Source organism: Phyllostomus discolor, chromosome 1 (genome assembly GCF_004126475.2).
Source record: "Phyllostomus discolor isolate MPI-MPIP mPhyDis1 chromosome 1, mPhyDis1.pri.v3, whole genome shotgun sequence".
NCBI classification, from domain to species: Eukaryota; Metazoa; Chordata; class Mammalia; order Chiroptera; family Phyllostomidae; genus Phyllostomus; species Phyllostomus discolor.
This window is the reverse complement of record NC_040903.2, coordinates 4,149,045-4,435,663: the sequence shown is the minus strand read 5'-3', so window position 1 is coordinate 4,435,663 and position 286,619 is coordinate 4,149,045. Positions and strand designations below refer to the sequence as shown.

At 51.6% G+C, this 286,619-nt stretch overlaps 2 protein-coding genes across 5 annotated transcripts; both read left to right on the top strand.

The window, feature by feature from the left end:
* Nucleotides 1-74,348: 74,348 nt before the first annotated feature.
* CLNK (cytokine dependent hematopoietic cell linker) lies at nt 74,349-221,438 on the top strand. Its single transcript, XM_036018786.1, has 19 exons — nt 74,349-74,548; nt 100,037-100,089; nt 146,076-146,147; nt 153,399-153,427; nt 162,921-162,958; nt 166,707-166,848; nt 168,055-168,146; nt 170,684-170,729; nt 182,656-182,681; nt 182,900-182,919; nt 183,987-184,100; nt 191,266-191,293; nt 195,116-195,134; nt 196,890-196,971; nt 200,500-200,540; nt 206,705-206,838; nt 208,480-208,557; nt 212,026-212,181; nt 219,507-221,438. The coding sequence occupies exons 1-19, from the start codon at nt 74,486-74,488 to the stop codon at nt 219,648-219,650; spliced, it is 1,377 nt and encodes a 458-aa protein (XP_035874679.1). The 5' UTR covers nt 74,349-74,485; the 3' UTR covers nt 219,651-221,438.
* Nucleotides 221,439-238,888: 17,450 nt separating this feature from the next.
* ZNF518B (zinc finger protein 518B) lies at nt 238,889-256,018 on the top strand. Of its 4 annotated transcripts, none has more exons than XM_036018773.1 (4): nt 238,897-238,981; nt 239,405-239,575; nt 241,398-241,747; nt 249,377-256,018. In XM_036018773.1, the coding sequence occupies exon 4, from the start codon at nt 249,572-249,574 to the stop codon at nt 252,791-252,793; it is 3,222 nt and encodes a 1,073-aa protein (XP_035874666.1). In that variant the 5' UTR covers nt 238,897-238,981; nt 239,405-239,575; nt 241,398-241,747; nt 249,377-249,571; the 3' UTR covers nt 252,794-256,018. The 4 variants fall into 4 exon arrangements, with proteins under 4 accessions (XP_028363202.1, XP_035874666.1, XP_035874663.1 ...); XM_036018770.1 differs by having other exon boundaries at nt 238,907-238,981; nt 239,385-239,575; XM_028507401.2 differs by lacking the exon at nt 239,405-239,575 and having other exon boundaries at nt 238,889-238,981.
* The last annotated feature ends 30,601 nt before the right edge of the window (nt 256,019-286,619 follow it).

Genomic DNA, 286,619 nt, shown 5'->3' with positions numbered 1-286,619 from the left:
GAGCTGAATAAGCAGCATTGTTCCCTCTCAGACCCCTCCCCCACAGACAGTGACACAAAGCAGTGATATGGGTTGTCCCACCCTGGCAAATGTCTAAGGCTCTGCCCCTAACTGCATAACAGGTGCTCTAAGACAAAAAAAAAATGACCCAAATGAAAGAAAAGATGAAAATCCAGAAAAAATACAACTAAGTGATGAAGAGATAGACAACCTGTCAGATACACAGTTCAAAACATTGGTAATCAGGATGCTCACAGAATTGGTTGAGTATGGTTGCAGAATAGAGGAAAAAGTGAAGGCTATGAAAAGTGAATTAAAGGAAAATGCATAGGGAACCAACAGTGACGGGAAGGGAACCGGGACTCAAATCAACTGTTTGGACCAGAAGGAAGAAATAAACATTCAACCAGAACAGAATGAAGAAACAAGGATTCAAAAATAGGAGGAGAGGCTTAGGAACCTCCAGGACAACTTAAAACGTTCCAACATCCGAATCATAAAAGCGCCAGAAGGAGAAGAGGAAGAGCAAGAAATTGAAAACTTATTTGAACAAATAATAAAGGAGAATTGCCCTAATCTGGCAAAAGAAATAGACTTCCAGGAAGTCCAGGAAACTCAGAGAGTCCCAAAGAAGTTGGACCCAAGGAAGCACACACCAAGGCATATCATAATTAGATTACCCAAGATTAAAAAGAAGGAGAGAATCTTAAAAGCAGCAAGAGGAAAGGAGACAGTTACCTACAAAGGAGTTCCCATAAGACTATCAGCTGATTTCTCAAAAGAACTCTTGCAGGCAAGAAGGGGCTGGAAAGAAGTATTCCAAGCCATGAAAGGCTAGGACCTACATCCAAGATTACTCTATCCAGCAAAGCTATCATTTAGAATGGAAGGGCAGATAAAGTGCTTCTCAGATAAGGTCTAGTTAAAGGAGTTCATCATCACCAAGCCCTTATTATATGAAATGTTAAAGGCACTTATGTAAGAAGAAGAAGATCAAAACTATGAACAGTAAAATGACAACAAACTCACAACTATCAACAATCAAACCTAAAAAAAAAAAAAAAAACAAGAACAAAAACAAAAATGAACTAAGCAAACAACAAGAACAGGAACAGAATCACATAAATGGAGATCATGTGGAGAGTTATCAGTGGAGAAGAGGAGTGGGGTAATGGGGGAAAAGGTACAGGGAATAAGTAGCATAAGTTATAAGTAAAAAATAGACAGGAGGAGGTAAAGAATAGTATGGGAAATGTAGAAGCCAAAAAAAACTTACGTATGTGACCCATGGACATGAACTAAGGGGGGGAATGATGGTGGGAGGGGGTGGGAGAGTGAAGGGGAATAAAGAGGGGAAAACGGGACAACTGTAAAGCATATTCAATAAAATATATTTAAAATGTTTTTAATAAAAAATTTAAAAACAAAAGAAAGAATGATTAATAATAAAGATACATGATATATTATACAAATTATATACATGTAACTGCAAGTAAAGATATATCATATAATAATACACAACTTTTCAGCCCACAGAACAGGGTTTTTTATAGTATTTCAGCTCTGTTCCCAGGGGTTACTTCCCAGGAGAAAGGATTCCATGAGACCCAAGTGAAAGCTGCAAGGCTTCTTACAGCCTAGACTTGGGAAGTTCCCAAAGGTCACTTGTATTACATTCTTTTGCTCAAGGCTGCGCGGCCCAGCTTCAAGGGAAGGAGACGTAGGCTCCACCTGCAGACACGAGAGCAGCAGGTGAGTGCGGGCAGGGACGAAGATGGTGGTGGCCACCTTGGACTGCTACCCCACACAACTTTTTTCTCATTATTCAGTCAGGTCAGAATCCAGATTGGGGAGCAGAATAGCTTTTTATTGGGCTTCCACAAACCTGCAAAAAAGTTATTGGTGGGAACCTAAATGCTCCTATGAAGGGCCATTAGATGATTCAACCCCAAAAAGAAGCAGCACGGATGCCAATCTAAACTGCAGGATCTGAAACGATTGTTCGTGAACATACCCACGGAGCTTTGTACAAAAACGTCTGTGTCCGCCCCATTCTGTGTGAGCAAGCCACAGGAATGGTGGGCGGGATCGCTGCTGAGGTGGTCACTAAGAGCAATAGTGTACCATACAATGAAATACCGTACGGAAGTTCCAAAGAGTCAAGTAGAGGTATATGCAAATGACACAGAAACCTTTCCAAGACTTAACCCGTGACTTGCCTGTTACACGTAATAATGGTCTTAGTAATAATGCAAAGATGTCACTAAGTTATATATACATGTGATCTGTAAGACTGACTATATAATTTCAACAATGTTCTTTTTCTTGGGAGAGGAATGGGATGTCAAGGAAGACTTTAGCTTCATCTCTGCTCAATGTTTCATAATAAGAACATATTCATGTGTTACTTGTGTAATTAAATAAATTTTAAAATATTTAATGAACTAGAGTCAGAGATTTGAAGCAAGACGCTGGTTTGCTGTGGTGGGGCTGGCTTGATGGAGAAGCAGAGGGTCCCTGTGGCAAGAGCTGAGGCTGCCCCCTGGTGGTCACCCGGTAAGGAAATGGGAAACCTCAGTCCTAGAGTCACAAGGACTTGAATTCTGCCAACCACAGCTGGAAACGGTGAGCTTGGAAGCAGGTACTTCCACCAGACTGTCCAGGTGAGACAGCCTGGTCAACACCTTGATTTCAGTCTGCGATACTGAGCCAAGGCCAACACCAGACTGACCTCTGACCTACAGAACCATGATCTAATACGTGGGTGTTACCGGCCCTTCTGCTCATGGTAATTCGTTACACAGCAGTAGAAAAAGAATGCACAGAGTAAGACAGAAAATGCATCATTCTTTGAGGTACCAAATGCATCACACAGAAAAGCAGAGGGGAGACCGAGGGAGGGGAGAGAGACCCCAACGTTACTGCTTCGGAAGCTCTGCCGCGCAGAAACGTGGGAGGGGAAGTACCTTTCTCCCACCAACCTGGAGGTGGAGACGTCAGCCATCAGCTCCCGACGGGAGCTCCCTGGCGGCTTAGCCCAGTGTTCCCAACAGAGGCTCCATGGGTCCATGCAGCAGGACAAGCCGCAACGCTGAGCTCCCTTGCACGTTACAACAGATTCACTTTCCCCGGACCTCAGCCACTGGCTGCCCCATGTGTCCCCGCATCAGTGTGACAACCAGGGACTCGCTCCAACACGTCCGTAGATGCCCAGTGCGGGGTGAGAGCACGGTTGGTTGGGAACCAGTGAAGCTCCGCCCATTCTATTGCAGGTGCTGGGAGTGAACACGTGAGAAAGGCTCTGAGAGCGTCCTTCAGCCCCTCGCAGCCAGCGTGGGGTTCCGAGTGCCCTGTCGGGCGCACACAGGTTGCGAAGGGTAGTTTCTGAGTAAGTCACTCCGCCGCAGCGAGTCAGTATAAAAGGATCTGAGCTCCCATGCCTCCCCGCCACTTCCACTGAGTGTTGCAATGTCACCTTCTCAGAAGACTCTTGGTGACCCTCCTGTTTTAAACTGCAAACACCCATTGCCGACACTCAGGACTCCTCTTCTCCTGGTTTTGTTGCTGTTTTTTGTTATAATTTGCATACCACCTAATGCCTTTTAACAGACTGCGTGATAGACTGACTGTGGTAACTTGCCCGTGGAACTCCTTGGGGTGGGGGTAGGGGTCATCTAACGCATACTGGACAGTAAACTCGAAAATGAAGGGTTTTAATATTTCATTCACTGGTGTGTTCTGTTCTGGCATTGGCGCTTGGCACCGACGTCTGGTAGGCACTCAGTGTTTGTTGAATAAATAAATGAATAAAGCTATTATTCTAAGTATTTCACCTGAGCATTTATTTTCTCTCCTGTTTGGGGGTGGGGATAAAAAAAATGTTAGAATATCATTAAGTCACATTGTGTTTGCCAATAAATACTTCAGCAGAATGACCACAAAAAATATGGTGAAGCAATTTATGGAAACAAAATGTATCCAGTAAGAAATTTTTGTGTAACGTTTTATGAAATTAAAGTATGTTGTGGAGTTTGTTTTATTTTTATTCACCAGAAATATTTACTTTCATGTAAAATTGAGTCATGAATTATGTGCTCATTTTACACAAATTAAGTATTGATAAGCTCAGCAAGTAATAATATGTACTCTGATTCTTTTTAATTTTGCGGTGCATTATTAGTCTACATGTTTTTCTCCTTCCTGCCCCCTCTATAGACTAACAAAGTCAACAGCTGTGTTTTTTTTCTTAAAAAGCAAAGCTGAATTTCAAATAACCAGTGGTCTCATCAAATTAACCTATTTTTTAAAACAATAAGTACGTAAGACATGTCAGTATAGTTTTGGAGGGGGGGAGGAGATTATAAAGATAAATTTGACTTGGTACTTGGCCTTGAACAGGTTCCTTCTTGTTGGCGGTGGGAAGACATGTGCATAGGAAATCTTGTTAACAATTGAGAGTGTACATGATCTGCCCCACCAATAGGCTGGGCATGTACTTTGAAATCCCAATTGTAAGCATTTGAGAAGTGTTATATGTTCTTTAAGTTGATTTTATTATTTGAATCTTTAACTAGATTCCTTTTTTTCCATAATAAACATTCTTACTTAAAAATAGAATATAAAGTTTTTGCAACATATTTTCTCTTCACTGGATTTCAAGATTGTTTTGAATAATAAATCTGATTTTGGTAACTTGCCATGTAATTCATTGGCATTAATGTTATGTTCATATCTATCTTTTTTCTTATAAATGCAATTTTTCCTGAAAAAACAAAAAGAATGCCAAGACATAAGTTTGCTGCCCTCCCGAATATTTTAATCTGAGAGTTCAGGGTTAAATTGAATGAAATTGCACTAAAATGTCCTTCATAATTTATAAAAAGTAATTTGAACATACCAGGAACATTTTGTTCTAATATAAAGTCTGCTTTTTTTATACATTAAATCGATTTCCTATTACATAGGCTGGCTGGCAACTAACCAGTTATTTGAATTGTTATAATGACATTTTAATACAAAAGATCACGTTGTAATCAACCCCAGGAGCACTCGCTGTGTTTACCTGAAAGAAAGATGATTTTTTCCACGTAATTGAACTCAAAAACCTGGCGGTTGGTGTTCACAGGGGGGAAGGGGCTTGGGTTTCACACACTGACGCCGTCTCGCCGTGGAGAGCAGAACGTGCGTGTGAATCCTTTTCCTTTGGCTAGGAATCACCTGGTGTGTTTTCAGGTCCCGGTTCTTGAAGTGGGCAAGGGGGTATTCTTGGCGCCTGAGGGAATGTAGTTGATGAATTTGTGGAATCAGGGGGATCCTGGTGGGCCCAGCCGATGCGAGACACCTTCAAAGGGAGCCAGTCAGGAAAACAACAGAGCAAGACCAGGTCTGGGTCAGCTGTGGCCGCCGGGGTTGAGCAGTTCCCGCACCGGATGGGTCCAGCCTGGGACGGCTGCCTTTCATGGGCCCAGGACCCCCTGGTTTTATGCCCCACGTGGTGGGGACCTCGAGAGAGGTTGCGCAGAGGGGACCTTTAGTGAAGTGAGTATCTGGGCCAGAAAGCAGTGGGAAAGTAAAAGGGCAGCAGGCATGCAGGCCCCAAACACAGGGCTGGGGAAGCGACCCAGCCCGCTAGCACAGTGAGATAAAAGGTTAGGGAACCCAGTGGAGCCCTCCTGAAGGGATGTAGGACCAGAAAAGGGAAATGGAGAAAATAGAAATGCTATTTTCGGCACTGGCATATTTAGAAGCGAGGGAGAGGCTGTGTCTTGGGGAGCATGGGGCAGAGGTGGGGGAGCCCCGGGGGGGCCCCCCCGAGGAGCAGGGAAACATCACTAGTTTCCAGCCAGCAATCTGCGGAGGGTGTTTGAGTCCCAGCCGAAAGGAAAGGAACGTGGGTCGAAGCAAGACCTTTCCCGGGAAGCACATTTCACAGCCCGAGGAGAAAAGGTGGCCGACTCGCGGCCACAGACTTCTCATCGGCCGAGGGATGCTCGCTTCAGGGAGCACAGCGACCGTGCCATTTGAGAAGTTCAAACTCAGCACAGCGGCTCTGGGCTTTCGGAGTAAAACAGAAGCTCAAAGGGGAAATGGAACGTGAGAAGCCTTGGATGCGTCGGAAGGAAGCGAAAGGCGTCTCAATCAAACCCGGTGATCGGGGCTGACGCCACGTGGAATTCTACGCTTTGAGGAATAACTGCTAGCATTTATCGCGTGGCGCCGTGGGCTGCGCGCTGTTCCGTTTCACACGGAGTAGCCTGTTTACTTCCCACAACAGTCTGAGAAGGTGAGAACCGCTTTCACCCCTTGTTTTATAGGTGGTAAAAGTGGTAAAGAAACTCAGACGCTGAGCGCAGGTAACTTGTCCGAAGTCGCGCAGCTGATAAGGGGAGGAGCCTAGACCCAAGCCTGGGCTCCTGGGTACAAAGTCTGGCTCCAAAGGCCGCACTCTGGAGCACCACACCTTAAAGCAATCAAGAGACGAGCCCAGGCCAGAGCAAGTAGTTTCTCTGCCCTGCGTTGGGACAGGCGTGGTGCCACATGAAGCTCTGTCAAGAGAAACCTTCCCCTGAGATAAGTTACATGTTCCAGAACACACGTAGGCTGAGATCTTGGAAAACTGAAAATGAGGATGGTCTCTTCTTGCTCTGGCAGATGCCATGGCTGACCAAGCCTAGATCCAGTTCGATCATCTCCCTACTCTCCTCCCTGCTTGAGTGGCATCATTCCAGCCAATGAGATTCCGGCAGGAAAACTCTGGTTACACCTGAGGGGAGGAAACTTTCACTCGAGTAGCAGACAGGGAAATGCAGCTGGTGTGGTCTTTCATGCATTGCTCTGTTTTCTTCTTCCATCCTGGAATACAAGTGCAATGTCTGGAGGAGCGGCAGCTCTCTGGGGGCCAGGAGGGAGCCACAGCCTGAGACGGCACCACAAAAGTAGGTGACCCAGTGCCCTTCACAGCATCATCCAACATCTTCCCCAGCCCTGCACTGCCTGCCTCCACACCTTTACTTTGGGGGACCAATGAACTGCAATTGTTCAAGAAAAGAACAAACAGAATGTTTAAAATGATTTAGAAGTCCCTATGCCTCATGCTCTCTGCCTGCCCCACTGAGATAATCACTACACAAAATGTTGTGATGACTATTCCCTTCTTTAGCATTTCCCATCCAAGCGTGGGTGCCTCCACAAAGGTCGTTTCACTGAGCCTGCCTTTGAACGACAGCGAACGGGTCCTTTGGAAGTTGGCTCTTCTTCCGCATCCGACAACCATTCACACTGATGCATGCAACTGTAGCTCGTGTCCACTGCGGGACAGTTCCAGGGTGTGAATGTGCCCTGTTGGGGGGAGGGGGTGATCCATCCCGCTATCCGTTGCTATTTGAGTCATCTCCAGTTTCATAGCTACAGTTTTACTTGCCCGGCTACAGCAACCCTTATATGAGTAAGGGCCAAACTGAGCCGTCCATACCTGCTCCACCCTTCCCGCCACACACGATGATTTTGGAGCAACTCAAAGGTTGATGCAGTTTCATCTGTAACCTGTAAAGATCCTCTGGAAGAACAGAAATTCTCAAATTCAATGTGGCCACATTAGTCAAACCTATTTGGGGCTGGGGTTTCCTTTAGACTAAGTTTTAAAGGAAAAAAATATGCCCTACTTCAAGTGTATGAAGGAAGTTTTCTCTGGTTTTTACAACCATCTGTAGTTGGTTTCCGTGTGGAGAGATTTCATTTCCTTCCTTGTTCAACGTGGTTATCAAGTTGTCGCTAAGACATTCGGTGAAGACTTCATCAGCTCGCCACTGGTCTAGGCTACAACCTCTCCCTGCCTAAAGCTTCCGTTGCTATGTGGGGTTGGTGTATGAGCTTTCGGCTGTATCTGCTCGCTCACATGTCAGCCCTTGCACCAATAACCCGTTGCCATATGCTTTAGCTTTATAATCTGGTAGAACAAGTACTCAGCTTCTGTTTTTCCTGGGGGCGATGGCTGTTCTTCGGCTTCACAGTTCCCATCTAAGCTCTAGAATCAGTGCCTCACCTCACACAGTGATTGTGACATTTTCTATGATTGCCACGCATGGTAAATCAGTTTTGAGAGACTCGGTCTCTGCATGATATTGACTCTGTGAATCCATGAACATAACGTGTAGGAGACCGTTCTGCGTGGCGTGGGCCCAGCTCCCACTCGGAGATGCACAGGACCCACGCCCACAGATAGGTTCTCCCGTGGGGGATCAGGCCTGCAATGTGCCTAGGCCGCTTTGAGTCTTGTTCTTGATAAAACTCCCTCGCCCTGAATTGAGGACTTTTACTGCAAAGTAACTTCCTAAAATCCATGCTACACCTTCCAAGGATGAGTGTAACCGGTTCAACCACTTTTGCCTTTTCATTTGCAAATATCTCTCTTCTGTGATGTGATTAGCAGCATTGGCTCCTTTGTTTTCTGCAAAAGGTAACCCCCTAAGGCCAACCTGTGCATAATAATTGAGGACCATCATGTAATGTGCTGAGAAACCCAATAAAGTCCAGTCACAGGAAGGGCCAAGGCTTCTGCTCCCCTTGAGAGAAAAGCCATGCTGTCCCTTTTCCTCCACTGGACTCAGTAGTCCGTGTGAATGTCTCGTTTCATCCATAATGACATGGGCACTGTAGGCCAGTGTCTGCATCAATAATGTATATCTTCATGTTTCAGTTCTTCTTTAGTATATTTGAATAGAATTTTGTGATTGTCTCTTTAAAGAACTTACATGGCTTTTGTTGTATTTATTCTTAGGCAATTACATTTGTATGCTATTGTAAACTTTTAAAGTTGGCTTGTGTTTGTTATTAGTATTTAGAAGTAGAATTGATTTGTATATTGATTTTGTATCCAGCAGTCATGCTAAATTCTTATTAATTCTAATATTGAATCTATAGTCTCTTTTAATATTGGTAGTATCTATTGGTGCGTAATAAATTATCTCAAAATTGAGTGGCTGAAAGCAATAATAACCATTCATCATTGCTCATGCTTTCTGTGGGTCAGGAGCCCAGACAGGGTACAGAGGGGATGGGGGTCTCTGCTTTGTAACGTCTGAGCTGGACAGCTGGGGGCTGAAAGCACCTGATGTCTTGTTCGCTTTCTAGCCGTCGGTGCTATTAGCTGAGACCCTCGCTGAGGCTGTTGGCTGGAACACCCCCAGGTGTCCTCGCCACGTGTCACGGGCTTGCTCCCAGCATGGTGGCTCTGTTCCAACAGCGGGCATCCTGCGAGAGAGGCGTGGCCTTTCTTCTGCTGGACTCCATGGGTGTGGGAGCCCACAAATGCCCCTCGGATTCAAGGAGAAGGAACACAGACACTGCCGCTCCCTGGACAGGTGCCGATCACAACCTAGGCCGTACGTATCACCTGAGATGGCATCGCTAGGGCCGTACTGGAACATACAACTTGCCGCAACATTGTTTATGCAGATACATCATCTGTAAATAGGGACAGTTTTGTTTCTCCTTCCACAATCTATTTTTTTTCTTTCTTTCTCTCTCTCTCACCACATTAGACACTACACTAGCAGGAACCACTAACGCCTCGCAGAATGGAAGGGCTAGGAGGGAGATCCCCATGTTTTCTTCTCCTCGTCGCAGAAGGAATGCTTTCAGACATCCCACCGTCAAGAAGGGTCCCTGCTGTAGGTTTTCATTTTGGTGCACTTGGCGATGTGAACCCGTGTCCCCCAGCCGGGAAGCATCTGCCTCCCACCTGCAGGAGTGAGGTCAGCAGGCAGTCTCCAGCTGTCGGCCCTCAGGGGGCTGAGCAACATGGGGGCTGAAAGCCGGATGAACGGCACCAAGTCCAGGGCTCGCCGCTGTGTTTTTAGGAATGTTTCGGGCCAATGCAGTTTGAGGAAACCTGAACATGACCTCTGGCTGCCACACCAATGAGACAGGGGCCCCGGAGGAGGCTGACCTTCCCTATGAGGACTGGGAGGGACTCGGCCACATCATATGACTTCCAAGCAGAAGCCATCGATAAAGCTGGTGTTTAACGCTCTCTTTGATGCCTCCCAACTGGTCTGTTTCCTGCTTCCCAGGTCCTTGGAGAAGTTGCAGCTGTGCAAGAATTTCATCACTGAAGTGACGGCCAAGGACAATGTCGGGGTTGTCGCTTGGATAAGAAACATTCACACAGGCCGGCTCTCTGTGCTAAGGGAACAGGGGAGCTTTTGGAACAGGCGATGGGTGCCCGGTCCCACACAGAGCCGACCATTATTTTCCTCAGACTACCCTGGACATTCACATACTGAATCAGAAAACACCAGCGCTCGTGGGGACTTTGGTACCAGTCACTTCTCCCATGATTAGCAGTCTCACGGATCAATACAGCTGGACACCAGTTAAAGTGACAAGGACAGATTTCACTAGCAGCACCCTCGTGTGGTAGGGAAACGAGTCCAGTGTGGTCCGAGCTCCACTTGGATTTGGACAGAAGGGACTAGGTTTTCACGGGAGAATGAGGGAGTATGGAGGCCGGTGAGAGTCAGAGAAGCAGAAAATGACACAAAGTGGGAAGGGGGACTGGTCTAAATGAAATCCACCTGGGTTTGCTCTGCCCCTCCCCCAGAGGCCAGGAGACAGGACCCCATCCTCGGGTGCTGGGTGGAATAGTCAGATCTCCCGGCAGCCTTGCGTTTGCTCAGGCAGACACTCCCTGAGGGTGGGGTGGCATCCTCCTAGGGGTGTGGTGTAGAGCCCTTAGAAACACGTGCGTCTCTGTTCCAGTCCTTACAGACCAGGGCGGATGCATCATCGGGAACAGGGATGAGAGGGTCCTGGCTGGTGTCTTTCAAGAGAGAGTCGTGGTCACCTCTCAAGGTCTAACACCTGGTCCAAGGTCACCCCAAAAATACAAGGAAAGAGACTAGACCGGAACCCTCATTTCCCTACTGCCACTGGCTGGTAACATTTTATTGGCAGGAAGTGTCCGCTTGCAAAGACAAGAGCCCCAGAATATAGAAAGCTCAAATAAAATAATAATATGAATCTTCCGCTCCCTCTGAAGAAAGTGACATATGGGGCGGCCTCCTTCTCAGCGCACAATCCATAATTCAAACAGAAGTGCCGCCTGCCTCCTCATTAGCCGAATCATATTCATCGCGGAAAGCAGGCTTTGGTGGCTACATCGATCCACAGGAAGGAAGCTGGGAAGATCAACACGACTTGAAATCTCCAGTCCCTGGGGCGTGACTCTCCGTCTGGGAAGGGCTTACTGGGAAAGGCAGGAGGTAGCCCTGCCCCTGTGGGACTTCCCATCTTACAGACGCAGTCCGTCCCCGGCAGTCCGAGCCCACCGCCACGGAGTGTGCCACGGTTCAGAGGTGACACGGGCAATCGGAACGTTCTGTGCAAGACGTTGAACTTGGGATGTTGCATTCTAAGGCCAGTCAGGTGTGTTCCCTGCACTTCTTCCATTGTTTTTACTTGTGATCAGGTCTATAATATGCACAATGCATACACCGGGCAAAATAAATATATTAAATTGCTTTTTTTTAATTTCTGCCATTTCATCATTTTATGCCCATTTCCTGTTTTTAAATTAATTCCACTTTATATGATAAGAATAATTCCCTCTCTACTGTGTGCTATTTTATCTCAAAAACTTCTTGCACCTAATAACAGCGAGGTATCTTTAAATAAATGGTCAAAGTAAAAATGCAATAAAATAAACATCTTAGTCACGGTACCCTCCTCTGACAAATTCACAGGAAAATACTACATAAAGCATTAATTATGGAAGAGCCACACTGTCTTTCCTTTTGCGAGTTCTAATAACCGAACAATTAGCACTCTGAAAGTAAATTTTAAAAATGACACTCTCCTCAATCCATTATCCAAGCTATTTTTAGCTATTTCCTGTTTACTGGCACTTCCAAACTGTTTGGCTTTCACCTTGTTTCTTTAAATCTGTTCACTCCTCCAGACGAAGCTCAAACAGGTTGACTAAAGACGCCACTGTTTCTAAAGAACATGAATTGACCCACATAATTGAGCAGGAACTTGAAGCTAATGGAAGAGAGGATCTATCATGAGGCTGGAACAACAGAGGGAGGTAAATGGCATATAATTGTTCATTTCTCCCATTCACACTTCTTCTGGGTTTGCTATGAATTTCCAGTTTCTTGTGAAGTGATTTCAAATGGAAGCTAATGACCAACAAATAGATCAGGGCTTTTATTGCAGCAAACGTAAAACAAAAATAAATGTCTGCACGTCAGAAAACTATGTTGAGGGAAATCCAAAGAGAAACCGAAGAGGAATCCTGGCATCTGAAGGATTTGTGCTCCAGTCAGGGGGGAAACGGATGCAGAAATAATAGATGACAGTGTATCGGTTTCCTGTGGCTGCTATGACAGATGGCCGCAAAGAGGGAGGCTCACCACCACAGAAACTTACTGTCTCATGGTTCTGAAGGGCAGGGCTCCAAATCAAGCTGCCAGCAGGGCAGCAGCACCTCCAGAGACACTAGGGGAGGACCCTTCCCGCCTCTTCCAGCGTCCGCTGGCTCCTGGCCACCTCTGGGATCATTGGTTTGTGGCCGAGTGTCTCCAACCCCCGCCTCCATCCATCCGCACACGGTACTCTTCTCTGTGTCTCAGCACGTCCTACCCTCTTCTCATAAGGACACCAAGTCAGTAAATCTAGGGCCCCCCCTCATCTAGCATGAACTCAGCCTCATTTGATGACATTTGCAAAGACCCGATTTCTCAATAAGGTCACGTTCTGAGGTTCTGTGGGAGCATGAATGTTAGTGGGACGCTAATCAACGTACTGCCAGTGGTCAAAACGGTGTCAGGGAAAGAGACGTAGAGTCTGAGTTGGACCAAGAAACCCCATGAGCTCAGAGCAAGGTGGAACAGAAGACATCATGCTAGGCATCGTGGGAAACAGGACTGGTGGGCTTTGGTCGCCGGGGCCCAGCCCGCTGGCCCAGCCCCAGGCCTTGTCCCTTTTGTAGCCAAAAGATGTTTACTCTGGCCACATAGGACTTCTCACTTTTCCTGGGACACGTAGTCTCTTTCAAGCCTCTGCAAAATGATGCAAGTGCATGTTTCTTTATCTCTGTAATGTCTGTCAAGATCCCAAAGCTCAGACACTAGAGGTCAACTGCCCATGCGTTCTGTGGGAAGAGTTAAGGCCACCTAAGCTGGACCTGCCCAGAGCTGGACGAAACACGCCCTGAGACCTGTAGCTCGAACCTCAGCATCCACCTGTCTATGAGGGAAGTCCAGAGACTCACTAAGTAGGTTGACTGGAGAGCTGCTTTCAAGAAAGTCGCCATTCTGGAAGGATGGTAGAGGCCTGTCGGTCCTCCTCTCCGTGGGGAGGTGAGAACAGGTGCGTGAGGGAGCCCTGAGACCCGCCCTGACCTTGGCTCCGTGGATGGCAGTGAGACAGCATCCTCACAAGTTCACGTGTGCCTTGACAAGCGGAAGGGTGCGGGATGCTGTGGGACACTCACCTGCCGGCAAGGGGCTGCCTGGGGCTGCCCCAGCAGCAGACAGAGGGAAGAAAGCTGAGGTGGGGACAGCGCTTCGCCCACGAGGCATCAGGGCGCCCTTCCTGAGTGTCCGGAGAACTGCGGGGCAGCGGGACCGGGGCTGCCTCCAAGGGCTCGCCCCGGGAGGCCTGCCTGCCAGGGAAGCAGACGCCAGCAGGCATCCCAGCAGAAGCGGGAATGGAGGTGGAGTCAGAAATTCTCATTGCCCCTTGCATAAAGACGGCAGAGCAGGGACCCCGGCCATGCTGCTATGAGGGAATCCTGGAACACCCAGTGAGGGAGCATTCACTCTGTCAGAGAGCCTCTAACCGTGACGGGGGACTACAAGTCACCATCTGCCTGAAACTACCATTTTCCCCCCATTCACCCTCATGTGAAGGGAAGCGGTCGGAAACAGCGATTCTAAAAGGGACAGGCACAGAGAATTATCAGTGAGGCTGAGCCAGGAGGTACACAGGAGACAGGAAGAAAGAGGGAATGGGGGAGAAAGGAAGGCAGGAAAGACAGGAGGAGAAGGAAGGGGGAGAGAGAGAGGAAAGTGGCTGACCCCCTTGCCCTAGAACTCTGTCATGGACACCCACATACACCAGTAATGATGTGCACTTATTGTAATGGAGATTTTGACTGTGTGATTTCTAACAGTAGAAAGTAGCAGAAAGCAGTATTGTTCAAACGCGCATTCCAAACGACTCGGGCTGGGAAGCCAGAGGAGGAAGCCCAGACCACCGCCCTGTTCTCCTGAGGACTGCCCCCCCCCACTCCAGGGGCAGCATTGGTGCCCGAGGCCCCTTGAGCAGGAGGCGTCTCAGGTGCATGGGGTGCAAGGTAGGGGCTCGCCCTTCCCAAATGCAGGGAGGTAAAAATGAGGTAGCCGGGACCCTGGAGTAAAACGAAATGGAACAAAGCGGAAGTACACATGCCAACGCCTGACTTCCCGGCTGTGCAGAACAGACCCCTTCACCCTCCCCAAATGTGCACGCTCCCCTCTGCTCCATGGGGACAGGGCCACGCTCCCCAGAGGACTGTGGGGGGCACTGCCCATCGAGTACCAGCCACCCAAGCCGGCCCTCGGTGTGCGGCCGTCAGGGCCGGAGACGGTGCAGCAAAGGCACCTGCAGCGGAGGCGTTTGTCACATGGACACAGTCGCGGGACCTGACAATGACAACATCCATGTTATAATTCGAACTGTGTCCCCCCAAAATGCACTGAAGCCCTAACCCCTGGCTCCTGTGAGTGTGACCGTGTGTGGAAGTAGGGTCCTCACAGATGTGCTCAAGTTAAGATGACCTCCTCAGGACACAACCTGACCCAGTGTGCCTGGTGTCACAGGGAGAAGGAGTGAAGGCAGGAGGGACTGATACGGCCACAAGCCAAGGAACGCCGAGGAACACTGCTGGCAGCCCAAGAAGCTAAGAGACAGGTGGGCAGCCCGCTGTCCCCAGAGCAGCGCTGACAACCTGACCCCAGACTGCAGCCTCCAGAACTGAGAGGGGACAAATGTCTGTCGTTTGCAGCCCCCGTGGTTCGTGTCATTTTGACTCAAGACCCTCACAAGTACACGCAGGGTGCAAAGCATTTACCATGGTGGACGTCCGGAGAGCCCCCCTGCTTCCCCGACATCCCACCTACAGCACTGCCCATGGTCAGGGGCCGGCTCCTTCTGTGGGTCCTGTGTCCCTGTCCCGCAGTGTCATTCCCTGAAGGTGTGGCCAGGACACAATGACAGGGCCACACCATGGCTCACCAACGGGTGTTCCCAGGACTTCTCTCCCCGACACAGTCTCTAGGAAGTCTGGGTCACAGTTTCAAAACGTAAACAACGATCCATTCTCCTTCCATCAGACCTTCCCAGGCTTCTCCGTGTTCGTAGGATAAAGACAAAAAGCTCCTCCCGGTCTGTGAGGGAGGCCCTGCCCACCTGCCCCAGCTGGCTTCCTGCCCCTCTGCTGCTGGGCTGTGGTCCTGCAGCCGCAAGGAGGGAACGCGGTGCAAGCAAGGAAGGGAAAAGCCGGGTTCAGGCCCCTCCCCCGTGAGGACCTGCTGTCCGAGATGGTCGTCACATCCCCCTTCTCCCAGGTTAGGGCCCGACACCCTCAGACCAAACACCGCCACCCCTTGGGAGGCCAGCTCAGACCCTCACTCATGGGTTATTATTGGTGCAGTTACTTTTTCTTCATAGCGCTTATCACAATGCATGCATATTACACATATGTATATATTACCATATATGACTATTCTATTAATGATTTTTGAGATCCTGGTAGATTGTAAACTGCAAGAAGACAGGAACTGCATCCGTGTGCTCAGAACTGTATCCCAGCACTTAGCGTGGCAGCTGCCCTGTGAAAAGAGCTTCACGTTGAAAGGGTGGGTGGATGTCTTAACCAAAAGCAGAGCGTGAGTTCTTGGCCCAGGCGGCGGGGCCCCTCATTCCTGAGGATGGGCGGGTACCGAGTGGCCTGCACCAGGTCTGACACCGGCCGTGCCTTGCCTGCCCACGTTCCCAGGCAGAGTGGCCTGGGGCTCTGCACCACCCACCGGCACCTCTGTCCTCATGTCCATCCCCTTGCCTGGCTGAAGAGCCCTCTGCTCACCAACAATCTCCCTCACCCTCCTTCTGGGGGACAAAGATAGATTTGACGCTGGATCTGTCTGGGTCTGACACCCAGCTCTCCCAAATAGTGGCCGTGTGGCTTGGGTTGAGTTGTTCGCACACCTTCAATCCTCATACTAACTGTGAAATCATATACTGTGATCCTCTTTTTGCAGACTCTGAAAGATCACCTGTGTGAAAAAGGAAGGAAACTGTGTTTCGGAGAACTTCAATGACTTTCTCAAGGTTAAAAAGGAATGAAGTTGAAAAGAACATTGGAATGTCTGACGAACTCCAGGGATTTTTCTCCTTCTTAATCATAGTTCCTGTGCTTTCTAAACTCCACGGTATCTCCCATTGTTCTCCGAGGATTATGGGGCCCGCTCAGGCACGTACACAGCTGTTCCCAGCCTGAATTTAAGCTTTTCTTCCCTTCTGATGTTCCATTTAAATCCTCTGCTTTCACCTACTTAAAGAAAAAAAAAGGGTAAAATAATGAGGAGACGTGGAACAAATGAAAAGAGACGTCATATCACAAGAAATCTTGATTACTTTACTTTAAACGCTGCGTTCCCGCAGAATGGGCATGGCAAGCTTGAGAGCGAAGTCTTCGAAAAATTAGCCAAGGTTAGATAATGAGCAGAGGCGTGCTGAGCTCCAGAGAGCGTCATGTTCGAAGAGAAATTTTACACAGGACGGAGAAAAATGCTATAAAACTAAGAGTAAAATAGATAAGTTTGGCATTCCTGCGTTACCTGGGACCCCCTTGGGTTTGGAGACAACGGCGCGTCCTGCCGGGGAAAGGGAGGTGGGAGCACCTGAGACGCGTCCGGCGTCAGCGCCGACCCTGCACGCACACACTCACACCGTCTTGGTCAAGGCCAGGTTGCTCACACCCCCTGAGCCAGGTCCATGTCTACTTCCCCTGTGCAGGCTTTCTGCTCTGCACTCAGGACGAGCCTGGAGTGATGACGTAAGACGCTTGGCCGGGAGAGTGCGTGTGAAAGGCAGAGGCTGAGAGCCGCGTGGACTTGCACTTGTATTCCCGCGTGGTCTGGCCGGGAGACGCCGTGTGCCCCAGTCTCAGGCTCCTTGCTTCTGTCGTGGCGATAAGAAGCCTCTACTGCAGACTTCTGGGGAAGATTCACTGCCATTTACTGCACTGGAACAACACTTCACGCATAGTCCGCCCCTTAATTGGGGGTTTTGGTTGCAAGCAACGGGGAGGGCTCTGGACTCTGACACAGAGAAAAGGGGTTTTTGTAAAAATCTGGGGGCAGCTCCTTCATGTGTGGGAGGAGGGAGTTAGAGTCATGATAGATTTCCCACCATGCCCTAAACAAAGCCTGATGAGAAGCCGTCGCTGCCCGCAAAGAATGAGAGCCGACTTCCCCTGCTGCCTCCAGCCCGGCGACCTCTGCCCCCGACACCCCCACCCCGGCCACCTCCAGTGTGAGACGCAGTGCAGCCCCTGCCACTGAACGCCTGTGTGGCCTGGGCCACCCCACGGGCCCCGTCCGCTCAGAGCTTCCGTGTTCCCCCCCATAAATAAACACAGCAGCTGAGACCCCCTGCAGCTGGGGGCTGAGGACGCAAACCAGTGAGCGGGAGCCGCACACACCAGCCAGACCTCAGACCTCATCTGTGGTTTGCTTCCTCGTCCGCCACAGGCTGAGCCGGGAGGAGTGGCAGCGCCTCCCCCGGAGAGTCCTGACGGGTCCTTTCTCTGCCCAGGAACGCTATAGTACATTCCCCCCTTTTCTTTTCTTTCTTTTCTTTTCTTTCTTCCTTCCTTCCTTCCTTCCTTCCTTCCTTCCTTCCTTCCTTCCTTCCTTCCTTTCTTTCTTTCTTTCTTTCTTTCCTCCTCCTCCTCCTCCTTCTCCTCCTCCTCCTCCTCCTTCTCCTCCTCCTCCTCCTCCTCCTTCTTCTTCTTTTGCTTGATTTCTCTTAAAATCTTCTCTCTATTGTATTCATCTTCTGCCTATTTGCAAGGAGCTCCTCCAGCCCCCTCTGTCCTGGGTTGAATGGTCCTCTGCATCTGGGGAAGCCGAGCCTTCAGACAGGCTGGGTTTTCTTCACACGTTGGTGTGATGAAGAGGAAGAGGCCTCCAAGCCCAAGCGAGGGCACTGATGGCATAAATGGGACCCCTTTAGCCCACCCCACCTTCGGCTTCCTTTTTTGCATAGTCCCAAGTCCTTGTAATAAACACGCTTTGCTTTTAAACAAAGAAGGAAGGAGCATGCGCACACAACACTTGCCCTCCAGTTCTCTTCTCTGGGATCTTTAAACTTGACTGAGGAAAGGCCAGGCCTGAGCGGTCCTTGTGAGTAAAAGACTCCCTTGTGAGCGGCAGCCCGGGGCTCGGCCGGAAGCCCCCCCGGGCGCCCAGGTCTCACAGCGCAGCCACACAGAGTGACCCCGGCTGATGGAAAGGGGGTAAGGACTCGTGTCGAACACTGAGATGGGATCTCCCCTTTGGCCAAACCCCGGCCGGGTCCCGAACTTCACTCTGATCTCGCTTCACAAGCAAATCGCTCCAGAGTGGCCTCTGAGCTGGTGCTAGTCCCCTGGGGCCAGGGGGGCAAAGCGCCACAAACTGGGTGGTGGAACCAACCGAAATGCACTCCCTGAGCTCTGGCGGCAAGACGTCTTCTGAAGTCCAGGTGTGAGGAACGCTGTTTCCTTCTCCCCGAGCTCCCGGTGGCTGCCGGCAATCCTCGGAGACCCCTCACGCCAGACTTTGTCTCTGGCTTCCCACGGCGCTCTCCCTGTGTCTCTGTGTCCAAAGTTCCCTCTTGGGTAAGGACACCAGCCACTGGATTATGGCCCATCCTCCCTCAGCATAACTTCACTTTCACGTGCTTACATCTGCAGGACACCCTGTTTTCAAATAAAGTCACATGCCCAGGTACCCAGGGGTTAAGACTTCAGTGTAACTTCTGGGAGAACTCTGTCGCGTTCAAGTCCCCTCTCCTAGTTCCCCTCACCGTGTTTGCCGTGAGGGTGGACGACAGGAAACCGTGGCTGTATAAGCTGTGCAATGTGGGTATCTATATACCCAAATAATAATTTTTGTAGCACTCAGATTCCCAATTCATGTGATGGAAATGTGCAGGTCCATTTATCACACACGGATGTTTCAAGCTCCTGCAGCGTGGGAGGCACAGCGCCTGAGGCCAGGGGTCATGCAGACCAGGAGCCCCTGGCGCTTGGCTGCTGGGGAGAACCCAGAGTCCTCCCTGTCCTGGCCCAGATGAGGGGTTCTCTCGGAGGTCAGCATGGGCCAACACAGCCCTACCGTCTGGCTGGAATCAGGAGTCCCAGGCTTGTCAGCGCTTGTGTTCCAAGAATGCAAGCTAGGGCTGCCCCCTTCCCTTTCCAATTGAAAGATGGCTGTGGCCGAGGTTCAGAGAAGAGTGCAGAGGGTGTGGTTTTGGATGGAAGGCTGAGGAAACTGAGCACCGTCCCCCTCAGAGCCCCCTCCCCCGCCCTCCTCTGCTTTCCCCATTGCTCCTCCCTCAGCCTCGGTCCATCTCCATGCACTGGGCCTGGAGAGCTTCCTCCGCCTGAGGGTGCTTTAGTTTTCACCTCCTTCTGCCCGGCTCTGCTGTCCAGACTGCTCCCCTTCCCTCCTCCCCGGGGACCACCAGGAGCCAGGCAACCCCTCCCCCACCAGCAGTCAGCCCTCCCGACAGGCCCGACCTGGACTTGGTGAAGCTGTCCTTGGCTGGGGGAACTTCTCCCCCCTCCTTTCCCCTCCAATTTTGAGGTTGATTGGAAGAGTCGCCAACTAAACAAGACACTGGACTAAAATTCCATGAGCTTTTTCTAAGTGCCCAGCATTTTGCAACTTCCTGTAATAAAAAAAATCTAAGGAACTTATTCAAAGTCAGGCACAAGTAGGCAGGGGGTCCAGGCTCAGCCTCTCACACGCATCGTATGGTAGATCCCAGCTCGATGCCCAGCTGGTGCCCAACACGCGAGCTCTGAATAAACACACGCCACTCTCACGCTGTCTGACCCTAGTCCAAGGGGACCCCTTCCCGTGGCAGCCAGACACCCGAACCCTCCCGCATTGTACTCAGCTGCAAGAAAAACGTGGAAGGAATCCATTCCCACAGTTCGCACAAAGTGTGTGGAGTCTCGCCAACACCTGCACTTAAGCGGGGGAGCTTCTGAAGCTCTCTTGTTTTTGTTCAACTGCAGTGGTAAGAGGTGCATTCAGCACCTGTGAGATTCCCCTGGAGGAGGTGGGAGCTGACCTCTTCGAGGTCCCTCTGTCTCAGAGCAGGGTGCCCCTCTAGGATACTGCCAAAGATCCCCTCAACTTAAGATGAGTTTGCTATTTCATTCTTTTATTGTGTTTTATTGATGATGCAATTACAGTTGTCCTGATTTTTCCCACTTTGCCTCCCTCCACCCAGTGTCCCCCATGCCCTCACAGGCCATCCCCCCGCCATTGTGCATGGCCTTGGGTCCTGAATGTAAGTTCACTGGCTACTCTATTTCCTGTGCTGGACTTTACATCCTGTAGCCACAACATAGAAATCTTTCTGCTGGGTTCCAAGCCCGGGGTGATGCCTGGTTTATATCTGTATCCATAGCACCCTTTCTCGCCACATCCAGACCACGCCCACCCCCAGAACCATGGGATCCCTGATCGTGTGTGAGCAGGGACTCCCTTCCTGCACTGCTCCTGTTACCCTGGACCTCAGACAATTCCCGCCAACCCCCGGCTCAAGGCCGCTACCCCAGCCCAGCCCCACGCCCTTGAAATCCTTGTAAGGACATGGCACCGTCATTAATGCTAATAAAGCCCAGCTCCAAGGCCCAGGACAGAGAGTGCATCGCTGAGGCATCAGAGTGCCCTTCCTCCAGCCGAGGGCGGGGTACGCTGGGGTCAGTGCCGTTGCAGTGATGTCTGTGGCAGTGAGGGAACGGCTGGGTTTCACATGTGTAGGCAGCAAAGGTGAGGAGCCCAGATTGCCCAGGAGTCCAGGAGAGGCAGCCCTTTGGAGCCTGGAGTGACCTTGAGCTGCAGCCACCTGTCCCCCTAACCCCCGGGGCCCAAGCCCATCCAGCCCTCTCTGGACCTCACAGGTCAGAAGGCGACTGACCCCAGGTGACATGCCTGGAGTCTAGGAGGGGCACAGTCGGGGACACATGCCTCTTTGCTGACAGAGAAACTGCCTTCTGTCAAAGCGTGCTCCTCGGGAGAGACGTGCACACCCACCTGCCAGGTGTCTCTAAACAAGGCTGCTTAGAATGCAATTTCCTGCCCCACCCCCATCCTCACTTGCATAAGCAAATCCTCCCTCGGGTCTCCCACCATAGGGGACACTGCCACCCCAGTCTCCGTCCAGGCCACCAGGGGCTCTAAACACAGAAGCACATGCAGAAGGCAACCACTTGGAGCACAAGCAGTCAGCGGGAGCAGGAGAGCCGAGCAGGGAGCCGGCGGAGCGCTCCATCTAACCGACGGCTGCGCGCATCTGCACGCTCCCTGCTGGAGACCTCGCCCCGCCCGCAGGGCTCCGAGATGCGCAGACGCCAAAATGCCAAGTATGAAAATACGAGAGAAAGAGAGGGGAAGAGTAAAGGGAACAGCCCAGGATTGTAATTTCACAGAGCAGCCCCCAACCCGGCCCTACAAGGGGACTGGGAGAGAAGCACGTGCTGGATGCCACTTTTTTTTTCTTTTCTAGTGAGGACACTATCACAGGTGTTTCCTGCTGCCCCCTCCCCTTTTCCTTAACACGGAAGACGAAGCCAAGAGAGGGATGACTCAATGCAGAGGACCCACGGCCGGTCACAGCAGCAGCCCCTGTTCCAAGGTAAGCTATGAGTGTGCAGGAAAGTATAAGTAGCCCTGGCTGGCGTAGCTCAGTGGATTGAGCGCGGGCTGCAAACCAAAGTGTCGCAGGTTCGATTCCCAGTCAGGGCACATGCCTGGGTTGCAGGCCACAGCCCCCAGCAACCGCACATTGATGTCTCTCTCTCTTCCTCCCTCCCTTCCCTCTCTAAAAATAAATAAATAAAATATTTTAAAAAGGTATGAGTAAGCATCCACATGCTTATACATAAGTAAACATCGACATGCCTATAGCTTATAAACAAAAACAAAAAAAGTGATAATAAAACCCCTCAGCTTTGGAGACAGAAGAAAAAAGCCATCCACTTAGTCTAGTCTTTGCCACTTCCTGGGTCCGAGACTTTGGTGGAGCCTTCTCCCCCCGGCTGCACCCCACACTCTCCTACTGAAAACGAGACTGGCAGAGCAGCCCCCAGACTCAGGCGGTCACTGCTTGAGATGTTCAGGTGGAGTCTCGGGAGCGTGCCAGCCAATAACAAATAGAACAGCAGCAAACGCACACATAGAAGCCATAAAGCTTTGTCATTCGGCCAGCCACTCATCGCTCAAGGCCTACCCATGTATAGAAGAGTTTGCTTCACCTCAAAATGTCAGACGACCTTTGCCCAAACCCAGCTAAGCTTCGACCCTTAAAAAGGTCAGCCTGGAGCTGAGCACAATTTTAAATATTTAGAGTTGGTGGGTTTTTTAGAATTTTTTTTAATTTATTTATTTTTAGAGAGGGAAGGGAGGGAGAAAGAGAGAGAGAGAGAAACATCCATGTGCGGTTGCTGGGGGTCACGGCCTGCAACCCAGGCACGTGCCCTGACTGGGAATCGAACCTGCGACACATTGGTTCGCAGCCCGAACTCAATCCACTGAGCTACTACGTAAAGTTGTTTTTTAAAAAGCGAGTTCCAGTTCAGGATCCCATGTCTCCTTTTTTAAGAGATTTTGATAAGTCCGCCAAGTGCCTGCGTCCCCTTGCTGGTGTTAAGAGGTGACTCACACCTCATCTTATTCCCCATCATGTGGCAACGTCTGTGGACACCCCCGCCACCCCTACGCTGTGTACGGAACTTACAGACGAAACCCTGACTGCTCCCCGGCACACTTCTGGGACCACACCGCACACAGAGATGCCTGGTGTTAGGATGAAATAGTGCACGTTCACCAACCTACCGGGAAAATAAGTGGAATTATTTTAAGAGGCTGTAACACTGCTCAACTAAATTTGATTCATGGAAAGTTTTAAGGTTCCTTTTGAGAATGTTTTTCTGAGCTTTTTTTTTAGAGTATTTTTTAAATGCCTCACATTCACGGGAGGCTGACTGGTGTGTTTGCCATGCAAGACAGAAGCAAAGGAGGGCGTGGAGTCTTAGAACTGAGTTTAAATCCCAGCCTTTTCATTTGCCCAAATCACAGATGTCAGAGAGGACATTACCTTCTCCAAGTGGTTCAGAGGTCAGCCTCCGGTCCGAGCCGACGTGGCAGGCAGCGCTGGGGTGGGACAACCTGGCTGGGCACCCTGACCGCATGCGTCCTTCTCTGTCCAGTGCCTTGGACAAGTCACCTGACCCCTCTGAGTTACTCATTTCCTGCATTTCTGAACCAAACAAAATATAATATCTACTGTGAGCATAAAGTGGCCCTTGAAATGTCAGCTCCATCCTCCCCACAACAGAACAAATCCAAATAAAACAAACACGCACGGAGAAAAGCCCTCTCTGCTCTGCACCTGGCACTCGGGCTGGAAACAATGACTCCCCAGCCCGGCCCCTCGCCGGCTGGCGCGGGCGAGCACGCCACACAGCCGCGTGTGTTCTCAGCTGAAACGGGGCCGCTTCCATCAGCCGCGCAGTTTGCTGAGAAGATTCATTCAAAACACTGGAGAGCAAACATTGGCAGAACGGGAAGTTATTTCCTAGCTGCTTCTGGAGATATTTTGAACACTGAAGCTCAACAGAAAAAAAGAGAGAGAGCTATAAGGCAGCTTCTTGGTCCAACCAAAGCAGAAATAGCCGCAGACCCAACAAATTCATGGAGAAATGAGAGTTTGGGCTCGGGGTGCATGGTGCATGCTTCTGTTCCCCAAGGTGCGGGGTTCCCAATGAGACTGCATGGAGCTCCGACACCATCTACCAACGCCCTTACCACGTCTTTCTACATCCCATAAAGGTATATTAATTGTATCGTTTTGTTTAAGTTCCCAGCTTGCCGAGATGTTATTAGCATATTAAAATTAACTGTGCACACCCTCATCATTTCACCTTCTGAGCCAGCTTCCCAGGACAAATTTGGTAAAATTATAGTACCCCCTTGTGGCATTACCTTCATCCCCTACTAGGATGGTTTGCAATATTATATTTTCTGAAATCTTCTTCCACTAAGATCAGTGGCTATCTAATTAACCTTGTCTAAATTATCATGAAGTCATGAGAAAAAATTTTCACAAGATGCAGGGTTTCAGGGCCTGGCATTCCCTCACGTTTGCTCTTTTTCTACGTACCAGGCATCTTCTTCTTCCTTCCTTTATACTCAATGGTCTAGCCTCGCGAGCCCCCCTCTACCAGACAAGAGCCACGGAGCACAGAACACCTCACTTCGAATGCAAAGTGTGCAGAGCGCATGAGCAGCGGGGAGAACAAAGCAGGAACTCAAGGCTCGTGGGTGAGCCGAGACTGCTAACACGTTCATTGGAGAGTGTGTCCGGGCTGCAGTCGCTGACATCCGGGTTTCTGTTTCGGCTCCAAACCGTGGAAAAGCCACCAGCTCCCCCGAGCTTCCACCATCCACCCCTGGAATGACAATTCCATCTCCCCACCAGGAAGCTCTTTGCAGACCTGAGGGGAGGTGCGACCAGAAGTCATTCAACCAGAACAAAAGTTGACGACTTCTGGTCTTCCTTCCTCTCCAAGAAGCAGACGAAAGACGAAGAAATGGAAGGGAGTCAGTGATAGAAAGATCAGATCTCTTGGGGGACACCTGCTGGCCACCTACTGTGTGCAGGGCTATTCATGCGTTGGGTCAGCCTAGGGCTCACTCTTGGGCCCCTGCAGTGGCCGGCCTTGTGGCTGTAAGACCCCGAGTGCATGTGGCTCCTTACCTGTTGGTGCCGCCCGCCTGTCGCTTTGACCTTAGTGCCTGCCCCGCCGGCAGTCTCCTGGCTCTTGCCCTTGTTTCCTCGGGCCGCCATAATAAATGCCACAGACGGGGTGGCTTACAACTCAGCTCTGTTCTCTCACAGATCTGGAAGCTGAAGTTCAAAATCAAGGTGTTAAAGGGCTTCAGTCCCTCCAAAGGCTCGAGGGGAGAATCCGCCCCTTGCTTCTAGCGGCGCTGGGTGCTCATCGACTGTGGCTGCCTTCCTCCGGTCTCTGCCTCTGTCTTCGCACGGCCTTCCCCCCCCTCTCTCTCTCTGTGCATCTCTCTCCTTCTGTCCCTTGGGAGGGCATGTGTCATTAGATTTAGGGGTCCCCAGAAAAATCCAGGTTGATCTTAGCTCAAGATTCTTACTTACAACGTCAAAGACCCCTTTTCCAGTCACGGTTTCTGGGGACTAGTACATACCCATACATTTTCAGAGGCTGCCGTTTAACTCACCGTGGTTCTCTTCTTCCCCTCTAACCTGCTTCTCACGCTGCTTTTCTGAATCCTTTTTTCTGAAATAACAAAAAAAAGTCTCACCATCACCCATGTTTGTTAAGAGCTGACACAGGGAGTCCAGCTGAGATGGGGAACATTTATTTTGACAGGTGAGAATATTCACAGCACATTATAACTCATTTGCAATTACAGCACCCATCAAGAGTGTAATTAATTTTAGATTGAAAACTCAGTGAGCATGGGAACCGGGGCCTCCTCCAAGCACTAGATGTGGCGCCGTGGCTGAGGGAATGCCTCTCACACCCACAGGTGGAGGAGGGCCGGGAAGGTCCTACAGCTTCCGAGGGCGCAGCCGGGGATCCACACTCCCCCGCCCGGCTTAGGCAGACAGGAGCATTCTGGAACGAGTATGGGACTGGGACGCAGAAGAGTCCCAGTTTGATGCTGTTTCCATGTCCCAGGCTTTCATCTGTAAATTGGGAACTAGTTCCTGTCCTACTATTCCCAAAGTTTTTATTATTATTATTACTATTAATATTATTATTACTGTTATTATTGTTGTTGTTGTTGTTATTATTATTATTATTGAATGCATCTGAAGTCATTAGTTCTGGCCAGAAATACACCGAGAGCAAAAGGAAGACCTTACACCTGTTTGGTGGACCTGAGCCAAATTACTGTGTGCAACATCCAGACAGCTGACTCCTCCCCCCTGAGACTGTCCACGGGGAAGGCTACCAGCAGGCTGCGGATGACAGGAGGTGGGGAGCCAGGGCCACCGTGCCCAGGAACCAGGCTGGGCGCCAAAGCTGCGTTTTTCTCTGCATCCAGCTTCCTTGCTCCGCCTTGTTTCCCAATGGCGTGTGCAACAGCAAGCATGTGGTGAGAGGTGGTTATAGTGCATGTCGTGGAGCGCGAGTATCTTTACATTCTAACTACAGGTCAGTGGGATGGACCGCAGAGATCACCTAGTTAATCGTGGGGGGAGACGCATATGTGTGATGATCCTTCCATAAAGGATCTACGTCCTTCCACGAGGATTGTGTGGAAAAGAGGTTAAATAATGTTCATTTATTTCTTTTTTTAAAAAGATTTCTTTATTTATTTTTAGAGAGGGAAGGGAGAGAGAGAGAGAGAGGGAGAGAGAAACATCAATGTGTGTTTGCTGGGGGCCATGGCCTGCAACCCAGGTATGTGCCCTGGCTGGGAATCGAACCTGCGACACTTTGGTTCGCAGCCATGTTCATTTATTTCATTTCTGAATGCATGGGTACCACCCACACAAAGCTCACCAAGAACTAGGGGCCACCAAGTGTCCGTCCATCCCAGTGCATGAGTGCCGGTATTGGGACAGTCCGCATCTCCCCCACCCCACATACACCCATTCCACATTTGCTTGTTGTAAAATTTTTATTATGTTAATCCCTCTGCCACTTTCACCTCACAGTAATTAGGGACATCATTACAGAGTACGTTCTGCTTACAACTACGGCCAGGAATGAATTGTTGGCATGTCAGGTCCCCTGAATCTCTGTGACTCCTCTGATCTCTTACATCACGTCCTAAACACGTGCCTCTTGCTCAAGTCTCTCCCAGTTTTAGTCCAAACACAACACGAGGACCATGAGCCTGTCAGTGTGAGGAGGCCATTTCCCCGATGGAACAGCACCGGGGGTCCTCAGGGCCCACCTCGCAGCTCACAAACCCTCAAACCAGCCTTCCAGAACCATTGAAAGGTCTTGAAATGCACCTTGAAAGGATCTTCTTAGAAGTCCCTTAACCTGATCCCCAGTGGCTTGCCCACAGCACCTCCCGTCTTCGGTCTCCTGCTTCCCCCCACAGAGAGTGTCTCGGGCCGGGGGTGGCTGTGCGCACCTGCGTCAGAATCTCTGAGCTGCTGGATTGATTAAGAGGCAGATCCTGGCCTCTCGGCCAGACAGGCGGACTCCGAACCACCACCGCTGGGCCTGTGAAGATGCCTTTTGGTGAAGAGTTCCAGGTCATTCTGATGCCACTAGGTTCTGGGAGTCGGTGCTGAAGGAACGAACACTGAGTATTCATCCAGGTTCTGCAAGCCCCATTCATTCCACTCCTCCCCTCTACAAACCCACGCGTCCCAATTCCTCTGCTGGGACCCTGCAGCCATGCTCCTGAGTGAACTCCTCTCATCTTCCCAGGCCTCAGACAGCAACGGGGTGGGGGGAACTTCCTGCTCCCTCCCACCTGGAGCTCACCTGAGTCTCTCCGTCCTTTGGGGCCCCTTACCCCTTGCTCTCCACCTCCATCTGTAGCACCCAGAGTGTTTTACTGAGGGGATTCATGTGCTTCACCATCTCTCCAATTTCTTGCAGAGAAAAAAAGATTTATCTGCCAGCATTTTCAGCTTGGAGTGCAGAGCTTATATTCTTGACCTACTAAGTACCAATGATCTTTAAAGTGAAGATGTCGGTAAAATAAACGTGCCGTGGATCTAGAGAGAGCTAGGTTCGAGACTCCACTCTACCACCATTCGGAGGGGAGGGTATATAAGCCTCGGTTTCTTCATAAAAACTAGATTGGCTTTACCTGCTTGTGGTAGACTTATTTCACCAGTGGCCATAATTCTTTATCGTCCATGTATCCATACCCTTCCCTGTGTGACTGTAAGGCTTCTCACCGTAGATGTAGAATTGGTTCCTCCACTCTGTGAATCTGGACCAGCCCCGTGATAGGCTCTGACCAATGAGACGGGAAAACGTGAAATGCAAACAGGGGCTTGAAGAGATACCTGCACGGGTGAGGTGCTGCTCTGGCCCTTCTGCACCCTTCCCGAGAGCATGCCCCAGCTAGCCTGCTGGGGGACTCCGGGTCTGGGGGCAGACTCCCTCTTGCCAAAGCCTGCAAGATCAGCCAATAGCCAGCTGACCCCCGACATGAGCGAGCTGGCAGAGCTCAGCAGAACTCACCCTCTCTCTCTCTCCCCTGACCCTAGAGGTGCGAGCAATGACTAGCTCTCATTGAGGGTTTTGTAGCTTTTTGTCGTGTGGCCGTCTTGCTGCCGTGGATAACAGAAATGTAGAACCTCTGGGTTGTTGTGAAGGTTAAACGGGCTGGATGTGAGTGTGTTTAGCTCAGCAGCTGGTGTCTGCAGAGCACTCAGCACACGGTAGTTATTGTTGCGGCTGTCCACACGGCCCCGGGTGGTTTTCCAGGAAGGCCTCTTCGGGAGTTTGGCTCGCGGTCAATGCCCCTTTCTCCTTGGTTCTGCTCCTGCCTCGCAGCCCATGACGCAAAATAGACCCTCAGCTTCCAGTAATTTATGGTCACAAAAGCAGGAGGCCACATTTACACTTCTCACTTGGAACACTAGGAAGCCCTCTGTGCTGAAAGGACTCATCACTAACTCCACAAACTCTGGTTGAGCCGGCGTGATGTTCTACCACCCTGTGGGGGTAGAGGCAAACAGGACAGAGCCCCGCCCTCCCAGAGCACGGAGAGGCTGACACACTGGCGACTCCACTCAGTAATTCATTCATTTACTTCTCAGTTTACTCCTCCACTCAGTAAACACGGGGAAGCAGCACTTGGCCCTGGGGCTGCAGTAGGTACCCTTATCGTATTTCAGCAAAACCTTACAGATAGCCTCATTTTAATTTAAAACTTCCAGAGTTGGCAATGTGGGCACCAAACTGAAAAAAAATATTAAAGCTTTGTGTGAGTCAAGAAAAAAAAAAAACCTCAAGGACTACGGTTTGAGACGCTGCCCCGCAGGTCTTGTCGCTCTGCTGGACACTGCCTGTGTGCGTCTCCTCTCCCCTTTTAGGGTGCGAATTCATCGGAGGGGTGAGACCAGTGGGTTCCCCTCGGCGCCTCTCCGGCGTTCTGCTCTGTGACATCAGGCAGCACGTGTCCGTGACTCTGTGAAGCGAGTGGAGAGACACTGTCTCTGTATTCGAGGAGTCACACAGTGATCTCGGAGGGGAGACACACAAGCAGTGCTCACACACGATGATGACACGTTCACAGCCACACTACGAGGAAGGCAGCAACAACAACAACCGCCACGCACCCAACGCCTACGAGGCATTCCGTGTCGTGCTGGGTCTGGAAATGGGCTCTCCCGTGTGCCCGCCCCAGCCATCCTGCAAAAGGCTGTAACCCAGATGCCACTTGTCTGATAATCCTCCCATGCCCTTGTCTTCTGAGATCACCTGTCCTGAAATGTTAAATTTAAAATGGCACCTGCCTCCTTCTTCAGAAAGCACGGGCCCCACCCGCCACCCACCGCCAGAGATCGTGAGGACGTCACTTGGGAACCGACGCTGGCTGCCGTGTTCTCTCTCCGGGGACTCGGGCTCTCGCTGGCCCCGTCTCCCACAGTTCATTCATTCCCACACGGCTCCCACGTCCACACAGCCCCTCCTCCTCTGTTTCTCCAAAGCGACCACAAAACAATTACTTTTCAGAGTTTACTGGAGATTTAAGATTATCAGGTAAGGGTTTTATGAAACACACTCTGCAATGTGGTTCCTAAAATAATATTTTGACGTGCTTTTCCTAAAGTCTCTTTGCCTTTCATAATATTGGGGAAATCATACTGGCTTCTTCTTCTTCTCATTCCTGATGACTTTCCACCTGGGTGCACAGGGCCCCCCTCTCTCAGGACCGTCTCAAATATACATACCCCCTCTTTTTCACTGCTACTCCCAGCCTCTCACACTGCCCCCAGGGACTCCCACGTCCTATTAAATTCTCAGCAGCACAAACCACTTCTTCAGGCCGTGGTTGATTTTAGGTGTCAGCTTGTCCCGACTATGGTGCCTGATTCTTTGGTCAAGCTCAGTCTAAATGTTGTTGTGAAGGCGCTTTTTATTTTACTTTTTTTCTCTCTCTCTCTCTTTTTTTGATTGTTTTCAAGTACAATTGTCTCCATTCCCCCCCACACTCCCACCCACCCCACCCCACTCCACTCTTGATCCTACCCCACCCCCGCCGCTGACTTTGTCCGTGGGTCCTTTACACGTGTTCCTTGATGACCCTTCCCCTTTGCCCCCATTATCCCTCCCACCTCCCCTCTGGTTATTGTCAGTTTGTTCTTAATATCAATGTCTCTGGTTATATTTTGCTTGCTGATTTGTTTTGTTGATTAGGTTCCACTTATAGGTGAGATCATATGGTGTTTGTCTTTCACCACAAGGCTTATTTCACTTAGCATAATGCTTTCTAGGTCTATCCATGCTGTCCCAAAGGGTAGGAGCTCAGAAGACATTTTTAGATGTGATTAACATTTAATTTAGTAGATTTTGTGTAAAGCAAATGACCATCCATAATGTGGATGGGTCATACCCAATCCGTTGAAGACACTAAGAGGAAAGACTGACGTCCCCACAACAAGGAGGGAATTTTGCCCCCACACTGCCTTTGGAATCCAGGCTGCAACATCAACTCCTATTAGAGTGTTCAGGCTGCCTTCCTGGAGATCTCAGACTTGCCAAACCCAACAATCACATTTGCCAATTTTTTAAAAGGTTTTATTTATTTATTTTTAGAGAGGGAAGGGAGGGAAAAGAGAGAGAGAGAGAAACGTCAATGTGCAGTTGCTGGGGGCCGTGGCCTGCAACCCAGGCATGTGCCCTGACTGGGAATCGAACCTGCGACACTTTGGTTCGCAGCCCGCGCTCAATCCACTGAGCTATGCCAGCCAGGGCTGGCAGTCTCTTAAAAGCAATCTCTTTATATATATATTGTGCATGTGCATTTGTGTGTGTGTCCTATTATTTCTGGAGAACCTTGACTAATACACCTCGTTGACCTTGCTCTCCTCTCTCAGGTCTGCCTGGGGCAGAGAAGGCCATTATCATTCATACACAATTGGTCCAATCAAGGCATCCTGGCAAACAGAGCCAGCTAACCCTAAAGATATTTTTCTAATCCCTAAGAAAGCAGACAAACCAGAGGCAGAGGGTTGTTGAAGAGCATTTTCCCTCTTGAAGAAAGTTTAGTTTTGCTTTTGTTTGTTCATCTGTGAAAAGTAGAAGATGAAAATCAGAGCGGTTAGCCTATTTCCCCCAAGCTGTTCAAAGGCGACCCTGAGTTCATGAACTTCACAGTTCTTGTCCCTCCACCACACAGCACTGTCTCGATAGTGTCAAAAGAACTAGGAGAGAAACAGGGTACGCATCTTCGTCCGGTCAGGGGACACTTCACTGAGAGATGCGGCTGCTGGGACCACGGAGGCTGAGTTGTCATTTCTAGGGATGGTGGGTGGGACAGTGGCAGGAGAAAAGGCAGAAGATTCATATGTGGAACTAGAGAATACAGAAATCTGGCTAAAATACAGCATTCACTCTGCACCCGCTGCCTCCTGTCCTCACCCACACCCCGCACTGACCACTTCTCATCTGGTCCCCTTACTCTGAGCCCCTGGTATGATACACACTGTGAGAACAGTCTGGACAGCTAGCATGACCACGGCGATGAACATCAATGTCTGGACAATGACCTGAGGGGCACACTAACATGGGTAGCCACCGTAGTCAAATCTTAAGTGCCCTGTGCCTACTGTCCCCCCGCCCCCTAACTCTGGCACCACTTAGAAGAAATAGAACGAAGAGCCTTAATTGCATACAAATCAAGACAATGACAAAGACATAATTCATAATTTGCAGCCCCTCTCACATATTAAGTAACCTGCAAAGCATATCGGCTTTGAAGGTCATTGGTAGAATGTGAAAGACACTGAGCGAAGTTAAATCATTTTTCTCCCAAGGTTCCAAAACAGTCCAGTGCAGACGCGCTACGGTCCATCATCCTGGGGATGTCACTGATGAAGAGCGGTGCAGAAGTAGGTGAGATTTCAGCGGGCTGTTGGCCTCAGATTGCTCCCCCCTGCAGTATGCCCCCTGAAACCCCACAGCTGCAGTGGCTTCTTTCACTTGAGGCTTTGATCCCTGAGGATGCCCTCTTCTGCTTGGAGTCCTTTGTGGCTCCCCATGTCTCTTAGAATATGAGACCAACGAAGCAGACAGGGTCTCGTGGGCCATGACAAAGCCATTGTTGGTCTTCACCCTGACAGTTTCCCCTGAACTCCCTCTGCCCGAGCCCGACCGCCATGGTGCCCCTCAGTTTCCATAGGAACGGTGCGCCCCCCCACACCCCGCCCCCGCCCCCACCGAATGTGGTGCAGTCTTAGTCCTCTGCCCAAAATGCCCATCCCCCACTCTCTGTCCCATTCATTTCCTCCTCATCAGTGAGATTCGGTTAGAAGGCTGCTTCCTTGTAACATCAAGGCGATAACTTTCACTCGCACCGCTGATAAGACACACACGCAGACACAGCCTTGCTTCGAGGTAACGTGACTCCCTCCCCATCACGAGGCTAGGTCTTCCCAAGGAGAGGGAGCTCACCTTGGTCGCTTCCGTCTCCTCAGTGTTCATCGCAAGGTGGACACATTTGGGGGGCGTTTGAAAATAACTGCATAAATGAGCGAATTCCTGAGCCTACTACATGTATTCTTATAGGCTTTTTCTTGCTTGTTTAACTTTTTCAACAAGCTGAATGTTTTGTTACGTGTAGGTAACATGCGTAGGGAGAAGTGCACATATCATCAGCGGAAGGCTTGATGAATTTTCCGAGAATGGACGCCCCTGGCTGACAACCCCCAGCTGCAGAGACAGAGCATTAACGGTGCCTCCAGGTCTCCTCTCACCCCCTTCAGCTCCCTGTCCACGCCCCAGGGGTTACCACTCCAGCAATTTCCACCACAGTGTGCCTCTTTTTCAAATAATGCATTCATACAGGGAAGAATTCAAATGTTCAAAAATACATGCAGTAAAAATTAAATGATTTCGACCTTGTTCTGTGCTGATCTTCCCCAGAGGCAACTGTTGTTAACAATTCATTGTGAGTCCTTGCTGAAACTTCCTTTGTGCATGTCGGTATATACCCACTCGCTTTTGAACCGCTTGCTGCAGAAGGGCTGTCTTTGGGTTAACTGTTACCTTTAATCCTGGCTCTAAGCAGGCAAGCTAAAGTTCAGCGTTTTGCATGCTCGCGAGGGCAGCGTGCGCCTCAAGAAAAATGAGCTCACCCTCGCACCTGGGCTGCCACATTGCTCCTGCTCACTGGCCTAATGTCCATCTCCGGTCCATCCTTCCTGCCTGGAGCGCCTGCTGAAGGGCGGGATGTGAGCATGGCTGGAAAGAAAGCAGCTCTTGAAAGTACATGAATAACCGCTCCTTGGAGGTGGAGTTGGCACCCAGCTGCAAAAATCTGCCTTCTGTTCTAAGCCAAGATGACACAGGTGAAGGATTCGCTGGCCGTGTAAGCGTATGTGTCGGGTATTGGATTCCAGCTGCGTGTCCGAGGTCTCCGATCCCTGGGAAAAGCCAAGTGTTAAGTGCGCACCTCTTTGGAACTGCAGCCACTCAAACGCCGAGGCACCGTGTCAGCTGACTGTCAATAAACCCAAGGCGCTGCCACGCTGTTGTCATCACCGCCCGGGAGAACAGCCAGCCTCCCTCATCCTGTATGCTGATATGGTCCCTTCCCAATCACCTGACCGCAGAATGCACTCTGAACCCACCAGGCAACCAAGGGTGACAGACAAAGCATGCTTTTGGGGGTTAGGGAATGTGGGTCCAAATTATGCCCCACGATTTATAAGCCCTGTGACCTTGAAGAGGTCACTTAGTCTCAGAATCTCAAAATGCGTACAGAGAAAAGGAAAGGATGACTTACTTTGTCAAGGTAATTCAATGAGATAATGTGTGCAAAACCACCCAGCACAGAAGGAAAATGGGACTTCTACAAGCTTTATATATATATATATATATATATATATATATATATATATATATATATATATATAACTTTACTCATTTTACCTTCCAAACCGGGCTATTGGAATTAAATCCAGGTGTTTGTGAGCTCAGGGATCAGGAGATGTTTTCCTTTAACTGAGCTTGGGGCACAGCGGGCACTCAGTGAGGACTTGTAGAGCAACTACAGCTCCCCTCTAAACAACCTGCTACCCTGGCTGGTGTGGCTCAGGACATTGAGTGCCGGCCTGCAAACTAAAGAGTGGCCAGTTCGATTCCCAGTCAAGGCACATGCCTGGGTTGCAGGCCAGGTCCCCAGTAGGGGGCATGCAAGAGGCAACCACACATTAATGTTTGTCTCCCTCCTGCCCCCTCTTTCTAAAAATAAATAAAATATTTTTTAAAAAACCTTTTTAAAAAAGGGACCCACTAATATTTGTTGGTGTTACATAACACATACTGCTAAGCATCTCACCTGTGATCATTCATTTTATCATCACAAATAAACAGATGTCCTGTGATAGATTAGAAAATGCAAGTGTTCATCCAGCCTGGTCAGGGTTGGTCAGGGTCTCCTGCCGCTTAAGGACCGTGGGGAGACAGACACGAAAACAAAACAAGGCCTTTTTTTTTCTCTACTATGGGAGCGTGTCTGTGGGGCTGAGAGCTCTAGACCTCAATGTGTGTCCCAGCTTTTCTTTCCCTCCAGCTGGACTGAAGGAATATCTGCCTGCTGCCCACTGGAACACACACGGGGTCCGGCACAAATAACGCCCCCTTTTTTATTACAAAATCATAAGCATGTAATTCTGTAACACAGCAATATCACACTCAAGCACACCCTATGACATTATAGGTGAAGTGGTCAACTTAAAACTATAAGTTTCTACACCTACAGTACTACCCTACCAGCCACCCTCAAGCAGGCCCGACCCTGTGTGTCTTATCAAGGTTTCCAAGGCTCTAACCACGTCTCGCTCCTTTGGTCTGATTAGGATGACACCATCAGCATTGTGGCCTGGTGTCATGTTCTGCAGAATGTCCAGCTGGCCACGGGCTCTTCATACTAAGACAAGATATCACAACACAGGGCGGGAGGGCTTGCGCAGGCCTGGGGCAAGATAGCAGATACACACTGCTGTCCAGTCCTGCTGAATATATCTCCTCCTGGAAGGAATAAGACCGGACTTGCCAAACTGATGGTTACAGACCGCGTTCCTGGAGACATACTGACCCGCTGTCACAAAGCTCCCACATCCGGCCCAACAGCTGTAATTGGAGTTACTATTTAGATGAGTTAGCAGAAGTCTACTGTCACCTTGCAAAACCTTTCTGGGTTTTACAGGAGCCAGTTTGGGCAATTAAACTGTGAAAGTCTGGGAACCACCAGCCCTGCATCTTTTACCTATTTAAAGGTTATGTTAATTTCTGCCATTCCCTCCGTGTGTGAATGGTTCTGTGTGGATGGTTTCAGCTGCGGAGCAGGTAACCTCAGAGCCTTCTACTTGGCATTCCCTGCTACAACAGCTCTTCTCTCACAAGCCCAGGGGTCAACGTGCAAGTTGTGGCAACTCCCTGTGCTGCGTTAACAAAGTACCACGTGCTCAAGAGGGAAATTTGTTTCCTCACAGTTCTGGAGGCTGGAAGTTAAGGATCCAGATGGACATGGCTATTTCTTCTGAGGCTTCTCTCTCCTTGGCTTGTACATGACCGTCTCCTCCTTGTATCTCCCCTCTGTGTGTGTCTGTGTGTTTACCTCCTGTCCTTACAAGGACGCTAGTCGCATTGGAGTAGGATCCACGCTGACGACCTCGTTTTACCTTAATTACTTCATTAGAGGAACTATTTCCATGTACCGTTACCTCTGAGGTCCTGGGCATTAGGACTCCAACACATACATTTGGAGAGGATATATCCAACTCATAGTAGAGGATATATCCAATGTTATCATTGGGGACCAGAAAAAATGACCACCTGGTGTGTCCATGGATCAGTCATTGGATGCAGAGCCACCTGAGAAAGAAGAGCGACCTCAGCTAACAGGACTTTCTTCAGCTGAAGCCGCTTGTATAGGGGATTCAAAGCTGAGGGCAGCCTGTTGGCAGCACTTCTGTGACTGCAGGATTTCATTCTTTCTAAAGTGGCCCTCTATGTGGCACATCATAGCGTCCACCACACAATGCTTGGGCACTTGAATGGCATTCACATTGACTAGCCAATCTATTTGTTGACCATTTTCTTGAACATTATACAAATTCAGACTCTGGTTAACGAAAAAGCCTACCACTCCTCCCAATGGACTATCATCACTCTAAGCTTGTGTGGTTTTCAGCAACAAGCAACAATCCAGATGGTAAAATAAAACAACAAATACAGGATCAAAAACTCCTGACTTCTTATGCACCTCGTAGAATATCCTTGCCGCTCCTGGAGTGGGCCACAGACCAGCAGCAGCTGCACCCCCGGAAGCCTGTAGACATGAAGAATCTCAAGTCCCACCTTGGACCTGCTGAATCAGAATCTGCATTCAAACAAGGTCTCCTCTGGTTGATTCTCATTCTCATACAGTTTGAGCAGCTCTGCTATAGATGACCTTGGGCAATTAATTAACCTCTCTGAGTCCGATGTTCGTCTGTAAAAGAAGGCAATTATAGCTAGGAGACCCTGAGATTCCCTTCAAGCACTCAAATGCCAACAAATCCAAGCAGAGTTTGATCTTTAAAAGTAACACTCTCATAGAAAATGCATTGAACTTTTAGCCCTCCTTATGCATGAACATTCTGCCTCCTGCAAACTTGACTTCCACCCGTAACTGGCCATTAAAGTTATGGTTGAAGGGAGACATCTGATAGCCTCAGTGTAAAAGGCATTCTTGTTAATATGTCAGCTCTGCACCTTAAGGCTAAAGCAATTTGGAGGTGCCTCAGGGTGATGTGTAAATGTGCTAGACTGGTGAGGCTGGGGAAGTGATGTGGGTGAGACCTGCAGGGACTATTACCGGTTTTACCATTTAGAGAATTTCCCCTCAACGGAGGACGAAAGACTCCAGGTTTGCTGGTATCATTTATGGCAATACTTCATTTAGATCCAGCCGTCAGCAAGATAGGGAGTGTTGCGGGTAGGGGGAAGACCTGGGATTAATGGAAGGTGGAAGTTTTAAGGTTGAACACCAAATTCTCATCCATCGTCTCTATAAGAACACCTGACGCCCCGGGCCCCCTTCTAAACTGAAATTTCCCAAATGATTGCAAACTCCAAAGGCCTCAAGTGGTGATGGGCACATAGAGTTTGGTATCAAAAACTGCAAGTCTAAGTTCACCATCAAACGATGCGCCTGTTGTTACCCCCTCAGGGTTGGTTGCCATCCACCAGCACAGCCTCACTTCCACTGCCAGCCCCCGGACTCTCTCCCTGAAGGCTTGGTTGTTTTTGTCCATTTTTGTTTTGTTTCATTTGGACACACAATGTCTCCCTACCTGCAGACCAGACACGTCAGCAACATGGGGATGTAGGCAGGGGCCAGAGCTGGGCAAGACTTTTAGTTACAGCAAGGATTTGGGACTTTATCCTCAGGGCAATGGTGATCTGTCAAAGGACTTGAAACAAGGCAGGGCAAAAGAACACTCTGGCTAAGATACGGAGGCTTGATGAAGAAAAAGTCGGCTGGAAGACCAGTTAACAGATCTCCAGCTTCGAGTCCAGGGCTTTTATAATACAGTTTGCTTTCTTTTGATGGCTGCACCCCCTAGGGGGTGAGTTCAGCGTCACAGGACAGAAAATCCATATAATGGTGGCTTACACAAGTTTTTTTTTCTTTTTCTTTTTTCCTAATTTTATTCTAATAATTGTTCAAGTACAGTTTTCTGTCCTTTATTCCCATTCCAGCCCACCCACCCATCCCTCCCCACCTCCCTCCCCTTTCCACCCCCGCCCCTAGTTTTTGTCCATGTGTCCTTTATATTTGTTCCTGTAAACCCTTCCCATTCTCCCCTGAAATTCCCTCTGCTCTCCCCTCTGGTCACTGCCACTCTGTCCTCTATTTGATTGTCTTTGACTATATTTTGCTTGTTTCTTTGTCTTGTTGTTTAGGTTCGTGTTAAAGGTGAGGTCAGATGGTATTTGTCTTTCACTGCCTGGCTTGTTTCACTCAGCATAATGCTTTCCTGGTGGGACTGCAGACTGGTACAACCACTATGAAAAACAGTATGGAATTTTCTCAGAAAACTAAAAATGGATCTGCCTTTTGACCCAGCAATTCCACTGCTGGGGTTATACCCTAACAACCCTGAAACACCAATCCAAAAGAACCTTTGCACCCCAATGTTCATAGCAGCACAATTTACAATAGCTAGGTGCTGGAAGCAACCCAGGTGCCCATCAGTAAATGAATGGATCAAAAAACTATGGTACATTTACACAATGGAGTTCTATGCAGCAGAGAGAAAGAAGGAGCTCTTACCCTTTGCAACGAGTTTTTTTTTTTTTCATGCACAACTAGAAATGCAAGAGCAAATGTTTGGGGGTTTGGTTTATTGGCTTGAAGATGTCAGGATGAAGTCACAGTGGGTACCTTGTTATTGTCCTCGTGGCCACAAGGTATTCCAAACCGCAGCATCCTGCCCACCTGCCAGATCAGCAAATAAGTAAAGGAAACTGAAAAAAACTGATACTGGGCAGCCACGGCCACTTTTAAAGGGTCCTTCATAAGAGTCCAGCCAACAATTTCTGCTTGTATTAAAGTTGTCCCAAATCGTGTCACAGGGCCATTCCCAGCCACTGGGGAACATGGGGGATGCAGCTAATATTTGGAGCAAACCCCCGAAGTTCCATTAATAAGTAAGGAAGGGAAAATAGAAGTTGGGGAGGCAATTAGCAGGCTCCACCAAACCGATGTCTGTGATAAAATGGTCAGATTAGACGGAGCAGCAAACCCACTAATTATAGTAGGAGAAAAACTCATAACAGTGATAATAATTCTAATACTGCCTCTGTTTGCAGAGTGTTTGTACTTTTCAAAATACATTTTGTGAATTCAATTCCCCTGTTTAATATACTTAATAAAAGAATGGAGCATAAAGATATTGATGTTTCACTAAGCAGAAATAAGCCAAGAAGAGCTGAAAACATGATAAATTGGGATGGCAGGGAAGACAACTCATCACGGAGACTTAAACTGCTTCCTGGCCACAAATCCTCTTTCTCTGGGCTTTGACTTACATTTGCAGTTGGTCATGTCTTCCCGAAGCGGAGGTACTTGGGGGCATTTAAAGAAATAACCGAAGAGGTAATAAAGGGTAAAGGGGGTCAAATATATGGTAACACAAGATGATTTGACTCTGGGTGGTGGGCACGCAAGGCGCTATTCAGATCATGTACTGTAGAAATGTACACTTGAGTCCTGGCTCATGGGGCTAGATTGGAGCGTCATCCCATACACCCAAAGGTTGTGCGTTCAATAACTATACTCCACACAGCACAGAGGGAGTGGAGCACAGCGGGGGCTACAAAGAGAAGTGTCCTGACCCCGGCAGCCTCCTGGGGCAGACAGGCACCAACTGAGTGCAGGGAGAGAGAGAAGGATGGGAGAAAAGCCTCCGAAGAGAAGGCCTCTGGTTTTTATTTTCCCACGGAATGGCATGTTTGAAGCGCGACCAAAGTCTACATTCACTAAAATAGTCTCTTTCCCCAGAAAGGGCCTTTGGGACCTGCAGTTGCTGCAGCGGCTCGAGGTTCCTGAGGAGAGAGTCCCCAGGGCCTGAGGGATTGGCCGGCAGGGCAGCCCCTCTGTGCGTCTTCACGCTCTGGGTCCAAGGCACTTTCTCTGAACCACTGGGGCCTTGCTGCCCCATCACATGCCTGCAGATCTTGAAGGAGAATTAACTGGTCCTGACCCCTACTGAACTCAGTGGAGCTGCTCAGAGTTGCCGGGAGAAGACAGGGGAGGCCCCGGGCATGTCTCCGGTGGTTGGCATCGGGCCGGGCCAGGGGGGCCAGGGAATGGACCAGTCTTTTACCAAACTTCTACCAGCCTTTACCAAGCTTGTACCAGGTTCTGAAGATGAAAAACAGCAGAACCTGGGTCCTTTTTCAAGGGGCCCACAGTCAAACCCAGGGCGGGGGTGCCAGGGGTCCCTTAGACAGGTGGAAAGAGGAGGTGGGGTGTGTAGCAAGAAATGCCAGCCTGAAGTATCAGGCTGGTGATACTGCCCAAAAGCATAGAGGAGGGGCAGGGCTCGGCATGGTGGCTGGAACAGTGTGACTAGAAGCCCATTTTTGGAGAGGTCTGCAGGGAGTCGATGGCACATTTTGACCAGGGATCGTGTAGGTAAAGACATTTCTTCACATTTGGGAGAGCAGAGCCACCTGGAGTGAGGAGGAGGGTCTAGGGAGTAGGGTCAGAGTCCCAGGGGATCGGGACGGACTGTGCGGACCCTCTGCCGGCCAGCACGGCAGGCATCAGACGGGAGCCCAAGCCGCTTTGACAAAGTGCTGCCTCGAGTGATGTCCACGACAAACCTGTTCCCATTGCACAGACGGCAAGACGGAGGCACCGGCTGCCCCTGGAGGCAGACTCAGGACTCCTCGCACGCAGTTCCCGTCTGCCGGCCCGGGGCAGTGGGGTCTCGAAGTCTGCAAGTGAGGCAGAACTTAAGGGCAGGAGTCACAAGTTGTCCCTGGAATTCCTGCCAGGTTGGTGAATATCTTGAGTGCTTTTTGAAAGGTTGTATATACCTGGGGCCATGCATTTTACTCTGTCTTAATTCTGGGGGCCCTGGAAGAGAGATTTTTTTTTAAAAATAAAGTCCCCAGAATGTAAGAATCTTTACTTAGTCCCCTTCCTAAGCCACCTCTTGCTTCGCCAACTCTAGTCCGAAGCACATGTGTTTAGAAAGTATCAGTGATATTTGCTGGAAAGCCTAATCACTTCCTAACATTTGTATTCATTTCTTTGAGCTGTTGGCTTATTTCTGGATATTAATTTTAATCTGCTCCTAATTTTAATTAGAGGTAGGATTTAATAGTGTTGCGTTTTTCTACTTCTTCTTCTCCTCCAAGGAAAGAGTGTTAACTTCAGCAATCTAGGATTTAAAGTATCTGTATTTACTCCGGGACGTAACACTAATAAGTGGGGATTAATATTTGGATAGGGAATCTGGGAGTGCATTCACTGTGCCTTTTGAAATTAATTAAAAATGTTGTAAGATTTTCTAGTAGGTTATTTAGTTCGATGACTCTGAAGTAATGATGTAGTGTAAGCGAAGCTTGGATATAAGTCTCAGGCATTTCAGAGCCTTTTAGGGTCTGGTTCTGTCCTGCCTTAACGGTCACTAAGCCATTTCTCCCCATTGCATCTCTCTTGTGGCCGCCCACCACCCAATGCACCTGGAACAGTGCTTCTCCCCACTCACACCCCCCTTACCCGCCCGCACCTCCGTCCCTCCGCTTGAAGCCCTCCTCCTGCCCTTACACAACTGAAAAGTCCCTACACATTGCTCAACACATCCTCTTATTAGCAACACCTTCAGCGAACCTCCCAGACAGAACTTATAACCCCCTTTTATCGTTTCTACCCTTCCAACAATATTTACAGTAAAGCCTTGCATTTGGGTATACATGTCTGTCTCCTTTTCCAAACTATAAGCTTTCCAAGGTATTACTTGCTTCTGTATCCATCCCCAGCCTTAGCACAGTGTTCAAACATGGTGCTGACTCAAACACCTGAACTCAGCTCCCCGTTCTAGACCATGAAAGCTGACTCTTCTTAACTTGCCAAGTAGATTAGACTTTCCATTTGTCAACAGTATGGGCTGAATTCCGTCTCATGCTGGGGATTGATTTAGTGCAGTTATTAAAGGCCCACAGAAAGAAAGGGCAGAAAACTCTATTGATTTATAGCTTGGAATGTACAATTTTCTGTTTTGAGGCACAGCATGGATACCAAGAAGTGAAATGAAGTCACAATGAAATGGTCTAATTAAACGGTGAGCGATATTGCAGAATATTCCCTGCACTGGGCGCTTTCCCACTTTTTGCTGGGAGGGATCAAAAGGGAGAACGGGGATGAGGGAAAGCCCCGCTGTTTGCTTGTGTCTTCGGCTTCCGGCTGCACCTGGAGACCAGCCTGTCGTACACAGCAAGGACAAAGGGTATTTGAGACATGTGATGACAACTAGGTTTCATCATAGGCTGAGAGGGCTTTTTCAAGCTCAGAAATATAACAAACATAGCTAAAGTTTACTCCAACAGCAAAATTCCAGCAAGGACCCTCATCAGCATTTTTTTTTGGAAACCTAGGATTTTACAAGACTTACTGTCAAAATTCTTCTCTAGACTCATTCTCCATGGTGGTGTTCGTTACAGCATCCCGAGTCACGCACACCCATACACTCACGAGTCAAGGCTCACGCCCCAGGTCTGTCACATGACATGAGCTGGGTGAGGGCTGGCCGGCAGCTCACTTCTCCCAGACGAGATTCTCATCATGCTATAGCCCACAGCAAGCACCTTGTGCAGCACCTGCCAGGTAGAGTGTGGTACCTGCCAGGTAGAGTGTGGTACCTGCCAGGTTGAGTGTGGTTAAGAGAGGCGAGGTCCATTCTCCTTCCGGCCTTCCCCACCCCCCCTCCCTCCCTCGAAAGGGAATCAAAGTAAACTTTCCTGCTGAAGCCATATTCTGGTTGATCTTTTCCTCCCCTGTGAATTGAGAAACCAGGTAACCAAATTTAAACTATATAGGAGAAAAGGAAAAATAAAGTTAATGAAAACAGCGGAAGAAAATTACCAGAAACTTAAAGTTGTCTACCCAGAATAAGGCCGGGAGTCAGTAGCGAAGAGATGAGGCCACATTTAGTGGCTATCATCTTATATAAATCAAACATGCATTCAACAAACTTTATTGCTTAGCCTCCCGAGCCCTGGCTAATATCCTGGGCTCTGTGGATTCAAAGATGAATAAAGCGAGAGGCACCCTCTCTGCAGTTCGAGAACTAACTGACACCCTTGTGTGGGGGCAGGGCCGCCAAGTTCAGGAACCCTGTGCCTTCCCACCGCTACAGTGAAGCAGCCCCCCAGGCGGGGCAGGAAGACGGAGGAGCATCTGAGGTCCTGCGAGTCTCAGCTGTGCTAAGGAAAAGCGGACGAGTGTAATCAGAGAACACTTTGCTGAGAAGCAAGTGGGGACGGGCCTTGGGGACAGCCCGGGCCAGGGCCTGAAGGGAGAGGCCATTACAGGGAGTAATCCTCGGGGTCCAGGCTGGGGCAGGACCTCAGAGCAAGACCCAGTCTGAGCTTCAGAAATGGGGTCTGCAGACTGCTGACCCTTGTGTTTTCACGGAATCTTTGTAAAATCTCTATGGATCGCTGCATTGCCACTTTCCAAACTTTAGTACATGGTGTGTTCTCATCACCTAAAAACAACATGGGTGTAGTGAAAGATGCCATTCCTCAAAGTGGCGGCCGCCTAGCGCCCGGGAGCAAGACTCTCGGGGAAGGAGATGCATCCTGGACATGAGGGCAGAGGGCGGCAGGGGCGGCAGGGGGTGGCAGCAGACGATGGTCTGTGGGTGGCTGAAATAAATACGAACACCCTGCTGTTTCCAGCTTTGCAGGGGAAGAGATCTCAAACCTGTTTTTCCTCAGTGTTTTGTCGTTTAAATAACATTTTCTGGAAATCATGTCTGCTATGATTTCTTGCTTGGCATGCCCTCATGTGTCTGTTCATTCATCTACTGGAAAGAAGGCGGCATTGACTAAGTGCCTACTAAGTACCAGGCGCAGTGGGAAGACATTTTGACTTGGTTCATTGTATTTAGTTTTCCCCAAAGCCTTTTGAGGTAAGCGTTGCCTTCTCGATGTTACAGATAATGAGGCTGTGACTCGGAGTTCATGTTCTCTGTCAAAGTCACAGGACAGGTCAGTCTTGGTTTTTCAATGACCATTCCTTCCTAGGCTGCCATGTTTGTTGAGATGGGCTATGAGTGGCACCCAGCAGGGCTGGGCAGTGTGACAGCCCAGTGGCACCCCTGTGTGACAGCCAAAGGCCGGCAAGAAGTGCCACGCAGGATCCTTTTACACCAGTGGTCTTCTTCACAACAGTCGCAGTTGTATTCATTTACGGCACGAAAGTGTTGGCGAAGGAACTCCATATACTAAAGAGCCCACAGATCCACGGTAGTCATTCATTTGTTGCGAATATTTTGTCTTGTTCTCATAAAAAAACCCATCTGTGTGCAACAGCAAAGCATAATAGCTATTTCAAGGCTTTCGTTAACAGAATCCAGTCATTTGGGGTTTCGTTCTATAGTTCCATCTCAGTTACCTTACCCAGAACAGCTGAAAACTGCAAGTACACCCCCAAAGCCTCCAGAATACCCCTCTGGAAGCTCGCGCTCTGAAGCAGATCGCCTGTCGGGCTGGCGTCCGTCTCCCCTTGGCCCCTGTACTCGTTTCCCACGGACGCTGGACTTAGGAAGGTCCCAGCATGCTGGGCTATGGGCTGAGCAGCCCACGGCACAGGTCGGGTGTCAGGTGAAGGGGTCTCGGGGGTGCTGAAGCAGGAAGTGACAGTGGAAGCAAGAGTGATGAGGGGGCGGACAGACAAGACGCCAGGAAGCCTGGCAGCTGGCTGGCTTTCTCCTGAGGGCGACATCTGCCCAGACAATGGGCCCCGAGGGGTTCACTGCAGAGGAGCTGTTGACCAACTGCAGCCCGAGTCTGTTTGTGTAGATAAATCTACATATTGGGTCACGAACGAGCCCCCTAATCACTGCTTTCATGCTGCGCGCAGTGGGAAGGCTGAGTAGTCGTGAAAGAGACCCGGTGGCCTGGAGAGCCTCAACCATTGACTCTGTGGCTCCCGCCTGAAACTCAGGCCCACTCCGGAATCGTCAGTGTCGCAGGGGTCCCCCAGCACCAGGTGGAGCTCAGTTCTGTGACCCCCCCGCGGCCGTCCCTGGGGCAGCAGCGGGGTCATCTCACAACCACGGTACTCGGAGCTCCATTCACTGAGCGGTGATTCCCCCAACACAGTTAAGTCCTTACAAACACACGGATGCTCCAAGCAGTCATCTTCCCTTGCAGGGAGACTGCCGTGAGCAAGGCCGATGCGCCTCTCCGCCTGCCTGGCAGGTCCTCTCGGGGGCCTGCGTGGCGCACGCCTGCGTGGCCTCTGGGGCTCTGCACAGGTGCCACTGCCTCCAGGGGCCCTGCCCTGCCCCTCACCGAAGTGGCCACACCGTGTCCCTATCCCCTCGCTCTGCTTTATTTTCCTTCAAAGAACCAAATGCCGATGCCCCCTGTGTTATGGAAGCCTTCGTGTACTACCAGCTCCCTCTCCCCAGAATCCAGGATCCCCGGGGCAGGGTCTTGGCTCACCCTCACTACTGCACCCCAGACCCCAGGGAATTATCCACGCATGCTCGGGAAATACGGTTGATTGAGGGGGTCGATGAATGGAGTCAGACAATGACACCAAGTGGATGAGATGTCACCTTCTTCTCACTAAGTCAGGAGGTTTGGAAAGAAAACAAAGCCCCAAATTAAAACATAAACCATATGTTGAATTCTGTGATTATGCTAAGAAGTCTAATGAGACCGCAGGGAAAAAAGATTTCTTCTATTCTACGGTGAGACCATGAGACAGAGTGGCAAGTACATGGCGTGCCGGAGGTCTGCCTTCAGATACCAGGTCTGCTCCTAAATATGTGGCCGTTTCTGTATAAAATATTTTAATGCATGTACATGTATATATACATACTTTATATAAACTTATTAGTACATATATTTATGTAATTATATACATATATGTCTACTATATATACACACAGATAGATATGCTCAAATATTTTATATATAAATATACACATGTGAAAATATACTTACATATATAATGTGATTACATTTACTTAGCACAAGGGTTAGTATGAAGGAAGAGGATTTGACATTCCTATACATAAAATGCTTGTCTAGCCCTGGCTGGCGTAGCTCAGTGGATGGAGCACGGGCTGCGAACCAAAGCATCGCAGGTTCGATTCCCAGTCAGGGCACATGCCTGGGTTGCAGGCCAGGTCCCCAGTGGGGGCCATGTGAGAGGCAACCACACATTGATTCTCTCTCTCTCTTTCTCCTTCCCTTCCCCTCTCTAAAAATAAATTTAAAATCTTTTAAAAAATACTTGTCTGCATGCAAATATTTTATATGTAAAATGTCCAAATATATATGTGTATATGTGTACAAAGCATGGTTGCGATCAGTTACCACGGGTGACCGCAGTCAGAGATAACGAGTGGGAAGCTGCACATGAGAGCTGGCCCCCCCGAGCGCCTGGTGCCGGGTTTGCTTCGGTGGCCTCGGGGGAGGGGGCAGGGCGGGGGGTGGGGGGCTGCCTGTGGCAGGAGGGAGACGCTGCCGCTCAGGCCTGCCTCTGCAGCCCTTCCTGAGTCCTCAGTTCCTCCCTGTTCATCTTGAAAGTAAAAATGAGAACCGAACGTGACCTCCCTGGCTAGCCCTGCTTGGGTCACTGTGTCCGGCGTCGGGTCGGGCAGGCCACTCCCGTCAGAGGGAACTCCAGGGCGCCTCTGGACGAGGGCTGCAGTCTGGTCACTGTTCTCCTGGGTCCCACCGGTCGCCAGAGCCGGCCTGGAGGCCGCCCGGTGCCAGCTGCCCCGTTCAATAAAGCCGGCTCTCTGCCTTCGGTGGCCAGCAGCCCGGTGTCTAAAAGGGGCTGGTCACCCCGAGCCTGGGACCGTGGCTGCAGTCAGAGGGCACCGGCCTTCACCTCGAGGATGGGTATTTGTGTCCCATGCTCCACCCTCTGCCCAAACAGGATGGCCAGTCTCAAAGGTTTTAGAAAAAAAAATATCTTTCAGCATAAAAGGCAAATCTTATGCTCTAATCAAGATGACTGCCAAGTCTTTCCTTTTTTTTGAAAGTCACCGTTAAAAGGCGTTCTGTGAAAACGGCGCTCCGGGAGAAGGAACGAGAAGGGAAGGAATGTTCTCGCCCAGACACTACCTCACTGTGGGAGGAAAAACAGAGTCAGAGCAAACCAAATGAAAGGCCGGCCCCTCGCTGCCCAGAAAGGGGAGCCAGCTCCGTGGACAAAGAGCCCTTCTGAAGTCTGAAGGGCTTCTAATTACGACAAATAAGTGTGGCCTCGGACAACTGTCCATCCCTAAGATTTACAGCCTCCAGCTGTTTGGAGAATTTTAGTCCTTCAGTGGGATCCTTCCAGCTGATCTAGTCACTTCTTGTTTGTCCTCCAGGTGGAGAAAATGGGGAGTTTCTAGTCTATTCATTAATTCAGGTCAGTGAGGATGACTAAAACTGGACGTGGCTTCAAATCCTGGGTCTGCCACGTCACCGCTGTGTGACCTTGGACAAGGTCTTAACCTCTCTAAGCTCGAATTCACCATTTGTAAAATGTGCAAGATGCTGCCTACATGGAAGGCTGGCAGGGAATGGTAAGTCAGAACCTATTTTCAAGGTGCCTAGGACAGCATGTCTTGGAGTAATTCCATTATATTCCATGGCCTCCACACATCGTACCTAAAGACACACGTAGGGAAATGGGTCAGGACCGTAGCTTGAGAACCTGAGACAAATGTGATGTAAATTGAGATGCTTGATTCACATGAGGAAGAGAAGACGTAAAAGACACATGAAAACCATTTTCAAGTAAGGGCTGTTAGGTGGGAGAAGGATTGGACTGGTGTGAGTAGCATGAAGGAGAAGAAAAGAGTATCAATTATAGGAGACGTGCTTTAATTCATAACTGGGCTCATGGAATATTAATGGCAAGGACCCAGTGCAGTCAGCTTTACAGTTGCCGCTGTTCCGTGTGAGTCCAGTCCGTTCTCAGCCGAAGTCCACGTGTGGGGTGAGGCAGGGACCCCAGCTCCAGTCTCCTGCATGTAGGTGTTCCCGTGTCCCGGAACATTTATTGGGAAGATTTATTCCTTACTCACTGAACGGTCTTGTCAAAATCAGCTGGTAATAAATGCCAGGGTTTATTTTTGTATTCTTGATTCTTTTTCATTGTTCTATACGTCTTTTCTTAGACCAGTGCCTTGCCGTCTTGATTATTGTAGATTGGTAGGAAGTTTTAAAATCAAAACATGTGGGTTCCTCAATTTTATTGTTCTTTTGCAGGGTTGCTTTGGCTAACCTGGTTTTGTTGCATTTCCATGTAGAGTTCATTATCAGTTCATCGATTTCTTTAAAGAAAGCTCTGGCCCTGGCTAGCATAGCTCAGTGGATTGAGCTCAGGCTGCGAATCAAAGCATCGCAGGTTCGATTCCCAGTCAGGGCACATGCCTGAGTTGCAGGCCATGGCCCCCAGCAACCACACATTGATGTTTCTCTCTCTCTCTCTCTTTCTCCCTCCCTTCCCTCTCTGAAAATAAATAAATAAAATCTTTAAAAAAAAAAAAAGAAAGCCTCTGGGGGTTTGACATGGATTATTATTGAATCCATAAATTAATTTTGGAAGTATTGTCACCCTAACAGAATTATCTTCTGATACATGCCCACAGACTTTTTACCCATTTATTTAGATCCTTCCTTTTTAAAATATTATTCTATAGTTTTACAAGTCTTTTATTAAATTGATTCCTAATTATTTTGATTTTTTGATGCTACTATAATTGTTCGGTTTCTTAATTTAATTAAAATTTTCTTAAATATAATGGCAATTGTTTCCTTCATTTCATTTTCACATTGTTCCTTACTAGTGTATAGACATGCAATTTCTAGCTTTGTATCTTTTGTACCTTGGAAAGACACTGCCAGAGGAAACAGAAGTCTCAGTGATGGGTCCAAGGAGACAGGTGAGAGTAACACCATGCCCAAGAGCTCCGAGGCAAAGGCGAGTTTTGCTCTGCCTTCCCTACGGTGTTGTGCCGTCTTCACGGTTTTACAGTGGAAGACCATTGGGCATAGAAGCAAATTACTCCCTTAACAACGGGCTGGAACAGTAAGGGAGAGATCCTGTGGTCTCCGTCGATGTATTGTCCTCAGGACAATGCCTTTGGATTCTAGTAAAAACTAAAGAAATCAATGATTTTTTGGTTCAATCTGTGCTTCTCGTTTCACCCAGTTTCAGTATTATCCTCCCCAAGCCACTTCTGCAGTTGTTCCCCAAGGATCTCATTCCATTTTCAATTTTAACACCACTCTCGTTTTCAAAATCAGTCATGCAGCACGCAGAAAGAGAAATGCAGGCTGCCTGAGTCAGCCTGAAAACGTAATTACCCAGCGCAACCCCACCTGTAAGTGACCCTGTGACACTCCGACACTCTGCACACCCCTCCCGTGCAGCCCTTTGCACACGTGTCACAGCTATCAGTGTACACGTGGCACAGCTATCGGTCCACACATCCGTCCCCAAAAAGCTCTGTGGCAAAAGGAGCTTGCCTTTCACATCGCTGTGTCCCTCCAGCATCCAGCACAATGCCCGGCCCATTGTTAATGCTCATCGTTAATGCTCAGAAGATGTTTTCCAAGTTTGTGTGGAAGGGAAGTTCCTTTTGAGAATCTCCTTTATCCTTCCTGAGTCTCCAAATGGCCTTACAAATAGAGCTGCTGGGGTATAAATGTTCTAGGCAGCTCTTCTGGCATTTCTTTGGGGAAATAATTTGGCCAAAAGTCAACGGAGTTATTGAGCACCTGCTGTGTGGAAGACTGCCGTATGCTATGGGGCACCCAGAGAACAGAGCTTTCTGATCTCGCCGGGGGCATGATTTACTTAGGTGACAGAAATAAGTGTAAACGTTGACCAAGTACTTACTATGTGCCAGGCACGGTGCTTTGATGAATGTAACTCATTCAATCCTTGCAACAAACTCCTGAGGAAGACTCAGGCATTGTCCTCTTCGGACAGGTCAGGGGATGACACACAGGTGAGCTAAGTAGCTTGCACAAGGTCTCCCAACTCATCAGTGGCCCAGATGAGGTCCCAGGCAATCTGACTCCAGAACACACTCACTTAAAACCCAGTGCAATGCTCGCCTCTGCACACACAAGGCCGCCAGTCTCCACCGACAGGTGACATTTCATTTCTCCAGTGATTTAGGGGAGCAGGTGACCACCATAGGCTGATGTATTCATTGCAAGACTCAAAGAGATGGCAGGTTTGAATCGGCTGCAGAAATGTGAGCCAAAACTAAAGGCGAAGGCAGGGAGCTCTAGGCGAGAGGGAAGTATGAGTAACACCACCGAGGCAGGTGAGGGCTGCAGCCGTCCTGAATAGTAATGCTTCACAGTGACCAGTGCGCTCTCTGGGCAACAAAGACCAAATAAGTCAAACTCCATGCTCTCATAGGCCTTATAGAGTAAACGAATTCAAAAATAAATAAAGGCTTTATATGGGCTATAAAAAATAGGAAAGGGGACCAAAAAAGACAAAGAAGATGTCACTGTTTCATATAAGGCATGAAAGAAAAAACCTCTCTGGGAAGGCGACATTTGACCAGACGCCCAAAGGAAAAAGAAGGAGGAACATGTGGAAACCTAGGGGCGAGCTACTTACAGGAAAAGGGCAGAGAAAATCCAGAGGTCTGGAGACAGGATGTTCTCACTGAGTCTGAGGAAAGCAAGGAGGCCCGTCTGGCTGGAGTGGGACGAGTGAAGAGGAAAGAGGTGGGAAGTACGCCCCGACGGATGGCCAGGGCCAGCCAGACCAACACAAAGCCTTGGCGTTTTCTTCTGCTCCAGACTTCCCAACAGCTTTCTGTCTCACTCATGAGGGCCACAGGGAAGGCCTTCCATCTTATAGAAGTCCCTCTGGCTCAAGTCTCCTTGCAGCAAGGAGTAAACGAGCAGGTAACAAGGAACAGTGCGGGAGCAATCACCTTAACGTAAATGTTTGTGTACAGAAGCAGTGAGACTTGAAGGGGGAGAATGTAGGTGGGGGCTGGTCTTGGTTGCTACCCTGGCCAGTTTTGGCCTTGACCTTACAGCCATCAGACAGCGTACCAAATACAGATTCACTGCTTGCACTTCCTGTCTCCAGTGTCTTCCTGTTCTATGAGTACCTTGAGCACTGGTGATATCCAGAATACTTTTTGAAAGTATATGCAACCAGATGATGAGTCACAGGAAACCAGAGAAACTCGGAACTAGCAAGGATATAGCCGTCACCGATCCTGGAGCAGGTAAGATGCATTCCAGACAATTTTAGTGTGATGATACCAGACACCTCCCAAGTGTTTTCCATAGGCGAGGCACACTGAAGGTTGCTGGTGGTGTATCATCTCACTGAATCTGCACAAGCCCCCGGACAACCTTGATCTCACAGATGTGGGAGCTGAGACGGGGAGGGGCAGACAACACAGCCAAGGCCAAGGTGCAGCTGAGAAGGGGGACACCTGGAAATGTTTTCACTGATATTTTACAGTCTTTTTAAATCTCTCCATACACCAGTATAAATACTTACTCAAGTTACTCAACCCAAGGGTTTTGAACAATTCCTGGCAATTCCTAAGAAATTGTGTGTAATGGACAAACTAATGATTTCCCTGTAACGTGTAAACTGAAACCCTGTGTTAGGGTTGTGGAGAGAAAGTGCGGGGAGAAGGTGGGTTTACCGGGACACAGAGGAGACCTGAAAGAGTGTAAGTAAGACCTGCATCCCTCAGTCCGGTCTTAGTGACAGTGAGCCAAAGTCATCATAATAAAAATTGGTCATAAAGTCAAATGTAGAGTTTTTTAAGATAAGACAAAAAATTTAAATGCACAATTTCCTTAAATTCAACAACAACAACAAAAAATGCACAGTTTACAGGAGCTTTATAAACATCCAAACAATTACTCAGAAGGAAATTCGGTGCGGGCTGAGCCTTCCTTCCTCACTGTCCAGACAGGGACTAGGAGTGACTTGCCCAAGGCCCCACACCCGGTGAGTCTTAGCCTGTGTGAACCTCAGGTGCTCTTCCAGTGTCCTGGGATTTATTGTATCGCCCCACTCTGAATTCCATGTCTGATTACCGGCATAGCCACAGGGAGAGGAAGAGCCCGACTCCCCATGGTAGCTTTCCTTCAAAAACCCACATTTCGATAAAGGAAACAGGATTCCTTCTGGGGGTTGTGTTTAGCTTTGGGGGCTGGAGATTTTTCCTATCATATGTGGCTACGTCAGACTTCTCCATAGATACCAGACATGAGAGAAATGCATCCTTCACACTAATTACACAGTAGACAGGCCAGGAGGAAGGTGTCCACAGACTTTCTCTTGGTAACAGATTTTATCCATCGGTTTGCCATCATTTAGCAGACGAGACATCAAGGCGAAGGGCCAGCCTCCCCTTCCATCCCTCCTGTGACCAAAATGATTCCCGCTGATGAAGCTCACCTTAAGCGGATAGTGATGAATTCCGACCACCTGAACGTTTAGCATGTATCCTATCAGGTATACTGGCAAAAGCACTTTGTTTTCTAAACTAGTTCAAAGTGGGGAGGGAGGGAATTAGCCATAGATGACTTTGCAAAACTGAGTGCAGTTTAAATTCAACAATAACAAAGATAGTTCTACCTTGTACCTTTTCAGGCAGGGAGTAGAGAAGGAAACCAACTAATTCAATAAAAATAAGATGGAAGATTCTTAGAGCTTTCCTTCAGATTGAAGGGAAAGGTCATGAAGAATGAAACTGATGAGATGAGGGAGCAACGCTGGGCTTGCACCCTTGAATCACACCTCCTCCAGCTCCCTCGTTACCATCCCCTACATATGCATCTGCCTGTCTACCCTCTGTCCATTGACCCGGCCATACCCACCCATCACCTACCATCATTATCTATCTATAAACTGTGTTGCAGTATCTACCCATCTATCTCTCCCTTCCTATTTTTAATTTGTCTTTATTTTACCCTGGGCACGATAGCATCTGTCAGTCCCTCCATTAGAAGGGATATCACAGTCAATGAAATAAAGACTTCAGTGAAGCCCTCAGTGAGTTTACAGTTTAGATGAGGAGAGTCTGAAAAGTGACTACAATGACAATTCAGTGGGATGCATGCCCCAAAGGAGGTTAGCACATGTTCTCCGGGGACTTAGAGGGGTGGAGCCTGAACGAGCTCAGTGGGCGGATGGGAATTAAACCACTGAGCGAGGAGGAAGAGAAGGCCCTGAGATGTGCAGATATGCCCAGAAGTCAGACTCGGGTCAGTCTGGGAAGGGGCGTGGAGGACCAGCCTGTGTTTGGTTCCACCTTGAAGTTGTCCTTCAGCACGGTCCACCAATGTAGCTGGACTCTGCCCAGAGCACCTGCTATCAGACATGAATGCTGCAGTGTGGGTGCATTCGTGTTCCCGGAAATCGGTGCATGCTGATGTCAGGTAAAACACTGTCCGTTTACATTATAAACACCTGTGCTGGGGTGCCCTTTGACACTATCTGGAAAACGAGTGCCTCTTAAGAGAGGAACCGGTGGGGGAAAGAAGGAGAGATAAGAGGGAACAGAGGAAGCGCGCCCCCACTCCCCGCTGCGGACATGCATATTCCTCATTGCCGCTTGGAGAGCTTGCTTTTCCACGCACCCTGCTGGTATCCCAGGTGCAAACAGCTGAGCATCTCCGTTGTGATCCGAGTGGGATTGAGAATCCGGTTTCCACACCAACGTGTCAGCATCACACGCTTTTCTCTTTGGATTCAGCCTTTTAAACACAGCTTATTAAAAGTTGCTTTAATTGGCCTTGTGTTAGAAAGCTAACGTAAACTTACCAACAAGAGCTAGTGAGAGAAGCAGATAAGAACCAGGGAAAAAAAGTGTTCTAACTGCACAATTTTTTCTTTCAGCCAAGCTTCTTTGCAAAGGCAGTCTTACAAATCGGGGCTCCCTGACTAGTCTTGGGGGGTCTTGTCTCTCCGGCCGTATCCATTATTCCTTTTTTTTTAAAGTTGCCATTGTCCAGTCTTCCCAACTTTTTTTAAGATTTTATTTATTTATTTTTAGAGAGGGAAGGGAGGGAGATAGAGAGAGAGAGAAACATCAATGTGTGGTTGCTGGGGGTCATGGCCTGCAACCCAGGCATGTACCCTGACTGGGAATCGAACCTGCGACACTTTGGTTTGCAGTCTGCGCTCAATCTACTGAGCTACACCAGCCAGGGCTCTATTATTCCTTGAGGGAATCTCTTTCGCTCCTGGGCTAGTCTTTTGTTCATGGACTGTTGGCGAGAACGCTTTCTTAGTCACCCACCCAGTTCTACTTACAATGCACTGTGTAATTCTCCTCGCCACACACAGCCTCAGTTGGTTTGGCTCTTTTCTGTTCAGCCCTTTGCCAAGAAGCTACGTTTTCCTGCGTGTCCTTTGAGAAGTGCTCGTACATCCTGCATTGGAGAGGTTTCACTACAGTAGGCTTACCCTCTTCTCACAGCCCAAAGATTCACGTGGCCTATCTTATGCCAGCTATCAAAGGTAAACTGTACACAGAGTTCTCACCACCAAGACGTTCATTGTCCAGTGGGCAAGATAGACAAAAGGAAACCGAAATAAAATTCAGTATATGAAATGTTCTGTGGAGACAAAGAGAAAGTGATAGAGCCCAGAGAAGAACCAAAGGAAACTTTCAGTTCCCCCTATCCAAAACATGGAAACTGCATATGTCACGAAATGATGGTCATCTTGTGTGTTACTGGACTTGTCCAAGGTCTCTCTAATATTTCTTTTATTTGCATTCTCTTCATTTGCATGCTATCTTTGCATACTATGCATGTGATTACCTTTCTCCTGAAGCCACCAAGAAGTCGTTGACTATTTAGATTAAAATCTGCTTAGTTTGGCTTTTTCTCTTGGGAGAGCTAGATTTCTCTTCCAGTTCTGCCAGTCACTGTCACCGACCTGTATCTTGCTCCGTCACAAACCTACACACCAGCGGGTCTCTCTCCAGGGGGAGTGGGCCAGTGAGGCCACCGGTGCGTGACTCACAGACAGCAGGAGGCCCTCAAGCAGCATGGCTCGCAGCAGCCACCATGTGGGGGCCACTTGGCAACAACTAATGCTCTTAAGAAAGCCTCGTATCAACTCCACAAAGTTGGGATTCTCCGCTTTGTTTTGCAGTTGAGAAGTAGATGCTCAGAGAGTCCCCAGACCTTCATCAGGGTCACTCCGCTGTTAAGAGCTGAGGCCCAGGCTGGTTCCCCGTAACCAGAGCACAGAGTCCAGCTCACAAGATGGGCATGTCCAGGAAGGGCCCTGAAACTGCTTCCACCCTTCCTTCCCGGTTCAACTGTGAGCATCCCGGCTGTGGCGAGGAGGGAGAGGCAGAGGGCAGGTGGCGGGTACAAGCAACAGGACAACCCTGAGCTCCCGCCCTGCAGCCAGAAGGGCTGGCCCATCGTCTTTGCTCCCCAGGCTCTGCACTAGCCTTTCTGACACCTCAGGGCTGCTCAGCCTCGCAGGCAGTGGCCAGCTCTGCTCCACATCTCAGAGACCCAACGTGCCCCTGAAGCACTTTGCCCCTGCCTGTGCCCCTTCGCTCTGCAAGGCCGCAGGCAACACACTAGCTGAAAGCGCCAAGGTGAGGTGGGTCAGGTCGGCTTGTTCGGTTGCATAGGAATGCGTTTGGGAAACAGAGTTTTCCTGTCATCCCCAAGGCCAGCTGCCCACGTGGCGGTCCAGCACTGGGGCCAGCTGCGGCCTCTTTCTCGTCCCCTTTTCACCAGGACTGAGAACTAAACTATTCTCCCCACCCCCGGGCCCAAGGCCCTATGAGTCACCTTTTACTCTCATTATCCCAGTCTTTTTCCACAACTATGTCCCAAACTCTCCCTTCCACGTTTCCTTCCTGTCCTCGGACAGAAGCTTCCGCTAAAGGCAGGCGTGCAGCTTGGGCCCAGCTCCCTGGCGTGTGACCCAGTTTACGCCACTTTCTTACCACCTCTCATTGCTCAGCGTTTCTCAGCCTCAGGTTCCTGCCGCTCTGTCTTTCTCTCAGGGTGCTTTAGTGTCTTGCCCATGTTGATCCTGATGCTGACGAAAGACGGAAGCAGGACCCGACACCCCACAGCCTGTGAGTCAAGTCTCAACTTAACACAGCGGGTGTCCACGGTGACCTGGACCCCAGCAACCTGTCCAGTCTCCACTCTTACCATCGCCCACCACACCTGTGATGAGCTGAGACCACCACACTGCTGGGCCTGCCCTGAGCAGGCCATTCTGTCCATCCCGCTCTCTAAGGACACTTCTTGAAGTGGTCTGTGTTCTGCTCCATAAACTCCTGTTCATCCGTCAAATCCAGAGCTGACAAGACCTCCCCGAATAATGTGAAATCTGCCTGCCTGCCTGCCTGCCTGGGAGCAAGAGGATGCATGCCCTCCTTTGTCCACACGGAGTCTATCCCGTCCGGAGTCTATCCCGTCCCTGCTCTTTTCCAGAACTGCTGCCATTCCACTCACCTGTCCCCAGAGTACCACCCCATGCCGCTTGCTCATTCCGGGACTGTGAAATGACAGCCCCGGGGGCCCTCCTGGTCGTCAGGCGTCCTTTATGTGTCACGGCAGTTTTCCTGCCGAGCTTGACCAGGTCTCAGGGCCCTTTGTAAAGTGGCCCTGCAGGCAACCCCCGTTAATCAATATGAAATGGAAGATGGACCTCTGATCATCAAAAGGTTCCAGGAGAACAGGAGAAGGCATTGGCAATGTACATAACGAAAGCTCAGCATCCAGATCTTAGAATGCTGGGAAAGGGAAGGGGAGAGGAGGGAAGAAGAGGGGAGGGGAGGGGAAGAGAGGGCAGGTGAGGAGAGAAGAGAGAGAGAGGGAGAGAGAGAGAGAGAGAGAGAGAGAGAGAGAGAGAGAGGAGAGAGAGAGAGAGAGAGAGAAGAGAAGAAGAGAGAGAAGAGGAGAGAGAGAGATACGAGAGAGAAAGAAGAAAGAAAGAAAGAAAGAAAGAAAGAAAGAGAAAAAAGAAAGAAGAACGAAAGAAAAAAGAAAAAGAAAAAAAGAACGAAAAGAACAGAAAACGCACAGCGAAGTAGAGAACTGGGGCAACCTCGTGGGGTGGATGTCGATGGGGAAATTGCTCCCAGCAGTACGTTCCTTCCTGGGTCGGGTGTATTCCCCTTGACTCCCTTACTCCGTCTTTAAACGAACATTACCAAGGAGCCCAAGTGGACACGGCACTTTATTTGGTGTCAACAGCAGGTGTGAGTCCGGCTGTGGCCCCTCCCGGGCGCTGCTCACCTGCTTGGCACTGCACCAGGGAATCCAGCCCCCTGCTAGCCACTTCGCATGCCTGCGAGGAGCCAGCAAGCACGTCAGCCCAATTCGGCTCTCCTGGACCACCGTACCCACGTATGGACAGGCCAAGATGCTGGCAGGGAAGCCAGAAAGGGAGGAGCTGTCTGAACAATCGCTCACACAAAACACCTTGACAGTGAAGGCAATCTGATGGGTGCCTTTGTCACGGCCGCTGGAACTCGGCCATCATCTGGAAGACGTGTGGTGACCTCCCCGTACCAGCCCTTCAGCCGTATCTCCTGCTGAACTGCGGTGTTTTCAATGGTGAGTCCATCAGAGTTTCCTTTTGTTAAGCGTGCCTCAGCTATGAGAAGGACAAACTTGTCAATGGGAGGGCCCCCGTATGAGGGCACCTGAACAGAGCGGAGGGAAAGAGCGGGCCCCGTGATATCAGGATTCCCGCTCCTGAGGGCTCAACGCTGTTGCTTTGCTACGAGGTCCTGAGAGGCGACACTTGGGAGCAAACCCAGACGGTGGGGGCCGAGGGGCTGCTGGTAGACTGACCGACAGCATCGATGCAGAAAGACGGCCAGGCCTCGGTGTCCGAGCACGTCCTGGGCTTGGGGACCAGTTCCTTAGCTTCTCTGGCCTCTAGCTAGGCCAGTTCCAAACCCCGGGGGAGGCGGTCTCTTCCCGGGCTGGTGTGGGGCAGAAGCCACTCAGGGCCTCTAAACCCCCGCAGGGCGGCCCCGGGGTAGATGCCTACGATGTAGCAGTCCGTCTCCTTCCCTCCTCGGCCCTCCGAAGAGAAAAAGGAAAAGGGTCTGTTTGTATAGTGGGCTGGTCGTAAGAGCCGCGGACTGACTTTGGATGCATCCAAGGATGCACTTGGAGGAAGCAAGCGTGGCCGAGGCGTGTCCAGGCGGACTGCTTAGGAGCACGGCACCCACGTACGGTAGACATGCGGAATGTCCTCTCCCTGGGGCCCGGGACACGACAGTTACTCTCTGTATGTGTCTCGCCCTGAGCTTCTCAACAACACAAAGCTAATTTGTCCTGAAAAGTGAGGAAAGCATCTCTGAACAAATGTAGCAGACACCGGCAAAGAGCCCCGGAGAATTCCAGACCCCGCAAGAGGGCATAGGGGTCAGGGTGCCTAGCATGTGGCGGGCACTTGGAATAAAGGGGGGAGTTAACGGCTCTTTCAAAAACACAGGGATGCAGATGAGGAAAATAATCACAGATGGTGAGATGTCATCATTAATCGATTGTTCTGGGAACTTGGATACACTCACTTCTTCCACATCCAACCTGGACAAAACGGGGCGTGTTCAACTCCCCATTTCGCAGATAAGAAGACTGAGGCCCAGAGAGGTTCCCTAGGTTACGCAGTGTCACATAAGGAAGCAAGAACTTGATGTCTCCAAAGCCACTTTTCTTAACCCAGACGGATGGGGACGTCCTCAGAATGACAGGGAAGGGGACAGGCTGAGCTGCTGTCAGCGGTGTCCGGGGTGGAGGGGGCCTGAAGGATATAATGCTGGGGGTGGTGGGCTGCGGCACAGGGTCCTCGGGCAGACACGGGGCTCCTGCCGTGGGGGAGGGTCGAGCACCCCAAGACAGGCGGCTGTGGAGCCAGGCAGCGGCGGCAGCCACCTGGAGGGCAGGGGGAGTCCCCGAGACAAGGCCAGGGCCACAGCCACATGGAAAAAGGAGCCTCCAGCAGATCATTGTCCCCTCTCCGTGGGGCCTTCACGGGGTTTCTGAGCCTTGGCCCGTGCCCTCGGAAACCCCCCCGCACAAGGAATGTCGTACAGCGAAGTGTGGCAGCATCTACTGCCTTAGTCACTCCCGCTGAGAGGGAGTGGCAGAGATGATTCACATTATCCTCTTTAGGGTCCTGCCGGCGAAAATATATCAGCAGATATAATTGTCTGACACTTCGAGGAAGTGATGTTTCAGAAATAGAAGCCCATGAGGAGGGAGGGAGGGAGGAACACCTGACGTGCCTCGCTTCCTGTGGCCACTTACTTTAAAGATAAGCCTGATTTTTTTTTTTTTGGCCTCAGGTTGCCGGTATGTTTATGTATCTATTTCTAATGTGCAAGACACCCCCTCCGGGCTCGCAAAGCATCGGCTCTCACCTCTCCCATCTGCCCTCAGACACTTCCCTCTTTCTTTGACTGCCATGGAATGTCAGAGGCAAGGGGGCTTTCAAGGGCGCGTAGTCCCCATTCAGAGCTCGGACCCTTTCCTTGCATTTTACCCACATTCGACCACAACCACTCGGTGACCATGGGAAACCCCACCGGCTCTCCCCCCCTCCCCCGCCGCAGGCCTGTGCTAGGTCCGGCCTGAGCACTTCCCCCCTGCTTAGAAGCCTGCAGGGAGTCCACTTGTTGTTAGAAGCCTCCGGGTCCTGGCCAGGCCCCCTCCCGCCACAGGGCCTTTGCACACGCTGCCGCCTCTCTCTACGCCCCTTGCCCGGTTAAATCCACCCGGCCTTCGTGCTGTGTTCATTGGGAGAAGCCTGTTTGGGTCCACAGGGGCTGACTTAAACACTCAGGACTGTTGTTATAAAAAAGCGAAATTACGTATACTCCTGAGGACATTCTATTGAAATGAAGGCAACGAATTCTCAAAATTCGTCACTTCCTGCTATTTGGCTATACTGTCCTACTTGCTGTGCTCTTTTTCTCAGGCTTACTGAGATGTACCTGCCATATAGCACGGTGTAAACTGGATGCGTTCAGCGTGGTGATTGGATGCACTTCCATATGGTGAAATCATAGCCACCATAGTGTGCATTAATGTCTCCACCCGCCACGGGGTAACTGTTTCTTTTTTGTCCTGAGAACATGCAGTAAGATCTAGTCCCTTAGCAACTTTCAAGTGTGTAATGCAGTCTTTTTTTAAAAGATTTTATTTATTTATTTCTAGAGAGGGAAGGCAGGGAGAAAGAGAGAGAGAGAGAAATATCAATGTGCGATTGCTGGGGGTCATGGCCTGCAACCCAGGTATGTACCCTGACTAGGAATCGAACCTGCAACACTTTGGTTCGCAGTCCGAGCTCAATCCACTGAGCTACGCCAGCCAGGGCTGTAATGCAGTCTCGTTAACTATAATCACTAGGCTGTACTTTAGATCCCCAAACGCATTCATCTCATAACTGCAAGTGTGCACCGTCTGACTGGTATCTCCCCGTTTCCTTCATCCCCCCGCCCCTGGTATCCCCCATCAACTCTCCATTTCTCTGAGCTCGGCTTTCGTAGGCTCCACGTGTGAGTGAAGTCCCTGGAATCTATGCGCATAACAGCATGTCCTTGTGGCAGAAATGCTATATAGCGGCCGTCACTGCTCTTGTCTTTCCAACTCCACGTTCAGACGCGCCGCACTGATGAGACCCTGGAATCAGACGCAGGGGGAACATTCACACACTGGGGCTTGTCCCCTCCTGACCCCTCCTGCCAGACAGCCGGTGGTTAAACCTCAGCAGCACACCATGGCTTCAAAATGACCCCCATCCTCACTTCCCAGGGACGCCTTTCCTGGGCCCCCGTCTAGGCCAGACGCTCAGGGGTCGGGGTTTCACAGCATCACTGAATTCCTTTCCCGGAAAATCTTCTTTCACCATTAACTGCACGCCAACGGGGAGCGGCACTCCGAACTCCACGGGACCCACCCTCGATGAGACCCGGGTTCTCGCCGGGCTGTGCACCCGGCAGTGACCTCCTCGCTACGAAACGGTGCCAAGCGCTGAAGACGTTCTCCACAGGTAACTGCAGGACGAACCTCAGACCCAAATGACTAGAAATGCTCAACCTCCGTTGACATCCTCAGCCCCCTGGAAGGGACGATAGTAATGCATGACCTTAACACATGAAGGAGAGTTCCTCTTGGGAAGAAATGACGTCTTGTCCAAGTAACACCGATAAACGTGTCGAGGTGAAGAGCAATGCCTGCGGACGGGGCGTGGGCAGGGAACAAGGCAGCACACAGGATGTGGCTCAGCCGCTGCGGGACCGGAGAGGACTGGATGGCCCCGGGCAGGAGGCCGGAGGGCTAGGAGCTGAGAAGTCCCCGGTAGTTGGTGGCCGGAGAATATTGAAGAGAAGAGACGTCCTGTATTTCATTTGGAGCTTCTGTAAACGTGAGGTGAATGGTTCTTGACCCTGGTCTCCCTCCCTAGCCAACCCTCAGGGAAATCCCTGCCCACAGGTGCCGTGAGTGTCTGATGAGTGGGAAGGGAGGGCTGCATGGCGTGTCTGAATCGGCGCCACAGTGTGTGGCAGACTGTAAGAGAATTCACAAACCGACGTGACAGAACATGTGCAGGAGATGGAAACGAAAGGCGACCATAAACCCAGGAAAGGGGGATCTAGGGAGATCTTGCTGATTCTAGACTCCCAGGTCATCAGGGTTATGAGACTTTGGGTTGTTTTGTTATCATTGCTCTTCCTCCGATCCTAAGGGGCTGGAAGACTGGGAACTATTTAGTTCAGAAGTGCTCCTATTTCTAAACCTAGAGACCAGAATCTCCTTCCTGGGCGGCTGAACGTTCCCTTGAGCAAGAGGGAAGGAATGGGTTGGAACCACACAAACCTGTATTCAAATACAAGGTTACAAAGGCATGACCCCAGTTCAAGGCCATCACACCCCTCCAGCAAGAGCCGATGAAGGCTAAATTTAATGAAGGAGGTAGGAGCAGATTTTAGATGTATTCTGAAAACCGTAACACTGGTAGGACTTGCTGATGGAGTATGAGGAGAACAGAGGAACCATAAAGTGGTCCTCAGACTTCTGGGAAGAGTGCCCAAGAGGACAGTAGCCTCAGTTAGTGAAACACGGGGAAACTGCAGGCGCACCCTGGGGTGGCAGAAATCAGACCTGGGTGATGCACCTACGGACTGACGTGCATGGCAAAAAGCATGACTCCGCAGAATGACTCATTGCTCTATGAAGAGCTCAAACTCGGGTGTGTTCAGTGCACAATCAGTAGAGAATAATGCCCTGTGTACAGGTGGAAAGCATGAGAAAGGGTACCAGGGGCTGCGGGTGAAAATCTGTATCCAATCAGTTGGAAGCAAGTGCCTGCCCACCAAGGTGGATCCTGGCCGTCTTGCTTTTGGCCATAGATAGGGTCAAAATATTTCTCAGCACTAAGGTCCACTGTGCAGTGCATTTATATATTATAGTAAAAGACACACACACACCAGGATACGATTGTTTCGCTGATGTTGCTTCTCCCCACCGAATGCCCGGTTTGAAGCTAGTGGCATGCTCATATTCTCTCGCACACAGTTTGGCAAACACTGGTTTGCAGGAGACCAGGTGGGTTTCGTGTGGGAGACGCATCCGGGCATCTAACATCCTCGCTCCTGACGTTTGGAGCTGAGCAACTCTTTGCCGTGCAAAGCCGTCCTGTGTGTGGCGGGATGTTTAAGGGCACCCCGGTCCCTACGCACACGATGCCGGAGCCCTACAATGCCGGAGCCCTACAATGCCGGAGCCCTGCCCAGCAGTGACAACCCGACACATCCCTGGACGTTGCCAGTGTCCCGTGGGAGGCGAGCTCTGTTGACAGCCACTGAGCTAAACCCACGCGACGAGAAGGACTTGAGAGGTATCACCACGAGTTTCTAGCCCTGGGACCTGGGGCAGGGGTCCCGAGCTTTCTTGCCTCGGTTTCCCCGTTGCTGAGGCAGGAATGACCTTACTGGGTGTGCCATGGGGCTACGGGGAGGACCCAGGGGAGCGGTCCACGTGAAAGGCTGAGAACCACACCTCACACAGGGTAAGACTTTGATCAGTGCTGGGCCTCTTGTCAGGTGTCTGTCCCGTGGTGTCTGTCTGTCTGTGTGTATAGAGTCCTGGGTGCAGAACGCTGAGTGAAGCCTACTCCCTAGACCTTGGTCCAATGTCAGCATGGGTTTGGATGCGGCCAAAGCTCCCTTCCTTCCTCGTATCCCTCATTCCTCCCCAGCCCTCCCTTCTCTCACAGAAGGACGGCGGTCTCTGCCATTAAGTATTTCTGCACACGTGCATGCTTTTCAGTCAAATACATTCCACTGAACCATCAGCCTCATTTTCTCCTATTTTTGAACCCAAGACAATGTTTTGAGGCCTCTCCGTGTGTAGCTCCACGTCAGGGGTCCTCAGCCTTGAGCAAACGTCAGAATCTCAAGGTGGGCGTGTTAGAAAGGTTGCCGGGCCCCTCCCCCAGGTTTCCTGGCTCCTCGGGACTGGGGTGGGGCCTGGGGCTTTTCATGTTCTGCAAGTTCACAAGTGGTGTTCAGCTTCTGGCCCTGTCACCACAGTCTGAGAACCGCGGCAGCCGCCCTTCCTGCCAGCTGCTTCCTAACCAACCGGCCGCTGTTCGCACCTTGGGTGATCGGCTCCCTCGTCCTCCTAACAGTGGATGGCCCGGTGTCCTCCACGCCTCTGACCCCACCAACGACGCGGCAGCGTGGACAGACCTGGGGAGCATTATGCTAGGTGAAATAAGCCGGCCGGTGAAAGGCAAATACCGTATGATCGCACTTATAAGTGGAACCTAATCAACAAAACAAGCAAGCAAAATGTAACCAGAGACAGTGAAATTAAGAACAAACTGATAGTGACCAGAGGGAAGGTGGGAGGGGATAATGGGGGGGAAGGGTGTTCAGGAACATGTGAAGGACACATGGACAAAACCAAAGGGGGTAGGGTCCAGGGTGGGGGGTGTGGATGGCTGGAGTTGTTGGGAGGGGCGGGGGGAATGGAGACAACTGTACTTGAACAACAGTAAAAATTATAAATATAAGTAAATAAAGGAAGCAATGCCGCAGTCAGCATCCTCCCGCACCTGTCCCCGCACCCACGGGCTGTGACTGTCCCTAGGTCTAGGGAAAGGGCATTGCCAGTGCATGGAGAGCACGGTGCTTTGTCACCCTGGGTCCTGCCGGATCACACCATGAAGTGGCTGAGCCTGGCCGCGCCGCCTCCACCACCCGGGCACGAAGAGCTTTATCCCCATTTAACAGAGGAGGAGCCGCGAGACAGGAGCCGTGCGGGCTCTCCCCGCCCCCACCATTACACAGCGCGGGAGGGAGGCCTCTGTGCAAAGCCTGGCCTGGCTGCACCCCGCTGCCTGCTCAGCCGGCAGGCCAGCAGCAGCTCTGGGCTGCACCACAGGATGTTCCGCGACTCGCAGCCTGACCTTCGGTCTTCGGCTCGCCCGTGAGGTGTGCCTTCTTGCCCTCCCTAGACCTGCCTGTCTGCAGCAGGCAAAAAAAAAAAAAAAAGCAATCATTTTATTGAGAATTTTGCCAGTCCGAGGGTGAAGGGCCCTGGCCTTTATGAGCTCCCCACGGGGTTAGGTTGGATCCCTGGGCCTGGTCAAATGCCATCTTTTCATGGCACGAAGGTCAGTAGCTGTGACGTATGCCCCGCCCCTGCTCAGGAGAGCCTCAGGCTTCGGCCTTGACCTCCACAGACAGGGGGCTGGGACAGGGCTGTGTCTGAGGACAGAGCTCCAGCCCCGACGTGGTGCTCCGTGGTGGACACCTGCCGCAGGCTGGCCGGTCACTCGCACAGCAGCTTACGGAAGTCACTCTTTACTCTCGTGCGGCTCTCAGAGCCGGGGAAGCATCCTCACGTAAGTGGGCCATTTGGTCTTTGTCCCCTGCCCCTGCTAGGCAATGCCACATAATGTCACTTCCGAGTGGAAAACAGAGCTTCCTGTGGGTGATTTGAGGTCATGTGGCTTGGAAGGGATGGAACAAAAACTCTGAGGTGGGCGAGTCCCTCCCCCTTCCTTCCTCTGCAACATCTCTGGGCTCCAGCGTCCTCCTGCACAAGGTGAGACGGTTGAAGAACTTGTTGGCTTTTCACCTTGAATGATTTACAGTTGAAATCTTGGTTACACCATGTATAAATGGAGTTGTTTCTCCCAAAACCTACACATCGAAGTTCCTCAGACTGCGACCTTTCTTGGAGATAAGATTTTTGCCGATGCAGCTAGTTAGGATGAGGTCACACTGGAACAGGTGTCCTTCTAAACAGAGGAAGTTGGAACACAGACACACACACACACACGGCACACGGCATAACACGGCAGAAGGCACAGGTGCCCGCGGGTGCCAGCAAGCCACCAGGAGCTCGGGAGAGGCCTCCAAGCCACCAGCACTGCCCACAGCCTGAGGCCAGACCTCTGGTCTCCAGAACCATGAGAGAATAGAATACACCGCTGTTGCCTTAAGTCCCCAGTGCGTGCTGCCTTGTCACGGCAGCCCCAGGAAAGTAACACGTGCCCTAGGATATATGCACAGCACCCAGCTGGTAGGCCCCCTCATTTTAATTCTAGTTCCTACGTGTTTCAGCGTCTCTTTAGCTCGCAGTGGGGGTGGGGGCCGTGGGGGAAGTGAGGGTAGCGCTTTCTCGTCCTACAGCTGCAGACTAAGCAAGAGAGAGACATCTCTATGACCTCCATGAGAGATGCATGTATATAACATATCAACCTTTATACAGTTTCCTTCCTAATCATGCTGCAAGCAGCCCCCAGCCCCTTGAGCTGCTGTTCTGAAATAACGCGCAGTGTCCTGCACTATAATCCCAGGGTAAACGCATATACCCTGTCCACGCACAAAAATGACCACAGCCATGGCACCTCCCTCCTCCGCCGCTCCCTCCCTGGTCCCCCAGGGCTTTCTCAGACCCCCCCGCAAGCACTAGAATTTCAGGGGGCATAAATTAATGCGGTGTAACTGGAAGAAACACTTAAGAAGCCCAGGAATTCCGTGACTTCCAAACAAGCTGTTCCGACAAACATTCATTGTGTGCTGTGTACCGGTAAGTAATATATCGGTGACAGGCACGGTTTACTCTTAGCAGCATTATTACTGTACGAGAGTCCAAAAGCTGGGAATACAAAGATGAACCAGAAACAGACCCTGCCTTGACAAGGAAAGGAAGTGAACAGAGATGCAGCGAAGATTTCTCATCACACAAAGGGAGCCAGCAGTCCTCGGCGCCACCAGGTCCCAGGTCGTTTTCTGGACACTTTCCATGTGCAGTCTCTCCGAACCCCCATCTCGGTTCTGAGACGGGGTCCTAGTTGCGTCTATGACATCGCAGGAGAAAGAGATTCTGGGAGGTTAACGAGCTTCCCTGAGTGAAGACCACCAGTAAGTGGGGAAGGTGGGATGCCGTCTGTCTGTCTGAGCCCTCAGCCTCCTGACACCCACTCCCCGCAGACGACCGGAGCCAGGAGCGACCCACAGAACTAAGTGCCAGGGGAACAGAGAGGGGCAGCCAGCTGCTCACTCCCCCTCCCGTGGACTAGCGGGGAGACGCCAAAGCCACAGGAGAGTGGGGCTTTGGGTTTACGAGTGGGGGAAGGACAGTCCCGCTCAGGAGACACGTGCGGAGGAAATGGAAACACAAGGAGCCTCGCCAGACCAGCAGGGGGCCGGTGGGGAAGGAGGAGGGGCCACGTTGTGAGAGCCTAGTGGTCCCTGGTGGGGCCTCGTCCTGGGGCGCACTGAAATCCGTCCCTGCTGAGTGTGCGACCTTACTCACCCTCTACTCAGAATTGGTGAATTACTCCCCCTTCCTGTTCTGTATCTCCCTTATTCCCTGGGCGGTCAGAAGGCTCATAATTTGGCACCCAGCTCTTTAAAAAGGCTTTCTTCATGTAGTTAATGAACAGGTATAAAATTAATGGCACACATATTCATATGTTTATGCCAAGCAACATGGCAGGCCTTGGGGGTAGAATAGGCCCTTATCAATACTGGATGGCTGGTTGGTTGGGATGGCTGGTTGGTTGTTTGGCTGGTTGTTTGGTTGGGATAGCTGGTTGGGTTGGTTGGGCTGGTAGTGTCTTTGCTTGATGAAATGTATAGTGAACTACCACAAGCTCCCTAAATTCAGGGGCCATTTCACGGTCACTCTTCCACTCCCCCAGGGCTTAGGACCACACCTCATACACAACAGTGACAACGGGTCTCAGTAATTCCTGTTTGAATGCAAGATAAGATGGACAAGTGGATGAAATGCTTATAAATGAATGAATGCATGAGAACATAAATGAGTGGGTGGGTTGAGTGCACGCACAACTGAATGAAGGAACAAATGTCCATCCCATCCTTGACTTCCCTTCAGGGTGTGGAGATTTTTACTGTACCAACCACATTCTCTTTACCCTTCTCTCACCCTCTTTCCCCTGAAACCCGGTCCGGAAGGAGCCCGTAATTCCAGAGAGAGGAATGTGTCCGTGGGTTCCTTTCATTTTTTCATTGAACTTTATAAATTTGATATTATTGATATTTTGATAGAATTACATGCAGCTCTAAAAAAACAAAGAACTGTCATCTACACAGTTCCTGCCAGTGGCCATGTCTTCTAAACCTGTAGTAAATCATCACAGTCAGGATGTGGGCACTGACGGAGCCCAGACACAGGACACTGTCATCGCTGCTGGGGTCCCTCCTGTGACCCTTTTACAGAGACTCCCCCTCCCTCCTGCCCTCACCCTCCTAACCCCTGGTAGCCACTTACAGGTTCTCCACTTTTATGACTTGCTCATTTCAGGAATGGTAAATAAATGGAATCATACAATAAGTAAGCTTTTGGAATTTTCTTTTTTTACTTAACATTATTCTCTGGCGGCTCATCCAAGTTGTTGTGCATATCGATAATTGGTTCCTTTGTGTTGCTGAGTAGCATTTGATCATATGGATGCACCACAGGTGGTTTAATCGGTCACCCACTGAAGGGCATTTGGGTTGTTTCCAGTTGTTTTGGGGGGTTTTTTGACTATTACATATAATAGCCTGTATTTGTATACATGTTTATATATAAACCTAAGTTTTTATTTCCCTGGGATAAATGCACAGGAGTGCAATTGTTAGATGTTAGTGTTTTAGGAAACTGAAGAACTGTTTTCACAACACGCGCACCGTTTATGTTTTCATGCGTGTGTGAGCCGGCAAGGGAGTGGAGAAACGGGATCACTCGCACAGGGCTGGCGGGATGTGACGTCTCACAGGGACGGTATACGGTCGCCGTGCTGGACGGTACCCCTTTGCAGTAGGCACGTAGTGATGCCTTCCTGAGGCTCTGATGTGCATTTTTCCACCAGCTAATGATGGGCACACCGACCTTTTCACACGCTCATCTGCCATCTGTGGATCCTCACCTGTGAAATGCCTGTATGTGTTGCTGGCCCGCTTTCTAATTGAGCTTTTTTCCGATTGAGCCCTGGTGTTCTGTAAACTGTCTAAACGGTACGTCTTTGTCAGACGTGTGGTTTGCAAATGTTTCCTCTGGCCTGCAGTCTGTCTTCCGTCTTCTTCAGAGTCTGTCACGGAGCAAAAGCTTTCCATTTTGATGATGTGCAATTCACCAGTTTTTCTTCTTATTAATTATGCTGTGGGACTTTTTTCAATATTTTTAATTTTCACTTTTTTCAATTATAATTTGCATTTAATATCAATTTGTATCGGTATTGGTTTGTATTGGTATTGGTATTGGTATTGGTTTCAGATGTACAGCATAGTGGTTAGATAATCCTATACTTTATGAATTGTTCCCCCTGATACTTCCAGTACCCACCTGGCACCATACATGGTTATTACAACATTATTGACAATAATGTCACAGCAGCATTTCTTATGTTGTACTTTATATCCCTGTGACTGTTTTATAACTACCAGCTTGTGCTTCTTAGTCCCTAACCTTCTTCACGCAGCCCCCTAGCGCCCCACCTTCTGGCAACTCTATGTTCTCCACGTCCATGAGTCCGTCTCTGTTTCGTCTGTTCATTCATCTCGTTCTTTCGGTTCCACATATCAGTGAGATCACATGGTGTTTGTCTTTCTCTGACTGTCTCATTTCACTCAGCACAGTACCCTCTCGGCCTATCCGTGCTGTCACAAAAGGTAAGATTTCCTTCTTTTTTATGGTCGAGTAGCATTCCACTGTGGACACGTACCACAGCTTTTTTATCCACTCATGTGTTGATGGGCACTTGGGTTGCTTCCATGGCTTGGCTAGTATAAATGAATCCTTAGGCGTAAATCTAAGAAAACATGTACAGAATTTGTATGCCAAGAGCCACAAAGTGCTGATGAAAAAATCAAAAACTATCAAAATAAATGTAGAGACATACTTTGTTCATGGATTAGAAGACACAATATAGTGAAGCTATCAGTTCTCTTCAGTTTCATTAATTCTTAACAGGGCATTTCAAATGATCTGTCGTACCTTGAGTGAGTGGTGGTACTTTGTATTTTTTGAGAAATTGTTCCATTTTATCTAGGTTGTCAGATCTATGTGTATGCAGTTGTACTTATTATTTCCTTATTATCCCTTGAAGGTCTTCAGGGTCCATAGTGATATTCCTTCTCTCCTTCTGATAGTGGTAACTTATGTAGTCTCTCTTTTTTCTTGGTCAGCGTTTCCAGAGGTTTGTAAACTTTATTGATCTCCTAAAAGAAACAGTTCTTTATTTCATTGATTTTTCTCTAATAAGTCTGTTTTTTATTTCATTGATTTCTGTTTCTCTGTATTATTTCCTTCCTACTGCTTCCATTGGGCTTATTCTGTTTTTTGTTTTTGTTTGTTTGTTTGTTTGTTTAGGTTCTTAGGGTTGGAGCTCAGGTTAGTGATTTGGGATGCACCTTTCTCACACCTGCAGGTACTGCTGGCAGTTTCCCACCGGCATTGTCTCAGCCACGCCCCACAAAGTCTGACCACCACACTGCCGTTTTCATTCACTTCAGTGTCTTTCTTTTGTCTCCCTTCCCTTGAGACATTTTCTTTGGTGCATGCATTATTTAGAAGTATGTTGTTGAATCTGCAAGAGTTTGGAGATATTCCTGTTATCTTGGTTAATAATTTCCAGTTAAATTCACATTGATCAGGAAACATACATGATTTCAACTCTTAATTTATTGAGGCTTGTTTTAAGGCCCAAGAAGCGGGCCGTCTTCATATGTGTTTCATGCGCACTCGACAAGAATGTGTACTCTGCTACTTCTGGGTGGAGCGTTTTATAAATGCTGATCCAATCCTTTTCATTGATAGTGTTGTCAGGGTCTTCTATATCCTTGATGATTTTCTATGTGGTTGTTCTTTTGGTTGTCAAAGAAGATGTTGAAGTTTGCAGCTGTAAGTATTGATTTTCCCGTTTTCCCCTTCAGCTCTATCAGTTTGGGCCCGCACATGTTGCAGCTCTGTTTTCGGTGCATATACATTTAGGGTTACTGTCCTCGTGGTGGGCTGGCCCTTTTATCTATGTCCCTTTATGTCTGGTAACTTTATCAGATATTAATATCGTCCCCCCTGCTTGTCTTTGATCAATAGTTGTGAATCAATTAAATTTAAAAATGTACTTTTTCATCATATCGTGGTATGTGAAGCTTTCTGTGGACAGGGAATATTTGAGCCACGCTCATGAAATGAGCTTTTTCGTCTTCTCTGCTCATGTCTGTCTAGATTAAATGTAAATTTGAGCATCTACACAATGCAATTATTCATGTTTGGGCTTATAAGTGCCATTTTATTTTTTATTTGTTGCTTTCCGTTCTCATTGCATTTCTGTCTTCTTCTTCCTACCTTCTCAAAAGTTATTAGAACATTTTTTAGAATTACATTTTGATTTAGCCACGAAATATTTGAGTGTATCCTCCCGAGTAGCCTTTTCGGCGGTTGCCCTGGTATTAACGTTCCGTACACAAAACTTTCCACCGTCTGCTGGTGCTGTCGTTCGACCCGTGAAGGAACGGGAGAGACCTTCCTCCTTTTACATTCCTCGGCCCGACCTCGTTTGTAGCTGTTTTAAATATTTCCTCCGCACCTGTTTAGAGCAGAGTTACCCTTTTTGCTTCAACCATCAAACATAATTTAGAAAACATAAGAAAAAAAGGAAAGTCAGTTCTGTTTGTGTGCATTTTAGCTGATTGTGTTCTTTTGTCCTTCGTGGCGTTCCAAGGTTACTTGGATTCACATCTCCTTTCTGGTAAGAAACTGCTTCAGCCATTTGTTATGGCAGGAATGCTAGGGGAAAACTCTGTTTTTCTTCACCTAAGTGTGTCTTGACTTCCCCTGCATTCCTAAAGGATAGTTTCACTATGTATGGTATTTTGGTGTTACAGTTCTTTTAAATTTTTTTCAGCAGTTGGAAAATGTGCCCATGTCTTCAGGGTCACTGTGGTTTCTGATGGGTGATCCACTACCATTCAAATTGCCTTTCCCCTGGGAGTAACTAATAGGTCGTTTCTTTCTTGCTGTTTTTGATATATTTTCTTTCTTTTCAGTTTTCTGAAGTTTGAATATGTTGTGTCTTGGTGTGTCTTTCTTTGGGTTTATTCTGTTTAGATTCACTCAGCTTCTTGAGTAGGTAGGTTTATGTCGTTTACAATATTTGGGAAGTTGTCAATAATTATTTCTTTGACTATTTTTTCAACCCTTCCCTCTTCCTCTTCTTTTTCTGGGAGCTCTCGTGATAAAAGTGTTACATCTTTTGTTATAGTCTCACAGGTCTCTGGGGCTCCCATTTGTTTGTTTGGGGTTTTTTGTTCACTTTCTTCACATTGAATAATTTCTATCATTCTACTTCCATTTCATTAATTCCTTGCTCTTCCCCTTCTATTCTGCTATTGAGCCCACCCATTCGGGTTCTTATTATAGTTATTGTATTTTCAGTTCTAAAATTTCCATTTGGTTCTTTACACATCACCCACTTCTTCACCAAGACTTTGCATTTCTTTGCTAAGATTCTTATTGTTTTCATTTATTTCAAGCATCTTCTTAATTGCTCACTAAAGCATTTTTATGTTGGCTCTCTAAAATCTTTGTCAGATCATTCTAATATCTCTGTTATCTTGCTGTGGGCACTTATTGATTGTCTTTTCCTCATTAACAAGAACTTCTGCTTCCTGGTATTCACACTGAAGATTTACATTCCGGGTATTAGAGAACTCTGGGCCTTATCTAAACCTCGTGTTTTAACTGGCTTCCTCTGACATCACCTGACGAGAGGGAGAGATGCCCCCTCAGTGCTCCCAGGGGTGGCCGGTGTAGGTACCCAGCTTCCTTACTCCGCCTCGATGAACCCGGGCCAGGTGCTCCTTGTCTTTGCAGGTGAGGGCGGGACTTCTCTTCCCCACGAAGCCTCACTCACACTTCTCTATTTGGGGAGAAGGTAGGACCGTCTCATCACAACTCCCAGGAAGCCTCCTTTCATACCACCCCTGTGTGGGGTGGGGAGGATCCCCTCATTACTGTCCAGTGAGGTTGGGAGTCTGGAATTAGTGCCCCGTGAGGTTGGAACCCTGTTTGAGAAAGAAGCCCATCCCTGCCTGGCCTGGATAAACATCCAGCTTCCCGCTCCGCCTTCTCTGACGCCATCCAGCAGGGGGTTTGAAGACCCTCGTTGTACGTGAGAGGGTGAAGGTTTAGGCTCCCCGCTCAGCTTCTGCTGGTGTGGGTGGGCCACAGTTTTTTCTGGAGTGTGCAGCCGCAATAAAGCGGTGTGTCCTGCTGGACTTCCCCTTTCCTGTTGCCCTGGGAGAAGAGGGCAGGCTTTTGTCGGGGCATCTTTGTTTGTGCCCGTTGGTGTTTCTGTGTAGCCGGCTTCCTCAGCTCCAAGTCTGGGACACATGAAGCAGAAAGACAAACTCGGGAAACTTCCTACTCTGCTGTTCCTTGGGTCTGCAGGTCCCTAGGAAGTCTGCCGTCTCCTTCCCACACTTCAGTGTCCTCAGTGTTAAGGTCTAGGGTGTTTCGCTGGACACAGTGGGAACAATAGATCATAGTAAATCTAGGGCACTTTCCCTGAAGCAGAAGTCTCAAGGTGTTCTACATGATTCTCCTGTAGAAATACGAAACTGCTCACATTCATTCTAGGCCTCAACTCAGATATGTCAGTATTTCTTATTCAACCATGTACTTGGCTTCACCAGAATTCTAAACCTCAGAGCCAAAAAGAGTGGAAGGAAAGGGGTGGCGGGGGGAACAAAATGGTAAAAATTTGCCCGAGCCAGAGAGTGTTAATATTGCCTCATAAGAAAAGGAATCTCTTGAGAACTGATGCAGACAGAAACTGCTTATTTTTAATTTAATATTGCCGAAGCCTCGATTCAGCGGCACTCACTCAAATCCCAATTTTAAAAATAATAATCTTGCATGCTCAACGTTTGGTTAGACATCATTAAAAAAACCCTCCCTACCTTTTCAAGCATTAGCGACTCAGAAAAAGCACTCACCTCTTCCTGATGACTCAGGTCCTGCCTGGGAGCTGCTGGGGCAGCTCTCTCTCTACCAGGCACGGGGAGCTCCTCACCCCCCTTCCCAGGCAGCCTTCCCACATCCCTCCCCCCTGCCCCTCGGGTCTGGAGACTGGACATGAGATCGTGGCAGGAGAGGACACGGGGGTGTGCCCCACCACGCAACACGCAGGGAGTGTGCCTCACAGTGGTTTTGATCATCTTTGTAGTGCCCCTAAAGTGATATGCACTTAATTTAATATTCTTAGTTACACGCTGGGGGGGGGGGGGGCTGAAATTGCCAAATAAAAGTTAAAGGGGAGGAAAGGAGGAAGAAGGAAGGAAAAAAGAGCATAATCAAGCGTTCTTTGGACAATGGCGGGTGTGCCGTGACCTGGTTGGAAGTCAGTCCGTGGAGTGCTGCTACGAGCCAGACAGGGCACAGAGCCGTTATCTTGAGTATGTCCTCCTTTGCAGGGTCAGGGTAAAGAATATTATCCACGTTTGTTAAATGAGAGAACCGAGCCGGGGAGTTAAGTGCATCGCCTGAGGTCCCACGCGTTGCAGACAATGTCGCTGAGTTAAACTCGGTTCTGCACTTACCCTTTCCATTAGGTGTGGGGACGCAGGGCCACGAGCTCCGGTTAAGCAGACAGACGAGAAAATCCCACGCTAGATGCAGCCCCGCTACCTCCAGGACTGCGTCCCCCACCCCGCTGGGCACAGGGTTTCCGGCTCGGTGGGTCTGGGAAGGGGGCCTGCCGTCCTGTGTTTCTCACAGGGCCCCAGGCCTTCCCGGTGCTGCTGGTCCCAGCCGCAGACCACGTTTTAAGTAGCAACGATCTAAAGGGTCCATCCTGATAATATGCAAAGAAAAGCTCTGTGGGTTTGCTTTTTAACTGACGGTATTTCAGACAATTCATTGTTGTTGTTTTTTTCTTGTTCAACACGCAGTGCAGTCCTACTACACTTAGCTGTCTCATTACTGATGCCGAAACTGAATGGAAATGTCGGTTTAAGGAAGGGGAGAGAAAGCATTTACTTCATAAATGAATGGAAAGGAAGATGTCTGAATATAAAAAGAAAACCTAATTTCTTACGTATTACCCGTAGTTTGCAATATTCTTTAGCCACATGGACTGTAATTCCTAAGTCAAATGCCAAAATATATGATCTGATGGCTTGACAAAGTATTAAAAACAAAATTAGAATTTTTTTAACTGGGCTGAGCTTTCTACTGAGATCTGGACCACCTTACTGTTAAAATCATGGAATAAATATGAAAATAAACCACACACACACACATGCAACTATGAACATGTCATCTAAAAGGCTGTAGATTAAAAGGGCTCTAAGGACCTAAGGGTGTTTACTTCTGTACCAGCTGCTGTCCTGATGTTTGAATCTATAATTGTGTAAATTAAAACAATAGGACCCTGCATACTGATCTAAAAGAAAATATTTAACCATTTGAACGACATTTACATAATTATGCTCCAAACAATTCTATTTTCCTTGGTCCTACCTCTAATCTCTCTTAAGTAACACAAAATATGGCAGTGTCATTCACAATCTTGCTTTACTATTTCAAAAGTGTGTGTTTATTGAAAAAGCAAATTTTGAACCTTGATTCTGAGTCTCAGCTCTCTCCCTCTCAGCCCTGTGGAAGTCACAGTTCGTGGACACTGCAGACCAGGATGGGCTCTAGTGACCTTTGGGTCTTTCCCTCCCCTCAAACTTCCTCTTACTACCACCCCCACTCCCCGCCGGCCCGGGTGCAGAGCCTATGGGGGGAGGAGAACAGGAGAGGGTGACAGGAAAGGTCTCATTTGGCCTGTGGTGCTGTGAGCTGGGCGTCTGGGTGTGGCAGCTGTGGAAAGGGCTGTGAAGTGCCCAAAACAGGGCCCACCTCAGAGACCCCCCTCACCGCCCCCTGGTTGGCAGTCTCTCTCTGATACGGGCAGTACCCTCACCTCCCTCGGGCCCTGCTCCACCTTCTCCTTCACCCTCTGGGCGCCGTCCTGGACAGGCATGAAGACGCCTCTTCATTAGCTCCGCCTCGCTCACGGCTCTCCCTTCATATGGAAAACACTTACTCACCCACCTTTCCCCCAGAGACGTTCTCAGAGTAAGGGACACCCGACACCGCTGACACCCTCCCACCCCTTCATCCGCGGGCTGCTGACCCGCTCATCCTTGCCAGGGAAGACCTGCAGAGCGGCTCTGGCCACCCCTGACCAGGCCTGCAGTGAGAAGCAGGCACCTCCTCCCTCTCTGGGGGAGCAAGGGTCTCAGGGCACTGCAAGAGGGTGTCCAAAAACACATATTCAAAAAAACACTCTCCTCTGTCCACTCTGCTGGCCCTTTTTGATACCCTGAATGTGGGGGGGACATCTCACCACTAGCTCTTATCCCCCACTTCGAACTTTCTGCATAAGCTCTAGCACCTCCTTTGAACCTGGATATCCAGTGTCCTGGTGTCGGGGCCGACGTCCTGTCAAATACACTAACGGGGCCCCCAGAATCCCCAAGGGTGCTTCCTCCAACTTGAAATCTGCCCTTCACGGAGATCACAGGATAATGTGGAAGGCTTTTCTCATCGATATAAAATGCCGGCATTGGAAGAGGCTTCCGAAATCACCCGTTTCTTTCTTTTAGTCAAGAAGATGATCTGGGGCCAGAAAGTTTCCTGATAAAGTCACGTCACCCGGACTGGGTGGCAGCACTGGCCGGGGACCAGTGACCTCAACTGGCAGGTTCCTCCACCGTTCAAGGGCCGAGAAAGAGTCAAAGCATTCCACATTTAATTTTTTTAAAAAAATGAATGAGAATAAAAATAGCTTTTCTGTTCTAAGTGGAACTAAACCAGTCTTTTGCAACAAAAAGACATGGGGGAGAAAATCCAAGCCCTCTGTGTTTCGAAGACTCTCCGTTTCAGTATTCTCTGAGACATTTCGTTTTATGGGTTAATATACACTTTTCTATTTCAAATGACTTGGAAACTATTCTCTGGGAAAGAATGTTCTGTGACTCAGCAGTCTTGGCTGAGCAGTCTGTGAGTTTACGGGCCGAGGTCAGGGCGCACTTGCTTTGCTCAAAGGCACCGATGGCTTACGCCTGCCATGGGTGCCCGGTCCACTGTGTCTTAAAGAAGCAGCTCAGCCCTGGCTGGCGTAGCTCAGTGGATTGAGCGCGGGCTGCGAACCAAAGCGTCGCAGGTTCGATTCCCAGCCAGGGCACATGCCAGGGTTGCAGGCCACGGCCCCCAGCAACCGCACATTGATGTTTCTCTCTCCCTCTCTTTCTCCCTCCCTTCCCTCTCTAAAAATAAATAAATAAAATCTTAAAAAAAGAAGAAGCAGCAGCCGCTCAGTGCCCTCTCCGCCCCCAAAGCCCACGTTGGCACCGCAAAGCGGTTAAGAGCAGGGATGCTTTAGTGCTCAAGAGTTGCCCGCTAGTTCACACCTTTAGGGAGAGAAGAGGATATTGCTGACAGGCTCTGAACCTTCTCTTTGATGAAACCCTGGGAACTTCACATTCTGAGTGAGAAAGCCACCCAGGAGGCCAAGCCAGGCCCTTGGGCTCCATCACACTCATCTTACGCTAATGGCCACGGACTGAAAGCCCAGGGTAGACAGGCATTCTCATTGCATCCAGTTTCATGGTCAAAGCCATGGGCTGTCCTGCCTGGCTGCTCTAGGCTGCTCTCTCGTGGAATCCTTCATTTGGCTTTTGTGGAGAAGGCAGTGTGTGAAGGAGACCACACGGAGAGTCGATAAGGCAGGTTTTGAGTTTAAAGTGTGACGCAGACATAACAACCCAGGGTAGCAGCTCGCCCCTCTGAGTGTCTGGGTGGCACCGAGGAAGTTCAGGAGAGAGACAAAGACCTTGGCTTTGGGGGTGAAACCACCCAGCCCCATCTCCAAAGACGCTGTGACTTGAACTCCCCAGTCAGGGCCCTTCACCTGTAAGGCCACAGTCTCCCCGACCATAAAATGGGGACAAGGGCAGCGACTGCATCCGGTTCATACTCTCAGATTAGCTGGGACAGTGCCGGGCACTCCGCCGGTGCCTGACAAACGAGAGCCCTACGGTTAGAAAGGACTGTGACAGGAAGCACGTGCCAAAGAGAAAACACATGGAAAAGGCCGGTGTGCACTCACTCCTTGGTGAGCGTTTTTGCGGCTCACTCTCTCTCTCTGTGCTTTAACTGTGACCGGCCTCACTTTGCCCCTGAAGCGTTAGGTGATGTGGCGAGGGACATGTGAGGCTGCCGATGGGACTCAGAAGGCTAAGCAGTTTCCAGCCCTATAGAAAGGGGGCTGTCTGAGTGGGCCCCATGTCATCACAGGGTCCTTATATGTGGTAGAGGGGGCAGGAGAGAGGGTGGGAGGGACGCAAGGTCACTGGATTTGAAGATGGAAGGAGGGCCCTCGGGCCGGGATATGTAGGTGTCCCTAGAAGCCGAGAAGGCAAGGAGGTGAATTCTCAGCTGGGGCCTCCAAAAGGAACCCAGCCCTGCACACACTTGAGTTTGAGCCCAGTGAGACTCAGGGTGGACTTCTGCCCCACAGAAATCAAAGGTAAAAAATTGTGTTTAAGCCACACAGTTTCCGGCACTTTATAGCATCAAATGGAAAAGTGACGCTGTGTCCAAGGCCGACTAGTCTTTCCCAGGGTCACACCCACGGGGGAAGGACCGATGGGCTCTAACAGTGTAAACACGTGTCCCGTTCGCTCCTCCTCTCACCTGCTGCAGGAGGGGCTGCAGCCTCCAGACCCCTCACCTCCCACCCGCCAGCACAGGAGGTCCCCAGGGGCTGTTCTACACTGGCTCATCCGGAAACGCTTGTTGTGAAAGGAGGACCAGGCCCACTTTTCCGACTTTCTCCTCCCTTCGCTGACATCTACTCCAAAGGCCATCCCGCCCTCCTTGCTCCATGAAGGCGCTTCCCCGGCGCCCCTGCCCTGCACCTGGGCCAGACCGTCCTGGCCTCTCTGCCTGTAGATGTCACTCGACCCCATGGGTCCCACTGAGGCACTGCAGCCCGTGATGCACCCAAGGGGAATGTTGTCCCGCCCCGTTTTTGATCCATGATAGCCCAGCCCTTCCTCGCTAAGCCACTCGCCCAGCCTGCAGTGGCCTCAGGTCCAGAACAAATCTGCATGACAAATACCGCCATCTGACTTAGGGTGCTGCGCTTCCTGGAGACACACCTCTATAGATCAAGTATACATGCCCTATCTGTCCCTGCTTCCATCCAGAGGCGTCTACTCGTCATGCCCACCATTATTCATGGGACTAAGGAGTCTCGAGTGCAAGAAACATTTAGGGCTGAATTAAAGAAAAGTAAGAGACAAAGGCAGCGGGGCCCAGGTTGGCTTGGATTGATACGGACTATAGCCCCACCGTGTCCCAGGCATGTCAACAGACATTTTAGATAACTGTGCCGTGTGTTTTTCCCAGGGCAGGGCTCTGAGCTTCAGAGAGTTTACACTGTCTCAACGGCACAGCCAAGAAGCAGCGTCAGGCACCTGGGGGCTCAGCCCCGAGGATACAGATGCCCCTCCTGCACCAGCCACCCAGGGCAGAGGTGCCACACCCTGGAGCCAGAGGTGGGGCTGCTGTCTGGGCAGCCCCGCCCAGCCCCGCCTGGGGGCAGGTGCACACCTCCTCCTGCAAAAGGTTGATGAAAGGAAACGGAGGGGGGCGTTAGGGCAGCACCATCCCCGGGGGGGCTCAGGGTAGACAGCGGACATTAGCCAGAGAGGAAAAATCATTTTTAAAATAGCATAAGAAAAGTTTAATTTGCAGTTCTATCGTTTCACATAAAAAAAAATCAAGCATGAAAATAAAAATGATTCCAAGTTATTTTATTCTGGATTTATTTTTAGTGGCAATAACAACAAAATAGCTCTTTTGCATGAGTCATCGGACAAAACAGAAACAGGACTTCCTGAAATGGCAATCTGCAGAGCTGGGAGGAAACCGCTGTTGGACACAAGCAAGAGGGGATGCAAGGAGCCCTGGGGTCTCCCGGCCGCCCCCAAAACGCTCCACCCTCTTGCCTCCAGCTGTCTCCCTGTTCTCCCTGCACATCCTATTCAAGCTGTGACTTCCTCTGGGAGGGGAATGGGGGTTGTGTCTGGCCACCCCCTCCCTTGAAATGAGTGCCCCTGTTCGGTGAGCTCAAAGCACATTGTGCTGCTTCTTCGTTGCACGTCCTGCAAGTGTACGGGTTATCCCACATGGGTCACGTGCCGGGCACCTAGGACACAACGAAGTCTAGACCCAGACACGACCCTCCTCCCCGGGAACTTACCATCCAAGGGGGGAACCAGAGAGTGTCTGCGTGCCCCTGTCAACCAGTTATCCTAAAAATCGCAGAATTCCAGAATACACATGGCCTGAAGGCAAGACCGATGGGCTCGCACCGCAGAGGACGAAAGCAAATGGTGCTCAGCCATTAGGAAAAACACACCTGAACACCGGCCTCCCACCAGTCATTGTCTGTTCTGTTCACCCCGTTTGCACTCTGTGTATGTCCCCCGTTCGCTGACCCAGTGCCGGGCACATAGTAGGTGCTCAACAAGTGCTGATTGAAACACTTAATGAAATGGAAAGTAGCCCCTTCTGACGTGTGATCAGTGGTGTTGTTCACGCCCCTGGCTACTGGTTCAAAGCTAAATGCCACAGATGACAGAAGGTGAGCATGGGGACCATTATCACTGAGAGTCCTGCACAACGCAGGCCACCTCCCGTCCTCGAGGTGGGCTCCAAATCCAATGGCGCATTCTCCCTCTTGGATCCAGCTCTGTCGACACCACCTCTGCATGGGGTGGGCTTCCCCCTCCCTCTGGCTGGCTACCCACGCCCTGTCCCACGGACCACGGGCTAAGACGGTGTCGGAGAGCAGCAGAGCCAAGAGTGTGGACTGGACAGCCAGGCCCCTGGGTTCAGATCTCAGGTCACTCGTGCTACTCACCTTCCTGTGCCTCGGTTTCCTCATCTGTAAAATAGGGACGATAGGAATCCACCTCGCAGAGCTAATACATAGGAAGCCCTTATTGCGATGGCCCCTGGCAAGTGGCAGGCGAATGTTTATTATGAATAGACCCACTCCTGAAGGTGACCAGGTTCATTCCCGAGCCCTTACTCGTGTCTCAAATTTCCCCTCACTGAGCATCGTGTCTGTGGATCAGCCTCCCCCTTCACAGCAAACTGGGGGAGAGCAGGAGCTAGGGTTTGTCTGTCCTTCAAAAGCATTTCCCGGGGACCTGGCCCACACCGGACATTCAGGGAAGGTTTGCGGCGGTGACAGAATGTCCCCATACAACCTGACACTGAGGGCCAGGACGTACACACGTGATGTAAGCCATTCCGTCTCTCTGGTCAGGAGAGCAGCGGGGCGAAGAGCAGCCTTAAGGAGACTTCGGTTTCTAACCACAGGCAATAGAGGCATCTGAAACACACAACGTCTGCTTGCGACATCTCTGGGCTGGCGTGAAGCATTTCCTTGTCAAGGCAGTGACAAAGAAGTGAAACAGATGTACCTGACTCGCGGCCAGGCAAGCTAGACGGGGACAGCCCCGCGGACGCCGTTACAGAAGAAGTGGAGGACTGAACTGAGGGTTGGGAGGAAGTTCGGCTGGGCCGCGGGGGGTACAGCTGCCGAGACCTTGCAGACTGCAGACAGGGCCGCCGTGTTCCCGCAAGCTGAAATCTCCCCGGCTTGCCGGGGCGTTTGAGGCAGCAAGAGGGCTGAAGGATTTGATTTCTAAATCCAAAGCCTCCTCGTGTAATTGTTTGTACATCATCGCATATATGCATATGGATGCAACAGGCAAACGCACTGCATAGTCCTGTTTGCCCCCATTCACACAAAGCCCTGTTTCTTTTACTTTATGACAGACAGATTTTCGCAGGTAAGGTTCCCCACCCACGCTTGCTGCTCTACCTGCTCATGTAAGAACCTGAGGTCTGTTAAGAACCAAGGCCGCCGGGTAAGGGGTGAGGCTCACGGCTCGGCGTCAGGAGGCCTGAGCCCCAGCGTGACCTCTGCACTCAAGCCACGCGGTTCACAGCCCTCCTCGCTCCTCTGAGTCTCCAGCTCCCTCACGTGCCAAATTAAACACGGTGCCCCCCTCCCAAGTCAGGTTCCGAGGCTTGAAGGAGGGAACGAGCGCTAAGTTTTTACAGACGGAGAAGCACCGTGAACGTATCATAGAAACCCACCCAAGTCTCTCGTGCAAAGTAATGGGAAACCGCAGGGTCCCTGCAAAGTCAGCACGGATGTCTGTTGGGCTCAGAGTCCTCTTCAGGCCCCGCACGCTGGAGATCCTTCTAACCACGGTGACCGTCAGGGCCCTGGAGCACAGGCACATCAACACATGGGCACGCAGTGAGTAGTGACGATGTCGGACGTGTCACACAGGCCTCCTCATGTCCCCGCTGTTGGAACTCTCACTTTCCTCAGCCCCAGAGTCGGCACTTTTGCCTCCTTCTCACGCCTTAACTTTCATACCTAGACGTCTGCTGTTCGCCAAACCTGGGTCTTCTCTAATCCCTATTGCAGTGTAAACACTGTATGCATGGGTGTGGTAGTCAGGGTTCCTCAAAGATGATAGATAGATACATACATACATACATACATACATAGATGATGGATAGATGGATAGATAGATGATGGATGGATAGATAGATGATAGGTAGATAGATAGATTGATAGATTGATAGATAGATAGAAGATAGATAGATAGGTAGATAAGCTCACATGATTAGGAAGGCTAAGAAAAGTCCCAAGGCTGTCTGCCTGCCAGCAAGAGGGAGACTCAGAGACTCAGTCAAGCCCAAAGGCCTGAGGACCAGGAGAGCATTTGAAGGACGGAAAACCAAGTGGCCTGCGCAGGCGGCCTGAAGGGTACAGACCCCGGCTTGTCCTTGCTCAGGGATCCACCAGCTGCGGATCCAGACGAGACTTGAAACTTGACTCGTTTGAGTCTCCAAATCGCACTGAAGGGTTGCTACCTCACAGCCTCAGAGCAAATGGAGAAAAATTTCGGGAAAAGAATCTGAAAGTGGTTAAGCGGCTCTACCTGTGCTATAATAGTATTATTGCTATTTGCCTTAAAGAGAGGGAAGTCGTTTCGGTTTCCTTCTCCTTCCCCCCATAAAACACAAAACCAAAAAGAGGCAGAGACACGAAGAATGGAACAGAGGGGTTAAAAGCCAAGGCCCTATTCCCTGCGGGGTGTTAAACTTGGCCTCCTTCCTCTCATCTACTGTTCTGAGTCCTGTGGGTCCCACTGTCTGCCCCACAGATCACTTGTTAACGAAGGGCTCCTTGGTGCTGTGGGTGCTGTTTTCTTTCTCCTTAATCTGATTCTCACTGCAAGACCTCCATTCAGCCGATGTGAGGACAGATGGGGCCCTTTGCCCTGCCAATTTAGCAGCCCTGGCAAGGATTCAGCCCCTGCGTGGAGAGGGAGAGATCTTGCCCGCATGGTTTAAAAATATTACAGTGTTTTTAACCTCCGGGAAAAGTGTTTGGCAAACAACTGATAGCAGATTTGTGTGTGCGAATGATGTCACATTTCTGGCCAGATCTGTCTCAACAGGGCTCTGCTCAAGATAAATGGCTAGCGACGGCTGCCATCGAAATGCAGGGTCGGGAGACAGACCATGTGGGTCTAAAACGAGATTTGCCTAAGAGCCTGACCTTGCGCCACTGTCTTGGGTCTTCTCTCCACTCCCCAGGGTGGTTGCTCACTTCGCCTTGGTGGGGTTCCACATCCTCATTTGGAAATCAGAGGCTGAGGGCACAGCCAAGGCCATGCACCTCGAGCTGGGTGGTGCGCGGTGTGTTCTTGGTGTGGCCATGACCTCCGAGACGAGAAACGACTCCAGCTGCCCTCAAGGAATTTGCACTTGGATAGATCTGTATACCCCCAAGGTCGCCCCTCCCTTGGGACCCTGTCACGGGGTTACCTCTGCTCAGAAAGCTCTTCCCTCAAGACGTACACCCGGCTGGGGCCTTACCAGCTATCACTAGCGTGGTAAGAAGTTGGTGACTCTGAGACTCTGCCTTTCCAAGTGCTTGATAGTAATAATGGCACCGCCCGGGATGCATCCCTGTGATGATTAAATCACGCACTTACACAAAATGCCTAGAGTAATGTCCAGCATATCCTGAGGCCCTTCTGGGGGAAAAGCGGGAGCTGAGCAATGAACGTGTATGTAATGGATACTTACTCATTGGTAAACCAGCCACCACTTCTGTGAATAAGGAATTAAAGCACACCAAGGAAGCAGGGCAGAAATTTTAGGGAAAAGCTCTGCCTGCATTTGCCTCTCACCACCACCTCTGTGGTTCCCGGAGAACTTGGTGTGAGTGCGACAAGACTCAGCCGGGACATGTGTCCAACACCAGGAGCCACGCTCAGAAAGATGGACCAGTGGGCTTCACACACGTCCTGGGCTTGCCCCCGCTGGGGCCTGGCTTGCTGTGGGGGGTGTCAGGGCAGCTGGGCCGGGAACTGGGAGGCGGTACCTGAAGATGCTTCCTAGGGAGAATGAGCCTCTACGGGAGCAACCCCACCTGCGATAGCTCCCCAGACACGACCAGATGTGTTTGCATGTCAGCCGGGTTTATGTTAGCTTTTCTCCAGGAAGCAGTCACACAGTTGACCGACTGGTGGCACAGACCCCACTGAAACTGAGCCCATGTGAAACCCAGCAGAGGGCATGACTTCGGCTCATGCCCAGCTTCCCCTTTCAGAAGGAAAGTGCCCACGGGACATGGAGGAGACCGCAGCTGACCGGGGAGGCTCAGACAGGTTTCCCTGAAGGAGCCCGAGACGAGGTCAGAAGGAAAAAGCAGTTAGTGTGAGGTGAGCCCTCCCAGGGGGCCTGGAGTCACATCGCCCGGGATGCCACAGAAGCAGGTGCCCCACTGTGATCGATCAGAAAGGCAGGTGCTAATGAACCCAGGTTTCCACCCAGGAGCTCTGCTCTCACGTGACAGGTAAAGGAAGAATAAAATATGTAGATTTCGGTCCATTGCAAGAGACCGTCCCCTCAGCTAGGAATTTATAGAACAGACGACACGCCCACTGAGTGGGTGTTGGATGGTCCCGCTTCATTCTGGAGTGTGAGGATGTGACCTTGAACGGTGCAACCCCAGGCCTCGACTCCAAGGTCAGCTGTGTGTTGGGGGCCTGACCTTGGGAGTCATACCCACCAAAAGGATGAAGCCAAGTGCCACATGGTGTCACAATGCTTCCTAACGTCAGCAATTTTTTTATCACCTACATTTGTTCTGTTCAAAAAATACCATGAAAGAAACCTGGGGAGAGGGCAAGAATAGCAGGAAAGTGGTAACGTCAGGTCAGGTTTTGCCATCTCTTTCTTTCTCCTCCAACACGTTGTCTCAGTTTTAAAGAGAAAGGAATTGAGTTAAAAATCACACCTGTTTCTGCATAGAATGTTTGTTCATGAGAAATCAATTCCTCTGCAGGGTGAGAGAGGGACTGGGGGATGGGTGTGTACTCCTGGGACCTCTCGCTACTATTTCTGCCATCTCAGGTGAGTCTATGACTATGTCAAAATAAAAAGGTTTTAACCCTGGCTGGCATAGCTCAGTGGATTGAGTGCGGGCTTTGAACCAAAGTGTCGCAGGTTCGATTCCCAGTCAGGGCACAGGCCTGGGTTGCAGGCCATGGCCCCCAGCAACCGCACATTGATGTTTCTCTCTCTCTCTCCTTCTCCCTCCCTTCCCTCTCTAAAAATAAATAAATAAAACCTTTTTAAAAAATAAAAAATAAAAAGGCTTTAAGAATAAGAAAATAATGTTCAGAGTGTGGGTAAAAACATTAGCTGCTCCTCCCGGGCATGAAATTCACAGAAGTTGAAAAAACACTGCGAGGTCTGCTTGAATGGGTCCCGGGCAGCTGACCTGCGGTCACACCGGCATCTCCTGGTCTACCTGCACGTGCGAGATAAGGCAGTCGGTTCGTGTGCTTGGAAAACGCTGTGAGGTTGGTGGGGTCACACTTCATTGTGCAGGTGAGAAACGAGAGACTCGGTTACGTTAGCTGACCCTCGACCGTTCATTCACGAGTGGGGCCAGGGGCAGTAGACAAAGCCAGTGTAACCGAGAAACCTGACCCCCTCTCCGCAGGGTCCTCACGAGCTGTCCCAGGACCCAGGTCCTCCTCCAACAGGAATGGGCCTTCAAAGTCATGCTCTTCATTTTTCTGGTGTTTTGTTTTTTCCTGTCATTCTCCCCACAACCTACCTAAAGGCTTCATCTGAGTGGGCCAGCCAGAAAGTGAGAACTCAGCAGACTCGCTGAGGCAGGCGCTGACCCAGAAATATCCCATCAAGGCCCCGGCAGCTTGGCACGCAGCTCTCTTCACACACGTGGTGCATCACTGACCATCAGTGAGCACCTGGGGGTCCCAGAGCATGCTTTATGGCAGGTGCAGGGGCCCCAGGGAAAAGCAAGGGAGCTGAGGTTAATTAGATGCCAGGAACCGTATGGACACTCTGCAGGAGATAAGCAATTTAACCCTCACAGTCACTCCTCCAAGCAAGCACTCTCATTTCCATTTGATGGAGGAAACTCAGAACGGTCAAGTCCTTTGCCCAAAGCCACGCAGACTTTCAGTGGTACACCTGGGTAATATTGACCTGGCTGTCAAAACGCCAACCCCTCTGGATTTGCCCAATACCCTCGAGTCTGACTCAGGGCCTCTGGACCCCATAAACTGCGCAGATGGGGCATGGAGGGTAGAGAGCAAGAGATAAGAACTCAGGAAGCAATTAACACAAAGTGAATTGTCACCCAAAGAGATGATTAATAGACTGTGAAATGCAGGACAGACAGGAAGAGGACAATATGGGCTGGACTTGTGGGCGGCTGGGCTCAGACTAAGGGGGAGCGCATCCTGTCTTTGTCGATGCTTCCGTGTCACGCTCTCCCTTGTTCTCTCCCCACATCCCAGTTGCCTCTCGCTCTGGTGAGCTTCGCTGTCTCTTCCACCCAGGCATCTAGACAGGCGGTCCCTCTGGCCTTGAATGTTCCTCCTGACACTGTCTTTAGTCCTCCCTCCTCTCTTCCTCCTCTTCCCCCCTTCCCTCCTCCTTCCCCTACCTCCTTCTTTCCCTCCCTCTCCCCGCCCCTTTCCTCTCTTCCAGTCCAGTGAAGGGCAACTCCTCATCAAGGCCCCCCAAGGGAAGTCTTTCCTGAACCCTCAGACCAGAACATACTGCCTCTCGTGCACTGGGGTCCTCTTCCTCCCTGTCTCGGAGCACACACCATCCTGATCATTGTTTCCTAGTCGGTGCCTTTCTACTCCTCTAGAGTCTAAGCTCTGTAGGGATCGGGTCAAGGCTTTGCTCGCTCGCCTCCGTATCCCCACATCCAGACAAGTGCCTGGCAGACAGCAGGTAGGGGACACCCATAACTGTTCCAGATGAGCGGATGTCTGATCAGATCCTCGTCACTGCATTTATCACGTATTGTAGTTTTGTTGACATTTGCAAAGTCCCTTTGTTTATTTTTCCTCCTCTAAACTTTATGCTCCGTGAGGACAAGGATTAGGTGCCTTTCACCTAATTGTATTTTCAGCACCTAATAGAGTGCTTGGTACTTAATAAATATTCAATAGATACAAATGAGTGAATGAATGAATGAATGAATGATTTCCAGGAAAAAAGCTATAAACATTGCACGCACTACTGATCATACTCTCACGACACCAGGCTGTCTGCATTTCCCCTTTAGTGAGATGCAGGGGCTGTCATCCCCTGAGGCCTGGGTCCCACTGCAGTCCAGCCACTAAGCAGATGCCAACTCGGGTATTAGGCCACTTGCCAATAAAGGCCACCACAGTGCCCTTTCCAGAATCCACCCCTTGAGTGAGCTCCCGCATGCACACTGGACTGGACCGTGGGATTTCTCTCGGCTGGTGGGACCGTAGCAAACCAGGTGTAAGCAGAGACTGGACAGGGCTGGTGCACTGGGGTTTTCCTCTCCGGCTGTGTCTGGGGCCCCAGCCCGTCATGTGAACGAGCCCGGTCTAGCCTGCTGGGTGATGAGAAGCCGTGCAAGGGAAAACCCAGGCATCTGGCTGACTTCCTGCCAATCAGCAGACACATGCATGTGCCACTCTCAGGTCGCCCAACTGCCTGTCAGCCCACCAGCCGACACAAGACAACCAGGCCCCATAACGGGTGGAACTGTGCCCCACCACCACCACCGAACCAAAACGCCAGCACCTCAGAATGTCACCCTGGTGCAGAAAGCGTCTTTAAAGGGGTGCCCACGTTAAAATAGGGTCATTGGAGGGGCCCCGACCCAAGGTGACTGGTTTCCTTCCAAGAGAGGAAATGTGGACACAGACACAAGGAAAACGCCACGTAAAGGTGAAGACTACCACGTACCAGCAAAGGAGAGACCTGGAACAGATCCTCCCTCAGAAGGAGCCGATTCTGCCAACACCTGGAGTCAGACTCCTACCCGCCCAAACTCTGAGACAGGCCATCTCTGGGGTGTGAGTCACAACTCTGCAAAACTTCACGGTGGGACCCAAGAAACCAGCACAGTTACAGGTCTGTGAACCACGCAACAGCGAGCCACACAACAGCGAACTAAGTAAAATGGTGACCTGAAGTTTAAGGCCCTTCTGCAGCCAGAGCTCATCGATCCAGTGGGTAAATCGCTTGAACCTCTCTAGGCGATCCACTGCTCCAAAGTGGGGTCAAGCAGATTTTCCTCTCATGATCATCGCTGAGCGTTAGTGAGATCAGGACTGCGTGCAGCTGGGCTCAGTACCTTGCGCGCCGCTCACGGGTGATGAGTGTGCGGCGCTAGGTTTGCCAGTAATCTGGTCAAAACCAGAGCTATTTACCCAAGAAAACAGAAACCTCTACCTTGGAATTCAAGTGATGCGGGTGTTTATCATGGAATTCAACATCAGCTGATGTCAAACCAGAGCGTCGAGTGGCAAGGACCAGGCAAGGACCGGACGAGGACAGCGGGCACCTGCGGGGACTCACGCCAGCTTCCGTGAACCGGGTGCGGGAGGACAGGGATTATGCTGAGCTCCTGACAGACGCCCAGAACATCGCTGCATGTCTTTATTCACGTGATGTTCATTTCTTGGAATATCCCTAACACAGGAATACTATCCCTCCAGCACAGAACGGAGATTGGTTGACAAGGAAACCAAGACTGGCCCGAGATCACATCAGTAATAATGAACGCAGCGGGAACGACAGCCAGGCGTGTCTCATCCGCGTCCCCGTGTTCTCCTCGTAACACCTGGTGGGTCTGGTCCATGTGTCTTGGGTGGGCTCAGGAAGCCATTGGCAGCGTCAGGTCACAAGGTGATTAGTGTTCTGTGTGCACGGGAAATGAGCCTGGCAAAGCCCACCTTTTGTGTGTGAGCGTTACTCAGCTGTCTGTGTCCGGGTGCTCCGGAAACTGCAAACTGCCCCGCGAGGGCACCGTGTGCCTTTAAGGACACCCCTCGGGTCGGGAGCCCTCGGCCTCCTGCAGCTTCATTGCATTTGGACGCGAGAGGAGGAAGTCCCACCCGAACACGGGCCACACCGGCAAAGGCCTGTGGCCGCCGTGCACAGGAAACCAAACCCACAGCAGACCTAGGAGGAGCCTCCTGCTGCAGGACACGGCTTCGCCTTGAGAATAACTCAGCCCACCGGCTCGCGTCGGACGGGCGAGCAGCTCCCGGCGCCTCCGCGATGCCGCCACAGCTGCCCTGGCAGGAGACCGACACATCAGCCTGGGGCTTCTTGCACTCACCACGCTGTTCAGGTAAACTGGGTAGGCCGGCTCCCTCTGAGCGGCCGCCTCGCCACCACCAACGGTCATTAGGAAAGAGGGGATCCCAAGTCAAATGGGTTTTTCTAGCATGGAATGTTATGCTTCTTGTCAAGCCTCCGCCAGCATTAAAAAAGCCAGCTCCCTTAACTCAGTGTTTAGTGGTCCCTTCATTCCATTGGAAATGAAGACTCTAGACATCTACACATAAAACATGAAAAGACAAAATGCTTTCAATTTTCTCTCTCTGCAGCTAGGGCCCCCTGACTGATGGACACAAAAACCCAAAGGCCAGCCTGGTTGCTGGCTTTCTCCTCTGACCTTTATTAGGACGGCCCCCTAAAAAGGCAGCCTGGACTCAAAGTAGGTCATTGACAGTAGGCGTTAACTCCTGGAGTCCCTGTGGACATATAAGTATATTTTCTTAACTTTTCTGAATTGAGGTGGTTTTCTTTCTGCTTTGGTGTGATTTTCGAATCCTGCAGACCAGGCGAGGAGCCCGAGGTGAGCCAAGTTGGGGTAACACGCTCACCTCCAAGCATGCCAGGAGGTGCCTGCCAGGCTGTTCTCGGCGAGAACAAACAAATGCTAAACTCGAGTGAGGCAGGAAAGAGCAGGAGTGTCATCGGAGTGCCTGTACTTTATAGGCCCACGCCAACCGTGGTCATTGTGACCATGATGAGTGCAGGCAAACGGAGGAAGGTTTTATTTTAGCAATCTCGTTAGAGAACAGTGATGTTCCCACGGCCTCGTAGAACTGAGAGAACCTTTGGACGCACCTTCTTTGTCAATGATCTTAACAACTTAACGGCGTTGGCAGGGCAGTATTGGCTCATTTAAAAGATGTGGAAACTGAGGCTCAGACAAATAGAGGATAAACGTCATGGAGAAACGGAAAGAGGGGAGGCTCTGTGATCGGTTGAAATCGAATGCAAAAGTCGTGTGTGACTTCTCCATGTGTGTCTTTGGCTCAGGGGCTGAAGCCTCTCCCAGCTTTGGCTGGCTGCTGGCCCAATTTGAAACTGGGGGGCACGGTCCGTTTGGTGGCTTGCTGTGAGGGTGAGAGTGAGTGAGCACAGGGTCTGTACGCACACGCAGTGTGTGGCAAGGAAGAGACCCTTGGGAAATGCACCGCGGGTGGCCGTGCAGGGTTGTTGCCGAGGTCACACAGTGAGCAGTAGCACGGCGGGATCTAGACGCGAGTCTTCATGAACACTGCTGCACGGAGCAGCAACGCCCACCCCCCAGGCCCCCGCCGAGGCCTACCACGGCCTGAGTTCTGGAGCTGCTCCAGGCTATGCTCCCCCCCCCCGCCGCCCCCGCTGGCACGAAAGAGATGGAATGGCCGAAGGGGTTCAGTTGTTGAGTGGAGGTAGGTCCTTGAATCTCAAATAGGTTTAAGACCTTGAACAGATTGAACCAAAATTTCTGGTAACTTTGCCAAGTAAGTTATCAGTAAGACTGAGACACACCGGGGTGTGTGGTGCAGTATGAGCATTAATAAAGAAAAAGAAATAACAAACCACAAATAACAAGCTGTGGGGAGCAGCCACGGTGGAAATGCGCCCTACGTTCCACGTCCCAGAGTCTAGCTATATTAAGTACAGTGTTAACCACAGTATCTCTTATCATTTTTAGCACAATTATCATCAGTTTACTTTACCTTCAGACAGACCATCATGAGATTCTTCGGCCTTTTGTCACTTTTAAAGAATTTTGATCTAAAGAAGTCCTATTTTGAGGTGATCCTACAGAAAGATAACCTCATCATTTTTGTGTTTATTTTTATCTTTTATCTAGCAAAGCCTTGGTAGTATCTTACAACTCCCCAAATGTACCAATCCTCTGAAAATACTAAGATTTAATGACAATTGATAAAAATGTCTTTAATACACTCCTCGCCAATTCCATGCATACCCTCAGCGCTCTTCGTGGCACTGACACGGAGAAACTGTTCAGGGAGCACCTGGTGAACTGTACCTGCGTGACAGCCCGAATTCACAAAATACTTTCACGTCCATGATCTCATTTGGTGTTCACAGGAGGATGCTGGGATCCCATTTTTCGGACTAGTGATACTGAGACCCCAGCTGTACGATTCAGCACTCCTGGGCCGCAAGACCTGCCTCCCACACACCTCTCTGGGGGGTTGTTAAAAGAATCAAAGAAAGGACGAAGGAAGAGTTAATTATCTAGGGGAAGTTCAATCCAGGAATTAAGTTCTAAATGCACTGAAGGTACAAATTAGGTGATGAGCTCATCCGAACCCATGCTGTGCATTTGTTCCCCAGACAGATGGGGCTCAAGAGGACTGGCACTGAACAAAATGACGAAGTTATTTAATACTGAAAAATCTGAGTCACTTGGATGGCTGCCTTACAGTGGAATCTAAATTAAACAGGAAGTCCTACAGAGGCTCCTGGCATTATTAGTAGTAGTATTAATTAGTAGTATTCTTAGCCCAGTCTTAGCCCAGTCTTGGTTAGAGTACCTGGCTTTTCACTCCCTGCCTTTGGATTTGAAGTTTCTCTCGAACTTTTCTGAGACCCTTTTTGATCCTGAAACAGCTCCTGAGAAAATGGCTAGTATACAACAGGCGCCTAGTAAATGTTTAAGGAAGGACAGTGCTTCCACCCCTGGGCCTGCCCCGTTGGCCTTGCCCCTGGGGGCAGGGCTGGCCTGTGAGTTGCGGCACCTGCACATCTCAAGCCCCGAGTCAGACTTTGTCTCCTCCTTTCTTTCCTTTTCTGAGCCGGGGCTCAGTGCTGCCTCCCAGGCGTGAGGCGGTCCACGGGGCCTCCATCACAGGAGGGGGTGCTGGGCTTCCAGGCCGGCAGTGGCCCCCTCCAGCTGAAAGGAGGGGTGAGGTAAAGAGGTAAACTTTATAACAGAGGAAACGTATAATGAGGCTCTTGATCATCTCTTTTTCTGTTACAGTCTCATTTTATCTGAACAGTAAAGCAAATTTAATGATAGGAGAACAAAAAAAAGCAAGAAAGGAAAGGGGGTAGGAAAATTAGGGAAGAAAGGCAAAAGGGCAGAGGGAAAAAAGGAAGATGAGGAAGCAGAAAGAGCGAATGCGAAAAGCTGAGGGAAAAGAGACTATTTACTACAAAATGGAATTAAAGGATAGAGAAAAAAACGCGTACCCCAGAAGGAAGGGAGCCGTTTCTGCAAAACAGAAACAGAGACGGCTTCTGAAAACAAGAAGCACCAGGCGTAATCAATTCCGAAACTATCTATGCATCAGTTCATTAGCGTCTTTTCCAAATAATTGAAAAATAAAAGTGAATGCACTTCGCTTTGAGATACTTAAGGGAATTTACTTGTTACCAAGACAGTTGAAAAATTTTTTTATTAAAAAATATGTATGCCAATACATAATAGCAGAAAAATGAGGAGAGCAATCTCCCTTATTCCTCCAAAAAAAATCTATAACAACAATCCATTTGACTTAAATGCCTCCACTTATTGGAAATCCAATAAAATTAAGTGTTATATTTAATTCAATTTAGCTGATTGCCCTGACCAGGGTATAGAATTAGAAATCCAATCAGCATATATCTTTTTCTAAGGAGGAGCATCTCTAAAATGTAACTTTCTCATTCTTATATGAAAACAGAAGAAAATTACATAAAATTATGAGCAAATTAATCAATAGCTGCATCTGAGAAACCTTGGTTTCAACATGTTTACTCAAGATTCATGAGTGCTATTCTCTCTCTCTGTCTCTCTCTCTCTCTCTCTTCTCCTCTCCCCCTCTCCCCCTCTCCCCCTCCTCCCCCTCCCCCTCTCTCCCTTTCCCCTTCTCTCCCTTTCTCCACACCCCAAACCCGCTTCCCCAAATATGCATACATCACTCCCTCCCTCCACTCCAGATCACATCCATCACTCTGGCTACACTGGCTGTGAGGGTGCAGAGAGAATCAGACGGATGCTTTGTGTATTTTATATTCAGTCCTTTTCTTGTTTTCCCGTTTTAATGAGGAAGAGCATCAAGCCCTAATTTGGACCTTCTCCTCTAGCCTTGACCCAGTTGGAGCGGCACAGCTGCCTCTGACCTTCCCGGCTGATTTCCACATTCTCTCCAGCAGCAATCCGCACCCGTCTCTACTCGGGCGCATCATCGTTATTAAAAGAACGGTGCTTAAACCCTGACACAGACAGAGGCTGGCATTTTTATAAGCTTTGTCTACAAGGAATAAATGAGGAATGTTTGGGAACAACAATATTACTTTACTGTAAAAGCACTGTTTTTCCTTCATGAAATATTAATTTCCGATCAGGTGGAATGCGGCAGAAATGCGGATGAACCAATGCCTCTATGCAGGCTCCCTCGGTAGCTAGCGCCGGCGAACCCCCGCTGGAGAACGGGACTTCCCCAGGACAGCGGGGACCATGCTGCCAGGGTCGTCCCCCTTGTTTAAGTTGCTCATACCATAAGGGTGCTCATTATCTTCGGATTGAGATCCGCACCCACATGCGATCTATTTATAAAACACATCTTTTGCTCCAAGCACATTTGCTGAGACCCCAGGCGGGTTTTGAGCTCAGAAACAGCCCTGGCTGCATGCCCAAGTTCAATGCACATTCTTTGGAAATCTGAAAGACGCTCCCAATCCGAAGGGCCTCGTTTCCTTTATTTTCGTTTTCTGAAATATTTATGTGTTTTGACCATCCAATCCACTGTCTTCACAAAATGCCTTTCCACCGCCTCAAAGTACTCAGGGAGTTCATCAAATATAATCAATGGGACCATCCCTTCCAAACAGTGGGATTGTTTGGCCAAAATGGGTGGCTGGGGCAGGAACTCCTTTCCTGTCGGGGCCCCAGCTGTGCTGTGCACCTCTTTCCCACAGCCCCCTTTCTTCCTGGAGGGGGGTAGTGAGCCTTACAGGGAAGCAACGTAGGACAGAGCGGTGTTTCTCAAACTGGGGTTCATTTTGGATGCCCCACACGCTCCAGCTCTTTAGGGGTCTGGAAATCCTGTGGGAACTTGATTGCTAAAATGAAAGCATAAATGTCTAAATCAAACGAAGTTAATTGTGAGCATCTTCCAGCTCCCCAGCCTGTGCTAGAGAACCCAGTACACAGTCAGGCAGCTCGTGCCCCGGCTGGTGTTTACGATTCAATTTGCGGGTGGTGCCTGAGTTGTAACCCTCGCCGGAGAAATAAACCAGCATCATGAAGAAAGGCGACCTCCCCCTGTGGACTCACCAGAGCCCGGGGGCCCCTCTGGCCCAGCCCCTCTCTGACCTCGGACCCCTGCAGGCAGGGCTCAGCCTCTTCTTGAGGCCCCCGAGGGCTTGGACCGTGGTGCCCAGGGCAGAGCCAGGGCTGGGCAGATTAGCACCATTTGCACCCAGTGCCCCGCTGGGACTGCCAGATGGCACCTGAGTGTCACTTCAACAGCAAAAGCCACCCTTATGTTCTATTTCCGTGGTGAATTAGGAAGAGAAGCTGAAATGAATGCCCCGGTTCCTCCAGAGAGTGAACGTGCAAACCACGGAGAGATTTCTCCCCAAGACTGGGGCACCACAGCCTCCCGGGGTCCCTGAGCCAAGGCCACGACAGAAAGTGCCCCACAGAGGCCTTTGATGGTAGGCGTCTCAACCCCGAACTAAGCTCTCTGGGGAAAGACCTGCTGGCCTGGGGGCCCCTCGGCCTGGAATCCCGACCCCTCCCCTGACCGTGGCCAGCTAGGGGCCTGGTTACTTCCAAGGAGCTTGGTAGAGGAGCTGGGAGGAATGTCCTCCCCTGGCCCCACAGGGAGATGTGTGGGTCCCCTCTGGGGGGGATGGTTGGGCAGGAACCTCTCGGTAAGGCTGCGCGCCAACACTTTCTGTCCCGCCGTTACTGAAGCTCGCTCCTTACAATCGTATACAGCACTAGGGGGAACCGCTCAAGGGCTGTGAGGGCAGGGTGCTGCTGTGCGGCCTCCACATCCTCACATCCGGACAGGGCCCTGCACGCAGCAGACCCTCGGTGAGTGTTGGCAGGGTATGTGGACAAAGGCCACCGGGGACGACAGGCGTGCACGCCTGGGTTCCACTCAGGGGCGGCCCGTAGACGTGATGGGCAGAAACAGCTGCCTGGTGAGGTTAGGTGTTCCCACTCCCGTCTATGCCAGAAATGTCTGGATTGCGTGGGTTTTCTTTACACATTTCACTGCAAATTTGCTCGGAAATAACTGTACATGCGTGGAGCGTTCTTTATGAGCAGTGGCAGTCCCTGAATTTCCATTCAGGATGAGCTTCACAGTTATTTGGTCCTCTCCCCAAGAATGAGAAAACACGGTCCAGGAGTGGAACAGCACAGACAGGGACAACCGACCAGGGCTGATGCTCTCCTGCCCGTTAAAATACCTGGGGCATCACAGAAGTATCAACGCTCCGCCCCACAACAACGGGGTCAAACTTCCTGGGACACCGCAGCTTTTGAAAGCCCCCCAGGGACTTCTGGAGGGCAGACGTGCTCCCCCACCGGCGGCACGTACAGCGGAGAAGGGCTTATCGTTTCTGCAAACTAAAACCCAAGGGGGATACAGGGCCCTACACTAGCCTTAAAGGTCGAGTCCATGTCAATCACTATTCCTCTGGGTCTCAGATAACGTAGGTGCTCACACCATCCTCAGGAGAGGCCCGCAGGTAGCTGTTGCATTGCCCCCATTGTGCAGATAAGCAAAGCAAGGCTCGGGGCAGGTAGAGAGCTGCCCAAACACATACAGAAGCGTGTCCGGGCCCGTGGTTTGCAGTACCGGCTTATTCCACAGGCGATGTCACGTCGGTTTGCTTTTGTAGAAAGAAAGAATGACAGAAGGGATCCTATGAGGTTGCTGTGGCAGGGGCCAGGGGACGCGTCACGGGCATTCAACGTCCCTTCCATCCTCTGGGGAAAGAGCACTCGCAGGAAGGGAAGGGCCTCACCTGTCCTGCAGCATGTTACCTGCGTAACACCTACGGACGCGGAACTCTGTCTGACTCGGCACACCTCCTCCCCACCGCGTCCTCTGCCAAAGGGCGGAGGTCAGATAAGGGGGACCACGGAGCTCTCAGGAGAGTCTTAGACATTCGGCGCTGAGCAGAGGGCTGTGGGCTTGGGCAGTGTCACGCATTCTGTCACACCCGCGACACCGCTGGGCCGACTCACTCTCTGACGTGGGTCCCTCAGACCTGCCCCCCAACTCTGTGTTTCAGATGCCAGAGAACTTTGGGCTCTCCAGAGGACATTTTAAAATTCTTTTTGTATAATGGATTGCTCCCATCTCTCACAAGCTATGGGTAAAATTCGTTTTATAACTTTTATTAACATTTCAAGCTACAAGCTGCTTAAGCACTCATGTTCCAGATCAAAGGATTCACAAAGGTTTCAGTTAGAGACCCCCTCCAACCACACCCCCCACACCCCCACCCCCATCCACCCCCTCCCACTCCCCACCCCCACCCCCCATCCTGTGTGCCAGTGCTTGGCAAGCTTCGGCATTTGCACTCTGTAAGGAAATTAGAGAAAACGATAAAAAGAAACAACACATTTCCAACTTTTTAAGACCATTTTTGTCACCAAATATGAATAGATTGTGGTTTTCTTAAATGGAAGCTTCCTATGGAATCTTTCAGCTGGAAGAGACCTATTGGGACCAACTAGCTCATTTTCCAGATGAAAAACCGAGGCCCAGGGCATTTGGATGCCTCGTACAAGGCCACCCGGCGGCTGGGTACACCCTGGGTGGCGGGGACAGGGCCAGAAAGCGCCTGCCCGGCCACCTCCCCAGGCCTCTGACCCAAGGCAGCCAGCCTTCGAGGGGACCCTGCTGCCCCTTGTGGTGCCTTAACTCTGGACACAAGAGCTGGCCGAGAGCCAAGCATAGGGGGGCCCTCTGTGGGCACAGACTTACTTTCACCCCAACGGAAGCTGCTTCCACGCCACCGCTTAGCGCTGTCGAAGGAAGGGAGGGACTGTGGGACACGTAAGTGATGGAGGCTCCCAAAGTGAGGAAGGGAAATGCAAATTTGTCCCATGTCCCCATAATCCAGTAATGTAACCCCTCTAAACATCGATATCCAGAGACCCCCGTCAGTAACCCTAGACACCCGAATGTGCCGGGACTGGTGTTGAAGCTGGGAACTTCACTTTGTCGTACACGGAGTTATATACCCCTATTTCCATACCACTTTACAGTTTGTAAGACATTTCCATGTGTGTCAGCTTATTTCACACTTAACACCGCAAAAGAAAGATGGGTGCTGTCCTTTATAAATGAGGGGAGACCAAGCGTCCCCATGAAGTCACACAGCTACTTGGTGACAGCAGCGGCATTGAACAGAGCCCCTCAACTTTCAGTACGGAACGCCTCCAGGATTTGACAAGCCTTGTTCGTGGTGTATTGACTGAGGCTCCGGTCCTCCTCTCCACCACCACAGAGGGACAGCTTCCCAACCCTCCCAAGGAGGCCGTGAACTGGATGCTGCACACGCCACCCCGAGAACCCCACAGCTGCCTCCCCTTTTCCTGCGTCATTCACCGACCTAGGGGCACACGACAGAGGATGTGACCTTGTGGGAATGTGCAGCATGTCTGAGGACCTGGAGCTTAGTCCTAGCTCCTTAATAACTCTCCTGCCATTCCTGGTCCAAGGTCACATGGTTCAAGTCCAAACCCCACCCCTCGGCATGCATGGCCTTTGACAAGGGGAATCCAGTGGACCTTCCCAAATTCCTTTCCCTTCCCCGCCGACTCCCAAGCTGCTGTCCTCCGTGGTCCCACCAAGCCGTGCACGGCCCCTCAGGCACACTGTGCTTTCAAACACCTTCACACCTTTGCACGTGGTGTTTGCTCCATTTGTCCAGTCTCCTTCCCGAACTCTAAGCCTAAAAGACACAGACTTACTCTGCAAGAACCAACTCAAGTGCTATTTCCTCCGGAAAGACTCCCCTGGCTCCCCGAGGCAGAGCTGGGGTTCATTTTGTCTTGTTTTATACAGATCGGTTTCTACAAAGGAGCTTGAGTGCAGCCGCCGCGGAGGGATGCAGAGACTGTGTTACACTGAGTTCCGGGAGTGCCGTAAGGGCAGGGACTGCGTTTTATTGGGCACGACATTTGCACAGAGCGAGTGTCCAGTAGGCAGCATCTGGGTGCATGGACGCATGGAGAGACGGATGGCAGAATAGACTGGAAATGCCTGAAGCTCAGTGGGGTGCGATACGGTGACCGGCTAAGAAATGGAGTTTCTGAATCCGGTGAATCTGGGTTTCTGTTGCAGGTGGCTTGTTCTTGGGTGCGTAGTTCAACCTCCATGGGCTTCCTTCTCTTTGACTGCGAGGTCCTCTCTGTACCCCCCTGCCCTCAGCTGGGAGCCCAGGAGGCTGACGGGTAGAAACCACGTCCATGGCTTCCTACCCCTGGCTGCCTGTTGAGTTTAGCTAACACGGGACCGCAGCAGGAGATTCAGGACAGGGGCAGCGTGAAGGGGGATTTTTGTCCCGCCCACTGCCCACCGCAGCTCCTCCCCTGCGGGTCCCACAGCTGAAGCCACCGCCCTCTCCCCACCAGCCTGTCTGTCTCTGGGTCCCACCAGCTGCACGCACCCCTCCAGGCCCGGGCGTGGTAGCAGCACCACGAGGCCCTTCACTGTCCTTTGGGGTTCCCTTCACCCTGTCCGCACCTTTTACATGGGCTCATTACACTTCTCAAATTATCTAATTTGGGGGTGTCACCTGTGGTTGGCCTGAACCCCAACTGACACAGGTGGCAATATCCGTTATACCTCCCAGGGTCTCTGTGTCGATAAAATAGGATCGTTGATGTAACAACGCCCCTGCCAACTACTCCCAGGGTCTCTGCGGCGGATGAACCAACACTCGGGAAACGGGGCTAACGACCTCCCCTGTGTGGGTGACTACAAGCCCCAAGTAAAATGCTGCATCCTATGGGAACCAGTATATACATGTAACTGCCAATAAATATTTCATGGCAAAGTTACACTGTAGAAGGCAAAGCATTCCTTCTCCCACACGCCCGCGGATGCCCCAGAGCAGAGCAGCCGCAGCGAGGCAAACGTGCCCGGGGTGCCCAGGGGGGGCGCGCGCGATCGCACGCCAGGGACCGCCAGGCCCAGGGCGCGCCCACTCCGCTCCCGGCTCCCCGCTCCCCGGGGCAGACGGGATGACTGCTGACAGAAAGAGGACAGCCTGTCAGGGCAGACGTCCCCGGCCCCACCCGGCTCCGGAAATAAACCAATTACCAACCTGGATTGATGCGCGTCCTGTCGTCTCCTCCGAGCCGACACCTGTATCCCGTTTTAACGAGAAGCAACAGTAGCCTGTTTGCCAGGATTAAAACGTGATGTGTGAGGCCCACTAACAGGTCTGCTGTTGTCTCCACAGGCTGAGCCGAAGACCCCTCTCATGTGCCCAGTGTCAAGAGCGATGAACAAGCAGTAAGTACCTCTGCTGTGTGGCTGTGAGCCCGAACCTCGCCCTGCCCTGCCCCGGAATGCGAACTAAGGAATGATGCCAGGGCATCATCCCCCGGCCCATGGGAAGGTCCTGTCCAGTGTCAAGGCCGAGCCTGACAGGCAGGGTTGAGGGTGTTTGCATCAGGGTTCAGAGAACACCTTTTCCAGTCACGGCGTGGTTTTTGTGCACAGGGCACTGGTTGCCTGGCTCGGGTATGCGCAGGGGGGGCAGGGACCAGGGCCACCAGAGACATCCTCTGTCGCTTCGCCCCCACCCCGTGGGAAGGCAGAACCAAAAGAGGAGAGGTTTGCACACGGGTTCCCCCAGCAGAGGACCTGGAATCGGCTTCCTCCCTGGGGACCCTCAGAGCGGTGGCGTGGTCGGTTTAGGATTTCCAGGTGCGTATGCAATCCGGCCGAACATCCATCCGTTCCTGATGGCCATGAATACAGTAACACGTATAAGCAGACCTCCACGTGGTGAGAAATATTTACAATGAAAAGACCTTTCGGTTGAGAAAAACCGGTGTCCTGATTTTATTTTAAATCCAATCTACTTATCTATTGATTTGCCTTATTATGCCGGCTGGAAGGACAGCTCTGTTACTCGCCTCGGCGGGAGAGGGGAAGCAGAGGGCGCGTGCGCATGCGTGACGGAACAGGAGTTCCCGAGTCCGCTGACCTGGGGTCAGCCCCGCCCCGTCACTTTAGGGCTGGAGGATGTTTGGATGTTGCCTCCCTAACCCTCTGGGTGCTGGAGAGGTTGCTCCGCCCTCCCTCTGGACAGCAGGATCTGGCCAGGGGCGCGTGGGGGAGGGGGGGGGCTGCCTGCTGCCTGGGGGAGGGGATCCCAGGCCCAGAGGGAGACGGAGGGGCAGCACAGGGCACCCACGCAATGCCTGAGTCTCACAGGGGGGCCCTGGGCACAGGGGCGGAGTCCAGCGCGACAAGGAGGCAGCAGCCCCAGCACCAGGGCTGTGTCGGCACTGAACTCGGCTCCTCCGTTATAAAGAGGCATGAGATCCAGCCCCGGCTTCCAAGAGCATGAGCGGTAATGTGAAGCCAGTCTGTTAAGCATTCTGTAAAGAGACGAGAAAGCTCCCCAAAAGCTAAGGAGTCCGCTGTCATCGGTGCTAAATGGCCTCTGCAATTATCAGGCCCTTTCACATGACCCTGAAGATCCCCTGGACTCCCGGGAGCCTCGCTCCGCTCGCTCCTCGGGTGCAGCGGGTGCGGGAGCAGGCAGATGGAGCTGCGTGCGGCCCCATTAACCCCCAGGGCTGGGTGAGGGGGCGGGGCTTGGTCTCCGGCCTCTGTCCATCACTCGGGACAGACCCGGTAAGAACCGTGGCGCTGCAGTTCTGAGGGTTCTGGAAGAGCCCGCTGCTGGGCCTGTCCAGGAAGCGGGTGCCCTGCACACCCCGGGCTGCCTCCTGACTGGGGCCCCGGGGCGGAGCAAGCGCCCCCAAGGCGTCCCCTGAGAAATGCGCCGGAAAGGTCTAACAGGAAACCACACAGGTTTTAAAGTCACTTTTCTCTGTCTTTGCGTAATAGTTTTAAATTTCGGGACTTTTAAAACCCCTACTGTTTCCAGTCACTCATCCAATAATACTCTTTTATATCATGAGCATCCCCCCATATTATTAAATCTCCTTCAAACTCCCCGGGGTTTGAAGGCTAGTCCTTAAAGAAGGTTCATGATCCCATATCCATAATTCTAACGTCAAAAGGCTTCAACATACTGAAAGCTTTTTGTAACTAATGTGCAGCAAAACTGGACCCGTAATGAGGCGAAGTTGTGTATGCTCTTTATTTATCCACGTAGTGTGAGTGCCCACACGCTTCACCGCAGAAATGTTGGCGTGTTTGGTGACCAGGCATTGCTCCAGACCACATGGTATTCCATACGTGCACAATATTCCTCTTCTAACACCCAGAATGTGTGTTAGGAACCCCGGATCCCTGGCCCTGTGGAATTTGGGTAAAGAATGGCAGCCCTGCCTTTCATCCGGTGGTTTATTTTATCTTGACCTTGGTGTTGGTCGATGCAGTTGTGACCTATAAAGTTTTATGAGGCAGTTTTATCGCCGAGATTAAACTTAATACTCTCTACCCTCACGGCAGTGGAAGACGCTCTGTCACCAGGGCGCCCGCGGGCCCTGCTACGGGTCCCGTGCAGCACGATCACACTGCGATGGCCTATCGTCACCTAGGAGCACAGGTTCCATCAAAGTGTCCATGACAACCCAGTATTTCTTTGCTTGCATCAGGGAACTTGTCTTTCATGTTTGGTTGTTTCAGAACGAGTTTTGACGGTGAAGGAAACATGGTAAAATGGAAGTGGGGAGCTGGGAGAGCTTCAGCCACATGGAGTTCGTGCTTCCCCGCGTGGTGGGGACCCTCTGAGCAACAGGTGTGGCAGGCAGGGCTGAGACCCTCCTTGAAAACCCTGACCGAGGGCGCACGGCCTTCCGAGGCAGGGGGTTGGGAACGTGTAAGTTCCCCTCTCGGCTTCCAGCCCGTGCTACCCACGGACCCCACGCATTGTGCTAAGCAAAACATAACGAGGCTTCCCTGCAACACTTTCGCACTCGAAGTCAGTGTGTAGTTATGAGAATGGAAGAGGAGAAACAACAAGGTCGTCTCCAGGCCAGGCACTCGGCCTGGGAATGGGTGCCACACTGTCTCCCTGCTCGGTGCTCACAGTCCCTTCCCATGTCACCCCAGGAGACACCCCCCCCCTCCGCCTTGGGATGACACTGCCCCGCATTCAGAGCCCCGTCCCTCTGACTCCCAAAGCCATGGTCTGGCCCCATGCTGGACTGCTTCACAATGACTAAGAACACCATCCGAGTGCACTCCTCACGGGAGAGGCATGCCCAGACTGGATGGCTGTTCTGCTCACGCGAGGCCTGGTTCCTCTTCGAAGCCGTGCATGACCAAATCCACTCGGTCGCTGGGTGGGGCGGGCACCAGCCCTCCTCAGAAGGGCCCAGCTCAACGTGTGGCACACAGGAGATGCCCGGTAAACACTGCCTTCAATACGTCTGTATGACCAGACTCCCCGTAAACTTGGGTCGTTATTTTCCTGCGTGATACGTGTGAGCCACCGCTGCCCTGGACTCAGGGAGTGTGACTTCAGTTAGATTTGCAGCAATTAAAAAGTATAAACACCGTGGAATCTTGGGGAAGCGCGAAGCGCGGATTTTGGCATCCTGAGATCAGAGGCTCGCTCCCGGCAGAGCCGTCCGTGTGGCTGCCTCCCAAGTTACCCAGAAGTCATTACGAACCAGCTCTGAGTGAGTCCAAGCAGGCCTGTCCTCGGGTGCTATCAGAGTCTCACTGCTAGGAGTCAGCTTCATGGCTGGCTGGTCATTAAAAAGCCACAAGCTGAGAGAGAACATGGCCGAGACACAGGGCGAGCGTTGGCAGGGCTGCAGACGTGGCCGGGGCAACTCTGCCACAGCAGCGGGATGCTCAGACCCGGGAACTCAGGCGGGGGGGGTGGGGGGGCCGTGAGGGAGGGGGCAATGTTAAAATAGGCCTCCTTCTCTCTCCGCAGCAGAACTGCCCGCTGGGGGCACCCCCAGCTGACTTCACTCACCTGCTCCGTGGGAAGCTTCCCACTGCAAACCTCATCTCCTGCTCACTGTCCACCAGGACGGACTTTTCATAATTACGGCCTTCCACAGTGTCACAAAGAATAAGGAAGACCGTGACTTCCTTTAGCATCTGAGTTTGTTACCGTACATGTAATTCATTGTAGAAATTGAAAACACAGAAAAAATATACAATGAACAACTACCACTAATTAAAGCACTGAAAAGCAGTCAGCATTATGAGGTATTTCCTCTTAGAATTTCTTGTACACTGTACATCCTATCTTGTCTTCGGACTTTAATACATCATAAGTGTTTCCCATGTTACCCAAGTCACTTCTCTAGCCATGCAGCCTCCCGTCATTTAGGCATCTCCTATTTTAAGTCCTCCCACTACTGCGGTGCACAACACGACTCCTGAAATAACCTGACAAGTCCTATCAATACGATCGTGCCCAAATGCTAAGATGCTGTGTTTTACTACCTGGTAAGAGGTAAAACCAAGCACCCCAGGGAGTCTTTGTTACAAGCCAGAGCGGCGTTTGGAGAAGCCAACCCACAATGCCAGTTCATGAGGATGGCATAATATTTGGTGATGCCAATGTGCAGAGAAACTGGAAGTGAGGTCTGACGTGTATGGTTGGGGACTCCACAGAGGCCATTCTGCCTCCCGTGTACCCACTGTCCCCCACAATAGGATATAGGGAGAGAGAAGCGTTGATGTCAGGAAAACCTTTGGTCGAGTCCAAATACATCTGAGACCAAAAGGTGAAAAGATGCCCAAAGTTTTGGATGGACGTAACTTGGGACCAAAGTCAGGAAGTCATGGACAACGTAGCCATTGGGAAGAGAACAAGAAATTTCCTGGAGGCCTATCTGCCTGGCATTGCAGAGTTCCCGCTGCAGGACACCAGGTTACAAACAGGAGCCAAGGAGATGTGGTCCCAAGCCAAACACGAAGCAGCAAACTCACGGCCTCCCCTGTACAGTTCTCCATCCCAGCCTTCCATTCTTCTCCATTATTTGGGGGGAGGGGTTTTTTTTTAAGATACATATTTCAAGAGCTCAAAAAGAACTGTGCTAGTTAACCCAAGAAAGGAGGTATTAAAGACGAATGTTTATTCAGCTCCCCTGGCCAGGAGGCCAAGCACTCAGCGGTGAAGGCTGTGAGCTCGGGGTGATCTAATGAGAATCACAGTTTGGCCGCTTACCAGCTGTGACACCTTAGGCACTTATTTAGCTTCTCTGGGCTCCATCCTCCAGCCCTATAAAATGGAAATAATGATAGCAATGATCCCAGAGAGTGCCTGGGAAGATGCAGTGAGGACGAGAGCAGTGGCTGTAGCTCCGTGTCCAGCACCCAGGTAGCTCTGCACGGGTGTTGCAGCAGAACACACCCTCTAATACCCCCCACCCCCACGCTCAGTGCCGTGCGACCTGGACATCCCCCATTCGGAGGAGAATCTATTTCTCCACCTCCATGAACTTGACCAGTGGAACACAACAGAAGGGATGCTGTGCCAAGTCTGGGCAGAGGCTAGGATGGCCAGGCAGCTCTGCATCCTGCCTTTGGAAGCCAGTTTCCACCCATCTTATGCTGTGGCGGCCATGCTGTGAGAAGCCCAAGGCACGTGGAGAAGCCCGGGGGCGCTTTCCCCTAGTGGGGAGACAAGGAGGCTGAGGGGCGCCGGGTGCCAGACAGGCGGGTCAGGAGCCATCTGGGCATCCATCCCGGTCCAGCGTGGAGACAACCATTGGAACTCGATAGCACGGGAGAACCTTGCAGGGGCCTGTCCAGCTGAGAACCAGGAGAGATCAATATAAACGGCTGTTCCCACATGGGTGCCTTGGAGTAGGGTGTCATTCAGCCAGAGATGACGAAAGCCAATACAGGGCCTTTGCCATCAGGGAATCAGGGTACAAGTTAGAGGCCCCTGTGACTTGATATCCCACCTTAAAGATCACTGGTCGTAGAAGAGAATGACCACAAAGAAAGAACTGAAAGTGGGCAAGCAGGGGGCCAATCAGGGCTCCCTTGTTCCAAGGGTGAGCAGCGAGCTAAGGGGACCCAGAGGAGTGAGTGCTGATTCTCCCCTGGGGACAAATCTTGGGGAAGGGCATGGGGGTGTTAAAAAAGACAGCTTCGCAGGGGAGGTGACAGCTGAGCCGAGCTGAGCCTGGGGAATGGTGACATGTTCCCCAGGACCAAACAGGGAGAGAGCAGGAACAGACATCCTCAAGGAGTCGCCGCAGCTAGAAAGACTGTCAGGACTCATGGGAAGGGCAGCACCAAATTGACTGATAACTTGAATTGTGTTGCTTTAACACTGACTCTAAGTCATTGAAAACATCTTTCCTTGACAACTGCTGATGGCTGGTGGAATTTAATCGCCCAAATCTCCCAAGTCATGGCGAGGGAAGAGAAGGAGCTGCGATCCGTAGTCAGAAGGCGGAGGAAGGCCTGAATTGGGTGGCCACGTTTCCAATCCAGTGTCAAGGGCGGCTCGTGCTGCCCTGTAATGCTTGCTGCCTTTTGGATCGGGTGCAGTTGGCAGTTGGCGGCGTGTGTTGCCATTGTTTGTCTGAACAAAATTTCCCCGAATCCCACACCGAGGTCAGCCTCTGTGGCGTTGTCTCGGGATTCTATCAGCGAAGACCCAAGAAACCTTATGAAAAAAAAAAAACAAAAAAAAAAACAGGAAGTCTTTCTCTGCCATCTTCGGCAATGTTTTCTTTTCTCCCTTTGTTTCCTTCAGTTGCTATAAATACTGATTAGAAACTAAAGAGTCCTCATAAAATATGCATAAGGCGTAAAGAACAACAAGACAGTTCAGGTTTTAAGAATGACCAAGTTAGTGCTGAAGTTCTCACCTGTCCTGTCTGTGGGCACAACCCCTCAGGTCTCCCCCCAAAAGGGACATGTGTGCCAAATCGTGTGTTTGTCGTTCACTCGCTTGTCCTTTTTACTTTACCACATACGTTCATATCGCTAAAAATAATTTGTTTGGTTTTGCTCGGTTTAGAACTTCAGGCCAAGAGAACCGTGCTGCAGGGGTAGATTCTGTGCCCAGGCAGCCTGGGTGTGGACGACGGGTTCCGCCAGGTACGGGCTGGGACACCTGCACGTTGCCAAGGTGCCTGTGCCCTCGTCTGCAAGCAGGAATGATAACCATGCCCGCCCCGCGTCAGCGATCATCGTCCTGCAGTCCGTGCAGGGACAGCCCGTGGTGTTGGGGACAGCCATAACCCCTTCAGTGGCACGGGGAGCTGCTACTTCCGTGCGTGCCTCTAAGACAGTCTACCTCTCCACTGTCCGGTCAATAGACATTTAGGCTGCCTTCCAGGTTTTGCTTGCATCTGTGCTAAGAACTTTCTAGCTTGTGTCTCGGAGCACGTACTCAAGAGCATCCGTATATGTGGGTACATGCTCAAGACTGATATTTCTGGGGCACGGAGTGTGCACACCTTCGACGTTGCTAGGTGGCATCTCAGTTTCCAGGGCCACAAGCCCCTTCACGCATCCATGGTGCGTGTAAGTGACCCCGTGGCTTCTCGACCTCGCCAACCCTCCGCCCTGTCAGTCTGCATTCTTACCCAGCTGGTGGGTGGTTTCCAGTGACGTAACCCTGACTATGGGTGCGTGTAAGCATCTTTTCGGGGTTTTATTGGCCATTATACTTTTTTCATCTGAACGCAGTGCTCGTCGATACCTTTTGCCCACTTTTCTGTCAGGTTTTGTGTCTTTTTCGCAGTGATTTACGTGAGGTATTTATTTATTCCGTACACTTTTCTCAGTCTGTGACTCGGGTTTTCATTCTCTTTTGATGTTTTCTTGGGTGATCATAATTCTGAGGCTGCCGGGCGTATCCAACTTTTCTTTATGATTTGTTGATTTTGTGTATTGTAGAAAGAAATGTTCCTTCTCGCCCTGAGATTGTTAAGATAGCTTCCTATATTGAATTCCAGACATCATAAAATTTGCCTTTGACTCGTAGTCCTTTAATCAGCCTGGAGTTGATTAATTTGTGTATTGCTATGAAGTAGGGAGGATCAATTTTTTTTAATGCAGATAAACAATTTACTCAGTGTCATATATCAAAAAGCCTACCCCTTCTACACAGATCTGCAGGGTCAGCTCGGTTATAAACCGAGTTTTCCTACCCAGGAGGCTCATTTCTGGGCTTTCCATTCTGAGGCAGGCTCGCAATGTCTAGCCCATGTTAATCACACGCAACCTAATTAGTGTAAAGAATAAATCTTGATATCTGGAAGTTTACATCCCCCAGCTCGCACTTCATCAATGAATTGGCTTTTTTTTAATGCAAGTTTCTTTTTTTTAAGATTTTTTATTTATGTATTTTTAGAGAGGGAAGGGAGGGAGAAAGAGAGAGAGAAACATCAATGTGCGGTTGCTAGGGGTCATGACCTGCAACCCAGGCATGTACCCTGACTGGGAATCAAACCTGCGACACTTTGGTTCACAGCCCACGCTCAATCCACTGAATGAATTGGCTTTTAAATGTTTATTCTTTAATGTAAATGTTAGGATCAGCTTGTTGATATACACAACATACCACTTTTGGGGGATTTTATTGGAATGACTTTGGATCTATGGTCACAACTTTGTACAGAATTGGCATCTTTTTGATATTGCATTTTCTAGTTCCTGAAAATATGCAAGAGAGACAGAGGGAAAACTTCAACATAATCCCATAATGTTTTATCACTTCCTTCCTGAAGGCCTGGAACCTGTCATACTTTGAGAGATTTGTTTTGGGGCACTTTACCTATTTTAAAGACATTGTATATGTTAAGATATCAAAATTTTATTTTTTCATGTTTGCTGTGGCTGTATATGTTTTCATACATGATGTGTGCAGCAGACCCGCTAAAAGTTTTATTAGTTCTGATGATTTGTCAGTTTATACTTTGGGTTTGCTATGCAGGTAAGAATGTCATCTGTAAATAATTGAATTTTCTTTCCTCCTTTCCATTTTCTGTACTTTTTTTCTTGCCCCCTGGCACTGGTTAATGTCCCCAAAACATGGATGAATTAAGGTAGTGATAGCAAGCGGCCTAGCTCCTTATCTCAAAGGGGCTGGTTTTGGTGTCTCGGCACAAAGCATGAGGCTTGTTCTCTGACTTTGGTTGGCTTTGAATATCAGGGTGAAGACGCTAGGTTACCAAGATCCTCTTTCATATGACCAATATGCACTAAATATAATCCATATTTTCTCTATATTTATTGAGATGGTTATATATACATTTTCCTTCCCTGTCTGTTAATGCAATGACATATCAATGGGTTTTTTAATAAACAATAATTCTTGAATATTTATTATTTAATATTAAGTCCACATTCAAATTTCTCTTAACATTTCTTGATCATCTTTTTATGCATGTTTATTGTATTTTTTCCATCAGTATTTAGTCCCCTTAGACCCTCTCCCCGCCACCCTCTGCAATCACCGCACTGCTGTCCGTGTCCAATGATATATATCAACACGTTTTCTGATGCTAAACAAAATTTGCATTTCTCCAATAGATACAACTTGGTCGTGACATATTCATTGTTACTATATTGGTACAATGAATCATTAAGGAATATTAGTGAACTGCAATTTTTTTTCTCCTGCTCTCCTGGCTCAATGTTGGCATCAGGAATGTGCTGGCCTCATCAAATGAGTGAGAGAGCATTTCCCAGTTTTCCACTCTCAACAAGCAGTTGTGTGATGGGGAATAGTTTGTTCCTTTACCAATAACGCTGCCTTGGACTGGTATTTCCTCAGGGGGAGATTTTCAATTATTGATCCAACATTATTGTTGGTTACAGAAAGATGTTCCGTTTTACTACCCCTTCCTGAGCAATTTTTGTTGTATATTTTTTCTAAGTATTTGCTTATTCACCAATATTCTCTTATTATTTTAACCTCTGTTGTGCCTCTAGTTATGTCTCCTTTTTTTTAATTTCTAACTTTGCCTGTTGGTACCTTCCCTTTTATTCTTGATCAAGCTTGCCAAAGGTTATAGGTGTTATTAGTCCTCTCTGCTACAATTTCATGTTGCAGTTCAGGAACTTTTGCTTTTATCTTCATTATTTCCTTCTGTCTGTGTTCTTGACATTATCTTATCTCACTGATCTATGGTTAGATGCTTCGGTAATTTTTAGCTTTTCCCCTTTTCTGTTATAAATATCTCAGTTATATATTTCTATATTATTCTTTATGTGTAAATATTTTTATTCCCGTTATTTATTTTTTGACTCATGACATAATTTCCAAAAATTTATATTTTAATTACTGTTTTGTCACTGATTTATAATCTAACTGAATGGCAGCCATAGAAAATAGTCTACATGATATTATTTTGTGAAATTTTTGAGAACTTGCTTTATATTCAAGTATCAGGCATGCTTTTTTGCAATGTCCCATGTGTGCTTGAAAGGTATATCCCACCATTACTGCATGCAGTGTTTTAAGAATCCGTAAGGATCATTTTGTTAATTATGTTATTTCCATCTTCTTTATCCTAACAGATCTTTTGTATTTTTATCTTATCAGTTAAAAATATTTCATATGATGGTGATTTTATCTTGTTCCTAATAGTTATTGCAGATACATTGGTTATTAGGAACCTAGAATTTTCCAATTATTGCACTTCCAGGTGACCTAATTCTTTTGTCATTACACAGTAACCTTCTTAAGAAACATGCTTTTGCCTAAGAGCATACAGTCAAGCCAGCTTTCTCTGAGTGAGTGATTTAATGGTGCATCCTACCTCATGTTAGGTGCCAGCTTTTCTGTCTTTATGTTTCAGGTGTGTCTCTTGGAAAAGGCGGAAAGCTGGATTGTGAATCGTCCAGTTCAGTAAAATGGTCTTTGAATTAAAGAACTGACTCCATTTAAAATTACTATAAGTACTGAAATATTTAAATTTATCTCCACAATTTATTTTGTGCTATTTGCCCATCCTTTTTTGGTTTCATTCTCCTGACCTGTTTTTCTTCTTTTAGTTTGATGCACACGTTTGCATATTTTTTTCTGATCTCACTAGATCGCTGTGAGTTTATCAGTGATGCCTTCTAATGCCATCTTTGTGATTTCCTTAGGTAGCTTTTAAACAAATGATCGATATCTAATGTTATTTACCTCTTTTAGAACAATACAGGGACATTTAACCCTTTTTTTTCTGATCACCACTCCCAATTTATATGCTCCTGCAAATATTTTGATTCTGTGCTATTTGTTAAACCCTTAAAGCTTTATTATTTTTGCTTTAAACAGTCAATGTTCTTAAATATTTACCAAAATATTCAACACAATCTTCAATCATCTTTTCTTTTTATATCTCCAACCTATTAAAGATCACTTCCTTTCAGCATAAAGAACACAGTTTGGAATTTTCTCTATGGTTGAGGCCTATTGGAAGAAAACAGTTTTAAGTGCCAGAAAGAGTCCTTTATTTTACACTTAGGTTGAGAGTTATTTTCTCTCTGAACCGTAAAGCTATTTTTCTACACTCTTACTGACCACTGTTGTTGAAAAATCAGTCACCAATCTACCTGCCATTCTTCTGAAGGTAATATTTCTTTTTCCTCTGAGTGTTTTCGCCATCTTCTCTTTGCCTTTGGTTTTCTGCAGTTTCATTGCGTTGTGCCAGCGTATGGGTTTCTTCTTACTTATTCTGCGCTGAACACCCTGATTCTCTGTTTCAGTGTTTTCTGAAAAATTCCTATCTTAATGCCCGTTTTCCAATTTAAACATAATGTACGCCCTTGGTTTGTCTACTTGGATAAATTTAACACCTGAAGACAGAGCAGCTGATTCTGTTGTCTGTTGTTTCTCCCGTCTCTGACGTTGGTGCTTTGTTATCCTGATGGTGTTCTGATGCTGTCGGTCTGGGCATTTTTCTCAGAAATCACCCTGAGGAATTCTTTGTGGCCTGGGTTGAAAGTGATCCCCCCCAGACAGGATCGAGTTTGCTCTCATCAGGGGCTAGAATGAAAAACTAGATTCATTTACTCCAAATTCTCCAGTTGAAGGTTTTTAGGTGATCTAGGATTTAAAAACCCATGCCTATTTATAAATTCTCAGACAAAAAAATTGTTCTCGGTGTTGGAGAGTGGGGAGGGCAGGCTGACTCTAGCTCACTCACCTTGAGAACAGAGCACTTCCAGCCCAGTTTTGTCCAAGGGCCGCATCCCTACTAGACTCCGGACTTTAGAATATTTGAGCCCTGTCTGCAAGTCCACCACCATGTTCTATAAGGCAAAAAAAGCAAAGACCGTTTTCCCCTATGTTACCAGTGCCACCAAGGAGAGAGCCGACCTCAGTGGCCTACTGTCGTCTCTGCGTTCTCACCTTTATTTAAATCTTAGGCTCTCTCTGAGCACTCCTTACTTTGGCCAGCAATGGATGGCAAAATAAGTTGATATTTTAAAACTATTGTCTGCAGAAGTTTCAGCCAGGGTATGGAGTGCATTTAGCTGCAAGAAATAAAAGACATTCTCTCTATGGAATTTAATTTTTGTGTTATATTTTGAAAAGATTTGAATTAAAAATAGGATAAAAAATGTTTCCCGGGTGTCAGTTTCATGAAAGATGTTCTTATTTTGACATTAAGGAAAGTAACATGTCCCCAGGACCCGTGTGCTCTCTGCTCAGGGTGACTCATCGAGGTTTTGCCAACGCTCATTCCACGAACATGAGTGAAGCTCTTACCGCACACCGGACTGTGTGCTCTTCATATTCACTTACATTATCTTATTAGATTTAATCTTCAGAGATAAAGGGTTCACGGGCTAGCCTATACATTAGCCTGAAAAAACAGTATGAGTCAGCAGTCTGTGCAAAGCTATTACCACTTGCCACGTGCCCCCGGTAATATTAATAGGTCCACGTATGTGCCGCCAATTAATCCTTCCATGCATGAGTGAGCGGACAAATGAACACATCAATAAATAAACGTAAAATACACCAACAGCTTCATGTGCGGTTACGGAATGATCGTGGAGTTTGGGCCCCGATCTGGGTTATGCCAGGTATTGCGATTAAAAAAAGACTGAGTGACTAACCGTCTCTGTGCCGCAGTGTCTCAGATCTGCAGGGAAAAACAAAACCCCACCTTGTGGAATGTCAAGGGGCCATAAACGAGATGATGCGTGTAAGAAACACCTCTGTAGCCCTCTCCTTCCTCCTCATCGGTCAAGTCACCTTTGGCAGTATAACGGCTGTGTGCCCTCAGGTGGTAGAACTTAGGAGTGCCTCAGTCTCTTCACCTATGCAGCGTAGAAAATAATAACGCTAATCTCACCAAGTTGCCCGGACCACTACATGGCTTAATAGCATGTAGTGCTCAGAACACCGTCTTTAGCATAGTGATCCTTCACAGGTTTCAGCTATTCTCGGCCATTATTATCTCAGTTCAAGAGAAAACCTTTAAAAGGGTACTAACTACCCTTTTTTAGTATAAGAAATAAGTTCTTTTTTCATTTTGTTTTCTCTGATGGTAAAATAGAGAGGCATTCCTCCGTACAAAGTTGAAAGTAGAGAATGAAGGAAGCCCAAATGCAATTCATATTAAAGATCGCTGTACCATGTTAGGTATAAAAAGTTCTAGAAGGGTATACACTAAAGTTTCAGCAGCGATCTCTGCATGTGGGATCAGGGTGATTTCTAACTTTATGTAGGTATACAATGTTGATATAAACAAATACAGGTATATCCAAGCTATAATATACATCTGTAGATATATCCAATTGTCTGTCTACTTACAATGCAGTCACTGAAATAGGCCCAGTTAGCAGTGTCTAAATTAAAATTTTAGTCAATTCAATCCTTTATTATCTCTTTCATCTATATGTTAATTCAATTCAACTCTATTTAAGTGTATACATTTGTGCATCCACTCATCCATTCACTTCCCGAGAAGAAGGCCCTGTGCTGGCTGCCGGGGCCCGGACTTAATAGCCCAGTGGAGCCAGTAGACCAATGCCCCAGTAAGCAAGGAGATTCTAAGCAATGAGACACGCTCAGTGCTGACGGGACACACAGGGAATCACAGAAGCGTGGGAGCAAGGGCTCGTACGTCTGTCCCGGCAGGAGTTACAGGTGGGAGGCGGAGAGACGTAGGTGAGAGGCACAGAAGGTTTACCTGAGGGCTTAGAAGCAGTTCCTCGCTGCCGGTGCCCCTGGCTGTTGAAGACAAATAGGCATTTTCCATCGTCCGTGGAAGGGCAATTCCCTCCTAGTGTGCAAAGGGTCAGTGAGCTCTGAAAAACAGGCTCCTCTTCGTGGCCCAGGGAAGGTCACGGGCCCCGTGCTCCCAGAACGACCAGCCCTATCTTGTTCGAGGGATGAACATTATACCTCCGACCTCAAGGAGGCATACTTCCCTGAGCCTGCGGTGTGGAAGGTCTTAAAGGAGACGTGACTCGTGAGATGTCTGAACTCTTCGGGAAGGCGAGTGCTGATTCCGAGCTGCTTTGTCTTCCCAAGCTGTGGAGCCAGGGCCCCGGAGGCCAGAACACGGGGACAGAGGCAGACGCAGGCCCAGGAAGCCTAGGGCCTCACCCTCTGCCCGCCACTCACAGGCTCCTTGAACCCAGGCAAAGCCTTCACTCCGTGAGTCCTGGACTCCTTAGCTAAGAAAGAAAGGTGATAGCAACCATTTTCTCCACCACCGTTCATGTGCCAGGTGCTCGAAGTGGCAGCACTGTTCGATCGGAAAGAGAGAGGACAGGGGCTGCTGCAAAGAGAGACCATATGAAGGGAAACAAAGCCTGGAAATCAACCTCAGTTCCCTTTCTGCTCCATCACTTGCTAGGTAAGAGTTATACGCTATAATGTATGTAAAGTACATGGGACATGCCTGGCATCGGGTACCTCGTGATGGTGAGCTCTTTGACCTTGGACACCTAAGACAGCAAGAGCTCCAGCATTTCGTAACATTTGATAAATTGCCCAGTGTCCTCATTGGTAAAGCAGAGGTGTCTCACAAGATGGTGGTGCCAGGATGTCCCTTGAGATAAAATGCAGGCAGTCTTTATCTGTTTAGCAAGACTGAAAGGATGTAACATCTCATTGCATGGTAATTGGTACGATGAGATGGATTGCCGAGAAGATCGGGAGCAAGGTGAGAAGCGAGTGAGGTGCAGAACCCCAGAGAGGGGTCCCTGCAGAATAAGTGGGTTCGGTACGACAGATGTAGCAAGATGAGCACCGACTTAGGATCTGGAGCCCCAGGTACCCATTTGGAACCTGATCGTGCCATCCTTCTGAGGCACACAGCGGGTGTACCTATGGGCTTTGGGGCAGCTAAGGGGTCTGTGCTCATCCACCTCACCTGTGTTGCCGGCATCTAGAACGTGTCTCAAGTGAGTCGGCCGAGTGCATACATGAAATCCCTTTTTACCGTGAACCGCCTGCTCTGTACATGGTGATTATGGTAACTACCTTTCAGAATTAGTGGGGTCGACAGGAAAGACCTCACCTAGGACATAGCAGGTGCTTGACAGAGCACGTCTCTCCCTGTGCTGCTGACGAGAGTCTCACCTGTGTATTGTAGGTGACTTTAGTACGGCCTTTGCTAGGGGTCCCACCGTGAACTACGTGGCCTTCCAGCTTCTGAAAGGTCCTGTCTTAAACTGCCATCTCCTCCTCTTGCTCCTCCCCCTCCCCCTCCTGCTCCTCCTCTTCCTCCTCCTCTTCTTTCTCACTGGAATTAATAACAACAAACAAAAGAAAAACAAAGAGTGTCTGTTAATAACACTCAAGTTACAAAGGAGACGGTTGTCCAGAGATTCCCCAGCCCTAAAAAATGTCCAATTCATAATCCACCAGCTCAGAGGCCTTCCATAACGTAACAGAATAGGAGAAGGAAATGGAGGACTGGGGAGGATTTCCCGCAAACCTGAGACTGTAACTGCAGTTGCTGAGTTTCCGCCTTCACCAAAGAGTCACAGGGAGAAATTGTTGAGAAAAGGAATGATCTCGTGTTGGGCGGGAAGTTTTCTGTGGTAAATTCAGGGGCAGCCGAGGGTGAGCCAAGCCTCCTGTGCATCACACGGAACCCGGACCCACCCGGCAGGTGCCGAGGGAGTAAGACTCAGTCAGCCCCCGCCCAAAGTTCAGACGCTCTGTGGCAAGCCTGCGAGGGGCACAGGTGACAAGCCCACCTGAGAAATGCTGGCATCAGTAACGTTCAGCGATAGGAACAAAAATAACGTAGAAAAATCTGCCCGGGGACAGGGAGAAAGGTCCGGGAAGGCTGCCCCGGGGGACAGGCGCTTCGGTGTACTGTTGACAACAAGAACTTCAGTGCAGCAATTTCTTCCTGTTGCCAAACTCACGGCCCTAAAAGCAATGCTGGGGTTTACCCAGTTCCTCTACACGCATCTCCATCGAGCTGATCCTAGGAGGCAATAAATAGAAATAATGGTTTGCCTGTTGGCTGTTTGGGCTCCTGTGAGTCACAGGGAGTCTCATTTGCCCGTGAAATTACTCAGAGTTTTACATACGCGAAACAGGAAGAAGCGGGGGGAGGAGGCAGCCTTCCTCCATCGCCAGCATGGCTCGGGGGGTGGGGGGCGGTGGGGGGGGGACCCTCCCAGGCTTGGCCATCGGAGGGCGGACGGGAGTCACGCTCCCCCCCCAGAAGCACTCGGCTTCCGCCTGCCCCGCTCTGCCTCCCATCGCCCAGGTTCACTGTCAGGCAAGAACGTCTTGGCAAAATGACTCGTTTGGACACATCTGCCATACAGCTGACGGCGTGTCCCGAAAACCCATCGTGGGGACATGTCACGTTGCACCTCAAGTCTGGGGTCTGTTTCCCAGGCAGACACGCCGGTGCACGGAGACAGCGCTCTCTGGTTATAAAAATACGCCTGAACCTTGCCGAGTTCAACCTCTAATGCTCTCTGGGCTGTGTTTTACTTTAAGGGAGCATCGAGGTTAGCAGCAATGCAATCAGAATTGGAAAGTTTCGAAATGGATATCTATGGATGGAACTGTAATGGGTGGAGGGGGCTGTGCGTGGGAGGGTGTCCGCAGGTGTGCCATTTTATCTTATTATTTTTATTCCTCACCCGAGGATATGTTTATTGATTTTAGAGAGAAAGGAAGGGCGAGAGAGAGGCATTGATCTGTTGATCCCTATACACGCCCTGACCGGAGATCGAACCCACCACCTTCGTGGTGTACAGGACGGCACGCCAACCAACTCAGCCACCCGGCCGGGGCGAGTGTGCCACTTTTAAGTCACCCAGTATGTCCCTGGCACAACCATTCTGTGAGAGGATCATCCTGAGGATTAAACAAGGATTATCGTCTCCAAAGTTAGACTGTTAAATATGAACTCAGTTACATCCGACTGAAATACTTGTGGCACTTGCACTTGACCATGCTGATTGGCAGGGTTCTCACCCTCAGAAAGGAGGGGAATTGGTGTTTCGAGAGGCACGCAGAGTCTTAGAACACCGGAGCTCAAGGGCCCCTGGAGGCACGGTACTCATCTGCAGGCACTTAGTGAGCTCTCCGTTCTAGGCTGGGCACCAGCTGGACCCTGGAGACAGTGAGGGAGCATGCTGCCCACCACCCCTCAGTGTGTCCCCAGGCAGCACTGCTCACTGTCAGAGGAAACAGGTGCCATGACAGAGGACAGCACAGGGCGCCTGGCATCAGGGAGGAGACCACCCACCGCAGGCTGGAGCCAGGGAGGAGAGGAGGGGGGCAGGGCAGGGTGTTTTGGAGAAAGTTTTTGTTTTTACTATTTACCCACTCCCTTTCATGACCAAAGTCTTACAGCACTGGTCACAATAGTCAAGAGGTGGGGACAACCTAAACGTCCATTGACAGACAGACGGATGGCTGGATAGATGGAAGAGGGAAACGTGGCAAATACACGCCACAGAATTCATTCATTCACCACATCCTCCACCCTCTTGGCAGAGTTTGGCCGTGGGGACCCCCTGCAGGGAGGATGACATCTGCACTCGGTTCACCCTCCGTCCACGGAAACTCTGGGTGACACCACGCTGAGCCCTTGGGGCAGACCCAGATTCGGTCAGTGACCCCAACGTGGGGACCCATCTGGTCGTCCGTGCCTGCCTCAGTCTTCCGCTCCAATCACTGCGATGTCAGTAATGCGTTGCAACTGCTCAAGTCCCCGTGTCTGTCCCCCACCTGCAGGGGGGCCTCTGGAGCCCCGCTGCAAGCCCGGCCACGTGCCCCCGGCAAAGCTCCCAGGTTCCCCCCTCCCAGCCGTGCCTCGGAAGCCAATTCCTCTTTATTTACGGATCTAAATCAGGCTTGAAAGCACTGTCTTATTCCCCTATAGTTTCAAGACACCCAAGGCAAAAACCATACATTTTGATCTCCTAGTTGATTTCATTTTCCACATGAAAACCAGCCCTGACATACTCAGAGGTGGGGGGGGTGGAAGGGGTGGGCAAGCTTCCGGAGGCGGCTGCCCCAGCCCCCTCTCGGCTCTAGCAAAGGTCTGCCTCTGAAGCTCGAATCACAGGCTCCCAGGCGAGCGCTTCCCGCTGGCTTCGAGCATCTGCTCTTCATCTGCCTGTAAGTAGGTTTCACGTTGCTGTTTATAGTTCCGGCTACAAGGACAGTGCTTGGGGGAGCAGCAGCCCGCCGCGCCGGGGAGAGGCAGAGCCGTGAGGACGGGAGAAGAGGAACAATAGCAGCGGCTCACGCTTGCAGCACACTCCGTGTAGTCAGCGTCGCTGGTCTCCTGACACGAACTAATAGCCGAGCAACAGGGTTCCCGTGTCATGAAGGGAGTGCAAGTGAGTGATGTTTATGCAGCTTGTTTAAGGGGGCCCAGCAGTTAGCAATGGGGGGAGAATTATGACGCGTGAGGGGAGTGTGTGTGTATGGAACAGAAAGTCACAGGCACAGAGAGAGACAGAGAGGCAGAGAGAGACCTCTGAGAACTCTTCTAAAAACTTCCGTCCAGCCTCCTGCCCATGCCAGTGGCCTGGACCACCACCTTGGCAGAGGTCCCAGAAGCCAGAAGCTTACTCATTGCCTCGTGGATTCCAGCACTGTCGACGCTAATGAACAAAGGAAAGACTCCGTTCAGCTGAGAATGGGAGGTGGCGTGTGGATAGGAGCTGGTGGAACAGAATCCAGAATCCAGCTGTGGAGCTGGGCAGCTCCGGAGTTGGGTCTCAGTTATTCCACTTTAGATGTGGCATCGCTGCTCCTCACACGCCTCACCTGTGCAGTGGCTGTGACCTTCAGGGGAAAAGGTACGGAAAGGCCCCCGAGTGGCCCCGCCCAGCAGAACTCTGCAACAGTGGGAAGGTTCTCCGTCGGGAATGCCCAGCACACAGTGGCCATCTGCCCCCTGTGGATATCGGACCCTTGACAACGTGCCTGGTGCAACTGAAAAACTGAGTTTTTCATTTCCAATTAACTTGAATTTTAAGAGCCACACGAGTATGTGACTGCTGGAGGATGGAGAAGACCCAGAACCTTCCGATTCATGGTCTCATGTGTTCTCCATGACAACGTTGAGTTACAGGATGCAGAAAGCCTTCTCTCACCGTGTTGATGAGTTAACTGAGTCTCGCAGGGGATGCTGGTAGCTCTCGCAAGGGCGCTGACACCATCAGCTGGCTCCTCAGCTGGGGAACTAACAAGCATGTTAGGGAGCGAGAGGCAGCCCTCACCTACCCAGGCTGGCAGGGCCCAGCACGCCCCAAGGCGAGCTGAGCACTGGCTGAGCAGAAAGAGTGCTTTGCACAATGAGTCAAAGCTACTAGCACAGTATTATTCATTGTGTCAGCGCGAAGGCATTCTGTCCAAACCGTTTCCCATCACCAACAGGGAGGGCTGGCCAGGCGACAGGCCCCGAGTCCCTCCATCAGTTTCAAGCAGCCTCCCTTGGCAGTGCAAGAAGGAGGCTGAAGTGTGTGTGTGTGTGTGTGTGTGTGTGTGTGTGTGTGTGTCTGGCTCACGGGGGCTCAGGAAATGCCTCTTTTATAGAAATCTGTCTATCTTCCAATTACAGTTGACATACCATGTTAAATTCATTTCAGAGGCACAGTCAGTGGTTAGAGCCTGAAATTTGATGTTAGACTATTCTGCACTGGCCAGACTTGATTTGAACCAGAGCAAGAGTGTTCTGGAAATTTCTTCAATGCAATGGAGTTTGGCCTTGAAATATATCAGCATTTCTGTGGGTGGGGAAAGCATCTGTTATGGGCCAAATTGTGTCTCTCTACCCCCAAATTCATATGTTGAAGTCCTAACCCCCAGCACCTCAAAATGTCACTACATTTAGAGGGCAGGTCATTGAAGAGGTCATGAAGCTCAAATGGGATCATTGGAGGGGGCCCGACTCCAACGGGACTGGTGTCCTTACTTAAGGGGTGATACGGACACAGATGTCCAGAGGGACAGCCATGCAAAGACCAAGAGGGAGGTGACCATCTGTCAGCCGAGGAAAAGGGGTTTTAGAAGAAAGAACCCGCCGGCACCTTGATCTCAAACTTCCAGCCTCCGACCCTGTGAGAACATAAACTTGTGTAGTTTTGGCCCCTCGATTTGTGGTTCTCTGTTACAGCAGTCCACGCAAACCAACCCAGCGTTTATCAGATAAATCTTCCCGGATGATTCTAGCAAGCAGCACAGGTGGAGAACCCAGCTCTAACTCACCAGGGAACCACAATCAATACCGGCACCAATGTCAACAGCAAGGATGATAATAATGAGTTAAAGCATTATAGTTTTAAACAATCAATACGCCCCTTCCACATACATTTTTACACAGTCACCGTGAGGAGCGATCCTTCTTCCCAGTGTACAGACGAACCTCCGGAACTCCAGGGCGTGAAGGAGTCTGTTCAAGTTCACAGAGCCTGTCATTAACACAGCCAGTGCACAGGCACGAGCTCCGGGATGCCTCGGTCCTCAACGTCATTTCATCGTATCACTTGCTTTTCCCCAGAACCGCCTCTGAGCTGGGTCACCGTGTGTCCAAATCTGCCTGAGACAATCCCACTCCGCATTCTTCCCAGAGTAATTATGAATCGTGCCCCCTTTCGCTCCCCAAAGCATCTGGGTTTATACAACTTATTACATGCCCCCCCCAGATGGAAGCCACGTTTGATAGAGAATGCATTCATTCCTGGCGCAGTTACAAATCCTCAGGAAAGCCCCACGGCTGCCGGCGTGGGAAGGGACTGTCTTCATGTGACCGGTGGTCTCACGGGCAGCACACGAGGGGTGACCAGCGTGCTCCAGGCCTTTCAGAGAGCTAGGACCTCCATGCCATTCTCATGTGTTGCCCCCAAAGATCTGAAATATGCATTGGCTAGTTCCTTACAGCAATAACCCAACCCCGGGAAGATCAAGTTGCCTCCTAGAGAGTCACTATTTTGTCCACATACAGTGGGTGTGAGTGAGCCCGTCTCCAAGGCAGATCTGTCACACGGTGGTCTGGGGACCCGGGCTCACACCTGGAGCAGGTCTCTGGGACCGGGAGTCACAGGTAGGGCATGACGATACCCTCCCCTTTAGCTCACACCCCATTGTCCAGAACAATTGCACGACCTGGCCTAGCTGCAAGCTTACCTGATCAGCCCCACCCTTCAAAGTCCGGTCCCAGTCCAGCACCTTGACCTCATGGCCTGCCCTCTCCTGCCTGCACACCCATGCGTGATGGGGAAGCTACCTCCGTGCCTTCAAGTGCTTCAGTCCCCTCCTGCCACACCCGCTCCCTGCCCTCTGCCCAGCGCCGCTCAGGCCCCAGTGTTCGTTTAGGTGGCAGCTGCTTATGTCAGTGTCCTGGGGCTGACAGAACACAGATCGCTAATCTGGATGGCTTAACGCAACAGACATTGGCTCCCTCACAGTTCTGGAGGCTGGGAGTCCGAAATCAAGGGTGTCGAAGGGGCCAGCTGCTGGCAGTTCTTGGCACTCCTGGACTGGCAGCCACATCGCCCCAGTGTCTGCCTCCACCACCGCATGGCCTTCTCCTGTCTGTGTGTCTGTCCCTGCTTTTCATCTCCTCCTCTTGGAAGGACACGGCTCTAGTGGATTAAGGGCCAGCCCTCTGAACTCAACTTGCACCGTTATATCTGCAAAGGCCTGACATATCTTCTTGGAGGACACAATTCTACTCCTGTCACTGCCTGAGGAGTCTCTCCAGAGGATTCGTGTCTTCTCCTGGATCGCACGCCACGTACCACGAAGACGGTCTTCATCCCAGCATGGTTTGCACGCCTCCCTCTCCACTCTGTGAGCAGGGACATGTGTTACGTGCCCACAGCATTCCCCTGGCAGCACTTCCCAACCCCTGATGCCGTTCAGAGCGGCCTAGTCTGGAAGAAAGAACTTGGACTTCAGAGGGAGCTATTCCTTTGAACTCCACTCCTGCTGTAATGGTGGGAAATTGTAACCCACCCGTGATTCCCTTGACATTGTTTCTGTAAGTGAGGAAACTCTGGCTAATGTGCAGCTTGTAGGTGAACAGCCTGTTTGCAGAAGAATCTTAGGAACTAACTTCGAAAGGTACCGATCCCAACCTCCAGCCATCCCAGCTGCGGGACATTTGCTCACCTTCGACCACGGAGCCAGGATGGCATGAGGTCAGGATGACGCAAAGTCAGGGTGACAGGAAGCCAGGGTGATGTGAAGCTGGGAGGGCGTGAAGCCAGGACGACTAAACCGGGATAGTACACCCCAGACCATCACTTGCCTGATCAGAGTGAACGGTGCTCATCTGCACACAGAGAGCTTTCCAACCCCCTCCCCTGATCTCTTTGTTCTGTTCCCTCTCCCTCCTCATGAAACCCCCTGCCCCCACTGAGAGGGGGAGGTGGGCTTTGAGACATGAGTCCCCCACATCTTCCAGGAGATGGGCTTCGAGACATGCATCCGCCGTCTTCCAAGGTGGCCAGCACCTGAAAATAAACCACTTTCCTTCACATCAGCACCTGCCTCCCAAGCACTGGCTTTCGTAGCAGCAGGCGGCCATACCCGTGTTCGGTTACACCGCCACCTCCTAGCCGTGTGACTTTGGGCAAGGCATTTAGCCTATAAGACTTCCAGTTTCTTCATCTTTAGGATGGTTACGATAACCCAACCGAACCACCTCGAAGCCACAAAAGGCCTGCATTCCCCTCTACAGAATGGTCAGCCCGACTGTGCATTCTCTCCAAGCCCCTTCCAGCGATCATATTCTCGGAGCGTCCCTCCTCCCGAAAGACTCGCGCTACCGCAAGAGAGCCTGAAGGAAAGGTCACATTGCTCTCCAGAGCCCCGGGTGGGAGCAGGAGGGCTGCAGAAGGCTGAGCGGTGACAGGCATTTCCCAGAAGCGGGGCGGATCGGGAGGGCTGGCAAAGCAGAGGTGCCTCAGAGCAGCCGTGGGGCAGCTGAACGTGCTTCAAGTAATTGGCTCTAAAAATCGCCCGGCGCTGTGCAGAGCGGCACGGCCCAGTGGGCAGAATCCGGGCATGCGTATCTCCTCTCCCGTTCCATCCAAGGTAGAGAGGCCGGAGCGTCAAGCCTGAGCGGCTGGGGAAATGACAGGCACGGGCAGTAAATAGAACTAATTGAGTTCAGCTTTGCTCCCCTGGTTACCCAGGGCTGGGCGTGCACGGCGAGCTGGCGGGGAAGCCGGGGGGGTCTCTGGGCCTGCCCACTGATCCGGGGACAACGTGTGAGACATCCCCCACAGTGACTGTCCACCGTTTGCTTCTCTAGCGAAAGCCTCCTGTGGGCCACTTTTTCAGGGCAAATACTCGGTCTTCCTTCCCTAGTCTCTTCTCATCATCCTGTCTTTGCTTAGAGGTCTTCCCTGAAGGTTCTAGCAGCTTCTATCCCCCTTCTCTGAAGCCTGGCACCTTCAAGAAGCCAGTGCCACACAGCAGTTAGGGCAGGGCCCAGGCCGAGACCATCAGTGTGGACCCAGCTCTGCCCGTGTCACCCAGGAAGGTGGCTGGACCACTCTGGGTCTCATTTTCCTCATCTGTTGTGTAGGAATTCTAATGCTCACCTCGCTGGTCATCTAAGTATTCATGGAAACACGTGCGCACACACACACACAGCCATCGTCTTTGTGTGACAGAGCACCCGACACTGCTTAGCTGCCCCATCACAACCAGCCTCGAAGGGCCGGCACGGGGAGCAGGTGAAACACTGCACATGAAAGCACATAACACTGTCGAGCCTCCTTCCAGTGAGATCGCCGATCCCGTTAGGCCTCCCATGCAGGGGATCCTCTCTGCTCCTCGTCTGGGCATCTTCCCACCCAGTCCCAGCCCCGGCGTTCGGTGTGGTGTGGGGCCGCTGTCATAGCAGGGAGTAGACAGGGACAGAATCTTGGTCCTCGAGAACGGGCAGACACCCAAGCGGGCATCGTGGTGCGGAGGAACGAGCACTGGCTGTGGGGTCAGATATTCGTGGGCTCCTTGCTCCCTCTCCGTCAAATTGCTAACCTCAGTTCCCCGCCGTGACTGTCGAGGTTCCCACGCAGGAGTGACAGTCAAAGGAGAGGATGCAGGCAAAGTGTTAACATGTCACCAACGCATAACGAGTCCCCAGTAAAGGCCGGTGTGAGTGGTACGGGGAGTGCCCCCTAACAAAGACGATGAGGACGGTAACATGCTTAACAGCACACAGGACAACACCCTCACTCTGAGAGAATGCCCGTGCCTCAACTTAAGAACGTAGCGTTAACTTAGCTAAAGCTAAGTTAACTCTGCAAATGCAAAGGCGTTCCAGATTTAAATGCTTCTGTTGTGAGCGGTCTTGCTGTACCTGCTGATCTGGGCCCAATGGAGGTATTTCTAAAACATCATTTCGCTCACGATGTGTGACGCGTGCAGAATCAGCCGCAGCCCCGAAAGCAGTGGGAATGAAGATGGATAGTTTTTACGTGCCGAGTGAATAAAAATGACGAATGTCGCCAGGTGTACATGGCATGACTTTTTCAACAGCAGCCACATTTCAGAGGACGAACAGGAAATCTGTTGTGTTGGAAAGGTGTGGCCGGCGTGAATCAACAGCATTTATCATAAGAGGAGGAGTGTGGTTGTCGAGTGTTGGGCCAGACCCAGGGATACACACCGAGAGCCCGTGTCGTTGTGGCACCACGGATTGGTGGAGGGAACAAGCCGTCCCCCGTGGTCGTACAAAGGTTAGACACGCCAGATCGAAGTTGTACGTTGTGGTGGGCGTGAAACGCTTTGCAGATTGCCAGGGCAAAATCAGAAGTCCCTAATCTTCCTGTATATGCCTTCACACGAGCTCTGCTAAGGTTAAGGGTACCACCGGGCCCTTGTTGGACCGGGGGACAGGCACAGGTGATGGTGGGGGCGGCGGAGGTCAGATGGAGAGAAAGCGTAGAGACCCAACAGGTAGTTTGGAGGGAAGGCCTCCAAGGTTGGGGATGGCTTTTCCCGGGGGCACTGGGTGGCCAAGGACGACTCCTGGAGTCCTGTACCGCACAGCTGAGTGAAAGGTGCCACTTACAGACCCGAGGAAGCCCGGGGAGGTGGAGATGTGAATATTCCGATTTTTAGCTGCCAGTCAGGCATTCGGTTGGAGAGGTCAGGCGGCCACCCTACACAAGGCCGGCCCCAGCCTTCAGCCACCACGAATACGGCGACTCATCTGTGACGCGGGTGACATGCCTGGCTAGCTCTCCCTTCACAAAAAGCAGCGAAGGGTTCCAGTGAAAAGACCTCAGAAGCAGACACAGTGGACTCCTTACTCCATTGTCCACTCGCTGCGTGGCATCTAAAGGACAGCTGGAAAAGTCCTTTTGTGTGTGGTCTGAGCTTCACTAAAAAGTAGAAATGATTCCGATGTGGCCGGATGACTCTGAGAAGCATGAAAAGAGATGGGAAACTTTCCAGCTAACTGCCTGACACTAGAGTTCAACTCCGTCTCTTCTCCGTGTTCCACTTCCCTTCCTCTCCTCGGCCCGGGTGGGCCGGCAGCTCCAGAGGCGCCAGGTGGGAGTATTTTACTTACAAAGTCTTTGTGAAATGTGTCTGAGGCTTTGGGGAACCACGGGTCCCTGGACCGGCCTCCGGAGGCTCTAATTCCAAAGTCTTGAGGGAGCCAGAGACCATTTGCAAGAAGCCCTCCCCATGCACGGCCAGGGCGAGAGCCACTGTCCCCCTCACCAAGTTGCTGCACCCCCCAGTAAACTCTGCAGTTCGGAAGTTGTTGCCTCAAACCTACTCGGGCCTGTGACACACTGACCTGGCAGAGGGTCGGCACAGTGTCTCTCCACGGGAAAGGATGGAGGCAAAAACCCTCTGAGGTTGGCGGAAACTCTGAACCTTGAGGTGAGGTTTTCTAGGTCTGGGTCAGCACCCCACCTCCCCACCCCGGGGCTGTGTTCACTGCCAGTTCCTAGGTCATGTGACATGTCTGGGCCTCCCAGGTGGGCGCCCTGCTGCCCTGGAGCTCAGACTGCTTGTCTGTCTCGGGCAGGTGAGCCTACCCCCTCTCCCCTCCTCCTTAAAGCGCAGGCCAGGCTAGAGCGTCGCACAGGCCTGTGAGCGGGGCAGGAGCTGTCGTGTTCCCTGGAGGGCGAGGACCAGAGGCCCAGCCGCACCGTGTGTCCCCAGGAGCTAGGAGGCGAGCCCATCCCCACCTGCCTCCAAAGCCCCACCGCCCCTCTCCCCCCACCCGGGTCTACCCCTGCGGGGTCCCCAGCATCTTCCAGGGGCCGGCACATCCTGGGGAGCAATCGAGAAACAAACCCTGCCTTTTAGAAACTGACCATTGATTGAGAGAGAAAGTAAAGGGAACGACCTCACAAGTACACATTGGCGAACTGTGACAAATCCCAGGAGAGCAGAGAGGAGGCGCTGCGGCCACTGTGGTTACCGTCACCTTCAGCTGAAATCTGAAGGACGATTGCAAAACTGGGCAAAGAATAAGAGATAAATGAACTTCTGAGAGAATCGCATAGAGAAAGACCCTGAGTCTGAAGAGACAGTGGCCTTTTCGCAGACCTGTGAGGCGGTCAGTGTGGCCTGAGCCAGGGAGGGAGAGTGGGGTAAGTGAGTGAAAACCGCCCAAAGCCACGTAGGCGCATGCGGCCTTCGCTCTGAGGACAAGAAGACGCTGGAAGTTTTCGCACGTGAGATGAACATAAACAATCCGAGAAGTTGCCATGAGCTGCCGTCTGGAAACAGATGGGGTGGGGGACAGAAAGAGGGTGTTGGGCTGCCAGCCCCGAGGCTGTTGCCCAGGTCGGAGACGGAGGCTGCTCGCCCCACCCCACCATCCGAGACCTCGGGCCGCAGGTCGCTGCTCAGAAGCGGGGTCTGAGACGCGGTGGTTCTGGAGCGAGTGGCTCAGGGAGGAGTGTCAGCGGGCGGGAGAACAGGACCAGGAAGGGGCCTTCTGGGGCCGTCTGGCCTGACCCCCAGGGAGCGCCAGAGCCTGAGTTCCGTCACAGGGGCTGTTCAACCCAGACTTGGGGACAGAGTCATGGGGACAGAGGATGCCTGAGCTGGGGAGTTGGGGACCCAGCCTTTCAGGGATCACCAGGCCCGGTGGCTCCCATCGGTCCAAGGCCGTCCTCCCGGAAAAGGGGCAGCTGTGGGCCATTAGCAGTCACCCACAGCACCCGCTCTGACCATGGACACACCTGGTAGCATTGTCTGAATAAGGAATCAAGCCCAACTGCATACTGCATGCTAGTAAACAGCAGACCGGGTAGATGCTGGGCAACAGGGAGCTGCACGGAGTACCAGGAGGGAGCAGGGCATCCACGGAGCTGGGTCTCGGCGCTGCTTCTGTGGGAGGAGCTCAGTGCGCAGCTCTCCCTGCCGTGCAGGCGAGGGCACAGCACAGAGGGGTCAAGTGCGTGGTTGGCGAGGGGTGAAGCCCTCAAGCCCAAACATGTCATTAAAGCTACACCCATAGCCACGAACTGAGGAGATTGTCAAAATGCAGTGTGAGAGCCAGAGTGTGAAATGCTATGCAGCTGTCAGATATGATTTCATGGAGGTGTATTTAATGATGCACATATTTTTACCAAGTAAAGTATCATTCATAGGTGTGTTTTAAACCAGGATATGTCAAAATTGGTATCGCATCAGTTTCTTGTTTTTCTCATATGTATTTTCTCAATTTCCAAAAATGTCCACCTATTTTTATAATTAATGTTATACAAGTAAAAACTTACAGAATATATAAGGAAGAGGGAAGGAAAAGAAGGAGGCGCTGACTCTCCCATTGTTGGGGAGAACAGAATTTTGTGCAAATAAATTAAAGGCCATTCCAGAGAATCAGAGGAAATAAAGGTGGGCTGGTTCAGGTCAGCAAAATTTTTAAAAAAGAAGAGGAGAGGAGGGGAAAGGAGAGGAGAGGAGAGGGAGAAGAAGGGAAATAATGAATGAGAAACAGAGATGGAGGCAGGAACTACCTGTCCCTAATCTATGCCTCTTGGAGATGATAATAATAATGATGATGATGATAATAAAGAATTCCCTTGTCCTCAGAGAAGTCCTCACCTTATAGGCTCCGTGACCACTTCCCTGGGATAGCAGGGAATGAGGCAGCGCTGGCCCTAGGGGCCCCGCGATGGCCCAGGGGAGCTGTGAGCAGCCTGAGTTTGGAGATGGCCCTGCCACCTACCAGGAAGAGTGCACAAGTCAGTCAATGATGCGCCCCCAGACTCGGTCACTACAGCTGGAGGATGGGAATACCTGTGACCACGCCCAAGTATTTTCATGAATGTGCGATCATATGAGCCAGTGACGTGAATGTGCCCAGTGCAGAGCAGGTCACAAACGTCCACTTTCTTTCCTAATAGATGACCCCCTCCCCTGGGCCAGGTCAGCCCTCAGACACATCATGGGAGTTTACACAGTGACAGACCTGCTGCAGGGTTAATGAGAAGAGAGCTTGATTTGGTGCCTCTCTCTGTGTCTCTGTCCCTCTCTCTGGGACATAAACACACACACACACACACACACACACACAACCCTTAGTACAACCCATGCCAGCACTCTTCATTTCCAAGTTCATAAGTGATCTCACTGGGTCTGCAGGGAACAGTCTGCTGGGGAGAAAGAGGTGAGCCCAGAAGAGCTGAGCTCAGTGGAGAAGCAGCGAGGAAAGCAAACACGAAGTGCTACGATAGCCTCACATGGCGTCAGCCAGCCAGCTTTGCCTGCATGCTCTCCCTTTATACGCCCCCTGCCCGGCCTGTGCTACCTCCCTCTGCACAGTACAGGGCAGTGCTGCAAGGTAGGGTTTCCCTGTAAAGCAATCCTCACACATTGGATGGTTCTACAGCTCCACACTCAGGAGATCTGTGTGTCCAAGGCATCTTGGAGCTGGGTTCTTGGTGTACCTGGAGCTCTTGGGATCAAAGATGTATTCACATTCACCAAATTGTGATGGTTACAGTCCTACTGCCCAGTAACAACTAGTGCAACACGTGCCTCTGAAAACTGCCGAGGCAGACGTGGCGGACCCTTCACCCTGTAATCAGTGCAGTGAGAGGCCAGGGAGGGTCCAGCCAGCCTGGGCTTGCCACCCAGCTGGTTGGGGACTTTGGGATGGTCACTTCCTGTCCCCATCTTTACGGCGGTTTCCTCAACCCTCATGCAAGGAGTTTGGACCATGTGTTTTCCTTTGAACTATAGTCACCAAGGTTCTGCAGAAGAGTAAGTAGGTTGTTTCATAACCACATAACATGGGAAGTGGAACAAGCTCTCTGTTTCAAGTTGCATGGTGCTCGTTAGAACATCGAAGGTGCAGAGAAGTCTGGTAGGAGGTGGATCTGCTGAGTTTAATCCTCAGTGGGTTAAACAAAGCCGCCGGACACTAGGTCACTTCTCTTCATGGAACATCTGGTCTTAAGTATGTCTTGAAATTAGGGTCCAGCATAGCCCGAGTGCTTACCTGTTCCAGCAGTCACTGGTGCGCCCAAAGCACTAAGGCCCTGAATTGTCTAAATGATGTAACCCTCTCAGGCTATTCACTCTTCCGCCCAGGGACGGGGAAGAGACAGCCCTCCCCAAGGTTGGGTTGCTGCAATCGCTGTGACTTCACGTCTCCCAAGAACTCACGTCTTAGGCACGTCTCAGGGCTGCAGCTTAAACACCCACCCTGCTAGGTGTGACTTGCAGCCCTTCCCCCCCTCACCACCGTCCACCTTATCCTTCCAGTCTAGACAACACCATCCTGGCTTGAGGGTCCACGGAAGGTTTACTAGGGCTGGTTTCCCCCCTGGGGCAGCCGTAGATTCCGCATCGCAGCCCTTCACGCACCCCTGAGAGACCCTGGAGGTCAGGGCACAAATTTTTTATGTGTGATATCACCGTGTGCCTGACACTTAAAAATAATAATATCTAAAATTCACTGAGCACTTACAATGTGTGGGGTACCTTCTTCTGTAGCCTTTTTTTAATCTTTTTTAAAGATTTTATTTATTTATTTATTTATTTTTAGAGAGGGAAGGGAGGGAGAAAGAGAGAGAGAGAGAAACATCAATGTGTGATTGCTGGGGGCCGTGGCCTGCAACCCAGGCATGTGCCCTGACTGGGAATCGAACCTGCGATGGCTTTGGTTCACAGCCCGCACTCAATCCACTGAGCTATGCCAGCCAGGGCAGTAGCCTTTTCAAGTCTGCAATGAACTAGATCCTGATGCTACGTCTGATTTATAGACGAGGAAACCGAGGCTTAGAAATGGGCACTGAGCTTTCCGAAGTCCACACGACGGCAAGGTTAGGGGCTGATATGCAAACCCAGGCAGCCAGACCCCAGAACTCCTCCTCTGACCACCGCATTACACAGCCCAAGGGCACTGAGCGGCGGCTCAACAAGTGTTTATGGAAGGAAGGAATGAGGGAAGCTTTGTTCACGGAACTCTCTGTCAGGGGGCCGCTTCTCCGAGTTTGCATTCTCTGAGTCTTGGTGCTAATGCTCCTTTACCCTCCCCCACCTGGGTATCCATCTAAAACCCCTTAAAACCCCTTAAAGTGATTTGTTAAGGCAGGAACTCGTTAAATCAACCAATGAGTTAATGGAGTTAAGGAGGGTTCATTCTCTGGGATGAGAAGTCTATAGAGTATAGATTTTAAAAAAACATTTTAATTGAGGTATTATTGATGTAGAGTGAAGCTACACATAGGTCAAAACACATCCAATTGTGCCCTTTACCACAGGAGTACACCCTTGAAAGCACCACCACAATTAAGGTAATAAACACATCATTCCCCCAAATTTCCTAGTGCCCTTGTCACCCTCCCTCCCATTCTACCCCACCCCACACCCCACACCCATTCCTGGGAAACCAACTGGTTTGCTTCCTGTCATTATAAATTAACTTGCGATTTTCTAAAGTTTTACACAAATGGAATCAGTATGTACTCTTTTCTGTCGTTTTTTTCTTTCTTTAAAGATTTCTTAAGTAATGTTTTAACAACTTTATTGAGGTATAACATGCCTAATAAAAATCATTAAGTCGTAGGCTTAAAATAGGTAAATTTCGTAGTATAGATTTTTTTATGCATTTGTACTACGGTTTCCTCCACCGCACCAGGGCGAGGGGTTTTGCTAGCGAAGTCACGTGGTTTCTCAGTAAAGAGCCGGGGAAAGCCTCCAGCCCCTGCCTGCAGTGCAGGCACCTGGCTGTTCTTGCAGGCTGCTCTTTTGTCCCCAGGTTGTCCTGACTGAGGGTTGTGCTGAGACCCCCTTTCACTGGGTCACACTGGGTCAGGGCCCCTGTGCTGTGGTCACAGTCAGCCGTGAGCTGTGGCGGCCGCCACGTCACATCAGGTGACCCAAGTTTGCTTTCTAGCACCACCTCTGCTAAGCTGGGAGAACCCCAGCCTCAATTTCCCCAGCAGCACAATGGGAATACCTATTGCAAGCCAGGGTTCCAGACTGGGTGTGCCCCTCACAGTCTACAGGGCATTTATCGAATAAAGGGGTAGAGCTCAAAGGCATCTAAGGATTCTTTTACTCCTTGGAATCTTTCCAGGCCTGGAATTGAAGGACTCAAATCTCCAAACAAAAACTTTCTTTTTCTTGATCTCTCTAAGCAGCTATTGTTCCCAAACCACTTGCTTTCTGACCTAGACTCCAAATTCCAAGTCCTGTTTTGCCCGGATGACAGTGATGTGAGAAGCATTTAAGGGTGTAAATTTTCCCAGCATCACAATCACAGGAACGCCGGGCTCCGTGGCTCAGGGCTGATCCTCGGCGAACGCTGATGGAGGGTCCAATTACCCTTCGAATTGCTCGTCTCTTACCTGCAGAGCCTCGGCAGCTCATCAGCAGGCAACAGGCTCCGGTCGGGGAATTTTTTGCTGCACACAAAGTAGGTTCACTGAGAAGCCTCGAGCTGCAGGCCTCGAGTGGGGAGTGACTTTTCCTCCACTTTTCAACTCATGCATCTTCTTTTTCTTGACGTGTTGTTCTTCACCTCTTCCTGGTGAAGACAGAATCATAGCAGCTAATCTGACATGGGCTTGGAGAATCCAAGGACACAATGATTTCAAGGGCTAGAGGTGCCAGTGGTCAGTGTGCACGGGTGTTCCCTGGATGTGTTTGGCCCGCTTCTGACACGTGGCCCATTTCCGGGAGCAGCCCTGTGTAGCACAGATTACGCCCCTGACTCAACAGACTCCGAGATGAAAGGTTCCAAAGACACTCGGCTTTCTCGGATTAAGCTGTAGACTTCTTCATCCACTCCTTAGCCCACAGATGTCTAATAAACATCAGTTACGTGCCGGGAACTGTGCTTGGGACTAAGAATTAGAAGCCAGATGACACATAGTCCCTGCCCTCGTGAGTCCCCCTGTCTCAAGACACATTGCTGCTCTTCTGCCCTCCCCAGCACGTGTCTCCACTTCCTGTCCAGGGACAGACACACGAGCAGGCTGGCGGTCACATAGGGTCAACATGACGAGCACAGTAAGCTCCGAGACCACGGGGGCCAGGAGACGGCCACCCGAGGGGATGGGCAGGCAAGGTGCGTTCCAGAAGGCAGAGCCAGATCCCGGTTTTGGAAGATGGGTACTAATTAGCCGGCTGAGGACGTGTGGGGAGCCCTGCGGCCTGAGCAGGAGAAACCCGACGGGCGTGAGCTGCGTGGCCCACGGGGGCCGTGGACAGGGCGCCTTCGTGGGAGGATGAAAGGGGAAGACAGCGAGGTTAGGGGGAGCCTCCTCACAGGGCAGCTCCCCATGAGATCAATGACAATTCCGAGACAGTTAAGTCAGCGCCCGAGTGAGTGAGTTCACGGCATCGATGTTAACGTGGACATTCTGGGTATAAAACAACTTGCTGAAAGGGATAAAGCCATTGCCCACCCCACCCCCCACCCCCGCCCCAGGAAAAAATGCAGACTTCTAGTAACACGGGGACGCCTAGATATCTTTGGCTCCTGCCCACGGAGTGACCTGGGGACAGAGCCTTCCGTTTCTGCATCGCAGGCTCTGGCTTCCGAGCCGATGCCTGCTGGCGCTGAGGTGCTGAGAAAGGGGGCGCAGGAAAGAAGGCAGGAGGCGTGCCCGCCCCTTCCCTCCATCCTGATAGGCACAGTGTCCCACGGGCCGTGAAGACCAAGGAGGAAGGAGCGTTCAGGCTACGGGTGTCTCACACTCTTGTGTGAAAAGGAAACCAGGGCTCGTTATTGAAGCCCCCTCTTTTCAGACCACCTAGAACCCCTTGGTGACTGGTCACACAGGGCTGTGTGGAAAGAATTTCGGGCTTGGCCCACGCAGGAATAATACTGTCAGCCCGCAGTTTCCGCTGATCACGGCGGGAGGCCGCTGCCTCACGCCCCTTAGCCTCGGCTCCTTCGTCTGCACAACGGGGATGAGCACACCTGTGGTCTGGGAGGACTACCTGAGACTCTGCAGGTAACGCACACAGCACACTGCTGTCGAACATCTTGTTTGTGTTTTGATTTTTTTGGTTTGCGTTTTGTGTTTTGTGAGGATCCTAGCATGCCACTGTAGCCCGTTCATAATGCTGAAGACATGCTCTTTCCTTCTGTTTTTGTTCGCTTTCCTTTTTTCTCTAGCGACACTGCACCCCCAGCTCACACACACCTGTGTTCCCTGCACAAGTGAAGCTAATCCTGAAAACCAGTTAGAAGTCGTGGTCACACTGAGAGCTCTGAGAGGGATGGTGGCTGGAACATTGAATTCTGTTTCCAACAAGGCAGTGACAACGACATTATGACCCAACCACGGGTCCACTGATGTCTGTTCCCGGTTTGCTGGCCGCAGCTCACGTGTCTGATCGGTTTAAAACCACCCAACTCCTCCAACCAGAGGGAGTTTCTTTTCCTCACAGGCGATTACTACACTTAACTCCAATTTCACGTGAGAAGGCGCTGGCACGTACCTTCCACCATAGCTGGGCGCCGTCAGGATGAACCGCAGCACCTGGTCCGCGGGTGCCGCTGGCGGGCTGACCCACCGCGGGCGTCGGGCCGAGGGGAGGGCTGGCGCGGAGCACGGCCCGCTGCTCGGCGGCCGAGGACCGAGCCTGGGGCAGGCGCCGATGACTGACCCCAAACTAAGAGATGCCGCCATGTATCGTTTTCTCCTGGATCTTTTTGAGAAACAAGTGTATTGAAGCATTCTTTACATGTCATAAAAGTCACTCATTTCAAGAATACAATCACTTTTTAGTAAATGTCCCAGGTGGTATAACTATCACCATAAATCCCTTTTAGAAGAGTTCCGTTCTCTCTTGAAGCATTCTTTACATGTCATAAAAGTCACTCATTTCAAGAATACAATCACTTTTTAGTAAATGTCCCAGGTGGTATAACTATCACCATAAATCCCTTTTAGAAGAGTTCCGTTCTCTCAGTAAGATTTGTCACAGCCAGTTACCGAGAATGGCAGGCCGCTGACCTCTGACCCCGGCACCGCCGATCTACTTCGTGTGTCCATCCACACCCTTGCCTTTTCGAGACGCCTCTTGTAGAGGGAGCCACGCAGTCTGCCGTCTCTTGTATCCGGCTCCTTCCAATTAACCTGTGTTTGAGGTTGGTCCAGGTTGTAGCACGTGTGATGGCTCTTTCCTTTGTGCTGCTCACTGGCATCTCGTTGCACGGCCCCATGTTGTGAACCCACTCACCTGTCCGTGGACGATTAGGTCGTGGTCCATTTCCGGCTCGCGTGACTACGAGCACTGCAAAGAACATCCGGGTGCCAGTCTTTGCGTGGACACCGTCTTGGTTTCTGTGGGGCAAGCAGCTGACTGGGGCACCGCTGGGTCGTGTGGCACGTCTGTGTTTAAGAACCCGCCTCCAGCATCTTGACTCTTTTGCACAAGCTCATTGGCTCCTTCCTTCACGACTAAAATGCTGGTGATCCCAACACAAGGGACACAGGATGCTCACCCTCCATCCCTGTTCACCCCCCTCCTTCCCGCCTGGGGCTGGAAACCTGAAAACTGTTGCCCACGCATGGAAGAGATATGCAAGGGCGTCAGACCACAGAGGGAGCCTGCCGGAGAAGTAACAAAGTCTTTTCTCTCCCTCTCTTTCTCTCCTTTCTGGCTCTCTGGTTCGGGGTACATGAAATAACACAGGAGGGGTACTGGGGACTCAGATCCTAAGCCTCAGACAGCTGGCCCAGCTCATGAATCATTTGTTAAAGTCTTTCTTTTTAATGCTCTGAGCAAGTGTCAACTCTCGTCTATCTAATTAACGTTTAAATTACAGGAGACTTTGGGGCACCTACTAAGTGCCTAGCACTAGCACAGAAAAGAAGGAGCGTAGAATGGCCACAGCCAGTGACCGCCTGTGCTGGTCAGCAGGGGGCAGTCCCCTGGTTGAAGCCAGACCTTCGCATTCTTTCAGCTCACAGGGGGATTCCGGATATGTTTCTCTTTTGCTCACATCAATCCTATTAACAAAGATTTTTGGTTTTTAAGGGAAAAAAGGAAAGGGCACTTGAACGTGGGTCTGCCCTGGGTTGACGCTCCTCCAGCGATAAGCAATAGATGCTGGGAGTGGTCATGGAGAACGGCGAACTCGAAGCACCCTGAAGTTGTTAGTAGCTAAGGGAGGCTGGAGAGGCGTGGGAGGGGGCAAGGCAGCCTCATGCGAGGGGCCGTGCCCCTTCTGTGCTCCTGTCCTTGAAGCGTGAACAGAACTTTCCGTGGGGACCCGTCCTCATAGCACATCGACTGAGACATTTCTAAGGGTTCCCGCTTTGGAGAGGAGAAGCACGTGGCTCAGGGCAGTGAGGTCTTTGCCCCGGGGCAGGGACCAGGAGTCCAATCACACACGTGCCATGTACCAGCAGTTCAGGGCACCTAAGCTGAGCTCATTCTGGGCGCCCCAATGGCAATGGTTCCCGGTAGGTTAGCAGGAGGTGTTCTGGTTAATTTTACAAATGTTTAGCAAACAGCTCTCTGGGAGAAAACTGTATATATACATATATGAGTACATGTACATAAGTTTGTGATAAACTTTATAGATATAAGGGACATATGGTATATAATTTATAAATAATAGTGAAATACACCTTTTTATTGTTCTTTTTTAAGATTTTATTTATTCAGGTTTAGAGAGAGGGGAAGAGAAGGAGAAAGAGAGGGAGAGAAATATCAGTGTGTGGTTGCCTCTCGAGCACCCCCTACTGGGGACCAGGCCCAAAACCCTGGCATGTGCCCTGACTGGGAATGGAACTGGCGACCCTTCGGTTCACAGCCCGCGCTCAATCCACTGAGCCACATCAGTCAGGGCTACTGTTGCTCTATTGCAGGTGTCCCAGTGTTCCCCCGTGGCTCTCCCCTGCCCCGCCCCCACCCAGTCAGTCCCCACCCTACTGTCCAGGTCCGTGGGTCATTTATACCTGTGCATTGATTAGATATTTCCCCTTCTTTCCCCGTGTTCCCCTCCCCCCTCCCCTCTAGTCGCTGTCAGTCTGTTCCTAGTTTCTACGCCTCTGGTTTTATTTTGCTCGTTTGTTTGTTTTGTTCATTAGGTCCCTCCAATAGGTGAGATCATATGAAATATATCATATTTTTATTGTATGTTTCCCTATAGCTCATTGATCCAGGCAAAATTATTTCATTGATTTTTGCTGAACTCTTACATCCCTAGCTGGTCGGAAGTGACACGTAAATACAGTTCTGACATCAGTAGTGATTGATATTTTCCTTTCCATTAATGAGCAAAACAAAGTAAAACAACAAAGAAGTGTCCAGATCTCACTGGTCTGTCATTGATATGAGCAGCTTCTTTGCTGATCAGAAAATACTCAGAATACTGGAAAAAATGTTTCCTCAGTATTTGTGCTATTCACAACATTACAGCTATAGACACAATACAGCTTTAAAATAAATCTGCTTTATTAACATTCTCTCTGTCACTTTCAGTTAGTCTATCAACAAAGCAAAAATCACACCCTGATCCAGGCATCTGGATCAGGGAAAAAACTTCGTCACTGAACCCACCAAAATTTGAGCCAGAAGAACCTCAGTGCTCAACTAATCTGAATTCCCATTTTACGGCTGGAGGAACTAGTCTGGGGATAGCAAGCAGAGTGTGAGGCAGAGGCTGCCTGAGACCCCAAAGGGGACCTGGGCATCCCAGCCACCTGGTCAACCCCCTGGCTTTCAGCCTCCTCTGGAACCCTTCACACAACCTGCTCTGTGCTCCAGCAGGGCAGACCGTCGGAGACAGAACCAAGCAGTCAGATCAACAATGCAAGAGGGAACAGGGGAAACATAAAATGTTGGGAAACTTGCTCCGTTACTACTGGTAGAGTATAGCCAACATACAATATTATATTCACTTCAGGTGAGCGACACAGCAATTCTACATTTACATAACTTATGAGGTGATCGCTGTGGTGTCTAGTAACCATCTGTCACCGTACAGACTAATTACAATATTACGGACTACATTCCCTGTGCTGGACGGGGCCTCCCTCTGATGTTCCGATTTCGTAACCGGAAGTTTGTGCCTCTCATTCTCCTGTAGCCCTTTTGCCCACCCCCCCACTCCCCTCTCCGCAGGCAACCGTCAGCCTCTTCTCTGTATCTATGATTCTGTGTCTGGTTCATTTGTTCATGTGTTTTGTTTTTTTGGATTCGACACGTAAGTGAAATCACACTGCATTTGTCTTTCTCCGTCTGACTTATTTCACTCAGCATAATACCCTCTGGGTCCATCTGCGCTGTCGCAAATGACAAGATTTCCATCTTTTCATGTGTGAGTCGTATCTCATTGTGGGTATGTGCCACGTCTTCTTTATCTTTTAATGATTTCCAAGGGAACCCACATTAAGGAGAGATTAATTCTGTGAGCGGGTTTGGGAGAGGCAACTGCCAGTCTCAGCCATTGTTATGAGGATAATAACACCGACCCTGGGGCTCTCTCCCTCCCCACCCCGAGGTCCCGGGTCCCAGCCAGCATTATTCCTTCCTGGGGTATGACAAAACGTCCCACCAGGTCTCCCTGCTTCTCCCTGATCCCCAAAGTTTCACCTCTTCTCCGCCCGGCAGTCAGGGAGAGCCAGTGTGAACACCAGTGATGCCAGCGGGTCCCTCTGTCCGAGACCCTGCCACAGCTCCATGTTCTGTGCAGCCTAAGGCCTCCCAGTGACTGCAGGACTGTCCCCATTTGTCCTCGCTCCCCCACAAGCTCCTGGGCCATCTTCCCAATCCACCCTGCACTCACTGCTGTCCAGCCACGCCTGCCTCCTCCCCTGATTCGACTCCCCGTGTGTGCTCCTGCTTCTCAGCCTTGCCCAGCCCCCTCCCACCACCCGCCATCCTCCCTCTTCTCACCCTGGGCCCGAGGGCTCCTCCTGCAGACGCCTGTAGCTGGCCCCGCAGTATCTGCTCCCAGCTGCCAGCAGCTCAGTGAGGCCCACGTTGAGCACCCATTGGAACAGTCACCTGCCCACGCACCTGTCTGCTGATTGTGACTGTCGGTCTTCTCCTTCCCAAAGACCAGGATCTTTGGGAAGATCTTTTCTGCTTTGCTCCAGGCAAGAATCTCTGTGATGTTCAGTGAAATGCTCCAACCACTGAGCTAATTGTGATTAAGGTTTCCACCCCAAATATTCGTTGAGGACTCAGTAAATTCCAAGCACTGTTCTTAGCATTTTGCACATGGTCTTATTGAATTCTCACCATGCTCTCAAAATACGGCAAAATCTGAATGCCCCCAGGGCAGGTGATGCCGCCACAGAGCCCCTGGGAAGCACAGAGAGGAGGGGATGTGTTATAAGGATTCGCTCTCCGGGGCTGATTGACCTTTGGTAACTGCTTTGCAAACCAGGCAATATGTTCAGATAGTTGTGCTGTGGCTCACAGCTCATCACGATGGGAAAGCAACTGGGTACCAGGGACAGTATCTAAGCCCTGGGGTTAGTCTGGGGCCCTGGCCACTCTCGGTTGCCATGACACCCAGCGTGATGCAGTAAAAAGCGATGGTCGGAGTCAGAGGGGCCTGATACGGAATACTGGCTCCGGCACTTAGCTGTGTGGCCACAGGCAGTGCATTTGGCCCGTCTGGGCTTCTCCTCCTCCTTCTGTTAAGTATAATGGATCGGCAGGAATAGTTGAGAAGAGCGTTGACAGCAAGTAGCAGCATAGTTTGATTTGTGCATTGCCCCTGCGTCTTAGGGGCTGACTTCAAGCTCACGCTTCTTCCGCAGACCGTGATGTTGGACAGATCTGGTGTTAAATCTCAGCTCTGTCTCGTCACATCTGTGTTGAGCCCTTCCTGTGGGCACGGGCCTGCACAAGAGCCGGAAATGCAGAAATGCACTAAATGTCATTCTTTTTCAGTGAGGGATGCAGGCAGGGTACTTGAGCTCTCTCAATACTCAGTTGCTGAGAAGGAAAACCAAGATGCTCAGGACAAGAAAGCTTGTGTTTGGTGTTAACCTGTGGACCTCTTCATCGTAGCAATTTGGGGACATGGCGGGCGGGGTGGTATTATCATGCTGCCTTCTCTGCTTACAGACAGCGATCTGAGGGACCAGGTCCTGCCTGGGGCAGGCCAATCGCTCATGACAGCCGTCACTGAGTGGGGGCCGTGGAGAGGCAGTAGGAGCGTCAGATTTTAGAGTGCAGACCATGGCTGCTACGTGGTGGGTGGACTGCAGACAGCGGGACATGACAGGACTGAAGTGAAGACGTCCCTGCAGACGGTGCTGGACGTCCCCAGAGGACAGAGAGTGCGGCCGCGCCCGGCAGCTGGCACACTGCAGACCCGCCCCTTCTCCCCTCACTCCCTTCCCCTGCCTCGGCCTCCCTCCCTGTCTCCAGACCCTCTGGTGGCGGGAGGTGTTGGACCCGGAGATGCAGGCAAGGGTATGGCCTTGGGGGCTCATCCTCTGGAAGCCCCTCCCGCACGTAAAGCATGAGTCCCCTCCCAGGCGCCTGCAGACCACAGAGCAGACCCACGCTGTCCCTTTGACTCTCGCGTCTCCATGGCGTGGGTGTAACCAGGCACACATCAAGGTTTCATCCTGAGAGTTTTCTTTAAAAGGCACACACACATCGCTTTCTCACGTCGTTTTCTATCAGTCCTCCGGAATCTTTCAGGCGTGACCATCTATAAATTAAATTCCACTGTGAACACAGTTCCGGACCTATAACAAGGGTAATTCACTGTCGTTATTGCATTTGCTCTTCACGTGCACGGATGGTCTCTTAGGAGCCATATCCCCCGACGGTCACAGCGGAGAAAGGAAGGGAAAAGCATTGGGAAAGGTGAGGAGCAAGCCTTCTTGTTTTGTTTTGTTTTGGTTCATTTTCTTATGCTGAATCAAAATTTAAACAGGAAAAAAAGAAGGGAGAGTAACTAGACTTTGGGGGGTGATCACTTTGTAGTGTATATAGGTATCGAATTATAACATCGTCTGCCTGAAACGTATAATAAAAAGGAAATTAAAAAAGGAAAGAGCAAAGAAGTCTTACGGGGCTTCTTGAAACCCAGACAGAAAGGATTCAGGGTAACTTTCTTGTTTTCTAAATTAGATTATCTTTGTCTTTCTTTTTCTCCTCGAGAAGACGAAGGAGGAAGAGGAGAATTTACTCAGAAGGTGCATAGAAAGGCCTAATTAGAGGACAGACCCTTCCCAGGGGGAGGCGAGGCTAAGTGACAGGGACCACGGGCCCCACGCAGAGCCAGGAGCTGTGCCAGAACCTTCTCTGTCAGCATCTGCTTAGCACGAGCAGCTCAGGGCCCTTCTCCGGCCCAAGTTGTCTCCTCTGTAGAATTGACAGGTTCAAGCAGATGACGTCTCTCTTGCCGTCAAGCCCCAAGCTCTGAGAATCTCTGAAGCTATGACTCTGGCAAAGGAAAGAGCTAAATTCAGACACCACCCTCCACTCTGCCTCGGCGACCCGTAGGCGGAGCTGGTCTGTTCTAGCAAGTTCTGGATTCATTTTCTGTCTTCGTGAGCAAGAATTAGCAATTCCCTCAAGAAATTCTTGACCCCATCCACAGATCTTCCTGTGCACAGGTATCTCCTCAGCTGTTCTTCTGTGGGAGGGGAATGGCAGGAGCTCAGAGTCTGGGCGGGACAGGCGCCCGCCAAGGATGACGACGCAGGGGGAAAGCCCTGAAAACTGAAGATGCCCCATTTCCACAGAGAAGCTAGAGCCTCCTCCTGACTCCAGAAGAGCTGGAGGGGGGAGCCAAGTGGCCTGAGGGAGGGTCAGTGAGGGCCACCTCCTGGCCAGGTGTCAACCCGACAGGCACCTGTCAGAGCTGAGCCCAAGGGAAAATCAGGCCAGGGCCGGGTGGACGGTCCTAAAACTGGGTGAACAAAGGTAGGAAGCTGTGACAGAGGGGTGAGCTCTTTGTTTACTAGCTTGGTTCCCTCTCATGTGGCTGCCAGCTTCATGAGGGTGGGACCTTCTGTGTCTTGTCCACCTGTGTCCCCAGTCCTAATACAATGCGCAGCACATGAGCTCCTCGACAGCTATTTGATCTGAGGACGGCACCACAGTCTGCTTCCCAATGTCAGCTCAGTGCAACAGAGGACCCAAGCCACAGGGCTTCACTGCCCTGCCCAGAGACAGCCTTCCAGGGGGAACTGACGAGAACGTGGAAGGAAAGGGGTCCAGGATGGGGCCAGGGGCTCAGGAAACCAGCCGTCACCCAGAACACCCGGGCACCATCGCCTCGCCAAGTTGGCACATAAAATGAACCAGGCCAAAGACGTGGCTCAGTGAGGGATAATAATCAAAACTTCTCCCTGTGGCCAACTCTCATGGCTGAGCAGATATTCCTCTCAGGTTTCTCTGGGAAGAATCACCAGCTCAAATCTTCAGGGGCCAGTTAGCTAATAAAATGGAAGATGGCAGGGAGTGAGTGAGTGGCAGGGCCGTATGAGCTTGGGAGAATCAGCCATAGGTGAATACATTCAAATTCAAACTTTTTTTAAATCTGCAAGGCCAGAAGGCTGTGGGCACCCTCCAGTTTCCCCGGCTCAGCAGTGCAAACATGCAAAACGTGTCCAGAATCCAGGCTGTGGCGCCTCAAATCCCCAAGAAACTGAGCCTTGCCCGGGCGCTTAGGCAGAGCGCTGGGTGCAGGCACACGGCCACCCACACGGCGAAGGGACCGGGGGAAGTGAACAAAGCGGGTGTCAATCACTTGGAGAGGTCGTTTGTGACCATGGATGTGGTGACTATTTTAAGGGGGTTGGAAGCGTGGCATTCTGCTGTAGGAAATTATTATGATGGCCTCTCACAGGCGAAAGTTGGAGAACCAGTTTATTCCGGTATTTGCTGGAGTCTTCTAGAATTAGCTGAAAAACTTTTGAAAATGGGCCTGACATTTTCAGGAGTCATAGAAGGTTTTAAAAAAAAAATAGTCTGCAGAAAGATTCTAACTGATTTGGTTTGTAAATTTGCATGCAAAAAAAAAACCCTTCTGGATGTTATAAAAGGGTCATCCCTACTCATACTTCCACACTGAGTATGTGGCAACGTGTGTGGTCCCCAATTGTCTCATGTCCTGGTGCTCATGTCCCTCCCTCTGTACTCTCCTCCCCTTGTTGTGAGCAAGCCTGAGATGGCTTTTAAACAATAGGGTGCATCAAAATCGATGGGAACATCACTTCTACGACCGCATTCCGTGAGACTGTAGCTTTCCTCTTGTCTCCGTGCTGGGCACATTTCAGTGAAATGAGTGGCCGTGTGAGGGAGGCCCATGTGACAAGGAACTGGGGGCAGCCTCCCGCCAACAGACACCAGAGAACTGAGGCTCTCAGTCCAACAGGCCCTGAGAATCTGAATCCTGCCGACAGCCGAGCATTCTCAAACTCAGCCTTTCCCCAGATGAGCATTCCGATGAGACCCCAACCTTGGCTGACACCTTGATGGCAGCCTCAACAGAAACGCTGAAGCAGAGGACCTGGGAAAGTCTTCCCTAGATTCCCAACCCACAAAATCTCTGAGATAAGAAATGTGTGTGGTTTATGTTTGTGATAACATTGATACACAGCAATGGGTAGCTAACACAGTACGGCAGCATATTTAAGGAAGAAACAAGACACAATGTGATGACTCTGAAGATGCTAACATAGTGTATTCTTGTCCTTCCAAGGGCATGATAACAGAAACTAAGAGAAGCGATAATCATCGAAGAATTGATAGATCATAACAGGGAGAAAAAATCTTGTGGATTTATAAGGAAGAAAAAATGAATGAACTATAAGTGTCCTGGATTGTATACAGGAAAAGGAAATCTTATGGATGCCCAAGTTGAAGTTCATGGTGAGGCTAACGCAAAGAGTGACAGGTGGCAAAACAGAGGTCATGGTCTTGGAGGACCCGGCAAATGAATACGGTATCACGTTGGCCAGGCTGGACTCAAACCAGCGTCCCAGGAGACCCTTTAACACAGCTGGGGCCACCACACGTCTCAGACTGACTCCGCCTATTGTTGAGGACCCTGGCCATCGGGGAGGGCTCCTCCCCAAGAGACCGAGAAAAGGAAGATGGTGTCATTTCTGCAGAAGCGCTTCAAGGCTCTCAGGTCAACCTGGTGATCACACAGGAAACGCAGCAGGGGACACTGTCGATGTTTTCCACGTTCTCGAGAGGGACCAACGTCCTGTGCCTAGAGGGGGGGACGTCATTGAGTGGGCCCAAGAGATCAAAGCGCACAGGAGGGTAGGGCTGGCCCTTCAGCTGCATGTTACCCAGCAGTGTACTGCAGCGCTCAGCCGTCCGCCGGGCACAGGAGGGACGCGCTGGCGTTCGGGCCAACGGCACGACGCAGAGGTGGAGGGAGTGCTGGGTTCGATGAGGAGGTTGAAGCCCCTGAAGTGGCTGGGGATTCTCGAGCGGGAGGTGACTGGTAGCATTCTGCCCATGAGAAGGGGGGTCTTGCTGCACTTTGGCGAATGGAGCAGAGGCCAGGAGGCCAGAAAAGCAGGCAGGGGGCTGACGCCAGAGGCCAGGCTGGAAAAAACGAGAAGAGAACAATAGGCTGCGTATTGTTCGTGGGAGTGAAGGAGGGGACAGAACGAGAGAAATTTGGGGATGGACGGTTAGGACCTGGCGGTGACGCAGGGGAAGACGCCCAGGATGCTGGTTTGGAAACCAACCGGGCGATGGAGACGCCCCCTGGCGGAAGGAAGGGCCTCGGCCCGCGGGCTGGAGGACAACCAGCTAGGAAGGCCCAGCAGACAGACATTCCCGTCTAGGACTCAGAAGAGCAATCAGAGTGCAGACATAGATTTATAAGTCAGATTCTCGCTGGGTGTAACCACGACAGTTAAATCGTGAAATCTATGAAGTGACACCATGAAATAACTCTGAAATCATAAAGTAATGAAAAAGTAAAGTGAGAAATGATGAAACAACACAATTATTTACAATGGCAAAATATACTCAAACAGCCCTGGCCGGTGTGGCTCAGTTGGTTGGACATCGTCCCACAAAGTGAAAGGTCGCCAGTTCAATCCCCAGTCAGGGCACATGCCTGAGTTGCAGGCTCAGTCCCCAGTTGGGGCACATATGAAAGGCAACTGATTGATATTTCTCTCTCACATCAATGTTTCTCTCCCTCTCTTTTTCCCTTTTTCTCTTTCATAGATAAATGATAGATAGATAGAGATATATAGATATAGATAGATACACACACAACTCACTCAACTTTCTATTCATCACATTGCAGCCAACAGGCTACACACAAAATCCTGGATAGAAAGAGAGGCTTAGTTACAGTCAGGCAGCTACTGGAGCCCTTTCGCAGGTGTGCAGTCACGCATGTCCACCGAGAGCCCTGTCAGTCAGGCACTGACCCAGGTCCCCAGGGGGGCCAAGCTCTGCAAAGCGCTCCTCCTCGAGAGGTAGACCAGTAGTCCCATCAGACGTGATTACAACTGTGAGTTATAGCAAAGGTTTCATTTCAACTCAGACGAGTGCCGTGAGGAGCCAGCCTCCCATCCGGGAGGTTTCTCTGGGGAAGGGGCGTAACTGGGCTCAGCACGAGTTAGAGTGAAGGAAAAGACGACAGTGGGCGTCTGAGAAAGAGAAAGGTGCCTGAAAGGGCCCTGGGGGAGGAAGTAGGGAGAGCCCAGGGCCCCAGAAGAAGAAGTTTGGTCCAAGGGGAGAACACCTGGAGGGCGACGAGTCACAGGCGCTCGCCAGGTGGAAGGGCACGGGGACGAGAGCATGTCAGTAAACTGACGACAATGCTCATGCAGCACCTGCAAAAGAAAAGAGAGTGTATTCTGCGTGGCTCCTTAAATAAGGCATAACACAGCGATAGTCTACGATAATGTAGGCCTGAAAGAATGTCAACAAACCAGCTCTATTTAAGACAATGTAACCTCCTCATGGAAAATGCCACAGCAAAGTGCCTAAATCACATAGGCGTTCAATCGATATTATTTGCATCCAAGGTGGTGTTGTTAAATCAATAGTCCGCCTTCCCACCCTGGTGACATGTGCTAGTTTGGGGTGAAACTCAGCTGGCGTAGAAAAACATCCAGAACATTCGCTGGCCCGCGGGCGCTGGCCGTGTTTGACTGTGTGCTGAGGGTGTGACCCCCTTCAGCCCACGGAGCAACGTCTGGGAGGTGCATAGAGTTCAGGCGGGTCCCACAACGACCCTGCCAATACGGGGGTGTGGGCCACGTGCTCCTCCTGACGGGGGACACTTCTCTCCCCTGCTGCTGCCCCTTGGAATATAAAGCTTTTACATTAAAAAATAATAATAATAATCAAAAGTAATGGAGGTATTTAAAACGCGGATTTTTTTAACCCCAGCGGAACCACAGAAAGACAAAGTTGGAAAATGCATATGACTGGGCGGTTGTTTCTAGGAACGGAGGCCCTTGCTGACTGTTTTGCCCCGGCCCCTTGCTCCTTCCTGACTACACTCTCCTGTCTCGCACCCCAGGGGCAACGGGAGGACGATGAAAGAAGGGCCCAGAGATCTGGCATTCCAGAGCACCACTCTGCCAAAAACTGGGTAAGAACATTCCCTTGTTGATTAACAGAGAAGTGAAACGTCTGATTCTACGGGACATGAGCGGACGGCCTCACACACAGGTGCACGCAGTCAGCATGATAGAATTGTGCCACCGACCAGGCCGCGAGCCCTCGGCCAGGTCTCACGGGCAAGGGACTGCGGGGAGCCACCTGCCTGTGAGGTTTCTCTCCTTTGTCCACTCGGCCAGACGTGGACTGACCGAGTGCGGCATCAAGCTGGCAGGGGTTACTGAGAGCGCGGAGATGCAAGAGCAAGCCCTGGCGGCAAGGGACTCAGGGCCAAGTGTGCAAGGTCGGAACAGGGGCTGACGCGATAAAATCCCTGGCAAGAGGCTGATCCCCAGTCAGGTCCAGCTGGATCAAGGACCAGCAATCTGATCCTGGGCAACACCCCGACACCTAGAGGGGTGGGGCTCTCCCTATACTCAGACAGAACCCCTCACCAGGGCCTGCAGGAGCAAGCTCTGTGCCCGAGGGTCTCCGGGTGCTGTGCCAGTCCTTGAATCCCAAGCTCCTCCAACTCACGTCCATCGCCAAACATTGGTTCAGTTCCTATGGGCCAGGCGCAAGGAGTGTTCTCGGGACCCTAAGGTCTGCTTGAAGAACTATTCTCCCCACGCAGAATGCATGCCTCTGGAACAGATCACTGGAAATAGTCCCAAGACCACATTCAAGCAAAGGGAAATTTGTGGCTGTTCTCAGCCTTCTTCAGTGTTTACATTAAATCCATTTAAATAATGTATTTTAAATCCATTTTTCTTATTTCTTGACAACAGCGAAAGAGGGGAGATGGAAGGGCTGCAAGCCTCCCTTCAGATGGAGATGGCTGCAGCAATTACATACATCAAAGCAATATTTACACTTGCATCTGGGGGAGAAAGGGAGAGCGGGCTTTTTTTTTTTTTTCCTGAAGCAAATTATTTCCGGATGTGTCAGAGCACGCTCAAGATATATTAAAAAGAGCAACAGACGATGTTTCTGCAACCTGCTCCAAACCGTTTATAAACTCAAGTTTAAAAAAAAAATCCCCATATATATACAAATCTCTCTACCACTGCATTTTTGTAATGAAAGTGTTATATGAATATAAATTAGTATTTGAGATCTATAAATCAAATCGCAGTGTCTGAAAACTATAGATTCAGGTCTACCGTCCTAAGTCCGTAACTATTAAGCCGATGTTCTCCTTCTTCATGCAAATTAGAATTAGCGGCGTTTGATGATGATGAAGGTCAGGGGCAGAGGGTGCTACAGGGAGGCAGGGTGCTGAGCCCATCGGGGCCGGATTGAAATCTCTGCTGACCGCTCAGGAGCGGGGCCACCCTCCCAGACCAGCCCAGCTCTGCTACAGCAGCACCTCGTGGGTTTCAGAAACATGGACAATGAATGAGCAGGCTGTCTTGTCCGCTACCGACTCCCTGTACCAGAAGCGTTCCTCTACTGGGGGACCAGGGGAGGGACCTCTGTCATGTGCCTGGAACGCAGTAGGTTCTCAGCAAATAACGAAGACTAACAGGCACCAAGTGCTCCTCAGGCTCCAGGCGCTGCTGCAAGTGCTCACAGGCGGTAGCTCACCAGGTGCTCACGATGCCAGGATTCCTGTCCCTTCTTAGGAGAGAAGGATGCTGCAGGCTGCGCAGGGCAAACAGCCTCCCCCGGGGCCAAGGAGCGGTTGGGGGTGCAGTAAGCAGGAGGCACATCTCGAATGCCTAACGCCACCCTGGCGCTCCAGTCCACTGCCCTCGCTGCTGCCGTCCCTCCCTCCGGTGCAGGCGCCGGCTCTCCCATAGGTGCAGAGGGTCGTCTACTCCGGTCCAGCCCAGTGCCAAACTCAAACAGGTGAAGCAAATGCTGAGCTGAGTGCTGGAGCCTGAAGATCATCCTAGACAATCACGGGGTCACACCTGCATCCCTTACCCATGACCCGTGCACAGCATGGAGATGAATGTGTCCTCGAAGGCCCCGTGGCATTCACCGGCCCACATCCCAGCACCACGGTTCCCCGCGTGGGCAGAAACAGACACGGGCTGGCGGACGCTTTCCCATCGAGCCCAAACTCGAAGCGGCAGCTGAGCGCCTGACCCGCACCAGACACCACGGGAGGCGCGTCGATGTGTACTTGCTCCTCACGGTGGCGCTGCGGGGACGGGGTCACTGTCCCCATTTTACAGATGCGGAACGAGAGCCTGAGGCAGGTGACGATCCCAGAGCCACGAACTGGCCTCCGCGGGACGGGCGTTCGGAATCTAAAACTGGGATCGGGCGCTATTCCAGGGTCCTACGCTCTCTGGGCCCTCCCTCCTGTCAGGACGCGGAGGGATTTCGTTGGCACTCAGCCCTCCGCGTCCCCAGGGTGCGCGTGCCCCGACTCCCCACGGTGAGGAGGGGCCGGTGCGCCGCCCTCCCCCCCCCCCCCACCCAGAAGACCGTCCGCATCCCCGCCCCGGAGCCTCGCAGTGCCGGTCCCACGGTGTGGCCCCGAACCAGCAGTACCAGCATCCCATGGGAGCGTCTTAAAATGCAGGTTCTCGGGCCCCGCCTGCCGATCAGAAACTCACGAGTTGGGGCCCGGGAACCTGTGCTTCATTACCTAAGCCTCCCGTTCAAGTCGGAGAAGCCTGGCTTTGAGCATCGTTGCTGAGAGGGCGAGCTTTGAGCCCGAGTCAGAGGCCTCTGGGCCCGGCGCTCGCTCTGCACCTCCCCACCGGCCTCCGTAAACGGGAGGCGGAGAGGAAGGGAGGAGGACGTGGGGACCAGATGGGAAGGGCAGGAAGGAGATGGCAGAGAGCGTCCTCCCCACCTGGGGGAGACCAGGGCACTGGGGACGGGGAACACTGGGGAGGAAGGAGCTCGGTCCACGGCGCGGGGAGGGGACAGACCAAGAGTGTGTGTAACAGATCCCGAGACGCTGTGCGGCCAGCGGGGACAGACCCAGCCGCGGGCCCCTCGGGGGCAGGGGACAGGCTGAGGGCTGGCCCAAGGTCACCGTCTAGCCAGTAGCTGAGCCGAGGTTCCCAGGCACGTCCTCACATTCCACAGGCACGTCCGTTTCTGTCCCCACTCCCAGTTGTTCTGTGACCGATGGTGTCACTTTGCACATGCGGATCCTTCCCCACGTATCACCTCACTGACTGTCAGGTTTTCCCTTCTGCCACTAACACCTGTGGCAGAGTCCATTCCAGGGGGACAAGGTGCAGGTGGCTGTAACTCCTCGGGGCCCCCGAGGGCCGGGCCTCCTCCTTCGGGAGCCGGCTTCGCTGTTCTGTCCTCTGCACTAGGAGGCCCCCTGCCGGGCCTTCCTGGAGACCAGACGGATGTCCCCAGCTGCCTGTCTGCTCTTGGCCTCTCTAGCTCTGTCCCCTGTCCTCCAGCTGCCCTGGGCACCCATGGCACTGAGGCACCCCTGAGAACCACTCATGCCCCCTCACCCCCTCCCTGGGCAGGAAGCGGAGCATCTCCTAAGGCTCTCTCTCGAGCTGGCAGCTGTGTGGGGGTCCAAAGAGCTTTCTCCGAGGCTGCCCCAAGTATCGTGTGGGGTCCCACCAGCTTTCCTGTGGTTGTCACTAGGGGCTGTGACACAGCAGGTGCTCAGTGCAGAGCCTCCTCCCCTCCATCTGCAAAGTCAGAGGTTCAATTCCTGGTCCCACTGGGGGCTCACGTTCCACAGTGTCTTAAAGTTGACACCAAGCCACTGCCCACCAAGAGCCGCCAGGAGGTGTGGATGGAGTCACTTAGCACAGACATTCAAGGACAGGGAAGAAGGGGGAACGAAATCCCAGGAACACTGAGTCCAGCAGCTCCCCGAAATAGCAGCTGTCTCACAAACGTGAGAGACGTTTGTTCCGAAGCAGTCTTTCTCGTTCGGGGGCAGGACTCCGGGTGAGACTCACAGCTGAGCCCTTCATCTGGGAGATCGGGGAGAGGGTGAAGTCACCCAGCCGTTTCCCGAGGGCTTTGCTGGCGCATTCTGGACCCGTGTGGGTGCCTGGGGAGACCCACACACACACAAGGGGGTGACAAGAAATTAGTCTCCGTGCCAGGAGCGCGACCCTGGAGACAGGACGGAGGCCCCTCCCCGGGGGACCGGAATAACACGCCGCCTAAACTTTGTTCCTCTGGGTGAGCAGGACGCAAGGGCACCCCGCCTGCTTCATGGGGGCTGGTTCTCCTGGGGAGCAACGGGGGAGGGGGAGTTTCATTTAGGACCTTTTAAAAATTAAAAATTTTTAAACATATTAAAGTATTAAGAAATATAAAGATTTTAGAATAATTCAGAAATTAAAAAGCCTTTATTGGTAAGGAGCCTTAAATATTGAAAACCACCAGCCTCTGGAGGTCAGCCTGGTCATTTTACATTCGGTGAACCCCTCCCCCCACAAGGGGGACACCCCCTCGACCAACCAGCGGGGAATGGAGAGGAGGACCAGCCTCCCTCGGGCCCATCTGCGGGGGAGAGCGGAGGGGCAGCTGCCAAGTTCTCACGCTGTCCAGCTGCGGCCCGGGTGCACACTGCCCAGCACGGATGCCGCTGGAGACAGGAAAGCCCGGTGCCTCCCTGTAACTCCCGGGCAGGAGGCAGCTCGCTCACACGCGGGCCTCGCTTGAGCCCAGGGAAAACACATCCCATCTCCACGAAGTTTGCAAGCCGCCTCTTTCATTAATCATCCCGGGCTGTCAAGCTCCACGAGTGTGAACACAGGAGGCTTTTCAGAGAGCTCGTCAGCGGCTCTCCAGCCAGACGGAACCGTGGAGTCCAGGACGCCTCCCGGACGGTCCTTCCCGGGCCCTGGGCCCGGGCGGCAGGTCCAGGCCCCCCTCCCACTCCCCCTTTGCGGGCCCTGCTGCAACAACACCGCTGCCCCTGCTTTGCTGACTCCCTGGGCCTGCACTGACGCGCATGGAGCCCTGGGGCACAGGGTCCCACGGGATGGGACCTGGGCGTGCGCACACCTTCGCTGTGGGACCCCGCCGAGTGGCAGAGCGGATCTGACAAGACACTTCCAGGCAGCCGTGTGGGCTGGAGGTCTACGCAGCCACTCTGGGCTTGGGAATAATAAGGGATTTGGAGTCAGACAAATCCAGCCGTGCCCAGAGCTGGCCGAGCCATATTGGGGAAGTCACTTCATCTGTCTAAGTGTTGGCTGCCCCCGCAGCAAGGGGAAGCGGTGCATGGGAGTCCAGCCCTGCCTTGTGCCCACCCACGGGTGCACTCCCCTCGGAGCCACCGTTCGGGCGTCAAAAGACCTCACTTCTGCCACCAGGAGTCTAAAAGTCGGAGCAATGAACTGGGCCACATTGTCTCCGAGGCACTTTCCGGCATAGTGCTCTTTGATTGTAAAAGCCAGGTGAGGCCAAGATAAGAAACGAGACGGAATCCTGACTTAAAGGCGGAAGTTCTCTCCAGGAGACAGAGAAGGCTGTGCCTAGGGTTCCAGAACCCGGGGCGCAGGCTGGCACACCGCCCACACCCGGCCCACTGCCTCCCGTTCGTCCACGGCCACACTCACAGGAAGCTCACCGTGCACGGCCTCAAACACACCATTCGCATCTCACGTGCCACGAGGTGCAGCCCGAGGAGCCTTCTGAGGCCTCCATCAAAGACCAAGATGTCATAGGAGTGGCCATGTGTTAGAAGTGTCAGAGAGAGCTCCCAGGCCCCAGAGAAATCACTGGCTCCTTGCTGGCTGGTTTACTGTTCATTTCTGCAGAATCGCAGGCAACTTGAAAGGGTGCCAAGAGCTAACCACAAGGGTTCTGAGAGCACGCAGCTGCAAGGTTCCTGCAAAGCCTGACTCCCGGCTGCCTCCAGGCCCGGGCAGGGAGTGGTGGGGTGGGGTGAGGGGAGCTGGTAGCCTGGATTCCCGGGCAGGCAGGCTGGTGTCAAATCCCTCACCCTCTGCGGGACAGGGCAAGTGTTGGGTCCTCTGAGTCCCCTGTTCCTTGTCGGCACACTCGGGACAAGAGGAGCTACCCCCCACACACAGGGTCACTTGGAGTATAGAATGGCGAGGAGAAGGCAACAGTGTGAGCTGGAAGCTGGACTCACAGGCTGAGGTCTCCTGGTTACCAGCGTCTCCCAGCTTTGTTCGCTGTTCTGCACCCAAAGTCCCCGCCACCAACCGAGCCTCATAAATATTTACATCTGGCATGCGTTGCGATGCTCAATTAATTGCTCCTGTGACGCACTTGGAGAGCCCCGGAGGAAGGCTGCGCAGCCAGGGCCCGGGTTATTAACAGCACAAACAAGGCGAGCTCACAGAAGCGACATCCTTCTGAGCGTCCCATCACCCCAGGGCTTTCCAGATCATCCCCCCAAGTCAGGGGGAAGGTGCTTCCAAGGGACACAGTCGGAGGGTGGCCGTGCTGGCCAGCCATGGGCCTCCCCGGGCCATGACAAAGGCCTGAACATATAACTTATTGCAGGAGAACTGCAAACGGCCCCAAACCATGTGAAAAGAATAATGACAGTCATACTGATAATTCAGTCTCACTAGTCATTGAGGACGTGGGGCGGGGAAAGGGTGCCAAGCAGGCCAAGTCGTCTTCAAGGACGGGTTTCAGGGCGGTGAGATGCAGGGAGACGGCCACGTCTCGCCCGCGGGTGGGACTGGGAACCGCTGCAGCCCGCGCGGAGGGCGCCCGGTGATTGACGTGAACAAGGGGTCAGAAGGCCCGCGTCGCTTGACCCCTCCGCGGCACTTGATGGAGCGTCTCCGTGGAGCGACTCGGCAATGAGGCTGCAGACGCAGGCCTGGCTGCACAGCGCCGCGCGGTCCCCCGCGGGAAACCCTCGCCAGACCCTCCCTGCCCCTCCAGAAATCACACGGCCCATAAACACATTTTCGAATAACAGTTAAAGATACACAAACGTGTTTTTAATGCAGAGAATGTGCAGAATCCTGCACATTCTCTCACGTTATGTTTATGCAGCTGCACATGCGAGCGTTCGCGCGCACCCTGACACGCAGGCGCCGATGCGGAGGGGGTTTACCCAAATGGCGCCTGTGGTGCTAGCTGTTGTTTTCTGCCGCACGCACTTTTCTGTTTTCTACATTCTCTGTCACGAGCTGTCACTTGAGGTCTAGAGCAGTACCAATATCAAGCCATAGTTCCAGAGGTTGACCCGTGAAACGGCCTCGGATGGCCGCCGCCCCTTTTGGGAAGGCGAGTGAAGGGCGCGGCGGAGCAGTGGATGGACTGGCGCTCACCTTGCTTCTCTCTTCTGCCCTAGGTCGTGGCCTCGAGCCTGCAGCGCCAACGGTGAGTCTGGGCCCTGATCACCAAGCGGTGGGAGCAGCAGCGCTGGCCTGTTACACTCTTCCTTCCATTCTTTTCTTTTTTCCCTTTGATAGAACCACTGGCCTGCTCAAAAATGACGGGAGCACCTTATACATAGCCTTTCCCGCTGGTGGCTCCCAGGGGGTGGCCTGGCCTGGGACTCCCTTGGGTGCTGGGACCCAGCCAAGCCTGGGGGGACCCTGTCTGTCCACCAGGGAGCCGTGCAGCCTCGAGCGGGGCACAGATCCCTCGGGCCTGACTTCCTCCCTCTGCAGAGTGGGTAGAAGTGGCCACTCCTGAGTGTTCGCCCCACTCAATTCGGTGTAATGGGTTTTCCCCAAAACACTCGCCGCGTGGGCGAGTGGATCAGAAACCACAGTCTGTGCTTCCCCTGCATCTCGTCTCAGAGCCTAGTCCCGGTACCCGGCGCTCACCCAGGGCCCCTCCAGTGTGGCTAAGAGGATGTGCTGTTCGTCTTGGAGCAGTAGAGTTTCAAGGAGAGTTCCCCAGAATTTCCCTAGAAAGCTTGTGGTTCGAGACTGCGACTGGAATGAGAGGAAAAGGAGAAGCGGACGGGAGGAAGGGTGCCCCCTGGAGGGGAGCTGTGGGAAGCGATGTGCTCCCGGAGGGAAGGTGAAAGGGGCCGAGGGTGCCCATCGGAGCACTGCGCCACCACGCGGCCGGGAGGAGAGTGGGGGGAAGTCAAAGAGAAATTGCGAGTGTGCACCTACATAAAAAAGCACCCCCCTCCAAGCCCACCTACAGAACATGCTTTTATCAAGCTTCCCGGTCCGGCCCTCACGGAGGTGGCGGGCCCTCACGGAGGTGGCGGGCCCTCAAGGGCAGTTCCCTCCAAATGGTCTCAAACACACCCGCTGCCACCGTCCACTCAGAGTCCTGGGGCGTCCACTCAGAGTCCTGGGGCGCTGCAGGAAACGCTGAAGGGGTGGCACCTGGGCATGAAGTCGCTGCCTTGTTGCTGCGGCTGGTGAAATGCAGACCACGGGACCTGCCCCCTCTCCCTCGGCGTTGCTGCCCCCCTGCCTAAAGGTGGAGAGAAGCGGACGGGTGGGTTCCCTGCCATCAACAACATTCTGGAGACACGAGCAAGGAAAAGAAAACACATCAAAACCCCAAGAACGTCCGTCGAGATACAGCTGCCCAGGCCTGCCCACATCCACTGGAGTCCAAACCCTGCCGAAATACTCAGCAGTGAAGCATGCCACGCCCCCTCCACACACACTCCCAGATCCCCACGCCCCGCCCCACGCCCCCGCAGCACGCACCTAACAGAGGATGTACCTGCTGGCGGACATAGGATTCTGCTGGTCACAGGGGTATTTATAATATTCCGAGGTACTTTAAATTGTGATTTTTTTTTTTGCATGGGATTAGTTGAATATATGGTAGGGCATCCCTAGGATAGAACACTATGTCGCCCTTAACAACGATGGCGTCGAAGTGGATTCACTGCCAGGGCTCCGTGGTGGCGTGCTGTTCTATGAGAGAGCAGACAGGAAAACAGCGCACACAGCCGACCACGTGTACACAGACGGTATCTCGTGTGTGTGAGCGCGTGTTCACATGGCTGCCTCAGTAGGGGGAATTAGGGTGACTTTCTATCTTTCTTCTTTCTTTCTTTTTTTGCTTATCTGTATCTTAATTTTTCTACAGAATGTATTTTTATATACTAAAACAATCTAGCATATATTTTTTTAAGATTTTATTTGTTTATTTTTTTTTTAGAGACAGGGGAAGGGAGGAAGAAAGGGAGAGAAACATCAGTGTGTGATTGCCTCTCGGGTGCCCCCTACTGGGGACCTGGCCCACAACTGCAGGCATGTGCCCTGACTGGGAATTGAACTGGCAGCCCTGTGGTTCACAGGCTGGCCCTCAATCCACTGAGCCACACCAGCCAAGGCAAATGTATATTTTTATAGACTAAAAACTATCTGTCCAGAAATAAAGAATACTCTGGGCCTAGAGAAGACAGAAGATAATTCAAATACGACAATCTTGTCAATACCTCTGTGAGGCTGATGTATAGAGAATGATCCCATGTGTTTCTGTAATAAACTCGGGAGTTTTTCTTCTTCCCCTAAATAAAGACTGGAATTGGAGAAAATAGGTCTAATTAGAAAGTGGGTCCTTTTGCTTTAAGTCACCATACACAATAAAAACCCCGATAATATTGATTCCACTAAACAGAGGACAAATTTCATTTTGTCCAGAAACTCTTGTTCTTTTTTGCTTTTTAGTTTTCCTAAAGAAAGCAGTCCTAAAGGCTGTCTGGGGTTTTGTTGTTGTTGTTGTAGTTGTTGTTGTTGTTATTGTTGTTGTTTTTCTTTTCTTTTCTTTTCACTTTTAAAACAAAAATCAACAAGGATTTTAGAACTAGAGGGACACCGTTGGGTATGGAATATGTGAGCAGCTAATGCCCCCTGCTGGCCCTTTCTTGACATTGCAACACCTGCATTAATTTAGCAGAGGCCGGTTCTCTCCAAGACGCAGCAGAAATTGGTGGACAAAGACAAACAGAAAAAAGTTGGCAGTTGAAGTGCTAGGAAAAGGTGTTTGTTTACCCGATTCTGGTAGGCACAAAGATTTCAAATCATCTCAGATTGGGAAACCCAAGCATTAAGAGTGTCTTCAAAATTCAGTGTGTCTCAGAATCACACGGTTAAAAACGCACACTCCCAAGCCCGAGCCGTGGCAGGCGTGTCCTGAGACCAGGAATCTGTAATTTAACAAGACAATTCCAACTCAGGTAGCTCGAAGGTAGTCTTTTAAGAATCCCTATTTGAAGCCAAAAGAAACGATCGAGATCATTCCCACCAAGAAGCCGCAGTCAAGCCTCTGGACAACAACAGTCTCAGAGAGTTTCATTTGAGTTCCTGGAGACCCCCCGACCCTGCAAAAAATAAAAAAACAAAAACAGAACGAAAAGCAGCTGCCATAGCTCCCACCACTCATTCATTCATCTGCCCGTTCGCTCCAGCAGTCCGTGGCAGCTCTTCATGGGACCGACACTGGAACTAGCTTTGGGTGCAGGTGCTTTTTTAAAAAAATGAAGGTAAAAGGTCCCAAGGACTCGGCAATCTGAAATGCTAAGGGCACACATCACAGGTGAGGAGATGAGGAGCTAGACAAGGGAACTGAATTTCCAAGAGCCACCCAGGGAGCACACGAGGCCTGCCCTCCCAACGCACCAAGAAATACTTCCCACGTAGCTATTTCCGTGAGTGCGGACTGTTTGTGTTTAAAGTGTACAACTCACAGCCTTTGGATCAGGAGACTGGGGTTCAGCGGATAAAACTGGAAGGCCCAAGAGGGCCAGATGGCTCGGCTGGTTCATGGCCAGATAAGTAGGTAGGTAGACAGACAGAGAGACAAAACATATACAGGGTGGGCAAAAGTAGGTTTACAACTGTGAGTGCCCAAAACACAGTTTATTTTTGTGTTGTTACTTATTATATTGTTTCTATATGAATAACTATAAGCCTACTTTAGCCCTCCCCTGTATATGCATGTATGTTATACTACATATAACAGACATATCACACATATGTGTGTAATCTACATCTCTCTCTATTTCTATCTCTTTCTCTCCCCCTCCTTCCTTCTCTCCCTCACTCTTGTTTCTCTCCTTCCCACGGAGAAGTCTTTCAGCCAAGGGTCACTGGAAGTCGCCACGCTTCAGTCAGAGGCAGTGAACCTGACCGTGAAGGAGTTCGCTCCTGCCTTTCCCTACGGCCGTAGACCGGTGGTCTGAAGGCTGGGGCCTGCCAGGGCACGGGGTGTGGACTGGCCCGTTCCTGCGCACGGTGGACGCTGCTGTCCTCAGACACCCGCACGTGCCTGAAAGGCAGCAACGGAGAAAGGCAGCTCAGGGGGCGGGAACGGGCTGAGCCCGTGAGCCTGGGGCCCAGGGGTTGCAGGCTGTCCTCTCACGACGCCAGCGAGTTCCAGGACCTGTGATGAATGGGAGAGAATGGACAGGAACTAACATGTCCCCGGCCTGGGCCAGGCCTTGGAGACACGCGTGTGATTTGGCGGCAGGGGAGGGTTTTACTGCACGCACTGTGCAGAGCAGGGAGACAGAGCCCGAGGGGAGTTGGAGAGCTCGGGAAGCCGTCAGGAGAGGAGAACCCAAACCCACCACACGGCACTGGGTACTGTGCCGATCATTCGGCCTCAGGGCTTTTGTTTTTGTTTTTCATCTTTAAAACGAGAAGGCCAAGCAGATGGTGATGGTCCCTGAGTCCCCGAGCCTCACAGCTAGAAGGGACCCCAGCTCGAGGAACCCTCTCGAAGAGGTGACAGGTGCCTGTCAGCAAAGGTGAATGTTGGAAAAACGTGTTTTGTTTTGAAAACAAGCACTAAATCTCGAACAGTTTCCTACCACAGACATGAGAGCAGCACATACTAAGGATCTGGATTGAGTGAAAAAGCTTTGGCCGTGACGTTGAACTTGAACAGACACGAAACACAGAACGCAGCAATTCGTTCTCGGGGCGCTGAGCCCGGGAGTTACGTTTTTTAACTTCTCAACCGCCCTTTGGGGCCGACACTGTCACTCCCCTTCTGCTCGCCCATCTCCGTTAACCCCGGCTCACAGGCTCGCCCGAGACCCCCCGGCCGGAAAGGGGCAAGGCCAGGACCGGAGCCTAGAACCCCTCACTCAGCGTCCATGAAGTTCAGGCTCACGCCTCCGACCAGAGGCTCTGCCATGGTGGCCGGTGACCTCCGAAGCTGATGAAACGGGAAAGGCTGCAGGCACCTTCAAAGACAAATCCCGAGCGCTAGACACCATGGAGGTCTGCTATTTCTCCTGGTGGCGGTCACGTCTACAGGCAGGCGGTCCTCGGGCTCCCGCTGCCCCTGACTTGTCCCTCGCCTGCACCGTCCTCACGTGGGTGCTGACCCATCACCTGGAGGAGCGGCACCTGTGCTGTGGCCGGCGGGAGAGGCAAAGGGAGGAAAAAGGAGTGAACAGCACACAGCTGTGTCCCTTCAGGAACTTGTGGCTTGACTTTTCACCTCCTTCATCGACCGAAGCTCGGGCTCATGGCCCAGTGCCCAGCTGATCATTGGAGGTTCTGGGACCGAGAAGAAAGGGGAAATGCGCCGGGGAGACACGCAGCTGTCTCTGCCACCCAGCACTCGGCGGTGGGCGTTTGGCACTCACCTGCTGCTCGCTTTTCACCGCAAACTACTGCGTGGGTCCGGCTGGCAGCCTCCAGAGTTGGAGGTGACTCGAACCCTCTCGGTACCTCTCTCCCCACCCCTCCCTCCGAAACCTGTGAAGAGAGGAAAGCAAACGCTGGTGTGATCAGGCACCGGTCCTGTGCCTCCGACGGCTTCAGTTCGAGGAGTGTTTGCGAGTGACAATAGCCGGAGAGGGTCTCTGCCTCCACGGCCCACCTTCTGACGGGAGGGAGCCGGAGCTGCCCGGCCAGCAGCTCCCCGACCGCAGAGTGTGCAAACAGCCCCCTGGGAGCTTGTGAAGGCAGCAGTTCGTTTATCCTGGGATCCGCTTTTCCTTCCCTCCTTCTTTTTCCGCACCCAAGATGAACACGGCCAGCCAGGGGACCTTAACTGGATGGGCACCGGCCACACGCCGTTGTCATGCCTCTGTGGGCACGAGGTGTCCGAGGTGATGGCTGAAGTCGGGGCTAATTTCTCTCTGCCTGTCAGGAAGGCCCCTGCGCTTCCACAGGACACACAGCACCTTCACGTCCCTCTAAGAAGGAACACTCAAGGGACCGCTGTCCCTCGGAAAAGACGTGGCCTGGAGCAGCGCGAAGTAGGCGTTCCCCGGGGCTCCCCAGGGCCCGATGCTGACAGGTGACCTGCCGCCGTCCCCGGAGCAGAGCTCTTGCAGGACAGCGGTGTGAAGTGCAGCTTCTCAAACAATGGCTCTCTCCCTGAGAAGCCGACCCGCCCTTCAGTTCCAGAGGACTTGAAGACTCGGAAGCGTTGGGGGTGCCCAGCTATTGGGGATGAGGGGTGCAGCAGGAGGAGGGCCCATGTCCAGTGCACTCGGCAAGGGAGGAGGTCAGGTGACCCCCGTTCCGGGGTGTTTCTGCTGCACCCCTCCCTGGAATTCACAGCCCACAGTTCGTTGACCGTGCACTTCTGATGCCCGAGAGCCTGGAGCCTCACCACTGCGGGGCGAGGCGGCGCCCCAGTCTGCAGCGAGGTACTGATTGGCTCGCTTTGCTCCCACACGCTACGGAGAAACTAAAACGACTCTATTGATCGGGGAGGCTCACATCTATCGTGCATAAACTACAAACATTAGCAGTTTTAATAAAATACAGGCTGTTTCTTGCCCACATCACAATCCAATGTGGATCAGAAGAGGTCTTTCTCCAATAGCCTGCTTTTGCCCGGTGGCTTTTGTTATTCCTGAGGGCTTTGGGGTACTCTCTCTCTCTCTCTCTCTCTCTTTTGCTCTCTCTGGCCGGCCCCTGAGAAAAGAAGAAGAGCGTCCAGCAGGCCAGCCTGGAGTGGACTCCGTCACGTGCGCCTCATCCCAGCGGCCACAGCGCCCACCACAGCCACCCGGTGCGAGGCCGCTGGGGTGTGCATGCCCGCTGGGGGCTGGTGAGCACACGGCACCCTCTCCACCACGGCAGGGACTTGAGGTGGGGAGCACTGGGCCCGAGCGATGCTCCCCCTTGATTTTCCCCTGAGACTGGTGGCCGGGGACAGTCCCCTTGGGGAGACCACGTGTAACATACACTCTGACAGCAAGGGCAGAGCTGAGGGACAGCACAGGCCAAGTTTCTGGGACGGAAGGAGCTCGTGTCCCCAAGGGACCGGGAGAGGCTGGCTGGCCCCAGCTCTGTGAGGAAGGGGCTGGAAAGACAGGAGACTGAGGAGGGGACAGAGGCCGGGTGGGGCTCAGGGCCACTGCAGGGAATCTGGACTGTATGTCGTGGGCCACGGGCGATGCGAACTGACCCGCAGGTTTAAAGCAGGCCTTTTACAAGGCCCCAGCCCGAACGCGGCGTTGTTACACAGGCGGAGAGGAACTGCGGTGGAGAGAGGCAAAACATGACGCCTGCCCCCCCAAGACGCACAGCATCCACTCACAACAAAGAAGTAACCACATGCTCCTGGTTTTTATAACGTTCTTGTGTCGCGGTGAGCGAGACAGGAAATGAGTTGCTCTGACAATTCCGTCGTGTCGCAGAGGCTGGCAGTGGCCAGGGGAAGTCCTGGGGGGCGGGGGCAGGGCGAGGCGAGGGGGCGGGGCTCCAGGCAGGGTGACTGAGGACCCAGAAGTGGCATGAAGCATATTGGGGGACCCCAGGAGAGTCTCTTCGGCTGGGAGAAGAGACCCCGGCTTTCCGTGGGGTGTCAGTCTAATGACCACGCTGCGTGAGGACAGTCCCCTGAGCTGACATTCTGTTACACCCCGACTTCGACCGGGGAGCCGCTGTCTGAGCTCACCGGGGCCAGGGCAGGTCCCCCATAAACCCCGGGACTGTTTGCTCCTTCCCGGCCAGCGGGTGTCTAACAAACGGGTGATCTTACTGCTTCAACCCCGGCCATGCGCCGGTACAGATCGCTGCTCTGAAGGGCCTGAGAAAACGGTGGGTTTCTTTTCCCGGGATCTCAGGGCCGGTGTAATGGTGCTGGGACAGGCAGGTGTCCTTTAGTCCCCCAGGGCGGTGCCAGCTGCTAGTCCCACCACCAGGGGGCGCTAGGACTGGCGCCAGGCAAGGCTCTGCTCCTCCGAGCAGGAGATGAGCTGGCTACTGGGAGCACACTCCCCAGGCCCAGGTCCGGCAAATTCCACGTACCGGGGTTCCCACCGAGTCCGACTCCCCGTTCACTTACCCTCTACCCCCCGCAGAGGCCTCGGGCATGCTGGCACACGTTCACAACTGGGAACGCCGTGTTTCGGCATGGTAAGAGAATTCAGGGTAAGAGGAAAAAACGTTTTAAAAAATGATGAAGCCAGACCAAGAGGGAGAAATACCAATCACGGTCCTCTGACACCCCCCAGCCGCAGGGCAGGCCTGACTTGTGCGCTGAGACGGTTAGCAGCCGCCGGGGGGGGGGGGGGGGGGGGGGGGGGGGGGGGTAGTGTGATGTCTCATGGGATTGGCGTTTTCCCTCACACCAAAGCAAACCAATTCCGAAGACGAAGACGCACACTGCTTCTGGTCCCGAAACCTGCTGGAAACTTCTCACGTGCGCTAATGAAGAGAATGTGGTAAGAACATTTCCCGCTTATATTGGTCCTAATGCAGACTAACAGCATGAAACTGCAGGGCAATTAAAGAAAATTCGTCCATGCAGAAGAAAGGAAAAAAAAAAACCCTGCAGGCCACGGGAGCAGCCCTCTGCTGGTCTGACCACCTGGGGGCAAAAGGCACAGCAGAACACCATGCCCTGGACCACCCTCAGGCCGCCCTGCGTAGAGCAAGTCCAAGTGACGGAGCGGAGTGTTGAGAAGCTTTAACTGAACTACATTCATTCAACAAACGCCTACTAAGAATTCATCTGGCCCTGGCTGGTGTGGCTCAGTGGGTTGGAGCGAAGTCCCGTGGACCACAAGGTCACAGGTTCAATTCCCAAGGGCGCACGTCCAGGTTGCAGGGGTGGTCCCCGGCCAGGGCGTGTACAAGAAGGCAACCAAACATTGATGTTGTCCACACACACACCCCTACAATCCTCTCTTTCCCTAAAACAATGACCAAAAATGTTCTCAGGCAGATGAGGATTTTAAAAATAACAAAAATAAAAGAATACCTGGCTGGCATAGCTCAGTGGATTGAGCTCGGGCTGCAAACCAAAGTGTTGCAAGTTCGATTCCCAGTCAGGGTACATGCCTGGGTTGCAGGCCATGGCCCCCAGCAACCGCACATTGATGTTTCTCTCTCTCTTTCTCTCTCTCTCTCTCTCTTTCTCCCTCCCTTCCCTCTCTAAAAATAAATAAAATCTTTAAAAAATAAAATAAAATAAAATAGTAAAGGAACTCCTCAGGTCAATACTGAACCTTGTGCCTGGAGCTGGGGATAGGTGGGTAACTAGAGGGGACCCGCCCACAGTGTGTTCAGGGAGACAGGTATGTGGGCAGACAGTTGCCCATGCAACCAGCCCGCGTGCCATCGGGGGAGAGGGTGAGGAAACAAGCCTCCTCATTGGCTGAGATGCTGCTGGGTGCACCTGACTCCTGGTTGGGGGAGGGAGGAGTCTTCCTCTTCCCGTGAGAAGGTGAACCTGCTGCAGAAAGACGGAGGCTTCTTACTTTGGGTTCAATTTTCTTGCTTTCTTGCCCACCGCCCCGTTCTGCAAGAGCGGCAGAGAGCGTGAGAAGTACAGGAATGTGCACTTCATTTTCAGCAGCTACCGTCAAGAAAAATCAGGTGACGTGAGCACAGGGTTTCTGGAGAAAAACAAGGGTGCAGCCTTTTCCGTGTTTGGCGTTAACATTTTGGTCTATTTGTGTTGGCAGGCCAGTTCCAGGCTGGTGATGACTCTTCCCTCCATTACGTAAGTCAGCCACGCCCCTAACCTATTTTCTCCGTCTTGGAGGTTTACAGAAAGACTGGCTTTTTGTCAAGGGGGGTGGTGGATTAAAAACAAAGGGAAAAAAATTTTTCAAAATGTGTAATTTCCTGGCAGGGCCAATGGTACGTCAAGGCTTGGGTATAACACGGCATGTCAACTCCTCAGCTGTGCAGGGGAGACAGAAATGTGTACCCATGGTCAAGGTGAAGACGGGGTGAGGTGAAAGCACGCACACAGGCCGCCTGCCAGAAAGCGAGTGATGAGCGAGCGCTCCCCGGGGCCGGCTGCGGCGGGACCAACTTTTCAGAAAGTGGCCTCGTGATATTAACTAAGCAACGGAAAAATGTCCATTTTCTTTGGCCCCATAATACGATGGCTGGGAATTCAAACTAAGGAACTAACCTAAAATTCGGATTAATATTTAAACACACTCATTTATATTTTATAATACTATATCTTAAACGGCAGCTCGCTGGAATCATACTAAATATTCAATAACATAAAAAATAGTTGAATCTGTTGCATTCACATTACGAAGCCATGGACACTACTGACAGGGAATCTTAATGACTCTTAATGAGAAAATTTATAACAGAATTCGTTTACCCGATATTTATAAATAATTTTGTTAAACTGTGCATGTGTATTATTTAAATAGTTTTAACCTGCATATCTACAGATGATAGATGGGTAGAATAGACTGGGTGGATGGATGGATGGACGGACAGAACGTGCCTGTAAAATAATTGGGTCTCTCCTGTTTGAAAGTCTTCTTTTAAAATCTAATTAAAGCTGCGGGACGTCACCCCAAGACACACACCGTCAGTTGATCACCAACTATTTTATTAATTTTGAGTTTTATGGGTAAAGATTACTGGATGTTTGTTAAGAGCCTCTGAGGTAGGCAGAAAGTAGTAAGTAGGCTAATAAATAAATAGATGTAACTGATTATAATTAAAACAAAACTCTGTCTCTTTCCCTTCCCGGAAAGCAATACACTCAAATATTTCTATTCTGTCCTGTGGGCAGACGGCGGGGTCCTGCCTGGCTTCCCGTGGAAAGGGCGGGGCTGGGGGAGGTTGGGGGCGCTGTCCCTCTGGGTGCCCCCACATGCCCTGCCCCATGAAACTGAGCAAGGCAGAGAGCTCTTCTCCACTTTACCTCAGGGAGACTTAACTTCTTCCTTCTGCCACCACGCTCTCCCCTTCCACCTCGTTCCTGCTCCTGGGGCACCATGTGGGTCCGAGGTCTCGTGGGCCTCGATGTTAATGAACTTGCCCCTCATAGCCTGCCCGACTCCTCGGTTCATGGAAGACTCAAGGCTTGCTTTGCCTGCTTGGGGAGCACCTGGGTGGCCATCAAGGTGAGCGCCTTGAAAGTCAAAATTGCCGTCTGCAGGGGCCACCGCCTCTTTTGCGGTGCCCCCGGGAGAACTGAACTGCATTCTGCACCCTTGCGTTACATGGGCGGAGCTGCTTTTAATCCACAGTGGAGCCCCAAAGGCCTTCCAGACGGGGGCCTGGTGAGTAACCCCCCCACACACACACACCATGCTGTTGTGTGCCTGGAAATCAGACCCTTCGAGTAACCAGTAACAAACTGCATAGACAGAGTGACAACAGAAAAAGCCACACGCTCATGGGCTTGCGGCCAGTAACCAACACACCCAAGAATATTAGAGAACTAGAAAAGTACGGGAGAGCTAGAATCTAAACTCAAACCTGTCTGATCTCAGGTCCTTCCCCTATAATAAAATCCCCTTAGAGATGTTTCTGCTTATGCAAGTGGAATAAGGTACCCAAAGCACCTGGCAGGTACGGAGTGCTCAGCCAGAGTACAAGGGACTTTAAGGGGAGGAGAGAAATGCAGGACTGGAGGTCTCCCCTCACCTGCCCCTCCCTCTGACTGTAGCCGCTACCATGGGGGTCTCAGCAGTCATGTTTGCAGCTAACGGTTAGCAGGCGCTGACATCGGCATTTCGCTCAAAATGTGACGTGGGGTGGTCTCACTTAAGACACCTCCGGCTGTCGGAGTGGAGTCACGCCATGACCACGTGTGATGCTATTCATTCCAGCGGGTGTGTAGGTCCATCTGATTCAAAAATAAATTTGAAGTTGCGTTTCATAAGGATATCTCTATCACTAGATGAATTGCAGCATAAATTTAAAAGTTTGAATTATATGCCTGGAAAGGATTACACCCTAAACTTAGCGATGCAACAAACGTAGATTAAGAATCCACTGTTTATGCAAAAGACCCAGATGGTGTGAAGGCTACAAAGCCATCACTTTGATTTTAAGTTTTCGGCTACTGACTGGAACATAAATCGGGGGCCCAGGGGAGCCGTTCAGGTATCCCCGCCCTGTGCCCTTCGCGCGGCCCGGATGCGTGGATGGGGAATGAAATGCTCTCTGCAGAGTAGCCAGACAGGGCCTGCACCCAGGCTCACCCCATTTGGCCATTGATGTCCGATTAGAAGTCAAAAGTATGGATGCCCCCACACAAGGAGCACCCCGAATGCTCTGCCCTCCACTTTCAGGGGGCAGGACAGTCGTACCAGCCTGGCGCTGGATGCCAGTGTGGGCGTGGCTCCACCCATCTGCGGCACCTACGCCCCGCTTCTTCCGTGTGAGTTAAAGGAAGATAAAAGTTCGTTCCTCTGAAGGCCAAACTGGGGCACGTGCATAAGGATCCCCTGGGACTGGGCCTGTTGCTCCTGGCTGTGCCTTAAGGAATCTTAGGAGAAACTTGAGATGCCACAGAGCTTCCCAGCACGAGTCCCAGCCTGCTCCAGCCGCAGCCCCTCCCTGCGGCCACCCGCGCCCCCTGCCGGTGTTCACAGGGGAGGGTGCAAGACAGGACCGATCAGCGTGCCGGGGGGCCACCTTCGCCTTTCGCCTGGAGACGACTCGATCTGCTCCTTCTGAGCTCTGGACATCCCACGACACCCTGCTCAGCTCTCTCCAGACGTCCGCATTATATTGACCAGCGTGACGCCCGCTCATTTCTATACGCGGGGCAAGAGGCGAGCACTCTGAGACCCAGGAGGGGAGCAGGACCGCCGGATGGCGGCGTGCGAGGCACACACGGTCACTGAGAGTAGATTTCCTGCCCCCACGTGACGCAGGGCGGGCTCCGGCTCCCGACAACACGTGGTCACAGGTTCCAGAACCTCTGGGACGACCACACGTCTGTGGCGGCCGGGTGCCCAGGAGTCCTGCTGTTCCCGCGTTCAGGCTCAGAGCTCGTTACCAGGCACAGAAATGCAGCTGAAACCTGTGGGGTGGTCGTGTGCCTGCCCACCTTGCTGAACTGTTCGCTAGTTCCGACACTCCTTAGGGGGGGTTCTTTGGGATTTCTTCTGCAGATGATCATGTCACCTGCAAACAGACCCCCTTTCTGCTTTTGCGGGCTCATGTGATTACACTGGGCCCAGGCAACAATCCAGGACGATCTCTCTGGTTCAAAAACAGTTAAACAATTTTAATTACATCTGCAATGTCCCCTCACAGCGCCACCTAGCTAGTTTCTTGACTGAACAGCAAAGGGTGGGACTGCTTGGGGGCGTCATCAGAATTCTGCCTACCGCAAGAATTTCACCACCCCGGGCCCCAGACTCTTGCCTCCCGCCCAAGGGGCCCCGAGCCACGCCCCGAGCTAGCACCTGGCCTGTAATCGTGACGGTCAGGGCACCTTCCCCGGACTCACTCACATGTTCCCTCCCGCACAGGAAACGAGCTTCCCTGAAGTCCTGGACGCGGCCCCAGGCCCCACGGATGATGACTACGAAGCGCCCGGGCTTCCCGTGGCAGGGGCGTGGCAGCTGATGAAAATTCTCCCCGCCAGGCCGCTAAAGGAATCGGAATACGCAGGTAACCGCCGGGGTCTGAGACCTGCAAACGCAGCAGCTCCAGCCGCGCGGGGTCTGAGTTCGGGTAACTCCAGGTCACCGTCCGGCCCCCGGGAGCGCTCTGGAGGTGGAGGTGACCTGGAGCCAGCCGGCCCTGTGTGGAAAGCAGGATTCGCAATCACTGACCTGAATCCAGAGGGTTCTTCCGAGGGTGCCGTGCATGAGGAATGTCGCGCTCCCACGAGGGCGCTGGGGTTGGCGGGGCTGGGTGACGACTGGTTATTACCGTCGTGATGGTCTCCTTGAGCCCTGGGAGCAACGGCCGAGCATGGCAGAGGGCAGGCGGGCCGAGAGGGGGCGACACGGGAGATGTTCAGACAGTTTGCGCCGAGGGGCGGAGAGTGAAAGGAGACCTTCCTTCCACTCGGCCGATGCGTTTTGCGGGTGGCCGGCGTGCGAGTGGCAGGAGGGCGTGGCAGAAATGCCCAGCTGCTCCCGAGGGTGGGGGAGCTAGGTCCACACCGGCTCCGCCTCTCTCTGGTGGGGGAGGGGGGAGCGCATCGGGCAGCCTCAGCGGGTGCTGGGAACCTGAGTGGAGCGCACTTCTGAGAGGGAGAGTGGGGGGGTCCGGGGTGCCTGGGGTCCCAACCCACTGGAGTGAATCCGTGGGAGTCTCTTGGAGAGAATCGCCTTGTCAGTGGGACAATATTCCTTAGTTCGTTCCACTCCACAGGCATTTCCTGCGTGTCCACTGTGTGCTGGCCATGGCGTTGGGACTGACCAAGGGGCACCAAGACCCCAAAGCCTAATTCCTGGTCCCAGGAAGGGCACAGCCGAGTGGCAGGGAGAGAGAGATCAGCAGATAAACACGATAGAACGTGTTCGGTGTATTAAACAGAAAGGAGAGCCGGGGTGGGGGTGGGCATGTGGGGACCCAGAGGGGTTTTCCCACGAGGAGATACAGCCCAGCCCTTGCAGGAGGAGGAGACCCCCCCCCCAGGGGCTGGGGATGAGGATGTTCAAGCCCAGGCATTTACAGGTATGGGCCAAGAGGAGGGGTTTCTCTCCTCTGCGCCTCAGTCTCCTCCTCTGCGAAGCAGAAGTACGATTCCACGCCCCACAGTTTGGTCCTGGTGACTCAGTGAGTTTGCAGAGGTGCAAACATTTTATAAATCGTAATGCCCTGAGGTGGTGAAAGGTGCGACTTTAATTTTTGCTCTTTTCCCAGACACGCGCTGTTTCGAGGACGTGGTGGGCCCTCCCCTTCCCTTCGACGGCACGAGGTCGCTCCCTGCAGAGGGGCCAACCTGGAACATGCAGGTGAGGCTGGAGGACATGAGTAAAGGCTTGACTATGTGAGCCAGACAGGCAGAGGGCGCTTCCTGGCAGCCAGGAGACCCCAGCTCTCATTCCGAGGCGTCTCATTAGGGTCGAACGGTCGAGCTCATGTGACCGGTGGGGCCCCCCGGGGAGGAGAGGAGAGGATTTTCCATGAGCCAGCATCGGGCTTCCGCATGCCTCTCATCCACCGCTCATCCGGCTATCCACGGCAGAACTCGAACTCAGGTCATTGTGATAATACATGACACATCATGTGGCCCAGGTTCTAGGCCCAACACTGACTGGCCACGGCCAACTGTGACCACATCCACAAAACAGAAATAAAAGTCCCCCCCCCCACCACGCTTACCTCCAAGGCTGATTGGAGACAACAAAGATTATCTGACGGAAATATCTCACAAATGCAAATGCTCTAAACACGTATGTAGAACTTTGTTTTTAACAACACTTTTGCTAATGCTTAATTGCCTTGATGCATAAACACGTAAACTACACATTAATCGCCCCTGTGGTTGCAGGGCTCTCGGCCCTAAGGTTTGGGTGTATTTCCCACCAATATTTTCTACGCAGACATATTTTATACAAGGGAGTCTTGAAGTATAGTATACACCTGATTGTCATTTCCTTTCACATTATCGGTATATTCTGGTTAGAAAACAATTCCCCATGTGATAAACATTGATAAGCAGAATCTTTATAGCTATACCCCATTATGGAATTTTTAATTATTTTCCTTAACCATGGAGTGAAAACACTGTAAAGGCTTTTAGTGCATATTGTGAAATTTCTGTCCTCAACACTTATTTAATTTACTGCCCTGGCTGGTGTGTCTCTATGGATTGAGTGCTGGCCTGTGAACCAAAAGGTTGGGGGTTTGATTCCCAGTCAAGGCACATGCCTGGGTTGCCCGCCAGGTCTCCAATGGGGGGCATGTGAGAGGAACACAAATCAGTGCTTCCCTCCCTTCTCCTCTCTAAAAATAAATGAAACATCTTTTAAAAACTTATTGAGTTTACCCACACAGAAGCCCTGTGTGGGGAAGTCTACCACATCCAACCAAGACTGGCTGTTACTTTCTAAGTCATCGCTGACTGATTTCACTGCTCCTTTTTATTCTTATTATGTGCTCCACATTTCTTGGTGGATGTGAACATGCTTCTGCATACAGCACATTCTTCCTTGTTATTGTTTCACATCCTCTGTTTAACTCGAGGGCTTCTGTTAATGTTGACGAGGAGAGGAAGTTACAGATTTTACCAAACAATGTCACTGACACGGGACACACCCAGGAGAGACTGGGAGGGCAAGACGGGGGTGAAATAGCGACCTCCTCTCCTTTGCCCGGGCGCCACAGTCAACTCTGCAACCGCTCACTGGGCAAACCCACTCAAGAAATGCGTGCCGACGGCCGGCCGGGGACCGGACACAGTGATGGGCTTCGGTTCGAGTGTCCCCGCTCTTGTGAAATTTCCTTTCTAGTGCCAGGGACCCGTCCTAAATACAGGCAAATAAGCAATAGACAGTTCAACAACGTGTCACGAGATAAGCGCTTTGAAAAATGGTTACAGCCAGGGAAGGCGAGTTAAGGAAGGGCTTTCTGAGTAGAGGCTGGAATAAAGGAATGACGTGGAACCCTCAAAAGAGGGTTGCCCGGTGAACACCACCATCCGCACGTTCAGAGCTCCAGCTTTTATGAGCTCTGTCCGTCTGGTCCGGGAGCCCTTGGCTGAGTTAACCATCATAGGCCCCAGTATTGACCGAGGCTCGAAGGCTTTCAAAGGCTTGGGGTACCGTGACACTATGGTCACCATCTTCTGCACCCTCATGTCTAGCGACTGTGCAGCCTCAGTAGTTCATTCATGCCTGTGATAATAGTAATGGTGACAGCCAGCCACTGTTACGCTTACGTGGCGCCAGTCCACTCCCTCTCCTAGGCACTCTGCATGATACGTGTCCTGGAACCCTCCCTCCCTCGTGAGGCATAGGTACTTTCACTGCCTCCATTTCACAGATGAGGGCACTGAGGCTCAGAAGGTTCCCGTCTCGTGGCTAGCACGTGGTGGGGGCGAAATCCCAGCCCAGGCATTCCAGAGAGGCCACACGCTGATCTGCCTGCACAGCTGCTTTCAGTGGACTTGATCCTGCATACTCGTCTTCATAGTAACTCAACGACGTGAATCGTCTAAGTATTTCCCCTATTGTAAAATGAAAAAATCTAAGGCTCCCAGTAGGCTAACTGCCTTTCCAGAGTTTCACAGCAGTGAGAGACGGGGTGGATCTCAAGTCCAGGAACTTTTATGACAAACACCACCCAAGGCCACCCCACCCATCTCCGCCAAGTGGCACGCGTATCTGCACACACCGGCTGACTGCCGACCACACACACGCAGTGGTCCCCACAAACGATGAGTCCGGGTCCCTGTATCCCTGGGGACCTGACCGCGCAGAGCAGTGGGACGTGGGACGGTGTCACAGTCACAGCCTCAGAGCTCATGGTGCCCTGTTTCCTTCTCCAGGTGGACAAACCCATTTCCAAGGACGTCGGGAGCCGGCACGTGAAAGGTAAAGTCGGTCACAAGCTTTGGCATAGAAGTATACAGTTCTTTGCTTCCGAAATCTCCCTGCGTTTTTGTTTCTGGCCGTGGAGTTTCGTAAACGAGGTGATCTATTGAACTTTCATCTATCGTGAAATGACTAATTTTAGAAAGATTGTCACCCATCTTAGGCTTTTTTATCCCCTTACTGCACTGATGAAGAAATGGCGAAGACTCATATTCCGTGGTGTGCAATTTCAGAAAGAAATGATGTGAAAATATATGGATTGTGTGAGACACATAACTAAGTTAGTTTTCTAAGTATACTGCCAATAAAATCACGGCCAGATAAAAATCTAATTTTAAATTGTCGATTAATTAATATGAAAACAGATATTAAAGCCTTAGGCAACGCAACTCAATTTAGAGATAAAGGCACAGGTAGGAGGCAGAAGGGAAATAATCAATTTCAGCATTGCCAGAAGCACAGACAGAAGACAGTGGAGAAGAAACTCAATAGGATTGTATCCATGACAGCTTCTCCCATTGTTTCCCCGCCTTCCCCCATCGGACTGTGTCCAATCAGAGGAGAGGGACATCCTGTCATTTACATGTCCCGGCCATGGAAACTCACACCAGAGTTTCTTTCACGGGCAAGGGTAACAGTCAGGGTCTTAAAAGGACACAGATGGCATAGTCCAATTAGGGCAACTGAAGGAAGTTTATTCATGAAGGACCCATTCCCCCAGGCGTGTGGGCGTTGGAGAAGGACGGGGATGGGGCTCAGAGCAGGGGCCCCGCCACCCCCAGACCCAGAGCATGTTTGCTGCGTACGTCCCTCTGCACCGCGATTGCAGAGGCCTCTTTGACCATCCATTTGCCCGTCCATATGCCTGTTCAACAGCTAAGACAGTTCTGATCCCAATTTCCACGTGTGGTGTGGGGGTTTGCCCCCCGCACTGACACCACCACGCTATATCGGGCACCAGCTGGGGGAACTATGTGTCGGCTCAGCTGTGACCCTACCTCCCCAGGTGTGACCTGAGGTTGAGCAGGTGACGGGCCCCGTGCTACGGGGCCCCCTCCAGTCTCACGTCCAGGTTGTCACCCACGCTGCCGACCCCCTGGCTATAGATTGGAGGTCCCCACGCCCCGGTGCCTTGGGCTGGATTCATTTTCTAGCATGGTTCACAGAGCTTAGAGAAGTATTTTACTCCCCAGAGTACTGGTGTGTGGTAAAAGGATGTAACTCAGGCACAGCCAAGGGAAGAGATTCCTAAGGCGAGGTAGGGGGGAAGGGTAAAGAGATTCCATGCTTCCTGGATTTCCAAGTGCTCACCTGACCGGAAGCTCTCCTGGCCCCAGCCTTGGGTGTTTTTACCCAGGCTTCATTTCAAGGGAAGAATGCTGTGTTTGCCCTGCATCACAATGGGTCTGGTACACAGTGCCCACCCACGTGTTTGGCTCAAACTTTCAGGGGAAAAAATCTTCCATTTTAACTTTTTAATTCATTTTATTTATTTATTTATTTATATTGAAAGACAAAACTGCTGATCATATTCCAAGCTATTATTTTGCACACAGATATCGTTACTGCTTTCTAGAGTTAGACTTTTTTTAAAAAAAGATTTTATTTATTTATTTTTAGAGAGGGAAGGGAGGGAGAAAGACGGAGGGAGAAAGGCAGAGAGAGAAACATCAATGTGCGGTTGCTGGGGGCCGTGGCCTGCAACCCAGGCATGTGCCCTGACTGGGAATTGAACCTGTGATGCTTTGGTTCACAGCCTGCGCTCAATCCACTGAGCTACGCCAGCCAGGGCAAGAGTTACCCTTTTAACGCATAAGCATAAATAAAAGAATTAAAAATGTTTATATAGATACGGAATTAGTACTACCCATGTATAATGTGCATCCTTATTTTTCCCCCAAAAAAATATAGGCAAAAAGTGCTCCTTATACATGGCAAAATACAGTAATTAAATGATTTGGCCATAGGTGACTGACCTTCAGCTCCAGCCCCTCTCCCCTTCCCAACTTCAGCTGGACTGACATTTCCAACCCTCCAACCACAGGGGTGGCTCCGCAGACAACCAGCCCCCACCCTTAAGTGTGGTCTGAAACTCACCTCATTAACATAACAATAGACACCTCTTCATTCTCAACACAGGAAATTTCAGGGGACTTACAAGCCCTTTCCCAGATACAGAGACAAAGACCCAATGCATACTTATTGTGAGTCACAATATCACAAGTATCCATTCATCTATTTATCTACACCTCGCCTATTCCCATAAAGACTTTGGAATAGTTCACAAAAACTTGCACAGTAAAATAAAGAAAATCAAACTAAAAATTGTAGAAAATAGACTGTATAGATACACTATAGGACAAAGGTAAAGTTCAGGATCCTCAGGCATGCATCTCTCCATTAATTAAGATATTAATTTGCCTCCGAGCTTCTCGGCAGTCTTAGCAAAAAAGAGACCATGCTTCTTTATGTACATTAATTGCCCATAACACAAAAAGCAAAGCAAGTCTCCAGGGAGAGCAACAAGGACCTCACCTTCAGAGTCAAGGTAGTGGTGTCAATTTTGTAGGGGATGTTGGCTGGTGTATGGGTACCACGGACACAGAAACAGGACAGGTTTTTGAAAGTAGATCCCAGTGTGCCCTGGCTGGTGTAGCTCAGTGGATTGAGCGCGGGCTGCGAACCAAAGTGTCCCAGGTTGGATTCCCAGTCAGGGTACGTGCCTGGGTTGCAGGCCATGACCCCCAGCAACCCCACATTGATGTTTCTCTCTCTCTCTCTCTCTCTCTCTCTCCCTCCCTTCCCTCTCTAAAAATAAATAAATAAAATCTTTAAAAAAAAAAAGTAGATCCCAGTGTAAATGGAGGCCATAACGGCAGGCAGGAACTGAATGAAAACAAGGCTTGCGGTGGCTCGTAGGGGGTGGGGGGAGGTCACCTGGAAAACCTCAATAGGAATAGTTCCCTTTACCTCCTCCTGATGGCTCCTTCCATAACTGGTGGCTCTTCATTACTACCCAGAGTCCTGGAGTACTACACAGAGGAGCAAGCTGGGAGGGGGGAGTCAATGTGAGTTCCCTCCATTTTTAAGATCAGGCATCTTCCTAGAAAATGCTTCCGTGATTTATGTGTTTATTACAAACTTCTGTGTTTTTGATGCAAACACATTCTCAGATAATTTATTCATTCTCATAAAATGTCCTAGAAAAAAAAACATATCGGGTGGGTCAGTAATGGCAGAACTTTATGGTGATATTTTTCATTAAGTTGAGCAGTTACAGATTTATGTTCATGTACATTTCATGTCATTTTTCTTATAATCATATTCGGGCATGTCTGGAAACCATCAGATTTCAAGAACTCATCTTCCCTGAAGCTTGACTTTATTTTGATCTCCAAAGATGGATAAAAGTTTTCCTTGAGGGCAAAGTATATACATAGTATAAGTTGTTTGTGATGAGCCATTAGCATTAACCACAGATTCAAGAGAAATCGTCTTCTTTTCTTTTAAGATTTTATTTATTTATTTATAGAGAGGGAAGGGAGGGAGAAAGAGAGAGAGAGAAACATCAATGTGCAGTTGCTGGGGGCCATGGCCTGCAACCCAGGCATGTGCCCTAGCTGGGAATCGAACCTGCGATGCTCTGGTTGGCAACCTGTGCTCAATCCACTGAGCTGCGCCAGCCAGGGCGAGAAATCGTCTCCTTTTCAGAGGAGGAGTGCTGTCCTATTCAAACGTGGCGTGATTTTGCTTCTTAACACTGCGCATAGGAGGCTAAAACAAATTTCTCTTTGCCTGAGATGTGAACCAAGCACAAACTCTAAGCCAATTTCCTTCGAGGTGACAAGCATACCATACACGAGAATGGATTTAGAACAAAATGCAATGAACTCCTCAAGAAAAAACAGAGAAGTACACAGAGGTGACCGAGCCGTGGTGCTGTATCTCCAGAAACACGAGCTTGGCTAGAAAGAAGTGAAATGGAACTCCACGGAATGCCATCGAAAGGCCTTTCTGCAAGTTGGCTTTCAGACGAATTTAGATGCCAAAGGAATGAGAGGCAGAGATGACGTTGTCTGTCATCAATGCGGTTCGACTCCTTCATGCTCCGCAAGGAGGTCTAGCCAGAGCGGTGGCTTGCTCAAGGTCACCAGGCACGTGGTCACAGCCAAGACCAGAGCCCAGTGTTTTGTCAACTATGGCAAAGACTCCAGAGTCTTTACTGTGTGTGCTAAGGCCCAAATGTTTTCTGCAAAGTCCTCCTCCTGCTTCCCAGCTGATAGATGGTAGCCCACTGACATGCACAATGCGAAGGTCAATGCCAAAGACACTAATTGGTGGCTGATGCTGCCCCCTAGTGATGGAGCACAGCAACACAAAAGACCGCAAAAATGATGCCATTGAACAGACTGGAATTTGTTTCAGACACAACCACTGGCTCAAAAGCAGCAGAGGCATTAATACGACATTGAATTCAAAGGTAATGCTATACACTTTGTAAAAACCGTTCATGAATGAGGCCACGGGGCAGGGTTTGGCCTCACGGCCACACGGACAAAACTGCAAGGCTCCAAGAAAAGGAAAGGTCTCCGATAACTGCTTGGTGTAGTAAATGTGTTTTCCGGGAGAGAAGTTTAAAGTGACCACGCATAGGAGAATTTTAAAAATAAGCAGTGACAACACCCTGTGATAATGACCAGGGCAGAAGGTCACTTTGTCCCAAATCTCTTCCTGCTGGGGCATTGAGTCGCAGGAGCCCGCAGTCTGGCCGGTTCTGCGTTGGGGACTGTGGGAACTCCGAAAAAAGGTGCAGGAAGGCTTTGCAGAACAAGGGCCAATGGACGGAGGAGTGAGATCGTGAGAACCTCAGGAGACGTTCAGCAGGACTTCTGATGCTCAGAAGCAGCTAAGATGGGCATGTGTGAATGGTGGACGTGGGTTCAAATCCCAGCTGCACCCCTTCCCAAACATGAAATCTACGAGTTTCTTCCCTCTCCAAGGTTAGGTTTCCATGTCTCCAAGATAGAGAAAACAGCACCGACATCCTAAGGCACCTGCCTGTTTTCAAGGTGACAACCAGCGCAAAATCCACAGCACAGTCCCTGGGACCTGGCAGGCTCTTGACCAAGGGACATAGAACCAGCGATTCCCAGAACCACCCCCCTCCCTCTCCACCCGCTGCCCTTCGCCCAGCTCTGGGCTGTCTCCCCGACTCTGTAGACGGAGAGAGTCTATCTCGACGTTTAGCATACAAAATAAGTCTGTTGAAGACAAATACTAAACCAAGCCAGACTCTGTGCTCACAACGGCCACAGTTCATTAGACTCTGTTTTCCCTGCAGTAAGTGCACACCACCGTGTCGGGCACGTGGGGGTGCATAGTAAATGCTTATTACACTAACTCACGCAGCCCACTTTGACCGTGTGTTAGGTGAGCTCTGCCAGGTGTCCTTGGACCAGGAGCACGAGCCCGGAGCCCTCAGCCACACTGGCCCGTGAGGCAGGGGCCTCCAGAGGGGTGGGTCGAGTAGCCTGGGCTGCTTCTGGCCCCCATCTCAGCTCCGGTTTTAAACTTAGCAAATCACATTCCCTCCCTGGGCCTTCCCAGCGCCCCTGTAGAAATACAGGGGACACAACAGTCTAGGGTTTTGCGAACCCATGGATGCGGTTCGTGTGCACAAAGCCGCTCCTTCCGTAGCCCACGCCACGGCCCTCGGCCTCAGCCCTCACTGCACTCTGGCTGCCCGGCCTCCCTCCAGTTCCGGAGACACCCCGGCCAGCAGGGAAGGCGTCTCCCCGAGCTCGTTTGGAAAGATGTTTTTGTCCCACGTTCCTCCCTAATCCCAGCATAAAGCTGCTCAAGTAAGTACAGGGTCAAGTATACGATCCTAAAAATTGTGCTCTCTGACCCTCTTTGAGGAGTTGTCGAAGCAGGCAGGTCCCTCCCACATCCTTGACTTTGTCTCACTTCATCGTTCCTCCCCCCTCAACCCAGGGGCTGACTCCAGCAACTTCCTGCTGGAATTTCTAAAATTTCTACAAGGTTGGAGAGTTTTCTCCAAATGAGCCTTGTCAAACGTCCGTTACCTACTTGGACCCTAAGTTGCTTCCTCTTCCTCTTCCTCTTCCTCTTCCATGACGAGTCATCAGGACATCAAGGCCCAGTGGTTCCCTCCCACAGATCCTGGAACCTTAGACAGAACAAATCCTGTGACCGAGGCCAAGTTTTATACGATCTTGTCCTGGCTCTGTATCTCCTCTCATACTGATGGCCTGCTTCCAAAGGTGTCACTCTTCATGATGTTTCATAGATAAAGAGTGTTACAGATATTTCACACAAATGGAATGGCAGCTAAGTGAAAAACAAGCATTGTTTTATTTCATCCTAACCATCTAAGGAATTACACCTTGTCATCTGCATTTTACAGACTGAAATGAAACTGAAATGGAAACTGACGTCCACACGTTTAAATAACTTGCCCAGAGTCACTCAGTAAGGGACAGGGGTGAGACCAGAACCCACAGGAATGACTTCAAGGATCCTGTTTGTAACCATTCTACTGTGTCACTGTCCCTTTTGTCGAGAAACAAATTCTTTGATCTTATACGTCTTCTTGTGCAACTGTTTAAATCACAGATAAGGATAGCAAGGCTCAGAGAGGCCAAACGACTTGCATTAAGTCACTCAACTCATTAGCAGTAGCGCCAAGTACGTCAAAAGCAGGTAAATGTTTCATGACTGAATCTCTGAAAATAACATTTAAAAACAAAGTTGGAGGACTGATGTCTCCCAACTCCAAGACTTACCATAAAGCTGCAGTAATCAAGACAGTGGCTGTGAAAGAACAAAGAGATCAAGAAACAGAGAGACCAGAAATAGACAGACATACATATACTCAATTGCTGTTTGACAAAGAAGCAAAGACAATACAACACGTCAAAGATATTTTTTTCAACAGACAGTGATTGGAACAACTGGATAATCATATGCAGGAAAAAATTCTAGACACAGACCTACGCCCTTTATGAAAATTAACTCAAAATGGAACATGGCCTTAAATGAAAAAAATCAAAACCATTAAACTCCTAGAAGACGGCATGGGAGGAATCCTAGGTGACCTTGGCCCTGGTGATGACTTCTTAGACATAACACCAAAGACGCAATCCATGAAGGACATCATTGATAAGCTGGACTTCATTGAAATAAAAACTGCTCTTCAAAAGAATATACCGAGAGAAATCAGAAGACAAACCTCAGGCTGGGAGAAAGTATTTTCAAAAAACACATGTGATAAAGGACTATAATCCAAAGTATACAAAGAATTCTCAAAATTCAATAATAAGAAAACATGCATCCTGTTTTAAAAAATGGGTCAAAGATCTCAACAGACGGCAAATACGCACATGAAAAACCGCTTCTCGTCACCTGTCATCAGGGAAAGGCTAGTGAAACAAGGAGCTGCCCCCGCGGAGCTACGAGAAGGGCCAAATCCAGAGCGCTGGCAACAGCAAGTGCAGACAGGGTGCGGGATGACAGGAACGCTCATCTCCCCGATTTTCCCCTTGTCACAATGCATCTAGACACAGCACACTTTTCAATTTCATTTGCTATGTTGACTCTTTCTCCATCCCTATCTTCAGTCTAGACAAGCAGCAAAACACTAAATTAAACCCTGATTTGTATCATCTGCCAGTTTTCGTGGTGTAAATAAACACTTCTACGACGGCGAACTTCAAGCTACCAGTGTGATCTTTGAAGCGTTGGGAAGAAATGCTCTTTCCCAGTATCTCCAGCACAGATGCAGCAGCGGCAAACAACGTCAACAGCAAAGATAACAGGAAAACGTAGTGGGATGATTACACAGTCACGAGTTTTGAGCATGTGTTAACTTTGTTTGTGATACAGCTCCAGTGTACATTTATACAGTTTACTTGTTAATAATGACAGTGTTCAACGACTGCGTTGCAAAATCCCCTGAAAAGGTAACCACCAGCCTTGGTTGTGACAAGCTGCTCCAGACGCGCCACAGAAAGTCTCGCGATACTTGCGTCTTCTCCGGGAGGCTTTGCTTTAATTTCACAGACCCCTCTGCAGTTGAAAGATTCTTCATGGTATCACCCTAAGTTACAGAGATAATGGTCAGACTGAGTCCAGCAGATTCTACAGCCATGCGGGGCTCACCCCGGCTCATTACCTCCCAAGAAGCAATAAACTTGGCGGCTGGAATGAAATCTAGTTTGTCTCAGACGGAAGAGCCAATAAGGACACTGGTCGGAGGGTGCTAATTACACACTTGGCCGCCAGGTGGCGCGCGTGCCATCCTCGTCCCAGTGAAACTGCTTTGTTCCGTTTTCAAGATGGGAAAGACCTGGAAGGAGAAATATTTGAGTCTCCTTGTGTGTCAGACGTGAAACTTTTCATAGAGCTTGAGAATGTGTACATCGTCAGAAGGGAGAATTGCCATGTTTCCGCTAATTTTCCATCCCACAACAACTAGAAACCGTGGGTGTGCAATAGAGACCGTGCCCTTGAAATGGCCTTTGTCCACACACGCATTCCACACGCGAAAACTGGCGAAGTGAGTACCCACCCACCCCTCACTTTTCCAGACGGGAGAATTCAGCCGTTCCTCAGTCCATCCGTTCATCTCACGAGCACTCACTGAGCACCTGCTCTGATTCTTCGGCCCGTAGGAAGCAGCAGCATCAAGATTCAAATTCAAGAAAATCAAATCCGATCTTAATCCTCTTCTGTCGTCCCAAATGCCTGAGGTGGTATCACTTTACTTGAAAGGCCCCCTCAAAAAAAAAAAAAAAAAAAACCTGGCTGTATTTTACCTGGATTCCCTCCAAAGCTGTGAGACAATATGACCCATCGATTCACCTGTGTGGCCGGGTTTCTTACCAGTGGGGTCCCTGAAGTTCATGGCTAACTCTCAGTTTGTAGGATTTCAGTTGTCTAAGCGAGGAAGAAGAGAAGCTTGGAGGCGTAAATTACCGCGAGGAGGCATGTTGGGCGGCGCTGAAACCTCAGGGGCGTGGCTGGTGCCCCTGACGATGTCGTACACAGGCTTTTTAAGAGAGAGGAATGCTGCATGGTGCCAGGGAAACCCTTGTTACAGCGAAAGCACAACCCTCTGACGGTGTGTCCAAAAGATGAACGGTGGCCAAGTTCTTACACAGCCCGTGAGACCCCTGTGGTCTGGGCACCCCCACAGTCAACCCCCACCTTCACGGCCAACCCCCCACCCCCACCCTTCACCTCTACCACGAACCCCCCCCAACACACACACACACACACACACACACGCTCACCTCACCCCAGGGCCTTTGCACCTGCTGTTCCCTCTGCCAGGAATACTCCCTCCCAGATATTCACCTGGTTTGCTCCCTCACAGCCCTCAGGCCTCTGTGCTCCTCACTGTCCGGGAGGCCTCCTGGGGTCTGCCTGAAAGGCAGCAGCCCCACCCCTGTCTCTCCCCCTCCAGGCCCTGCTGTCCCTCTCATCCTGCTTCATCTTTGTGGCCCGTGTCACCACCACCTGTCCTCACGTGCTTTTGTTTGTTTGTTTGTTTTCTCTCTCGCCACCGAAATGTAGGGTATGTGGGAAGAACGGCCTTCTTCTTCTTTGTCTTATTATTATTATTATTATTATTATTACATTCCCCAACAACCACATCAGCATGTACCGAAAATGAACGCGTGCCCTGCACGTGCTGTGTGCTCAGGAACAAGTCGGTGACCGACAGGGAGACAGGCATCCTTCTCTCGGCTCCCACTCACCGGAGCAAACGAGACAGGGGTCTCTGAAACCACAAACGGGACGTTCCTGTCGGACCCCAGACACTCCGTCTCCCTGTTGGTTTTCTGCCAGTGAATTGAACGGACCCCCATAGAAGTGGTGGCAGCTAAGCACAGAGACGTCCTGGAAAGCCAGCGTCTAGTCCTGCAGGGAAACTCGTTGCCACGAGCAACCAGGTAGCTCCCCCCACCCCCCGCCGCCCCCGTCATTCAGCTGCTTGGAAGGTGAGGCCAAAACCCAATAAAACAAGGGCAAGTTAATTTTACATTTTCTAATTTTGTGCCTTAAGCAAACATCATGGGGTGTAAGCTTTTTGGTAATATTATAAAAATAGCCAAAGACCCAAATGAACTATGTTGCTGCTATCGCTGCAGTACATCCTGGGTCATATTTCGTGTTTTTACAATGCCAAGAACACTTACGATTCCTGTCTGCCATCTGTACTTGAACTCATGAAGAGAAGTCTATCGTAGTTATTTAAGAAATTTTTCCAAAACAAAAGCAAAACAGGGAGAATAGAGATTCTGTTCAATGAGGAAGTTCTTTTAGACCTGGAAGACCCCCCCACCCCAGACCAGGATGCATTGCGTCTTGCTGGGCTGGGTTGAACAGGGTTGGATAAATGCTGTTTCGGCAGCTGCATCTTTACCCAAAGGAAACCCTAAGAGGAGACCCAATGGGAAGTAGATAGAGTGGAGACCCCCCCCCCCAATGGCATGGGAGATGAGCCAGGAGCGGCCCCCAGCTGCCTGGGCTTCTCAGGGGTCCCCGGGGGCGCCCAGGGAGCTCTGCAGAGCACAGCTACAGCCCACAGGCTCAGCCCACGCTCGTCTCACACGCAAGGAGGCGAGGCTCCGCGTGCAGCCACCCACTCCGTCCTGGGTTGAGGCGCGAATCTCGTGTAACAGCAGACACACCTGTCTCCCCGCCTCCTCCCACAGCCCCCAGACAACAGCACGTCACGTCCATGTTCACGGATAAGTGAGCACCGCCTCCTCCAGGAGGCTTTTCTGACGCCCCAGACAAACTTAAGCCCCCCGTATCTTCCATCAACAGCACGCCCATCCCTCCTTACAATTCCCATCACATGTTTAGCAACGTGTCCAGTGCCTGTCCACCCACTTCGGTGCACAAGCCGCGGCCACAGGAGCCGGGCCTTTCCCCTTCCCCGTTACACGGGCCTGGAAACAGAACCGTGGCCGCCCCGAGGGAAAGGATGATGGCCTACTTGTCTTCCCATCCCCCGTGCCGGGTAGGTCCTAGGCTTAGCCCAGGGTAGCAGCTCAGCCCTCGTCTTTGAGCTGAATTGTATTACGGACATAGAACCACCTAGAAGACAGGAAAGTCCTTCCCGGCCCGCATCCAGGCTTCTGGAGGGTGGGGTGGTCCTGAGCACCTGTCCCACCTAGTCTGTCCTTCGTTTTGTCACCTGTAAAATAAAACACTTATATTCTGAGGTCTTCAAAAACCCTTCTTTCTGGAAAATTCCACAACGCAATCGTCCTTCATTCAGGAACGTCCAGTGACGGTGTTAGGCCAGAACGTGAATTAATGAGATGACGATCTACAGAAGAATGTTCATTCTAATCAAGAATTAGTGGTTAGCCCTGGCTGGCGTAGCTCAGTGGATTGAGCGCGGGCTGCGAACCAAAGCATTGCAGGTTCGATTCCCAGTCAGGGCACATGCCTGGGTTGCAGGCCACGCCCCCAGCAACAACACATTGATGTTTCTCTCTCCCTCTCTCTCTTTCTTCCTCCCTTCCCTCTCTGGAAATAAATAAATAAAATCTTTAAAAATATGACTTTCCCCAAATGTATTTAAAAAAAAGAATTAGTGGTTAAGAAGGAACGTGAAATCTCGTTCTGCCCTTGACTGACTTCAGGGGTGGCTGGGAGCAAGACACTTGGCTTCCCCTGCGTCAGCAGCAGAAGGGCGGGGACTGAGTGAAGTTAGGTAACTCCGACGTGTGTAGCTTGGTGCTGGGTACCTAATTAGATATCGACAAATGTTCATTTGTATTTTTATCGAGATCATGCCCACAGGAATGATCTCCATGTCAATGGGTATGAAAATAGCTTGGTGATCTTTTCTGTCAACTCACTGCTGGTCCCTCTTATGTTGCAGGAGACAAAGCCACCAAGAGAAACAAGGTAAGAGGAGTCCCTGAAACGCACGTGCTGCCCCGTCCTTCTTTCAGCTGCACATGCGCGGGGACGTGCGGGCCTCCATGGCTCCGGTGTCCCGTGAACATGATTCCCCGGAACGGAGTCGGGATCCATCATTTCCCTTCGGGAATCCGCCGACTCCTAGCCACCCGCCCAGCTCACCCAACAGTAAATCTGATTTCTGATTCTCTTTCTCCTTGCAGACTCCTCTGCCACCTCCTCGGTAAGTCATTGAAAAGAGTGTGTTTTGTTCTGCACTACTTACTCTCAATAAGAACTTCCAGAACTTGAGAAACTCCAGAATTTAAAAAGGGGAAATCCAGGAATCTGACGTGGAAAAGTTCACCTGGGCTGGCCAGCAACCGAGATGAAACAGGCCTGCACGCACCGGGCACTCACGCACTCACTCGGTCACTCACTCCCTCGCTCACTCACAGCGGGCTGCTCCGCGGGCCCTTCCCTTCCCCCACCGCAGCTCCCCTGCTCCATCCTGTCCCCCCCCCTTCTCCTGGGCCGGGAACCCGCCCAATGGGACTGGCCCCGGGAAGTGCCTTCCGGGGACTCAGATCATGTCAGCACACGGTTATAGGAGCACAGACAGCATCACATTTGCACACAGACACGGAGGTGAGAGAGACTGGCGGTCTCTTAGGCTTTGAGGGGGCAGCCACTCTTGTCCCCCCTGGGCCCAATGGGCACCTCGACCTTTGCCCTCGCTGGGAACCTTCCCATCACTTGGCTCTCTGCCCTGCTGGAGGGAAGTGTTGGAGCCAGCCACCGAGTCTTCCTCCTCTGCACTTCCAGCCTCTGCTGACAGTGCCCTGTGCACCTGACAGTGAGTGAGTGACCGCGTGAGTGAGTGGCCAAGAAGTGGGCGAGTGAGGTGTTCATCCACTTTCAAGCGTCTCCCCACTTCTTTGGGGAGTTTCAACAGCTCAGGCCCTCCGGTCTGGGATACAGGGGAGGCTACCATGGCACTGTGTCCCCAGGCCTCCTGCTACTCGGACCGGTGGCGGCCTGAGGAACCAGAGACGCCCTGTAGAACATTCCATCAGAAAACAGAACCAAGCCTAGAGCACGTGGCAGGGAGGCAGATGCAGGCTCCTTAGGAGAAGGACTGCTCTCGGGCCGAACTGTCCGGGTCAGGCAGAGCCGTGGAGTCTGGGCACCCAGAAACCGGCGCTTCCCACCCAACGCTGGGGGCGCTGGGGGCGCTGAGGGCGGGCGGGGCTGTCTGAGGGGCCACCGTGCAGCCCAGCGTCTCAGCTTCCCCTGTGACTCTTCCCACAGGCTGCCTGTGCTCCCTCTCCCCAAGAAGTACCAGCCCTTGCCGCCCGAGCCGGAGAGCAGCAGGTCACCCCTGCCCCAGAGGCACACCCTCCCCGAGGTCCAGCGAGGGCCCAGGTGAGAGACGGGGTGGGGGGCCCTGGTGGGCTGGGGAGGGCAACCAGGACAGCCCAACCAAGAGTCCCCAGTCACAACAGACTCCCGAACGGGGTGGGGGTGGGGGTGGGGGAATGATCTTAGAAACTTACAGTTTCATTCTTTAACAGAAAACACAGCTTTTTTAATTTATTTTTTTTTTTTTGGTAATGAAATGAGTTATTGAAAGAATGGCTTACTTGAGACCTGAATTAGTCATCAGAGAAAATGGTGAATGCTGGAACAGCGTTGGGACCTTTCATGTAAAACCCGAAAGGTCGTTCGGGCTGTTTGAGGGGCAGTATCCGTCCCCCCACTTCCCACCCCCCGGGCCGGACGCATACAGCCACAGGTGAAAACCGTTTATCAAAGGCATCATTACCTTGTGACAAACACACGCCACCAAACCGACCCTGCGGTGTTAGGTGCTGATGAGGGATGCTCATCCTCAAACGTGCGGGGGCGCTGGGCAGCCAGCTCCAATCACAAAAGAACATGACAAACCCAGATGGGCATAATTCCCCCCCCAAACAGCTTGAGTGTCCAAAACTCCCTCATTCTAGGGGTTGGAGCAGAGATTAGCGTCCTGCCCCCCCCCCCCCCCCGCCCCGGTGCTCCTGCCCCGAGTGCGTGATGCTCTCGCTGCCAGCTGGAGCCGGCAGGCTGGGGCGCCAGGCATCCTTCCGGAGTGGGCATTTCTCAGGGGGGCTCGGGGGGCCGGCATTCGGAATGTCAGGCCCGCCTGGAGCATCTGTGGAAAACCCGCTAATTGCCGGTTCTGACCAGGGCTGTTAGAGACCCCAAAATGTCATCTCTCTGCTCTTAACTTTGTGGAGAAGGTCTCTCTGTCTGTTCGTCCCTCACAGCTGCACACAAACACTCCTCTTCCAGGCCACGACACCTGTCCCCTCCCCCCCAGGCTATTTCCTGCCCCCGTGGCGCCCTGCCCCGTGGGCACAGCATATCCACGGGGGAGGTGGGGGAGGAGTGCCCAGGCCCAACTCCGACCACCCAGGCTGACGCTGAGGTTCTCCCTCCCACGAACTGGCAGATCTGGGGACTCCTACTGGAGTGACTGTGTCTCCAAAGGAGTTGGCAGTGTCTGGGGACATTCTGGTTGTGACAACGTGGGTGCTTTGGGCACCCAGTGGAGCTGCTGGGATGCTGCTGGGCCTCCCCCCAACCCCCGCGCGCACAGGTGGGCCCCACCGCAAGGCCTAACGAGACTGGCGAGGTCAATAGTACGAGGCTGAGAAGCTCTGCCTTCCCGCCAAGGCCCAACCCTCCCCAGGCCGAGGTTCTTCTCAGCAGCCAAGTGGGGTTGCTCCTGCGACCACCTGCCTCTGGGGCTAACGTGACAGTGAAATGATTCCTGATGAGCCCTTAACACACGTATTTATAGCCACCGCTGAGCGCACTCTCGTCACCGTGAGCCCCTTTGCACGGGTGCCCCTGCCTTCCCCCGGAATGAACTTGGCTACACGCCTGTCTCTTCCAGCCCACACGGGGGTGGGGGGGGTGCGTCTCAGCCTGGTGCGTGTTCCCCGGCACAGAGTAGGAGGCTGATACACGGGTACTGCCTTCTGCCGCCCCCAAAGGGCGCGAGGCAGATGAGGAGTCATCCGTGTGCCCTGTTTCGGCTTCTGTTCTCAAAGACAGAGACCAGGAGGCGGCAGCAACAGAGGCCCTCACACCCACGAAGTGCGTCATCCGAATGGGAAATGGGAAACGTAGCCCCCCAAACACTGCCGAGCAGACAGGCCAGGACAGTGCGGCAGGACCCGGCCGAAACTCGGAGAGGGAGGGAGGCAGAATGAAACACCGAAGGTGATGAGCTTGGTTGGTGTGGAGAAAAAAGGGTGTTGCCGTATTTTGCTGTGTATAAGGCACATGTTTTTGCCTACATTTTTGAGGGAAAATAACATGGGCAGTACTAATTCCATATCTGTATCTTTTTAATTTTTTTTATTTATGCTTTATGCATTAAAAGTGTAACTCTAGAAAGCAACAATGATATCCATATGCAAAATAACACCCAGGAATATGATCATCAGTTTTATATGTAAATCAAAAAATTGAATTAAAAAATTAAAATGAAAGGTTTGTTCCCCTGAAAGCTTGGGCTAAAAAAAGAGTGCGTATTATATATGGCAAAATACGGTATCTTCTTTGGGGTGGGGGGGTTTCCCTGCTGGGAAGACCAGGGCGTTGGGACCCAGCAGAGGCCGGTCCGGATCCCAGTCCAGCCACTTCCGGCTGGACGATTTCAGGAAGCTCTGAAACCGGTCTGAGCACGGCTTTCCTTAACTGCACAAAGAAAATAGCCGTCCCACGTGACACAGCGTGGTGGAGAGGGACAGGGTTTTTCTGAAGTGCTGAGGACAGGATCTGTCAGCCTCTGGGGAAGAAGAAAAACACCTAGCATCTCCCACCGTTCCCAACAGAATTAGACCCCCAGAACCCTATTTTCCTGAAAACAGAGCCTAGATTTATTTTTTTACTTATTTATTTTTAGAAAGGAGAAGGGAGGGAGAGAAACATCAGTGTGTGATCGCCTCTCAAGCACCCCCTACTGGGGACCTGGCCTGGCCCCGGCAACCCAGGCATGTGCCCCAACTGGGAATTGAACCAGCGATCCTCTGGTTTGCAGGCTGGAGCTCAATCCACCGAGCCACACCAGCCAGGGCCAGAGCCCTGATATTCTAGTGCAAAATTTCTCATCCTGGTTTCACATTAAAATGATCAGGAAAGCTTTTTGCAAAGTACTAGTCCCCGGTATCAGTTTTAATTGCTCTGAGAGGTGAGACCCAGGTATCCCTACTTTTTTAAAGCTCCCCCAGGTGACCCTGATGGACAGCCAGAGTCAAGCAGGCCCCTTGGGCCATGCCTGCCTGCACCCCAACTTCTAGTGCCCCCCGCAGCACTCCCTTGAACTCCGAGTGAGCCCCACTCCTGTGTGGTCTCGCCGTTGGTGGCACAGGCTGCTGGTGGCCCCAGAATCTTTAGAGGCTTGCATTTGGCATCTCTGGTGTTTCTGCCCTTCTAGTTGACATGGGCTCAATCCGTTTTAGGTGTGGTAGCAACGGAGCCGGGTCTCCCGATCACAGATGCCCCCAGAGGGCAATGACACTTCGTCTCACGGAACCCTCCCCGTGGCCGGAAAAGCACGGTTCTCTAAGGCTCCGAAGGGCAGTGGGCCCAGCCCCGTGGAGGGCACACAGTGGGTGCCTGGTCAAACATCTCCCCCCTCCCCACCATGCTCACGCCCACTCAGGGTCAGCCAGGTTCAATGAAGCCAAGTGAACCGGTTGAAGCCGCAGCGCTGGTCTGGGACTGCCACGTAGGCAAAACTGCGGGGGGGGGGGGGGGGGGGGGCTTGTGAGGGACCCTGAGAATGACACCACACACACAAGAAAGGGCCGGGCCTCCTGTGGGCCGTCCGGTGGCCATGACTGGGGACTCAGGTCCCCGGGCTACAACCACAGGAGGCGGCTGCTGGGTTCACTCTCTGAACAGAAGAGACATGGGTGACGGAGCTACTCCCACCAAAGCGGGAGGAAGAGCCGGGCTCCAGGCCCCAGGGATGACTTGCCCCCCCCCTCCCCCCGCAACAGGAGGCTGGGATTTGCATCTGGCAATCCTCGAGTGGAAGGTGGGCAGCAGCGGGCAGCTGGGGCCTCCACAATGGCTCTGCGCCCCTGGACATCAGTGGCCGGCTCCGGCTATTGTATTCAGCTCTGCCGTTCTCGCTTCTAAAGCTGAGTGGCGGGTTCCCGGAACAATTGCTGCAGGGAAGCCCTTCAGATAAGGAAATGCCATTGAAATCGTTCCCCGTTCCCCGAAGGCTTAAAGCTGGAAGGGAACTTTGAAGTGGGGGGCGGCTGGCTCCACGCTCTCGACCACTGCAGCCCATTATCTCGGCTCGTGCAATACCCCTGTACTTTGTGCTTTTTGCTCAGCTCATTTTATTTTTTTTTACTGAAGTAAATTGATGTAAAAAGGGAACCTATTGCCATTCGTTAGCAGCCACACGGACCATTCCAGACCAAAACTGAGCCTGAGGAGTGCTCTCTCTGCTCGCAGGGCAGTCCGTGTGTGGGAGGGGGTGGGAGGCACGAACTGTCGCACTGAGGCTGTCTCGGACACAATTAGAAACGGATCTAAAAGGGAATGACCGTCTAACTAGTGTCCGTTGTCATTTCAACACCACGGCGCGTGCACCGAACCAACACATCCTGGGCAATCCCAGAGCAAGGGACATGTGCTGAGCTTCTCGCTGCCCCTGGGGCTGACTTCGGAGTCTCTGGGGTTCGTCAGCTCCGTCCCAGTCCCCAGCTCACTCAGACGGACACAAAAAAGGTGGAGACGTCACGGAGCCACAGTGTCTCCTCTCTGCTTCAGCAAACCCCGTGGCCCACGCGCAGCTTTTCTGCTGTGGTGTAACCTAAATGACGTGCCTGACTTTAACAAGCAAAACGCCCCCTTGCCCAACCACGGCCTTCCATTTCCAACCAGCCACACTGGCATGCAATTTCAGTGGCAAAAAAGAATTGTCCATTTTGATGATTTGATAAGTGAAAAAAAGAATATAGATGCCGGGAAACTGTGGGCCTTTAAAAGAGAGAATGTATGGATTATGAAGAAGATAAACACATTCTTATTTACGAATGGGGCCGATCCACTGGTTTTGGAGTGTGAACTTTATTATTACGAGAGTTTTGCACAGTGTCACTGGGGGAAGGACACCCGGGGTCTCTCTGATCTGTCATTTCTTACAACTGCCTGAGACCTACGCTTCTCTGGGAATACCAAGTTTAATTTAAAAGAAAGTTTGACTGTTAAAAGTGTTCTGCAGATACAAGGTGGCATTTTTTATTTCAAGGATCTCCCATACATATTATTTATGAGAACGTTAACCAACTTTCTTTGTTACCGTCTGGATTTACCCATTTTACAGAGGGGAGAACTGAGCCTCAGAGAGGAGGTCCCACTCGGCCAGGGTGACGAAGCTGATGGACGGCAGAGCGAGGGCTCAGATCTAACTGATCTAAAACTGAACCGAACACTGCAGGAGGCTCAGGAAGGGCTATTTTTATAGTAAGAAGTATTGTCCTCAGAGACACGCCCAGCACCCGCTATGCATCTGCGGGAAGACTGTGGCAAAGCTGATTTGATGTGGTCGGTGACTGCATTTTATTAGCTGTCTCCAGCTGCCAAATGTGGGCAGACAGGAGTTAAAGATGCTCCCGGGAGGCGATGCGGCGCAGTGGGCAGAAGACCAGCCCTTGCTCCGCCCCTCTGGGACTACGCACAGCCAGCCCCCGGTCTCATAAATCTAGTTGAAGAGAGCGCCCAGCCCCAAAGCCAGGCGCCTTGTTCTGCCCAGGGAGGGCGCGAATCACTCAGGAGCCTGGTCAACACGGGCACTTCAGGGTCCAGGGACGGCTGTTGGGCACAGCAGGGATTTCTTGCAATGACTTGGGTTCACATGTAACGATCCAATTTTTAAAAAGGCCGGTTCCAAAGTCTCGCTTTCCTGAGGCCTCCCATGCCATCTGTCACGTGGTTGCTCTGTGCATAAATCCAGTGATTTTTACTTAAACAGAGGGACCGTCGCTCTTCTCGTCACCTGCGAGAGCTCGAGGAGTCTTAGGCAGCAAGACTCATTGACCAACAAGAGGAGTTAAATCTCCTTAAACATGTGAGATACCTTGACAGGTGTCTCTGCCCTGGTTTTTAAGTACTTCGAATGCCGTCCCGGCAGGGTTTAAACCCTAACAAGCAAACTTCAACCATTAATTTTTATAAATCTAATACAGTCCATGTTGCAATATAGAAAAATTCAAGCTCTCAGAAACTGCTCAAACATGTCACAGATGGAGTCAAACACAGGTTGATTCTTGAAGCTTCAAATCACAAGACTAAAAGCAATTACACACTTGAACTCGGAGCCACAGGGCGGAGCTATCAGCTGTCAGAGATTAGCCTCAGTTTAACTCAAAAGCAGTCAATACGTTGGGTATCTGTTCTCCTTTATGACTTCTAATCCTATTATCTCTTGTCTCCCCGTCGGCCCCATTAAAAGGGAGAGGCAGGGTGCTGCTGCACTCTGTCCCAGGAGCTGATGAACCAGGTTAAAAAATGTGGGACCCCCAAATGGGTGCTTTGAGAACCGAGACCAGGACCGGGCCTCGGAGCGCTGGAACCTTCTGAGATTCTCTTATCTGCTACAGGCAAACTTTAGAACCTGGCCAACGCCCTCCACTGAGGGTGGTGTCGCAGCCTCAGCCCCTGGGGTTTCTCCAGGCCCAGCCTTTGCACCCACAGACCCGGGGGAACCGAGTGCACTTGCCCCGGGCCCCGGCCGGGTCTCCTTCGCGGACGTGGAGCACAGCCTGACCACAGGGCCCTCCAAGGCCCAACGCGTCCTTCTTTATCTCTGCCAAAGCTCACGGTATCCCTTCGCAGACGGACACCCTCGCGGCCGTTTTGCAGATGAGAAAAATGAGGGTTTGGGCCGGTCACTGACTCGTCGACACCAATGAAAGGCTTGGGGTTTCTTCTGAGACTTGTCCGACGTCCACGTTGGCAGACCCCAGACTGAATGGTCCCCTATCCTTCAGTTTCGTAGGTCCCCCCCACCCTGTCTCCGGGCTCCATTTGTCACCAGCATCCTCTCTCGCGCACTGGCTTCCTGGGATCCCGCTGTCCCTGACAAGTTCATGTTTAAAGCCCATCACACGTCCTCAGAGCAAAAAAACTAAGAGCTTTAGAATCACGGTGATAAAAGCAGGCCTGACGGTGGTGATGAAACTTGGCAGGGAAAACTGAGCATCCGGAGGAACGGTCACGTTATTTCAGTTCTCCTAAAACAAGAAGCCAGCTCCTCCATGTCCTTTCTGTCACCACCTTTTCTAGTGGCTCCTCACTTCTTCTTTTACCTAGAAAATTATGAGAAAAATAACCTGGCTTTAGTTTTTTGCAACAGTGATCAAGGTCGCACTGGACTGTGGGCCGCTGCTCCACATGCAATATTACATGCAATAACATGTAACCAGAGGTTTGTTTGTAGGGGCTCAGAATGATTTTATGTTGGTAAAAATCATGAACTGCACTTGATGTGACACTCTGTTTCTTTTCCCTGCAGACAGATAAGCTTAAAGAACCTCAGTGAGGTAAGTAGCAACTTTGTCCTTGGAAACAAGGGGGGGTTTTGTGTGTTAAGCGTCTGCAATGGGCAAGACACCGCTGGCGTTAAATGGTCTACTGTACTTAATCAGCGTAACAGCCATGCTATGTATTTAAAACAGGGATGACGGCTATTATTGTCCCTGTTTTAAAGGTGGGAAAACTAAAGCAAAACAAGTTAAGATGCAGCTTTTAAACCAAGATCCTACTTGCCACCACATTCAGAGTTTAGGGGACAACGGCAAGAGGAACGGGCTTAATTCCTGTAGGAGACTTAGGGTCCCCACCCACAGTTGCCAGGCTCCGCATTCCAGAAATCAGACATTGGAAATTGTATTGTACCCTCCTATGCGTTCCTCACAAGAAAAGACTACAAATGAGACGATATACAAGAAACAGTCACATAAGACTTGGACTTGAAACCCGCTCTGCCGCCTTCTGTGAACTTGGGTAACCCCACCCCCACCCCCGTCTGTTTTCCTGGCCATACAAGAGAGAGCAGCACACCGGACTTTGCAAAGCTGTGGTAAAGGCAAAGTAAGCACGTGAGCGACCAGGGGAGCCCAGAGGCTCGACAAACGGCGTGAGAGTCAGGAAAGACGGAGATGTCTCGGGCTCCCCTGGGATGGCTGCGTCTGTGAGTCCCTGAAGACGAGGCTCCTTAACAGGCTGGCGGTGAGTCCAGTGTGACGGATGGAAGTCTCTGTCCTGCAACGGGAGTGTCCTCACATGCCCCCCCACCCACCCCCCGCAGCCTCTGGAGGGACTTGGTTCTGGTCTTAGTGTGGGCCGATGCTCTCTATCTGGACTGTAGAGGTTGGCTTTTCTTCCTTCCTTCCTTCCGTCCTTTTTTCTTTCTTTATTGGCTTTAGAAGGACGTTAAAATCAAGCCACATTTCCAGCGTGTGGCTCCAGCAAGACATGTATTATCTCGAATCCACAAGATAATCGAGTCAAGGGGAAGAGCGCAGAGCTGGTGCAGGAGAGGCCGGGCCCCGGCTCTACTCCGGACTGCATGTGCTCCCCCTTAGCCTCCAGGTGCTACCGGGAAGGAGGGAGTTAGAGGTGGTGCCCACGCACCAGAGGGACTCCACCCCATTCTTCCCCTGCGTCGGATCTGTGTGTCCCAAGGAGCAAATGGCTGCCACTCACAGTGACCTACCTAACTCACTGGCCAGTCCGAAAGGACAACGGGCCCCAGTCATGAACCAACAAGCACGCGAGAGGGTCAGCCTTGGAAACCAGGACTGTGCTTTCCTCACAACACCGGCTGACGTTTTGCTAGGCGCTGATATCATCTCAAGAACAACACAGCCTGGTGGAAACACACATTCTTCCACCTTATCCGCCTTATCTTTTGCCAAGGTATTTCCCCATTGTTTGTGTGGGGCCAGCATCTTGGTCCTTTCTTCCTCACAAAAGCTTGTTTCATAGGACAAATGTCATGCTTGTGTGTGTGTATGTGGGACCAGAATCTTGGGCACCAGAAATGATGGGCTACCCGCCCCAACTCAGACTCACGCGGCATTTCTTGGTTTTCAAACAAAGTACAGGCACGTGGTCTCGTTTCATTCCCACAAAACCCCAAGAGGAAAAGAAGCCCCAGCGAGCTGGAGAGACTTGGGGGAGCCCCCACAGCTGGCAGGAGCCTGCGCCCAGGGTTCCCCCAACCTGAGACTCTGCACTGGGAAACACAGACACCTGGAGCTAACATGGGGGAAAAAAAAAGAAGAAGAAGAAGAAGGGAAGGAAAGGAAGAGGAGGAGGAGGGGGGGCATACTTGAATGTTTATTTTGAATATGTGTTATTTTCTAACAACAACAAAAAGTTAACTGAGACACGAGAGAAATTTCACTCCACCCTCTAATCTCGTTAAATTGAATTCGGGGACCCTCAAGCTAACCGTGGACGGGGCCTCAATTAGATAGAACATCTGTTCCCCCGGGCTTCTCGGGGAGGCGGAGCTCACAGCCAGCACCCCCTCCTTGCCTTTGACGAGCCCGAGAACCACAGCTGCATCTGACTGAGCACTTGGAACTGCCAGGTTCAAAGTCCCGGGGAAGACTCGGTGGCGAGACTCGCGAACCGCTCGTTAGAATGGAGTCATTGCCCTTTTTCACCGAGCCTCCGGACCGGCCTGGATTTGCTGCTGGTGATGAAACGCATGCCCCCTCTGCAGAGCCCCGGGGCCCCGTGGGCCCGTGCGCCCCTGTGAGCGGTCTGTGCTGAAGGCTCCTTGTCTGCGGAGCAAATGGGAGTCGGGGGACCCGGCTCCCGGGTCAGCTCAGCCGCAAGGAAACGGGAGGCTCTGGGTCCACGGCCCCACTCTCCGAGCCTCCTCTGCAGACCCTGGCGTTGACTTCTCGTGGGCCTCCGCCCCTTTTGAAAATGTGAAGAAAGGTGTAGGAAACCTTCCTAACCCTCTGGGGGAAAAAGTGTGCAAGTTTGTGGAGGAAAAAAATAGCTTTTAATTTCAGAAGGTTCGTGGACCCCACAGGCCACAGGGAGATGTCTTCCATCCCCCAAGTTACGACTCTCTCTCTCGTCTGACGGTGCCTGAGCTCCTCCCTGGCTTCTGCAGGAAAGGACAGGGCAGGAGTCTTTGCTCACACACCGCACCCCTTGTGAGGCCTTGGCTCTGTGAAGAGGAGAGCGGAGCCCAGGGGGGCCAGTCCACTAAGCACATAGATTTTATTTATTGTTTTTTTAGCATTTCACTTGATCTTTTTTTAAAAATGTTATCTGATTTCTTTTATTTTAAGATTTTATTTATTTATTTTTAGAGAGGGAAGGGGGGGAGATGGAGAGAGAGAGAAACATCAATGTTGTTTCTCTCCCAGCGGTTGCTGGGGGCCGTGGCCTGCAACCCAGGCATGTGCCCTGGCTGGGAATCGAACCTGCGATGCCTTGGTTTGCAGCCCGCACTCAATCCACTGAGCTACACCAGCCAGGGCTAGCACACAGATTTTGAATATGAAGGATGATCAGGAATCCCACCACTGTTAAGGGAAGAAAGAGAAAGGAGATGTGTGGGAAGATAAATGGCTACATTGAGAAAGAATAATGTATATGTGTTCATGCAGTTTTTAAATATGAAGAAAACCGTAGCTCAGCACTTAGTCGCTTAAACACAATCTGTTAATATGTTGTTGTATCTCTTCAAACCCCCTTTTTATACACACACACACACACACACACACACACGCCCCCTCCATGGAATACGCCATGAGTCCAGTTTTCACTCTGGACTTTTTATGCAACATTGGGGCGTGCGGGGAGTACAGTGTGGTTCCGCACTCCGCGTGGATGAGCGAATACCTCCCAGCCCCCGCTCAGATGGGCACGTAGACCGTTTCCAGGGTTCTGACACTTGGACTCATGGCGTGCTGAGCATCTCTGTCTGCGGAACTGGGTCTGGATTCTAGGTTGTGTTCTCAGAAAAAGAGTAGTCTCATCAGTGGAATTACTGGGATGAGCATAACAGTGTTTCTAAGGCTCTCGATAGCAGTGGCAAAAGTGCTTTCCAAAGAGTCAAAGCAGCTCAAGGTCCCCCCAGCAGGCCGTGCTTGCCCGTGACGACGTCACACAGAGCGTAAAACTGATTTTTGGTTAACGTGGGCCAATGCTGCTGCTTGTCTTTGGAGTCTTTGGGCTTCACCGGGTCTTTGGAATAATATTTGTACATTTTTAAAATCTGCATACTAATGAAAAGTTTGCCCACTTCTACTAACCAGTTGCTCTAAAACACATAGCATGAAGTTTTCTATCACCAAGAGTCATTCAACATTTTTTTTTTTCATTTAACACAGGTCCTTGGAACAGAGAAAGGTAAACTCTTTACCTTTGTTTTCATACCCTAATATCGTCAGGTTAAGTGCTATTTCCACGTTAGTCCTCTGTAAAGGGACTGGTCATTTCAGGGCCTGGCATGTATGAGTGTGTGTGTGTGTGCATGCGCGCACGCGTGCATCAGCGTGGGGGTGGGGGAGGGGTAACATGACCCAGAGCTTCAGAGTCTGGCTGTTCAAGAACCCCCTGGTCCAAACAGGGCAGTTCAAGTTGGGGCTAGGCTCCTGGTCTTTCTGCAGCCACAGGCCACTGACAAGGAGGCACAAGGTCACCCCCTGGCTCTGGGATCACCCCCAGAGAAGCTCTTGGTCTCATCTTTGATGTCACCCATACACACACACACACACACACACACACACACAACCCACACTCCCTGGCTAGCTGGTAGGATGCTGAGTAGGCAATGACTTCCTGTCCACCTTTGAAATACTGTTCACATTCACTTGGAATGATGACTATGCCCACAGCCAAGGGTCCCAGCCTCGGCCCAAAGCGTGAACACGGGCAGCGTGTCAACCAAGCCACAGGGGCCTCCGCCAACTCACGGTGGCTTTGCCCCCATGGGGCTCCACGCTCCTCTTCATACTGAGGTCGTTAGACCGGGGCAAAGCCTAACCTGGGTTTGCAGATTCCCACGGCTCCTGACAGAGGAGTGGGGGGCCTGCTGGCAATCCAAAAATATGCAAACCCTGGAGGGAGCCCAAGCTCAGCGCCCTCACCAACACGGTCAGGCGTTCCTGCCTCGGGCTATGGTGATTGTCATTGAAACGGTGTGACATCCTTCAGCTCACAAGGGGCAGATGCTCTGGGTGGCTGTTGACACGAGACACCTTTATGCCACGTGTGACTTGTGGACTCGGCACGGAAGCCACGTGCCAAGTGATCACAGTCCCTCAATCAGTGGCATCCATTTGGTGCGCGGCCTTGGACAGAGCGCAGAGTAACAACCAGACGGACACACGGAGGTGTGTCTGCTCTTCCTTAGCTTCAGTGCCTCCAGGCGAACCTGAGAGGGCTTTACATGGATGTCTTATCCCAGTCGTGCTGTGTGCCCAGGGGGACTCTGGACGGCAGGTTGAAGTCTGTTCACGATGGGAAGGATGTGACAAGTGGTGGCAGCGGTGGCCTGTGCAATAACTAAACAACCCCAGTTTGTGTGGTTGGCAGAACTTCTCAAAACTTGAAGATCAAAGGGGGGATTCTGAGAAAGGCGTGCCTGGGAAACCGGGTGGGAACTGCTGGACTACCTCGGACTCCGGGGGCCATCCCGCCCTGTCTCGGCGGCGTGTAAGGACTCGGGCGTGGGGGCAGCTCTGGGCATCTCTGTGCCCTGCACTGCTCAGAACAGTCCTCAGGTTTAACTTTCTGTTTACGTTTCTGCGTAAGTCTCCATGTGAACGCAAGATTCCAGTTCGGTTCTCGCCCACACCAAATACCTCCAACGTAACGCTCTGCATTTTGGGAAGTTCCATGATGAGTTCCAGGCTCAACAGCCTTGACAATAGTGTTGAAGTTTCAATATTCAAAGCACTTTCAATAGCCCCCAGGAGAAGCCACTCCCAGAAGCCTGGGTTGGCGTGGAAACGTGGGCTGCAGTGTCTGCTGACCCCCCACAGCCCGCTCCCAATCAGCAGGGCTCGTGGGGTGCAATCACAGCAGTCCCCGCAGGCCTCGGATGGTCTCGAGTCATTTTCCTTTTGCATCCTGACCACGTTTCGTGACTCCTTTATCCAGCGCCGTATCAGCAGATGAAGCCTCAAGCATCTCACCTGTCACAAAATCAAAGCTCTCCAGAGACCCCTCATGCTGTCGCCAGGTAAGGAGCCAGGAGCCCCCGGTTGGGTCTCACTTGGGGCCGTCGGGCCGTGTGTGGTATGGGACAGTGACTCGCCAAGGCTTCCTCGGAAACGGGAAGTCCCTGGCCTGTGATAAGGAAGCCCAGAACTGCAGCTGTTATGGAAGCTAATAGCGTCCCTCTTCCTGCACTTTGTACTTGACCGAGTGAGGCTGGAGACGTGTGAGAGATTCAAAGACCTGAATATTAACTCAGTCGAATTAGGTAGACCAGATGCTAATTGTCTGGGAAGGGAAGCTGGCCTTTCTAACTAGAGTCAGTCGATCACCCCAGGGAAGCTTACAGTTAGTTACCTTTGAATTTCACTTTATAGATGGCCGGGGCTTCAAAATACCGTTATCTGATGAAACGCTTTCCTGACCAGGTTATTGTGGCAATTGTCGTCCCAACTGCAGAGTTGAGGAAGCTAAGGCTCAGCTGCAAACCGCTGTAAATTAGTGCTGGCTTCCTTCAAACCACGTCCAGGGCCCCCAAAATTGGTGCTGGGAGGCCCTCATGACCCCAGCCTGCCCACCAGCCTCAGCCTCAGCTCAGGTCACTCACTCAGGTTCCCACTCTCCACCGTCACCTACCGCAGGACATTTGCACCCACGAGTTCTCTGCCTGCCACACGTCCCCCCCCCCCCCCCCCCCGCCCGCAGCTCCCCCGCTCCACTCTCTCCACACTGAGAAAGCTTCTCTGCTTCCATCCGACCCCGGCGGAAAGCCACAGAATCCATTCCCCAGGGGGAACAAATGAGGCCCTGCCCACTGAGGTCAAGTCCAAGTTCACTTTGCACCCGCGGGTGATGTCTCTCCTGACTTGGTTCTGAAAAGGCAGCCCATAAATCCTGACCATTCCAGGCGCCCGCCCAGGGTGCAGATGCTTTCACCTTCATCTCCCATAAACAGTCACAGGGAGCCTCCCCCGTCTGTGGTGCACCGCGGTGCTTAGGGGGGACTCGCTGGGATCAGACTGCCCGGCTTCGGCATCAGCCAGCCACGTGACGTTGGGTGACAGCCCTCGTCTCCCACGTGAAGCTGAGAGCAGAGCCGGGCCTGTTGCAGGCGCCCAGGACATGTGAGCACTCATGGCCACGGCCCTGCCCTGTCCACCCGGGTGCTATCCCCTCCCCCATGTGCCTGCCCTGTCCACTGCACACCATCAGCCACTTCGCTGTCAGGCCTTGGCCTGTGGTAGCAGGACTCCGGCTGCATGATTCCTGCGAGGCTGTTTCCCATGTAAGGCCCACTCGGACACAAAATTCTCACCCAGAGCACAATAGCATAGCCTTTCATAGTGTAATTTTCTAAATGGAAGGCAAAAAATCACCCTATCGTTGGGGAGAGATAGTGAGCTCGCAGCGGCGCCCGCAGGCACGCTAGCAGTTGTGTGGTGCGGTTGGGCTTCTGTTTGTTTAATTTACTGAGCAAAGCCTCCTGATTTTCCTTCCTCTGCTAACTGCCTGCCTCTTCTCGGCCCCTTTTGGGGACTTTTCCCCAAGCTGGCCTCTATGTGGCAGTGTTCCACAGGGTTCGTCGGAGGTCCGGTTCTCTGTCTCTGCAAGCCCAGGCGGTGTCACGTGTCCCACGGTGCTGAACGTCAGCCCTGTGCTGACGATCCCTGCATCTTTGTCTGTCTTCGGCGGCAGCCCCCTTCTTAGCTCTATGCCAATGGGCAGCTCTCCTCACAGAGGGGACAGGCGTCTTGAACAATAATGTTGAGACCGAACTCCTCACTTCCTTCCTCCCCAAACCAACACCACCGCCACCCCACGCCCCCACCGCCTGCAAACCTCCTCACCCTGGTAAATGGCGCCTTCTCTTTCCCACCATCACTCTCCCCATCTCATCCATTCCCACCTCCCCGGATTCTATCTCCAAAACAAGCCTTAGTCTCCCATTCCTCCTCCTGTGCCCAGCTCCCAACCTGGGCCGGCCACCGTCGGCCTTGCCCGCACGGTTCCGGCGGCCGTTTAATGCAACGGCACTTCTCACCCGCACGCCTTCCCCTCTGTCCAGAAGGAGCTACTCGCTGGCCTGCTGCAGAATGAGCCCTGCTCTGCTGCCTCTGAGCCTTCGCCCCTGCTGTTCCCTCCGTGGAGCCCCCAACCTCCCTCGTCCCCCCTCTCCTGTTCATCTCGCGGAAGTCCGCTCGGTTAGCCTGTCCCCCGGGAAGCCTTTCCCGTGGTGCAAAGCGGTGGCGTCCGGGTTAAGTGACCATCTGCGCCGGCAGGAACGCCTGCTGCGCACACACCTGCGCTGGCGCGTAGACCGTGTCCTGGTGACGGCGCGACGCCTGCCCTCCCGGAAGGCGGCTGCTTCCGGGCGGAGGCCACGTCTCCCTCGTTTCACCTTCCTGAAACCTCCCCCGTGCCCCGGAAGTTCTCAACACTCGTTGGCAAAATGAATGAAGCATTGTTTTATGTTTCTTTGGCTTTATTTCTGGCTTCAATCCTTGCTAAAAACTCCTACAATGTTAAGGCAGGGACATGGCGCTATAGAGGATTTCTTTTCCCCAGACACTTCTCAAAACTGTACGCTGGCTTCCGGTAAAAAAAAAAAAAAAAAAGCCCGGTGTTAACGGTCGTCTGGGGCGTCGGGGGGAGTCGGACCGGGGGCTACAGCTCGGTGCCGTGGTCAGACAGCCTGCTAGCATTTGCAACTCACAGAGGGAGCCTTGAGATCCCAGGCTCCTGGGAGAGAGCGAACAGCAGACATGCTCCCGGGTGGTTTCAGCGGTGCCACGGCAGAGCTACGTTTCATCTGACTCTCCCAGAGCTTCTGTCCATTTCCCAGTTTCTGGTGCAGAGCACCACCCTAGTGATTAGCTTTCACTGCAGTAGCACCGAGCTCTTACAATGACGGTGCTGGCCACGTTGCAAAGCGAACCAGAAAATTAGAGCTAAGTGTTGAGTAAAGCTAAACATGAAGTAAAGTGCTAACCAGAGCCCTTGGTAAACAGTCCTGGTAACATCATCGTTATTGTGCTTAGAAATGCATATTGGTTTTTTGATTGTCCTTTATTTTTTATAATCCCTTTCCCTTTATGGATCGTCTTACAATTATCCACATAGTTTCCTCATCTAGCTCGCAGTTCAAGAAGGAATCAATTATTTTCTATCCTCTCCTTCAGTTGGTAACTAATGATTACGGGATAGAAGCCCCCACTGGCCACACGTCATTTTCTGTAGTGTCTCTGCAGTGAGGGGGCAGGTCCAAGTCCATGGCCTCTAAAAGTCCAGGACCGTGCCAGGTGCTCGGTGAAATGCCATGGAAAGAACTCGTGTGGGCCCCTGTGTTCTGTGTCAGATGTCCGACCGTCTTGGGAAAGGAGAGAAGGGATCGACCTCCTACTGCCTTGCAAAGCTTCTTCCAGCTCAGCCAGGAAAATGCCAAGTGCTTTGCCAACGTGACCTTACATAGGCCCTTGCCCTTGCCCTTGCCTTTGAGTGGAACTGGACCCAGCCTGGGAAATACTTATTCTTTCCTCTCTAATGCTTTCCTTAGCTCTTCATTCATGACGAGCAGCCACAGTACGCAAAACCGAGGTAAGCACGTATCACCCAAGAATTGCGAAGCACGCAGGTAAGCCCTCGCCCCCCCGCGCTGTTCCTGCCTTGTGACTCAGTTTTGTGAGCCCCCGAGTCGCCCAGCTGATGTGTCTACACGCAGTTGGCCTGTTCCCATTGACAGAGCGCATTCCACTGTGGTGACATAACGATGTTTACCCATGATTAGCCAAGACCATGTAGGTGGCTTCCATTTCTCCTCTCTTACGAGCATTATAATGTGATGAGTAGTAACGTTGGTGTCTTCTCACATACACTAACACATACATGTTTTCCCCATGTGCAAACTGTCAGTTCTCCCAGAGTAAAATGTGTGCATCTTAGGATCTTGTACGACATGGATTTCCAAAGCAGGTGTCCTCTGGTCTCACCGGCAGCTCAGGGGTCCCCTGGGTGCCCCATCCCCTCCAACAGTCGTTTTAGACAACACTCTTTAAGTTTTTGCCAACTCATTGGGTGTAAAATCGATTTCTCTTAAGAAAATCTGACAAATGGAGAAGACAAAACCGACCCCTCTTGCTAATTGCTGGCAAAGATAAAAATCCAAAGGTTGCTTGTCTGGGGGGGGCTGAAGCAGCACGCGCAGGGATTACTGCGGACGATGGGTTTGGGCACTATGGGCGTTGTTTTGCCAAAGCTACATCTGTCCTGTTCTTCTGTCTGTCCGTCTTCTCCCTAAATGCCAGGGAGGTTCTGTGTTTAGGTCTAATCTTGTTCTCTCTCTCTCTCTCTTTCTCTCTCTCTCTCTCTGTTGAGCTATAAGAGGGGGCTTGGGGCTGGATCCTGGGGACAGGCTGAGTGCTGTACTGCCCAGGGTCCTCATCCTGCCCCTCTCCCTACGGGAGGGAGATAGAGGCTCGGCCTCACCAAGTTCCTTCTTGGAACTTCGCCCTCCCCCCTCCACACAACTCAAACAGGAGTGAGCTCACAGCCCTCTGCTAGACCTGTCATAGACGACGGACACATTTGAACATTTCTCCTTTGTTTCTGTGTTCCCCTCCTTCTCCAGGGATCCCCTGCCCAGTGAACCCCCTTCCCCACAACCTGCATCATGTCCTTGTTTCTCCTCTGCCCTCTGCCCTCTGGGCCTTAAGTTGGAAAACCAACCTGGAAAACTCACTTCTCCCAAGGTACACACTGCTAACAAGAGTTCCCCCCCCCCCCCCAAAAAAAAAAGTTTCCCCAACAGAAAGCTACTTTTTTTTTTTAATTTAAAGGAAGTTGGCTAAAGGGGACAGTGATTTGCTGCGGGGACTCAGCGCCTTGGAATCCGGGGGCAGGAGTCCCGGAGGCAGGACGCAGGGTATGGAGATAAGGCTTCCGCCAGGTGCAGGGTCCAGGCCCCAACAGGCCCAGGAAGGGCCTTACCTGTGGGGTTTGGAGAATAGAGCGCAAGGACGAGGAAGCAGACTCTTAGCTTGAAGCGGAATGCAGAGTCCTGCCTTGAAAGACAGAATCTTGCACAAAAATAGAGAGCGATCGAGGAATGGAACAGCTGCTGGGGACGTTGGGGACGTGGGAGGCGGTGGGAACAGACCGGGGTCCGGCCAAGCCCCCCAGGGCTGGGCATGGACCCTCTGTACTGGGCTCCTGTAGCTGCTTCTCTGTGCGGCTGGCAGGAAGCAAGGTCACTTAAAGGAACAGCAGGGGAAATGTTTGGTCCTTCAGCCTTTTCAAACACAATTCTCTCCTCTTTCTGTCAGCAAATACACACCAGGCATGCGATTCGTACCCAAAATGGGGCTGGGCCCTAAAAATACAAGAGAGAGAGAGCCTTCGCTAACCAGCACTTCAGCGGTTAGCTAAAACCAACCTGCCCCGCCCCTCCATCAGCTTACTGAGCCTCGGGCCTTCCACTGGGTCAGGAGTCACCTCCGGGCAGGGTGGCGGGCCCGGTGGAAAGTAGGTGCACAGCCAACAGCAGGCAGTAGCATCCTGGCCTCCTGCAGCTCCCCAGCTGCTCTGAGCGCCTGGGGGGTTGGGGGGGAGGCGGCCTTCTTCTCGGCCAGTTGTGAAATGCACCCCTCTGTCCCTGTGGACATTTTCATCTTTTCTCTTACAAGTGAGAAAAGATTTTGGAAACATTCGGTGGTTCTGGATGGTTCAGTTACTACCTGATAAATAGCCTTTGCTCAATTCTCTGATAAATGGATTCGAGCTAAGCTATTAGGAGCCCAAGCTGATGAATCTCAGGACAAAAAAAAAAAAGATTGTTTTGAGATATCAGAAGGGGATCCAGATGGCTTTGGTTGCACTTCACAATAGTAACATGATTCCCTAAGTTTGGGATTGTTTTCCTTTGTTTTTAGTTTTTGTTCACAAATATTTTCTTTTTCTATCTGCCTTTGTTTTGTAAACTACATGGCTTTTTTTTCTTATAAGATTCTTTTTTTAATTGCTGTAGTAGTAACTGAAAATTTGCTAATAAGGACACATAGATACTTGGTGAAAATAAAATGCTTTTATTATAAGTTAGAGAAGAAAGGACTCGCTGGAGCAGAGTCCCCCGAAGCGCTAACATTGGTGGCAGCATTGACTGAGCTACTACTGATACAGGTCAGGCGCTGTGCTAAGAGCTTCCTATGCATAAGAACATTGAAATGTGAGTGATTTCGGGGAGCAGTATGATCTTGCAATCCGTACCATTTTACTAGGCTCCCCTGCCTCAAACTTCATTGACCACCTACACAATGTGCTCCCCAATGTTCCTCCACCCACCCTGGGTCAATCTCCTCATTTCTGTGACCCTCCAGCCCCAAGCAGGAGAGTCCTCTGTCTTAGGCAGAGTCCCATGTCCCATGTCACGGGGGTACACAACTCAAAGGCCATGTTTTATGCAGAGAAACTTTTCCAGAGGTTAGTCGTCATGATTTTAGAACAAAATCAGTTAAACAGTTGTAGGCGATTATAAGCTCCGAATTTTATTTATTCATCAAGCAAAGACCCAACCAGGCCATCGGGGGAAATTGCTCGGCCAAGTTGTTTTTCTGTTTGTTTTGTTTTATTTAACTCATTCTCTGAATAGACCACACATGCACGTACCTGTTTCCCAGCACCCTTTTCAAGTGGGACTTCTTAAATATTCAAGCAAGGCACTCCGAGTGGGAAATATAATAAATCAGTTGCCACAATATAATGAAAAATTCATAATCACCGAAGACTGTTATGTACGCTACACGACGAACAGGAAATGCTGATGATGGTTATTTTCCTCTCTCTGAAGTTTGTCCTTATTGTTTCAATCCACGTTGGAAAGGTAGTTGTGGCCATTTCCATAATAGGTCTCTATGTCTTGCTTTACTATATTTTCAATAAATTTTTAAAGCCTTTTTTTAATACTGCCATACCTCTGTTAGTTTCCTTGTGGTTAGGATTCGCGGGGTACACACGTCTCCATTCTCTCAAGTGATCTCTGTGTCGTTACATTGTAGAGGTGTAATTAGCACACAATTGGAACGTTTAAATCCATTTGCATCTAATTTTGTTTTCTGGGGTTTTTTTACATTAATTTTTTTTTCCAATTACAGTTTACTTTTATTATTCTTTTTCTTTTAAAGATTTTATTTATTTATTTTTAGAGAGGGAAGGGAGGGAGAAAGAGAGAGAGAGAGAAACATCAACGTGTGGTTGCTGGGGGCCATGGCCTGCAACCCAGGCATGTACCCTGACTGGGAATCGAACCTGTGACACTTTGGTTCGCAGCCCGCACTCAATCCACTGTGCTACGCCAGCCAGGGCTTATTCTTTATTCATTATTTTAATATCACTTTGTATTAGTTTCAGGTATATAGCATAGTGGTTTGCAGCTAATGTTTAAATGCTGTTTATATCTTTGATATTTATTGCGATCATTAATATGTTTTATTTATTTTTACATTACTTTGTGCCTCCTATTTGCCCTGCTTTTCACTGACTTTTTCTTTTCCTGCCAGATACTGGGTTCGTCTCTTCTTCATTCCCCTTTCTCCTTCTTGGAAATTATACTCTTCTTCCATTAGTTTTAACATTTTAAGTAAAAGCATGATTGAATTTTAAAACTCTACAGTTTACATCCTCTTTCCAAACAATACAGAAAACTTTTAAAATGAAATTAAAAAGAGAAATATCTTCAGCATTATTCCTATTTTCAGGGCCTTAAATGGGTGAGAGAAATTAACGTACTGTGATGAATGCACTTTAAACTTTAAGTGATCCAACAGCTAGTTCTCTACGACAAATATTTTAATACACAGAATTCCCTCTACCAAGCATTCTTGGGCTCAACATTTTATTTAATATGCTAATATTAATGCTAATGTTTTATTTAATATTTTGCCTCAAAAATGTGCTGTGTCAAAAGGACCCTATTCTTAAATGGTGATAGAAGGAGACTTAACTTGGGGTGGTGAACACACAATACAATATACAGATGACGTAATATAGAATGGTACACCTGAAACCTATATAATTTTATTAACCAATGTCACCCCAATAAATTCAATTAAAAATTAATTTTTAAAAGTATCCTATTCTTTCAAAGTTCTTGTCAAGCTGTTCTTCAAGACTATAACTTTGGTTATATTTTCTAAGCTGAATGAAGACTATGTAGTTTATAATTCTTGTCTAGTATCTTATTTTCATGTTGTTTTTATGCCCTCAAGTCTTTATGAAATTTTTAGTTATTTCTTGCTTGAAATTACTAAATTATTTATGTTTGCTTAATATTCTTCATTAGCACCTCACTCCTTCCTTATAGCCTTAATTTCCTGAAATTAATCTTTTATTATTATTTACTGAAGTGAAATTACATGTCATGAAAATGTTATTTTCATTGATGTTAAGAAAATACCACATCAAAACCTGACAAGTGGTAGTATCTTAGAACTTAGGTACCAGGTGAAACCAAAATCCTTTCAATGATTTTTTTTAAATACTTTAACATCTATTGTTCTATCTTCCCTTTTAAAAAGCTTTTCACCCAAGTGTGATTCTGTAGCTTCATACATTCATCACTTGGAAAATAATGATCCACAGGCCTGAGCAGATCTTTTCAATGTTAACGTGCTTCATTATAAAGCAGTTTTTAAAATCACATTTCTAAGTACCACTACCAACCTCAGGAGAAAAGTCTTTTAAGATGCTGTTATGTCAAGTTGGCAGGTACAAGGTTTTTTTTTCCAATCTGCATTTCAAAACTCTGACTTTTTAATTGGTAACAAATGCTGCAGTTGTTTCCTGTGAATTAATGGGCTCACTTTGTTCATTTCTAGTAAAATATCTGCTAAACTCCTGAGTCTGAATAGTCATAAGTTGCCAGTCTTTCGGATTTAAAAAAGTGAGACTCCATGAAGACAAAATGTCATTCTTCAAGTTTTTTGGTTTTGTTTTTTTAAATAGTGTTTCCTGAGTTGGGAAGAAGCTTGGCTTGTTTAATAAACAGAACAAAATTCATTATAGACAAACAGAGCAGGCAGTGGGGGATGGGTGGGTGGCTGGCTGGGTGGATGGATGGAACCCTGGATCAGGGTGTGGAAGGATGGATGGGGGAATGGGTGGATAGCGGAATGGATGGGTGGATGGATGGATGGATGGGTGGGGGAATGGATGGGTGGATGGGGGAATGGTTGGATGGATGGAGGAATGGATGGATGAATGGATGGATGAGGGAATAGATGGATGGATGGATGGGGGAATGGATGGATGAGAGAATGGATGGATGGATGGATGGGGGAATGGTTGGATGGATGGAGGAATGGATGGATGAATGGATGGATGAGAGAATGGATGGATGGATGGATGGATAGATGGATGGATGGAGAAATCAGAAGAGAAGGATTATTGAGGGCCTTACTGACAGAAGTAAAACACCTGAGTTTTCTGCCACGAGTGAAGGAAACCATGGAAGGGTTTTCACCATGGGGACTAGCAAAGTCAGAATCGCATTTTTGAAAGATTATTCTGGCTGCCTTGGAGAGGAAGGGGCAAAAGCTGAGGCAAGAGAAGGGTCCAGAGGAGACTGCCACCCAGAGCAGGAAAACGGTGGCGTGGACCGAGGGTGCCACAGACACAGAGAGGGGTGACTGGCTCTATCCAGCCCCTTGCTGGAGGAAGGCAATCAGACACAGTAACAAAGGCACATCTGAAGGTGAATTTACTCTCCCCAGATCATAAAGGAAGCATGCAGCCCCACCCTGCTCAGCGATGCCAGTCTCCAGCCACCTCCGACCCTTGGGAACCTTCTCTCCCCGCCGGCACCACAAGCGGGAGAAAACCTCTCCCCACAAGGCCCGATGGAAAGGTAGGCTCATCTTTCTAGACATACTTAGCACCTTCGTGGAGCTTTGCCGGAAAGTGTTTCAAAGGGGCATCGTGACTGACTCTCATTGTCCCTCAGTACTATTGGCTTTCAGAACTTCAAAGTGCTTTGCTGTGTAACCAAAGGAGCCATTTTACATTGCTCTTTCAGCAGGTTCTTCCACTTGCAAACCACCAACCCCCACCCCGCGTTCACAGGGGCCTCGTTCCAAGACCCCGAGGGGACACCTAACACCACGCCGTGTACTTCCTGTTTTCATACGTACAAACCTGTGATAAAGCTTAATTAAATTAGGCAGTCAGGGATGAACCACAGCAACTAAGAATAAAATAGAACAATTATAACAATATACTGCAATAAAAGGTAAAGGACCTCATTCCAAAAGACACCTCCAATAAGAGATGAGTTTAAGCCCTGGCTGGTACGGCTCAGTGGACTGAGTGCCGGCCTGCGACCCAAAGGGCTACTGGTTTGATTCCCAGTCAGGGCACACGCCTAGGTTGCGGGCCAGGCCCCTAGTAGGGGGAGCATGAAAGGCAACCACAAATTAATGTTTCTCTCCCTTTTTTTCTCCCTTCCCTTCTGTCTTAAAAAAAAAAAAAAAAAAGAGGGAGAGACATTTGCTCCCAATGCTGAGAGAAGAGAAGGACAGCCGGGTGGGAGGGCAGGTGAGAAGCAGGCGGGATGCCGGGCCGCAGGGCCGGCTGGTGCCGAGTCCTGGAGCCATGTGCCCACAGAATGGCCAGCACTTCTGGCTGGCCAGCCCCGTGTGCTCAGGCAGGGGGCGGCCGGAAGTGAGGCCGAGGGGTTATCGGGGAGCTGGCTCACACATGCCCATCACTGGAAAGATCGGGTTTGTGCTGCGAGGACCTGAGACTCACACCGAGAGACCAAAGACCGGATGTCACATCCCTAGCACTTGCTGACCAGGTGACAGGTGTTGACTTCCTGAGCCCCCCTGTCCTGCCGTGCCCCCTTACGGGGTTGTCACAGGGATGGGCCGGGACGATGGATGAGGAGGGGTCTTCCACGTGCCGGCTTCATGCAGGGGACTGTTTAATGTTAGGATCCTGGGGAGCTCCTGGTCTGTGGTGCATCTCTCTGACGGCCCCTTCTCCTCTCTGTTGTGCTGGACTTTATAATCCAAAAAAGCCAATTGGTATAAGTAAGGGAGCATGGCACAGTTGCAAAAGCCAGGCAGACGAGGGTTCAAATCCCGGTTCCACCACAGGTGTTTTTAGGCGAGGGGCCTATAGGTGCTCTCAGCCTGCACCTGTCTCCCCCTCCCCGCAGTTTCCATGGTGACCAGGGCTCCACACGCAATACGCACCCCTGCTCGGCTGGCTCAGCACGGTAGCTGGAGGGCTCACGGTCCGTCCTGAGCACGGTGCCGCAGGGCCCCGCTCAGCGGAGGCAGTGGAACTCTGGTTCCTCTGTCCTGCCAATCGATCGCAAGATTCCTAAGCTGCAGGGACTTCTGCGGTGCCCGTGCCGGGGCCCGGGGACAGGATGTTCGTACCGCATCCCGACTGTCCGTCCGGCTGTGATCTGGCACTGCGAGAGCAAAAGTGCACTCCCATTAATGACTGACTCATCAGCGCTGCCCTCTGACCCGTCCTGCAGGCCGCCCAGCACAACGGATGGTACGTGGGCGAGTGCAGTCGCCGGGAGGTCGAGGAGGCCTTGCTAAAGGAGAACAAGGTAATGCCCGTCAGCCGGTGGCCTTCTGCCCGCAGGTCAGGGTCCCCAACAAGCAGTGTGCTCTGACGGGGAGGGAGGGGCTGCTTCCTGTGTCACCCCGTGCTTCTCCGTGCTGGGGAGGGCGTGACCGGACGGAGGGTCTCAACCACAGTTGAGATGGGAGACTTACCAGCCCTGCCAGTGTCTCAAGTTTATAAATATCTTTACATGTAGGTTTCTTCATTTATTAAGTGAAAATAGTAAATCCCAGTTGGGTCTCTCTGTCTCGCTTCTTCGGGGGAAGGAGCAGAGGTCGTGAACACTGTGCTAGTCAGGACACGACAGGTCGTGCTACAGTAACGAACTCCCCCGAGACCTCGGTGGCTTAGCAGCACAGCCCCACTTCTCGCTCGCGCCCCGTGCTCCAGATGGGTCGGGGGGGGGGGGGGGGGACGGCGGGAGGCTGCGTCTCAACGTGTGGTCACACCAGTCACACGCTGGCTCTTAACCCAGCCTCCCAAAAGTCGCACGTTCCACATCTGCTCACGCCACGCGGGCCAACGTCACACGGCCAGACCCAGCTTCCGGGGGTGTGGGGAAGTGCCGAGCGAGCAGCTGACCAAACGGAGAGGAAAACGGAAATATGTGTTGCCGTCAGCGCAAACGATTACTGTAACCACTGCCACAAGGGCAAACCATTCTTAAGCAACTGCTCTGCCGCGTGCAGAAAGCAGCATGAAGTTGTCTAGAAGTGACAGAAAGGGGCTCCCGAGACCCACACGACATCGAAATCTGCCTTCAGGCAGCTAGCGTGGCGGCCACTGTGGAGTGGGGAATGGGAAAATGAGTGAGTTCGCTCATTAGTGGGTGGGTGAGTGAATGATAGGGCCCCAGCAAGTTTTAATAAAACCTGGCTCTCAGAACCGGCATTATAAGATTCAATAAGATAAATCACACATACGTTGCCATGGAAAGCGGAATAATGCCCCCCGCCCCAAGATGGCACGTCCCAACACCCAGAGCCTCTGACCCTGTCACCTCCCGGGGAAAAGGGGTTTGCAGATGTGCCTAAGAATCTGGAGGTGGAAGAATTATCCTGGATTATCCGGGTGGAGTCAGTGTGGTCAGAAGGATCCCTGTAAGAGGCGGGCAGGGGTGCAAGAGTCAGATGTGGGTGGGGGGGTGTGGGGGGGGCACTCCAGTCCAGGACGGCTGGCGGCCTCTGGAAGCTGGAGAAGGCCAGGGAAGGGGCTCTCCCCCCGAGAGGGAGAACCGCCCCTCTGAACGCAGCCCGGCCCGCACCTGGGTTCCAGCCCAGGGAGACCCGTGTCGGAATTCACCCTCCAAAACTGGAGCGGAATAAACTTGTGTTTCAGTCTGCTAAGTGTATGGGAATGTGGTGTAGCCACGATAGGAAATTAATGCAGTCATTAAGAAAGTGTCTTGAACACATTAGGCATACATGGAAGTGTCTTATTTTTAGATGAGAAACATGAAGCTAAGTCAAGGTCTCGGTCACACATGGAGAAAGTGGCAGACCCTGTGATCCAGACCAGCTCTCTCTTCTCAAAGTCTGCCTGGGCCGGTGCTCCCTCCCTTTCCCTCCCCTCCCCTCCCCTCCCCTCCCCTCCCCTCCCCTCCCCTCTGTCCCCGGTTCTGCCTTCTCTCCCTGCAAACTCGGAGAAAACAAAATCTCAGTTGAGTGGCTTCCTATTGTCCTTCTCTGGCAGTCTCGGTGTCGTCACAACGTGTTCCCCACACGTGGGGAAGGTGATTTACCCTGCAGGACCGCTCAGACTCACGGAGACAAACTCACTGCAGAGTGTAAGAGGACGGACCCCGAAGTCGGTCCCACACCTTGGCTCCTCCCCTTCCTGATCTTTGGCGAGGTCCTGTGATTGAGTCCTAAGGCTTCGATTACAGCTGAAGGTTCAGGCAAGAGTAGTTCCGGGAAATCCCTCAGTCCCACTTGGTGTGCTCGGAGGCTCGTGTACTTAAAGGGAGAGAAATCGGGCTTGACTTGGCCAGTGAGGATGCTTTGGGAAGCTCACTTCCACCCCTGGACCCTAACTTCCTCCCGTGGAAGATGGGGACAGAACACCTCCTCAGGTTCCGTGTGAAGATCCAATAGAACCACGTGTGTGAGGTGCTTCATGCCTTGAGGGCAATTCTCAATGAACCCTCGCCGCCAGCACCGTCAGAACATCACTGCAGTTTATACTATTATTCACGGATGTAATATGTTTGAAGTATTGCTATGCAGTATTATAGGCATTAGACAAATCTATATCTGTATTATAAATATGAATTACACATACATTGTAGTTGCATATAAATACAGATATTGAACGTAGTTGAGAGAGATGAATGCATATGATAATTATTATAAATATGACCCTATTCTTACGGAGCATTCATAATGACCTGTGCAACCCCAGTCAGAGTATTCAGTGCATGAACCACACGCTGGAGCCCCAGAACTAAGCCTCGCAGGCAGGTGCGCTCACCTTCAGGGGGCTGGCCCCATTCCCGGCCTTCTCCGCAGGACCTCCATCCGGAGCCCTTTCGGGGGGGCGGGGGGGGGGGGGGGCGTGCCCGGCTGGCTCTGCCCCACAGCAGGTGCCTGTTCACGGCCCGCAGACCATGCCACACTGTTGACCTTCGGGCCCCTCGCTCGCTGTGCATCGCCTCGGCCTCCGTAATGCACGCGTCTGGGTTTCCTTCTCCCTCTGGGACTCTCCGGGACATTGTCATAGGCCCTTTCTCGTCTCCCTACCCCCTCCCCCATTTGCCCTGCACCTGCCCCCACCTCACACCTGGCTGCATCTTCTCCCCCCTCTACAGCCTCTCCACTCCCTCTGACCTCAGTGACCTCGAAACCCCGCATCTCCCTTGAGCACCCTAGTCCTCTGTGGACATCTCCCCACACACTGGCCCAGGTTCTCATGCTAAAGGCCGCTTCTGCCTAACGCCTACTGTGGCTGCCACCGGCTCTGGGGTAACACTGGAGCGCCAGGCAGAACCGGAAATCCCTGAACCCGGGCAGGTGAAGGATGGGAGGGGGCCGGGGCAGGGCTGCTCCACATGGCCCAAGAGCCAGATGCGGCTTCGGGAAATGGCGGCTTGACGGGAGACAGGACCCAGACGGAGGCTGCAGGAGTGACAGGAGACAGGCCCCCTAGACTGGCTGGTGCGTGTATCCGTGAAGGTCATGCTGAGGTTGCGGGCAGGATGCTGTGGACAGTGGGGGAGGCTGGAGGATATAGAAGAAGGAATGGTGTAATCCAAGTGGCTGATGTCTCAGAAAATGAAGAGGGCCCTGATCCATGTGGTCCCTCAATAAATACTTACTGAGTTAAGTCGAATACAGACCCAGTTTACCAAAACCCAAAGCCAGTGGGGAATCTCACATAAGCGGCCCTGTTTCCACGCTGGGAGGGTGGGGCGCTGGGTTTCTTGAAAAGATCGTCATTCTTCCTTTCCCTTCAGGACGGCACCTTCTTGGTCCGAGACTGTTCAGTAAAATCGCAGACAGAGCCCTACGTCTTGGTGGTGTTTTATGGGAACAGAGTCTACAACGTGAAGATCCGCTTCCTGGAGAGGAGCCGGCAGTTCGTTCTGGGCACGGGACTCAGAGGCGGCGAAGTGGGTATCATTTCATGCCTTTCCTTTCCCCACGCTGAAGCACAGTGAGAGGAGCATGTGGGGGGCACAGGATGGGGGGAAAGAGCGCCGCCCCGGAGGGGAAGGACGTAACTGATCTTTCCAGCCCCTCCCACCAGCATCCCGGTGCAGCGCAAGGCTTACCCGCACAGGCAGGCTCACCGCTGACCATTCCGCGCACCCTCCATCCTGCTTCGCCCATTAAAGAAAACTCGTTCTGCCAGACATCTAATTTCTGCCTCCCGGGGTCCTCCACTGCAGCCCCCGTTAATCCTCACGCCTTCCCTGCCCCAGCACTAACTCGCCCTGCAGGCGTCTGACAGCATCTGTTAGCAGCGGGAACTGGCAGGTCTGTGTCCCCAAACTGAAGGTGAGCTTGATCACAGCGCCCAGCGGTGCCCGTCCTCAGCACCGATCGGTGGTCGGGTGGCTAAGTGAGAGCAGATCAATAACTCAGACAGAAAGGGAAAAGGGGATTGATTCCCCCTGAATATGTCTACAATAGGCCTGGCCAGTCTGCATTACCTCATGGTATCTTTCAGCAGCTCTTTGACATAGCCATTGCTTCTGTGCTAGATGGAGGGAAACTGAGGCTCAGAAAACTAAGGCAATGGCTAGAAACATACAGGTAGTGAGTGAGGGGACGAGGAGGGACTGCATTTCCACCTCTTCCTGGCGGGGAGGGGAGGGGAGGGGAGGAAGGGAGGGAGGGGGAAGAGTAGGGCTCAATTTCCCAGTCACCACGTACGGAGCGTGTGAGCTCAGGCCGGTCACTGCACTTCTCCGGGCTTCAGTGTCCTCAAGTGCAGATGGTCTTTTCCAGCCCAGACTTCTATATAGTTCAGTGGTTCCCACGCGGTATCGCCAGACCCCAGTTTTATTAGTGGGTGTACATTATGGGTTGAATCCTGCCCTGCCTCCCTAATTCACATGCCGAAGAAGCCCTAAGCAACTCCCCGGGACTTCAGGATGTGACAGTACTTGGAACTAATGGTTTTCAAAGAGGTGATTAAGGTAAAGTGAGGTTTAAGGCAGGTCCTAATCCATTAATCCCTTCGGACTAGTGTCCTTGTAAGAAGAGCTTAGGACACAGACACTCGGAGGGACCACCCGTGGGAGGGTGCTGAGGGGAGTGGGCCCCCTGGGAAGCCAACCTGCTGACTGGGGCCTGGGAGCCCCGCCCCCAGACCTGTGAGGACACACGTGCCCACTGTTTAAGCCACCATCGTCCTCAACCTGTGGCGCAGTGTCGCGAGGCCCGAGCAAACTAGCACAGTCACAGGCTGGGATTTTCACAGGTAGCCGCTACTCTTCAATAGATAGCAAAGTAAGGGGTGTTGCCAGGGCTGCCAAAGGGCTCCAGGTGGGCCGGTGTGGGAAACTCCTCTCAGTGGAGTGTGGAGAGTCCAGCGTGCTCCGCATTGGACCCAGAGCCCTTGTCTGGGAGTCATGCGTGGGCCAGAGAGGCGGGCCGGCACGGACTAGGCCATGTGTGTGGGGCCCGTCACCAGCCTGTGCCACAGCCCGGGACTGCCCTGGTGTCAGTGAGTGCACAGATGAACACGCAGCCCCGCCGGACACAGCCGGGCCCAGAAAGTGGCGCGTCCCACGGAAGTGGCCGCTGTTCCCTTCCGTGCTGAGGGCCAGTGAGTGCATGCGTGGAGCACGCTCAGAACACCGCCCGGAACATGGAGGGCCCACGATAAACGTGAGTTATTCCGAGTTCACGGCCAACACTGACGCGTGGTGACAACCAGGCCGTGGTTCCCTCAGCTAGGCACCCAGGGTAGCGGACTGGCCGGCTCAACACCCCTTTATCCTTCCAGTGTCTTCTTTCAGCTCATACCGTTTCTCACTTAAATACATCTAGTGATGTTTACATGCGTGGGATTAAGGACTCCTTTCCCTAGAGCGTACAGAACATGGAGAGCACGTGCCCTAACGTGGACGGACTGCAGAGCCCTCTGCGGGGTGCTGTGTAAGGTGTTTTCTCATGCAGTCCTCGAAAACCTCTGGGAAGGGCCCACCCCTGGGTGTGGAACCCCTCGTGCCAGGGAGGAGACTAGACCTGAAGAGGCGACAGGGTTCCCCCCGCCCAGAGCCGCACTGCTAACAGGGGGGCGGCAACAGACACGCGGGGGTGTCCGTGAGGACGTCTGAGAGCGGCGTGCCAGGCTGCCCGCGGCCCTGACTGCCCGGGCGGGGCGCAGGCTGGCTTCCAGGGGAGGCCCCTGGAGTCAGCCAGCCAGGGGCCCTGAAGGAGTCCATGCTTGTGTTAAGACGACCCTTCTTATGGGATTGAGGAATTTTCTCCTCCTGCGCCTCTTCCAAGCAAGAGTTTCCTCTCCACGTCTTCACCGAACGTTCTGCACGTTCATACGCACAGGCATTGCCCCGTGCCGTTAACAATTAGGAACTCATCCATCGATGTCGTTCTCATAGCAACCCTGTGAGCTAGGTGCTGCCTGTATCTCCATTCGACAGATGGTGAAACTGAGGCACAGGAGTGTTAAGTAATGGGCCCACAGTCACAGCTGGTGCCTGGCAAAGCTGGGGTCCCATGGAGTCTGCAAAAAGATTGACCTCCTTGTGCAGTCTAAGACAACATCACGACCACTAACACCAACAACCCCCAGCCCTCTTGGAAACAGAACGTCACAGAGCGTTGGTTGAAGAAGAGTTCACTCTTACGTGGAGCCCATTATGTGCCGGACACTGGAGGGGAAGGAAGCATTTCTAGGTGGTTCTTTCTACCGGCCCCGGCCTAGGACCGGGACAGCTATAGACCACACTCACTGCCCTCTCCACGGACACCGCGTGAGCCCCTCGCCCTGCCGAGGAAGGGTCTCCCACCCTTAGGACGAGGGAAGAGTCTTGGAGACAGCGAGGCTCTGCTAAGTGCCGGCCAGCTACCAGCTACCAGCTACTTCATCCCGTGCTTGAGGGGACGTGTAGGCGGCACGGGGTTTTCAAAGACCCTTTTGATTGTGTGTGGCTCTTTGGAGCCTTTGCACACTTGAGAATCTAACCACACACACAGTATGGCAACGGTCTCAAGGGACTTATTCCGGGTGTAAGAAGAGACGAAGTAAATAGAGTAGCAAGCACATAGGGGCTGGTATGCAGGAACTACCACATTCCATCGTAAATGGGCCCCGAAGGCCGTTTCGTTAGCTCTGTGCACCCGGGCGTAGGCCAGGCGCCGGGGCCACCCACCCGGGCGAAGCCTGCGGGGGCCCAGCGCATCGCCCCCTCTCGCGGCACAGGGGGCCAGCACCCGGGGCGCGCCTGCAGAGAGGAAGTGGGCGAGGTCCGTTTCCCTGCACGTTAGGTATCGGGGCCATTCTGCTAGCCATGTGGCGGGACAGTCACTCTGACTTCAGAGTGAGGGAGTAGCTAGTGTCTTCGTTTCCGGGGGTGCTGGGACAAAGCCCCACAAACTTGGCGGCTTAAAACGACAGAACTGTATTCTCTCCCAGTTCTGGTGGCCAGAACACTGAAGTCAAGGCGTGCGCCGGGCCACACCCCCCTGGATCCTCCCTGCCTCCTCAAGACTCCGGGTGCTGTCAGCAACACGCCTCGCCCCGCACTTGAGGCCACCTCCCTCTGGTCTCTGTCTCCGAGGCCCCACTGCCTCCTCCCCTCCCTCCTCTGCATGAGCCCCCTCACGTCTGTCTCACGAGGACACACACACTTGCTTTCAGGGCCAACTCAGGCTGTGCTCTGCCCCCACGATCCTCCACGAGTCCCAGCTTCCGAGGTGTGCATCTGCCGTCGCTCTCCGATGTATAAGGTGATCGTCAGATTCCAGGGACTGGGACATATTTTGGCCTATTTTGGGGGGGATCAGCCTTCAGTCCACTATACCCGCTTGCTCACTCACTGGCCAAGTGTTAGTTTTCCGCCCGCGCTATGTGAGAGGCAGCGCTCTGCTCGGGGGGCACACAGCAGAGGCGGATGGAGTCCCGCCACCCAGGGGTACTGGTGAGTCTCTACACGTGCGCCCAAGCAGGGGCGAGAGTGGAGATTCGGAGCAGCTGGTAGGATACCGGCCCCGCCAGCAGGACGGACACCTGCCGTCCCCAACCTTCAGAGCGTCACTACTGCAGACCTCGACACTGCATCCATGTTCAGGAGTCATGCACGGGTCAGCGTTTCTGGGACTGCTCACAGGGGAGGGCCATTTCAGTCCCCAGACCTTACATTCCCGATCGGTGGCTGAAAGTCAGGACAGCCATCTGCTTGATAAACTGAACACGGGAGCCCGGAAGACACAGATAGTTACCCCAGGGGCTCACCTCTCACCTCCCCTGTCTGCTTCTCGCCGCCCTCCCTCTTGGCTTCCGACTCTCTTCTCCTCTTCCTGCTTTCATTCGCGCGTGTCTGCCCAGATGGACGGGCTGACCGTCTGGCCGTGAAACATCACCCACGGCTGGTATGCCGGGCAAACCCAAAAGGTGTAAACACATTTTAAGATACAACACTAGGATGACACTTGTTCTCCTGAAAAAAAAAAATTCATTTAATATAAAAACAAGAACTTAATTATAATCTTTTAAAAGTCTCTTTAGGGTACTACATCAGTTGCAGGCTTATCACTAGGAGTCAGGAATAAGAAGAACAACAGTATGATTCATAGCCCCTGCCTCGCCTGCTTCCTTTTACTTGTTGAAATGACGATTTCATGTCAAGTGTTGTCCATGTAGATGATTAAACAATTGATACTGAATTCATTATTTCGGGGCGCCCCCTGAAAACAGACAGGAGTGAGAATGCAGAGCATGTCCCCCCTGAAGGCGAACACCAGGAAAGGGAACTCCTGTTGCGCCGGCTGGGGACCCCGTTTTGCAGAGGAGCGCTGCGTGAAAAGTGTGTTCTCGTAAATCACTTTTTGTTTCGTCAAGTGTGAAGAAAGAGAAAAAACCGTGCCCTTCGTGTACAAGGGGAAATGAAATAGACACATTTCCGTCCTTTCTGAAGGCTTACGAGGATGGTCCAGAGAGGCCTTCGGTGGGGGGGGCGGGGTTCCTTCGCCCCTCGGCCCCCCGTCCTCTCCTGCTCCCCTTCTCCGCAGACTCGGAAGGGAGGAGCCCACAGTGACGGCTGACCTTCGTGGGGCACCCCTGGTCCGTGGAGGTCTCTGCTGAGTGCTGTGTGCCGTCAGTCCGTCCTCACCGTGGCCCCCGGAGGCAGGTCCCAATAGCACCACCATCCCTGTTCCTGGGGAAACCGATACAGAGAGTGTTAGAAACTTGCCCAAGGACACGCAGCCGGGGGGGGGGAAACCCTGCGTGGAACCCCCCGGGCCCTTCACGTGTGACCGCTTTAGCTGGCGAACTGTCATCTCACTGGACAACCGGGACAGCCCCTCGCCTCAGCACCAGGCAGGAGCTAACATGCTTTGTGCACCCGCTGGGGGCAGACAGATGGCGCGTCTCACGGACAACTCAGCGACAGGTCCAGTCACAGGCCCAGCGGGGCAAGCCACGTACGCGTTTAATCACTAATCTTTTAGTGAAAACAGACAAAACCAACTGGAATCGGTGTAGAGGAGAAGGGGGCAGGTTTGTGGGCTCGGTCACCAGGAAGGACGGAACGAAAGGGGTCTGGGAGGTGGGCACTGTCAGGAGACGCATCACTCCACATCTCTGTCCCCCTCCCCCACAGTGACGCCCTCCTCGCACCCTTCTTGGTGGCAGGAGGGAGGACAGAGCCCCAGCAGTTACAACAGGTCTCCACATTCCAGCCAGTGCTCCTCCCCTGGGGAAAGGCAAGTTGGCTCCAACAGCCCCACGTGCCCCCACGGGCAGGGCCCTGTGTGGCCTGGTAAGGGTCTGAGCCCAGCACATCCCCCTCAATGCAAAGACCTCTTCATACAGGAGTTTATTTTGTCCCCACCAGGTGCAAACTCCATGACGACAGTGACCTTTGACAATCTCATTCGCTGTGGGCTGTCCCTCGGGTCTGCAAACATTTCTGGTATATGGGGAAGGGAGGAGACACAGAACTACAGCAGAATCAGATCACCCCCCCCCCCGCCTCCCCCGCCTCCCCCGCCCGCCCCCAGGACGCGCCTTCCTCCAGGCGCTGTCCTCTCTACCCGGTCTGTTGGAACGCCAGGGTCCCAGCTACCGGCAGCGCCGTATCAGGGAAGAACTGATAGGCATCCAGAAAAACCAGGTTCCATTCCTGGTCCCGGCCCTGCTGCAGCTTGCCCTCTGGGCCGGTCAGTCCGCTTCTCTGAGCTGCAGTTCCTCTGGCTCCTCCAGGAAGGCCATGGCCCACCTCACTGTGCTGCTGAGGGGGATCAATGTGGCATTCAAATTTAGAAGGCCGGTGGGCACGCTCCTCCTGACCGTCTCCCAGTGTTCCGAGCACTCATCCAAACCCAGCACACCAGACGCTATGCCCACGTGCTCGTGCCCCCTGCCCTGCTCCTTCCCTGCCTTGACTGTCTCCAAACCCTCCTTGTCTGCTTCCCTGGGGTCACCCAGGGCACACCACCCATTCATTTCCAGCCTGTGTCTCCGACAAAGCACTTCCTGACTCCCCTGGACTTGAAACAATCTTACTTCCCATTGAATCACCTCAGGACTCTACCTGTACATCTCTGGAAACACCGCGTGAAATGCTCTGCTGTTTGTTTGTTTGTTTGTTTGTTTGTTTCATACAAAGCCCAAGGAAGGGAGCAACACTGGCTGAGAACTGGGGGCAGCCCCGTGGTCATCAGAGGGCTTCTGGTCACACCAGAAGTTGGTAGAATCAGGGGCCCAGGACAGAGAGCTCGCTGCGGCCTTTCCCACCAAGTTCCTAAGGGACGGTCGATCCTGGACCCGCTGCATTTCGGTTGCTCATGGGTAGAGGGGAGGTCAGGGAGGCCCGCAAATCCCCAAGACTCCCCGGGGCTGACGGCTGTGAAACCAGCTCGTCTCTCAGTAATGCACCTGGATGCTTACAACAGGAAACCGCTCTTGGGAAAACGGAGAAGCCTGACCAGGTGATCTGATTGATCTGATTCTCGTAGATCAGTCAGGAAATGCCTTCGTTCCCCTTTGACCTCCCCAGGCGCCTTCAGTCTGTGCCTTGCAGCGTTCCCACCACTCACCCTCCAGAGGACCGGAGTGCCGCGTCCAGTGCTTGAAATGACTTTCCGGCACACTCTTCCAACAACCACCGCCCCCCACCCCCCCAACCAAATGTTAAGGAGTCCATCTCTTTTCCCAGGAAAACTCAACGTCTGTACTTTTAACCTGCAGGCACTAAAGCTACGGACATTCCCACTCACTCTCTTGTCTGTGTCTCCACAGTTTGACTCGGTGGAAGACATCATCGAACACTACAGGTATTTCCCGATCGTGCTCATCGACGGGAAGGACAAAACCGGCACGAGCAGGGAGCAGTGCTACCTGACGCGGCCGCTCCCGCTCAGCAGGCTGTCCTCGCCCTGGTAGCCCGATCCCTCTCACCTGCGGCTCCCGCGCCCGAGGCCTCCACCGCCTGGCGCTTCTGTCCAGAGATTATTTTCTGTGGCTCTAAGGATGACAGTTTTGACATTGTAGAAAAGCATTCCATGGTGGAAATGGGAAATGCAATCATGGCTTGGAAAGCTCGAGTCACAGAAGACAGGGGTAAAAGAGGCAAAAGTCAAACTGGACTTTTAAAAAAAAACTATCTTGTAAAGAAGCAACTATAAGGACAGCCATTATGCTCCTGTTACGGAGGAGCCACAGAGGTTACGAAACTCTCGCTTAAGTTTGCAGCTGGCACAGGGCAAGTCTGGGTGAGATTCCCAAATCTACGCTCCCTATGGGTCTTCATGCGGCCTCTCTTTGTTTCAGAAATGCTTGGACTTGTGAATTTACAATGTTTTTGCGATTCCTCATGCCGAAGGTGTTAGGGAATGCTAGCTCCCTGGCACTGGGAGTCCTGGAAACCCAGTCCTAGGGCAGAAGTGTGTGAGGAAAGTAACAGCACTCGTGACTATCCCGTGAAAGACAGGAATCAGAAATGCGTTTCCGCAGCTGTGAGGCCGCCTGTCTCCGGAATACGCCGTTTAGAGCCGCTTAAAGACAAGCGGAATCAGCAGATTCAGAGCGAGGGCGTGAGCTTAAGTCTGAATGAGAGTATCATTACTTTTAAAACTCCAACTGTGCCCTTCCATTCGAAGGAAGAGCCACCCCCAGTGTAGTGCGATGTTGCAGGAACATGGTGCACGTCCCCGCTCAGGGCTGAGAGGGTGTCCTTTTATTCTTGTTTCACAGCACAGGTGCGGAGACGGAGGCTCCAGGGGGTCACTGATCTTCCTCCGTATAGGCGGGGAGCCCAGATTTTTACCCATTTTTGCCTGGCTCCCTCCAAGCACATCTCCCCGGGTAGGTTTCCTGCCCAGTGAAAGAGAAACAACTCAAAAATTGACCCACCTTTAAATATATAAATAAATAAACTCTTGTAGTGAAGTTAAAAAAAAAGTTCTGGATGAAATTAGTAGCCCACAATGACTTCAAATATAACCAAAGCCTCCATGTGAAAATTATAGAGTACTTATGTAATTGTAGCTACAATGTAGAAGCAAAACCAAAATAGCATTAAAAGGCAGGAGATATCAGGGGAAATGATACACACAATGCCCAGGCTCCCCTCTGGTCCAAACCTGCCGCCAATGAGCGCTGAGCAGAGTTCTTAGCGTCTGCCAGCCGCCGGCGCAGGCGCGCGGGCTCCTCCTTTCACAGGGTCAGCATGACGTGATGCCCCCAGGAGGTCAGCTCAGCAGCCCTGGAAAGCTGGGACTGCTGACGCCCCCCCCACCCCCAGCCCGCCCTGGAGTGCGCCTGCACAGGATAAGATGGGACCCACGAGGCCAGAGGGCTTAAACTGGAGCTCAGCTACTACGGAGCAGACCAACCTGAGCTGAAGGCACTATGGCGGCTAGTCACGCTCAGCTGGGCTCTAGCAAACCCAGGCCCCTGTGGAAATGAACTTGGCAGAGAGACCGCAGGCTCCTGTGTGGGAAGAATCTACTCCTCACCCTAACAAGCTCTGGGGAGATTTCACGGAGAACTCTGATTCACTTACTCACTAGGGCCATGCCACTCCAGACTGTGAAACTTCTGCTTCTCCTTGAGCCTTGTTCTCGGGACAACAGGGGGGCATCAGGGAGTGGCTAGCAGTTCCGTCAGGCTTCTGTTTCTGAAATGTTTTAGCAGCTCCTCCTCACAAATGCGTGATAGGAGGCTATGTGGGGGGGAAAGTTGACATTGACCATCTTAAAATAAAGTGCCCACAATACCTAGACATATGAAAATCTCCAAAAGAAGTAGAAAGCTCAAGATTCTGCCAGGGGTGGCTTGGATGACTGGGACCTGAGGGGCCATGTGAGCTGGGTCTTCTGGACCTCAAATGTCAAGACAGGAGTTAGAAGTGCAAACGTGTATTGGAAGCAATGCCTGGAATGCTAAACGGGAGCAGGAACAGGAGACAGCAGGGCGAGCCCGCAGGCTGTATGCTGGGCCTGACGCCTGTGGGGGTGGGGAGAGCGAGGGAGGGAGGGTGAGCAGGACAAGCATCAGACTGAGAGGCAGCCCTGGGAGGGCCTTAGCCAGCCCATCAGTAAGATGCAGAGCAAAGACTGCCCATGGAGGAGGGAGTGCTATGTGGGGCAGACATGGGCAGGTGTGAGGACACCACGCACGCTAACTCCTCGCCAGGGCTGCCCAGGAAAACCCCGACCTTCAAATGCCGAGGGACGTCCAGAAGGCACTGAGGCTGGAGGCTGTCAGAGAGCTTGGTGATCAGCAAGCTCTCCTTTCAGGGAGCACCCAAGGGGCCCATGTCCGGGTCTGCCAGAGGGGCATCCTGGCCCTCAGCGCTGACGGCAGGGACACTGTGCTTGTAACAGATCACTAGAGGAGGGAGACGAGTCCGTTTGAACCGCACCGCCTCAGCACAGCAGTTCTGTCAGGAGGGCAGGGCGGGCACTCTGGACCCATGTTAGGGTTGAGGAAACAGGCCTCCTCGGCCACACTCTCACGGTGACACAGTCACAGCTGGGACCGCGGTTTCCCGACAGGAGGTTCCGCCCGGGGCCCAGCTTCTCACCGGCTCTGTCACCGACAGTGCGATGGTCTGCCCGCGGCGTGCCCAGCCGCCCGAGTGTTCATTCACTCGTTCAACTGTTACTTCACTTTCAGTTGAGAAGTGTCTCTTCCCACCTGCCTCGGGAGGGCGGCGGAATTTTAGCTTCACCCGATGGTAGCACCTGCGCATTCACGAACACTTCTTTTTGGCCACATCATTGCTGTTCGGCTCAATTTATATCTTCCTCGTCTTTAATGACACCTTGCTATAAGCGCTTGTTTGGAGGAATAGGTGTTTGTTGCTAGGCAACCTGGCATAGATTGGAATTAGAGCAGCGAACGGAGTAGGAGAAACAGACCGCAAACAAGGATACAGTAAGAAAGATGGTCCAAGCTGGCTTCCCACTCCTTTGCTGTGTTTCCACTTTAACACTTACCACTGAGCGCCTGTCGTGAGGCCTATACATTCTCGCTGAAGCCTATTTAAAATTGTTTTTAAAAGTGTTCAAATTTACTTAATGGAAAACTCCTCCTTTTGGGTGTGTACGTGTATATGTGTGTGCGGGGGGGAGTAAGCACAGCACACTGGAATCAATGAAATATTCCGCCCTAATAACCATGGAGAAGTCCAATATTACCCCATTAACAGCTCATTGCTTTTTGTGTGTTCAAATACACACACTTTCTACATGATGGTCTATATTATGTATCAGCAACATTATATTTGGGTATCTATCTTTTCATCTTGAGTAACGTTTGTTCTATCAAAGCACATTTACTTTTTTTAACATTCGTGATTTACAGCCGTACTAACTGAAACGAAACAAGTATGTAATTAAATGTCCCACTATCTCTGTAATTGAGTATTAGAAAAAAAAGAATTCAAAATATAGTTTAATTTTGTTTTTTTTTCATGCCCTATTGTTCCCAAAGCCCTTTTGAAATCACACGGGGGATACATTTATGACACATTTTCTAGAAGAAATTTTTGACCTACGAGTATTAACAAGTGCTAGATTCAGGGATGTAAAGATGAAGAAGACTTAATCCCTGTGGCTGCAGGCCACGAGCTCAGCATCACACCCCTTGTGAGTAATTAAAAGCAGGCGACACCGAATAATAGGTCTGGTCCTTCTCGCCCTGGTACCACCATTGTCTTGGCAGGCAGCGGTGGGTGTGTAGAGGAGGATGGGTGTGTAGAGGAGGGTGCAGTCCCGGAGAGCTGCCTGAGGGTGGGGTGGGGGTGGGCATATTCAAGCAGAGAGCTGAAGAATGCCCCTAGGATAGAATACAAGCTTTAGAAATGCAAACACTTTGCAGACTATGTTTGAGCGCTGTCCTTTTAAAGGGCTCTATTCTAGGCCATTCTGGTCACTAGCCAAGCAGTGACCACATGTTAAGTGGACACGTGAACCCAAAAGAAACAGCCTCCATGGGGAAGGGACACGTGATTTATTGCCTGGTTCTGGGGACATCGGCTGGCTGTAGAGGAGTTAAAAAGAAATACACACAGTTGTGTTGTACTTCAAATCATACCCCCCAAAATAAACTCCATGGATCAAATAGCTAAACGTGAAAAGCAAACGTGAAATTGAGCCTTACGTTTTCTCCTAATAATGTTTATGACCTGGGCAGGCAAAGACGTCTTAAAACCGAAACATGAATCATAAAGGGAGAGACTGATAGATTCATTACCCCGGAATTTAAAATGTTTGCAGAAGTCAAAAAGTCGAAAGGCACTGAAACAATCTAATGTAAATGTGACCAAAGGATATAAACAAGCAGTTCAAATACATATACATATAATATTATATATAATATATTTCAAAACCTCTTAGTCCTGTTAAGATGTTCAGATGCGCAGCTTGCTGTCATAACCGGGGGGCAGGGACACGAGTGCCCCCACACAGACGCCGCCGCGAAGGGAGCGGTCTTTAAGGACAGGTGACAAGGAGCAGGGCAGGAGATGGAAGTACCTGTGTCTCCTCCAGTCCCCAGCCCCACCGAGCTCAACAATGGACCCACACAGAGGGAGACTTTAGCCAGAAAACTTCAAAAGACGCCAGGACAGTGAGCAACCCCCATGAGAATGGCAAATGGGCTTCCGGTCTGCCTGCGAGGTGAAAGCAAAACGGGGGGGGGGGGGGGGGGGCAGACGCCCTCCAGGCCCAGGGTTTCCCGACAGGCTCGCAGGAGCCCAGAGGCCCCAGCGCACCCAGGCTCCGGGCAGGCGCACCTGACAGCCGCCTCCACCAGCTCTGGCCCTGAGAAGCGCTCATTACAATGACAACAGGGCAGCACTTCTCACCCCTCCGAGGGGTCAGAGGGACGGATTCAGAGCACAGCAACAGCTGGTGAGGGTGTGTGGAGGCCCGACCCTTCGCTTTTCCATTGTAATGTAAATACCTGACTCTAAGCTTGTTACTGCCGAGGGGCCGTTTCAAAGACCTGCCTTGCCCACCACAAAACCAGATCAAGATCCGGCTACCGCACCCGTGAAGATCCGCCTCCCCCTTCAGAAAGCCCCAGTGACCTAGGGACTGGCACCTCGGTGACCCTGCTTCTCCCCTCCCCCCTGCTTCCACTGCCAATCCTAAATTTTCAGTTCATCAATAAGGAGCGACCCCCAAAGCCCAGCCTCCCCACCCTCGACTCCAGAAAAGGCAAAGCCCCAGGTCTCCCCACCCCCACCGCCCTCCATGCCGCCCGCGTGCTGCGTGCCCCCCAGGGTTTCCAATAAACCGTGTGTTCACGAAGTTCCCCGGCGGTGGGCACGGAGGCGTGTCCAACAGGAAAACACAACACCGCAACGACAGTCGGGAATTTTAATGCATCTCTCTCAGCAAGAACAAAGTGGGCAAGCAAACACGAAGGAAACTGTAGACAATTTTAACATCGACCAACAAGAACTCACAGTCATTTGCAGGCTAGTTCACACGGTACACACAGAATACATGTCTTTCCTAGTCCAGACAAAACACTCGCCAAGAAGGGCCCCCTTTCGGGACCTCAGACGAGTCTGGATAAATGTTCAAGTATTAGAAAATATGTAGACTATCTTCTCTGAGCAAAATAAATCACAATATGATGTCTAGACAAGTAGCTCCAAATAATCGGAATTAAGCAACCCATTTTAGAATTACTCGTAGTCAAAGGAAAAAAAGAACAAGAGTCTAAAAGTATTTCAAAATGAATAATGAAACACTGAAATCCAGGGATACAGCTATCCTTTAATTATGATGTAATGTAAGCATTTATAGCTTTAAAGAAACGATAGTTCCCTAATCGAGTGCTACATTTCCACGTGAAGATACGAAGAAAGCATGAATGGAGCGCACAGTAAGTAGAAAGAGGAAAACACGAAGGATAAGAGCAGAAGTCACGGAAACAAACAAAAAGGCGAACCGACAAAGCCTGAACTTGGTTCTTTGAACTGTTGTGGGAGAAACTCCCAGAAACTTGGTTCTTCCCACCAAGGCAGTCAAGAAAGGTCATCCAGTCTATTAGCGTGCAAGTAGGGTTTACCGGTGATCCATCCTCACGGAAGAGAACGGGCCTCGTGGGGTGGGGGTGGGGGGCACTGAAAGGCACAGGGTCAGGGTGAAGCGGGGTCAGGGCAGCAAAGGCAAGGGCAGCCGAAGTCCAGGGCAGCAAACACAGGGGTGGTAAGGGCCTGGGTGGCAGTGGCCTGAGGACAGGTGGCCTAAGGCCCGGCGGCCTGGCCTCCCTGCCAGAGAGCCAAGCCTGCCAAGCCCCAAGTCCTCAGGACAGAGGACTGACGTAGTTGGTGGGAGGAGGAGGGAGGGAGTCACATGATTGACAGGTCAAGGTGGTGCTAGCTTCCCAGGACAGGGGCGTGAATACCCAAAGGTATTAATGAGCTTCTTCCTTTAGGTACGAGGGGCCCTTCTCAGCCTTTCAGGCCTTGGGCTGAAGCTCCGTTTCAAAGGCTTCTTTCCCAGATCCTGGAAGAGATACAAAGAATTTCCAGGACTGCTGAGTCAGGGGGCGGGACCTGTATCTCTCCTCCTCCCTGCCTTTGTTTCCTGTAACATCCCCCCCTCAAGAAACAGGAACTCACATCTTTGGGGACTTTGGGCTCAGGGTGGCTGGGGTAGTGGGTGAGACGTGCCTCCTCCTCCTCCTCTCCTCTCCTGGGCTTGCTATCTCTCCTACCTAAGAGAACGATTAAAATGAATAAACAGCTAACTAAAGTAGTCAAAAGCATCAGCGAAAGAAAACAAACTACTAAGATGAAAGGGAGGGAAAACACAACAGATCCTACAGACACTGAAAGGCTAGTAAAGGAATATCATAAGCACCCTTAGTCCAGCCGTGTTGAAAATATAATTCCATACATACAGTACTAACATCAGAAGAAACGGAAAATCTGAACAGCACTTGATTCTTAAATTAGACACTTTCCCACACACACACACAAAAAAAAGCCCTAGATCATGATAGATCTTATCAAACATTTTGAAGTTATAACACCAGCCCTGGCTGGTGTGGCTCAGTGAATTAAGTGCCAGCCTGCGAACCAAAAGGTCACTGGTTCAATTCCTGGTCAGGGCACATGCCTGGGTTGCAGGCCAGGTTCCCTGTTGAAGGTGTGTGAGAGGCAACCAATCAACGTATCTCTCACACACTGATATTTCTCTCCCTCTCTTTCTCTGCCCCTTCCTCTCTCTAAAAATAAATAAAATCTTTAAAAAACAAAATACAAAGTTATAATACCAAATTTACAAACTTTTTAAGAAAATCAAGAAAGAGGGAACACTTCCGAACTCTTTCTAAGGCTGGCATAAACTCAATCATAAATACGCAAATAAGCACATCATCCTGACAGACAATACAAAGGAAGAAAATTCTAGACTATGTGCCACCAGCATAGCTCCAAAAATCCCTAACAAAATATTAGCCAATCAGTGGGGAGACAAGATGCCTGGCCCAAGTATCTCTGGGAGTGAGTGGAGACTGGAAGGCCACAGAGAAAAACAACTCTCTGTACATGGGAACCTAACACTCCAGTCGGTAAAGTGTTTTCTGACACGGGTACGTGTAAGCATTGCACCCTGGGACGGAATACACCAGACAATGGACGGTGGGCAGGGGGGCCAGGCCTCTCTCTGTGCAAGTGGGAGGTTCCTGGCGAGCGAAAAGGCCAGGCCACAATGAGCCCTAATACTGCACAGGGTTAGACACATGTTGCGCTTAACAGAGGGATACATGGCTAAACACAGAAATCATTGCAGGTATGTACATGTATGCATGTTAGTATGTGCACACCCAGTTCCAAGCTCTGGTCACTCAAGGGGGCCTAGAAGCAATGATACTCCGGTAGAAAAAAAAAAATAGTGGGAGGAAGCCACCGAAACATACTGGAAATTCACAAACAGGAAAGTGAAGGTGTGAGAAAGGTGATACTGCAAGTCCGGGGACAGAGGGCGGTTTCTTTAAATAAAGTTTTGCTGGAAACACAATTGCCTGTCACATGAGGAGGGGAAACTATACCTACACTAAAAAAATCCCATGGCTATTTAATATTTAAAGATAAAAATACGTAACACTAACTCCTTAGAAGAAAACCTATGGAAACATTTGCGTGGCAGCATTATGTGTACTGGGGATACTTCTTAGGCAACACAGGAAACCAAACAAAAAAGCAGGGAGAAGCCGAAACACTTGGCTGTGTAGATGTTTCAAATACAACAAAAAAGACTAAGCAAAATCAGAAAACAGAATAGGCTTCAAAAACCTTTGACGCGCCTACGTCAGAGACATGATTCCTGTGTATTCCACATCAGTCACTCCCACAAGGTAGTGATTTAAGGACAAACAGTCCAATAGAAAAATACCCAGAGGATAAAAATAGCCATTTTATCGGAGGGGAAATCCTGATGCTCACGGACCCATGAAACGGAGCTCAAGCTCACAATTGTCAGGGAAACGCCAATTAAAGTAACAGAGACTTCTGTTTTTCACCCAACCGGGGGCAAAAAGTTCAAAAGAATGTGACACCCAGCGCTGGCTGGGGGCTGAGGGGAGGGCAAGCCAGGCTGCTGCACGTCACGAGTGACCATGGGCCCTGGAGTCACTGCGCGCCTTTGGAAATCGATCTGGCAAACTGTGGAAATGAAAAATATATGTATCCTTCTCATCAATTCTAGTTCTGGAAGCTTATCCCATGGAATTAAAAACATCCTTACTGAAAAAAAATATATATATATCCCATAAAGGGGTGCTTATTGAAGCCAGGTCTGCCAAGGAACACACCAAAACAATTAAAATTCAGTAATAGAAAGATGGTGAATTACGTATACCCCTGCTGTGAACTGGTATGCAACCATCTAAAAGAATGCTCTAGCAGTGCATCCGTTTTCCTGTGGAATGGCTCATTCTAGGCTGTCAGGGATAAACCACCTTGCAGAGAAATAAATGCATTCAGAATGGGTCTATGTTTATAAAAAACAGCCACACCCCACAACACGCATCTTACTATATTTTTTTATATTATAGTTATAGGAGAATATGCTCAGTGTTTGAAGTTTGCTCTGGTGGGACAGGGCCCCGTGGGAGAAAGGAGAGAGAGGGTCTGGAGGCAGTGGAGGGGGCAGGGACTGAGCAGCGTGCAAACCACTTGGCATCAGGGAAGAGAGGGAAGAGACCAGAACACTCCATTACTGCACCAGCAAATGGGTAACACCAAACATGTGTGCGGACGTGGTGAGAGCGCAGCATGGGAAAATGGAAACATCTTAACTGGCTGCACAAAAGGAAACCCATATATCATTTTTTGGTACCAAGCTGCACAACACATCCCACTACGATGATGTCATCTTCAAAACACAATTCACCAAGTCAGCCGCTCTGGGCGGCATCTCACTGTGTTGCCGGCAACACAGTGTTTGCAAGCAAGCAACATTCCTCACGTCTTCAGTCCCTTCCCAAACATGTACACAACCCAAGTGCCCCGTTGTATCTTCTCTTTTTAAAAGGGCCTTTTTCTAGCCCTGGCTGGCATAGCTCAGTGGATTGAGCTCAGGCTGCGAACCAAAGTGTCGCAGGTTCGATTCCCAGTCAGGGTACATGCCTGGGTTGCAGGCCATGGCCCCCAACAACCGCACACTGATGTTTCTCTCTTTCTCCCTCCCTTCCCTCTCTGAAAATAAATAAATAAAATCTTTTTAAAAATGGCCTTTTTCTCTAGGGAAAGATGGGAGACCGCGTGCACAGGGGAAGGGCAGAGGCGGCTCCGGCAGTATCTGCCACATTTGTGCTTTATTCCGGAGGAAGAGACCTGAAGCAGATAGAGTGAAACATCAGGATTCCCTAAAGCTGGGGGAAGACTATGTGGATGCCTGCTAAACACTCGGACAATACTTTTAAATACCCCCTAATCTGAAAAGAGGCGGAACACCCCATGAAGAAAGAAATCCACATTATTCCGGCTCTGAGGAGTCTCGCACCGTGAACAATGGCACCTACAAAACTGACCCACAGTCAGCAGACCCGCCGTGCACCCAGCTCCTCACCTGAGAGCATAAAGTGGCCCTCAAGCAAGCTCCTTAAAAATTCTGACCCCCAGAGAGATTAGAGAATACGTAAAGCTCCATAGAAAAAAATTATACATCTCTTGGAATATGAAATCAAGGAAATCTGCCAGAAAATATGGAGAACAGAGAAAAAGGTAGAAAATGAGAGACGAGAGATTGAGGGGCAAAGATCAATAAAGAAGTTTCATTATTGGAGTAATATAATGATGATGATGGTAATGATGATGATAGAAATAGGTACTATAATAAAAAAAGGAATTAAAAAAATCCAGAATCGAAGGACAATAGTTTTGTTACTGAAAGGCTACATTAACTTCACAGAACGATCAATTGATCAATAGATAGAAGGTAAAGAGATCGATAGATAGATACACGACCACAAAGGATAGAGAGAAAAATCTAAGGGATCCAGAGAGATGGGGTGGGAGGGCACTTTACAGTAAAAGAGGAGCAAATACCACCATCAGCATTCTCACCCACACCAAAACCAAGAAAACGGTAGAGTTCCATATCCACAGTTTTGAGAAAATGCTGTTTTCAATCTTGAATAACCCCATCCATGTAAGGGATGAAAAAGATATTGTAAACATTCAAGGTTTCCAAAAACTTACCTCTAACACTCATTTTTAGTAAGTTATTAGAGATAGTCTCTGGCAAAAAAAAAAACCCACCATAAACAAGCAAGCAAGCAACCAACAAATCAAAGGGATCCCAGCATCCAGGGGTTTTGACACAGACAAGAGAAGAGAAGGGCAGCCAATCCAGTGGGGGCAGGTAAGACCAGTGCAGGTGAGAACTGGAGGTCCAAGCATGACAGAGAGGCAATCTGGGGGGTGGGAAAGGGGAAGGGAATTTTTAGAACATCCCATTGAATAGAGAGGTTGCTAGAGCTTAAAGATACAGTCATTCCTCGGTATCTGCAAGGGATTGTTTCCAGGACCCCCGCAGACACCAAAACCTGTGGATGCTGAAGTCCCTCATGAACAACGGTGCAGAGTCCAGCCAAGATGGAGGCGTAGGTAGCCACACTGTGCCTCCTCGCATAACCAAGATAGGGACAACAACAATTTAGAAATAGAATAACAACCAGAACTGGCAGAATTGAACTCTATGGAAGTCGGACAACCAAGGAGTTAAAATAGACACATTCATCCAGGCCAGTAGGAGGGGCAGAGTCGGGCAGCCAGGCGGAGAGGGATCGCAGCAAAAGAGTGGTGGGACCAAACGCATAAGGCATCCTGGGTGTGTAAGACTGCAGCAGGCGGACCCTGGGTGTGGGGTGGCAACCGGCAGAACCAACAAGGTGGCGACTGTGAAGCAAGGCACTGTGGGCAAACCAGGGTCCCAGCACCGGGAAAGAGAGTCTCAGGGGCACTGACTGAAAACACCTGTGGGGTTGAGGCGCAGGGCAGGACTCTCAGCCTCACAGGAGAGTTCGTTGGAGAGACCCACAGGGACCTAGAACGTGTACAAGCCCACCCACATGGGAATTAGCACCAGAAAGGCCCAGTTGCTTGGGGAAAGCAGCAGAAGGGACTGAAATCCAATGGAGAGTGGAGCAAGCGCCATTCTTCCCTCTCAAAACCCCTCCCCTACATACAGCATCACAACCCAACGACTGGGTTGCCCCGCCCTGGTGAACACCTAAAGCCCTGCCCCTCATACATAACAGGTGAGACAAGATGGAAAAAAAAAATGGCCCAAATGGAAGAACAGATCAAAGCTCCACAGCAAATACAACTAAGTGACGAAGAGATAGCCAACCTATCAGATGCACAGTTCAAAGTGCTGGTGATCAGGATGCTCACAGAATTGATTGAATTTGGCTGCAAATTAGATGAGAAAATGAAGGCTACGCTAAGTGAAATGAAGGACAATGCATAGGGAACCAATAGTGATGGGAAGAAAACTGGGACTCAGATCAATGGAGTGGACCAGAAGGAAGAAAGAAACAAACAGGAAAGAATGAAGCAACAAAATTTTTTAAAAAATGCGGAGAGACTTAGGAACCTCCAGAACATCTTTAAACATTCCAACATCTAAATTATAGGGGTACCAGAAGGGGAAAAGGGAGAGCAACAGTGGAAAAGTTATCTGAACAAATAATAAAGGAGAACTTACCCAATCTGGCAAAGGAAATAGACTTCCAGGAAGTCCAAGAAGCTCAGAGTCCCAAAGAAGTTGGACCCCAGGAGGAACACACCAAGGCACATCATAATTTCATTAGCCAAGGTAAAAATGAAGGAAAGAATCCTAGAAGCAGCAAGAGATAAGGGGACACTAACCTACAAAGGAGTTCCCATCAGACTGTCAGCTGATTTCTCAAAAGAGACCTTCCAGGCAAGAAGGGGCTGGAAAGAAATATTCCAAGTCATGAAAGGCAAGGACCTACATCCCAGATTGCTCCATCCAGCAAAGCTTTCATTTAGAATGGAAGGGCAGATAAAGTGCTTCTCAGATAAGGTCAAGTTAAAGGAGTTCATCATCACCAAGCCCTTATTTTAGGAAATGTTAAAGGGACTTATCTAAGAAAAAAGATTAAAAACATTATAGTAAAATGACAGCAAACTCACAATTATTAACAACCACACCTAAAACAAAAACAAACTAAGCAAACAACTAGAACAGGAACAGAACCACAGAAATGGAGATCATATGGAGGGTTAGCAACAGGGGCGTGGAGGAGGAGAGAGGGGGAGAAAGGCACAGAGAATAAGTAGCATACATGGTAGGTAGAAAATAGATGGGGAGAGCAAGACTAGTATGGGAAATGTAGAAGCTAAAGAACTTATGACACATGGACATGAACTAAAGGAGGGAATGTGGGTGGGAGAGTGTGTGCAGGGTGGAGGGGAATGAAGGGGAGTAATGGGACAACTGTAATAGCATAATCAATAAAATATATTTAAAAAAACAAATAACAACAAAAAACAATGGTGTGACCCTGGCTGGTATGGCTCAGTGGATTGAGCACCAGTCTGCAAACCAAAGGGTCACTGATTCAATTCCCAGTCAACGCACAGGCCTGGGTTGTGGGCCAGGTCTCCAGTGGGGGGGCATGTGAGTGGCAACCACACACTGATGTTTCTCTCCCTCTTTCTCCCTTTCTTCCCCTCTGTCTAAAAATAAATAAAAATATTTTTTAGAAAAGCAATGGTGCAGTGTTTACATAGACAACCTTTGTATACCCTCCTGTGCACTTTAAATCTCTAGGTTACTTATTATATCTAATACAGTGCAAATGCTGTGTAAATAGCTGTTATACTCTATTGTTTAGGGAATAATAACAATAAATGTTTAATATCTACGAATCTGGATCATACATACCTGCAGCTCAGGTCATTAGGAAATCTCATTGTGAGGCTCGAAGATGCTGCAAAAATTAGAAATCTTAACTCCCATCTTTCTGCATTGCAACATCGGCATTCTTTGTGCCTTCTCAGTTTGCCTATCACTCATTATGGGTATTCATTAAGTAATACACAGTTACGAAGAAGTGGTTCAAAACTTCACACCGATCACCATCCTGCTGGAGAGTGTTGCTCAGCTGAGGGAATGGTGTGCGTCTCACTCTTCATGTGCTCCTCTGAGCTCTATGAGCCATAATACGCACTTGGAGCTGTTTATTTTAAAGGAGCAAGAAGATACACGGCCCTGCACTCTGAAAGTCTAATAAAAATGGTGTGAGCCTTCCATTTGTATAATAGGAGATGCAAGGGTCTTGGCTTTACATCTGGGGGTTTCTGCAGGGGGCAAGGTGGGAAGAGAGTACTTCCATTTCTTCTGCAGACTTCTTAGATTTTGCTTCTGCCGAATTACATGAGTTCATAAATCATTCAACATAAACTGTCCATTTTTCATATCACGTTGGCTCATGCTTTGCCCATTCCCACTCTCCACTTTCCCAAACAACACTGGATCGGTCCCTGTGAGATTTTGCGGTGACAGGAAATCCAAAATAGCTTATTTCTCTCCTCAGTAAGTTCAGTCAGGGGATAAGCAGTGGAAGTCCGTAATTGTTAGAGGCTCTGTGATTATTAGGGACTCAGGCTTTTTCTACCTTGTTGCTCCACCATCCTCAGCAACGAGGTCCATGTGGCTGCTCAGGCTCCAGCCGTCTCCTCTTCATCCCTTCATTTGAGAGAACAGAATGAGGGAAGTGTCAAAATCGGCGTGTCCCTTCCTTCAAGGACACTTCTGGATGTTATGCATACTCACTCTAGTTCTACTTACTTCCCATTGACGAGACCTTAGTAATAGCATCACACCTAGCTACAAGCAAGACTTTAAAGGTTAGTCCTTTTCTGAGCAGCGAGAAATTGGAGAAGGGTTATTCCTAAGAGGGGAAAAAGGGAGAAACAGGTTTGGGGGAGCAACCAGAAAACTCTGCTAGCGCGGTCGTCTAAAACTGACGTTAAGCGCTGGTGGGCCCTCTACCAAGGATCTTAGGACAGGAGAAGTCTGGTGACCAGCGGCGGGCACACAGAGGGGCCCCGGGTGGCAGAGAGCACAGGCTGAGGAGGAGGCGGCAGTGCAGGGCAGAAGGGACTGCACTGACGGAAGAGGTCTTCCCCCTCCCCCATCCCTTTTCAACCCACACGCGGCTCCTTCTGGCGACAAGGACACTGCCTGAGCCAGGAGAGACCACCCCGAGCAAGCGTCCGTACACCCCACCCATATTCCTCTACTTGCTCTGCGGATCCCGCAGTCCTGTCCAACGTTCATTGCTATGAACGTTTCTAAACGCTCATTTCCCCTTCTGTACCCCTTCCCCTCTCCTCCCCCCGCCCCCCGGGAAACGATACGGGGACCAGATCCCTGTCCCCCCACCACACTTTGCCTAGCCCTGGTCTAGGCAAGGGACGTGACAGCTCGAACCAGCTTGGACCTGGAAACCGGCGGGCCTGTTCAGTGCCTGGCACCGTGCGATCCTTCAGGGTGACAATCCCACTTGATCAAACGCAAGAGTTGCAAACTGTTGCAAACGTCGGTCAGGATTGCGCAAGGGGAGGTTCAAGTCGGGCGCCCGGTGCGGAGTCCTTGGTAATCGCGCCAGCACGGGATGTCCAGCCTTCACCGCTCCTGCTCCGGTCCGCAGCATAAGCGAAACAAAAGCAAAGCAGCCCATCGAGATTCTCACAGAAGCGAGAGCAGCGGGCCGCGGGTTAGGGGAGCCCAGGCTGCAGCCCGGACGCCCGGATGAGCGCAGGGCTGGCAGCGGGCAGCGCCGGCTGACGCCTGGTAGAGCTCTACGAGGGAGCGCAGGGCAGGACGGGCAGCTGCGCAGCGACACCACGCGCCACAGGCGGTACTGCAGCGCTCCGCTTGCGGGTGGGGCCCTCGTCCTGGAGACCTCCGGGAGGTTCTACCAATTGCGCATGCCCAGTGCGCTCCTCAAAGCTCCCTGCCGGCGCCCATAGGTGGTGGAGCAAGGAGGGAGCCATCCGGAGAGCCAGGGAAGGGCGCAGGGCGCGGGGGCGGCTGGAACCGGAGCCGAGCCGAGCCTCAAGTGCTCTGCTTTACCCCGACAACCTTCACTGACGGTTCCTCCGCTTGACTCCCTTTTGCTACTGAGAAAGGCACCCAGAGACTGGCAGTCATTTGCCCTAGGGCACACAGCCGGTCCAGATAGGTAAATAGAACCTGGACTGAACTCTGCAGCCCCCATGCCCTGCACCACAGGGCTGAGAGAACTGGATGTTAGCATGACGTCAGTCTTATACGAACTCAGGGACGCCGGGCAAAGACACGTTTATTCCTTTCAAAGAGAAGCAAACCAAGGTCAAAGAAATGACTGGAAACTTCTGAAATGTTTTAAACAATAGCAAAAAAGCCACGTCCTCGGTGTCCTGTTTATGCTTTGTCTTGGAGTGCCTAAGATTTACTCGTCTGCCTCCCCTCCTCCCAAAGCTAGCCCCAAGTTCCAGACCCCACTGTTAGAGACCCGGCCCTTAGAGATCTGGTCCTTTTCCCAGGTGCCAGGTCCTCACAGGCAGAGCTCTAAGTGGCTGGGATAACCCAAAACTGCCCTTCCTTCTCTTTCTCAGTCACGCCCAACTGGGTCTGTCTCAGGGCCTTTGCACATGCTCTTCTCCCCATGCACCAAGTTCTTTTCCATCCTCCTGGGCTGGGCCCTACTCACGACTTAGAGTTTATCTTTAAAGTCCCCTTCACGGAGCCTTTCAGGTCATCCTTTCTCTTGCTTTGCACTATTGTCCAAGTCACACCACCCAGCTTTATTTTCTCCCCCGCCTCTAGCACTCCCTCATTATAGACTCCATTCATTGCTCGAGCTCTACAACCCCCAGCAAAACGAATGCTCCCAGAGGGCAGAGCCTCGTCTTGTTCATCCTGTCCTCATCGCCTAACCTGTGCCAGCAAGCAAAGAAGCACTCACATGTTTGTTGAATGAATAACTGAAGGCACACCAGCTCCCAGCCCTGACACTCATTGACTGGTTTTGTTCACGTATCTTTCCTCTCTTCTCCTGTATGTTAGGCAATCATATCTGGGAGCTTGTATCAGCTTCTTAGGGTTGCTATAACAAACAAAGTTATTATCTTACAGTTCTAGAGGCTAGAAATCTAAAATCAACTGCAGCAGGTCCTTGCTCCCTCCAAAACCTACAGGGAAGTCTCCTTGCTTGACTTCCCCAGCCTCCAGTTGGCCCAGGTGTTCCTGGCTTGTGGCAGTTAACACTCCAATCTTAACCTTTGTCTTCACCTGGCCCCTTTCTCTGAGTCTTCACAAGGCTTTCTCCTCCCCTAATCTGTTTCTTCTTTAAAGACGCCAATCAAGGGGTTAGGACCCCACCTAATGACCTTATCTCAACTATCTCTGCAAGACCCTATTTCCAAATAAATGCACATTCTCAGGTGTGAATTTGCATCCCATTCACTGGGGATTTAGGGCTCTAACATATGCCTTGAGGGGGACATAATTCAACTTGTAACAGAGGTAATCCATGGAATACTAAGAAAAGATTTAGCCAAACTAAGCTGGAAGATAGATAGGCATGAAGGGCTGTCCTAAGTGTAGGAAAGGTCACTGGTTGAATGTCCAGAAATAACATTTCTGGGTGAAGCCGCCGTGCATCCAGACCTTTAGGGAATGCTTCAACTTTAAGGGTTTCTAAAGGAGTGGCTTCTATCCCAGCTCGGCCCTTTTGCAGGCTGTAAACACCCCATTTCCCAACCCTTCGTGAAACATTTTATGTCACTAAACTCCGGCTCCTGGGAAACGTAAAAGAATAACAGCTATTGGGCACTTCTTATCTGCCAGGGGCTGTGCTGAGCCCTGGCCTGCTTTCCCTTGTTTAATGCTGAGGGCTCCTCTGTGAGGCTGGTCGTATTTATTAGTCACTGAACTTCACATGAGAAGTGAGGTTCAGACAGGTTAGGGAGCAGGCTCCCAGCTTCTCGCCCTGCTGGGATTTATAACGAGTTCTAACAGCAGAGAAACTTCCAGGAAACCCAGAGGGACTTTCATCAGTTCTACTTCAGAGGGCAGAGCTTTCTGTTTGTGATGCATGGGTGGTAGTCACAAGGCAACATTTTAGGGCAAAAAAAAAAATAATACTCAGACCTGGGATTCTCCAATACTTAAAATTAAGTTTTTCCTGATGTGGCTCCTTTTGCCACTAGAAATTGCCAGGCAGCGGCCAGTTTAAATTCTCAGTGCCCTCCCAAGTCCACCCCACTCTGGAGGGTGACTTCGAACTCTCTGCCCTATTCTCTCTGATATGAACTCTTCGTGTTTCTGAGGAGATCCACCTGCGGGCCTGAGCCCCAGGGGACAGAGAACCAGGAGGCCCCTTTGCAGCAATGAGGCCGGTTTTTGCAGCGTAGAATGAGGGAAGAACCTGATGGTGCTGAGCCATCTCCGGGTTGGCATTCTCTGTGCCCAGCTTTTGCTATTTCAGTCCGGGACATTTCTATCCTGGTGCTGACACCTCATCCTGTGGCTGACATTGTGCCCCGAATTCCATTTCTCCGTGTTGAAGAACTGCCCGAGCCCTGCGTCTCCTTCCTGCTTCTGGCCTGATGTCAGTGCACCCTGACCTCTGGCCTCCAACAGGAAAGTGTCGGAAGCCAGTCTTGCTGGTTCCGAAGCTTTGAAACAAACTTTCAGCTGTAACTGCTGGAGAAACTGTGCTCCCCAGTTGGCGCTGCTTCCCTGCTACAATCTGCCCTTACTAAGGAGCAATTTTAGTTTGTAGGGAGACGCAGCTGTGGCAGATTGTGGGGCCTTGAGCAATATGGTCGCCTTCTTCCCTCTGGGAGGGGTGTATTCTAATTACACCTTCCTTCAGGAAGGACAGAAGTGAGCACATGCCCGGATGGAGGTGGAGTCCAAGAAGCAGGAAATAAAAAAAAAGTACAAAACGCTGACATCTTAGGACTTGCCCACAATCTTTGTCTTGTCTGACCCCTCACAACTACCTCCGTAACAGATGAGGCTCCGGGTTTGAGTCTCAGAGGTCAGGGGACTTCTTCGCCCAAGGCTCCGGAGCGAAGATATAAAGCAGCTGGGGTTCGAACCTGAGCCTTATAGGCCATCTCATTCACTGTTGCTCTAAAGAGAGGAAGATTTGGGAGAATGAAGACCTGACTTATTTCTCTCGCCTTTACTCACCGGCTGCTGGGCTTCAAGCTCTACGAGGGTAGGGGACAAAGGCACCCTCGGCTTGGACCAAGCATGGCACAGAGCGGGTGACCACAAGCGGTCCACCGGGCCCACACTGGGAGCAGAATCAGCTCTGCTTTCGCAGGGAGGCCCCTGGAGCGTATGGACATCCAGGCTAAGAAAGGACATTGCACGTAGTGAATGTCGACGCCATTGGGTTGAGCTCGCGGCCCGGGAACGGGGCTGCCTTGTGTCTTCGCCTGTGCACAGCGCTGAAACCAGGCAGCATAGCCTCAGGGACAGCCGGGGGCGCCCGCTGCGGCCGAGCGCCTCTCTGCACTGCGCAGGCGCTGCGTGGACCCGGGCTCCGCCCCCGAGTAGGGATCTACAGCGGACCGGACCTACCGCGGGTGTGGGGCGCGGCAGCGGCACGGGCAGCAGCGCCGGCGGCGGCGGCGGCGGCGGCGGCGGCGGCGGCGGCGGCCTGTGGCCTGCTTATAGACGCGCTCTCTGGACCCAGACCCGCTGGTGAGTAGCTGAGCAGGAGGGCCAGGGCTCCAGGTTCGAGTGCGCGGGGCAGGTGGGGTCTGGGTGCGGAGGAGGGCTGCGGGGGCCGCGCCGAGTTGGGGATGGGACCGGTGGTGCAGGCCGGCTTCTGCGCGCCCCCCCCCCCCAAGTCTCTGCGGCTTTCTGGCCCGGTGGTCCCCAGGGCAGGCTGGCTGCAGGCTTAGAACTGGGGGAGGGGCGAATGGCAAGGGGGATTGGGTACACGGGAGGGGAGGAGGGGCGGGAGGGGTGTTTGTGGGGGGCAGACGGACAGGGGGACGGAAGGTGCGGGCAGAGCACAGACCCAGGGGGGCTGGATGGCAGTGGGTTGAGGGTCCAGCGTCCTCTGCCTGCCCGCCTGCCTTTGTGCGGCGGAGACCCGCAGGCTCTCCCCAAACGCGCCAGGTCGCGACCCTGAGAGGCTGCGGCGTCCGGTCTGCGGTTGCTGGTGTGGAGCCTCGGAGCTGGCCTCCGGTGCCGCCCCCTGTGTTTTAAATGATGCATCTCCTGGGAGAATTTCTACCGGTTGGCCGGAGCAGGAAGTGTCGTCAGGAGGCCATTTTTAAAGCCTCGGAGGTAAGCGCTGACGTGTTTTGATTTTCAGTAGTTAGAGGCAACCCCCGCGATCTCTCAAGGGGGGCCAGACAGCCCCCAGAGACCACGGTGTAACCGCTTGGGTCTGCGCCGTCCCTCCCGGCACCCATGCTGTTAGCTGTGGACTTGCTTCGGATAATGTGGACCGTCGGTGTGAGCGTGCCAACAATAAACTTGAAAACCAGACTGGCATCGTCTTTCCTTGGGCGTTTTGGGGCATGTCCAGGGCCCCGCTTGACCACTGAGGACCCGTGCACCTTTTGCTGGGGAAGGTCAGTTTTGTTCCAGGTGCTGATGTCAATCTGTGGGACCTCCCCCCTCCCAGCCCGCGCTTTGATCCCGTTGCCTTAGGGTTGTTGGGCAGTTTCAGGCCCCGGGAAACAAGACAAAAGAATGAACATTTCTAAACTAAAAAGGAAAAGCTAAAGGAGAGAATGGAAGAGAACGTTTACGTTACTCATGTACGTTGGGTGTATTTAACATCTCCCCATGAAAGTACCTCCTACTTAAAAAAAAAAAAAACTGGGATAATGAATGATTTCTCAACCTACCATTGTAAAATGAAGTGCCAAATGCTGAGCACTTTGCCCTGTTTAAAAATACAAATCTACCTGGCTAAACTGTAATGTTCTGTTAGAACCCCTTACGCATTGTCCCTGAAGCTTAGAATTAGAGTCATCGAGAATAAGATAGAACTTGCTCTCCAGAAGGTCAAAGGACTTTCCTACCGGTCGAACAGCAGAGAGGGTAGGAGGAGTGTTTATCTCTGAGTCATGCATGCAAAGTTCACCCCCCCCCCACCGCCGCTGTGATGTGTGTACACACAACAGGAAATGCTGGCGGGGGATTCCTGAAGCCCAGCAAATGGTGGTTTAGAAACCAGTATCGAATTGTCTCTAAGAAGAATGCAAGTAGAGTGTTCGCCTTTTTAAATTGCATATCGATGGATATTATGTTTAATCTAGGATAAAATTTTTTATCTTGGATCTAAACGTAGTCTTTAAAAGTAACACTTTTGTATGTGTCCAGTTTTGTTATGCTGATGATGTTCGTTGCGAGTACATTTTGAAGACAAAAGAGACATTTTATTTATTGGGCTTCCTCCCTGATGTGCTACGCTAAACCAGTGTAGATTGTTTTAAATCTAGTAATAGCAGTTAGAAAATAAAAACATGTCCATTTACTTCTAAGGTAGAGGATCTGGGCCAGTTTTTGTGTAGAGGAAGAACAAAAGAACATTTTTATTATGGCCACCAGCCAGGCCATCGGTTCTTTCTGTCATTGACTCATCCATCCATCCAGTACGTGTTAAGTGCCTTCTGTGGCCAAGTGCTACACTGTTGACTGTGACAAACAAGTCCCTTGCCAGTGAGGTCTTCCCGATCTCAGTTGTTCTCTAGCTGCCTGGCAAAGATAGCATGTTCTTTGTTCGCAGATACACACGCAGCCCGCTGCAATTTCCAAGATCCATGCTTGGAGTTGAAGGTGGCTCGAGATCACCTAATCCAGACATCGTCATCATGGGGTGCTACGGGGTGGGGAGGCATCAGATTCACCTGGGAATAATTTTAAACCACGTGCCTGAGGCTATCTCAGGCAAAGACAATCTGATTCGTTGGGTTCTGGGAGTCCTGGGAAGCCTCGCCCCCCCGGCTCCAATTTAAGCTCCTTGTGTGACTTTGCCCGACACCCTGCTTGAGAAGCACTTTGGGGTACTATCCCCTTTTCTGGAAGAAGAGTGCCTGGAGAAACCAAGGCTGCGCAAGCCTGGGACTTCAGCCCATGCGTCTGGCTTCTGTTGCAGGGCCGGTGGAGCAGCGCTCGCTGACTGCCCAGCGTCCTGAGTGTGGAAGGCAGGTCCTGGAGCAGAGGCTGCACGGGCCTGGGTGCCTGAGAAGACCAGGAGGAGCCCCTGCGACCTGCTTCTGACTCACATCTGCAGCTTGTCAGCTCCAGGCCAGAAGTTAGAGCCCCCGGGCACAGCAGCACCTGTGACGGCGGTTCTCAGCCTCACTCAGCGCGAGTGGAACACAAAGGATTTAGATTAGACACCAGCTGACCGACTCCCTGACCTTAGGAAGGCCAAGCAGCTTCTCCAGATCTGTTTTCTTAGGAGAAGCAGGTGGTCAAAGGTGAACCTGGAGGAGTGTTGAGGTAATGTATTAATCTGCCTCTGCAGGCGCCTTCTGCCTGACTTGAGCCAAGGTGTTCTAAGGTTGGCGGACGCCGCCAGCCACTGGGCATCCTGATCGGATCGCTGGGGTAGCAGTTCCTTTCCCCCACCTCCTGTTACTATGCTCCTTAAAGACACCAGCCAGCGTCAGGAACACTGAAGTTTTCAGGAATCTGCAGTCGTCACTGTCGGTATGCACTTTACAGAGCGTCAGTGATAATGTTTCCAAGGTCACAAGGACCAAGCAAGGGTAGGACTCAGAGTCCAGTTGCCTAATCACCTCATTACAGTCCAAGGCGGTGGCCTTGACCTGTGTCCAAGCACCCCCAGGTGGGTTAGGCATCTAAAAGGCTGCCCGTGAGGTTGATATTGTTGCCACTCCCGCACACTGCTGCACCTCTGTCCTGTCAGGTGGTGGTTCTCAGCCTTCGCTGCACATCAGAAGTACACGGCGTGGCCCAGGCAGCCTTAGCTTGCAAGCCTCCCAGGTAATTCCGGCACCAGCAGGGTGAGCAGCCATCCCAGGGGCCTCTTTAAAGAGGAAGGCTAACACCCTGGACGTAGGAGAAGTGGGCACCCAAATGCAGGCAAGGTTAGTAATCACGGGCTTTCTGGAAGGGATTTCCGCTGCGTTTGATTGTACTTCATTATACTTTTAATCCGTTTCTTTTATGAAATTTTGATTTCCCCTAAAGGCAAGAAAAGGAAATACCAAAATGTATCACCTTTAGAGACCTGAAGTCACTAGGTATATTTAATAGCAATTTTGAGAGATTGGAACACTACATTTTTTTACATCTTTTTATTTTCATGCCAGCAAGAACCTACATACTTAACATGTATTTTCCACACATAGAACTATAAGTCTTAGACTTTAAGAACTCCAACATTGGTCATCTTCTTTCTTTTTAAAGGTTTTCTCTTCAAATTTTTAAACTATATAGTAGCTTTTTTTGTTTTCTGAAGTAGTCTCAATTGACAGTCTCCACAATGTCGAGTGGAACCCAGAGTAACTCCTTTATAGATTGGGGGTGGGAGGGATCTTCACCTCCAGCCTCATAGCTGCCGCCGTGCTGTGGACCTTGACATTGTCGGACCCCTTTGTTAAGAGTTTTCTGCTTCTTGGGAGATTACTAGACTCTTGTATGTTCCAAGGGGTCTTCGAAAAATATGTTGACTTATTTCTTCACAAAACATGTCCTGATTGCCGAGTGTAAGGTTACCTGCTCTTTGCATATTTACCTTTTCCTCACACCAGCCCTGGAAATCAGGCATTACTTTTTTCATTTTTACAAATGAGAAAACCCAGGCTCTCAGAAGTTAACAGGTCCGGCTTCACACAGCTGTGGTGTCAAAACCCAAGTTTTGGAGCTTGTTCTTGCTGTCCCAAGGTCATTTGCTGTGTCCGTGGTCACGCTTCTCACGTGGACAGCAGAGGCATCAGAACGGACTCTCTTGCCCAGCCTTTTGCCCCAATCTGTGCTCCAAGGAAATCATCTAGTTCAGAAGGAAACCTAGGGTCCCAGGGGCCCTACATTTGTCAGCAGCATTCAAAAATATGTCATCCGATGGCCACCAGTTGGTACTTAAGTCATTTCCGGGGGAAGGTAGTTTTGCAAAATGAGTAATTTCATTGCTATTCTTCACTTTTAGATCTTTGTATGATCCCGTTCAATTCTGGCCCTTTGTAATGGTCTGCAAAGGGTTTTGCTGAGAGGTGAGTTTCTTCCTGAACATCATCCTGCTAGGGAAGTACTAAGAGTTTATGTACCTAATATGCTGGATTCCCCGTCCCCTCCTCGCCCAGTCAGGTATTCCTGTCCACATGCTTCTGGGCACTTTGAGGTAGAATGTCTTACAAAACACACTAGCCTCTGCTCAGTACGCAAGAGGACCAGCTGCCACCAGGCAGGGCGCTTTGCCTACATTATCCAGTTTTTCCTGAGTGCCTGTTAAGCTTGAAGGCATCAAAGCCTGTTTCCTTGCCTGGCAGTGAACAGAGAGAAATCACTTGCCTAAGGAAGCAGCAAAGGGACAGGTTCGGAGTTCAGACTCCAAACCTTCGACTCTATCCCCTTTGCTCTTCACGAGCACACACAGCTGCAGCCCAGCCCCTGCCGAGGGTGAGGCAGGGGCCGCGGTGAAAGGCTTTCTGGGAAGAGCTTCCTAAATCTGCTTCCCTGTCCAAAAAGGATGCAGTTGGCCAACACATACTGACATCTGGTGGGCATCTCTCACAAACAAACGTGGTGATGCAGTTAAGCAGGCGCGGGATGCTGTTGGCCAGCTGCTTTTCACATGGACTTGGAGCATGGAAACCCATTGGTTTGCTACATGGGCATTGCACAATTCACTGGGCTTGGTGAGGAAAAGGTAATTTAGTAACAAGCTTCGGTGTAAACCCAAGTTGTGGTTCCAGCGTCTTCTCTGTGTTCTGAGCACCTGCCAGTCACTGTGCAGGTCAGGCAGGTGGGTGGTTTTGCCCCAGAGGTAAATTACCTTTTAGGCAATACAACCAAGCAAATAGAATTCAAATTATAAAATGAGATGCAGTATATGTTCTGGAGAGAGCAATTGTGAGGCAGCTAAAAAGCCTGTTAGTTCGCTCCTTTGACTATTTTTGTGATTGGCGTCATTCCTTTTTTTTTATTTTAAAAAATGGAAGATACGTTGAACAGTTTATGGCGTGTGGGTAACTTAGAGCTGAGCACTTTCTGTCCCATTATCACGGGTAATCCTCAGGACAACCCTGCAAGGCGCAGGTGCCCTTGCTGCCTCTGACAGAGGAGGAAGGGGCAGTTTGCCCCTGTCCCTGGGGAGCGATGGGGCGGGGCTTTAAAGCCTTGTAATCCGACTCCAGACTCTGTAGCTTCAGACGCTGTTGGACTAATTTCCTTCTAATTCTGTCGAACATTTGACGTTTTCAGTACTGAGAAGTCAGATGCTTCCTTTTTAATAAGAATTTACACATCCAGCCCCTCATGGTGTTCAGAGCCCTCAGTGTCACTGAACCGCTTGTCAGGGTTGGTGTTTCGCTCCACATGTCCCCATGACAAATCATTAAGAAACCAGGGCATGTGAACGCAGAGTCAAGAAGGAAAAAGCCACCAGCAGCGACGGCTGCACTCGGGCCTTCCCCAGGAAGACAGGACAGTCTGGGGGCAGCGCTTTGGGGGCACACACACTGTGTGTGGCGGTTGTCAGGCTAAGGACGCAGGTGACTGCACTGAAAAGCTCCCTCTGTGCCAGTCCAGAATAGGCAACTTAGTATGCGCGGCCATCTTCATGTGTCAAAAGTGAAAAATACGGGGTGTTTTCTGTGTTTTTGAAAGCCCTCCTGCCTTATTTATAAAAGGATGTTGGATTCTAGTCCTTGGAGGTAGCATGCAGGGCCTCTGTGTCCGTAGTGCTGAGTCTGGAGGGCAGGTGAAGAGCGGCAGCGGTGGTGACAGTCGTTTATCGGGCGCCTTCTCCATGTCAGGCACACATGGGCACGGCCCTTCATCTGCGGTGTGTTATAAGATCCCCGGCTTTCAGCCCGTGGGGCAGTAGTTTGCCAAGAAGACCCAGCTGAACCAGAATGTGAACCAGAGAGAAGTTGGTGGAGGGATCAGGGGCCATGGGGGACACTGCCCAGGTCTGCTGCAGCCTCAGGTGTTGTCCACTAGAAGTGCCAACAGCAAAGCCGTCCACCTGGCCCATTCACCTTTGACTTGGGGTGTTACATCTGAGATCTCACCTCCCCTTGACTAGCCACACAAGTTACAAAGGGCAAAGAGAATGTGTCTTCTTGTTTTAAAGAAACCTGACATGTTTTTCAGCTGCACTAAGGGAAATGCCGGTGTAGAAACATGGAATTACTTTGAGAATGGTTCAGTGGCCAACAAGCTGCTTTCTCCCAGGTGACGTAATGCAGTCGTGACCTAGATGTCCAGCCTTCCCCATAAACTGTTTGCTGGTCACAGCCGCATGCTGCACATTGACCCCTGTCCCCGTGGACTTCTAATTCCACATCACTGCAGAGGTGATTTTGCAGAGCACCTCCAAGGGGACTGCCTTCCTCGGGGTCTCCAGGCGGCATGGATCACTCTCCAGGGGCTTTCCTCCCTTGGCACATGCTGCCTGCCTGCCTTAGGTACACGGTCACCTCGTCCAGTAGCTCAGGATGTTAGGTCTTCAGTTTTAGGAGGAATGGCACCCCACGTTCTAAAAGGCCCAGGAGGGGAAGATGGCAGAATTGCTGCCTGTGACTTTAAGACTCGGAGGCCAGAAGCGGTGGGGGGAAGCCGGACGTGCACAAGTGGAATCCTGGTTCAGACGATGCCTCCAGCAGAGCACCTCGTGACATGGTTTACTTGCGAGTTTCTTAGGGGTAACGCGCCAGGTGTTAGTTGGAAGAGCTGGCGAGCAGGCTGTGCCGGGCAGGCCTGTTACGTTGTACGTTGTCTCTCCTGTTTTTCTCCCCCCTCCTCCACCCCCCCCCCCCCCCGGAACTGGTAGCATTTTGAGGCTGGTCCGTGAGAGCCGTGCAGGCCTGTGAAGGAAGTTGGGAACTGAGGACTGGGTGAGAGGAGGTGTGCCTCGAGCAGCTAGTCCGTCGGGAGGGTTAGGTTGTTTGCGGCTCCGGAGGCCGGGTGTGAGGGAGCTACAAGGAGGCCGGTTTCCTTTTCCGTGAAGGTCAGCTCCTCCCCGTGAGAACTGGGGGACACAATGGCTGCCCGGAGAGGAAAGGAGTTCTCTCCGTGGCTGCATGGGCAGCTGGCGCAGATGTTTTAAAGGGCTTGGATGGTGCTGGAAGTTTCAACCAGTGACTCTCGTCAGACTAACACAGTGTGCTTTTACTGCCCACAGAGGCCCCCTCCTTCGCCCCCCGCCCACGCCGCCCCGCTCCGCCCGAGACTGCCGTTCCCTAGCTAGGGGGTGGGGCCCAGAACTGGCCGTGTTCGCGGTGTTCCTGCGGCGTGTCCGGGTTCAGGAGTCCCTGCACCGCGTCCGGGTTCAGGAGTCCCTGCACGGGTCTCCTTTCAGCCCTTCCGTCCTCGGGGCCAGTCGTTCTGCTCGGCTGTGGCCGCAGCCCCGGCGTGCCCTGTTGGAACAGGATGCAAACGCTGATGGGCACCGGCGACGTTAGTGGGCTTCTCAGATGACAAGAAGTGTGTGGTTTCAGGGACCAGCAGCGTCAGGCTGGGCTCCGAAGTAACGTAGGTGAGCGCAGACGAGCAGGCGCGGAGCCAGACAGCCGGCGGGGGGCGGCGGCGGCGGCGGCGGCGGCGGAAGTGCCCGCTGCAGGCGGAAGTCCCTGCTGCAGGCGGAAGTCCCGGCAGCGCTCAGGCCCCTTCCGGTTGGTCGGCTGACCGATCTGGAAGATTAAATCGTGGCGCCCTCTAGGGCTTGCTCCGAAAGTTCTGCTTGTTAGGTGTAGCAGGAGTGCAGAGGAAAACAAAAGTCCTGGCCTTGGGCCGCGCTTACCGGTTTGCCAGTGTGTCCAGTAAGTGTGTGCTGTCCTGCGCAGGCGTGTTTGAGCTCGGAGGGGACACGCAGCGGCTGGCAGCCCCCAGGCCGCGGCCGCCACTGCTGCACACTGGATCGGTCCCATTACATACACTCTTGTGGGGGTGCTCTTCTGACGCAGTCCCCGGATGCCGCCGGCTCCGTGGCAGACTGCGTGAGAACTGCTTCTGAGGAGGTAATTACCATTTGCAAAAGCAACAGAGGGGAAGATAACACTCCGAGAGAAAAAGCAAGCTTTGTGTCCAATGTGGTGTGTTCCTATGAAGTTTTCCACAAATGCTTGAGAAGGGCAGGTTTTATGCAAGGCCCGGACATGCAGTGATTATTTCTCTTGACCCTGCAGAGCGACCTGCTCCTGCAGACCGGCCTTCCAGCCTTTTCTACGGCCCCTGGCCGACCGGTGTGTCCAAAGGAAGCTGCCGGCTCTCCCACAGCGCTGCCCGCACGGAGCCGATGCCGCGTGCCTCGGGTGCCTCTGTGCGCGGAGACGAGCCCGCAGAACTTCAGAGGCGCCCCGTGCTCCGTGCTATGGAAGGGGTTGGGCGGCTCTCCTCAGTTCTAGTTGCCAGATGAAAAAGTTGAAAAAATTGAACCTAAAAAGGTTTAAGTGGATTTTTAAGGTCATAAAAGAAAGGCTTTGAACAGATCCCAAGCTACACTGGTTTGTGTGTAGTGCTAGTTGTGAATTCTGAGTGAAGAAAAGGTACTTAATGGTACTTAACTACCATCTTTTGCCGCGTATAATGTGCACTCATATTTCTGTGCACATTAGGCACGGATTATACCCGTGGTATGTAATCATTATGTCCATGTATAGTGCACATCCTTATTTTATCCTCAAAACTGTGGGCAAAACAGTGTCCATTATACACGGCAAACTGTGGTATTTTTATGTGAAGCAGTCGCTGTGTTACTTGTGGCACTTGCCCCATAGAAGCCGCTCTGCCTCCACTGCCACGGTCTGGGCCACTCCCCGTCCCGGCAGGTGTCTCTGCTGCCGTCATTCCTCCCACAGCCGCTGGAGGCTGGCACTGGCATCACTGCCCTGATCACGTCCTGTGGCTGCTGCAGCCTCTCCCCGGCTCTTTCTCAGGGAGAGGAGAGACCGAGTCCTAGGACCCTGTGTTGTATAGATCCTGCCTTGGCCAGCCCCCATCCCCCGGTTCTCTGCTGTTCACTCCTCCCTCCGCTGGTCCCCCCCTACTCCTCCCCCCCCCCACTCCTTCCTGTCCCTCTGCTGCTTCAGGCCCACATGCCACAGACCTTTGCTCCTCTGCCTGAAACTCCGTCCCGCAAACAGCCACATGCTCACTCCATGGCTGCTCTGGGGTCTCCACGCAGAGTCCTCCCCATCTGGAGCCTTTGCTGGCTCTCCTCACCTCCGCGCCCAGCCCTGCAGCTTGATCACATGGTTGATCCCCATCCCCTGCCATCCGTTGCTCCTAGTTACTGTCTGACGGTCATGAGGGTGGGGGCTAATTTGCTTTGCTCACTGCCCTGCAGATTTAGAACAGTTCCTGGCCTATGAGAGAGGTGCAGTGAGGGGTTGAGGAAGGAAAACATGCCCCTATAATACCGTCAGTGTTGACCCACTGTTTGAGAGTGAATGCAGTGTGTGCGTGAGGCCGGGGGTCCACGCTGGGCGCTAGCTGTGATGTAGAGACACCTGGATTCCTGATCCGGAGCCCTGGCTGCTCTGCTTGGCAGCTCGCATGCGTAAGAGCTGAAACGACAATGTACCGCGCTAGCTGCTAGTGAGGCGAGTGTGAAAGTATGCCTGTGACATCGCTAGGATGCGCTCGGGGACACTTAAAAATAACTGTCCCTGACAGAGGCTATTTGAATGAGGCTGTGATTTCCTTACTCCTTGTGGATGTTCAGAGCTGGTCTCAATTGACAAGTTTGAAACTAGTTTCAGTTTATGTTTCTTATTTGCTAGCTCGGTTGTGTTATGTGTTACCCACATGTGTCTAAGATACTAACTATGTCGAGATTTAGCATAAATCCCCAAGGTCATTTACAGGGTAAGTTTGGAAATAGCTCAGCTAACCCTTCTGCTCACATGTTCGTCACGCTCTGATTTCTTTTTCCCCCTTTAGGGTTGCATGGAACATCAGGCTCGGACACGGCCATGTTTCGGGACCCTGCGCCTGTGTGGCGGTGTTTAAAAACAGATGACTAAGGATGCTTCCGGGAAGAAACTGCACGTCCGCCGGCCACCGTTTGCTGAAGGCTGCCTCGGAAGGATTCTATCATGCCAAGTCTTTCTGGATCCCAGTGGACTCTGTTAGGAAATGCAAATAAAGAAGATGAAGGATATTGGACAGCAGCTGTTCAGTTCACAAGTGAATGACGGACACAGTTCTTTGACCATGTCGCCCAGACAGCCTAACGCTAATAGAGCCACTCGGCCAGACAGACAGGAAGCCCAGTCGCCTCTGTACCAGGGCTCAGAGGCGGAGGCCACCCTGCTGGCCACCGCCACGTGTGCCAAGTGCAAGAGCGTTCACCAGATCCCTCCCCAGGATCTGAGGAAGGGGCCCGGGCAGGGCCAGAAGGAAGACAGATACGTGTGCTTCCAGTGCAGCCTTGGGGTGGCTTCGCCCCACCTGCCTTTTGGGAGCAGTAATCCCAGTGCTGCTCACGTCGGAAATAAAGCGGAAACCATCGCAAGCCCCAGCAATAACAAGTTCAAGGTAAGGAACTTTAAACCAGGCAAGTACTATTGTGATAAATGTCGCTTTTCCACGAAGGATCCTCTGCAGTACAGGAAGCACACACTTCAACACGAAGAGATCAAGTTCATTTGCTCTCACTGCAGCCACATCTCCTACACGAAGGGGGAGTTTCAGAGGCACCTGGTGAAACACACGGGCATCTTCCCTTACCGGTGTGAGTACTGCGACTACGGTGCTATCCGGAACGACTACATCGTCAAGCACAGGAAGAGGGTTCACGAGAAGGCTGGCGGGAAACGGCCACCCAAAGTTGTCACCAAGCCGGAGCCGAAGAGGTCCAGCGCGTCGAAACAAAGTGCAGAGCTTTCAAAAGCCTCCGATCCAGGCTCCACACTACAGAGCAAGCTGTCGGATCAACTTTCGAGGTTCTCCCTACAGACTAACAAAGACAAGATGCACAACATCACGTTGGTGCCCGAACTGAAGGAGTTCCAGAAAGACGTGGTGTGTGTCCCCAACAAGGGGCCCCGGCCGGAGCCCAGCGCAGCCAGTGTGCTCGAGAACAGAAGCGTGGAGGTGGAAGTGCTGTCCCCGGCCACAGAGCCCGTTCAGCCCGGGATGCCGCTGACCGTGGTGGCGCCCGCGGAGCTCGTCGTCCCTGCAAACTGTTTAGCCCAGCTGATAGATGTGAAGGTTGTCAATGGAACACAGCAGCTTGTTCTGAAACTGTTTCCCCTGGAAGAAAATAATCGCCTGGAGGCTCGCGGGGGTGACAGAGGTCATCCTGGGCGTGTGGGTAAAGAGAAGGGTTCGAACGGACGAGAAAAAACGGCTTCTGCAGAGCAAACCAAGTCCCTGACGATCGAAGGGAATGTTGGAGACCTCGGAGGCCTGGATAACCTTCGGTCGGTTCAGAAGCAAGTGAAAAATGTGAAATGGATAAGGTCCTACGATATGTTCATGTCCAATTCCAGCGTGTACAGCTGTGCGGAATCCCTTCTCAGCTCGGCTAGGGCTGAGGACGTGCAGAAGAGAAGTCCTGTGTATCCCCACAGAACCGCCCTTCCCCCCGCCGCCCTGAAAGATCACTCTTCATTATCCATAGTGAAAAACAGTGTTCTCCGTAGTCTTGGCACTGCATCACATCCTTTCCCATACAAAGCTGCTGTTCCCTTCACGGACGGCAGGAAGCGTTTGCACGGCGACCCGCAGCAGTGTTTTCCTCTCACGGCATCACCTACCACCATCTCCTTCTCTGGAGAAAAGGGCTTTTTGCCCATAAGTAAGAATGACTTGGAATCCAGAAGTGAGATCAGTATTCCTGTAAGGATGCTTCCGTCTGCCAGGAAGCTGAAAGACAGCCAGACAGAGGAATACAAAGCAGTTTCAAATACAGGCGAGATTTCCTCTCAATATAGAAGTGAGTATTTACACATCAACATTACGGGGGAAGATAGGACCAGGCCTCAGCAGCCTGGGGAGGAGCCTTTGGCATTGAAGAATTCTGAAAGGACTAACGACCCTTTCGATGGCCCGGTCATCTCATCGGTCTTTTCTCTGAGCTCTGGAGCTGAAGATGTCCCGGAGAGCGTTAAGTGGAATAGTTCAACTTCCAAAATAAAGTCAATTGAACTCTTGCGCAGAAAGATCGCTCAGTTAATTGAATCCTGTGGCAAGCCTTCGTCCCTGGCTGCGAGTAACGCACAACGTCGTTCTGTAGGGCAGGCATCAAAGGGAGCTTCGAGAGCTACCCCGGAAGAAATTAGTGTGCCATTTACTGGCAGTGGCTATTCCACAGGTACTTTCTCAAAACCTCAGGATGATGGTGGCATTAGTGGTCGGCAGATATATCCCCCATTTGTAGAAGGCAACAATGGGAAAACCGAAAACCGAATGACCAGGAAGGCTCCTGCTGCTACTCCGGTGTTGATCCCCAAGGGGGCAGTGTTGAGGGTTCTCAACTCCTCCAAGGATGCCCACATTATAGAGGCTACGTGTGAAGCACCTGTCAGTATCCCTTGCAGTGAGACCCAGTTAATAAAACCCATTCCACGCTGCCCAGTGAAACCGACAGACTCGGACTTACAGGCTTCGACAAGCGAGAGCAGGCCAGTAGGCATGTCCTATAACCTTGACACATCCCTTCGGCCTAAACCAAGAAAAGAGAGTGCTGCCCATAGCACCACCCTGAGAAAAACTGGCTCCCTGCTCAGTCAGCACGGAAGCAGTGAGTTAAGTAAGCACGGGAAAGCGATTTCCAGACGTCTTCCAATAAATAAAAGTAAAGCCAAGCATGCCAATCCCTCCAGGAAGAGAAGCAGAATTCAGGCTGATCCCAGCCACTGTCTCAAGGAGCCTTCGATTTTTCAGGTTGCAAGACAGCTTCGACTGGTAGCAGCTAAACCAGACCAGCTGATTAAATGCCCCCGTCGGAACCAGCCCGTCATTGTGCTAAACCACCCTGATGTCGACTCACCGGAAGTGACCAACGTGATGAAGGTAATCAACAAGTACAAAGGCAACGTCCTCAAAGTCGTCCTGTCGGAGAGGACCAGGTGTCAGCTGGGCATCAGACGGCACCACGTTCGGCTGACCTACCAGAACGTGGAGGAGGCCAACCAGATAAAGAGGCAAATGATGCTGAAAATGAAACTGAAAAAAGTCCACAAGAACAACTACCAGGTGGTGGACTCCTTGCCCGATGACTCGCAGTGCACGTTCAAGTGCTGGTTCTGTGGGCGGCTCTACGAGGACCAGGAGGAGTGGATGAGTCACGGCCAGCGGCACTTGATAGAAGCAACTAGAGATTGGGATGTTCTTTACTCCAAGGGCAAATAAGGGAAAAACTGGTGTTCAAAGCAAACTGTTTTTCTTTTTAGTTTATTCTGGTTAGGGTTGGGTGTTGTTTTGTTTTGTTGTTTTTTTTTTTTCTCCCGTCTTTGACTCAGTAGGAGAAATACAGGTTGTGGGAATGTGAGCATCAGCAGTCCTTCAGATCCCTTGTGGGGTGTTGAGAACCAGAAGTCGGGCTCAACCGGATGTGTGACCGGAACTTGGAAGGTATTTGAAGCCTCTGCGAGTGTACGCACAATTTACGGACATACTTTGTTTCTGGAGAGAAGGGAAACTTGCAGCAGGTTTCAGTGGGATCTGAGATTTCTTTGTGTAGCACCCTTTTCCTGAGTAGATTCAAAGCTCTTGTGACCCATTCAGGACTGAATTGAGAGTGTTTTACATGTGCCCATTTAACAGAATGCTACTGATGAATTAAACCCGTGTCTGGTGTGCACACACACCACACACTTTTTTTTTTTTTTTTTGCCGTAACTTGTCTCCTGAATATTTGGTACCTAAGAGAAATTGTATTTTCTACAGTTGTTTTTTAAATTTGGTGACAGAAAAGTGGCCATTTTTTTTAAATCCCTCACCCCCTCTAGGACCCTTAATAAGTGTTCTTTATAGCACAGAGAATTGTGCATTTTCAGAAAATGTTTGAGAATGATTGTAAGGGTTTGCCTGAATTTGCTACTTTAACAGCAGGTGTTAGGGAAGAAAGAAAACATTTTCAAGCCTTTGTTTTTTGGGGTTTTTTTTTAAGTACAATTTTTCAATTTATGACAACTGGGGAGGGAACGTGCCTTTTTGAAAAACAGAAAAGGTCACAGAGGAAAAATATTTGAAGTTAAGTCTCCTTCCTGTTTGCCCTTAGCCCTCTCATAAAAGTAGCCAATTAAAAATGTGAATGACCAGGCTTCTTACAACACAGATGAAACCTGGGAAGGCAACTCAAGGTCGGCCTGCGGAGACCGTTTGGCTTCAGCACGGCAGACGGCAGAACTGTCCTTTGGAGACCCGTCCACAGACAGGGGTGAAGACTGCATGCAGGCTGGCGCTGCTGGCTCATGGACGCTGCCCCCAGACTGCGCCGCCTTTCTGAACGGGCCCACCTGTGGGGTAGCATCACTCCCCTCTCCCCTCCCGTCCCCTTCCCTTGTGCCTTTGAGGCCCATAAAGCTTTTCCCTTGGGAAGATACAAAAAACTGTCAGGAATCCACTAAATGGAAGCGTGCCACCACCTTTGCTACACTTACAGGAACACTGTCCCGGGTTTTCATCGACGACAGTCCCCTTCTAGTTGACCTTAGCTGCAGTCACACTGTCCCCATTGCTCACTTTCCTAGGAGGCCACTCCAAGAACATTCCTGCTCCCTCTCTCCCGTCAGATGTCCGGACCCGTGCTGAGCGGCACGCACAGCACCTTCGTGTGCGCCGAGAAAAGCCCGCCCTCTGCACTGTGGGGCCTCTGGGGCAGACAGTTGGCAGGGGGCTTGGACTGCAGCTCAGCCCTCCCCTGCCCACGCAGCAGGGCTCCGGCCGCCCTGCAGAACAGCAGTGGCTGAGTGCTTCTCACTGCAGGCGCCTCTGTCAGGGCTGGGCTGGCGTAGTGAGCACAGCTGGGGACTCACATCTGAGCAGCGTTTGTGTTGCGTCGGGGAGTCAGAGACGCGCTGTGTTTTCCCCCGATGTGGGACAGTCTTCGATTGCCCTCTGGTAGGGGGGATTGCAGTTGTCCTTGGTGGTCGTTTCTCATTACAGGCAGTTAGCGTGTCTCGTGTGATTCAGGACATAATCATTGAGTTGGTTGCTTTTTTTTGTTGAAATTGAAATTTGGATTTTTATATGTGTATATATGTGTATGTACACATATCAATATTTTTTACCATATGAAAACTAGTAGCTAATTTTCTGATTTCCTATTTTATAATGAAATTAGATGGGTTAGAAAATATAAAACGTTTTGTATTCTAGAAATAATTTATTTTGGAAGTACCTTTTTATAATAGTCTGGTCTCACTTTTAGAAAACGAAAGCACAGTGAGTGTGGGTCTGATCCGTAGGAACTACCGGGAGCGGACACCCCGCCGACCCGGCCCTGGCAGTATTCAGTCCCTGGCGTTTCCAGTCGGTGCTCTTCGGGAGACGGAGCTGTGGGCGACTCCACTACACACAGGAGGCCATTCCGCACCCCTCCGGCGTGAGGGGGGCCTCCAGAGATAGTGCAAGGAGGAGAAGAAAAGGCCGTGACTTATCTTTCCCCTCCTATACCTCACTACTTAACTAGCATCTCTCCTGAAAGCTTCCGCCACGGCCCGTCAGGAGAGAGGACCGCGACAGGTCCGAGTGTTCATTGGCAGCATGAGATACTCCCACTTGGCAGCATCCACTCTTTTTCAAGTATTACCTAACCTAACGCAGTCAGTGTACTTGTACAGAGCTAACTTGTGTGGGGCGGATGTGTAGCTCAGCTTTGGGGGGATTCCGAGCTCCAGTGCTCGTTGTTAAGGAACTAAGAGGGCTCCTGGGAGGCGTGACAAGTGAGAGCAGACAGTGGCCAGCTTCCCCGGGAACAGACGATGGGGAGCGGCTTGTTAACGTGCAGGTGAGCGTCCTGCAGTGAGCCACGGGGGCAGCGGCGGCGCTGACCGTCCGAGAAGGCAGCAGAACTGTGTTGAGTATTTGTGTGCTTGTCGCCATGATTGTGAAGGACCTGTGTTCACTAAATTGTATTAATTGCACTTACTAATGAGAACATGTTACGCTTATTTTTTTAAAGTCGATTTTCTTTTCAGGAGCAGAAATGAGATGCCCTTGTTATATTTATGACATGACAGAGAGTGAAGGTTTAAAAAAATAACGAGTAGGTTATACTTCACTCACCTTTTGACCCCCAGCCCCAAACAGTGTTGTGAAGCCCCCTGCTGAGCCGAGTGCTGTGGAACCAAACTGGTGTGTGAGCCCCGCAAGCCCCGCCCCCTCGCTCCGGGACCTGCTGTCAAAGCCGCCCGCCCGGAGAGTGAGCGAGTGATGCCGCTCGGTCTTTCAGATACTGTTTGAATCTGTCCATGTCAACGTGAGCAAAAAATAAAACATTTCATAACCCGTTCTAACCGTTATTAGAGGTCCTGTGTTAACAGTTTGTGTGCCTGCTGCTCTGTTTTTGAAACACATTTATATAGAGAAGTTGGAGTACATTTTGTTAAATAAAGCGACTGTAAAATGGTCTTGACCTTTTAATTTTTTATGCCAAGCAGCGTGGCTGTGTGTGGCCCGGCCTGCCTTCCGTGGTGCGTTTCAGAACCACGCGAAGTCAGGCCAGCGTCACTGGACACAGGGGGGCTTTGCCTCCCCCCACCCCCCACCCCGGGGCCTGTCGGGAGCACAGTGCCCCGCCGGTTAACCCCGAGACAGGCCAGGGGCACTGTCGGTCTGCTCCGGCCGAACCGCACGAGGGGCTGGCTCGGGCCGCAGTGGCAGTTTGCCCAGCACGGTCCAGGGCCTCATCAGACGAGTCTGGGGCACCTCACCTGCGCAGCTCTCCGCCCGGAGGAGCCTGCTGGGCCACGGGAGTAGCTGCACTATGGTTGCCGCATACCCAAACGTGACCAGCCCCACACGTGTGGGGGAGGACAGGTGTGAGGATGTTTGCAGAGGGCTTAACGCCCTCCTCTCATTCCCAGCATCCAAGGAGTCGAACGGGGAAAAGAGATTTGGACTTGAGGTGACCGTCGGCAGACCCCAGAGGAAAGCGAGAGGGGAGTTGCTCAAATGCAGCAGTTTGGCTGGTTGTCATCTGAGTCTAAATGAGCCATGCTCTAACCCGATGCAGCCTGTTAAATTGTTGCCTCCGGTTATTTTAAGGAGGAGTAGAGGTCAGATATGGCAGGAGAAGCCTGAAGGGGGGGTGTATCAGGCGCGGACCACCAAGGTGGCTACAGTGGGAGTAGGAGAGGACTAGGGCAGAAAGGAACTTCAAGGCCATAAAGCTAGCAGGTGGTAGCCACTGGCCCACCTTTCATCACTAAGAAGACAGATCGGCAGCACCCGGTTCACCGGGTGTACGTGGTGACGCGTGCAGAAGCACCGTGGTGCCCCCTCGCACCTGTAATGCATGTGGTTGTGTGACATGCAGAGCCTTGGGCCTCGGGCTGCAGTCGGCAGGGACCGGCTGCCTTCAGGTACCAGTTTGTAATCAGACGCGCTGGTTGGTTGGAGAGCTGGGCTCTCAAGGGGCGTGGCCTGAGTCTGGAGCGGAGCTGCTCAGTCGAAATGCATTGTGGGCCACACGTGTGATCTTGGCTCTTGAGCAGCCACATTTGAAAGAGTGAAGAGGGCGGCTGAAATTAAGTGTATTTGACCCTATACATCTGAAGTGTTATTTAAACACTTGCAATCAACATAAAACTTATTAAAATATGTACACAAGTCAGTACAGTGTTTATTTAAAAATATTTTAAGTCTTAAGAAGCCTGCGGGATGACAGCTAGTGCGGACGGGAGAGGAGAGAGCGCGGAGGGACTGAGCGGAAAGGGAAAAGGACTCATGGACGGCGGTGTGGTGATTGGGGGGAGGAGGGTGTAAGGGGACTAAACGGTAACAGTATGATAACAATTATGCTAAAAAAAAAAACCCTCAGTTTTTCAGCAACCCTAGCCGCATTTCAAGCGCCTCGTGGCCACCGTGTAAAACTGATTACAAGGGGAACGTGCTGTGTCATGGGCGTTCCTGTCCGAGCTTCTCACCGGAAGGGTCCGTGTTGATTCGGGAAACTCTCAGACGCGGCTGGGCTGGGTCCCACCAACTGCCGCCTGGGAGCTGCCAGTGCTGTGCCAGGCTGTGCGTTCGTGTCCGGCGGTTCTGTTTCTAGGTCCATTACACCTTAGAGAGTTGTTAGCCTGTGACTTGGAGGTTATTTGTTTTGCAGCCCTAGTTGGTGAGCCCAGCAAATGCTTCTCCTTCACACTGAGAGTCCACAGTCTGGCAGGGACCTCCTCGCCTGATGGGGGGGCGGGGGGGGGGGGTTCATCTTGTAGCTGAACCGTCTGAACCACCTGCGCTTTGTCACCATAGCAGGGAAAGAGCAAGAGGTGAGGGAGAGGCGGAGGGGGACACGGAACACTTCCACTTAGCCTCCAAGAGGTCGGAGACTCCCCAAGGGGCTCTGCAGCGCCACCTGTGTGTGCAGGAGAAAAGGGCAGCAAATCGGCCACCAGTGACCTCGGACCTACTGGACCCCCACGTGGTGCTGGAGGGCTGTAAGTGGCATTGGCCGTGTGGAGGGCAGCTGGCCAACCTGCTTGTTGGGAAACGACAGTATACCGAGAGCTGGTGACGACGCGGAGAAGCAGGAACCTCGGCACACCGCGGGTCACATGGAGACTGGGCGCGGCATTGTATCGGCCGGATCTTGTTTCCCTGTCCCCTAGCGAGGCCGTGTACTTTTGCAAGTGTTAAATGGACATTTTCCTCTTCCATGCATGGCCTGCCGGTATTTTGTCCACTTTACTATTGAAGTATTTACTTTAAAAAGAAAATATAGTGATTTTTAAAAATCCATAAGGAAGATAGTTTTCCTTTAGGTTTGGGGCTTATGCTTTATTCTTTTAATTTTATTTATTTTTAGAGAGAGGGGAAGGGAGGTAGAAAGAGGGAGAGAAACATCAATGTGTGGTTGTCTCTCATGCACCCCCACTGGGGACCTGGCCCACAACCCAGGCATGTTCCCTGACTGGGAATCAAACCAGTGATCCTGTGGTTCACAGGCCAGTACTCAGTCCACTGAGCCACACCAGCCAGGGCTATTGTGCTTTAGTTTAGAAGTCCTTTCCTACCTTTGGGTTGCAGAGATAGTCTCTATTAAAAAATGAACTTCCATAGACGAGTGGACACCACAGTTAAGTTACAAGTTGTCAGTTACAGGTTTTGTCAGAATCTCAAAAGTATCTGAGACCAAATTTTTTAATATGAAAAATGCCTAAAGCAGATTGGGTTCATGTCCTCACTAAAGTCAGTGGCAGGTGGATCAGTCACTCAGTTGTCCTCACACCCATTTGGGGGAGTCCCGTGCTCTGCTCCCTGGTGCCAGGGCACAGGTCTGTGTGGGTTTACAGCTGAGTCTCGGTGCTGCTGCACTGCGCTGTTAACTGGGATTCTCCATCAAAGTGGATTCTAAGAGGCAGTTTGCCACTGACAGGTGTCTGCAAAATGGAGGCTTTCCCCAGCAGGTATTTTAAAGCTGCAGTAATGCCCTTGGCTCTTCGCTCTTCCAGATGCATCTCTAGACCAGCCTGTCAGTCCCTTTTGAGATTTTGAGAGGGAGAGCATCCAACTCACAGATGCACTCAAGGAACCCTGGTGTCAGGGGAAACGTGTTAGTGCCGTTTAGGCCAGTAATTGGTTTGGAAATAGAACAGAAATAAAGTTGTGTTAGACCAACCATGTTTTATCATGTATCTCCTTTTGGGGGGGGGGGGGTAAAGATCTCATTCATAGTAATAAAAACTGTAGGTTGCATAATCTATCAACACCATGAAAAAGGAAGAAAAAGAACTCTAGACCATATCATTCGCCAATAGGACAGTTCAGCAAATTGCCAAGCGCAAATTCAATGTTTTAGAAATCAGTGGAACTCCTAAACATTGGCAATGAAAATAGCTCTAAGGAGAATGTTCCCATCACCTCTTTAACAGCTTAGTAACAGTCCTAACCAATGAAATATGAAATTAAAAATTAAAAATGGGCATTCTCGTATTTTCTATGTAAGAAAAGATTAGCATTTACCAGAAATCGATATTTGGAGAGACAAAAGTTCTTAAGAGTTTCGCCATTTTATTTAAGCATCCTTTCTGCCATAGATTTTGTGAAGGTAGATTTTATCACCTTAAGGCAATTCCTTTGCATCCATAAGCTCCTTAGATTTTTTCCGTAACCACATTTATTACATTTGTATAAGAGTTACTTTTTAAAAACTAATGTAGCACATTACTCAAATAGATTTCTCATGTTAAATCTCACATGCTGGGATGCACCTTACTTCGCCAGGATCTGTTTATATGTACGTATGAGGGAGTTCACAGACCTGATGTTAGACTCTTTATGTAGGTGACCTTGCTCTGTAGTGTTCTCTCTTCAGCCCTGACACTGTTTCCCGACCGGCTCGCCGGGCCGCGGCACGGTCAGCCGTCGCACCGGTGAACTGATGCTGGGCCCGCGCCTTCCGCAGGGAAGGAGAAACTTGGGTCAGGGAGGGGAGCTGGAAAGTCTCAAGCACAGATTTGATCTCTATGGTTGTATTTTTTCAGGTGTTTAAAACCTACATCAGTTGTGCTACATCGTCTATTCTGTTCAACTCCATCGCCCTAGAAAAATGTAGTCGTGTCCTCTTGATGTTCACGTGCAGCAGGGCGACGCAGACGGTCCCTCCGTGGGACGCACAGACGCACACGCCACCGTGCACACGGGCAGCTCCGCGTCCCCTGAACGAGTCAGTCAACAGAGGGGGCAGAGTGGCCACTCGAGGGGGGGAGACTAGTAAGGTTCGAAAGAGGAGATTTCACTCAGCTTACGAACAGAGCCCAGAAAACCTCTGAAAACACAGTGTTCTTCGTCTCAGCAGTGCTTGCAGACACGCCTGTGTGTGGGTCCAGGACGGACCCAGAGAGCGGGGGTGCTGGTCAGAGAATGAACCCGAACCGTCCTGGGCCCCCAGGTGTGTCTCAGGACACTGGCCGCTTTTCACAGCCCCGGTGCTGGACATCACTGCGACTCGGCCCACGGGCAGGACTGCGGCGTGCCGGGTCTGGACTGCACTGGGGGTGTGCTCCCCTCTGGGCGGCCTGGGGCCCAGAGAAAGAGCCCGTGCACAAAGAGCTGCGGACAGCCACAGCGAGCCCCTACTAGCCAGGATAGTCTAACAAAACTCAGGCTTGTAGTGGGTTGAGTTTAGTGACGATTCCGTACCCTTGTGTGCCAGGCACTGCGGGTTGGGCGGTGTTCCTGCTAACCTTACTTTGGGGGCCACGTCTCAGGCGGCAGAGTACGTAACAGAAAAGAGATGCCTGGAGAAAAAGGGCAGCTGGCTCTTCAATGGCCTCCGCTAGGAGGTGATACCTGCCACACGTCCCCAGCGGCCCCTTGGCTGGGATTATGAAGCTGTTGAGTTAGGAAATGGAGGGGAAGCACACGGAATATTTGGGAATCAACAATTTGCCAAAAATAACTGTATGACTTTGAGCAAGAATCTCACCCTCCCTGTGGCCCCGGTGCCCAGAAATTAGCCTCAATTTCACAGCATCAGCATCACCGGGTTTGTTTTTCGTGAGAACTACAGAATCTGAGGTCTGATCGCTGCCCTCTGGGTGTCTTGTGTGCATACGACAGCTCGACAGCTCGAGAGGCACTGGCTAAAACGCTACTTCATCCGGCCCTTCCTCGGCCTAATTGTCTCCTTTCTCAGAACACCTGCCCTGACTCCCTCCCCCACCCCACCCCCACCCCGAGGTGAGGGATTAGACGTTGCCATGGCGTTGCTCTTACACTTAGCAAGTGAAAGGGATGAAAGCGCACTCAGGGTCCAGGGGGGCAGCGGCGCGCTGTTACCAGGGAAAGCAGCAGATGCGGAGCCACCGGCTATAATTACCGGCAGCGCGAGGCAGGGGGAAGAGGGGTGGGGGAGGGGCAAGCGGGAAGGGACAGAGAGGAACAGGAGGAGTGTCCTCTGGCTGGACGAGCTGGCCCCAGTGAAAGAGAGAAGTCGGACTGGAAAAGGCCGGAGCCGTCACGCTGCTGCGGTGCCATGGGTGAGGACTCGCCCCGATCACACCTCTGGAATTCGGGGTGCCTGCTTCCCTCATGGCCAGCTTCCAGGCAGCTGGCGTGGGGGCCAGGCGTCCCAGGGCCCAAGGGCACAGGACGCTGGCGACGTGAACTCGGAAGCTTGAGAAGCACGGGTTTTCCCGGGCCCACAAATCATCTCCCTGGAACAGCTTCGGACTCAGGACCGTCGGGGGATGCCGGCGGGGTTCCAGGGACCTCCCTTTGAAGTCTTCATGCTCCCTGTCCCAAACACGGATCAAGCAACAGCTCTTGGGTCAAGTCACCTGGAGCCTTCTATTCGACCGCCTTCGTTATGCCGTGAACCGACATGGGGAGCAATAGTTGAGCACGGAACACCGGCCGAACGCTCCTCCGTCTGGGCCTCAAAAGCTAAAGGGCGAGTCACGGGGGGCGCAGCCCGCTCTCCGGTATCTCTGCGTCTCAGACAAGGTTGACCCTAACAGAGTGGCACCCCACTCCTCCGAACAGGCCCCCCATGTCATCCCTGAGGACTTTGGTCCTTCGGGCCCTAATGAAGCATGGGAACCAATACCACAAAGGGGTCTAGACTAACAATTCATAATGAACTCTGGAACCGGCCACCGTGTGGGCGGCCCCTGGGGTCTCATGGCTTTAGTAATCACCAGGGAATCATCCGGCAGGTGCGGCTGGGGCAAGCAGGTGGCACCAAGGTTCCTGTCCTCCCCCCCCCACCCCCGACTCCTGCCACAACCTGCTTGTTGCTATTGTTGTTCTTAGCTTGTCTTGAAACTTTTTTGCGGAACAGAAGCAATCTGAGCCTTTGGGAAACTCCTAGCCTGCCCCTTCTCCTTTGTTTTACAGAAACCAGACCCGGCCCTTCGCTCCATGGCGTCCGGCCTCAGTATTGTGTGTACAGACCGGCCTTTGACAGGCCTGTGCTGTGTGTGTGGAGGGCAAGGGGTTCTTTCCCATTTTTACTCATTTAGGTGAAAATTTCTTTAAGAAATCCACAAAGGGAAATTATCATTTAGAACTCAAGAGTTTTCTCCAATAACAGGATCACTGCTGGTGGTTACATCTGCTGGGTGGGGGCTCACACAAATGGTCTCTGGAACTGGAAGTTGTCTGCATGACAAAATAGAGTTGAAATTCGTAGAAGAGCTAAAATTATAAAAAGCTCAGCCATGGTAAATATTTTAATGGGATATTTGTTTTAAGAGCAAAATACCTACTTAACCTGTAAGATGGGGGTTGGACTAGGTCCCAGTGATGCTGTTTGCTATTATTGCCACCAGGCAGCGCAGGGAGGGGCCTTACTTTTGTGCACCTAAGCCAGCTTCTCAGGTGCGCTCCCAACCCTCCAGAAGGGAGAAGGGCTCCAGGAGCCGGGAGACCCAGGCAGCCCCGAACAGTGTGGGGAGGAGCTGGATTTGCAGCGGCTGTAGGGCTGACTTCCCCAGACGCACAAAAAGCCGACAGGAATGCACTCCGCCCACGTGAATTATAGCTGTCTTCTCAGCTTAAAGTTCTGGCCTGCAGATTGGCTAAGAAACAGCAGGAACAGGGACGCCCATCAACATCCGGTCCGTTACACAGGAAAGATTTGCCTGTTTGGGAAGGAGCCTTAACGAAAGCTCAGAGACACTCTTCCCACGATCGTTGCATCGGCCACACCTCCCCGAGGGGCAGCCGCCGCAGCCCCGGCAGGGGGAAGGCCTGCCACAGAGCATCAGCGCGCTCCCCCTCACCAGTCCTCGTCTGCCCGGTCCAGCGCAGACAGCCGCTCACTGGCGAGCAGGGAAGGAATCAGCTCTTCGGCCCACCCGCCGCTGTTGTGGTCAAATCCGACGTCTGCCCCTGCCCCAGCTAAGCCCAGAGCCTGGATCTTGCACCTGACTCATTTCATTCCCAGCCACCGGAAATTGTCTCCAAGTCCCTGTCCAGTCAAGGTTACTGTTGTCCGTTGGCCTTCCTAAAACCCTTCTATCCACTCCCATATTCGGAGTCCGCCGAGGGACGGTGAGACACGTCTACCCGGAGCGCCCGGGTCGTGTGTGTGGTCACACGGGCCTCCTGACAGTTTGTGTCCATGGAGACCTGACACCCAGCCACCGACCGGATGGGACGACTGTCCCCGTAAGTGCCCCAACAAGAGGGAAGAGGAGGCAGCACGCACCCCCGGAGCCAAGTCAATCCAGAAGACCAACAGCAGGTGGCCACCGAGGTGCTCGGGTCACTACACTGAACACGACAGGGCTGCCCTTGTCCTCCCCTCTGTCCACCAGGCAGGTTGTGGGGAAGAGGGCTGGAGTCTCCGCATACACAGCTGGGGAAGGGGGCGGAAAACCCCTCCCACCGGCGGAAACGGGAGGAGGGGGGCAGCCGTGATAGGCCATCCATCAGGGAGGAGATGTGTGAAATCCGAAGAGGGGACTGTTTGGGACCTTCTAGGGCCAGTTCTTCCCGGGACCAGGCATGGTGGTAGGCGCCCCTGGGTGTCAGCACCCTGCTGGGTGCTACACACATTTTTTTCCTCACAACAGCCCTCACGGAAGATAAATATTCACATTTACTACCTGGGTGATGCTGGGAAGATTAGCCTGCCTGAGTCATGATTTCTTCGCCTGTAAAACAGACATTCAAAATCACTTCCAAACCCTCTGCTTCCCTCGTTACAAAACCCAGGCAGCTTCTACAGGTCTGCCTCATGAAACACAGCAAGCTCACAAGCCTTTCACCCCGGCCATCCTAGCTCCAGCTCGAACTGCTGGATGCTCATTACCTGGGACCAGTGTGTGGACATCCATTCACCGGGGGCTAGGGTGGGGGGTGCAGGGCAGGGAGGCTGCCAGGGCCAGTCTGCAACATTCCCCTGGCCTCGCTTTTCTTGCAGAAGGCGCTAGGATCCTCGGCCGGACCTAGTACACGCGCTGTCGTAAAAGGTGTGGATTCAACGTTCACAATCCATCAGTCCAAGGCCCATGAACAATGGAAAAAGAGCTGCTCTTTTTGGAAGGAAAAGAGCATGTCTATCAGGTTATTTCTACCCATTCACATTCATCAGCCCCGTCTCTCCCAGTGCGTCACCCGTCGAGCCCAGAAGGACAGACACAGAGCGTATAATAGCTCAAAATGACGCGGACCGGGGTTGGGGGGGGGGTGGAGATGAAGAGGAGCACAGGAGAGGGTCCCGGGAGATGAACGGTGTTGCGGCTGGGTTCTCACGCCCCCTGGCAGAGGCGGAAGGGGAAGGGAACTCCCACGCCCATCAGCTCGGCCCTGAAACTGTTAGGAGCTGGAGATGCAAAGACCAAACACCACCTCAGCCCGCCAGGGGCTCGGGCGAGGGGAGTCTGACGATGCAGCACCAAGAGAGGGCAGGGCCGGGATGGTGGATGGTTCCGGGGACGCAGAGGCAGCCTCCCTCCGACCCCACCCCCCAGGGGTCTGGGCGGCCCTTCTGAAAGACGCTCCGGAGCTGCGGGGTCAAAGGCTCTGCAGGGCGGAGCCAGCGGCGGAGAGTTCCGGACGGAGGAGGGGAACAGTGTCTGGCGTCTGCCAGGTGTCGCTGCCTTCCCGCGTGGTGCTACCCGCTCTTCACAAAGTCCCTGCGGCAACGTGATTTTTAGTAAGAAATCTGTATCTCGGGTCTTCCTCCATTCCTGGCAGAGCTCCCGAAACCCCGAGGCTGTCCTAAGTAAGGTGAGCGTCACGTCACGTGAATGAAGCAGCTGGACCTCACCCCTAGGGACCGAGGCCGGCTGCCCCTGGAACCCACCCCTGCCCAGCCCCTCCCAGGCCTCCAGGAAGGCAGAGGGGCCATCGGCCGAACCCAGCTGCCAACGGCCCATGAGTTCATCCGTCATGCCTGGGTGACGAGGTCTTCACAAAACCCCCAAAGGACTGAGTTCAGAGAGCGTCCGGATCTGTGAGCACGTAGGGTGCCGGGGGAGAGGCTCACATGGAGAGGGCATGGGACCCCGGCACCCCAGCCCTCACCCTCGGCATCTCTGCCACGTGGCACTCCTGAGTCCTGGCCTTTTATAATACATCAGTGATCTAGTAGGTGACATCTTCCTCTGAGTTCTGTGAGCCATTCCAACAAACCAATGGAGCCCAGAGAGGGGTTTTTGGAACCTCCACTCTACAGCCAGTCAGTGGGAGCAGGTGACTACACAGGCCTGGGAGTGGCCTGGGGGGAGGGGCAGTTTCGTGGGACTAAGCCCGCGGAATCTGATGTTCTCTCTGGGGACACGGCGTAAAAACTGAATTGAATTGTAGGACACCGTTGGTGTCAGAACAGCTGTTGGTATGGAAACACCCCCCCACACACACACACGGAAACTCAGTCCAGAACTGTTAAATTCTCACAGCGGCATGCCCACGGAGAGCCGCTGTCAGCACCCCCGTTGTTCAAACAGGGCAGCTGGGGCTGGGCCAGCAGCCGACCCACGGAGCGGTCAGGACGCCAGGATTCCAACTCGGGCCGGTGTCGTCCCAGAGCCTGGTGTTGAACAGAGACAAACCATGCTGCCTTCCCCACGTGCTGAGCAAAGGCCCCCAGGGCAGGGGGCAGTGTCCTGTCCCAGGGGACCTACAGAGAGGGTGGTTTCTGCACAGTGATGTGGGGAGCAGAGAAGAGCATCGCATTGCTTGGAAGATTTTGTGTGCCACGTGGAGAGGTCAGGTGTTATCCTGGGGTCCGAGGATCTCAGAGGGTTTGAGGCAGAGAAACGTCATGGGCAGATGTGTTTCAAACAAATCCTTTGTTTTGGTCCCACCACAGTAGCATGGAGTGAGACCAGAGACAAGAAGACCAGCCGGGAAGCGCTCTCGGCCATCCAGACGGAAGGCGCTGGGCACAAGCCAGGCGGAACAGAGACGGGAGCGGCGGAATGATGGAGCGGCCATAGAGAGGGAAGGCTGGCGTGGGCGACGCAGCAGCAGAGACCGCACCAGGCCTTTGGCTGGAGGGACCGGGTGGAGGTTGACGTCTCCAACCGCAACGAGAACACAAGGACACTGTCTGGGAGGAGCCAGCCTGTGGGTCTCAGTGGCCTGAGACCGTGAGTCCGGTCTAATGCAGTGGATCCCAGGGGCCTCCCGGGGTCTCTGGGCCACACGGGAAGGAGAGTTGTCTGGGCCACACTGTAAACACACACACACACACACACACACACTCTCTCTCTCTCTCTCTCTCTCTCTAATGAAAACTAAGGAGCAGGGGAAAAAGTTTTGAGTAAATTTACGATTTTGTGTTGGGCCACATTCACAGCCATCCTGGGCTGCATGTGGCCCCCCTGAGGCCATTTCACGTTTTTATGGAAGCGCATCTGAACCGGCTTTGGAATGCCTCACGTTCTGTCTGTCACAGCTCAGCCGAGTCACAGACCATCTTTCTTTCCATCTCTTGGCTCAAGCGTCCCATCAGCTCCCTCTCGGGCTCTTTCTGTACGGTGCTGGTAACGGTCCACGCTCCAGGCTGTACCCCTACTAGTCATCCCAGCCGGACAGGCCCCCATCTTTCGAAGCCACATCAGCTCTCGGAGAGGAGCTCTCAGGGGCCCCCCTCTCGGGTCACACGTCCACCCTGGCAAAGCACGGAGTGGAGCGGAGGAGGTACCTTGGACACCGATTGTGGATGCTGTGTCCTTCCCTCTGGTGGGAGGAGGGAGGGGCGGGGAACCCCCCCCCCCCAAGGAAAAGGGGTGCCAAGAGCCAAAGAGAAGGTCTGCCTGGTGGGCAGGTCAAAGCGACAGAAACCCCCTCCACGGGGAAGTAGCCGTCCCGGGCCGCTGTGAGACTGAGCGGTGCAGGGAGAGGTCCGGTCCGGGGCGCACCGCTGGGCGGTCGTCGGCAGCGCATGCGCGGTTCCAGCTCCCCGAGAGCAGGGGTGCCCAGGTGCAGGACGGCAGCGCTCGCTCGGGGACATCGCCCTTTGAGGTGGAAAAGGAAGAGCGCAGTCTGGGGGTGAAACAGGAGGAGGAGGAGGTGCCCGAGAACGGATGAGCACCGCCTCATTTCCTTGTCACCACAACACTGTAGGGGGGCGAAGGCTTCGCTTCCACGTTAACACAGGAAGAGCGAAATCTGAGCTTTTCGTCTTGCCCGGGGCCAAACCCCGACCTGCGCAGGTCGGGAGCCGGGAGCTGGGAGCTGTGGTCCTGCGGCTCCAAGCTTTGCTCTTCTGGGGGGAAAGCGTCGGTGGTTCCTCCCTGAGGCCCGGGGGCCGGGGCGTGTGCTTTAATAAACACCTTCTTCTGGGCAGCAAATGACATCTCTGCTACACACCCCGCCCCCCCAATTAAAAGCAGTGTGGCCACTCTTGCTTCAGAAGAGTGTCAAGCTCTCTGTCCTTGATTACGCGGATCTGTTTCGGGCTTGAGCAAAGTTGCAAACACAGAACGTGGCGGTCTATTAAATTACATCATTAGGAATCACCCTGAACGGGAGCCGGTGATGGGGTTTCACGGAATCAGAAACACCTGCCCTTGGATGCGCACTCCCATTCGGGCAGCGGAGCCGTAACTTTCCCCCGCAGTGGGGACAGGAAAGCCCCTTCCGCAGATGGTGCCGGGGGAGGGGGGGGCAGCCACGGGCGGAGGGGAACTGGGCCGCCGTCTCATGCTGTGCACAGAAACTAACTGGAGGTGGACTGGGGACATGCACACAAGACCTGAGACTCCTGGAGGAAAACACGGGGGAAGAGCCCCTTGACCTTGGTCCTGGCGATCATTGTCTGGGTCTGACACTGAAAGCACAGACCAAAGAAGAAAGCAGAACAGTGGGACTACAAACTAAAAAGCATCAGCACAGCAAAGGAATCATCGCCAACATTAAAAGGAAACGTATAGAAAAGGGACAGAACACAGGGTCCAGTGGAAGTAAGGCTGCCTGAGCGTGGTTGGTGGGTAATAATGATCCGGGTGTGATAACTTACAGTTTTAATTCGAACACTTCACCTAGAATGTCACAGGTGTGCTTGCGTGTGACATTGGTGTGTTCGAGTTCCATGCCTATGGTTTTGTAATGAAAGATTTTGTAATAAAAAAGGGGTGTTATTTGTGCCAGACCCTGTATTTGCAAACCATAGATCTGATAAGGGTTAATATTCAGAACATATCAGGAACTCATTACTACAGAGAAAAAAAATCCAAGGGGCAAAGGACTGAAGAGACGAAGTTGTCCTGGCTGGTGTGGCTCAGTGGACTGAGTGCGGGCTGCGAACCAGAGGGTCACCAGTTCGATTCCCAGTTGGGGCACATGCCTGGGTTGTGGGCCAGGGCCCTAGTACGGCCGCAGGAGAGGCAACCACCCATTGATGTTTCTCTCCTCTCTTCCCTTCTCTCTAAAAATGAGATGAAGTTAAACACCAGGGCCGTGTCGGGGCGCTCCCCACGCTAGTCTCCTGGGAAACGCAAGTCCAAACCACCGTGAGACCTTCCGCCTGTCGGGATGGCTGTTTATCAAAAAGACGGATGGAACAAGTGTTACTGAGGGCCTGGAGGAACGGGAGCCCTTGTGCAGCGCTGGTGGGGACGTAGGGTCGCTCCTAACCCTCACTTGCGTTGTTCCAACAACAGACTTCCCTTCCGGGACCGGATCCTGCTGTGGCCGGCCTGCGTACACCAGATGGCAGTGTTCCACTGGACAGCGGCGAAGTCCCGGCTCTGGGCTGCGGGGGGAGAGGAAAGGCGTTTACCTAACGCCGAACTGCTCTCGGCCCCTCACAGCTCCTTGGAGGCACAGCAGTCCCCACTTGTCTGCAGGGGACCCCCTTCCAAGGTCCCCCCGTGGAGGCCCGAAACCACGGAGAGTCCCGACCCCTGGGTTTCTTCCTACACGCACGCTTCGGGGCTTCCCTTGGGCGTACCCCAAGTGCCCGCATCGCCGCCCTGGCACTCCGGGGCCACCGTGAGGCAGTGCAGTGCCAGAGCAGTAGATGGGACAGCCTGGGTGCCCTAGACGGGATGACTCACGTCCCCCGGTGGGACAGAGGACGGTGCGAGGCTGCATCAGGCTACTCCAAACGGTGTGCTTACTTTGCAAAACTTATGAATTGTTTATTTCTGGAATCGTCTATTTAATATTTTTGGACCCTGTTGACTGGGCGTAACCGAAACCATGGACAGTGACCCCACGGGACCGGGGGGACCACTGTACGTGGCAAACCATGGACCACTGTAAGTGATGCCACTGCTCTGACAGCGGTCCTGGGGGCTGGGGAGACTCAGGCGGGGCAAGGGCAAAGGGGAGGTCGTGGGCATGTAAGAGGCTGGCCCAGGACTCGAACCCAGGTCTTCTGGCTTATAGAGTTCAGTGTGAAGGTCACGGTGTGCAAGCTGAGGAAGACCGTGGGACCCAGGCCATGGCGAGCACCTTGGAGTCCATCTCATTTCATGTCCTGAACCTGTCCATGCTCATCTTTTTTATTTGTGATAGAAAAGATGGTTTTCCAAAGGCGGCTCATCCTTTGAACACCATGGCGTTAGCCCTTCAGGTTTGGTAACTGAAGGGACACCGGGAGGCACTGCAGGAGACAGAGGGGGCACAGTGCTGAGCGGGACTGGGGGCCTGTGCCGCGAGGCAGTTCCTGGGGAAAAGGAGGGAGTGTCCGTCACGGGAAGGTGGGCAGGGAGCACCTCGCTTCCGGGGGCACCGGGCCTGTCCCCCACTGCCAGCGGGGAAACCCCGCAGGTGGGGGGGGGGCACTCTGCTCCCGGGAGAGGCCGCCTCATGCCGCCACCACCCCATCTTGGTCTGCTCGTCTGCGACAGAGCCGTGCCTCAGCTGCTCGGGAAAAGGTGCCTTTGAGGAGGAAGGTGACTGCAAGCAACGTGGCTGCCCAAGTTGGCAGGTAACTGCCAGACCCGGCCCTTCAGTGGAGTCAGGCTGAGATGCACCGCACCTGTTCCTCGGAGAGTCGGTCAGTCCCCTGTGGGCCCCAGCCCCGTCACCTCCACCAGGAACCAGCTCATTAACACCCAGCGTGGAGGCTGCTCCCGCCACCCCATCTCCGGCCCACCGCTGCCACATGAAATACCAGACAGACGGTTACAAGAACGGCCAGAGACGTGCACATCCTAGTCCTCGGACTCTTGCTCGTGTCTTGTTGCGGCAAGGGGGCGTTAAGGCACAGATGGAACAGAGCTTCTTAGCCAGCTGGCCTGAAATTAAGGAGATTGCCCTGCACTGTGCACAAGGGTGAGTAAGGAGATACATGCAAGAGGGACTCAGAAGTGAAAGGCAGGTTTGGGGACTCCGGGGCTCCCCTGGAGAGGGGAGAAGTCTGACGGTGAAGGTCGAAGACGGCACCCTCAACCAGGAGTGCAGGGGCCTCTAGAAGTGGAGACACACGAACACAGGACACAGGTGGTCATTTAGGAAACCAGGAAGAAGCAAAACCCGTGGACACCTAGTTTGATCCAAGTGCCACGCACTTCACACTGATCTCCAAAACGGAGATAAAACACTTCGATTTAACCTGAAACTTAGTGGCTGTTACACAGCAATAGGCAGTAGATACAAATACATGTCCAAATTTTTTTTTCAGACTCTACATGCAGGGGAGTCCATACCAACTCGCTTTAAATATTTTATATTTCAAGAAACAGGATTCATAGATATTCTTTCTCCAGCAGCGCTTCTCCAGAAATAGTCATAAAAATAGCAGCATAGCCTCTTAGCATCCCACCCTGTAGTACTGAAAGATGTGAACAGTGTTCCTTTCATTGAAATGTCAAATGTAGAAGCATAAATGCCTTCAGAGACTTAAGTTACTAAAACCTACCCAAGAAGAAATAGGGATCCGTATCCAGGTTTCCTATGAAGGAACTGAATATACAAGGACTGTCTGGGAAAAGTCCAGCTGTTGTTAATAAAATGAGAACAGTTTGCACAGCATCGATGTGACCTGGCAGCCAGGGAGAGGGGACTGGAGTGCGCACGTGTGAGCAATGAGGACTTCACTGCACCAGTCAGTGGGGGCGGTAGACACCCACGGAGTGAGCACGTGTACTGTGTGGCTGTTGTATTCAAAACGACTGAGCGAGTAGAGCAACACATCTGCACCCAATTCTACATTAAGCTTGAACATTCCTCCGTGGAATCTAACTGGATGATCCAGAAGGCCGCAGCTATGGCGATCGGTGATTGGCAGCTTTAAGACAATGCACCCGCTCATGCATCACGTCTCGTGTAGAGGTTTTTGGCAAAACATCGAATCACCCAGGTGACTCAGCAAACCTCTCCAGCCCAGATTTGGTGCCCTGGGACTTCTGGTTTTTCCCAAAATTAAAATCACCTTTGAAAGGGAAGAGATTTCAGACCATCGATAAGATTCAGGAAAATACAATTGGGAGAACTGTGTGAGGTCCCAAGGTGCCTCCTTTGCAGGGGACTGGGGCGTCACTGTCCTAAGTACAACGTTTCTTGTATCTTATCTCTTCAATAAATGCCTATTGTTCATACTGCGTGGCTGGATACCTTCTGGACAGACCTCATCGATGTGAAATCTCTCCATAAAGTATTCTCTGAGTGCAGACAATGTCCTTCGTGGATTCTGCCCTAGTTCAGGGGAAATGCACTAATCACGCACAAATATTTCCTTTCAAAGGACAAAGCCTAAACATTGTTCCAAAGGGCGCTCTCCCCTGTCAGTCAGCGGGCTGACGAAGACGCAGGTCATACTCATCTCCTCCAGCAAGTTCTTCCAGGGAACCCAGCCCGCACCTCTTCTCCCTTCCCCCAGGACAACTGTCGTAAAGCACCTCTGTGCCACCTCCCCCAAAACGTCCGCTGACGCAGCACACAGGGGCTAAGGTCGGTACAGCGAGACCAGCAGATGCAGGCGCGTCACAGAAGTTGCTGCTGACTCGCACTTGGCCCCGCTGGCCCAGCGGGCCCAGGAGCCCCGCCCCGGGGTGAGGCACAGACTTCGGAACCCTGCTCACGGCAGCGCTGGAGAACACGGAGCCCTTCCTGCCCGGGTGCTGGTCCCGGTCAGCACTGTCCCCACACTTCTCGGAACCACGTGTTTCCGTTGGTTCCAAAGGCAGCAGAGAGAAAGGCAAATCTCCCTCTGGGCTACCTGCTTTCACCCCAGCCGCGGAATTCGCAAGACACAGCACCTCCTAGCGGCCATTCCGAGGAACTGCGGGGGCCAATTTAAATCTGTCATTTTGAGAAGGGGCAGGCTGCTCACAGGGTGAGCTCTTGTTACCACACGGGCGCTGGCCCCCAGCGGGTCTGCCTCGGGCCAGCCTGTAGAAGGTGGGTTTTTTATTTCGTTGGGAAGATTTCACAACACGAGTCCAGGTGATTTTGAGCGCATGTGTGTGAAAGCTGGGGACGGTAACAGAGGAAAGGCTTAGGGTGGAAGAAGTAACCAGAGGGCCCAGGTGAGGCTGTGCCTTGGCTCGCTAGAAATGCTGCAAGGAAGGCGTGAGCCACGGGGGGGGGGGGGGGGGGGGGGGGGGGCGCTGTGAGCTCTCTGGGAAGTGGGAGAAGAAGGGGCCCTGGAGACAGGGTCGGGGGTAAGCCTGGGATGGGCTGCCGCTGCCTGCCGCTGCCCAATGCCACCCTGGCTGCAGCCTCCTTCGGAGGAAGTAATAGGCTCGTGCCCCAGAAGGGGTGCAGGCATGCTCTAGAGCGAGCGCACTGAGTCCATCTTTCTTTGCTGGGCGAGGATCTTAGGGGAGGGTTCCAGAAGAGGATCAGCTTTCCGGGTGCATTTTTAATATGCTGATGTGTCAAAATGCGCACACAGGGGCTTGGGGAATATGTGGTCTGCTACAGTGTTTCCCTTCTTCCTGGGTCTGTCTGGCTTTTAGTGGGGTTTTGTTCTTTGTTCCCCTGACTTCACTCGTCCTTGGGTTTGGCTGGCACAAATGACGTCAGCGGGGTCTCTGTTCTCGGCCTCCCAGATGGGGGAGATGTGAGCTGTGTGTGTTCTCTGCTCGGGGAGGAGAGGTGCCCGCCGCTCACCCCCCGTGTCCCTAGTTCGGGGAGATGATAAGGTGTTGCGATTTGGCAGTCGGCTGTAAGTCGCTCAGACCGTTTGGCCTTGTGAAATTCTCTTGACTCGGTTCCCCTGTTCCACTCTCTCCCAGGAGTTCTGGCTTCTCACTCTCCTGCCTCTCTGTGACGAGGGGCCTCCGTGGTCTGCTTACAGCCCGGGGGGAAGAAACAGCTCCAGAGACCCGGCCCGGGGGTCTCATGGGTTGTGCTATGAACACTGACGACATCAGCGCCCAGGTGCCAGGGAGAGCAGGCCCCGCCTCTCTGGGGTCGCCTCGAAGAAATAAGGGAACAATTCCTGGAACTCCCTGAACCTCGGAAGCCGGAGAGCAGGGCTCCACGTACGACTGGGGTCACGCCCCAGCCGTGCTGGAACCGACCAGGGGGCCATTGTCCACCCACTAAAAAACCAGGGGCTTGGCTTCAGGTCTGTCCCTGTACAGCCACTTCCCCAAGTCTCGATGGAAAGGACGGTAGGCTGTGGGTCAGGGGTCAGGGTGAGAGGTCACAGTGGACTTGGGTCTGCTCCGGGGCTGCAGAGAAGCGTGCGACCCCAAGAGCACCCGGGGAACGCCAGCACCAATAAACCCGAGGAAGCCCCTCTCAGAACAGAGCTGCCCCTTGGACGCTGGGCCGGGAGCACATCAGGACCTCACAGGATGCCCCAGCAGGCACGGGGCAGCAGCGAGCCACCTGTCACTGTGAGAGTCACCCCGTGTCACCAGCGGTTGCAACATACACAGGATAGTTTAGCCCCTGTGACCGGAGTGCCTTTTATGTCTGCACTGGCGTACAGTATCTGATTCTGTTGAGTTTCTTAGTACATTAAGTGAGCTTGACAGTTCTCGTGGCCTGGACCAAAGTTCCATGGCCCACTGCAGTGTCATGAACTCAGGACATGTATGGAATTCCAGACCATCGTCCAGCCCGACACCACGCTCACCATGTGCACATGCATCATCATCTATGGTGACCGGAATCACGGCTGCAGGCACCCCTCGCTGGGCCATCACCTCATGCACTAAAGGCAGGGCCGGAGGGAGAGACTCAGATCTGGGGGGAGGGGGAGACTCAGATCTGGGGGGAGGGAGCCTCTGCTGGGCCAGCCTCCTGAGGGGCTGGACTCCGAGTCAACCTGGGGGGCGCCCCTGAGTCTGACCCGAGGATCCCCCACCCTGGCACATCAGGGTTATGAAGAACACTGTTTTAATACCCTCGTAAGCTTCCACTATCCGTGTAATTACTGGGGAAAAATAGAGGAAAAGGGACACACAGTGTCTTCATTTCAGTCACTCAAGCGCCCCTGTCTCAGGGGTCCCCAAGAGCAGAGAGGAGGGGCACAGACTCCAGGCTCTCGGGCTCAGGGTTCCCTCCGGGGTGCGTGAGTTGTGAGTGTGTCGCACGCCTGAGAGGGGACCCACATCCTCGGAGCCACCGTGACCCATGGAGAGGGGAGCACACAGGCCAGAGCCCGCCGCCTGGAAGCGCCGCCCCTTTAAGTTACTAAGTTTAGCGGCACGAAGACAAATGCTGGAAGAAAGACCCCACGGCGGGCGGTCCGATGAAGAGCGGAGATCTGAGCCTCCGAGTGGGCCAGCCTTGCAGGGAGGCCTGGAGTGGCCTGGGACCCCAGCACACGCTGCCGCTGCACGCGACCCCACCCCCAACCCCTGCCGTGCACACCCGGAGCTCAGTGGAGCTCAGACCTTGTTCACAGCACCTGGCCGGCAAGAAACCTCGCCTGGGCCGCCTCGAATGCTCCGGGAAGGGAAAGACTCCCGTCCTGACACCCAAGAAGCAAGAGAGTGTTCTAGGTGTGATCTGGGGGGATTGCAAGGTGAGGACCACACGAAACTTCCGCTGACACCTGTGGGAAGGTCAAGGCCGGTTCTCCCTGGCGCCCTCCTTGCCCCAGCTGAGCTGAGCTCAAGGAAAGCATCAGGAGCAAAGTCAATGCAGCCTAAGAACACCTGCTCCCAAATAATATGAAGTGTCAGCTGTCACTGAAAACCCTTTGAAAAAGAATCTCAAAGAAAATAAGAGAATTCCCACTCCCATATTTATCTCTTTTTATATATGGTGGTTGTATTTTTTTCTCAGTGCAGGTATTTTGACACACGAGAGAATACACGTGAAAAGGGGCACCATCAAGTGTGACGTGTCGCAGGGCTGAAAGAACGGAAATGAGTATCCCCCCCCCTCCTTCCTCATCTTCAACAGAACCCACACCAGCTTCCCAGAACCCTCCTCAAGGGCAGCCGGTCCGGCCGGGCCCCTTTTATTGTGATGCACACGTAGGGTGCTACCTGCCGAGACTGTCCTCGGAACCCGGGAGCCTAGAGGACTGAGTGTCCCGGGAGCACCCACAGAGCGTCCCCCCACTGTTCACGCCCCCGTTTGTTCCTCCACTATCTCCGCGCCCCAACCAGCAGGGGCAGGCTGGGCCCACGAAGGGAGGGGACGCGCTGCGTGAAGATCAACAGGCCGCCGCATGCAAGGCTCACCCTGAGACCTCCAGGGCAGAGGGGAGATGCTTGGCTTGTCAGGGAAGGACCCAGCAGTGGGTCAGCCCCGCGCACACAGACATCCCGGGCTCCGGGCTTCAGTCGTTTGCTGCCGCAGGGCAGGCCCGTGACACAGAAGGCTGGACACGTGTGCCCAGAGAGCCGAGGGTGTGGGTGTCGGGGGAGAAAGTCCGTTTGACTCAGGCCGACAGAAATACTGCCCGTGTAATCATTATTCACGGAATGTTCTGGACATAAATTAGAGCACTTCTCTTCCAGGGAAGTACAGTAAGACAGCTTAACCAGAAGCGTCCCAAATGTGCAGGGAAGGACGGACGGACTCCTTTTTGCGATGTGGGAGCAAGACTATTGAACAAAGGTTGAAGACCAAGGTACGTCCATCAAGGTCCTGGGTGGTGGACGTCAGCCCCTCTTCCCTCTCCCCTCTCCCCTCCCACAGACGTGGCAGAAGTAAAGCAACATAGCTTTGGAAGGGACCCCCTTAGCACGTCAGTGCAGGGCGCGGTTAGCTCAGGCCCCGGAGGGCTTGGTGCAGACTGCGGGTGAGAGGGGAATCTCAGTCCCCGCTCCGACCAATCACGGGAGCTTCAGGCAGGAAGGCAGGGCGGCCTCATTAGAAACAGTGGGAGCCGAGAGAGGTAAAGTGTTGGACAGATGGCAATCTTCCCCTTCTAAACCTCTCACATTGTTCAAATATGATTTGGTTCCACTGAGAAAACAAGGCCGCATCTTCCGCTCCCTGTGCGGCCCTTTCTCTTCCTACCACGGAGCCGCCTTCATTTCCTGCTTGCAGCTGGCATCTGAAAACCACACATTTGGGGGTACATGATAACGAGTGGGTGTGCTCTGGAGGGACCAACATGAAGAGACCCTGTTGCGTTTCCCCAGCCTTTAGGTGACAAGCACCCTACTCCACACTTCCAGGACCCTCTTTCTCCCATCAAACGCAGCTCAGAGCCATGAAGACGAGGCAACTCCTCGCTGGGGTGTGCCAGCCCGTGCACATCGTACAGTGTGTGCGCCAGCAAGAACACGCAAGGACACGCCTCTGCTATCACTTTGCCACTCGTCGGTGGCTTCTCCCTTGTGCTGAGTCAATAAGCAGGCTAATGGGGAAAGGAGGGGAGACACATCCTCGTCCCTGAGAGGCCTGCCCCTCACGTCCACTTTGCCCTAGGGTCAGGAGGCACTAATGTGTCAATAAGGAATTGAAAGAAACCAGGTACATTTTCTTTAAGTCAAGTTGACTCAGGAGGAGCTCTGGCGGCCCAGTGAGAGAAGTCACTAGAATGCAAGCACCTTCTTTCAGGGTCCCTCCTTAGGGGAGTGGCCTGTCCCGTAACTCCCAGATCAGGCAGCAAAGGGAAGGTCACCAGTAAGGCATTCAAAGGAGAAGTCCAACTCTCAGCAGCCACACACCCGCCACCCCCTCCTTCCAAACCTGCCCGAGTTTTACACCCACCCAAAGGGATGTTATAATGCGCACTTTTTTGCCCAAGTCTTTGAGAGGAAAAATAAGGATGCACGTTATACATGGGTAGTACTAATTCTGTATCTATGTAAATGTTTTTAATGCCCTTATTTATGCTTATGCATTAACAGTGTAACTCTAGAAAGCAATAACAATACCTGTGTGGAAAATAATACCCACTACCAATCGGTTTTGTTTTTAAGTTTAAATAAAAATTTTTAAAAATTAAAACAAGATTTTTTTCCTGAAAGTTTGAGCCTAAAACGTGAGTGCACATTATACACAGCAAAATATGGTAAATACACATTTAAAACCTCCCCACACAAGGTGTTCTCAGGGCCCGGATAACTCGCCCCTTTCCTGGATCCTTTAGGAGTCCAGAGAGAAATACCAATCATGTGCCAAGGATCCCAACGCCTGGAGAAAAGTCCAAAAGCGTCTCCAGGACTCCCTTCCCTGCGGGCCCAGAGAACTGATTCCGATGCTGGCCATGTTCAGCTTCTCCAGCAAATTCTTCTGAGATCCAGCTCTGCTCACCCTGCTCGGGTGGCAGTCACACCCTGGGGTGGGCTTCTCTCAGTCAGGGCTCTTCTGTGGGAGCTGGGGTGCTCTGGGCGGTGCTGCACACCTGCTGCTTTTACCTCACGCCCCCACACTGAGCCCCCTTCCACATACACAACTCAGCCTCCTCCCAGCAGGCCTCGTGGAAATCCAAACCACTTCTCTTCCACTACTCGAGAGAGGATGGCATCCGATCGGACTGAAGGTCAGATGCCCAGTGAAAGATGCCCGAGGCCCTGTATTTGGGAAAAGCCTGGACCTGTATAAACCCCCACCCCCATATACTGGGCGAGATCAGCCTGCTCCTGTACAGCACGGTAGGATACCTGTTGGGGTCTCAGCGCTGGGGTCACGGCAGCCTTACCCTAGTAGCCCTGAGCCCCCGTCCCTCGTCTCCTGAGAGAGGAACCCGGGAGAGGTCCAGCATTCTTCTGGAGTGGCTAGGCAAGTGCGGCAGAGGCCAGGCTCAGCCCCACGACACACTCGCTGCTCCCACTTGTACTGGGTGCAGCTGAGAGGACGGCCACAGTCCTCCCATCGCCTGCATCCCAGCACCAGCTCCTCCTTTAATCCATTTCTCAGTCTTGGGTTTCCACCCAAGTCTCAGGTGGTCGCTCAGCCTGAGGCACAAAGCACAGACCCTTGGATCAGCTTTGATGGGAACCCCGTTGATAGGAGCTGCTGACTAGCCGTCAGGGACACCACCCGCCATTGAGTAAGACTCAGTTTGCTGCTGTGCTCTCTGAGGGAGGAAGACATTCAGAAGCAATGTGAGGAGCCCGTTGCAACCTCAGAAATCTCATCCCCTGGTGCTAAACCGCAACCCCAGGCTCCTTGGGGTGCTAACGGTCCTGTGAGGCAGTCAGGACACAGGGCGCCCCGGAAACACAAGGACCTGACCCCCGGGGACCAAGAGGATGTACGGCAGCCACAGGCGCCCTTCTCGGCGGCAGGGGCCCGGCTCACTGCAGTGGGTACCGTGGCGGCTGGAACGGTTTCAGACTATCCGCTCCTGCCTCTCAGACCAGGCCCCCTCCTCCTCAGACAAGGCCAGGCCCTGTCCCCAGCCTGGCCAGGGCAACCCCATCTCTGCTGAGAGCACCCATGAAAAAATATAAGTCACGACACCATGAAAGTCCTAGAGGAGAACATAGGCAGGGAAATCTCATATTCCATGCAGCAATGTCTTCACCAATATGTCCCCCTAGAGCAAGGGACATCAAGGAAAGAATAAACAAATGGGACTTCATCAAAATGAAAAGCTTCTGCATGGCTAAAGACAACATCAGCAAAATGGAAAGGGAACCATCCATATGGGAAAATGTATTTGTCAATGATACCTTAGACAAAGGTTTGATCTCCAAGATGTATGAAGAACTCACACAACTCCACTCCAGGAAGACAAGAACCTCAATTAAAAATGGGCAAAGCACTTGAACAGATACTTCTCCAAGGAGGACATACAGAGGGCCCAGAGACATGTGAAAGGATGCTCAGCATCACTGGCCATCAGACAGATGCAAATTAAAATCACAGTGAGATACCACTTCACACCAACCAGAATGGCCATCATAAACAAATCAACAAACAAGTGTTGGAGAGGGTGTGGAGAAAAGGGGACCCTAGTGCACTGTTGATGGGAATGCCGACTGGTGCAGCCACTGTGGAAAACAGTATGGAACTGCCTTTTGCCCCAGCAATTCCACTGCTGGGATTATATCTTAAGAGCCCTGAAACACCAATCCAAAAGAACCTATGCACCCTAATGTTCGTAGCAGCACAATTTACAATAGCCAAGTGCTGGAAGCAACTTAAGTGCCCAGCAGTAGACGAGTGGATCAAAAAACTATGACACATTTACACAAGGGAATACTATGCAGCAGAAAGAATGCCTACCCTTCTACAGCATGGATGGAGCTGGAGAGCTTTCTGCTGAGTGAAACAAGCCAGGTGGTGAAAGCCAAATACCATATGATCTCCCCTGAAAGTGGAACCTAATCAACAAAACAAACAAGTGAGCAAAATAGGACCAGAGACTTGGAAATAAAGAGCTGATGTAACCAGAGGGGAGGAGGGAGGGAGATGATGGAGGAAATGATACCTTGGACAAAGGTTTGATCTCCAAGGTGTATGAAGAACTCACGGAACATGTGTGAAGGACACACGGACACACCAAAGGGGGGTAGGATCTAGGGTGGGGGGTGGGGGGTGGGGATGGATGGGGCAGTGGGAGTGACGGGGGAAAATGGAAACAACTGTTCTTGAATGACAAAAAAATATTCAAAGTGAAACCAAAGAATTATCTTTTCAAAAAATATTGCAGAAGATACTTGATTCTAAACCTTCTGCATTCGTGTGTGTGTGTGTGTGTGTGTGTTTGCTCCCTGTGTGTGAATTTAGGATGCTATCCCCTTCAGACATCACGGCACCCTCAGGTCTAATTGCCCAGTGTGTGGGAACCCTGAAGAGAAGACTCAGCTACCCCGAGGTAGCAGTCAGTATTTCCCTGAGTAATCAGCCTCCAGTGACAATGGTCTAGAGTCACATGGGGATGTTAACCTCTTCCTGGGCAGCCGTAAAATGGAAAAGATCACCTTGACCATCCCACGTATCCAGAGGTAGAAAGGAACCCCTTTCTGAGACAAAGGACTAAGAACGTCAGGTAGACGAGGGCAAAACATCACCCCGTGCTGCACCCACCCAGCAGGGTCGCACGATGCGCACCACACACATCGTGCGCACAGATCAGGGGTCAGAGCAATCAGTGGGGCTCTGGGAGAACGACCCCGTCGTGTCAGCGCAGAGGAGGTGCCTCCAGAATGGCAGGGAAGGGCCTCCCAAAATCTGTTCCTACAGAGAAACAGTGAGACCAGTGACAGTGCATTGTCACAGTTAGCTTTTCCGGTGCTCTGGAAATCAGCCGAATGATTGCAACAACTCAGACTGTTCAGTCGAGAAAAATGTGGACGATACTTAGAACGGTGAGCTTTGTGGTGCTTTAGCTTGTCTCGCTCTCCTCCCAGCCCTGCAGCAGAGCCGCCTGACCACGGTAGCTGCAGAAATAGCAGCCCATCAGCCACGGTTGAAGGCAATGGGTCCTCGTGAAACATCCCTGGCCCCAGAAACTAGTAGCTACTGGAACCTTCTGGCACTTTGTGTTTGTTGTATTTTTCCATTATTACTTATCCCCCCCCCATACTCTCTTTTCCCCTCCACTCCCCCTTGCAATCACCCATTGTCTGCATCTATGAGTTTTCTTTTTTTGCTTGAAACTTCCACACCCCCAACCCTCTGCCCCTGGAGCTGTCAGCCTGCTCTCAGTCTGTTTCGATTTTGCTTGTTATTTCAGTTTGCCTTGAGTCGCCCTTAGAGTTGACTCACTAGGGAAGAGTCCTATGCCCCTCTGTGCTTGTCAAAAAAAATGGTAATTTTTTAATACAGATGCCTGAGACAGCATTATCACCTGGGACAAACAGGAGGCTAATCAAAAATGTGAAAGACTCTGGAACAAGATGCTCAGGGGGTTTTGAAAAGCTCCAACACATTTCTGGAACTTCAGAAGGCCAGGTACACGGGCAAGGCTGTGCACACCCCCAGGAAAGCCCCAAGAAAGCCCCAATCTCATAAAGAAAGCCCCAACATCAATCATACTTCTGGATGACTTTGAGGCTCTTAGAGTAGAAAGTAAGGACTGAGGCAGAGTTAAAACTGCCAGATGATTAAAGGTGCCCCAGCACACTCAGAGCTCTTTATCCAGTTAAGAGACATATTGTTCCAAACCCTTCAAGAAGATAGCTGTCAATCTTCAGGGGATTATTAAGATAACTCAGCAGAGTTCAGTGGCTGAAAATGATAAAGAACAACAACTTTATGGAATTAGTTAGAAAAGTCACAACAATCACAAGTAACCCTGGGGCCAGAGGAATCAAATCTCCACAGTTGCCAATAACGTATCCAGTTTAACAAAAAATGGAGGCACATTAACCACAGGCCCCCCATACAGGAGGGAAACTTCCGTTAGTAGACACCGTCCCCGAGGCACCCCACACGGTCGTCCTGGACAACCCAGCGCTGTCGGGCAGCCAGCGTTAGCACTCCCGTCCCGCCCGCGAAGGGAGGGAGACAGTGGGCACACCCTCTCCCTGTAGATCCACTGAGGATGGAAAACTGGAGCATCCTAAGTGCTCTGGGAGTTTAAAAAGTCAAGTCCCCGTGGCCTCAGCAACAACCTGACTATATACACCTATGTGTCGGCTCCTCCCTCCCTGGTTCCCTGTCCCCAGACTCTGCTCCTGTCACTGGGGACCATCTGCAAAGTCCTTGAGGTCAAGGCTCAGATTTTAGGGGGAGACCAGGCTGTGCTTTTGTAGAAAAGTTCAAAACCTTAATCTTTTAAAAGCCCCTCTAGCTGTGAGAAACCCCCGGAGGCCCCCTTGGAGATAAGGGCTGCCTCCCGACCCAAGTAGATAGGTGGGCGTGGTCTGTTTCAAAGACAGAGGCCCCTGCAGCAGGGAGCTGAGCAGCCTTCTCTGCCTCCTGCACCGCCCCCGGCCGCATCATCATCGCAGTCAGGCCTCTCCCCGACCAGGAGCTCCCTCACCCAGGGCGGTGGCTAAGCCACAGCGAGGGGTCCTGTCACATCGACCTGCCCCCTGCCACCGGGGCCATGGTCCAGAGCCTGGGTTCTCCCAACACGTACTGACTCTCCCCATAATAAAAAGTGTCCTTCGCCCATCAGCTCTCAGTGCCTGTGTCACTGAGATCAGTCCTGCCTGAGGAACGATTGAGGCTGAACCATGGTCCAAAATATTAAATGGAAAACTCCAGAAACACACAATAAGCTTAAGTCACATGCTGTTCCAAAGAGCATGATGAAATCGTGCCTTTGTTCAGCAAACTGTATAAGCTCCCTGCTCATTAGTCACTTAGTAGCTGCCTTGGTCATTAGACCAACAAGTCACCCTTATTTTAGTTTACACTGGCCCCGGGGTGCAAGAGTAGTGAGGCTGGCGACTCTCTCACGCCTGCAGTAGAGACTTAGCTGTCATCACAGGGGTAGGAGGGAGAGGAGCGGAAGACAAGGCAGCTGCCTAGGGCCATGTCTCTCCACACTCCCTCCGAAACTAGTGCAGGACACCAACAAGTGGGACCACACGCAAGTCACCCTGAAAATGACTTGAGGACTGCGGGGACGACAGCCGGAGGCCCCTTTTCCCCTAGAAGTCCATGTTTGTAAGGTCACTGGACCCTCATTCTTAGGCGACAGGACCTGGCGGGGGTTCTGGTCATTCATTCATTCTACCTAGGACCTAGAAGTCAGCAAGGGCTAGAGCGAAGGGGGCACTCATTGCGTTTGGATGAGAAGGAAAATGCTTCAGCCCCCAGTGCTTGCTCCCGATGCATCGCACCTGCATGAGTCACGCCACCGCCCCGCAAGAACATGCTTCATCAATCGTCTCTTGCTCGCCACTCGGCACCCCTTCCCACGCGGTGAAACAGAGGCGACACGTCAGTCTCACGGTAGCTCGTGAACAGTGCAGAACCCCCACATAGTTCATTGTTCCTGTCTTGCACTTTTGTGCATTTTAAATGCTAATCGTGGGTCAGAAAAAGGTTAAGAGCGACACCACTAAGCCTAAAAGGCAGTCAGTAAGAACCATGATCGAAAAGAGATCGTAGCTAAGTATGAGAGGGCTGACCGATGCCAACCACTCTTACGTTCAAGACACCAAGAACAGCGATCTTGACAATAGTGTGAAACAAGGAAGCGATTAAAGCAGCGAGTGTCGCTGAGTGCGCAACGTCTGTGAGCAAGCAACGTTCACAGACACTGGAGAGGCTGCGAAAGTGCTTTCCATCTGGATGCATGGAGAACAGTTGGCAGGTGACAGCATTTCTGAGGCGATCGTTTGTGGGAAAGCTGGGCAACTGCGGGCTGATCTGTTCAGAGACAAGCCGGGGACAAGCGGTGGGCGCACTCAAGTGCTCAGAGCCAGACCCCGGCGGTTCGAGAAACCTGAAAAAGAGCCGGCATCCCAGTGTGGTGAGGCACGGGGGGCCGCCAGTGCCCACAAAGGAGCTGCCGAAAGCTACATCACTGAGATTGGGGAGCATGCAGAGACTGGGGCTTTTGTTTGTTCTGGAAGAACATGCCTCACGGAGCCTGCATCACTCAGAGGAGACGGCGTTGCCGGGCACGAACCCGTGAAGGGCGGGCTAACCCTGCTCTCGCGTGGGAATGCCAGCGGGGTTTGAAAACCCAGGCCTCTGCTCGTGCATCATAGTGGAAACCTGGAGTTTGCTAGAAAGGGAATGTGAGTCAAAAAAGCCAGTGTGATGTGGAGGGCCGGTGCCAAAGCTCGGGTGATGAGGCAGTCCTTTGCAGAGGGATGCACGAAGCTGGTGGCCCTGGTGCGGAAACGTACTTGCAGGAAAGCGGAGAGCCTGTGAGGGCTGGTAGTTCCGGGCAGCGCTCCTGCCCCGCTCCGGGCTGGGCGGACGACCTGCTGGAGGAGTTCCGTTTCACAGCCGTGGAGTCCTTGCCCCAACACAGGTCCTCTGCTCCAGCCCGTGGACCAGCAGGGCATTTCCGACTTTAAAAAAAACTCTTATATGCTAGTTCTTTTTCCAGAGGTGTTTTGAAGTCAGCTGGGATACCCAGCTGACACTTAGAGCGTTCTGGAAGGACCATTTTAATATCTTCCACTGTGTTCCTCTCCTGGAGGAGGCCTGGCGTGAAGTCTATTTCAAGACCACGAACTCTGCCTGGAAGGAAATTGTGGCCAGAAGCTCTATTTCCAAGGGACTTCAAAGGCTTTGAGGATGATCCTGGTAGCCCCACCATGAAGCATATGGTGTCTCTGGGCAAGTCCATGGGCCTGCAGGTCAGTGATGAGGATGTGGAAGAGTTAGTGGGGGAGCTTGGAGCAGAGCTCGGCCTGGGGCTGCCGTTCGGAACTTCAGAAGGAGCAGCAGATGGTGGCGGAGGGAATGCCTACCGGAGAGGACGGGGGTGGTGGGGGGGGGGGGGGAGACCCTGTTGCACCCGATGGAAGAAACGGGCTGAAGTCCCAAACTCCGGGGAAAAGTCTCCCCCAGACAAAGCTCTGGCAAGCAGAGATGTGGAGCTCTTTAAGGAACAGACGATGCCGCACTCAAACATTTTGAAACAGAAACAAGTTTCTCTTGATAGGTTTTTAGTGGAACTCCCTAAATTAGCATCTTCAACAGTGTTCCGTGAAGCCAAGAGACAGAAAACAGAAGACACCCCCAAGAAGTCCCCGAAATTGTCTAAGAGGACTCCTCTTCCAAGTTACCCCTCCCCCCTCCTCCACCTCGCCACCATCCCAATATGCCAGGAACTCTTCTCAGTACAGGTAGAGCGAAGTTTTATTTTTAGGTAATTAATTGCTTTTTTTTATTCACATCTGTTTAGTGTTAAGGTTCTGTATTACAAAACAACCTCTAATTGCTTCTAATTACATGAAATCTCACGGGAAAAGTTCGCTCGGTGGGCGTCGGCTCCGGAACGGACTGACAAGGAGTGCCCAGGCCCCACCACGCTCCGCTCGCCTGCAGTGGCCTGCCCTGTCCAGGTCGGGGGCCCAGCGCAGTGAAGGGATGTAAGGGGGAGAGAAAATCAAACGGACGCTCACTTCCTGCAAGAGATCCGCATGTGGAAAACGGTTCCCCGGTGCTGGGTCAGGCTCTGATCTGCTCCAGAACAATCGCTAATGTGACAGGGCTCATGCCCCGTCATCCCTTGCAGGACGCTGTATCACGACCGAATATTTCCCGAGCCAGGCAAACAGGCAGGGCCCTTGCCTGCTGAGAGCTGGAACGCAGCTGAGGGGGGCATCCAAACGCCCCAGGAAGCGCGAGGCCGTGGGCACCCCTTTCAGGGAGGGGGCCTGGCGTGTGGGCCAGTCCTCAGGTTTAAAGCCAGACCACAAGGGGAACAACCTCGCATGAGAAAGAATTGAGGCTTGAAGACATTCAGAGCAATGAAAAACCAAGCCAGCTTTGTCGGAGACTTTCTGAACTCTGCCCGCCCGCCCCCACCTTACCCCTCAGTCTCAGTGGACTGTGGTCAACGCCAAAACGAAACCTCATTGGAGACATCACAAAGTTGCCAGCTTTCATGTTGGTCACGGGGCATCGTTACCCAATGGTCCACCTGTTGCATGCAGCCTGGCCCATCGCCAGCAAAGCAGAGGCCCCACCGGCAGCTTCCTCTCTCCTCCCTGGTTCTGCGGAGCCTGTGAGAAGCTCCAGCTCCCGTGAGCGAGCCTGCCCCCCAGGTCCCCAACCCCACAGCTGCAGAACTCCTCGCCTGGCCACACCTACTTCACATCGGGGCTCTGTCTGGGGCACTGTAGGATGACACTTGATCAGTCCACTTAGCAGAATGTCTGAGGGCAGAAGCTTCCCATGCCCACCTGTCCCAAATAGTGTG

Excerpts from the sequence above, each read along its gene's own strand:
- CLNK (XM_036018786.1), top strand. The coding sequence starts at position 74,486 with ATGCAGCCCCGCTACCTCCAGGACTGCGTCCCCCACCCCGCTGGGCAC. Across the intron at positions 153,428-162,920 it reads TCGAGCCTGCAGCGCCAACG|GCCAGTTCCAGGCTGGTGAT; the intron begins GTGAGTCTGGGC and ends TTGTGTTGGCAG. Across the intron at positions 168,147-170,683 it reads GGCCAACCTGGAACATGCAG|GTGGACAAACCCATTTCCAA; the intron begins GTGAGGCTGGAG and ends TTCCTTCTCCAG.
- ZNF518B (XM_028507401.2), top strand. The coding sequence starts at position 249,572 with ATGCAAATAAAGAAGATGAAGGATATTGGACAGCAGCTGTTCAGTTCA.